Source organism: Pseudocercospora fijiensis (assembly GCF_000340215.1).
Source record: "Pseudocercospora fijiensis CIRAD86 unplaced genomic scaffold MYCFIscaffold_7, whole genome shotgun sequence".
NCBI lineage: Eukaryota > Fungi > Ascomycota > Dothideomycetes > Mycosphaerellales > Mycosphaerellaceae > Pseudocercospora > Pseudocercospora fijiensis.
Genome location: NW_006921538.1, coordinates 387,024 through 658,943, shown reverse-complemented (window position 1 = coordinate 658,943; position 271,920 = coordinate 387,024). Strand labels below are relative to the sequence as shown.

Here is a 271,920-nt window from a genome sequence, read left to right as displayed (position 1 = left end):
GTGCTGCTCGCTATAGTCTTAGCCTATAGGCCTTCCGGATAGTGCTTAATATAAGTATTTAGTTTCGGATTAGACTTAGACTTAATTTATACATTCCGGATAAGACTTTCTATAAGCGTTTTAGATTAGACTTAGTATACGCGTTCCGGTTTATATAGGACTAACTATACTAAGCGTTTAAAATAAGGCTTGTCCTACCGACTCCTACGCGTTCCGTATAGTACTACTCGCTATAGGTGTTCTATAGAGTGCTCGCTATAGGCGTTTTATAAGGTACTCGTAGTAGGCGTTATATAGGGTGTCCGCTAAAAGTAGTTCTAATGCTATTTACTATAGCCTATAGGCGTTTTAGATAGTATTTGCTATAGGCGTTCCGGATAGTGCTACTCGCTATAGATATCTCGGATAGTTACCGCTATAAGCGTTTCGAATAATACTACTCGCTATAAGCGTTTTTAGTAGCATTTACTATAGGCGTTTCAGATATAACTTGCTATAAGTATTCTAAATAGTACTTACTATAGGTATTTTAGAAAGTCCTACTTGCTATAGGCGTTCTTAGTAGTACTTACTATTAGCGTTCTATATTAGACTTACTATACGCGTTTCGGATAGTACTTACTATACGCGTTCCGGATAAGACTTAGTATAGGCGATCCGTATTAGAGTTACTATATAGCGCGTTCTAAATAAAACTTAGTATAGGCGTTATAGATAGTAGTACTAACTGTTAGCGCTCCGGATTAGACTTACTATACGCGTTCCGAATAGTACTTAGTATTATAAGCGTTCCAAATTAGAATTCCTATAGTTGTTTTCGATTAAAGTTGCTATAAGCGTTTTGAATTAGACTTACTATACGCCTTGTAGGCAGTACTTGCTATAAGTGTTCCGACTCGGAAAGAACTACTTACTATAGATATTTCGAATAGTACTCGCTATAGGTATTCCGGATAGCAATTACTATAGGCGCATTCCGGCTCGCTATAGGCGTTTTTTAGGGCACTCGTAGTAGGCGTTATATAGGGTACTTGCTATAAATAGTTCGAATACTATTTAGCTATAGGCGTTTTAGATAGTATTTGCTATAAGCGTTCCGGATAGTACTACTCGCTTTAGGCCTTCCGGGTAGTACCTAATATAAGTATTTAGTTTCGGATTAGACTTAGACTTACTATATATATTCCGGATTATATACTAATATAGGCGTAAAATGGCAGCGAACAATTAGAGACGAAGGGAAGATAGTTAAGAAGGAAGGGAGGACGAATAGAAAGTACTATATACTAGAGTAGAGGAGGTACTAAAGGCGGAAGATAGAAGAACCCCTAAGAGGGTATATAGGATAATAATCTTAGAACTCCTTAGAGGACTGAAAGCAATCTACAACTAGGCAAGCTACGTAATTACAAAGGTAGCTAATATAGTCGTAGTAAAGATTACGAAGAAACAATAGGAGATAAGCCTAATCTACCGCACCTAGGCAGTAGTAGCTAGTTAGGAGGCGCTAAAACCCCCGAGGACAGTAGTTAGAGTCTATATTACGGACCTATAGGAGCAAAAGGAAATCTAAGGACTTATAGGGAAAGAGATTGTAGAAAGAATTACAGTTAAAGAGGTAATTAGGGCTAGGAACGAAGGTAAAGGGGTAATCAAGCTATTTATAGTATAAGAGTAGGACAAAAAGAAGCTAGAAATATAAAAAGAATAGACAACTAAGATAGGGAAAATAGCAAAGGTCTCCTAACAGCAATTTATAATTATAGCCTATAGTATAATAAGAAGCTTTAAGGAAGAATAGGATATTAAGAGCCTATAGAGACAAAACTAAGCTATATACCTAGGCCTAAAGATTACAAAAGTAGCATAGATTAAAAGGAAAATCGAAGAGACTAAGAAGCAGTCTTCCCTAATTATCTAGGTCGGGAGTATAGAGCAAGCTAATATAGTACTAGACTAGGGGTTATTCTAGGACTTTAAAAGATTAGAAACAGAGATATATAGAAGCAACTATAGGATAATACAGTACTTTAAATGTTAACACTATAGACACTTAGTAGCTAAGTATATAAAGATAACTAATACCTGCTCCTATTATATAGGGGATTACTAGGTTAAAGAATACAAAGCATACAAGGGAGAAGCAAGATATATATACTATACTAAAAGACACCCCTCTTAGGCGAAGGAATGCCTAGTAAGAATATAGGCAGCTAGGAAGGCAAAGGAAGCTAGAATTAACACACTAAAAAGATATATAACAAGCTAGGGTAGCTAGGTATAGAAGCAACCTAGCTAAGTACTATAAAAGAGGTCTAGACAAGATAATAGGTTTACATTTAGGGCCTTACTAGTATAAGAGAGTTACTAGCAACTAGGGAGACTAAGATACCTTAATATTATAGGAAAGGAAGTAGGGTAGATAAAGCTTAGTTAAATGTTAGTCTAAAGTAAGGGAAGACTAAGGGAAAACTTATAGGGAAATAATATAGATAAAACCTAATAAACATTGCAATATTACTAAACATTATATAGTATAATATCAATAAGAGCAAAGACAAGGTATAGAGGAGCTTCCTTTAAGCACTAAACCTAAAAGAATATTATATTATTGCAATCTAAGAGCCCTAGCTTAACCTATATATAAAGAGACTAGCAATAGTTAAAGACCTAAGATACTACCTAATTATCTATAACTAGGGAGCCCTAAGGATATATATCTATATTAGCAAGGAGATAGATACAGAAACCTAGTAGGCTATACTATAGGAAGATAGGGACCTAATATTAGTTTAAGTAGAGACATCCTAAGGTACACTCTAAGTCCACTATATATACAACCTACTACTAGACTTAAGAAGCAGTACCTAACTAAAAACCCTAGAAAGACTACCTAGAGTTATCTAGGGGAACACCTACTAAATCCTACTTAGGGATTTCAACCTCTACTACCCCCTCTAGGGCTTAGACTTTACCCTAGCTTACTACTTCCTAGTAGGAAGACTAATTAATATATTAGAGAGGGAAGGAATAGAAATTGTTACCCTAAAGGGACTAATTACTTAGAAGGCAAGAGGAAGCAGTAGTATACTAGACCTATGCTTTATATTATATCAGATTAGGAACAGGATTACAAGATATAGGGTCAACTAGGAACTAGAAGAATTATTAGACCACTTCCTAGTATAGATTGAGCTAAATATCTAAGCTAATTAGGAAAGGGAACTAGAGGAGAAGCTTAACTAGAAAGGTGCCTAATAAGGTAGGATTAGGGAGGAACTAGAAAGGGACCTAAAACTAGAGGAACTCTTAACAAAGTACCTACTAAGGCTAAAGGATATTAATAAGGCAGTAGAAGAACTAATAGGAATCCTAAAACAGGTAGCTAGAAAGCATACCCTAGTAAAGAAACACTTACTATACTAGCAACTATACTAGACTAGTAAGTGTATAAGGAAGGTTAAAGTAGTAAGGAAGGCTAGGAGGCAGTAGATACAAACCTATACCTAGAAAGTATAGGACAACTATAATAAAGCCTACTAGGAAAAGAAGATCTAGATTAAGAAAGATAAGATATAAGAATAGAGATCTACAATAGGAATAATTACAAAGAAACTAGAGGAGATATAGAGGATAGCTAAATAGGTAAGGAGACCTAAACAGGATAAGGATATACTACTACAATTCCCGGATATTATAGACTAATAAGGACAAATGCAGACTATAATAGAAGGGAAAGTAAGAGCCCTAGGCTAACACTTCTTCTATAGACAAGTATAAGCAGACCTATTAGATATAAAGGAGAAAGAACAAGAGACTCTACTACTAGGCACACTAAGAGACACCTAGGTTAAACCCGAAACCATTAAAAGGATCCTAAAGAAGATTCCAGGTAATAAGGCACTAAGAGAAAATAAGATCTATAACAAACTTCTAAAAGTATATAGGAAGGGGTTAGCCCCGGTACTAGCCAATATCTTCTTATAAAGCCTAGTACTAGGACACTACCTAAGACTATTTAGGAAGTCTCTAATAGTAGTGCTAAGGAAGCCCTAGAAGGAAGACTATATATAGCTTAAGGCCTACAGACTAATAGCCCTACTCAATATAATAGGCAAGGTACTAGAAAAAATTGTCGCTAAAAGGCTAATAACCTTTACCGAGGAAAGGAATATCCTTCTTAAAGGCTAGATAGGAGGAAGAAAGAAGAGGTCAATACTAATAGCTATAGAACTAATTACAGAACAGATCAAGTATATCTAGCACTATAGTTAAAACTAGGTAGCAACCCTCCTCTCCCTTAATATCTTAGGAGCCTTTAACAATATCTCCTACGAAAGGCTCCTATATATACTTAAATAGAAAGCTATACTAAACTAGATAGTCCAATTTATCTAGTCCTTCCTATAGGAAAGATTAATATAGCTTATTCTAGGCAAATTCAAATTAGACCCAATACTAACTAAAAAGGGAATCCCCTAAGGATTAACACTCTCCCTAATCCTCTTCCTTATCTTCGTAGTAGACCTACTCCTACTCCTAGAATTAAAAAACACATTAGTATCAGGGTTTATAGATAACACAAACATCCTAGCCTAGTCTAAGCTAATAGAAACCAACTATAAGATCCTAGAAGAGAAGTACTAAGAGTATAAAAAATAGGTAAGGAGGTATAGAGCAAAATTCGCCCTAGAAAAGTACTAGCTTATCTACTTTAGTAAGGCTAAATCAACCTATAATATAAAGCAATTAATTACTATCTAAGGCTTTAAAACCTAGCTATTAACAGAGCTTAGGGTACTAGGGATCTAGCTAGATCCAAAACTGAATTAGGGACTATAAGTAAAGAAGGCAAAGCAGAGGGTAGATGCTAATATACAATCCATTAATAGGCTTATAGCCTCTATATAGGGGGCTATATTCGAGAAAGCCAAAGTTATATACAAAGCAATTGTTAAGCTAGCAATGCTATATAGAGTATAGATATAGACAGCCTAGGAGAAAACACTAAAGAGGATTGAGTAACTAGTTAGTAGGTCCTAAACCTAAAGCCTAAAGAAAATCCTAGGAGCATATAAAACTATACTAACAAGGGTAGTAGAAATAGAATTAGGGATCCTACTAGTCAAACAATACTTTAAGGGACTAAGACACTAATATATAGCAAAGACAATAGAATACCTAGCCTAATAGACTATCTAAAAGGTAATAGACAAGATAAAAGCCTAGTATATTAGGACTAGGAGGCGAGACAGACTATAAATAACTCCCTAGAAAGTTAAAGACCTAGAGCAATATAGAGTCTTAATAAGAGAAATGCTAGAGAAAGAGCTTTAGGGACTAAATATAAGGCTAAAGGAAGACAAGCTAAAGGGAGAGAAATAAAGCCTAGCAGAATCAATTGCTAGACACCTATAGGAGTAGGAATAGAACAAAATATAAGTTAGACTAGGAACCCTAAAGGCACTAATCAAATTTGGTTAATATAACTACTAGCTCTATAAGGACCTAAATAGGGCTAAGGCAAGCCTAGCTATCTAAATCAGATCTAAGCATATTAGACTTAGATCTTACCTATTTAGAAGAAACGTCCTAGGAATTAAAAGCAGGGCTTGCTAATATAGCTACTCATCTTAGAACCCTAAGCATATACTACTAGTCTGCCCGCAATAGTTAGAAGGTAGAAGTAATTAGAGACAAAAAGCAATAGAAAGGGAATACGACAAGCTAATCTAGAGTAAAGAAGACCTAAAGAGGATAGTAAAGTAGATTATTAAACAGGGATTTATACAACAATTCGCACTAGTAAGGGAAACTAAGGAGTAGATAAGAAGGAGGGAAGAAGAGGGGGAAAGAAGGGTAGGGCAGTAGGCAAGGTAGTTAGAGGGTAACAACTATAACACTAGTATACCCTAGAGGAAGGAAAACAAGGAAACGAGGAAGATTAACACTTATAAATAGGACAGGAGGGAGGTTTTTACTAACTAAGTTAGTTTCCTACCTAAAACAATATATAGAAACAGACCTATATAGGCCGAAAGGCACTACAATAGGCAAATGAAATATCTATCTATCTATCTATATATTCCGGATAAGACTTTCTATAAGCGTTTTAAATTAGACTTGCTATACGCGTTCCGGCCTATATCGGACTAACTATACTAAGCGTTTAAAATAAGGCTTATCCTACGCGTTCCGGATAGTACTACTCGCTATAGGTATTCTATAGAGTACTCGCTATAGGCGTTTTATAAGGTACTCGTAGTAGGCGTTATATAGGGTACTTAGCGCTCGCTATAAGCAGTTCGAATACCGATAAGCGTTTCGGATTAGACTTGCTATACGCGTTCCGGTTTATATAGAACTAACTATACTAAGCGTTTAAAATAAGGCTTGTTCTACGCGTTCGGGATAGTACTACTCGCTATAGATATCTTAGATAGTTACCGCTATAGGCGTTTCGAATATTACTACTCGCTATAGGCGTTTTTAGTAGTATTTACTATAAGCGTTTCGGATATAACTTGCTATAAGTATTCTAAATAGTACTTACTATAGGTATTTTAGAAAGTACTACTTACTATAAGCGTTCGTAATAGTACTTACTATTACCGTTCCGAATTAGACCTACTATACGCGTTCCGGATAGTACTTACTATACGCGTTCCGGATAAGACTTAGTATAAGCGTTTCGGATTAGAATTACTATATAGCGCGTTCTAAATAAAACTTAGTATAGGCGTTATAGATAGTAGTACTAACTATTAGCGCTCCGGATTAGACTTACTATACGCGTTCCGAATAGTACTTAGTATTATAAGCGTTCTAAATAAGAATCCCTATAAGTGTTTTAGATTAAAATTACTATAGGCGTTTTAGATTAGACTTAGTATCCGCCTTATAGGTAGTACTTACTATACGCCTTATAGGTAGTACTTACTATAAGCGTTCTAACTCGGAAAGAACTACTTACTATAGATATTTCGAATAGTACTCGCTATAGGTATTCCGGATAGTAATTACTATAGGCATATTCCGGAAGTAGTTACTATAGATATTTAAGACTATCTTGCTATAAGCGTTCCTAATAGTGCTCGCTATAAGCGTTTCTAAATAGTGCTTTCTAATATCTATAACGCGTTCCGGATTAATATTACTTTTTAGTATTAGCGTTTTAGATATAACTTACTATACGCGTTTTAGATTAGGCCTACTATAGGCGTCTAGATAAGACTTTAGCTACTCGTCGCCTTAGGCTTCTCGTATAGCTCTTCGAGCTATATAAGCCCTAGTCTATAATATAACAACTTAACAAAAGTTGGGGCCCCTTTAGGCTTAGTGCGGCTCAAAACGACCGAAAAGCCGACTCTAATTAGTCGGCGGCGAGGAACTTTAAAATTTCTCGATTCTCGCGCGGTCCGGAGGGCGTAGGAGTCGCGGTATCGACTATAACGCTCCGGCGCCGCGATAGTAGTGTTTCCGAGGCCGTCTCCGTCGTTTACGCCTAATCTAGCGGCGTTTTTTGCTCGAGGCGGTATCGTTCGCGCCTAATCCGGCGGTATTTGCTCGGAGCGGTAGGCTCGAAAGGCTTATCCTACGCGTTCCGGATAGTACTACTCGCTATAGGCGTTTTATAGGGTACTTATAGTAGGCGTTAGATAAGGTACTCGCTATAAATAGTTCGAATCCTATTTAACTATAGGCGTTTTAGATAGTATTTGCTATAAGCGTTTCGGATAGGACTACTCGCTATAGCTATCTCGGACAGTTACCGCTATAAGCGTTTCGAATATTACTACTCGCTATAAGCGTTTTTAGTAGTATTTACTATAAGCGTTTCGGATTAGACTTACTATAAGTATTCTAAATAGGACTTACTATAGGTATTTTAGATAGTCCTACTTGCTATAAGCGTTCCTAATAGTACTTGCTATTTGCGTTCCGGATAGACTTCCTCTACGCGTTCCGGATAAGACTTAGTATAAGCGTTTCGGATTAGAATTGCTATATAGTGCGTTCTAAATAAAACTTAGTATAGGCGTTATAGACAGTAGTACTAACTGTTAGCGCTCCGGATTAGAGTTATTAGACTTACTATACGCGTTCTAAATAGTACTTAGTATTATAAGCGTTCTGAATTAGACCTATTATAGGCGTTATAGATAATAGTTAGCTTATCCTACGCGTTCCGGATAGTACTACTCGCTATAGATATTCTATAGAGTACTCGCTATAGGCGTTATATAGGGTACTCGCTATAAATAGTTCGAATACTATTAAACTATAGGCGTTTTAGATAGTATTTGCTATAGGCATTCCGGATAGTACTACTCGCTATAGATATCTTAGACGGTTGCCGCTATAAGCGTTTTAAATATTACTACTCGCTATAATCGGGTTTAGTAGTATTCACTATAAGCGTTTCGGATATAACTTGCTATAAGTATTCTAAATAGTACTTACTATAGGTAATTTAATAGTACTACTTGCTATAAGCGTTCTTAATAGTACTTCTATTAGCGCTCCGGATTGGACTTACTATACGCAATCCGGATAGTACTACTCGCTATAAGCCTTCCGGATAGTACTTAATATAAGTATTTAGTTTCGGATTAGACTTAGATAGTTAGACTTGCTCTATACATTTCAGATAAGACTTTCTATAAGCGTTTCGGATTAGACTTGCTATACGCGTACCGGTTTATATAGAACTAACTATACTAAGCGTTTAAAATAAGGCCTGTCCTACGCGTTCCGGATAGTACTACTGCTATAGATATACCGTATTATATAGAGTGCTCGCTATAGGCGTCTTATAAGGTACTCGTAGTAGGTGCTATATAGGCTACTCGCTCTAAGTAGTTCGAATGCTGTTTGCTATAGGCGTTTTAGATAGTATTTGCTATAAGCGTTCCGGATAGTACTACTCGCTATAGGCCTTCCGGGTAGTACTTAGTATAAGTACTTAGTCTTAGATTGGACTTAGACTTACTTTATATATTCCGGACAAGACTTTCTGTAGGCGTTTCGGATTAGATTATTAGACTTGCTATACGCGTTCCGGTTTATATAGGACGAACTATACTAAGCGTTTAAAATAAGGCTTGTCCTACGCGTTCCGGATAGTACTACTCGCTATAGATATCTTAGATAGTTACCGCTATAGGCGTTTCGAGTATTACTACTCGCTATAGGCGTTTTTAGTAGTATTCACTATAAGCGTTTCGGATATAACTTGCTCTAAGTATTATAAATAGTACTTACTATAGGTATTTTAGAAAGTACTACTTACTATAAGCGTTCGTAATAGTACTTACTATTACCGTTCTAAATTAGACCTACTATACGCGTTCCGGATAGTACTTACTCTACGCGTTCCGGATAAGACTTAGTATAAGCGTTTCGGATTAGAATTACTATATAGCGCGTTCTAAATAAAACTTAGTATAGGCGTTATAGATAGTAGTACTAACAGGTAGCGCTCCGGATTAGACTTACTATACGCCTTCTTAATAGTACTTAGTATTGTAAGCGTTCTAAATTAGACCTATTATAGGCGTTATAGATGATAGTTAGCTTATCCTACGCGTTCCGGATAGTACTACTCGCTATAGATATTCTATAGAGTACTCGTAGTAGGCGTTATATAGGCCCTATAGGGTATTCGCTATAAATAGTTCGAATGCTATTTAACTATAGGCGTTTTAGATAGTATTTGCTATAAGCGTTCCGGATAGTACTACTCGCTATAGGCCTTCCGGATAGTGCTTAGTATAAGTATTTAGTTTCGGATTAGACTTAGTCTTACTTTATACATTCCGGATAAGACTTTCTATAAGCGTTTCGGATTAGACTTGCGTATAGTATACGCCTTCCGGTTTATATCGGACTAACTATACTAAGCGTTTAAAACAAGGCTTGTCCTACGCGTTCTATATAGTACTACTCGCTATAGGTATTCTATAGAGTACTCGCTATAGGCGTCTTTAGTAGTATTTTCTATAGGTGTTTCGGATATAACTTGCTATAGGTATTCTAAATAGCACTTACTATAGGTATTTTAGATAGTCCTGCTTGCTATAGGCGTTCTTAGTAGTACCTGCTATTAGCGTTCCGAATTAGACTTACTATACGCGTTCCGGATAGTATCTACTCTACGCGTTTCGGATAAGACTTAGTATAGGCGTTTCGGATTAGAATTGCTATATAGCGCGTTCTAAATAGAACTTGGTATAAGCGTTATAGATAGTAGTACTAACTATTAGCGCTCCGGATTAGACTTGCTATACGCGTTCCGAATAGTACTTACTAAGTTACTATTATAAACGTTCTAAATCAGACTTTCTATAGGCGTTATAGATAGTAGTTAGCTTGTCCTACGCGTTCCGGATAGTACTACTCGCTATAGGTATTCTATAGAGTACTCGCTATAGGCGTTTTATAGGGTACTTACGGCCCCTTTAGGCTTACTACGGCTTAAAATAAGCTAAAAGCCGACTCTACTTAGCTATAGCCGAGGAACTTTAAAATTTCTTAGTTTACGAGCGGTTCGGAGATTATAGGAGTCGTAGTATATAGTTCGTAAGCGGTTCGGAGATTGTAGGAGTCGTAGTATATATCGTAAGGCTACGATAGTATTATTTCCGATACTATATCGGTCGTTTATACCTAATCCGGCGGTATTTGCTCGAGGCGGTATACTCGAAAGGCTTAGCCTACGCGTTTCGGATAGTACTACTCGCTATAGATATTCTATAGAGTACTCGCTATAGATATTCTATAGAGTACTCGCTATAGGCGCTTTATAAGGTACTCGCAGTAGGCGTTATATAAGGTACTCGCTATAAGTAGTTCGAATACTATTTAGTAACTATAGGCGTTTTAGATAGTATCTACTATAAGCGTTCCGGAAAGTACTACTCGCTAAAGATATCTCGGATAATTATCGCTATAGGCGTTTCGAATATTACTACTCGCTATAAGCGTTTTTAGCAGTATTTGCTATAGGCGTTTCGGGCGTTTTGGATTAGACTTACTATAGGTATTCTAAATAGCATTTGCTATAGGTATTTTAGATAGTACTACTTGCTTTAAGCGTTCTTAGTAGTACTTACTATTAGCGTTCCGAATTAGACTTGCTATATACGTTCCGGATAGTACTTACTCTACGCGTTCCGGATAAGACTTAGTATAAGCGTTTCGGATTAGAATTGCTATATAGCGCGTTCTAAATAGAACTTAGTATAGGCGTTTTAGATAGTAGTGCTAACTGTTAGCGCTCTGGATTAGACTTACTATACGCGTTCCGAATAGTACTTACTATTATAAGTGCTCTAAGTTAGCCTTACTATAGGCGTTGTTAGTATCAGTTAGCTTATTCTACGCGTTCCGGATAGTACTGCTCGCTATAGATATTCTATAGAGTACTCGCTATAGGCGTTCTATAGGGTACTTAGAGTAGGCGTTATATAGGGTACTCGCTATAGATAGTTCGAATGCTGTTTAACTATAGGCGTTTTAGATAGTACTTACTATAAGCGTTTCGGATAGTGCTACTCGCTATAGTCTTAGCCTATAGGCCTTCCGGATAGTGCTTAATATAAGTATTTAGTTTCGGATTAGACTTAGACTTAATTTATACATTCCGGATAAGACTTTCTATAAGCGTTTTAGATTAGACTTAGTATACGCGTTCCGGTTTATATAGGACTAACTATACTAAGCGTTTAAAATAAGGCTTGTCCTACCGACTCCTACGCGTTCCGTATAGTACTACTCGCTATAGGTGTTCTATAGAGTGCTCGCTATAGGCGTTTTATAAGGTACTCGTAGTAGGCGTTATATAGGGTGTCCGCTAAAAGTAGTTCTAATGCTATTTACTATAGCCTATAGGCGTTTTAGATAGTATTTGCTATAGGCGTTCCGGATAGTGCTACTCGCTATAGATATCTCGGATAGTTACCGCTATAAGCGTTTCGAATAATACTACTCGCTATAAGCGTTTTTAGTAGCATTTACTATAGGCGTTTCAGATATAACTTGCTATAAGTATTCTAAATAGTACTTACTATAGGTATTTTAGAAAGTCCTACTTGCTATAGGCGTTCTTAGTAGTACTTACTATTAGCGTTCTATATTAGACTTACTATACGCGTTTCGGATAGTACTTACTATACGCGTTCCGGATAAGACTTAGTATAGGCGATCCGTATTAGAGTTACTATATAGCGCGTTCTAAATAAAACTTAGTATAGGCGTTATAGATAGTAGTACTAACTGTTAGCGCTCCGGATTAGACTTACTATACGCGTTCCGAATAGTACTTAGTATTATAAGCGTTCCAAATTAGAATTCCTATAGTTGTTTTCGATTAAAGTTGCTATAAGCGTTTTGAATTAGACTTACTATACGCCTTGTAGGCAGTACTTGCTATAAGTGTTCCGACTCGGAAAGAACTACTTACTATAGATATTTCGAATAGTACTCGCTATAGGTATTCCGGATAGCAATTACTATAGGCGCATTCCGGCTCGCTATAGGCGTTTTTTAGGGCACTCGTAGTAGGCGTTATATAGGGTACTTGCTATAAATAGTTCGAATACTATTTAGCTATAGGCGTTTTAGATAGTATTTGCTATAAGCGTTCCGGATAGTACTACTCGCTTTAGGCCTTCCGGGTAGTACCTAATATAAGTATTTAGTTTCGGATTAGACTTAGACTTACTATATATATTCCGGATAAGACTTTCTATAAGCGTTTTAAATTAGACTTGCTATACGCGTTCTAGCCTATATAGGACTAACTATACTAAGCGTTTAAAATAAGGCTTATCCTACGCGTTCCGGATAGTACTACTCGCTATAGGTATTCTATAGAGTACTCGCTATAGGCGTTTTATAAGGTACTCGTAGTAGGCGTTGTATAGGGTACTTAGCGCTCGCTATAAGCAGTTCGAATACCTATAAGCGTTTCGGATTAGACTTGCTATACGCGTTCCGGTTTATATAGAACTAACTATACTAAGCGTTTAAAATAAGGCTTGTCCTACGCGTTCCGGATAGTACTACTCGCTATAGATATCTTAGATAGTTACCGCTATAGGCGTTTCGAATATTACTACTCGCTATAGGCGTTTTTAGTAGTATTTACTATAAGCGTTTCGGATATAACTTGCTATAAGTATTCTAAATAGTACTTACTATAGGTATTTTAGAAAGTACTACTTACTATAAGCGTTCGTAATAGTACTTACTATTACCGTTCCGAATTAGACCTACTATACGCGTTCCGGATAGTACTTACTCTACGCGTTCCAGATAAGACTTAGTATAAGCGTTTCGGATTAGAATTACTATATAGCGCGTTCTAAATAAAACTTAGTATAGGCGTTATAGATAGTAGTACTAACTATTAGCGCTCCGGATTAGACTTACTATACGCGTTCCGAATAGTACTTAGTATTATAAGCGTTCTAAATAAGAATCCCTATAAGTGTTTTAGATTAAAATTACTATAGGCGTTTTAGATTAGACTTAGTATCCGCCTTATAGGTAGTACTTAGTATCCGCCTTATAGGTAGTACTTACTATAAGCGTTCTAACTCGGAAAGAACTACTTACTATAGATATTTCGAATAGTACTCGCTATAGGTATTCCGGATAGTAATTACTATAGGCATATTCCGGAAGTAGTTACTATAGATATTTAAGACTATCTTGCTATAAGCGTTCCTAATAGTGCTCGCTATAAGCGTTTCTAAATAGTGCTTTCTAATATCTATAACGCGTTCCGGATTAATATTACTTTTTAGTATTAGCGTTTTAGACATAACTTACTATACGCGTTTTAGATTAGGCCTACTATAGGCGTCTAGATAAGACTTTAGCTACTCGTCGCCTTAGGCTTCTCGTGTGGCTCTTCGAGCCACATAAGCCCTAGTTTAGCATGTGACAGAGCAAGGAAGAGGCTGAGGAGACAGAGCTGGGATCTAGCATGTTACTAGAGGCGCAGATCTCTGTCGTAGCCGCAAGATTGAGTTAATGACTCGCAAGATTCAGTTATTGAAATTAACGATCTTGTCCTGGCGTGGGCACAGCTCCGTGTCGACATGTTTTTTTTTTCTCCCAAGCACGTGGCAGCTTCGTCGTAGACGGGATGCTCGGTGTCCAAAAGATTTTGGCGGCGTCGTCGCTGGTCACTTTCAGCTGGTGATGGGGGCGGAAGCGTGTCGTTCGGATACTGTGGTCATTTGTAGTGTTGCAGTAGCCAGAGAAGGCCGGGAATCTCGGCCATGGCTATTCGGTCCGTCTCGATCATCTCGCTAGCTGTGAGCTGTAAATAACACGGTAGGGATAGCAATGAAGAAGCTCGCAGGTCATTCGTCGTTGGTGAGAAATCACGCAAAGCAGGGCAACAGTGTGGCTTCGTGCTGGCAGGGCAGGCGCGGCGGGATGAGTCGGTGACGTGGATTGAGTTCAAGCAGGGAGACAATCGTCAAGCCACTCGGCGGAGCTAGTTCCGTGCACTTCACCTGCACTTCCATCCAGGGCACGCAACTTGTCTCCACTTCTTCGTCGGCGACGCCATTCACCCGTCTATCCCGATAAAAATAAGCAGCCCGGCACGATGACCTGATACCCTGAGTCGGGGTGCACGGCAGCGACTCCATTGGCGTCCAGAACGCTCTGCTGCTGCGTGCGACACACCAACATTCTTCACCCGTGCAGCGTCAAGTGCCGAGCGGTCTAGACGCTCTCAGGCACCGCCGCACCAAGCAATGGCCCATGGGATGCCGTATCAGCCACGTTTTCCTCCACGCAATCGAGGCATCGTCGCGGGCTCCGAGGCATCGGGATTGGCCATGACAATTGCTGACAATTGCTGGTTGTTTTTGCAGTTCCTGAGGCCGCGTTCTGTTCTACATACAGCCATTGGGCGGCGGCAGCGGCAGCGGCAGCGACAGCGGCATCGGCAGCGGCTTGCTTGCGGCATTGGACGGTGCGGAGAGCGTGCGGAGAGGGGGGGGGTGCCTTGCTGACAAAGTCGCTACGGACCTTCTCCTTGCGACTTCGTGCTGAGCTGAGCTGCATTGATTCCCGAGCAGGCGAATGAAGGCGAATAGGGCGAATAATGGCCTCCCTCGCGGCTCCCCGGCCCGGCCCTCGGCTGTCGCGGGGCCTGTGGCTCAACCCCCCTCCCTGGTCCTGACTGACTAGCGCGGTGGCGTGCCCGGTGCATCTCGAATTCAAGCTCGAGCTGCAGCGAGGACAGACCGTTTCGTGCCACCCTTACTTGCATCGGTGGCAACGCCGCGCCGCTCCACCACCTCGACCTCGCCCTCGCTCTCGCCCTCGCCCTTCCACTTCGTCAAACAAGCATCTTGCCTGCCGTACCAGCTGTGCAGTAGTGCATCGCTGGCTCGCTGGACGCCATGCATAGCACAGCGACGCCTCTGCAAGTCTAGTCACTGCCTACGCATTTGCGTCCATAATGCCTACTGCTACGGCGCTACTCTCCGCCACGTCCACTTCACGTTCTAGCCCACCCAGGGAACTACACTGCCGCACGGATGAAGCTGCGTCTTCCTTCACTCAAATCTGGTCCGCAGAAAGATCGTCACACCACTGCTTGGCTAATAAACTCTCTGTGGCTTCTTCCGACGTCAATTCTTACCTTTATTACGCTTCCTGGAACCTCACCGTTGATGTGTGCTCGGTACCATGAGTGCCCACGACCCAGTTGCGACCCAGTCGCAGGATGAACACAATCACCTCATCTCCCAGAACCCCCCTCAGTCCCGTCAGCAACAAAGGCATGTCTCTCATTTCACCTTCTCCGACACTTGCTGTTGATCTGACTGTCGAAACAGTGCACCGTTTCAATCCCAATTAGAGTACCTTTCGCAGAACCAAAATCAACTCCCCCAAAATTTGGGTCAATTTGGGCAGCCGTTTGAGATGGGCTCCCTGGCCGGAGCACTTCCACCTGTCCAGTCAGGCATGACAGGGAGAACATATGGAAATGTCGACCCGACTCAAGGTCTTTCTTCGCCCACCAATCCCTATCAGACGCATCAAGTCATGGCATTTCCAGCACAGAGGAGTCCGCATTATCCAGACCCTGCTTTGCTGGCGAGGATGCAGCAGCAACAGTTTCTAGGTGGGCATTATGCTGCTGGTCCAAGTCCTGTTCAGAGGCAGCAGCCCTTTCCGCTGCAGCCTCAGATGCCATATTCACCACTCGATCCGTACGGCTATGGGCTCAGTCCCACGCAATTCTCGCCCATTGACCCTCGATTCGGACCACAGGCAGCATTCATGATGCCGGGTATGCCAGCAGATCCAGGTAAAATTTCATGTTCGCTCGCCACACTTCCTTCAATTGACTCTGCTGCAGCACAGTTCGCAAGGCACGGCTCCGCAGATGCAGCACCTATTCCCAACTTTCCCCGAGGTCCTCCGCGAAAACCGAAACAGTCTGGCCATGCACTCTGGGTCGGCAACTTGCCTCCTGCTGCTCAAGTGATGCATCTCAAAGACCACTTTTCGCGCGACGCGACGAACGACATCGAGAGCGTGTTCCTCATCGCGAAAAGCAACTGTGCCTTCGTCAACTACAAGACCGATGCGGCGTGCACAGCTGCCATGCATCGCTTCCACGACTCGCGATTTCACGGCGTTCGACTTGTCTGCAGACTAAGACGCGGCACTGCATCAAGCTCTCCTGTGCCGGCCGGCGAGGAAAGTACTGACTCGCCGCCTGGAGACTCACCTTCAGCAACGGATAGCATCACGGAAGACTCTCTTGGTCCTACGATCGCGCGCAGTCACTCTGGTCAAGGTGGTGTAGAGGGTACATCCGGGGATCCTCCAAGTTTGTCGACCGGGGCTGTACCTCCACCGCCTGGCGAGAAGGTGCTAGAAAAGTACTTCATCGTCAAGAGCCTTACAGCACAGGATCTTGAGGCAAGTGTGCGAAATGGCACGTGGGCTACACAGTCACATAATGAAGATGGGCTCAATAAGGCATATGATCAGGCTGAAAATGTGTACCTCATTTTCTCCGCGAATAAATCAGGAGAATACTTCGGCTACGCTAGGATGGCTTCCATCATTTCCGGAGAGCCTATCAGTCTGTCCGCAATGCCGGCTTTGGAGCAAGTTGGAACCGATCCCGCGGTATCTCCACAATCCATCCCAACACCAGCAACCTCGACAGCTCCCAGGGGACGAATCATCGACGATAGTGCACGTGGGACAATCTTCTGGGAGGCTGACCACTCGGAGGACGATGGCTCACCGACTAGGGACGGAGCGTCAGGGCAGAACTGGGGACGACAGTTCAAAATCGAATGGCAATCAACAAGCCGCTTACCATTCTACAGGACGAGAGGCCTTCGGAACCCATGGAACGCAAATCGAGAAGTCAAGATTGCCCGCGACGGAACAGAACTAGAGCCAAGTGTTGGAAGACGTCTCATTTCCATGTTCCATAGGCCTTCCCCTTCCCCGTCCGCCGCTCCGAACTCGGCTCCTTTCCGATAACCACAGATCTAACAACGCCACGCGCCCTTTACACAACATTTGCCACCCCCCACCCCGACACTCATCAGTACCAACTCAAATCTTTAAAGCATGGCGAGCGTTGGTCATGAACTACGAATACTTTGCATTGCATTGCATTGGGAGGAGAATCGCACGCATAATAACGGTCATTTTTGGCATGAGTGAAGCTAAGCCAAGGCTTGGCAAGGAACGATGGGGATGGAAGCGGAGGCAGATGATACCCAACATCAAAGAAAGCGGAACGCTTCAACGGCAGGTACGGTACGGGTTGTAGCAGCACGCCATTCCTTGTTCTCCTTTGGTCGCTTTCTTGTTTATTCAGGTTCATCGCATCTCAGGTTTGTAATCTTAGGTATCAGTCAAACGCTTTGATTGAGAGTCAAAAGGTCGGCGGGATTGTTGTCTGGATAGGTTTTTACTGGCTTAACCGGATAACTTTTCAAATACCAATCCACAACGTTACCAAAGACTCAATTTTGACCACACCATTCATAAGAATCAAAATTTGGCTTGCAAAATTTTTGCACCTCCCCTTTTCTTCCTAATATAGTATCGATGACTGCTTCTAGTTCTCCTCACACTGCACTGCCCACAAGAGCTTGGTTTCGCAATCTAACAGATTCACCTATTAAAATGACTCCTCACGATCAGACGGCAAGAAGTGTACCTTGTACGCACAGTATCTTCAATACAACCGCCATTACATCGACATCGCCAAGGTAATTCACAGCACATCAGATCAAACGAACAAGCATTTTCTCACCCGCCGCATCTTGCGTGTTAAGTCATTAAAATTATCCTCATCATGCGACTTCGTGTGGCTCGTCCATGATTTCCCAGCTATAATACATATTCATCCTCTCATAAACTAGTATCGGCAATCCTCCTTGACAGCAAAAACATATTTTCATCCATCATCAACCACATCCATCCATCCCTCCAACCCTTCTCTCCTCACTCCTCCATCTTATCAGTAGTCACGGCAACCTGGAACTGCTGCGCAGTGACGCTATACCCCTGTTCAATCCTCCCATAACACCCCTCCAACTCCCTCTCCACATTTTTCTTTTCTTGCAGCAATTCCCGAAGACGGAGGAGGTGTGGGTGCCGGAGATGACGACTGTACTCAAGAATTAGAAAAAGACGCCTGAAGATTTGTTGGTTGTTGGCAAACGTACACTTTCTTTTCATACGCCTTTCGAGAAATTTGCATGTTTTTTTGGATTTTTTGGAGGCGGTGGTGGTGAGACTTTTCGATTTCGAGAGAGCGGATTTGGATGCGTTTTGCGTTCTGGAGGAAAGGGAAAGTAAGCTGGCGGAAGGAAGGAAGGAAGGAAGGAAGATATTGAATGTTTGATTGTGCGAATTGGTACTTGGGCTCTCGTCTTACCTGTTGCTTGATTTCATCGAGAAATTTATTCGCTTTTTCTATGTCTATTGGAACTTCTTGTGATTGCGACTGCGACTGGGATTGAGAGGTGTTGTGAGGGCTTGGAGAAGGTTCTTCTGCTTCTTCTTCTTCTTCTTCATCATCATCGCTGGGTGGTGGGGGGACGATTTTGGTGGGTTTCTTTTGGCGGGTTGGTGCCATGGTGTCGCTTGTGTTGAACAATGCGTGGAGGAGGTGTTGTTGTTGCCGCTGACGTTGTTTGTCTGGCCAATGTTGTCGGGAAAGAGCTACTTTGTACTTAGGCCACGTGAGCGCCAAGCCCTGTCTGTCTACATCCTGGGCAAACGACGCATCACATGAAGAAGTGTATTCATTTTAGCCTTTGTCTGGTTTTGATAAAGCCTTATGTTTTCGCCTCATTTCACAGTGTTCGGGAAGCCAACAGTCTTCTCAACACAGTTTCATCCATGCTCCGACATTGTGAGGCTGAGCTGGATGCCTGAGGAGACCAGAGACCCTTGCTCGGGATTACCTCAACACAAACGGCGCTTGCGCAAGAAGTTCCTGGGTATCTCTTCCCAGTTTACTTTACCATACCCTCCACCGTGGGAATCGCGAACCTCTGCTCTGTTTAAGCAACTTTCTACCTTCCCTCCTACCCCAGACCCTTCTACACTGGACTATGCGGGTTGCTTGATTGCCCAGCAGCTCCGGCGCATTTCATATCACTGCTTATACCCTCGTTTCCAGCCTGACCTTACACCCGAACTGGATTCGGAAAAATCATTGGCCCATAGCAATTGCGCAGGATCGCATAAGATTGGGTAGCGGAGCGGTGGAGCGGAGGATCTGGGCCAAAATGACTTCGTTTGCCAACTCATTTTGGTCTTCGGACTATGCTGGAGGTAAGCTATGCCGCGTAAGTGCAGAGTATAGGCGCTAAGCAACCACAGGCCTCGGCGTACTCTTTCAGAAACTTCAGCAGGGCGTCCAAGAGAATGAGCAGTTACTCACTGTTGCGCGAATGCGCGCAGAGGCAGAGGACACGTACGGACAAAAGTTGGCAGATATCGAAGGAGCTACGAATCGAATAGATGGCGGCTTTCAAAGAGATGATGGCGCCAGCGTCAAAAAGGCCTACGAAGGCGTGCGCACTGAAATGGCTGCAGAGGCGCGGAGTCATAAGAAGATTGCTTCGAACATTCGAGAGCTAGTGGTGAACCCATTTGGCCGCTGGTGTGATCAACACGCTGCGCGCGTTCAGAATAGTCAAGACGATCTACAAGGTCGAATCAAGGCCCACGACAGGCAGGCGGAGACCGTCCGACAGTATCGGAGCGCGTACTACAACAAATGCCGACGTGTGGAGGACTTGGACGAGGAAGAGAAGCTGGCCTTTCAAGATCCCAATTCTGCAGCCGCAGCTGCTAATGGTTCGCCGAAGGTCGGACCTGGAGCGCCGCAGAATGTTCCCAGCATCAAGATTGGCGAAGAGCCGGAAGAGCCAGAGCCGATTGAAATTGGAGACCAGACCTACACGCCGGAGCAAGTGAAGAAGATTCTCACTCACGTCCTGGAGAACATCCCTCTCCGAGATACCAAGGTCCCCATCATGGGTACCTACCCAAACACGAGTACTGGCGCAGACATTACAGAATACATCCAGAAGCACCTGCATGCGAATAGTATTGCTTATGCAGAGCGCATCGGGCAAGATATGATCACGCACGGCTTTCTGCGCCTTGTAGGCAATGTTGGCAACAGCTTTTTCAACAGCAGCAAAACCAATTACCAGTGGAAAACGAAAGTGTTCCAGATTACTGGCATTCCTGAGAAGCGGGGTCCTCTCAACCGAACCTCCACCATGATGTCTGCCGGCTCTAGCGACTCGGTGCCTGGTAGTCCCGTCATTGGTGATCGTGTCAGCGAGTATCTTGGAGGCTGGAACCCGCTCAACAATGCGCATCCTAATGAGACACCAGGGGAAAAGCTACGCAGAGAAGCTCGGGAGGCTGATGAGCGTTACAAAGCTGCTGTCCGCAAGCTAGACGGCCTCCGGTGTAGCCTCGAAGAAGCCATGATTGAGCACATGAGGTTCATGGAACGTTGCGAGCTTGACCGACTCAAAGCCATCAAAAGTGTTGTGCTCGACTTCAGTGGCGCTGTCAGCAATGTGATCCCCGCACTGCAGTCATCAGTGGACAACATGATGCTGTTTCAGGAGACTGTGCAGCCACAAAGCGATCTCCGATACTTGCTCGAGAATTACCGCACCGGCCAATACATTCCCAAGGTCACGGTGTACGAGAACTACTACAACAAGGTCGATGAGCAGACTTTTGGCATTGATATTGAAGCACGAGCTCGCGCTGACCGAAAACGAGTGCCACTCATCATCACCACGATATTGACATTCCTGGACTCGCATTACCCCGATTTGGAAGGCGATGAGGCGCGTCGCAGCATCTGGACCATAGATGTGCCACTCGGCGCGCAGCACCACCTGCGAAGCCAGCTCAACACTGGGAAGCCCGTCTCCCAGGAGGTGCTTGAAAAGTACGAGGTGCCAATAGTGGCTGCAGTGCTGAAGCTGTACCTGTTAGAGCTGCCCGACAGCCTTGTCAGCTCGCACGTGTACGAGATCATCAAGACTATATACACGAGTACTGCACAATCTGCGTCGGACGCAACGAGAGTACAGGTGATCCAGTCGACTCTCGGCCAGCTCCGTCTTGCAAACATAGCCACTTTGGATGCGCTGGTAACGCACTTTACTAGATTGATTGAGCTTACGAGCGCAGACGATGCATACGTTGCACAGCTTGCAGGCATCCTGGCTCCCTGCATTATGCGACCGAAGCAGCAGACTGGCCTGACCATGAATGAGAAGTACAACGTGCGACTTCTCCGCGATCTTTTCGCACACAAAGATGCTATCTTTGGGGAGCTCAAGCGTCAGTCAAGCCTGTCACACACCAACTCGGGCTCCACAAGACAGACTCGTGCTATCAGCACCGACGAGTCGAGACGCAAAGCGCACATGGAAGAGCGCCAACGTGCTATTGCAGCTGCACAGCAGGCACAAGCCGGTGGCACCAGAAGTCGAAACCCGAGCCCGGATACCAATACCAGAGTGCCGCTTACAGCCGGACATCGCAGAGACCGCAGCCGTGGACCGGAGACCAGATTTCCGGTGAGTACCACTGCTGCTCAGCAAAACGCACGTGTCATGTCACCAACGGGCGCCTCAGCCACGTCCAGCAACCGGGATAGCTTGAACATTCCACAAAGTCCATCTGCAACCCGACTGCCGCCTACTTCGCCCCAAGACACTCCTGAGAGGACCAACGGCACCTTCCATCAACCTCCACCCGCTGAAGACTATACGCCACGAGAACGAAGTGCCACAGAAACGGCTAAGCGCATTTCTGGCCACGTCTCCGCCTCGATCAACTCACCAAGCGATTTCATGAACCCCAGCCACTTCTACAGCAGTAGCGTAGATTCCACGCCAGCCCACACAGCTTCTTCCACCGTGCTTACATCCCAACCATCGACAGCAAGCACCATCAGCATCAAGCCTCCTGCTTCAAAATACCGCGTCACCAACCCGGACGACTCGTCCCCCGCCACCACAGAAGGCACTCCTACCAAGAAAGACAGCTTGTCCCGCATTCGTGGCGTCACTGCTAGACGAGGTACGGGCGGATTGAGAAGGCAGAGTTTAGTTAACAAGCATGAGAGTATCGAAGGTGCGGATCTCGTCGACTCTCCCGAGGCGAGCAGTAAGGGTGTGCAGCTGGAAGATAAACCTATGGATTTCGACTAGGAGTGGGATGAAAGTAGGGTGGATTTCAGTCATGCTTTGCCAAAGGCTACGGCAGCGTGAATTTGGGGAGGAGGAGGGTGTTTGGGTGGGACTACCGCTTGTTTTTGTGTCTTTGGCGATCATAGCGACTATGCAGATGCAATGGAATGCATGACTGAGAAGTGGGTATGGGTATGGTTATGGATATGGATGTGTGTGTATAGATATTACGAGGTGAGGATTTGATAGAAAGGTTTTATCTCTGAAATGTCTTTTCGGGGAAGAATTGGTATCTACGCTCGCGGTCATTTGGGTCTGAGTGGTGAGGCTTTGGGGGTTGGTTGCTGCTTGTCTGGTGTAGGCGCATGAGATGCTTCCGGTGTGTGGGTCGTGATAAAGCCGGGATCATCGCTCGTGGAATGTGAGGTTTTTGCTTGTGGCCGCCATCGCGTCTCCAGAATTTGGGGAGGAGTTGGGATGTTTCGAGTGTCTTGCCTTTTCACTTCTTTCATTTCGTCTTTTTTTTTGTGGTGCACAGGGCGTCGAAGTTTGCTTGCCTTCTCGATAGGTTTATAATATAATGCCTATTGTTTTTGTCGGTTAGATGATTCTAGATCGTTATTATTTTTATTATTATTATAGTACGACTCTCTACATATATAGTCGAACTAATATTATAGTTAGGACTACCTCTTTTCTCTATATCTTGCCTTAGGCAATCGCAAGGTCGGTTATTGCTAGATCGAGAGGGTATCGTTATCGTTGTGCTAGCGCGACGTTATAGAGTCGTAAAACTACCTCCGTTTAGGCCTTTATATATTAAGGATTACGTTCCGCGGTAGTAAATTAGTTAGATTGCACGTAATAGATTTAAATAAATTAGGGCTAGCTTCTATCTTTCCGAATAACTAATTATACACTACTCTACCTAATCCTTCGCCTAAAGGCCTAAAGCTAAACCGCTAATTTTTATCGTAGATTCCGCTATTAAAATACGATCTCGCTATACTAACGACAACTAGCAAATCCAATATAAGGAGGTTGTAGCCCTACTAATTGCGAGTCTAACGATCCAAAAATCTCGTATATACGACGTGTGCGCGCTAAGTTACACTAATTCAGCCGAGCCTACTTCTATAGCTGTCCGCCTATCTAAACATACCGATTCTTAATATATCGCTATATACTAAGTTAATACCTAGAGGTCCTTAATTAGGGCTATCCGACTAACTTCTTCGCTATACGTACCTGCGCGCGACTTCTCGCTATCGAGTTCTCGTCTACGTCGGAAATAGCGGTAGTAATACCCCCCTTTATTTTTAACTAAACTAACTCGAGGCCCTTTAGAAAGTACTCGCGATCGACTTTCTTGCTATATACGAGTGCGTATAGCGTAGTAGTGCTAAGTTCTCGTTACTCTACCGATAGCATTTACTAGCGGCTTAGAAGCCTCTAGATATACTATCCCTAACATACCCGAAACACCTACGAGCTCGTAGACCTAGTATTCCTAACTAACTTTGTAGTAATAAGCAACCCCCTACGACTTCTTATTATTAAGATCTAGCTAAATAGCAAAGGCGACTTTAGCTAGCTAGCTAGCTAGCTACTCGAGTCGACTACTTCGAGCGCTAATAAACACTAGCACTAGCAGTACAAGCGATACTATAAGCGGCTCCGACTTAACTAATTAAGCTAACACTTCCGAGCTTAATCGTCGTAGCGGAGATAATTAGCATAGCTCTTCTTATCTAATAGAAGCGCTACTAACATCTAAACTAGACCGTCGTCGCAAAGAAGATATCGGCCTACCGCCTCGACTAGACGATAAAGATAAGGAAATGCCTACTCCGGAAGACCTACCGCTACTAGGAGAGACTTCCGATATACTAGGCCCTTTATCCGATCTGCTAGGTCCTATATTCGCTAGTGCATTCGCCGGTCTAGTACTCGATAAAGATCGCCGCCGCTAGCGCTAGTACTATAGCGACTACTATAACTCTAAGAATATACTAGGCGATAAGGACCGCTTAGCTGCTCGCCGCTAGCCTGCTCGCCTTTAGCCTACTCGCCTTTAGCCTACTCGCCTTTAGCCTACTAAAGAGCGCGCTACTCCTCGCTGCCTACGAACCGCTAATCGTAACATTATATATAATTAGCTAGTTAATAATAGTCTAACTAAGGATAAGGATACTAATATAGATAAAGAGCTATAGAGCGAGGGCGAACTAGAGCGTAAGCGCCGTACTAGCAATGCCTCCGATAATAACGATTAGCCTGTTTAGCATCCTAGTAAGCGCAGCCTCGATAAGATAAACGACGAGGAAGAGGGCGAACTCGAGCCTACTAGCAATCGTAGTCCGCGCCGTATACTAAAGTAGAAGTACGCCCTCGCTATAAAGCACCTTACTTAGCTTAAATTACCGATAGAGAAGATGTTGTTTATATAGTTTAGTAATAAGGGCACTAAGACCTATCGTAAGCGGGTGCAGGCTATATAAGACATACTACCTAATAAGCATCTTATTAGTGCTGTCTAGCTGCGAGCTAAGGTTAAGAACTTAATTAGCAAGAAGTTCTTTAATGCGTATAAGCTAGAAGAGAGCCTTGCTATACTACGCCGCCTCTCCGAGATGCATAATGTAATCTATAGTATTATACCGAATTAGTACCGCCTGCTCGAGGACTTTATACTACCGAATACCCGTAAGGATACTATATAGCGAGTAATGTTATTCGAGGACAAGCGTAATATAATGCAGAAGCGTATCTATACAATTACGTATATAGTAGTATATTCGATAGCGATAAAGCGAGCCTCCTAGATGCTAAAGTCGCTTAGTCTGCTCTTAGTATATATTAGCAATCTACTAGCTCCGCTTATCGACACCCTATATAGTATAGGTCTGCTTCCTTCGTATAGGACTATTTAGGCGTTAATTAAGAAGAATGCTAACACCTAGCGGCTAAGGATCCTCGAGTAGGCAAAGCTATACATTTAGTAGCTCTGCTACGATAACTTTAACCGCTAGGCAAAGCGCAAGGATTAAGACATTACAGACAATAATAAACAGGTTAATATTACTAATTCGTATATCGCCCTATATAATAATCTTCTAGAGGGCGGCTTAATATAGGACATGCTAGACCGGTCCAAGCTAGTACTAACTAAGAACATTATCTATAACATCGATAATAATAATACTATCGAGGCAGTCGAGATGTACTAGCTCTACGAAGCCTGTATATATATATTCGGTAATGCGATTAAGGCGGTATTTAAAGCAGCTAAGGATAGAGGCTATCTAGTCTAGTAGCTAGAGTATCCGGAAATCGACTGCAGCTTTAAAGGCAAGACCTAGTTGCTAGCTATGCCTCTATTATAGAACGACGAGATCTCTAATAAGGGCACTGCCTTAGTGCACGACGACATCTACTAAAGCAACCTTAGCCTAAAGCCTAATAATCCGATATTCGACAATCGATTGATTATTAACGTTAGTAATTAGCTTACGATCGAGCGCATACTGTCTATAATCTTTAGCGGTGTCGAGAACAAGGCGGTATACGATAAGAAGTAGCATGTCCTTCTAGTGCCTGCTTAGTTCCACATCTTTATAAACCTATGCTTTACGCCTTTCCGCACCTACTAGAACAAGAATAAGGCTAGTAAACGCTTAGACTTCTCTCTATTATCTAATGTTAACTTCTAGGGCATAAAGGAGGTTAATCCTAAATTACTAAAGTTCTTCCGTATACAGAGACTACTTAAGCGTTGTTTTAATGCTCGAGTTATCGCTATACTGCTCTAGATTATAGTTAACCGTAGCTATATTACCGAGGACATTGTTAGAATAGGCTAAGGTAATCAAACTCGCCCCGAGGTTGTTAAGTAGGCCATTATCGAGAAGATTACTACCGCTAAGTATATAGACATCTTAAAGGAAATGCATAAGCTGCTCTTATCGCTAGAGGCATAGGATAGTATGCCTAATCGACTAGCTACTACTACCGACGGCGCGGCACTAAATAGACTAGATACGGCCTTTACTTCGATATATAGACTACTAAAAGAGATCTCCTTGTTTATGCGTGTTCGCTATGCCGTCCGTATATAGGATATCGGTCATCTCCGTCGGTACGTAGATTATACTATTCTAATGTTCCTCGGTGCTAGATAGAGCAATTATAGCCGCCTAATAACCTACTTCCATTTCCTGTTAAATAAAGGTAGTATAGCGGAGCTATAGAAGGCAGTTCTCGCTACTAGAATAGTTAATTAATCTAGAAAGAAGGGCTATACTGTCGGTAGTAATAAGATGATTGAGCTAATTAACTACGCACTCTCGGAGGATTATAAGCGCCTTGCTAACTCGACTTATAGACTTGCTGCCGCCTTTAAGCGAGTATTAATAAATAGGGAGCTATCCCGTCTTATCCGGGATATGTTTAAGGAGAATTCTAGTGTCTATCGAACTAGCTATTATACCGAAAAGGATATTAGCGCAGGCGTGTTCAATCGAGCCGACAAGATCCGTATCGATAGCTTTACAAAGTAGCAGCATAGAAGCTTTACGCTATTAGACGATATCTAGAACATTAGCGCAGATTAGATACTAGCGGTCGTTAAGAACTTCAATGCTACTAATTAGAACTTTATACGAGGCCGTACTACTATACTGCAATCCGATGCCTTAGACGGTCCTAATACTACGGAGCGCCTCGAGGGTATTAATTATAGTCTAATCGAGGAGGCAGTGCTTAATCTAGATCGAGACGATGTGTGGGTTTAGCTAGTAGATAGCACTGCTTAGCTCTTCGAGAGCGTTAAGAGCTAGGACCTAACTAGAGCTAGAGCTAGAGCTAGAGCTAGAGTTAAGGGAATAGATATAGGCCTTTTAGCACGTATAGGTAGCCTCGGCGATAACGGCGGTAGTAACTTCTAAAGCAATAGAGTATAGCATTCGATAGATATTAATGCGCGTAGCTTAATTAAGAATGTACTTTATAGTTCCTAACTAGTAGTATACGTAAATCTCCGTCTATCCGTATCTCTATCTATCTATCTATATAAGAACCTAAGCAAGTGAAGTCTCCTATCCTGCCTTAGCAAGCCTATGTGACAATTATGTAATGTTATTACGTGTAGTACGATGCAGCCGCGCTAGCGATAAGCTTGCTTAGCGTATGCGCGTAATGCTCGATTATACGTACGGATATACTCGGTAGCCGGCACGGCAGATATACTATCCGTGCTAGGCCTAGTTAATAGTAGTCGCTCTGCCCTGTTCTAAGAAAGGCACGGTTTAGTTCTACTTTCTACTACGGCGATTAGTAGAGGGTGTTCTATACGTTGCTATATACCTATTTTCTTATAGTTCTAAACCGTCTACCCTTCGTAGCGGCCTATAGAACCCCGAAAGATAAACGTAAGCGATCCGAACGCGCCGAGCGCGGGAAACGCGTAGAATAATGCATTAGGAGCGCCTATAGTATTAGAAAACGACGCGGCGACATAATAATACGAGGCCGAATATTAGGCGCGCCGGGAAGCGACCTACCTACGGCTCGAACGATTTCTAGCTAAGTAAGAAGTGCTTAGGCTAGAAGTCTAGGCTTAAGAAGCTAAGCGAGAGAATGCGCGTCTTCGTACCCTTAGGGACGTAGGCGATGCGCTAGCTCCGAGTAGCGGTACCGCCGGCGAGGGTCCTACGATAACCCTATCTCTAAGCGACGACGACGATAAGGACGAGGAAGAATTAGCTAACGAGTCGATTTAGAGGCCTGAATCTTAGAGAGCTGAATCTGTCTCGTATCGACTACCTCTTTCCGGAAGTACGCTAAGCGTAGCCCCTATGCCTAGTATAAGCTACGCAGTCGCTAGTCTTGCGGCTATTAAGCCTCGCCTAAAGGAACCTAAGCCCTTTAAAGGCGATACGATTAAGGAGTCGAGGCGATTCCTTCGAGAACTTTCTATTACCTTTATACTATCCGGAGCTACCTATTATACGGACGAGAGCAAGGTGCTTTATAGTGTTATATACCTCGTAGGCGATACGCAGGAGCGATAGTATAATAAAAATAGCCTTAAGGACCTACAGAATTACACCTACTAGGACTTTAAAACCTTCTATCGGGACTACGTCGAGGACCCTATAAACCGTATACTAGACGTAACCCTCGAGTATAAGGCGGCCCGTTAGCGTAAGGGACAGTTAGTCTAAAGCTTTGCCCTTAAGCTCGTAGTGCTCGAAAATCAACTTAGCGACTATAGCGAGGAGTATAGGATCCGCTATCTCCTCGTTAAACTCTAGCCGGCGATTCGTAGCGCAATTATTAAATACTATGCGGTGCTAACGACGCGTTACGAACTCGTAGAGCTTACGACGCGTATCGAGACCCCTAATAAGCCGTCTAGTAAACGTAAGGATCGTAACTACGATAAAACCGGAGGTAGCAAAGGCAAGAAGCGTCGATCTAATAGTTAGGCCCGTAAGTAGCAGTTAAATCGCGACCGTAGCGTAGGCGGAAAGTATGCGAAGGGCGATAACTCGTAAGGCGGGTATAATATTAGCAAGGTCGAATGTTATAGCTATCGCTAGAAAGGCTATTATAAGAACGCGTACCCGAACCGCTATCTCTAGAAAGACGACAACCCTACGGTGCGTAAGGTAGCCGCTAACGCTAAAGAGAAGAAGAACGACTCGAAGGCTAAGGGAAAAGACAAGGCACTTCCTAAGAGCTAGGGATAGGTACGGAATCTCAACTAAGTAGCTTAGTAGTAGTAGTACCTACGGGACGCGTACGTAGAGCAATCGTTACGTAAGAAGGGGAAGTATCTATCGAATGCTTATTAGATAATGCTACTAACATTAATATAGTATCTTAAGAATTCGTTCTACGATACTAGCCTTAGCGGATTATCAATGCCGTACTACCTAGCGCCGATAGTTTCTAGGGCGACCGAGGATACTACTACGGAGCGTATTATCTACGCTTGCGGATCGCCGACTCTATAGGCTAAGAACGCATTACTACCGGAGTGTTCTATGCTTTCGAAATGCCCCTCCCTAATATTATTCTTAGTAGGCCTTAAAGGCGCGATTAAAAGGTAATCGTCGATAGCTCGACGGATGCCTAGACCTATAGGAACGAAGCCGTAGCGCGTTCGATACGCGTACGGGAACTATAGGAATTCTAGAAGGATATACGTAACGCCCTATACGTATATGCGATTAGCGTTCGCTAGCTCCGCGATATCGCTAAAGGTTCCTCCTTACTAGAAGAATTTAAAGACTTCGAAGACGTTTTTACAATAATGCCCGAAGCGCGACGTAAGCTCCCTAAAGACGTAGAGTATACAATTAACCTAATCCCCGGAACGAAGCCGCTATATAAACCTCTCTACTATTCTTTAGGAAGAGAGCTTAGCGACCTTCGTAATTACCTAAGCTTAGCCTTAGATAACGATTGGATCTAGCTTAGTATAAGCGAGGCGGGTACGCCGATCCTATTCGTACTAAAGAAGGATAGCAGTCTAAGACTCTACGTCGATTATAGGGGGCTAAACGAGATTACTATTAAAAATCGTTACCCCCTGCCTCTTATTAGCGAAACGCTTAATAGGCTTAAGGACGCCGAATAGTATACGTTCTTAGACCTCTAGGATGTATATTACTATATCTATATTAAGCGGGGCGACGAGTAGAAGACTGCGTTCCGTACGCGGTACGGGCACTTCGAGTACAAGGTAATGCCTTTTAGGCTTACTAATGCTCCTACTACGTTTTAAGAATACATTAATAGGGCGTTAGCTAGCCTAGTTAATATTTGCTATATCGTCTACCTTAACGATATCCTCGTCTATAGCAAAACGCGAGAGGACTACGTACGAGACGTACGCGCTGTCCTTACGCGGCTTAGAAAGTTTGCATTGTATATAAATAGAAAGAAATGTTCCTTCTAGAAGAAAGAAGTCGAATTCCTTAGGTTTATCGTTAGTACCGAAGGCGTATCGATAGATTAGCGTAGGGTAAACGCTATTAACGAGTAGCCTCGCCTATTAACGCTAAAGGAGGTTCAATCCTTCCTCGGATTCTACAACTTCTACCGGAGGTTTATCCCTAATTACTCCCGGATCGTTATACTACTAACCGCCCTATCGAAAGGAGCCGTAAATAGCCGAAAGCTAGGGCAGGTCCCGTAGGGCGAAAGCGAGGAGTAAGCGTTCCGCTAGCTAAAGGCTGCCTTTAGCTCGGCCTCGATATTGCGACACTATAATCCTACGAAGCCCCTACGTATCGAGACCGATGCCTCTACGTTTGCCTTAGTAGGAATTATATTATAATAGAGCGAAGATAGGAATTAGCACCCTATTACCTTCTAGTTACGAAAAATAGTCCTAGCCGAGACTAATTATAAGACCTATAACTAGGAGCTCTTAGCGGTTGTCGAGTCCTTTAAGCATTAGCGCCCGTACCTCGACGGCGCCTAGTATACGACCCGCGTAGTTATCGACTACGCTAATCTTAAGGGCTTTATAAAGATAAAGCAGCTTGTCGGAAGGTAGGTAAGATAGGCAACCTTCCTTATATCTTTTGACTTTACTATTGAATATCGAGCTAGTAAGCGAAACCTAGCCGATATACCTTTACGACGTAGCGACTACGAGAGCGAGTCGCAGGCGGTAAACAACCTTCTCCCTATATTATAGTCGAAACTAGCTCTATAGTTAAATCTGCCCGAGGATATCGAGCCGATTATAAAACGCATCTCTATTATATATATAGGGATGCGAGACGCTAGTATAGCGCTAGCGGAACGTAAGAGTTTTATTAGCAGTCCCGTAAGAGTAGCGGCTACTATCGTTAGGAATAACGGGCCCTACTACGAGATACCTAATATAATCCTTAGTTTCGTACGCACTTTATAATAGCTAGAGTAAGCGAGAGGAAGAGGCTTATACGAGACAAGCTCGCCGTCGGGTAGCTTAGCCTCGTTAAGTAGTTCTAACCTCCCGCCTAGCTATTCTCGTCGTAGTAACCTTATTTACTACAGCGATGCGCTATATATCCCTAAGGACTACGCATTGCGTACGTAGCTAATACGTATATACTACGACGACCCTTTAGCTAGACACTTTAGTATAGCTAAGACTATAGACCTAATACGCCGAAAGTACTTCTAGCCGAAGATAGCCGAGGACATTACGGCCTATATCCGTATCTATAGAATTTGTTAACAGTCGAAGGCGAAGCGCTATCGCCTATACGGCGAGCTCGCTACTCTACCTATACCGACCCGACCTTAGCAAGAGTTAACGATAGACTTTATTATCGATCTCCCGCCGAGTAAGCTCGGTGCCTACGTATATACTACGATCCTCGTAATAGTCGACCGCTATACGAAGATAAGCCTCTTTATCCTAACGACGAAGAAGTATATAGTAGTAGAACTCGCGGATATCCTTTAAAGGGAGGTAATTAGGCGTTTTAGAGTACTATTAGGCATTATTAGCGATCGTAGATCGCTATTTACTAGCTAGTTTTAGAGCGACTTCTACTTCGAAGCGCATATAAAGCGTAGGCTTAGTATAGCCTTCTATCCTTAGACCGATAGGTAAACCGAACGCGCGAACTAGACCCTCGAGCAATACCTGCGATGCTATTGCTCTAAGAATTAGGATAAGTAGGCTAAACTGTTGCCTTAGGCTAAGTTTACCTATAACAATAGCGTTTATCCTACGTTGCGTATAAGCCCCTTTAAGATGCTCTACGGCTTTAACCCTAATTTGATACCGAGCGCAAATAAGCTACTAGCTCGGGACGAGCTAACTAAGGGAAGGGCACTAGTAGCTATCGACGCTGCGGAGCGACTACGGAAAGCGCATAAAACGCTTACGGAACGCTAGTAGAAAGCAGCAGAATACTAGGCTAAGCAATACAATATACACTATACTACTAAGACATATAGTATAGGTAACCTAGTCTTGCTATCGACAAAGAACATTAGCTTAGATGTCCTAAAGAAGAAACTTAGCCCGAAGTATATAGGGCCTTTTTGTATTATCGACGCAGTCGGAGCGTAGGCGTACCGCCTAGCACTACTGTTAAGTACGAAGATCTACAATGTTTTCTATATTTCCCTCCTCGAGCCTTAGTATAGGCGCGATAGCGAGGAGTATAAGATAAGTATACCTATCGCTAAAGGTAACGAGTGGTAGGTAGAAACAATCGTAGCTAAGAAGATAAAGAAGCGGAAGGCGTACTACCTTATTAAGTAGCGAGGTTAGCCTAAAGAATATAATACTTAGGAGCTAGCTATTTATATTAAAGATTCTATAGCGTTAGACGAGTTCGAAGCTTAAGCGAAGCGCAAGCGTAGGCAGTAATTAAAACAAAAGAAAATAAAACTTAAGAAAAATAGTAGACACGTGCTCGTTTCGCTACTAAAAAAGGCCTATTAGCCTAATATACATATAGATAGCGCCGCGTAGGCGCGGCGACGGCGGGCCGCCTACCCTACTTATCGTTATCCTCCTCCTCGTCCTCCTCTTCGATACCTATAGCGGTATCGATAGCAGCGACGGCGTTAGCGCCGACGCGCTAAGCGAGGTTCTAGTACGGTTAGTATACGAAGCGCAAGTAAAACGAGGCTGCGGGAAAAAACTATACCTAACGACCGATCTCTACTAAACTAGCTAGGTTAGTGCCGATATGCTCGAGCGTACTAAGCAAGTTAACGTCCGTAAGGGACCCGCTAGCGGCCCCCTTACGGGCTAGGGCTTTGCCGCCTAGGGTTACCTTGTTCTTATTAGTATAAAAGACGTTAAGCGCAGATAGGATAACTAATATCGAGGTTAGTATACGGAGCGCAAGCGAAGCGCGTACGAAATATACGTACGACGATAGAGTCTAACTCGGCCTAGAGTGCCTCTAAGGCCTCGTCCGACTCCTCGACGGAGTCGTAGCCGTCTAGGTTATATAAGTCGCGCGCGGAGCGCGCGGCGCGAATGCGGGCTAGTAGCGAGACGAGGGAGCGTACTATAATAGGAGTATAGGGGTAATAGCTGCTACAGTAGCGATTATAGTTACGCTTAGTAGCTAGGTCTATATTGCCGCCTATATAAAGCTTAGTTAGGTCTACTAAAGCGAGTTAGTTGCAAAGCGCATACGCGTAGCAAGTAGCGAGAAAACGTACCGTTAGCCGTTATATGCTTAAAGCAACGGGTATAGCCCTTTAGGACTTTTAAGGGGCGCTAGGTAGGCGTAGTAGATGTCGAGGGCGGAGCGCCTACAGCGCGCTTGCCCGAGGTACGCGAAGGAGTAGCTATACTAGTAATGTTTTTTTTTAGATAGATGTTTAAAAAAGAAAAATCTTTAAGTAATGCTAGGGGGGCGTAGGAGGGGAGTAGGTAGGGGGTAGGCGGGTAGTATTCGGAGCGCTTAGAAAAAGAAGAAGTTTTCAAGCGGGCTTCGAATGCTTTAAATACTCGCCTCGCTTTCGGATAGCTTACGTTCTCGCGTAGCTACCGCGTTCTTAGAAATTTAGGCAACCTCTAGTTAGTACTAGAAGCAGCCGCGCTTTAAATCTACAAATAAACAAGCAACTACGAGGCAAATTATAACGTACCTAGCAACTATAGCCTAGCGATAGGTACGTATAAGACGCGCAAGTATAGCGTAGAGTATAAGAAATAGTATAATTTACTATATTGCCCTATAGCTAGGACAGCTATACTAGGGGAAGGAGATAATTGTAAGAACCTAAGCAAGTAAAGTCTCCTGTCCTGCCTTAGCAAGCCTATATAACAATTATGTAATGTTATTACGTACAGTACGATGCAGCCGCGCTAGCGATAAGCTTACTTAGCGTATGCGCGTAATGCTCGATTATACGTACGGATATACTCGGTAGCCGGTACGGTAGATATGCTATCCGTGCTAGGCCTAGTTAATAGTAGTCGCTCTGCCCTGTTCTAAGAAAGGTACGGTTTAGTTCTACTTTCTACTACGGCGATTAGTAGAGGGTGTTCTATACGTTGCTACATACCCATTTTCTTACAATCTATCTATCTATCTATCCTATATATTCTACTTGCCTAAGGTTTCCGTCGTTATCGTATTAATTACTTTTGCTAGCGCTAATTGCTAGAAACGCGCTTAATCGACGTATCTCGTGCTAACTAACTAACTAGCTAACTAGCTAACTAGCTAACTAGCTAACTAGCTAGCCGGCTAGCTCTAGGAAGGTCGTAGAAAGATAACTCTAGTAAGTTGTTTACTAAAGTTAACTAGATAGGCGTCCTTCTAGCTAGCTATGCTCGACCTAGGGCCTATTTAGTAGGATTCGGCCCTACTTAGGACGACGGAGCGGCCTTAGGTACAATTACATGCTAGCGTCTAGTAAATAATGTCGCTCTTGCCGTAAAGGAGCGCGTTAGTTAGTAAGGTAATGTATAGCCGTTATTGCTACCTATTGTCGACTATGTAGCTTAACCTTACCTACGTAGATAGACCTTCGCTTTCTAACTTCTACTTCTTCTTCTTCTTTACATTAACCACACTATATACCGGTATCCGTACTGCGCGTATAACTAGCGAGTATCCGCACTATGTGCGTAACTAGCGAGTTCCCCTTTGCGTAACTAGCGATAGTAAACACCTCTACCCCTAGCAATATACTAACTATCTATATACTATAGCGGCAGTGTTAATTATACCTCTTTATCGCGAGTAGAAGTGGCTCTCTACTGCGATTAACACTATTCCTTGCTAGTTCTACGACTTACTACTGATAGAGCCGCTTAGAAATAGTCGAGGTCTATTAGTAGGTAATTTGTTTAGTCCTTTAGTCTCCGATAGGCTTTGCCGAAAGGTAACTCTCCTAGCGAGTGGGTTTAGGAATTAATCGTAGTCTTAGTGTAGCTATTCTATAGTAGTATTACTATTAGGTGATTCCGTATTAGATAGTCTTCTTATCTATTACTATAACAGGCTTTCTATATTAGGCTCTTCTCGGGATACTATACGCATATCTAGTTAAGCTTAGTATAACGCAGCCTTTGCAAATTCGGCGATTAGGAGCGTACGATATCGGATATAGCCTCTAGGTAGCGAGCTGTTAATGCTATAGTTCCGCGGTACGAACAGGCGTCCTTAAGCAAGACGTCTTTATAAGGGCACTACTATACGACTATAGTAAGCGTATCGACTCTGCTAGACAACTATAGTGCGCACCCCCCCCCTTCCCTCCGAGCGTATTAAGACTATTATACACCTATAGTGCGTAAGCGCATTAAGACTGCTTTACACTAGCAGTACGCAAGAAAGAGTTGTTCTAGGGGCATATCTTTTAACAGTCTTTTTAACATTTAGGCGCGGTTCGACTATTATTCTCTAGGTAGCTTTAGTCGGTACCTAGTTTCTAACTCTTTAAGTTCGCTAGTGTTATACGCTTAATAATGCCTGTTCTATACACACTTCGGTGTTGTAGTTAGTAATAGAATGCGTTAATAGCTAGCGAGAGAGCAAGCTTATAGGCAATGTATACTTCTAGTATACTTCTTATAGTATGCTCCTAGTAGGCCCTTAAACCGCTAGTTATATTAGATCCCTATAAACGCTATTGTTTATTTTCTCTGCCTTGTATAGCAACTAAGGCCTCTAGTTTTAGAAAGAGGTAGGCAAAGGAGGGCAAGGACGTAAGAGGTCGCTTCGGCGATTCTCGAAGAGATGCTATTTATAGCGCTCGTTGCACGTTATCGCCCTACGCTTCTATTCTACCGTACATGTTATAGTGCCTACTAACTAGTATATAGTACGATAAGTATAGTATTAGCTTCTAGGCTTTGTCGGTCTTCTCGAAATAGGACTTCTCGAAATAAGGCCTTTAGTATACCTAAGGCTGCGGTCGTCGTTATCGTATTAGACACTTTTATTAGCGCTATTTGCTAGAAATGCGCTCAATCGACTCGGTCTAGCGTTATAGCGGCGGTATTGTTGTTTAGAAAGCATCGTAAATTCGAGGAAGGAGATTTAGATAGAGGAAGCCTCGATAGCCCGCTAAGGCTCGGATTTACTATAGTATAACATCTGATTGGCGGGATTAGGCCGGCTTTAAGATCGCGATTTCCTCTTACGCATCTATTAACTTTAGCTATATACCGATATCGACAAAGAATATAACAAAGAGCGTAACGGTACTAAAAACGCGAGAAATATATACTATACTATATACTATCTTAAAGGTCTACTATCTAGTCTACTATCTACCGCGAAGTCCTACTAAACAACTGCTAAATTAACGCTAAAACACGCGATTTCCGACCTACCGACAGTCTACGTATCTCTATACTATATCTACTACCTACTCGGCAGATACTACGATAGGATATTGTCGTCGATATTACTACTATAGCTACTTGCTATACTTAAGCTTCTCGTACGAGCGCCCTCGCTATATAGACCCTTAGTAGCTATAGGAATGCGAATGTTACGACTACTACGACGACTAATATAAGCCTATATTAACTGCTTAGTCGCCTCCTCTACTATAATATCGTCTTCTTCTTTAATAGATAGAGCGGCAGGGCTAGCGGTAGTAGAGGCAGATCGACTAGGGCCTAGCTAAGTACTACGGCGCGTACGCTTTCGAGCAGATAGTGCATCGGAAGGCCTAGTAGGATCGGAGACCGTAGGGCTATCGGACAGAGGGTTAGAAGGAGCCGCTATAGCAGGTATCTGCTACTAAGTTTGCTAAGCTAGGCCGTGCTATATACCGGACTAGCGTACGGTATTCGCGAAGGCAGATCGTCTTAAGGAGTTATTTAGGTTGCGCTAGTCTGCCTCTATCTGCTATAGAGTCCTATAGGTTACTAGACGTAGATCTACTAAGCTGCCTTTAGCTCCCTATTCTTCTGCCGCCTGTCTAGTAGTAGTAGCATCTTTAATAGCCTTCGTAGCAGCCTCCTACTTCGCTTTCTATTCCGCCTTATAGGCCTCCTAATTAGTATATACATCTTCGGCTATACTAATAATAGTAGCAAGCAGCTCGTCGAGATTAGTATCCTTATACTACTACTTATTCAATTCTAGTGCGACTTGTAATAGCCTATCTCTGTCGATATTTAAATCCTCCTAGGTCTCGTACGACCGAGTAAGAAGAAAGACCTCTAACATAGACTATATTAGCCTATCCTTTATATACATGCCGGCTAGTATGCGGAACAAGCGGTTCTTGCATAGGTATAGGGCATCTACTTTCTTTAAGCACTAGTCCTTAATATGCTTAAGCCTAAAGCTCGGTCTTATACCTTTACCTAGTAGGTTAACTAGCTTAACGCGCTTAGCTAGTAGTTTAGGTAGATTAGCTATTAGATCGGTGTTATAGAAGTTGCAGCAATCTCTTCTATCTACTTAGCCTAGTAGGTACGGAAACTAGGTTAAGTGTTCGCTATAGTGCTTATTTATTACTACTCGAAAGTAGCGGCCTAGTATCTTTAGGTAATCGTTTAGCGCACCTAAGAAGACCTTTAGAATGTTCTTCCGGCTCTCTAGCTTAGATTTATTCTATATATTACTCTCCTTAGATTTGCCCTTGCGGCCTCTAGAAGCACTATCTCTAGTATCGGTATTAGCGTTACTATATACATCGTCTTAGTCGCTCGTACTACTAACATCCTTACTAGGAAGCTCTTGTCGCAACCTGCTAGGTCCGGTAGTATATATATCTCTGCCTCTGCTATAAGCACCTCTGCCGCGAGTACCTCTACCGCGACCGCTACGACTACGACTACGACCGCTAGACTACGCCTATACCTATACCTATACCTACGCTAGTAGAAGGATAGAAAGCATGCTAGCGCCTTCTAGCATACGCTTAATATAGTCTCTGCTATAGTATAGGACGAAGAAGAACGCCCGAGGCCGGTAGAAGTATAGCTTATTAAAGAAGCCCTACGAATTTAGAAGCGCTAGTCGTCGAGCAATGCGTCTAAGTCGCTGCTAAAGGTCTCCTAGGTTGCGCGTAATGTTAAACTTCTACTAGTATATATCCGCGATATTAGGTATATCTAATCTAATGCTTGCTACGGTAGTAGCTACTATATATCGAATATTAGAGTCTAGCTTGTAATACTTATTATATCGATTGTCCTAGTCTAGCTTTAGCACCCTCGTAGTATAGAAGGAGATAGTACGGGTAATATTAATACCTAGACCTACGCCTAGGCTATACTAATACTTCTTAGTTAGATCCGGATTATCCTTAGTTAGATATAATAACTAGCTACGGGCGATATCGACGAAATTAGCGATATGTTTACAGCCGTTAATAAACACTAGAGACTTACGTATGTTCTATAGCGTAGCAGATCCCTTCTTAATATCCTTGTTCTCGCTATTAGGAGTTAGTAGATAGGAGACCGCATTATTAATTACTATATATAGCATGTCGTAGTTAGTAAGATGCTCTCTTAGGATAAACTTAATAATATATGTAATCTCTAGTCGATCGATGCTACTACGGATAATCTTAGTCTCGTATAGATTAGAGCCTTTATCGCGCATACCGGCATACTTTATCGCATACTTAGTGCACTCTTTATCTATAGTAGCCGATATTAATAGCGTACTAGTATCGATACGTAGGCGATTACGCATTTAACTAACTTACGAGTATTTGTTATAGAAACTAGAAGGCTCGCCCTAGTTATAGATTAGGTACGCCTTATCGATAATAAGTAGACTAATACGCTCGCGGACCTCTAGTTCGTTTAGTAACGAAAGGAATTGCGGAGATGCTGCCTATTCTAGACTAAGTAGAAGGTGCTAGACCTTGCCTTTTAGAATGTTCTTAAATATACCTAGGTCGATCTTCTTAGTGTCGGTAGAGATATATACTAAATAGACGAGGCTACTAGTATTGCTAGCTATGCGCTCGATAGCTGCTGCTTGTTCGGCACCTAAGCGGTTTAATAGAACAACTTAAATAGTAATTATACTAGTTAGTATTATAAAGCCCTAGAATAGTAAACTCTTTCCCTCGCCTATACGAGCAATAAACAGGACATTATTCTAGCTATAGATAAGTGCGTATATTACTATCTTCTACGCTAGAGTTAGTATATATTCTATACTAGGGTACTTAAAATCGAGGAGTTTAGTTAAGCCTTTCTCGATAATTTCCGCCTAGTACTAGACAGTCTCTTTAAACTAGCCTACTTGCTATACTAGTTCTTATATACGCGCGAGTAAGGTATCTAGATCCGTAATCTTCTTAATGCGTCGCTAGAAGTGCCGCGGCTAGTCTAATTTCAATTAAGGCAGCTTTATCGGCTTAATACCGAAGTCTAGACGCATACGCGTAATAGCGGAACGACCTAGCAATAGTGCTTAATATAGCTCTTAGCGCTCGAGTCGCTACTTCTTCTAGCGCGTAGCCTTCTTATTCTCGCGCTACTTACGGCGCTGCTTTTTAGATACTATACTAGATACTAGACGCTAGGTGCTAATACTAGATACTAGATACTAGATGCTAGATACTAGGTACTAGCTAGTATTCGAGTCGGCGATGTCGTTAGTTTAGCGCTAATCGAGTACTAAAGGAATAGAAAAGTTAGCAAGTAGCGGCGGTAGCGAGGTCGAATTTGAACCCTATTTTAAGGATATACAAACCTTCGGCAGAGCCTATATAATACTTAAACTTTGCAACTACGTACTACGTTTGTCGAGATTAGGCTACGGGTTGAAGTTCTAAGTGCTAGAGACTAAAGAGCTAGTTTGCCCTCTAGACTAAGTAGGCTATATAGGTTGAAATATAGAATAGATAGATACGCGGAGGTTGTAGAGGGTACTAGAAAGGTAGACCTCTAATGCTTTGTTATTACGGCAAGGTGTTATTTGTTTGAAAGTAAATTATATAGGGGTAGGTAAACGAGTTAGGCGAGACTAGTAATTTACGTTTCCTAATTATAATTCTTAAATTTATAAAGCAATAGTATTATTAGAATACGTAGTTATCTTGTTAGTATAATTATCTAGGAACCGTCTCTATTATGTGCTATACTACGAGTACTAGTTGTTACGGTATTCGAGCTATAATGCCTGCGCTAGTAGGTAGTTAGTCGAAGCTACACCCGCCCTAAACGGTTTAGCCTTAGGCGCTTCGCTAGAATAAGATCTCGAATGGCGCTAAACCTAATATAGTATAGTATAGAAATGGAAGTTACGAGCAGCACACACACGAATTCAACCACGAAGCGCCTGAATGGAGGTAGTCGTGAAAGCTGCATGTGAGGTTCCTTGCTCCGCCAAGAAACTCTCCGAACAACCACGTCTTTCATGACTACCATAGGACGACAATGCTGCTGATATTCGACTTTAGCTTTTCGCCTTGGGTTGACTCACATCGACATCAGTCTACTTGTTCCCCTTCTCTCCGCTTTGAGCACCCATACATTTCCTTGATCTTTACCCTCACTCACATTAGAATCGCGCAACCTCGTAAATGGACGACTACGACCTCCAGCAAGAGCTCGAGGCACTGGCGGGCAACGCGTATAAAACACGCGAGCAAGATGGAAACACGACCGCAGAACGAATCACTACAACCATGTCTCGATGGCAGGGACTCTTCGGTCTCTCTGCCGATGAAGCCGTGGATCGCATCATGGATCACCGGAACGACCTGATCCGTAGTCGAGTCTCCGACGACCACTGGAGCACTGTTCGAGAAGAGAAAGAGGCACTGGGCTACGATCGTGAAGCCTACGAGTACGAGATTGCTCTGCAGAAGAAGAAAGCTACACTGCCAGGCTCGGTACCCACAGCGAATGAGGAGTCTGACAACACAATCACGTATTTGGTCGAATTGACCGGTCTGCTTGACACTGTCGACAAGGTCAGAACTGCGGCAGAATTGGACACGATGCCTCCTCTGGTCAGCGGCACAAGCACGGAGGATAGCAGGGCTGTGTCCTTGTGCTGTGTTGATAGCAAAGGCAAAGCTGCTATATTGTATTGGGCCAGTACTGAAGGCGGAGGTTTCGAGCCTACCATTCTCGTGGACCCGAGATCACTCCGGTGACTCGGGGCACAATTGAGAAGTCATCGTAATATGCAGCTGACTCTTCCCACCATGACAACTCAATGTTTGTCAGAAGTAGCATCTTCTGTACAGTGTCACCCGGTCATCAGGTGTAGGCAGGGAGAGCTATGTGCTGTTCAAGCATCAAGCAAACGGCAGTTGTGCGCATGAGCACTGGACTGAGAGACATATAAGAGAATGCTGTATTCTCGCGTTAATGCTAATATCCACTAGGAACCAATTCGACACCGACCCAACAGTCCATCAAGACCTGCTCGGTCTAGCTTGACTGCCAGCTATCTGCACACCACTACCCATTTGAGATCACTCTATCACCAAGCCTTGGCCCTCAGAGCAATACCAGGCACCCATTACCGGCATTATTCAAAGGCTGATCTGTGAAGAGCATCTTCAGCAACCATGCTTTCGACACTCCTTTTGAACTTTTTACTCTTCCAGGCCAAGATCCATTCCCATCCGCTCGGCTCGAATGCGATCCCGGAGAATGGCCAATACTACAATGCAGCAAACATCAGTTCCCGTGCAGAGCCGGCTACTGGGGCCTCGAGCTCGCAGCTAGGCACTCAAGGCGCCAGCTCAAGCTCAGAGCGCCAAATACATATTGCCAATGGCAGGAAGATTTTGCAAGCAATGCAAAGCACCACCGGAGAACAGTCCAAGTATACTAACTGGGACGACCTGAAGAGCTGGGGCTGGGAGGAGTACCTCGAGATTGGGGACGATTGCGACCTCGATAGTTTCGAGCTGCCACCACAAATGTACAGCGATCTTGGCATTTCATCCGCGGAGTCCAACTGGAAGCACATCGAGCTGCAGCATTTGGATGATGTGACCAGAGACGGCAAGCATTACGGCGCCACCAGAGGCGTCTATGACACTTGGATCAATGCCAAGGATGGAGTCATTCTCACTGGTAACATCTGGGGCCCCAGAGCTTATAATGAGGTCAGTGCGAAGAATGGCTGGCCTGTTGCAGAAAACCTCCCGGACTTGCAGCACTGGTCTGACGTCCTTTTCTTAGTCTGGGACAAATATGCCAAGGGCCATGAGATCAAACATGTGCTCGTTGTGGACATCTACAACAAACAAACGAGAGGTTCCATTATGGCTGTTCCTGAGAGTCTGGACTCGAGCGGCATCGAAGCGTTCCCGCACGATTGGCCTGCGATTGCTTACAATACTCGCCTCGACAGCGGTTTGGTATTGCTTGATACTCCTATCGCGAAGGGTGTTGCTCGATTCTTGACGGAGCACAAGCAGCAGCTTGGTGTTCGGAGTATTGACTCCGTCCGACCATTTTCGAGTGAGAAAGAAGATCAAGCCGAGGTCAACCTTTACTTTCGGATTGCGCCAGTATCGGCAGTGAGAAGCAGAAGCGAGACTTCTTCCACCCATGGAAACCAGTCCGAGGGCACGAGTCACAATGCAGACGTGCATGACGGCAAATCTGTCCTGCAGCGGCGCTTCCCTCCTACCATGGTTCAGCCAGCCAGCGATCAAGACGCTGTAGCAGCTCAGCAACGCGGCTCACAACTGGTTGACTACATGCTTGGAGACGCCGAAGAGTACCAAGATGAAGGTGAGCAGGCCAGCTTTGCGCCTGTGGCCTTGGCTGAGTCTGGCTGGGTGAGGCAAAGCACGCCGGCCGCAGGAATGAGGCAAGACCTGCAGTCATACGCCAACATTCTCAATGGGCTCACTAGTGTTTCTGACGCTAAGACTGGCTCTTTGAGATTTGGTTCTAGTCGTAGTCGTGGCCAATTCCCAACATTTCTGGGCCTGATGAACAGACAGCGAGATCAAGATCCTGTGCATCTTGCGAATGCCGAGAGGATATCATGGGAACAGAAATTGCCGTATACTCCAGAGTGTGATATTAATGGCCAGCAAAGTCCAACTATGGGTATCTACAACTCCATATACGATGTCGAAAATCGGGTCATGATCATTGAGGAGGCGAGCAGCCCTGCTGCTCAAAAGCCAGACAGAGACGAGGATAACTTGCCTGACCTGAGGGATTGGTCAGATGTTGCATTCCTGGAGCTGCTCAGGCAATCTTATGTCCCTGGAACAGGCAGAAGAGCTGAACTGAGGCCTCCCCGGTGGATCCTACACCCTGCAGTCTCGTCGCCGCTGCGTACCTTGAGTTTGATCAGTTACTGTCTGAGACGAGCCGGAACACAGCATGTTCTGCCATGGCCAGGCACAACCTTTCCCCTTGGCACTCGATGCTTCGACATGCTTCTAGCCACTGAGATGGGCGAGCAATTATCTCTCTTCTTCATCACGCACAAGGACCGATTCAACAGGCGGGGCAGAGTTGTCTTGTCTTCCGTCACCGTATTCCTTCGGGAAGGTGATGTCGAAGGAGAATCCGGCATCGAACAGCCAACTCTTCTGTGGAACGTCATGCCTAATCGCCAACAGGCTGTCGTGATGCGCAATGCCAACCGGCAGGCCGACATTGCGAACACCCCTCTACCATACTTACTCCTCCCGATGACCAAACCCCATCAGAACCGGGAACCCAACATCATCGCAAACGTCGAATGGGTTGATCCTGCATTGACAGGATCTCAGCGAGCCACTGCACTCAGAGCCTTGGATAATCCTCAGTACGACGGCTCACGACTTTCTCGTCGTCCATCAGCTCAGTCCCCGCAGGCTCCTCAGTCCCCCCAAGCTCCGCAGGCTCCGCAACGTCCAGCGCAACCCGGTCCTCCTAACCGTCAGCCCGGACCTTCCAACCCTCAGCCTCAGTTGAGCGCTGCGCAGATCCTAGCGCAGCAGACTCAGAATGCTTATTACCGACTCAGGAACCAAGGACGTACTCGAGATCAAGCTATACAGGCTCTGATGAACAGTCTCGCGCAAAAGTATCCAAACATGAGTCAGACGCGGCTACGGGAATCTGTTCATAATAGTTTGTTGTATCCGTTGCCGAATCAGCCGGCTTCGAATCAATGAATTGGATTAGTGGTTTAGAGGAGTTGATTGGAGGAGTTTGTCCTTGTTAGCTGTATATGTACTGCCTTAGAAGCTATTTGGACTTTCTTGTTTTATAATTCTAACAATTTGGATAAACGAGAGAGGATAGTAAATTTTCACGCGTTAAGTCTTAAATAATTATAGACTTCGATAGCAATTTGTATTAAAATCTAAGAGCCTTTTCGCTAATCTTACCGTTAGCCTTATATTAAGCAAGTAAGTAAGTAGTATTATAAGTAGAAGGAATTAATGCCGACGCTATACGGTTAAGGTAGCCTCTAAAGTGTCTATAGGAGGCGTTTCTATACTCGATATAGAGATATACTCTTAACTCTCCTTAACTATTATTAAAATCGAGTAGCTAAGGCTATCTAACCTCTATATCCTATTCTCCTACTATATAATCTTATCCCCTAGTACCTATACTATAAGGAAGTAGTATATAGGGAGTATTAATACGAGTAAATAGTAGTCTTAGCATTTAACGATATCGCCTAAGGAACGAGCGATTCTCGAGGTAGGAATAGGCGCCTTATCCTATAGTACTAAGAGTTAGGTAACTCGGGGTTACTAGCGAGGCACCTCTAGGGTGCCTTATAGGTACCTAGCAAGGGTCTCGGCGGTATAGAAGGGTATTCCCTTATAGTATCCCCTCCCTCTTAATAGCCTATTCTTAGGTTATATATTTTTCCCGCGCCGCTACCTCCTCTACTACTTACGCTTTCCCGCGCCGCTACTAGGTTAGTATAGCGATACGCGGTCTAGTAGTAGAAATATTACTATAGAACGTCGATAGTAGGATAGAGGTACCTCTAAGGTGCCTCTATATAGAGCTTACATTCCGAGAAGAGTAGGGCGCTAGGGAGTAGTCCTATATAGACCTTCGCCCTACTTCTAGTAGAAACCTCTAGTATCGACGGCAAGCGCTAAACGACTAAAGAGCTATTCGCTAAGGCATAGTCGCTGCCGTATATATAGGTATCCGCTCGGCGGTTACGCTTATTAGACTTAGCCTTAGAACGTACTATTTGTTCCTATTACCTTTAAGGTAGGGTTACGGTGCCTTTACGGTACTTGCTCCTTTACTTAGGGAACTTTTATATACGGGGTTTATTTACTACTAGGAATTAGATAATCGCGTATTTTTCTTCTACTCTCTCCTTCTCCTAATTTCGCCCTCGATATCTACTAAACACTATAGTTTCCCTAGGAAATATAAAGAGTGCTTATACGCTAAAGCGTAGAAGTAGTCGAGGTCGGTACGCTTAGTTTTTACTAGGGATAACGATTAATAAGGGTATGTTTATTACGCTAACCCTTTACGTTACCTACGTTATACACGCTTTACTCGCGACCTCTTAGAGTTACCGCCGAGGTGCCTATAAGGTGCTAGAAGCGTCTATATGCGAAGTAAGTATAGGTCGCTAGGGTTAAAAGCGCGCGTTTCGTTAAACAACCTTCTTCTTCTTTTTATTAATACTAACTAGTATTAGATCGCCCGCTCGATACTACTCCGCTCCGATACACTTCTCCTAGTCCCTTAAACACTAAGGCTAACACCTCTTAAGCACTACTATTACCGCTATTGTTATAAGAGCTAACTCTCGCTAACCCTTTTATTATAGCTTTAGGTTCTAGTAGTAGTAGCGGTTACAACTTTACTCCTATTAATTAAGGTAGTAGCGGTATACCGCGTAGTGCTTCGGACAACTCGTTTACGTACGCTTAGAAGACCTTAGGTCGCGGCAGCCCCTTAGAGCACTATAACGATAGCCGCCTCTATATCGATAGCGAGGCTAATACCCCTTCTAAGGACGTCCTATTTAACTTCTATAGAGTAAGTCCGGTTCTCGAACCTCGCCTAGAGCTTCGTACTAGCTACGCTATCTGCCTCGAGTGCGTCCGTAGGAGCTAGAATATCGGTACGAATAAGATAACTATCGGTAAGCAGCTCTCTATACTAGATAGCTACGAGTTTAAGGAAGATATAAAGTGCGGCCGATATAGACTTATATAGGGCTAGGGTTGCAAGCCTATAAGTGTTACCTGCGAGGCGCCTTAGAGGCACCCGCTAATCCGCTATATAGATCCCTCCTATAATATAGCGTATAGCTAATTTTCTCGAGTACCTCCGTCGCCGTGCTAAGATAAGTATTAATAACTACGGCGCTCTTTATTAAGACACCCTTCGCCGTAAGGCGGATTAGCGCAACTACGCCGATAAGATGTAAGTAGGCTATAACCGTATCCGCCTTCGCCTAAAGAACGACAATCTCCTTAACTACGAACCCTCTAGCTAGGATTAGTCGAATTACGATAACTAGCTAAAGGCTAACTATTAGGCGGCTTAGGAGGCTTTCTCGAAGAGACGCTTAGTCGATCTAACCGCCGAAGGTTAGAATATAACTATCGATAGGGAGATAGAGCAGTAGTACTTTAAGGCGATTAGTAAGGAGCATCTTAGTACGAAGTTTTAGCGTCTAATCTTCCTTAGCCGTAAAGTCCGCTAAGGGATTTTCGAGAGGCATTAGAGGTACCTACGAGGGGCTTAGGTTAAGTAGGTAGGGTATAGAGTATTGTTTTTATAAATTTTCGAGCGAGAATATACGCGACTCGAGAATACCTTAAGTACGCTTAGCGTATAGGTAGAGATAGGAAGGTTCTACGAACGGGTATGCTTTTAATACTATTATCCTAAATAAGAAGAGGATACTTTAGATAGCTAGGAAATTAATAACGGTCGCCCGGTAATATTAATAACTTCTATAAAGTTTATCTACTAGTACTATCTTAATTTGCCCTTAGTCGGAGACTAGGCCGACGAGAAGAAGATGCTTTAGTCGTCGGTAGGGTCTTATAAGCCCTCTTAGAGGGCCTCCGAGGTACCTCTATAGTGCTTTAGGTACCGGCGGCGTTTCTAATCTTCTCCTTATACTCTACGAGTAGATTTAGAGAATAAGCTAACTACTCTTCTATTATCTAATCGTCCTATTCGGGCGAATACCCCTTCTATCTAACCTTAAACTTCTTATTCTTTCCTCTTCCTTTATAAGCGACGATCTCCTCGACCTTATATTCTTCCTCTAATCTATCCTCCTTAATATCGTCGATAGGGGGTAGCTAGTAGCCTTTACGAGCGTTATATCCTTCTAGTAGCGATATATAGAATACCGGGTATAAGCGCTTTATCGACGGAGGTAGGTTAAGCTTATAAGCCTAGCTTCCGAAGCGCTTTATAATAGCAAAAGGTCCAAGATATTTATTGTCGAGCTTACAGTAAGGACGCTTCGTACGAATGTTCTTTACCGACAATAGGACTTAATTACTAATAGCGAAGTGCTTGTCCTTCGTTAATCTATCGTAGTAGCGTTATTATAGCTCCTAAGTATACTAGAGCGAGGAGCGAGCTTCTTCGAAGTCTTTTAGTCTACCGGATAGGAACGTATACGCTTCTTCTGCGAGCTTCTTAGTCCTCGGCGGTACTAGCGAGGTACTATCGAGGTACCCTAGAGGTAGGTGCTCCCTACTCGATACGATCTTAATACTGTTAGGAAGGTTCGGTTTAATACCGAAGGCAACCTTAATTAGAGATTTGCTACTAAGTCTATTATACGGCTTGCTATTATAAGCAAACGTAGTAGTATATAGCAACCGAGCCTAATCGTCTTAGTCCTAATTATAGTAGATACGAAGATAGTTCTTAAGCTACTAGTTTATACGCTCGGTCTAACTATCGGTCTAAGGATAAAAAGCAGTACTAAGACGGCGTTTAATAGCGAGATAGTAACAGAAAGTACTCTAGTAAGTACTAGTAAAGATTGATCCCCGATTAGAAACCAACTTATTAGGAGCTCCGGTATTATAGACGACCTTATTAAAGAAAAGCTCTACTAGTGCAACCGCGTTAATGTCCTTTATAACAGGGAAGTAACGTACTATTTTAGAGAATCGATCGATAATAACTAAGACGGAATTATGTATACGACCTCTAAACCTAATAGAAGGCGGCAACCTAGTAATAAAGTCTATAAAGAGGTACCTCTAGGGCACCTTAGGGACCTCTAGCGAGCGCAGCCGACTATAAGGCTTATAGTGTTTAGTTTTCGTTCTTTAATAGACATCGCATTAGGAGACGTATTTAGATACTTCTTTAGTAATCCTAGGCTAACAGTACTTAGCGGCGATAATATATTAAGTTCGTGCGGTACTATAGTACCTAGCGATAGGATTATCGTAATTCCGTCGAAGGATCTCTTACTTAAGAGGTATAAAGCTAGGAATATACACTTTTCTATTGCAATAAAGAAGGTTATTATTATCGAATTCCTAGTATCCTTCTAGCCGAGGGCGCTAAGGTGCCTTTAAGGTACCTAGGAGGGGCTCTATTAGTATCTTATCTATACCGCTTCCGGCCGCCTACGTAGCTCTAGTTCGGATGTCTTCTATAAAAGCGTCCTTTTACTAAGCTTCTCGAATAAGGTCTATAAGGGACGCCGGTAGCTCGATAGCGTACGCCGTTTTACTATCTACTACCGTAGTAATAAGATAGCGAGGTATTAAGAGGTTACGGTTCTTAGTACTAGCCGTCGGTCCTGCCTTAGTAAGGTATAGTCCGACGACATTGTCGAAAGCGTAGTTATCTAAGTCCTCGTTCTCTTCTTAGAGGTAGAGGCTTGCTATCGTTAAATAATCTATTTAACTACCCTCGGGCGAGTCCGTAGGAGAGGACTATTCTACCGATACGGTCGCGAGGGGCCCGCGAGGTGCCTCTACGGTAGGCCGCGGGTCCCGGGTAACTTCTAACTAACGCTTAAGGCTAGGCAAGAGGTCCCTTAGCTCTCTACGTTTAGTATTGTCCTTAAATCTGTTAAAGTAGTTAGGACGGCGGGAGAGACCGTCCGATAGATTAGATATTCCCTTCTTATACTCGATCGTAAAGTTATAAGCGGCAAGGCGTTTAGCAATATAGGCTTAACGGCTATTAAGCTCCTAAGTCGTTATAAAGTACTTCAGGTTATAATAGTCCGTTATAACTCTAATCGGATACGCTACTCCTTTAAGGTAGTATCGCTAGACTTTAAAGCATTCGGAAATCGCTATTAATTCTTTATCTAGTATACTATAACGGATCTACGCGCCTATAAAACTCTTAGAGTAGTAGGTAATAGGGTACTAGTAGTACTAATAAGGTGCCTCCGAGGTACCTAGTTAGAGGAGGATACTAGTATAGGCCGTATCTAAGGCATTAGTAATAACTATAATCGGCAAAGTAGGGTCGAAGTATCGTAAGATAGGAGCTTCTTAGAAGGCCTGCTTTAGAGTACGAAACGATTCTTCGGCATCTTCTATCTATTGCTATAGCCCTCTAATAACCTTCTTCTTCCCTTTCCCTTTCTCTTCTAACTTCCCGCTAGCTAACAACTTATTTAATAGACGGGCGATACGTAAATATCCTTATATAAAACGTCGATAGAAGTTAGCGAAACCTAAGAAGACTTAAATGTCTCTATAACTGCGAGGTATAGGCTAATCTTAGATAGCCTTTACCCGCTTTTTATCTATAACGATACCCTCCGGAGTAATAACAAACCCTAAGAATTCTATATACTTAGTATAGAATTCGCACTTAGAAGGCTTAGTATACAGCTTCTATTAACGCAGTCTTTTAAGGACTATCCGGATATACTTATTATACTCTTTAGGGTTCTTAGAATAGATTAAGATATCGTCTAAGTAGACTACGTAGATACGATTAACTAGTCCTATAAGGGCTTAATTAATATATAATTAGAAAGTAGCAGGGGCATTAGCTAGGCTAAACGGTATAACGAGATACTCTATTACGATATAACACTATTGTATATACGATAGCAGGCAGCGGTTACTATCGACCGCTACGGTCGCTATTGCTACTAATAGTAGGACTATTATATAGATAGCTTGCCTCGCGGCACCTTAGAGAATGCATTAACTTTTATACCGTATAACCGTTACGATACCTTCGTACTATAACCGTATACCTAGCAACTTAGTAGCTTCGCTTAACACTTAGTTAGCTTCTATACTAACTACTAGTCCTCTACCCGAATCGACCCCGGTTGTTACGGCTACGACGAGAATCGACGCGATTAGCTACGGGTCCTACCGATCTTCCGCCGATTACTACGATTTAACTCCTACCTATTACAACGGTACCTATTCGATTTACTACCCTTCCGTACTATACCCTACCGACGCGCGAGCGCTTTATCGGCGATCCTATTAGTACCCCGAGGAGACAGTAGTAGTAGTTTCTACCTCTAGTAGCAATTGCCTACTATACCTAGGTCTAGGGGTAGCCGCTTTCCCTAGGAGGATCTGCCCCGATAAGCTACGCTCCTCTACCGTTAGTCGGTTCTCCGTTATTGTCCTCTATTTAGAGACTATCTCGCCTCTACCCTCTTACTAATAGTTTACCCGCTTGCCGTAGCTCCTTCGGACTCGCTTCTAACTCCGGTAGAAGCCTCGAAATTAGCTAAGCTAGCGGTTTAACCGCTGCCTTAGTACTACAATCTCGGATTGCTAGATATAGAGCCCTATATCCTACGCATCTATTCCTATATTTAGAACTACGTCGATTATAGCGAGAACTTCGCGACCTAGCTTAGGGCAAAGTACGGCCGAATCGACTTACTTGCCTTATACGTTCTACACTATTACCTACTCGTAGGAAATCCGCCGCCTCTATAGGCTAAAATCGAGGAACTCTACTTAAACGCCCTTAACGGTTACAACTTCCTAGGGTAGTAGATAGTAGATAAAGGAATTCTAACTAAATCGGTTAAGGAGCTTAAAGCCGCGCTCCTAACGGTACGCGATTTACGCTATTACTGTTAATCCTACCTAGATATCTATCTACTACCTATAGTAGAGTAGCGCCTACCGGCCCGACTAGCTTAAGTTCTACCGCGGCCTACGGTTTCGCCTATTACTACGGTAGAAATAACCGTACCGCCGGAATAGCGTCCTAGTTCGCCTAATAGCTCGCTTAAATCGGTTTTCTTATAGAGGCTACTTAAGCTACGATACCCGGCGGACGAGAATCCTTAGAAGCTAGGGAGGCCTCTACCTAAGACTTCCCCTAAGGAACCGTTAACCGGGCCTTCCGATCTATCGACGTCGCTATTCCGGGACATCGGTTGCGGCTAATTGCCTCTAATAAACGACGGCCTCGCCGACCTATAGGCTAACGAGCCGCGTAGTCGTTTCTAATATCGTACCTCGGTAGATACCTCGTAGATAACTAAGGAGATCGATAGAGCGAATATCGCTATATAATAAAACCGTTAGCGTCGTAATTATCTTCGCGAATTAGCTAGACGGAGAGGAGTCTATCTTAACGAAGTCGTATTAGACTTTCTAATAGAATAGGCGATTTTACCGCTATCGGCTACGCGTAAGCTAAGTCCGCCCTAGCCGAACCGGGTTAATACGATTACTAGTAGAGGGTAGACGTATATATAAATGCCCGTAGGTATAGCCGCTTACGTCGGGGCGGGTTTGCACTAGGCGATCCGCCTAGCAATCCGCCTAGTAATCCTCCTAGTAATCTACCCGGTAATCCTCCTAACGATCCTCTACTACCGCTACCTAGTAACTTCGATCTAGGGGTTTCCTCTCGTAAGCCGACGTAGGGTTAGCCTTTGCCCTTTCCGCTATTAGACTTATAGGGTCTACTACGGGAAGGTAAGAAGCAACGCCGGAGGTACCGTCGGTATAGGGATAATCCGAGTAAGAATAGATCCTTATTAGATAGTAAGGATTCGGACGACTCCGATTAATTCTCGTTAGATAACGACAGCTCTTTAGATGCTAGTTATTACAGATACGCCCGCTGTCGTAGATACTATTAGTATTATTAGGACTACGTCGCGGAATCGCTAGTTTCTAAAGCGAGTTATATCTAGGGGTACTACGCCCGCCCCTAGTAGCTACGGTTCGATCTAGCGTATCTTAGGTTCTTCGATCCTCTACTTAGCGTCGCGGATTACGGCGAGGGAGACTATACTTTAGTCGGGAACAAGATAATATACCGTTTAGTATATACTTTTATCGAAGCGGCTAAGGATTATACTTATATCGTAGGGCGAGAGACAGTTCGTTTTAACCTCTCCCTTTGCTTTCGAGGGGTAGCGCTTAGTTAGTATTATAGTTACCTTTCTAGCCGTAACCGAGCAAAGCTCTGCGGCAGATACGGTCTAAAGCGCTAGGAACGTTGTCTTAGTAAGAAATAGAAGGTTTCTCCGATAAAGGCGACAGATCTCCTCGATAAGTAACGCTATAGCCGGTAGGATATCGCTTTAGGGCGTTTAGTAACAGACTTTATTATTAAGACAGTACGACTCGCTAAGGATACTAGTATACGGAAATCGAACCGGCTCTTAGAAGCTTATCGTCGAATAGATCCGCGCCTCTAATTAAATATAGACAAGCTAAATTGTCGTATAAAGGTCGATAAGTAGGTTACGTACTACGAGAAGTAGGCATTAATCTAGGAGCATATACTTTCGTTCTCGTCTAATCGTCGCCTAGACGCTACGACTAGGAATAATAGCCGCGCTAGTAAGGCTGCCTAGTAGAACTAATACGAAGGGAACGCCTTTTATACTCTAGCGAGCTTCGCTCTAGTAAGAGCGTCCCCTAACTACTAGAGCCGCGATATCGACCGACTAAACCTACTACGCCTTACTAACGCCTATTAGCAGAATCGCCTGCCTAACGCCCCTTAGTAGATTCGCCTACTACTAGTAAGAAATAGTAAAGGACCGTCGAAGGGTAGTAACCCTACCTTCCTCCTAAAAGACCTAAAGCGAGTCGATTCGTACCTATTTAATTAATAGGATAGAAAGCGCAACGATCGAGCTCGTAAGTAGGCTAACTTTGCTAATAATAGTAAGAGAGCAGGCGATATTGTAAATAATACTAACTAAGCCGACGACGGCTATTAGGAGGATAGTTAGGAGGATAATAGAAAAACCGACGTAGATAATTATAGCTATTTTAGTAACGCCGGAGAAGATGCCGACTACTTTACCGACCTATACGACTCCGATCCGGGCTTAGGAGCTTACTTTGCGGGCGTAGGCGACTGCTCGCTATTAGCGTTAAACTCGGTGCTATAGGCTAAAGCGTTACTACTAGCGGCGATCTAACTATTTGCCTCTACAAAGTACGCTTATAAGGTCTATAGGCGGCGATTTAAGTTAGGCAACCTTCTGTACTAGCATATTCGCAAGGAGTATATAGGGGCGGCGACGCCTTCTACTATTATCGAACGCGTATTAGCAAACCTAGAAGTAATTTAGTCGAAGGCGCCTCCGTTAGCTTAGTAAGGTTACGCATTCCGGAATTAGCAATATATAACTTTCCCTCTTTAGTTGTTACTATCCGGTATATCTATATAGGTCTGCCTAGATACCGGCTATACGCTTACTATTATAGAAAAAGACTTCGTTTTAAGCTATTGCCCGGACGTAGAGGTACGTAAGTTACGCGAACTAATCGAAATTAGCGGCATTACCGGCGCGTATCGCTCCGGGGAATACGTCGTATTAGATATATTTGTCCTAGTAGCGAAGATAGACGGTATAGTCTCCCTAGTACGAATAACTCGTAAGGTTTACCTAGTTCCTAAACTAAAGGCAAAAATCCTAGTCGGTATAGATACGATTACTCTAGAGAAAATAAAGATCGATATTCCCGTACGGACGGTTACCGTAGCTAGTTAGGACAACGCTCGCTTCGAAGTAGCCGTTAAGCGCAAGAAAGGGAAGTCGATTTAGCGCCCTATAAGGCTAGCGGAGGACGTAACATTAGCGCCGCGTACGGTCGCCCTCGCGCTAGTTAAGTATAGCGGTAACCTCCCTAAGGGCCGGGATTTTATTCTTAACGCCGGTTTCTTAGTCTAGCTAACTAGTAATATATAGGGATTGTCGTTATAAGCTCCGCCGTTAGTAACGGCGTATAATTAGGTCGTAGACGCTAATTTTTCTTATATATACATTCGTAACGATACGACTACTCTAGTAACGATTCGAGCCGGATAGATACTCGGTTCGTTAAGTAATAGGACTATTGCTAGGGCCTACTATATCGACGTCGCCGACTACGGACTAGCGGGATTGAGTCCTAACGCTTTTACGGCTACGCAGGATATACTAAATATATAGCGGGAATACTAGTACGCGTTAGGCGTAACGATCTATAGTAACGATAACTAGGTAGACTAAATCGCTATAGCGGTCGAGCGGTACCTAGAGCTTTTTACGGATCGCTAAACGGTAGTCGATATTCCTAAGCACGATTACATACCTATCCCTATAGTACTAAATTACTTAGATCTGTTGCCGCCTCCCTGTATAATTAACCTAGGTAAGAGGGACTATAAGGTAGTAGATAAGATATATAACGACTTATACCGCTAAGGGAAAATGCAATACACGACCGAGCCTACCCCCTTCGGCTTCCCGGTATTCGTAGTTTAGAAGCGGGTTGCTAACGGTAAAGGCGGTATACCGCGGGCAGTAGTCGATATACGCGCCTTAAATAAGGTAACGATCCCCGATAGCTATTAGATACCGCTCTAGGCGGACCTCTTTATACAGTTAGTAGGGTGCTAGTATATTAGCACTATAGACTGTCTAACCTTCTTCTACTAATAGGGCGTAAAGCCGGAGGATCGTTATAAATTAACGATTAATACTTATTATAGCTAGGAATAGTACAAGGTCGCTATTGTAGGATATTCGAACAGTGTCTAATTCGTATAGCGGAAGCTAGATTAGATCCTTCGCGACTGTCGTAGCTTTACGCGAGCTTATATCGACGATATCGTAGTATTTTCGAAGACGTTGCCTAAGTATCTCGATTATCTAGAAGCGGTCTTCTAGAGATTAGACGCCGTAAGGATTAGTATTAGTCCGAAGAAGACTTTCTTAGGCTTCCCCTCTACGACCCTTTTAGGTTAGTACGTTAGCGGCCTCGGTCTAGCTACGAGTAAAGAGAAAATCGCAGCGATTACCTTACTTTAGTTCCTAGAGAACGTATAGAAGCTAGAGCATTATCTCGGTCCAACTAATTAGTTGCGGCAACACGTCCTATACTACGCGTAGATAGCGGCGCCCCTATAGGCGGAGAAGATACGCTTATTAAAAGGGGCGCTAGTTACTAGTAATAGTCGTCGCTAGTACGTCGCCGTTACGACGCTAGGTAAGAACGATTAGCACCGCGACGAGCTAGTAAAAGCGTTTCGCTTGTTATAATCGATATTCTACGAGCCCTCCTTCCTATACTATTTCGACTCTAACTATCGCTTATACGCTAATATAGATTCCTCTAAAGAGTTTAGCTATAGCGCGGTACTCTACTATATCGATAGGGACCTAGACCCTATTCTATCTAAGGGAAAGGCGTAGTTGTTTCCTTACTATAAGGTTTAGCCTATTTTGTTCTTAAGCCGAGGCCTAACTTAGGCGGAGATACGATATTAGCCGATAGAGCTCAAATACTCGGGAATCGTATAAATAGTAAAGAAGATAGGCTATTTAATATATACTTTAGCGAGGCCGACGACTATCTTTATAGACTACTATACTACGGTCGGTCTTACTAACTCGGTGTCGATAACTACGACTACCGATATAGGTAAGTAGAACCTAAAATTAGTAAGGGCATCGATGTTCCTTTCCTAATATCGAGTTAATATAGTTTACCGTCTAGGGCGGATATACCTAGTTCTAGACGCCCTTAGTCGACTTCTAAGAGATACAGAGTCGCCTAAGTTAACGCTAGATAAGGAGAACTTAGACCCGCTCTCTTACTATACCGACGTTATACCCTCTTCGGCCGATCTAGAGGAAGTAGCCTGCTTCTATACGATATTAGTAGAGCTAGATCCGGATTTCCGACGTCGGTTAAACCGAGCGTATAATAACGACAAATATTAGTCTAGGGTTTTGCGACTAGTTCGATAAGCGTAGACGTAGAATGCTTTAGAGTGTCTCTATTCGGAGGGAGCTAATATGCCTTCGGTAACGAAAACGCTAGTTCGGTATAAGGGTAGCAAAAATCCGGACCTATTCGTAGGTAATAAGTTTAATAGTCCGCTAGGTATTCGATTCTTCGAGAGGGACGGCCTCTTATATTTCTATAACTAATCTTTAGGGCGTAAGCGACTCTATATCCCTTAGGCCTTAATAGGCGAGATCTTCGAGTAGGCTTACGATAACCGTTACTACTAAGGCTTTTAGCGCGTCTTCGACCGTATTTAGGCTTCCTTCTTTATATATCGACTCGCTCGCTACCTTCGCCTCTATTTAGATTATTATTACTAGTATCTCCTTTTACGTACCCCCCGATACGCTCCTTACGGCGAACTTTACCCGATCTAGAATACAGAGGGCCTATACTATACTATAACGATAGATCTCGTAACCGCCTTACTAGTTACAACCGATAGATTTAATATACTATATATAATTACTTATAAGACGTCTAAGCGGGTAGCAGTCGTCCTAGGCAAAGAGGACTAGAAGGCCTACGACTAGGGCATCGCTCTAATCGATAGGCTTTACTTAATAGATATAAGTTTGCTAGTAGTGCTTATCGCTAATCGTAATCCTCGCTAGCTAAGCGACTTCTTTAAGGGCGTTTTCTTACGCCTACGTACGAAGCTAGCTACGTCTACGGCCTACTACCCTTAAACCGATAGTTAATCCGAGCGGACTAACTAAACGGTCGAGACGGCAATTCGTTACTAGTTAGCGGATTATCCTAGCGAGGATTAGACGACGTTTATCCTATAGCTATAGGCTACGCTTAATAACTCCCGCAATACGACTACCGGTTAGTCGCCGAACGAGGTTGCTACGGGCGTAAGGACGAATCTCGACTCGCTTAATATACTATACGACTATCTATATAATAGGGCGGTAGCGCGTAGTCGTATCTAGAAGGAAGTCTAGGATGCGATTACTTAGGCGAACGTAAAAATAAAAGAACGGTATAATAGCAAGTATAAGCCTCTGTTCCTTAAGCTAGGTAACTATATTATGCTTCGCCTATACTATAGTTACGAAGTGCTAGGTTAGTCGTATAAGTTTAGCTACCGTTTTAAAGGGCCTTTTATAGTTCTTAAGAAGGTCGGACGACTAGCCTACTATCTCGAGTTGCCGCTATTAATGCGTATCTATCCGGTAATATCGGTTTCGTAGTTAGAAAAAGCTCCTAAAGACCCGGATCCTTTTAAGAGAACTATTAATTACAAGCCCCCGCCCGTCGTAGCTAAGAATAGTTTAGGTTCTAGCGACGAGGGCGATTCTTACGAAATCGAGCGCTTTCTCGGGCGACGGACTGTCGTCCGAAGAGGCTAGCCCGTTCTCTAATACCTAGTAAAGTAGAAGGGCTATAGGAGCGCCTATAATATATAGTATAATATCGACGACTTAACGGGCGTAGACGATCTACGTAAAATCTACGATAACGTATACCCTTTAGAGGAGGTACCGCTATCCTATACCCTCCGTAGGGTAGTAAAGCGGACGAGAGCTCGCTAGCCTTTTTTAGAGGTTGCTAGCTCCGCCGATAAAGGCGAGGCTAGGCAATCCCTCGCGGTTCGTCGCAAATCGATATAACTCCGCGGCGCGACTCCTCCTTCGGAGTCGTAATCTACCTAGGCGTACCCTTATATCGTTATCGTAACTACGTTACTTAGGTAACCGTTATACGTAGACGCGGGCTATTCCTTATTTAGTATCGATCTTTCCGGTATCCTATAATAAGAGAGCTTTCTATTAATTACTAACGACGAACAGAAACGGACCTTAAGCGCGAGAACTGCGTCCGCTATAGGGATTGTAAAGCAGTAGCTTTTTAGCAAAAATTTCTATAGCACCGATCGCGATATAAGCGCCTAAACGTTATATTATTCGAGGCGGATTTATAACGCGCGTCTCGCCTATACCGTAAAGCCGACACATTTAACCTCCTCTAAGGAGTAATAGCTAAGGAATATCGTAGAAGCGAGGATCGAGACCCTTAGGACACTGCGATAGGGAATAGTAAGATTAACGCTCCTCGCGGGGAACCGCTACTATTAAACGGTCTAGGATCGGCCGGATAGTCCTTATTTGTTACTAGCTTAACGCCTACGCCTAAGCTAGAGAGTAAGGCAAGCAATAAAGATATAGTATTAAATACTATAGTCGAGAATTATACGGCCGCGCCTAAGCTAGAGGACCTAACGGATAAGAAGGATATAGTATTAGATACTATAGTCGAGAGTCGTACGGCCGCGCCGGAGCTAGAGAATATAACGGACAAGGAAGATACGGTATTAGACGAAACGGTCGAGAATCGTACGGCCGCGCTAGAGCTAGAGGATATAACGAGTAGAGAGGATATAGCTTTAGCTACTACGATCGAGATTCCTACGATCGCGGCTAGGCCTAAGGATATAACGAGTAGAGAGGAAGTAGCCGTAGACCCTTCGATCGAGGTTCCTACGCTCGCGGCTAAGCTTAAGAATATAACGAACGGAAAGGATATAGCGCCTAGCGCTACGGTCGAGATACGTATAGCTACGCCTAAGCTAGAGGATATAGAGAACTCGATAAAGGATTTAGTAGGTAGAGAAGACGCAATAGCGGATTAGATCGGCGAGTATCGTAGAGAGATAGATAACGCTACGCTTAACCCCTAATAAACGCGTCTAGAGGAATATAGTACTAACCTAGCGTAGACGCTAGAGGGCTTTACGATCCTCGCTATAGTAGAAGGCAATCTTCGATAGACCTTTCGTAAGGCGCTATTACTTATTTCTACTAACGGTAGTTTAAGCACCGGCGAGGTTTAGGCGGTATTAAGCTACGCTACTAAGAATAGACATATGCGGCCTTTCTTAATGTTTACCGAGGACGGATTAGATATAGAACTATACTACGTATTAACGGACTCCGGTCGATAACTATTATAGCGATACGTACCGTTGTTCTTAGGCCGTAGTCGCATTAACGACACGCTAATAGCGAGCTTAGCACCGTTGCCCCTAGCTAATAATATAGACGAATCCGATTTAGAATTACTCGAGGTAATAGCTCGCCTGTAATCGTAGCCTAAGGGGACGCCGGGTAGCGAGTTTAGTACTATATAGCGTTAGACTATTACTAGCCTATTAAAGGACGGAAACTAATACTACTACTACTACTTGTAGCAATAGTATAGGCTACCGAGGGTAACATAACCTATAGCAATATAGGCAGCTATGTTTAGCAAGATAGGATAACGAGACTATCGCTTAGGCTAATAACTAGAGCCCTGCAATATAGGCATTGTAGAAGTGTGATATAAACAATGTGCTGTACGAGGTTAGTAATCTGTCTACTCTATAGAAGGAGGCCTCTTATATAGGCTCAAAACTAGCCTATAGGTATAGGGCCGGTTACTAGCTAATATCCCTCCCTTTCTTCGTATCTAACTAGACACGCTTTACATTGCGCGCTTAAAACAAACATATATGCATCCTTAGCGTTCTTAGCTAAGGCTATTTTTAGAACTCCGTAATAACACCCCCGGGGTAGTATTAATCCTAGATACTATAATTATGCAAAAACAACTTCCTAAGCAACACTATATAGACCTACTATTGCTTTAATGCGCCGTAATCCTTACTAGCAATAACCTTATCTGCTAGTCGGCTCTCGAAATCTCCTCCGCATACGTTAAAGCTATTAGTACCGAAGTACTATCCCTTATAGAAAGCTTAATTAACGAGAAGGTTAGTAGCCTTTTCCGTCGTAGCATTCTCCTAATTATATAGATATTCCTTAAGTCCCTCGTTATTAAGCTAGAGGATCTATTTAACTTCGTTCTAAATAACGTAACTTAACTAAGGAATCCTACTAACTAGAGCGTCGGAGATATAGCCGAGGCCTTCGACTAAGATCGCCGTAGGGAAAGCGAATAGTACGAAGGAGTTAGAGGCCGGGAGGGCGGTTAGATTACGGTGCGCTTTAGTAACCTAGGAGACTATTAAGTTCTCGTAACCCTTAACCTTAGTGCTATTAATAACGCGAGAGTAGCCTAGGTTAATTAATATACGGTTGCTCTTAGTCTTTAGATTACTATATAGTAGGTATAGTATCTAAATAGAGACCTCGCACTCCTTTAGAGGGTTAAGGATCTACTCCGCCTTACGCCCCTTACTATTAGGCTAACTATCGAACATATAGTCGAGGTCGTCGTCGGTAAGGTGCTTATTAGTAAGCTTGCCGATCTTGCTTAGTAGGACTAGGCTACGAGCCTTAAGCTTCTTAACCTAGTTCGTAAAGACCTCGGGCTAATATATGCCTTCGATAATAGTAGAGTAGCTAGTCTTATCCTTAGACATAAGGCAGACCTTAATACGTAGGTAACTAGCACCCTCGCTAGCTACGAGCTTAACTATATCTTATCCGAGACGAGCAGACTCCTTAGAAGGACAGTTTTTATAAGTACCGCTAACCTTAAAGAACTTAGTAGGCTTAGGGACAGAGATAAGCTCGTATGCGTAATTAGGTCGAAGGGCGACAGCTAAGAGCTATAGGGCAGGGTACTAGCGGACGATTTAGTTACTTACACTATAAGTTTAAAGGGCATTACGGCCTTCTTACTTAGACTTAGGCATCGTACGTATATACTAAAGGTATATTTCAAACTCCTCCTATATTAGGTCGATAAGGAAAGGAAGATATACTCTACGAGGCTCTTGCAACTAACTAAAGACTTAAGGGAAGATAGCATTACTAGTCTAGCGAAAGCGGTCGAAGGAGGTACCTTAGCTAAGGATACCGGTAACGAACTTGCTCTAGCGATCCGTTAGCGTAAGGGCGCGAGTAATAGTACTAGTAGGGTTAAACGCGTAGAGTCCTAGAGATATTAGGGCGGCAATAGGGCGTCTAGGAAACTAGTTAGTATAGGCCTAATTAGCCTTAAGGGCAGCGAAGGCATCTTAATTAGCGATATTACGTCTAATCTTTAATAGGCGGCCAATAAGGACACTCGTCTTAGCACTAGCGTAAAGACTATAGACCTTAGTAGCCTTCTTAATATAGTTAGCATATATAGTAAACCGCTCTTTACCTAGCTTACTAAGGTCGTCGAGCTATTAATAGATAGATAGGGCGGTAGGAGCTTTACCTATATCGGCTTTAGGAACTATATCGATATTAGTAATAAGGTGCGCAATAGAGTCGCTCTTATAAGAACTATAGATATTCTTAGTTAACAGGATCGGCGAGAGGCCTCTATCTCTACGCTCGCTAAAGGAGCCTTCGGAGGAGATATCTTCTAGTAGTATATCTAGTATATTAACATCCGAGTTACTATAGTTAGTACTATAGTTAGTACTATAGTCGGTACTAGAAGGAGTGCTATACTTCTTAGTAGCCTTACGGAGGGCCTAGCGAGTATATAATACCTTCTTGCGCGCTGCTTCGGCCTTAGCGCGCTCGTCTTAAACTTCTTAAGGGACCTTACGGTTGCGGGTCGAGCGACGATCTTTAGCCTACATTTCTATAGCGAGCGCAAGACTAGTAGCCGTATCGGCCTCGGTTTCTAGGCGAAGAGCCTTACGTTTAAGGATATTAACGATAGGAGCCTCTTAACCTTTAATAATAAAGCCTGCACTATTAATGCGACAACTCTTCTCTTTTAGTAGATCCTTAGTTATCTATACGTTAAGATCGACCTAGATAATCGCATCGTAGTGCTTCTTCTAGTAGGCTATCGTAAAGTCGTTAAGCGCAAAGGACAAGTTAAGTAACTGCTTGCCTACCTTCTTACTAGCGGTAGATATACGATAGATTATAGTACGGGAAAGATACTCGGCGCCTTAACGACGGACCTTGTACTTATTAACGAATAAAGAGACCTGCTTAGCACGCTCTTATCTACCGTAGGCGAAGTTAATAAGGCTCTTAGGAAGACTGCTTAGTCCTCCCTAATATTCGAAGGCCTAGTCGAGGGTCTTAAAGCGCAAACGAATCTAGGTACCGGCCGTCTCGAGGCTATAGACGATAGGAAAGGCTTATTCGATATCTATATCGTTAAGAACCTCGCGCTTAAAGATACGCTTACTAATAGACTAACGCAAGTTATTTATACCGTACGTAACTAAGATAGCAGCCTTCTTAATATTCCTATTAATAACGCGTAGCAGGGTACGAGCGTTCTAGATCTTCTCTTAAGGGTCTTTAAGGGCGGTAACGATCTAGAAGCAGTGCTCGAGGCTAGTTGTAGCAGCTAAGGCGCTATCGGATAGAGCTTCGATCGGGACTAGTACGCCTAGGTTTAGGGCTAGTAGGTTGCTACTACTGCTAGCACCTAGCGGATTTAGGGCGCCGGAAGACATCTTAGTCGACCGGAGTAGAAAGGAGTTAGTAACGAGCTTGTAAAAACGTTCGTAGCTTGTTAATAATAATTAAAGGGTTTAGATAAAAGAGAGGGGGGGGTAGGCGGTAGTAAGTTAGTTAGTATTCGAGTAGAAGAAAGAGCTTAGAAGGCTCGCCTTAAATAGGGTACGAAGGTAGCGTAGTCCGTATGTTCCGGTAAAGCAAACGGATAACGATTATATATAGACCCTAAAAAGTAAAGCTATATACGAGACTCCTTTATTAGTAGGGCAGCTAAAGTTTAACAATCGATCTAGCTAATTGCTAGTAGCGACTACGCGCCTTTATTAACCTCTAGCTTTCGTAGATTCCCGCGCACTCGAAATGTAACTAGTTAGTTCGAGTACCTAGTAGTAATCTATAGTAGTAAGGCTAGCGGGACTAATAATACCTCCGGGGTAGTATTAGCTTTTCTCTAGAGATGCTCGGCAACTAGGAGCAAATCGCCTAGGCCTAGCGTAGCTTATATTAGCCTATAGTACTATCGTTATAGATATAGCATTACCTTTTATAGTAGTAGGCATATAAACGTAGCCCGTGCGTTCTTCTTTCTTCTAGACACTAAGCTTAGCGGCCTAAGGTCCCTATTCTTAGAGGCTATAGGCCTAGGTTGCTACGTCTATCTAAGAGCTAGGAAGGGAGAGGGATCCTCCCTTTCTTAGTATCCTATATAACTAATGCTAATTAGGGCAGGAACAATCTTCTCTAGCGGAGTATCTTATTATCGTTGCTACCTAAGGGCGGTTGCTAGAGACTAGGAAACTAGAGGGAAGTAGTCCTAGAAGGGCGGGAGGTTAGGTTCGGCTAGCTTCCGAATGCTACCCCCGGGGTATTATTCGGAAGTTATACCTCGTACAGTTCTTTTCTAAGGAAATACAAAAAGAGTGAAGCTATAGCAACATTAATCGAAGGCAAAAGACAAAAGAGCAAAACAATAGACAAGGTAAAAGTAAAGGAGGGCAACAACTAAGAGCATTAACATCCGTAGGAATAGGTAGTAAGGACTAAAGCTAAAGGGCAGCGCTCTATATTAACAGCGCGGAGAATAGTTAATAGAGGCAAGGAAAGCAACGTAGTAGAGGCAGGAAAGGATATGCGATTATTTAGTCTCGGGGTCGTCTAGCTACAATTCTAGGCGGTCTTTATCGCTAGACTAGTTAGGTTCCTCGGAGTTAGAGTTAGATAGCTAGAAGTCTAGTTTACTATTAGAATCGGAATCAATATCGGAAACGCTCTATATATAGTTAATCCGTATATAACCCTCCCTTTATTCTTAAGTTATTCCTAATAGCTTACTAAGACGAATCTAGGGATATGTATAGTTCTTAGGTAGAACAGGATCTATAATAGCGGTAGGATCCTCCTCCCGATAGGTATCTAAGGACGGTAGAGGGTCTATAGAGGCACTAACTTCCTCCTCGGTCGGCGAAGGGCGGGCAGGTTCGCGTAACTTAACGATCTTCTTTAGATTAGCCCGAGGGTAAGAGTGCTTCAAGGTAGCACTATCTAGCTCCTAAAGAAGGTATACGGAACCCGAGTAAAGGACCTCCTTTACTCTATAAGGACCCTTCTACTTAAAGGCTAGCTTATAGGAGTAACTATACTCTAGTTCGGACCGGTATAGAAGGACTATATCGCCAACCTTTAGAGGTTCCTAATTAACAGCATTATAGTTATTAAAATACTACTTAGCCTCTTCCCGAAGGCGACGCTATCGAGTAAGACCCTCTTAAGAAGTCGTAGTTATATCCTTAAGAGCCTTAGCCCGTAGAGCAAGAAGATCTGCCCTAGTACGAATAGACCCCTAATCGTAAACGCCGTACGTGCGATAGGACAATTTAATAGGAAGAACGGCGTCCCTCCTAATTATAAGCTCCGCTAGTATAAGTCTAGTCGTATCGACAATAGTAGTTCGGTCTGCCTAGAGAAGGGCTAGGACGCGGGTAGAAATAGGAACTAATCTATCGCTACTATTAGTTATCTTAGACAGGGCATTAATTAACGACCGATAGCCGCGCTTAATAATAGCATTCGACTAGGGATAGTATAGGGAGATGCGAACGTTCTTAGCCCCGTACGAAACAAGTAGCGCTTAAACCTCCTTAGCTATATTGTTCGTAGCGTTGTCTAAGATAACCTCGTAAGGTGTTCCCTAGCGGCAAAATAGATCCTTAAACAGGAAGGTAGCTATATTATAGGCATTAATAGCACCGCAACCCTTATAGAAATAATAGGCCTCCGGCTATCGAGAAAGACCCTCTCGAATAATATATAGGCTATTATTGCGGCTAAGATAGACCCTATCGCTATACTACCGCTCCCTAACTAACTAGGTAGTAGGGATACGAAGCTCTCCTAGACGCCGGTAGCTATTCCTAAAGTTGCATTTAGGACAGCTCCTATAGTAGCGGGAGATATTAGCCTATACGCCGTCCTACTAGTAGCGTCGACGAAGGATATCGAAGGTACCCTCCGCCGACCGGTAGCCGAGCTTATCGTAAACGGAGCGAAGGATTTCTTGTCGGGCTACTAGATCGTTAATAATACGCTAAAGCGGTGCATTAATTATAGCCTATCGCTAAAGGATGCGATCCTTAATAAGGAATCTCCGAGAATAGCGAATAATACGACGGTATTAACTCTTTAATAGACCGGGAGCTCTCTTCGTATAGGTAAGGAAGTAGGCGATATTATAGGAGTCGTCGGAGTAGACCCTATTAAGGATATTATCCCTCTCTAGTTTATCCGCCTTAGCTTTAGCCTAGTCGTTATCGTTAGCAGTAGGGCTCTCGTCGGGCTAGTTACTAGGTTAGTCGCTAGGTTAGCCGTCGGTAGCAGGCCTAGTAATCGCTAGTATAGCATTAATATAGAAGGTAGCGAAGAAAGTGCGGTTAATTACCGTATCGATATCCTCTTCTTCTATTATCTCGGCGATATCCTCTTCTATAGCGGGCCTTCTAGAAAGGCTATCCGGTCTAGTATACTTCTTACTAGGAACATAGAAGACGTCGAAATTAAACAAATAGATCTAGGCAACCTACCGAGCTATCGTAGAGTTAGGCAGGTCGGAGGCTATATAGTTAAGTTAATAGACTAGCGTCTAAGCGTCGACTTCTAGGCGAAAGAACACTCTAAAGAGCTAGGGTCGGAACTTCTTAAGAGCCTTATAGACACTAAGGCACTCTCGCTTGCTAGTATCGTACTAGGCCTCGATAGGTTTCTATAGACCGGACTCGTACCGGATAGGGTAACGTAAGGAGGGCTCCTTACGATTATACTGCATTAGTATCTCGCCGTAGCCTTCCCTACTCGAGTCGATAGCAACAATTAGTAGACCTACGCCTTCCGAGTAGTTAATAGAGGTAAGCGTAGGCGCGCTAACAAGCGCCTTAGTAACCTTGTCCTTAGCGGCTTAGTAAATAGAGGTCTATATAAACTCTATATCCTTCTTAAGCAAGGCGTATAGAGGCTTATATACTAACGCAAAGTTTTCGACCTAGATGCGGAAGTAGGAGACTACTCTAAGCTAGATCCGGACATCTTTCTAATAGGTAGGGTCTAGCTAGGAAACAATCTTTAGGACCCGTATATTGTTAGGATAGCGGCCGTTCTTATTAGTTACAAACCCGACAATATTTATTCGTTTATATAGGAGCTAAAGCTTCTCCCTATATACCGTTAGGTTAGCTCGCTCTAGGTCGTAGAGGACACTATCGAGGTTCTAAATGTGTTCGAGAAAGAACCTGCGGATACTAGGCTCTACTTCTTTATTGTCGTACCTAGTTTTAGGGCCCTTAATACCGATGTCGTCGAGGAAAGGCATCGCTATATAGGAGATATAGGCCGCGAGGACTTAGTTTATAATGCGAACGAACTAGGCTACGGAGTTAGTTGCCCCTTAGGGAAGGGTAGTTTGCCTATATAGCCTAAGAGGTGTCTCGAAACTAGTAAGGTCCCGGCTATTAGGGTAGAGAGGTATCTAGTCGTAGCCCGAGAACATATTAACTAGCGAGGCTACTATATAGTTAGCAAAGGCTTCTAAGAACCTATTAGTCTCCGGAGGAAGATTAGTATCTCTAATCGTAACTATATTGAACTTCTATATAGCGTTAATTAGCCGATACTTCTTTAGCTCCCTAGGAGCTATCTTCTTCTAAACTAGGAAGTATAGATTGCGATACGAGGCATAGGAAGGCTCTAAGGTGCTAGCCTTTATACGCTGCCGTATTATGTCCTTAACTATACCTCTTAGGCTTAGGTTTAGCTTAAACCCTAGGTGAGCCTAAGGCTTATACTCGATCGTTCGGATCCTCTATAGAGGGGCAACCTCCGGGTTAATCCTACCTAGATACGTAAAGTTATATACTAATACGGCTTCGCGGTTATATAGAAGCTCGTATAGTAAATCCAGTTTAAGATCCGAAAGCTCGATACTAGGTTTAATATTCGCTAGTCTCTCCGGCGTTAGCCTCGATCCCCTAGGAATAGCGGAGAACTTTTTAGTAATATATCTCTAGTCGTATAGACTATCCCTAGGTGTTAATATCGCTTCGCGGTTAAGGCACTTTTATCGCTAGTTAGGATTTCCGCTAGGATTAGACCTATCGGTTATGTATACGCTGCCCTTTACGGGCTTAATCTTATTAGCTACCCTCTTATATAGGGTATATATACTAACCGCTCGTAATACCCGAGCCCTCTCTCTTTAACGTTAGGCCCGGAGATTAGCGTAACAGAACAGCGCGTAAACTTTATTAGAAGTCTCCTTAAGTCGGTAGGTATATAGCTAGTAATCCTAATTTATAATTCTAGCGAAAACGTTAGATTCCTAATAACACCCCCGGGGTAGCATTAGCTCGGCGCTCTAATTAGTTAGTTCGGATTCGGGCTCGGGTAGATCCGCTTCCGGCGGCGATGCCTACGATAGCATTATTACCGAGATTCGTATACTAGGTTGTCGTTGCCGGGTTGTTATACTCGCTATCGCTTCGAGTATTCGCCTCCTTAGTATAGAGCCTAGAAACTTACCTTAACGTACGGAGCGGCGCACCTCTAGATATAACCTATTTAAGCTGTACTAACTTGTAGCGTAGATTGCCGGTCTTGTAACCGCGCTATAGCGTTTCCCGAAGAGCGCTTAGAAGTAGCAAGGATATCCTCGTAGGACTTGTAGCTAGTGTTTCCGATATAACTAGTAAACACGACTCGGTTACCCTTCTAGTTAGCGATAGTTCCTTCCTAGGAGCTATCGTCGTAGTTACGCTAGATACCCCGGGTTATGCGAGACTATAGACGACCTAGAATAATTAGCGTGTTCGGGTTAGCGGCAATCTAGAAGGTAAAGGAAAAGTATATACCGAAAGCGTCTACTATAACATTATAGTAGGTACCTACTAGCGCAACCTCCCTATTTACTCTCTATATACTAAGGGAAATATCTCTGTTTATTAGCAGTCGGAGCTGTTTGGCCTAGCGCTTACTTATAATAAGTAACTCTAAACTATTATTAAGCATTGCTAGCAACTGCTAACTATAGCTTCCGATAGTAACTTAAATGTAGATAGCGGGAACGACGGTAAAGGAACGGGTAACTGCGGAAAGGTCTATATTATTAGGGATAGAGTAAAGTTCCTTAGGTCGAGGAGGTCCTGCTCGACCGATTTATTAGCTAGTAAATCGGACAGCCTTAATAGAAACTAAAACCGAAGTAGGGTCGGTATTATTATTATCCCCTTAGCCTATCTCCTTAATCCCCTCTTCGTTAGTATTATCGATAGTCTCCTAGCTCTCGTAGGTTACTAATTCGCCTTCTGCTAACTCCTAGGCCCCTAAAAATTTAGGAAGGAACTATAGGGAAGAGACGTCGATATAGTCCTCTTGCCCCTATTTACGTCGGAGGGCTATAAGGTCTTTTATAAAGGTAGCATCGTTAGGAATCCGGCTCTAGAACAGGTTAGTAGGTAAACCGTATACTAGAAGCTCTCCTATAGATACGTTAGACTTAAGGTCTAGGAACTATAAAGCCTAGAAGAGAGTATTTGCCTTTGTGTCGTAAGAGTTAGTAGGCCCGGCACTATACTTCTTTATATACCTATTAAAGCGAAAGCTCTTTAGGTCGGCTAACTTTCGTTTATAGGCCGGCGGGTTAGCTAGGCCTAGGGTACTACTAAGGTCGGTAGTATTATCCTCTATATCGATATCTAGAGTCTCTAGGACCTCCGGAGTAGCTATACTAGCTCGGGTTGTACGGTCTTCGGCTATCTAGAGTGTCTTAGTCTTAGTAACTAATTCTCGCTGTTTCTTAGCCTTGTTAGCTGCCTGCTTCTTAAGTATCCTAGTAGGGGCTGCCGCACTAGGGCGGGTAGGGTTCTACGGGCTCTTACCCTTACTCTAGGACTAGGTTTGAGACGACTAAGTTTGAGACCTTATAGTAGCGTAGACATCTATACTGTTCTTAGTAACCGCGTAAACATTAGTAACTGCGTCCGGGTCCTAAGATACAAAGTTGACTTTAATAGGCTTAGTAGTACCGTTACTACTCCGCTCCTTAACCTGTTTTGCCCTAACCTTCTAAGTTTCTCGTTTAGTAATAGCGGCGAGGGTACTATTCCTAGTATCCCTAAACTCGATCTTGCTACTATACTTCTTCTCTAGAAGACTCCTAAGTTAAGGCAGCTTCGGGGCTCTACGATCCTACTCGAAGTCAATCTTATCGCCGGTATCGGTATAGTAGAACCGACTATTTACTTATATAACGAGCTTCCTCTTAAGAAGCTCTTTCTAGATAGGGCAGTCTAATTAAACATATTTGAAACCGCCGTATATCTAGTATTTGCTATCTAAGTTAGAATAGATCTTCCGTATAGTATAGACGTTAACTAAAGGGGCCTTAGGGTAGTTAGGATCGGAAACCTAGTAGACTAGTAGTATATCCCTTAGTATGCTAGCATTAATAACCTCCCTAACTCGCTATAGTACTTTCGTATTAAGGTTAAGCTAGGCTAGGGATTTAGCTAAGTCCGCAACGTCCTAAGAGTGCTTAGTAATAGTTAGAGTTACGGTCTTAGGACCGCTCTACGACTTAGGAAGGAACTTAGGTCCTCTGCTTCCTAAGGCGTCGCTCTTTACCTAAGCTAGGTTATTCCGGTCCTCGCCGTAAATAAACTTCTTCGTATCGGCGGAGCTATTAATATCGTCCTTAATAGCCTCTAGAACCTCTTTATACTTCCTAAAGATCTCGGGATTAGCTTCGCTAAGCTTGTAGCGACGGAAGATACGCTTAGCCGTAGACTACGGTAACCCTTTAAGAAGTAGCCTCGTTCTCTAAGAATTCTCGAGGTCCTACTAGTTAATACCGTCCGCTAACTTAACAAACTCGCGGACATACTCCTTTAGGTCGTTATCTTCGGTACGCCTCTCTATATAGAGGTTCTTAAGCTACGTACGACTGCCTTTAATACGACGGCTATCGCGATCCCGATACTCCCTTATAAAGGCCTGCTTAAAGACCTCCTAGTCGGTATTAGACTTGTCGTCCTTTTCTAGGTAGCTAACTAGGGTTCTAAGGGTTCGGTAAAGCTTAGTAATAGTAGTCCTCGTAAGGGACTAGACCTTATACTAGTCCGACTCCTCTTCGAGTCCGTACTCGGCTAAGTTGTCCTTAAAGCGTTCTACGTGCGCCGTAGCGTTCTACCCTTCGAATAAAGGGTTCCTACTGCTTCCTAGCTCTAGCGGGCGACGCCTATTCTAACGGAGAAGGTCAGTTTGCCCTTAAATTATCTTTATAACGACATTATAGAGGGCCTCGGGCGTAGAAGGCTCGATAGCCCCTAGGTCGACGGCGCTTATAACAACTAGTCGTCGCCTGATTTCTTCGTTAATAGGGTCCGGTAGGTTATTAGATTCCGAAGATTCCGCTAATTCGTAATACTCGCTTTCGCTAGAGCTTATTCGATTGTTGTAAAGTAGTTAAAATAAAGTACTATAAGAAAGTGTTTTTAGTATATATTATAGGTTTGGTTTGTCTCGATGTTGCTATACGAGAAAATAGTGTACTAGGCTGTTTTCTTCTAATATTACCCCTAAGGTAGCATTAGAATTTAGCCTCCTAGGGGTCGCCTAGACACCCCTAGGAGCTTTAATTTAGTAAATTTAGACAAAAGCCGCTTAGAGGAAGGAACTGCAATCTCTATTTATACCTAGATCCTAGAAACTAGCTACTTTACTAACTATTGTTATCTCCTTTAGCTAGGTAGGGGGGCGGGGACCTTCTTTTTCTAGTAGAAGGCTAAGCACTATCCGAACGAGGTAGCGAATCCCGAAACAATCTACCTAGTTAATAGGGGAACTGTCTAGGTATCCGATCTGTAATCTAGAAATTGCTATCGTATAGATAGTCTTAGCAAACTAAGTAAGGCCGATAGGTAATTAGTCTATCTCCTCCTTAGGCGGGCGGTAGCTTATCTCGAGCAAGCGGTACTAAATAGGTCTTCGACCCGGAGCCGAGTCCTTAGAAGCTAGCTATAGTTATAGACTAGGCCCTAAGCTGTAATAGTCCTAAGGGTTTGTAGCTTTTCGGGGTTAAAGCGATGCCCTCGTTAAGAGGTTTCTCTACTTGTCGTAACGGCCCCTTAAGATGCTTCGGTATCGTCCGTATCGTAGGCTCTTATCGTGCCCTCGCTTCGGTTATAGCTATTCGTGCCTAGAGACTACCTCCAATATACCCGAACCTGTTAGATATAAAGAGATAGCCCTACCTTCGGCTCTAATAAAGGACGGAAACTAATACTACTACTACTACTTATAGCAATAGTATAGGCTACCGAGGGTAATATAACCTATAGCAGTATAGGTAGCTATATTTAGCAAGATAGGATAACGAGACTGTCGCTTAGGCTAATAACTAGAGCCCTATAATATAGGCATTATAGAAGTGTAATATAAACAATGTGCTATACGAGGTTAGTAATCTGTCTACTCTATAGAAGGAGGCCTCTTATATAGGCTCAAAACTAGCCTATAGATATAGGGCCGGTTACTAGCTAATACTATCGATAGTGCTTTCGAATCTAGACTGTCCGCTCTCTAATGTTAGACGGTTTTCCTTTCTAAAATATTACATACCGGCGGTTATCGCGGTAGTTAATTTAGATTACGTTTTCGATAGGAAGTTGTTTATATAGGCGGTTACGGCGCTTACTACGAAGAAGAAATAGTTAACGGAGCTAGCGAAGGCGTTACTAAGCGAGGGCCGACAGACGGGCCGAGCGCTCTATAAGGCTATAGCCGACTACTTTATCGATAAGAACGACCCTCCGCCCTACTATTTAGGTAAATAGGAGTTTGTTTAGAAGGGTAAAGCGTTATAGGTCGAGATTCTAGAGGCCGAGAAGCTATAGGATATCGTACTAGGCTTCTTTGCTCTTTACCGAGACGCCGCTACCTATGCGTCTAGTAGCCCGGTTAACGGTATGGAAAGCAGCCCGATTGATCCCGTTAGCGCGTAGCCTCTTAATATGCCTTTAGCTTTAGAATCGGTACTACCGTTAACAATACCCGCAAATCGACTAGCTTTACTAGAATTACTATCTCCGCTAGCGCGTATACTTCCTAATTTACCGCTACTATAGGTACCTGCCTCCCTAACGTAGGCGCTGAGTAATAGCTCGCTATAAGCGCTCGCACTAGCTCCTCCTAAGCTCCTAGCTACTCCGATCGAGTCGGTTTTTAAAGAACCTCCGGTCCTATCCCCTAAAGAACTTAAGTTCGAGCGGTAGCGGCTTCGAGGCTAGCGCGCGCGCTAGACTTTAATTAATAAGCGTCTCCTTCGCGCTAACGAGACGCCCGAACAAGCTATAATCCGGTAGTACGTAGAGTACGAGGACTATAATAAGAAAGTCGATACGCTAATCGCCGCTAATTCTATAGAGCGTAATAAGAATAGAGACGCACGCTTTATCTAGGCCGCGAAGCTCGTACGTAACGCGTACGCTAAGGACGCTAACGGTTAGCTGCCTAATCTTTTTCGCCTACGCCTATATAAGCGAATAGTCGAATACTATTTAGTAAGGCTTTAGTATTACCTATATTATCTATACCTTATAGCTAGCGATCGGCGCTTCTAGATTCTACGCGAATTGCATTAGTATATAGGTAAGCTAGTTACCGATTTTAAAAACCTACTCTTTACGTAACTATACTTCTTCTAAATCGTAAACAACGATCTCGCCTATAAATACTCTATCTTTAGGACCGACCTCTACTCGGACGGTTACGATACGTAGTAGGAGATTTACGCGATACGCTTTAGCGAGTACGTAGCGCTTATAACGGCGGGCGAATTAAAGGAGCTCCCTAACCTAGCTAACCTCGATACGAATTTTCTACTAACTATTACTTTCTACTACGCGAAGTTGTAGTACCGACTTCTAGCAAACATTACCCGCTTACGCGAGAACTTCCTTAGCTTAAGTATCTATACCGGCGACTTACGATTCTAGCTAGTACTGTCTCTAATCCGTAATAGAGCCGTCGGTCTTATAGTACGCGCTATCTTATACTTCCTATAAACAGTCGACCTTATATAAGAGTAGTTCTACTGCTTCGTTCTAAAAGAATATCGCAATAGCATTATAGTAGGCGGTTACCCGGTCCTATATAAGCGTAGCGAGAACGGTAAGGATATCTCCTACCGCGATTACGGTAAGGAATACTAAAAGATAGGCAAGCGACCTATTAGTAAATACGTCGGAGCGACAAAGTATTATAAGATCGACCTAACTACCTATAGCGAAGTCTAATTCTTATAAATAGTAGCTACCGGACGACTCTTAATAGTGCGCCTACCTCTACTAGACTCCTAGCTTAAGGACTATACCGTTTAGCTACTACTAATCGGTATAGAGCTTAGTGCCTAGTCGGCTATATAGCTCTATAAGTAGTATAAGTCCTCCCTAAACTCTAGTAGTCTGCCCTATCTATACTATCGCAACCTAGGTCGCCTAGCTATTACCTAGGACGTCGTCGCTTATACCTAGCGGTATATTACAGTCCGTAACGCCTATACGCTTCGCGGCGAGGGCTATACATCCGCCCTCTATACTAATAAGGCGCTTACGGACACGAAGGCTACTAATACGTCGCGTACGGAATAGTACGCTTAGCTTATAGGTAGCGGTCGCTACTAGAACGGTACCTATGCCGCTAATAAGGGCAAAGGCATACCTCTACTACTCCTTAACCGTTAATACCTAGTAGACTTTAGCCTAGTCTGCTAGCTAACTTAGATCGATCCGGTATACGCCTTATTTACCTTTATCGCCTATATCTAGACGCTTAAGGACAGCGCTATCCCTAATAGATTAGAGCCTGCGCTAACGCTATAGTTCTACAATTTGCCGAAGACGGTCTCTACCGATCTAGTCTTCGATCCTTTAGGTATCTAGAAGCGTATTATATAGGGCAATACTATTTTTAAGTACGATAAGATAGTAACGAATAAGAATTACTAGTAGTATAATATCGACTATACTTAGGATCCTATAGGCGCATTCCTAGTACTGTTACCCGACTACTCGCTAGACGAGACCGACCTTACTAACGCGCGCCTTTTTAGCAAAATCTTCCTTCCTAAGCTCGCGACTCGGGCTAAGCCGCAACCTCCGGCCGTTACTCCGCTAACTAAGGCGATTTAGCTAAACTCCTCGCGCGTATTACTATCGACTAAGTTAAATACTCGCTAGAAGCTAACCGCTAGCCCGTTCTTAGCGCCTCGCCTACTATCGAAGATGCCGCTACCGTCTAACCTATTCTCTACGCCTACGAAGGCTCTAGTTACGGCTTAGCTACTACTGCCTAATAATACAGTTGCGTAGCTATAGTACAAGCTCCTATCGCTTCTAATACGCTTACTACTTTTGCCCGCCTTATAGGAAAACACTATAGGCGCCTACGAACAATACTAATACAATGCGATAGTAATTAGTATACGTACGCTTAACTTACAAGCTCTCTACTATATGCGTTAGTCCGAGTTAGTAGCAACCGAGGTATACTAGCTTTAACAGATGCTAGCTAAGGCATAGATCCGCGAAGCAACTAAGCGCTAGATAGCCTAGTAGTATCGTCTTTCCGCTATAGTCTTAAAGGAGTCGCTTACGCTATCGCTAACCTATCTTTACTACGATTTCTTACGCGTCGCGCCGTAATAGGCAATCCCTATACTATACCTAATTAACGAGGACGCTTTTAAGCTGCTCGGCGGCGTATAAGGCAATACTACTAAGGATAAGATCGCGAAGCTTAATATATAGATAGCCGACTACTTTAAGCTATACGGTACTATACGCGACGCCGACACGCTACTATTGCTAGGTACCGACTTCCCTAATATTCCTATCGATTAGTTAGACCGCGCTACTACTATAGCGGACGCAGTTAATACCTCGCTATCCGATAATAAGACTATAAAGACCGCCGCGCCTTAGCTGTAGCTAAAAGCGGTTTAGACTATACCGACTAGCTTACGCGACGCCCTTCGTAACCGTCGTAATAAGCAAGTATAAAACCGACGCAGTTATTACTAGAGAGATACGATTCTATACCTAGCATTACCGTTCTAGTATACTGTTTAGGCTTAGCCTTTATGCGACGCTATTACGCTCTTTTGCCTTAAACCTTCCTACGGTGCGGCCTACTAAGGACCTTTGTTTTAGGACACTATAGACAGTACCGACCTTTTTTATAGAGGGGGAGGCTATTACGATATAATACTATTATATATACGATAGTAGGCAGTAGTTACTATCGACCGCTACGGTCGCTATTACTACTAATAGTAGGACTATTATATAGATAGCTTGCCTCGCGGTACCTTAGAGAATGCATTAACTTTTATACCGTATAACCGTTACGATACCTTCGTACTATAACCGTATGCCTAGTATACTCGAATAGTCTATAACGAGTCTTAAAAGCCGTCTTCTATTTATCTCCTTCGCGAATACGAAGACGATAATAGGCATCTTTAAGGTCTAATTTAGAGAAGATCTTAGCCTTACTAAGCCGATCGAGAAGCTTACTAATAAGTAGCAACGGATAGCGGTCCTTAATAGTAATCTTATTAAGGCTATAATAGTCGATATGTAGACGAATACTGCTATCCTTCTTTAGGACAAAGAGGATAGGTATACTATATAGGGACTTGCTAGGCCGGATCTAGCCTTTAGCTAGAGCCTAATCGATGTATTCGCGGAGTGTCTTTAATTCGTCCTACGAGAGGTTATAAATAGGAAGTTATAGAGGAACTTTACCTACTTCTAGTTCGATAGCATAGTCGTACTAAGAATGCTAAGGAATAATGCTAGCAAGGTCGGTATTAAAGACATTAACGTAGTCTTTAAATGCTTCGGGTACTTCTTAATAAACTTCGGTAGTAGCGATAATAGTATACTAGTAGATAGAGCCGGGAAGCGAAGTTAATTTAGGGTAAGGGTCGTAAAGGGTTTTGAACCTAGAATAAGTAATAAGTGCCCTAATCTACTAACGATCTTATTAACTGCAATCGATAGTAGTAGGATCGCGGTTACCTCCTCCTTAGACGGAGAGGGTTATAAGAGCCTCTACTACCGGGGTATAGAGGTAGTCTAGAGGTACCTCCGAAGCACTAGCGACGTTAGGATTGTTACCTAGTAGTTCTTCGTTAGTAGTTTCGGGTCTAATAATATACCGGCTATCTTTAAGCTATAAGGCAGCCGATCTGTTAACGATTGCTATAAGAATACGATAGATAGGGTTATTCGTAAGGACCTCGTAGGAGTCTCCGAGGGGCTTATTAGGCGCCTTAAAGTAGTCCTTTAGGTCTCCGGTAATCGGGTTCTAGATAAAGGTTCCCTTTTAGAAAGAGATAAGAGGATTAGTATCGGCGAGCTAGTCCTATCCTAAAACTATATCGTATCCGGTAAAGGTCCTAGCCTAAAAGGTTTAAGAGATAGTACGCTCGGCACCTGTCTTATCCTTTACTATCGGAGAGAGGGAGTAAGCCTTATAGATCGTTATACGATTGTTATCGAGGAAAGTAACTTTCGGAGGGACTAGATCTAGCGGTACTAGGTCTAGGACTTTCGCTATATACTAAGAGATAAGGTTAATTTAGGTACTATAATCGATTAGTGCCTTAAGGATACGCGTAAGGCCCTTATAAGGCACTTTAACGTCGACGACAATACGTCGTTCTCTTCCTCTAGTATTAGGCCCTAGTCGTAGTAAGGAAAGGGAAGCGACTAGGGCTTCGTGTTTTTCGAACCGGTAGAGGCTTAGCTATCTCTAGCGGAGGAATTAGAGGTTAGGTTTACTAATCCGCCCTAGGCTTAGCCTCGGCTACGGTTTCTAAACTAACCCCGACCGCTACCTCTATCCCTAGGGCCCCTTAGAGGTACCTATAAGGTACTAGGAGGGGTATCGGTTCTAGAACTAGATACTTACTTAGAAGATCCGCCGGAATTGCGAGCACTCTTAGCGGCATCTTTCTTCTTTATAGACTCCGAGTCTTCGATACGGTATACTTCGTTAAAGAGATTATTAACGGTCTAAAACGAAATTAGCTTATTAATGCGGATAATCTCTACTTAGATGTCCTTTAGAAGCTTAGTATAATAGAAGTCGATGCGTATAGTTTTATACGATCTATTTTTAGGAAAACTATACTCGATTTAGCTTTCGACTTTCTTTATATAGGCGTAGAACTTTATTACTAGTTAATTAGCGTAGTATATAGCACTCTAGTAGGATATAGCATTCTCGGCTCGCTATATAGCCGGAGGCCTAATAGTGTCTTTAATAAGTTCTTTATACTCGGACTATCTAAACTTAGTATAGTTATTTATATACGATTAGATACGCCGTTTAACGGCAGTAGTAATCTCTACTAGTTTAACCTTACTAGTCGCCTATAGAGTGCGTCTAGTACCGTCTCGATCGGTACAATTTATATAGAAGAAGCGGGCCTCGTATACTTAGGCCTACTTAAGAAAAGCTTAGTTGTTTATAGTAAGAAGCTCGGGAGGATCTTTCTTAAAGAGCTTAATTAAGGGGTCTCTTAGAGGCCCTAGAGGTACCTACGAGGCGCCGGCGGGACTTGCGATCTCGTCGACGGTCTCTACCCTCTTCCTTTTAATAGCAATCTTGCTTTTAAAGGAGGCAAGGAGATCTATAAGGGTTTTACGCTTCTAAACGTAAGCGTCGAAGGCTTAGCCTTCTAATTCCTCTAGCAATAAGGTATCGAGGGTATTAATAAGCCGAGAAACTCGATTAATATTATTCTTTACTATCTACTAGGTATTAGCCTAAGGGTTTAGGTCCTAATCCTCTTCTTTAGGACTAGATTCCGTACGGCTACTTATACGGGAGCTACGAGGTCCCTTTAAGGTACTTATAGTATCGTCCGGAGTAGTATCGTTATCTTCTTCGTTATCGTCTTAAAGTTAGTCTCTAGGTCTAGTAGGGAATGCTTATTCTTCTACTAGAGGGTTAATATTAGGACCTTTTCCTTTAGATAACGATATACCGGTTCCGCCGGCGGCCCTACCGCTTCCTTTAGAAGGTATAGTACTAATAAGTAGGTAGTACTACGTTAGGAGTAGGTACGCTAGTTAGAGGTGCTTTCGGGTAGCTTAGAGGTACTTCGAAGAGGCCTAGTAGGTGCTAACGATATAGGTACTACTACTTAGAGGTCGTACTTAGTACGGCTATACTCCTAAGGAGGATTCGGAGGCGATATTCTATAAGGAAGTAGTATATAGAGAGTATTAATACGAGTAAATAGTAGTCTTAGCATTTAACGATATCGCCTAAGGAATAAGCGATTCTCGAGGTAGGAATAGGCGCCTTATCCTATAGTACTAAGAGTTAGGTAACTCGGGGTTACTAGCGAGGCACCTCTAGGGTACCTTATAGGTGCCTAGTAAGGGTCTCGGCGGTATAAAAGAATATTCCCTTATATATACCCTATCTCTACTACCTTAAAACCCCCTTAACTATATCCCTTACAACCCTTAACTACCTACTCCCCTATTCCCTCTTATCCCTAGCACTTAGTATATTAATATCCTAAATTATCTCTAAATCCCTAGCTTCCTTTTAAAATTTTTAAAGTTATAGCCCTAAAAGAAAATCTAGGTTCGCGCTAAATCCATATAACGTAGCTTTGTATTTAGTATATGTCTTCGAAAAAAACAGTATACTATAAATATAAGCTCTTCTAGTAAGTTAAGTATAGCTTCGTAGATTTCTCTATCGTCGACTATAGCTCTACCTTTAATTAGCTTTATATTCCTTAGTATTATACTCGCTTCGCTATCTACGATTTCTAGCGGCTCTTCGACGGTAAGTAAAGTAGCACTTTAATAGCGGATTTGCCCGCGTTGGATTAACTCCCATTCTGCCCTGCCGACTCGTACTCTCTGTCAGCAGTCGGCCCCAATTGGTTCGGTTTTCAATACACCCCGCGCTTTTCTCAAGACTTCTGTAAAGCGATCGTGCTTTTCGTCACTGGCACGATCTTTGGCGGCTTGGGTACCAGTCCGGAAATATCTGGTACATCTCTCTCTAGCAGGAATGGCGCGCTCTACTGCCTGCAGAATAGGCGTTGGCAACTGGAAGTACTTGGTAGACGCTGCTACAGCCTCAGCTTGACGAATGATCTTGACTGTGCCAACCATGTAGCGAGCCGCTGGTCTTGGTTGTTCGGGCGTAGTCGCCTTTGGTGAGGGAGCTCCATTGACTTTGCCGGACTCGGTTGCCGCCTTCTTCGCAAGCATACGAGCACGACCTTTCGATTTCGGCGATGTCATCACTGGAGCCGCTGGTTGTGTTTTCGCGGTCTCATATCTTGTGGCCTGTGCTGCTTTCGTTAACCAAGTGGCGAACAGATTGGTGTCTTCTTTATAGCGCCCATAGCTTGAGGCTAGGATGTCCGGAAGAACCATGTTGCAAGTCCATGGCGAATTCACGTTGTTGACCTCGGGTCGAAGCGATTCAAGATCATGACCAGGGAGAAGTCAGCGAGGGAGATGAAATATCAAGCTTAGAATAGAGTTTGCTGGACGGTTCGGCACGCGTCTGCCACGCGCTTTCACGTGCATCATGGATGTCAGAGAGCGTGAAGGTGGCCCTCTCTTTATCATACCATGCTGCATGATGTCGTGTCTCCTAGACCATGCAGACGCTTGAACGATATCGCAACTCGAGGATGCTCGCACCTGCTTGTCCATTTGTCTCCAAGCTTGCGGCGGCCTCTTTCGACGAAAGACCGGAACCGGTCCCGTACTGATGCGTTCCTTGCTCCATTATGACAAGTTGTTCCTCACAGCCTTTGCGACTGCTGCATTTCAAGAAGAAGCGCCAACATGAGAGGAAGAGGGAGGTCGAAGTCTCGAAGAAGTGGCTGTCTTGGCTCGGGCTGATTCAGTGCCGGGAGCGGATCATTGTCGACGCCGTGTTGCCGATATGCTGCATCCTGATGATAAGCAGCCTACCATGTCAGTACCTTTGTCCGTGATGCTCGCCGATATCCATTGATCTAGTGGAACTCATACTGCTTTGCATAACACATTCTTGTCCGCAAAACCGCAACAAAATAGACGAGTCAAGATCCAACGACATGGGACCAATCACCGAGCAGCAACCCAATCGAGTGCTGACTACAGCTTACGCATGCCAGCACGCCATTATTCGTAATCGCATCACGACGGATTCGCCGCCGCAAGTGTCACAAAGCACACCTCGACGACCTTGTAGCGCAAGACTAGCTTCCTCTCATTGGCAGCGCAGCTGCCAATCTAGACACCGCGGCCACCGCCCGCGAAAATCTAAGTTGTCCGCCAAGACCGAAATGATTGGCTGAGAAATTTCGCAGAAGTAATATACAATCAAAGATTGAAGGGAAATTTGACTTACCCCGGATTTCAGCGTAGAACGTCAATCGAAACAAAGATTAAAGTAAAGGGGAATTTAACTTACCCCGCATTTCTTAGCTTATTAGCTAGGGTATTAGCTTAATAGTAGTAATATTTAATTAAAGATTTAAGTACATTTCCTATTAATTGGGTATAAAGGTGTTAGCTTAATAGTAGTAATATTTAATTAAAGATTTAAGTACATTTCCTATTAATTGCGTATAAAGGTATTAGCTTGATAGTAGTAATATTTAATTAAAGATTTAAGTACATTTCCTATTAATTGCGTATAAAGGTATTAGCTGAATAGTAGTAATATTTAATTAAACATTTAAGTACATTTCCTATTAATTGCGTAGTAGTAATATTTAATTAAAGATTTAAGTACATTTCCTATTAATTGCGTATAAAGGTGTTAGCTTAATAGTAGTAATATTTAATTAAAGATTTAAGTACATTTCCTGTTAATTGCGTATAAAGGTATTAGCTTGATAGTAGTAATATTTAATTAAAGATTTAAGTACATTTCCTATTAATTACGTATAAAGGTGTTAGCTTAATAGTAGTAATATTTAATTAAAGATTTAAGTACATTTCCTATTAATTGCGTATAAAGGTATTAGCTTAATAGTAGTAGTATTTAATTAAATATTTAAGTACATTTCCTATTAATTGCGTAGTAGTAATATTTAATTAAAGATTTAAGTACATTTCCTATTAATTACGTATAAATAAAAAAAATAGCTAGTATAGGACTCGAACCTACGACCTCTTAACCCCTATCGATCTTATAACTCCTTTAAGATATATGCCTTTATATAGTAGGGACTATATTAAGTAGTATAGCCGGGAGAAATAGAATTATTAATAGTTAAGAATTAAGTTAGAGCTAATACTAGCTAATACCTACTAATACTAAATTCGAAGGTCGTCGATTTATATAAAAGTTTTACGTTCTATAGAACCGACCCGCGCGGTTCTAATAGTATAATTTTTATTGAAATCGGATTAGTATTTATCGAGATATATATAGGATACTCCGTATTCTATAGCTATCTAGTCTAGGGGCGCCCTAATATAATAGCCTATAGGGTACTAAGTATTAGCCTAATCGGGGGGGGGGGGCAATAGTAAGGCTCTAGGGCGTCTAGTAGGTATATCGACTTTTTTTTTATACTAGATATATAATTTTCGCTAAGTCTACGAGTTAGTTTCGAGGAGGAGGAGTACTTTATATATTAATCTACTATATATAGTTTTATACTTAGACGGCGTCTAGGATAGGAGGTAGTAGTACTACTATATCGGAGTTAGGTTTTAACTTTCGAGGAGGAGTACTTTATACATTAATCTACTATATATAGTTTTATACTTAGACGGCGTTTAGAATAGACTGTAACTACTAAGAGGAAATTCTATTATCGAGTTCCTATCTAAGTAACTTAACAGGTTGCTAGACTATTATACTAACTCGCGCGGCTCTAATTCTATAATTTAAGTAAACGTATATATTTCTTTGATTTTCGAATATATCTAGGTTATATAACGGACTAAGTTGTCCGGTAATAAAGGTATAGTTTCTACTAATATTAGCCTAATCTATCCTAATACTCTTATAATATATTGTATACTAGCATTATAAATATATACCTGTAACTAGTATATTTACTTTCTATATATACGTTTATATATACTCTTTACTATATATGCTATCTTATTATATATATATATATAGACTTCGAAAAAAACCCCTTTCCTAAAAAGTAAAAAAAAGGGATCGTAAAATATTTAAAAATTAATACCTTGAACTGTGCTATTATTATAGCGAGGTCCAAAGTATTAAATAGTCTGCCGCCGGAGGATTATAACGCTATATAGTAGCCGGACACCCCTGCTCCCGAAAATTTCAGGCCCTCAATAAAGTGTATAAGGACACTCGTCAAACAGCAAACCAATTCAAATGATTGGATGCCGGGTTGGAATTTAAGTTCGTATATAGAGTGTACACCGTACCTAGGAAATCCGGGGTAGCCTAGGTTAGGGAGGTACTCACCGCCGGCTTTTTTTAAGCAACGCCAAGCCGAAAATTTTCGAACGTGGATAACCTCTGCGCTGCTACTCTTGGAACGCGCCCGCGGTCCACAACACTTCCTAGTAACGATCGACCGTTCGACGTAGACGAATTTGTCAAAGAGGCGGCGAGCAAGAATGAGACGGTGCTCTATCTGGCATATGGATCGAACTTGAGCAATGAAACGTTTCGAGGGAAGAGAGGCATAAAGCCGTTGAGCCAGATCAATGTTCAGGTGCCTGAGTTGCGCTTGACATTCGATCTGCCTGGCATACCGTATGTGGAGCCATGTTTTGCGAACAGCGCAAAGCGCGATCCGGAAAAGGATGCAGAAGGCATGGGCACATGGGGCAGATGCGGGAAGGATGAGAAGTCGCCCCTGCTAGACAATAGCTCTCGACGGCGAGAAAAGTGGCATAAAGGCTTGATTGGCGTGGTTTATGAAGTCACAGCTGCCGACTACGCACATATCATTGCGACCGAGGGTGGTGGATCTTCGTACAAAGACATCCTGATAGACTGCTTCCCGCTTCCAACAGCCAGTCCATGGGATCCAGTGCCGCAGAATCCAAATACTGAGCCCTTCAAAGCGCATACACTCTTTGCTCCGGCAATTCCGCCAGGTGAAGAGCCGCCAAAGGATGGCGGCAGGTTCCAGAGACCAGATACCGAATACGCTCAGCCCAGCGCCAGATACCTCAAACTGATCACTGATGGTGCTGCGGAATGCAACTTGCCATGTGAGTACCAGGATTACCTGCAAGCGTTGCAGCCATACACCCCCACCACGACCATGCAGAGACTTGGCCAATTCGTGTTTCTGACGGTTTGGGGCCCTTTAATATTCTTCGTGCTCCTTGGTGGCGAGATTTTCACGGGCAAAGACGGCCAGTTGCCAGCCTGGCTGAAGGAACTCACTGCTGCCCTTTTCAAGGCGGTATGGGCAAGCTATGATGGTTTCTTTAAGCCGCTGTTTGGGGACGGGGAAAGAACGATTGATGATGATGAAGGAGCGAAGGTACCGACAGTTCGAAGCCGTGGTAGGACTCTGCTACGAAAGAGATGTTTAGTGGACGTTGAGCGTGCGACAGAGAAGAGCGACAGATAAATGCAAATGCAAATATAGAGCTGTGAGTACGCGCTTTCCTGTTTCGTGCCTTGCCTTGCCTTCGCTTCCTTCCCAATGTCCAAGCAGGCAATCGCGCGACTCCCACGGCCCGACCGGCGAAATTCAATTCGCCAAGTTTGCACTTCATCTCATCTCCTCTTTGCCACAGTAAGACATCATTTGCCCCCGGCATGGCTTGTTATGGCGGCGAAGATCAGAAGTCGGGCGGTCATTAACATTAGCCAAAGCCATCTCAGCAGCCCACGCGAGATCCCCGAATCACAAAACGCCTTTGCGCCAGTGGAGTCACCGCACCAGCTTGAAAGCAACACGGCAGTTTCGGCGCAGAAGCTCGACAAGGAAGACGAGCGACTTCAGAAGTCTCCTGCAGGTAGCGTAGCGACGACGCGCATTGAAGACTCCTATAAGAACGACGCGCCTGTGGCCAATGGCAGCATTGTGACAGTGGAGCAGTCTCGGCAGCCGGATGGCGATGAGCTATACAATATCACTCCCGAGCAGAAACACAAAAGCCAATCTCGCTTCACGGACGGAGGGGCAGAAAGCGCTCTCGCTGGCACCATTCCTGGAATGCAACCGCAGGCGCAGACGGACTTTGCCAACACACAGAAAGATCATCGACCAGGCATTGAGGAGGCTACTGTGAGAAAACTCAGACCCAGGCGAACGCCTTCAAATCTTCGAGCAGTGGCACAACAAGCACTGGATAGCGACACGGATGTGCAGCGCCAGGACCATTTGCCAACTATCGACCAAGCTGCAGCACGTACGAGTACGAGCAGCAATACCAGTGCCGAGAGGAAGACTTCCGGCAGGGTTCCCGGCGCTACATCTCAGACCAGCGCTGCTCCGACATCAGTTCTCAGAAAAGTTGAAGGACACCACGAGATGGCAGGGACTAGAGCAGCCGACCGGCTTCGTGCCAGACAACCAAATGCTGGCGGTGCTTCTGCAGCAGCGTCGATACCAGCAGCACAAGAAACACGACCCGCCCAGAGCACCTCGTCACGGACGGCTGGAGCTCCAGTTAAGGTCACCAAGACAAATGTTACCGGCAAATCTGGAGCGGTCAGCCAGAAGGCAGCCACACCTGCACCGCAAAAAGGCGCTGTAAGCAGCACACGTCAAGCGACACCAGCCCCTGCTCCCACTACAGCAAATTCGAAAGGCAGAGCGGATCCTGCTCCAACACCGGCTCCCAAGTCTACTGCAAAGACTCGAATGCTGGGAGACACCCCTGCTGTCTCCAACAAGAAGACCAATGCAACAGCAGAGCCAGAAGCTCGGCACGAGGGTGGGCGAGCTAATAGGCACCGAGGTGGCAAGAAGCGCGAGACTGTCGGCCCGGATACCATGCAAACTAAACTTGCCAATGGGCCCTTCCACTTCGAATCAGATGATGTCGCCGACAGCGACTATGACATACCAATATCATCTCCAAAGGGTAAGGCTCAAGCAAAAGGCAAGAAACAGGCATTGCGCGAGCCAATGCAAAAGCAGTACCAGACTTCCGTTGGGTACGACTCTATAAATGTTGCCGGAAAGTTGCCCAAGGTCTCCAGCTCTCAGCCAAAGGCAGCCAAACAGCAAGTAAAGAGCACGGGAAAGCTCGTGAGGGACGATATAGAGAGACGGAAGCCCAAGAAAAGCTCTGAACTAGAGCTTGCCCAGTACAGCGAGGCAGATGCGTCTGCCGATAATGATCCTGCTCCCATCGGAGACCTCCACTCCAAAGACTTTCACGCCTTGAGCGCAGCTGATTCGGGAGCACCAGAGCGAGAGCACCAGCACGACGTCCACGTACCCGACAGACCTGTTGAACTACAAGATGCTGCCAATGCTCTCAACGTTCCTGGATCACGACAGAACCCTCAGGTTCTCTCGGATCCTTCAGACTCTAGCTCACTACCGACTGACCCCGTGGAGAAAGTGTTGAAACCTGAATCTGCTGTCAAAGCCAAGGATTTCGCAACGCCCACTGCCTTCCGTTCGAGCCCGCCACGGCGAGAGCAAGCTATTGCTGGGGGTGTCGCCGAGTTTGAGCAACAGACGGCAAGATCACATAAAACGACAATCATTGCCTTCGACAAATCCGGCCCACGCAATCAGGGTAGAATGCCCATCGCTACTCCTGGTGCCAAGTCCGCGCGATCATCAATGCCGCCAACCAAGGCGTATCTTAGCGCACCCAAGGCGCCAGGGGACACCGACGAGCGCTCCAAGCATCGCAGCAAGCAACAGTCTTCGACAGGGATCAGTACCCGTACCCGGAAGGCTCAGCCCAGCAATACTTCGCGCGATGTGGCTGATGCTTTCCAAGATTACTTCGGCAAGCGTATCAATTCCGCCAGCCAGAGTGACGGCGTCTTGGCAAAGTATGGCTCTGAAAACGCTTCTTCGAACCACAACAAGGGCGAAGCACTTGCAGGAGAAAAAGAGTCAGACCAGAATGATGAGTTTGTCGATATCAATGATTACGATGACGCTGGTGATCTGAGGCCATCTCAGCACCAATCTCCTACGCCAGAACGGCAGAAACCAAAGACTCAGAACATTCGCAATTCAGCTTCGGTCAAAAATACTGCATCTGAGGAGATTATCGAGACCGTGAACGATACTCGTCGAAACAAGGATGAAGGACGGCACTTACGAGAGACCAAGGCTGTTCGCTCCATGAAAGATGTGGAGCCGAGGGCGCTTTCCAAGGACCGAGATACGCCAGGGAACACGCAACGCCCGAGCCAAAGACTTGATGAAGTCGACGGCGAAGCAATCGCGGAAGAGGATAAAGACCGAAAGTCGACATCAAGAGAAGAGAAGGCAAAATCGCTTCCTTCGCATAGAAGCGAAAGTCATGTGCGTAGCCGGCACACACAAGTTGGTTCGACCTCGAACAAGTCGCGACCACCAGCTCATAAATCAAAGCAAAAGGATCAAACAGCTGTTCCAGACAGTCCTGCCCTCGAAAGCTCCTCAAAGAAGATGCCCCCTCCACCGCCACGCACCAAGGGAGCTGCCACCATAACGGCCACTCGAACTGCAGCACCTCCAGTTGAGAAGACTGCTGCAAGCTCTCGGCCCAAACGTGGAATTGCTGTAGACTTACCATCGGAGCAAGCGCCGAAGCGTGTCAAGCTATCTACCGTTGTCGAACAGCCCAGTCAGGCTCGTCGGCATGAAGCCACCCCGAGAAATTCAAAAATGTCCCCAAAGAAACAAGCTGGGAATCAAAAGAATGTCCACGCTGGCGCGCAAGCCAAGCGATTGTCCAAGAGAACCCTTCGCCAAGTTTCGCAGGGATCACAAACAGTCGACATGCATGGAAGTCCAGTGCCTCCAGACATGGATGTTGCAGAGACCAAGACTGTCCTTGAGACATTCTCCCAGCAGGCTAGCATCTCTTCAGATCGCGCTCAGGATGCGCTCCCGACCCGGCAGACGCCCTACCACGATGATGTTGATTTATCCGAGGAAGATCCCTTCATCGCACCACCCTCTCATCAGCGGAAGGTGATGTCCAGCAATACGAAGCCTGTGCCTGCTGAACCGGAAGCAGAGTCGACTGCATTGTCTCGTGTCAAAGTCACCGAAGCTCAATCTAGAATGCTGTACGGAGAGATCGACGCTCCGGAAGACATCGCGAATGAGCTCAGTACTTCACAGGAGCGAGACGACGATGACAGTGAAAGCCAAGAGAGAATACCGAGTGCTGCGGGACTTCTACGGACCCTCAATGATTATTTTCATGATCATAGGAAAGGTCAGTCGAAGAGGCCTGGCGAGAAGAACAAGTCTCCAGAGAAAGTCCCCTCGAGAAATGCCGTTCGACGTGCAAAGAAGCCGGCCTCACCATCAACAGATGTACACCCGGCAGGCATCCGGAAGAAGAGAGAGGCTCAGCCGAGTGTCTCTGCAGCGAAGACCAGTCGCTCAAAGAACAAGCTCTTTGAGTACACCGCACCAGTGGCTGAAGAGGAGGATCCTGACAAGACTTTGGTCAACGAAGAAAGTTCCACTCCAGGATCTTATGTACAGAAGTCGCCACACCACGCTGCCATCGACCCCGGCTCGGAAGCCAGCTCAGAGGACCTTGTTGAGTGGACCGGACTTCTGAAACCACACCAGCGCAGTTTCTTCGACGGACTGGTCAGATGCGCCCAAGGCTTGACCAATCACTTTGTCAAGCAAGAGAACGCGACAGATCAGATGCTGGAAGAGTATCATCGCCGTAACATGTACCTCGTCCAGCAAGAGGAGCAGAGACAGGCCAAATACTACAAGGACTTACTCGTCCTGCACGAGCAGAAGAGCCAGGCGCGCAATGCTCGACTGCTCAAGATGAGTCAGGATGTGCGTGGGCTTGCGGACGACTTCAAGCATGAAATGCAAGAGTACAAAGCGAGGAACGCGGCTGATCGCGAGTATAATTACGAGCTGGAAGCATATATCGAAGGACTGTGAGGAATATTCACGGGATGGCGAGAGTGGGAGTGGGAAAATGAGAGGAGAATATGGCTCAGATCGAATCATGTACAGGAATCGCTTTCATGTATACTACTATCACGCATATTACTATAGCTTTCGGGGAATGAGTTTTTTTTTCCTATTGCATATCTCAAAGATACGTCTACTCACACTTCCCCCAAAATTCTGAGTCTCTACTTCCCTAAACGCCGATCTTCTGATACAAATATGAAGCTCCGCGGACTATTATTAGGTCTCTCCCGCATCTCCTCTTCACCAAAATTTCGGTATTGAGTCTAGATGTCGGCTTACGAGATCGATGTGGTGGGGAGGAGGGGGATTGTAGATTGGAATGTGTTTCGGAGGTCATGGTTGAGGATGAAGTCGGGTTGGTTTTGATGGTGAGCTGGTAAGAAGTGAAGCTGTGCTATGTATCTTACATGTTTTCTTCGTTCGATGTGTATTCGCACAGCATAGTACCTGTATTTGGGCTATGGTGTAGGCGAGCAGATACCCGTGTGCCGGGAGTGTCGTGAAGCAAGTCTGAGCTCATGGCAAGCTGATGTCGGCTTGTATGTTCGGGCAAGATTGAGCATAATGAATACAGGAAGTGGCGAGATGGTGCCGAATGAAGTGCACAGGGCCTGCGTCGTCAGAAAAGTTGTCTCTTTGCTCGTGGTAGATAAAATCTTGCTTGCTTCGATCCATGTAACATCTAGAATCTGTGCCAGAGCTGCTTGACACCGATATCGCATCGAAACTCATTATGTTGCCATCGATCCGCACCTTGTGCATGGGTATCTATAGCCTCTAACCAGCCAGTATTGTACAAATGCTCATCTTCTGTGTATCGTCACGGGTCTCGCTCCTCTATCTTGCCAATTTGTACAATGGCCAGAAACCGATGCCATCTCATATTTCCATGTCCTTCACGGCACTTTCTCGGCCTCTTCCAAAAGCTCTTCAACCTTGAAATTCGCATCACCTCCAGAGAACTGCTCCATCAACTTCCTCCTCCTCTCCTTGTTCTCTCTTGCAGCATCACTGTGCGCCTCAAAACCATAGAACTTCTGCAGATTCATAAGCAGGAACCTGCCCTCGTCTACAGTGATGCCCTTGTTCTCCATCACTCTGCCTTCCAAAAGCACCAGTCCATTACTGTCTACCATATCGAGATGGTGGGTAATGGTAGTATGCGGCTGCGCGTACTCTCCTCTAAGCTTGAACTCAGCCAAGTGTGTGAAGAGGACAGTGGCAGTGGTGGGTGACGGGAAGGTCCATTGCAGGAAATGTATCTCCGCACCCTGCTCCTCTCGCGGCAGAGGCAGGATGAACTGCGGGTGCCTTCTCGCGGTGTCCTGTATCCGCCTAAATGTATCTGCTGCCATTACCGCGCATAGCGACTGTGGGTCTTTCACATGTCGCAAGCGCCAAATCGTCTCGATCTCTTTCTGTGGAAGCTCTGATATCTTCTGTACATCAATGAACGAGTCTAACGTCTTCACTGGCTTGCCCGTGCTCTTCGCTGCTTTCTTTACAGCTTCCTGCTGTTCTGATTGTGGTTGCGGAGGAGGAGGCGGTTGGTAGGGTATGCTGCTCGATACATTCTGTGGCGATGGCGGTGGTTGAGCATTTATTGGTGCATTGACTCCAGGTACAAGACTTTCCTTCCGTAATGATTGTATCTTGTGTTTATGTGCGTCGCGCAGCTCGTCGATATCCTTCAGACCTTTTTCTCGTGCTTTCTGTTCCAGCTTCTCGCGATATTTGTCCTGGACCTTGTCCTCAAGTCGGGAATGGACTGCGAAGAATCGCACATCATGGACTTGAGCCCATCGTCGCTGGCACAGCTGGGTACGTAGCCGAGGCACGCTCCGCCTTACCAATAGACTCGATGCATTCATCTTTGCTATGTCAATGGACGCCAGATGATGTTGACCTTGAAGAGGTTCCTGCAGGCCGAGATATGTCCGAATTTCGGGCCTCAAGTCCACATCCCACCTCCATCCTCTCCGTCAGCCTTACTTCTTGCCGCCCAACCATGGCGTGACATTGTCGACCGGCAACAAGATCTGCTGTACTCGAAATGCTATTTTACAGCCCCGATATACAGTTCGGCATCAGTCTCAGCCATGGAAGCGGGCAGGGCATTTCCTATCCCCACGGGCACCTCGTCTTTCCAGGACAATGTCGCCAGTGGACAGGCTACAATGCACAATGGGCATGTCTTCAACGTCAGCTACTCTGGAGCAGCGCCTTCGAGCTTGCGTGAGCAAATTCTGGACAGCCTATGGTTCGACATGATGGAAGCTCGGCAAGACAGTATCAAAGGTGCAACTCCTGAGACCCTTGACTGGATTTATGAACCTCAGGAATCAATAGCTTGGCGACACGATAAACCAGAGTGGGACAGTTTGGCTACATGGCTAGATGCAGGCGACTCGATCTACTGGGTGTGTGGCAAGGCCGGATCTGGGAAATCAACTTTGATGGCGCATATTGTCGACGACGACCGCACGAAAGAGTGTCTTTCTAAATGGGCACACGGCAAACCACTTCACGTTCTCAAATTCTTCTTCTGGCGCCCCGGCACTGAGCTACAGAAGAGCATCAATGGTCTGCTGCGCACGATACTGTATCAAATATGTACGGAGGTAGATCAGGTGGTGCAAAATATCGCCAAGGCTGTGCGATGGCAACCTGGCCGCCAGGCATCATGGACCGATAAACGCTTGAATCTTGCAATCGAAGCTGCTTTGACCTCTTCCGACGATGTCTTCTGCTTCTTCCTGGATGGTCTCGACGAGTTTGTTGGCGATTTGAGTAGCCTCACAGACCTTGTCTATCGATTCGAAGCCCTCGAGAACGTAAAACTCTGCGTCTCAAGTCGACCTGAAGCAGAGCTCACCGCCAATTTCTCCTTCTGTAGGCAGTTGCGCCTGGAACAACTCAATCGTGCGGACATTGAGAAATTTGTTGAAACAAAGCTCCGTCGCTTTATCGACAAGCCTGTCTTCAGAAAATGTCCATACAGAACGTACTCTGGCTTCGTTGCGGATGTTGTATATCGCGCTGACGGCGTTTTCCTCTGGGCTGTCCTTGTCGTTCCCACGCTCGTGAGAAGTATCAGTTCAGGAGACGACTGGAACATGCTGCATACTCGTCTGGAAATGACTCCCACAGAGATCAACGACCTTTTCGCAAGTATGTTGGCTAAGCTTGATCCGCTGCACTGTGAATCATTCCACTTCTATCTAGAAGTGATGAAATTTTCCGAAAAGTATGCTTGGTTCATGCAACCCAGAGTTGCACAAATTACCGCTGCGCAGCTGGGCGACGATCTCCTCAATATGTCATATGAAGACTTCTTACAGGCCTGTGACATGGAAAGGTTGCGAATTGTTAGCCGTAGCTCGGGATTGCTGCAGATTTACGAGGATCCTCTTCACTATGAGAGAGTGGGATGCGTGGCCATACCTCAATTGACCGATCATGGCGGCACGCCATCAACACACATTGATTCGGCAAGAGATGCTGCGAAGCTCCGAGAACCTATGGACTTGAGCGTAATAAATGCTGAAGCGCACATGTGTGCCGACCGCGAACGCCTTGGGTGGATACATCGCTCTGCTCATGATTTCATATTCCCTCCGGACGGACCTGTACCACACGTCTGGAAATCTGAATTCGTCTTTGCAGATGCTTGCGATAGATATCTGCGCGGAGCTTTGAGGTTACTTGCGGTCTCGCCTTCAATATGGAGCGAATCCATACCAGGACTTCCGGAGACTATTGAACGTACCTCAAACGATAGCCTTTCTTATCTGATTAGGGTCACAGACGAAATGTTGACATTGGAATGTTCTGAGTCCGCAATAGCTCTAGAGATTGCTGACGAGATGCGGCTAGTCGTATGCAATATGCATGAAAAAGATCTCGACTGGTCTTGGCTACCGTATGCTCACGAAGAACTGGTTCCACTATTTCCCCATGTGGCGTTCTGGGAGAACTGTGTTTCGGCGAACGCATGGTCCATTCTCCACGCTTTGATGCCAACATTGCCATCTGGGCCAGTAGCAAACGCGCTTCTCTTGCCTCTATGGAACCGAATTGTCCGCGAAATGGGGCGATCTCAGGTTTCAAATTGGGCAGTCCAAAATATAATCACTCCACTCCTCGACAAGATTGAGCAAAACATTTCGCTTGTGCCAAAAGAAAGTGCCCGCGTGAGACTCTACTGTTTTGTTTCCGGGCCCTTGAAGCTCAGTAGAATCCGTCATTTATCGTGTACAGTGGCAGATTTCCTTGGATGGAGACAGCCAGGGGCGATGTTCAAATTCATTGACAGATCTGTGTCATTATTCCCCTCTTCACCAGGGTATACGCAGTTGCTGGCTCACTTGGATCGGATTGCAGGATCTCTTGGTCTATTTGCAGAACTTCGCGTGGACCCGCGCAACATGTTGGACTGGCGACCTGATCACGATCGCGTACTTTTACACTGCTCTGGTCGACTCCGGAGGAGTTTCCTGGACTCGGGACACCGGGGCACTTCAAAACAGCTACTCGAGTACTACAATGAGATTCGCATCATCTGCAGGCCTCAGGTCCTCTCTCAGGGCCTCTCGCTACCAGGAGATGACGGTAATACAGCAACAGAGACGTACGCAGAAATATCGCAGTTCATCCACTTCGCGCCCAGCTCACGCACGTGTCTTTGTCTCACTCGGGCTATTCAGCAAGGATTAGCTGGATCTGGTACTCAGGTTTCATTCCATTTGAGCGACGATGCTACGCTTCAGACGTGGACTCGAATGCTAGTGGAAGATATATGGGAAAATTCCCAAGGCCTGGATGCCACCCAGCAGCTTTTCGCGCTCGCCTGTGTGAAATGGACCATACCCAGGTGGCTTGGATACGACATGCGAATCGGGAGGTGGTGGTAGGGTGCCTATATATCTTTCCCTTACTTGTATTGTCTTGCAAGCCACGGCATATCTTTGAGCTTCGTGTGGGCGCTGGTTGTACCAGTTGTCACGACATGATTGGAAGAAGACGCAGAAGTCCTACAGCCTGAGATCTTCCTCTTTCAAAACAGCCTCCGCTATCGAGAAAATGGAAGCAGTTGTCACAGAAACAATCTGCCTCCAAAATATCCCTTTGCATTTTGCGGGTGCGCACCTTCAATCCCTACATATCTCCCACATAAGGTCACTACAAGCTGGGAGCCTATGATGGACCTATCCCAACACATCATCCATCGCTCGATGCAGCCACAAAACCTCCGGATCCATACTATCAAGCTCCAAACAAACCAACCCATCAACATTCCCATCCCCTAACAGCTTCTTCACCTTCGCACTCTGCTTTCGCCAAAATTCTTGCTCCTTCGATCCCAGGACTTTCCACTTCTCCTGAGCTCTAGTCGCCACAGTCTCATCGATCTTAAGAGGCCTGAAATCCTTCCAGATATGCGGATACGCGTAGTAATAGAAAAGGATCTTGCCAGTTGGATCAAAGAGATCTGCGAGCTGTCGGAGTCGGGCGGCCTGTTGCTTGCCGTCCAAGTGGCGGATTTCGGTATAGTCTGCGTGAGCGAATTGGCCGTACATGATTCTTTTTTCGTATTGAAAGGGTTCGGGGAGGACGTCTAGTAGGGGCTTGTCGTCCTCTGCGTTCCGCCTAGCGAATCCTGGAAGGTCTTGATGAAAAGACAGTTTTGAGGTGTCGCTCGACAAGTCCATTGTTTGCTTTGGGTCCGGTAGTAGCGCAGCACCTTGATTATGATCTTCGCTGTCCATATCATTGCCAGTAATATCATCCCCGAACTCCTCCGGCACATCCTGCCCCAAATACCACCCCACAGCCATCTCAGCATACTTCCTGCATTCCCACCAATCCTCCTCAAACCCAGCATCCTGCAACAAATTTCCAGGCGTGACGGTCTTCTTCTTAAGCGCCAACTTCATCTCCACAGATTTCTGGTTCCAGAAAAAGCGTTGTTCATGCAAATCATCTATCGTCTGCATTTCGGCCCAGAGTCGTGCGGCGTTGGAGTAGAATTTCTTCTTCGTTGTTCCAGAAGCTAGCTTCTCTTTTCGTCGAAGTTCGAGAACGGGGTCGACGTGGTGTACGAAGATGTTGCGTGCGTTGGCTGCGAATTTGGTGGCTTCTTGTTTTAGTTCGCGTTGACGTGCTGCTGGTGGGAAGGCTTTGAAGATGGCAGTGTCCTTCACGGGTCGCGGTCGATATCTACTGCTGTCTGAGTTTGCACAGTGTGTTGGTATCGTCTTTGAGCATCCTGTGACTGCAATTGCGAACTTGTCCGGCGCTTCAGTGCTGCACTCATCCTCCTGTCCGGGACTTCTGCACTCTTCGATGTGGTCATTGCGTTCATGATTGCTCGTTGGCGGCACAGGAGTATCTGTACAGTCATCGCGAGATTTGTCGCTCTGGCCGTCTGTACTGTGACCAGTCGTCCGAGAGCCTGCATTGCTATTAAGAGGCACTTCATTGAACGTACCACAGAATGAGTCTGCTTCAGACTTAGTATTGCGATGTTTTGCGTTGAATTGGAAGTCTTCATCTGCCGCCATCCTGGGTTTGTTAGACATGTAACCGTTGAGGTCTGTTGTGTTGTGGGCTACAAGTTATAGGTCAAAAGCCGCAGCCCCAGCGTACCGCTCCACTTTCACATGCCGCCAAGCATCCAAAGAAGGAAGGCACAAATCTGCGATCCTTCACACACCTGGTCCAATCTCTCAATGCAGAACAACAGTCTCCCAATATTCGGCTCCCACCAGGCAGACAACTCCTTTGGATCATTGAGCGTGCCATCAAGCACAGGAAAACAAGCCTCTTCACATGAGTAGGTAGAAAATTTTCCAAAATGCAATGTGAACTTCGAGCATGGACTACCTTATGCCATCAAAGCTTAACTTTATCCCATTTCACTCTCTACTCACTTCTCCTCCTTAATTCCTTTCTTCCCGTTCTCCTTACCCGCATCCTTCTCTTCCCTCTCCCTCTCTTCCCTCTCCCTCTCTTCCTTCTCCTTCTCTTCCCTCTCCTTCTCTTCCCTCTCCCTCTCTTCCTTCTCCTTTTCCGCATCCGCCTTCTCCTTCTCCTCCCTCTCCTTCCTCTCCTCCTCCATCCTATCGGCCTCCTTTATCATCTCCTTAATATGGTCCATCTCTGGCTTGAGTCTCTCCTCAGAAGCGGCGGAAACCTGGCGCATCTCGAAATCGTTCCTCTCAACCCTGGTCATGGGGGCAAGAAATTTTGAATATTCACTCATATTCTTAAATTTCTTCGGAGCCGGCATTTCGGATTCCGAGTCGCTGGAGCCTCTGTCTGCTTCCGTGGTGGTATCATCCTTTCCGTCGTTTTTCACTTCTTCCTCGTCCACTTCGTCCTTTCCTACTTTCTCTTCCTCCTCCTCCTCCTCCCCTTTATCCTTCCGCTCATCATCGCTCTTCTTCGCAACCTTACTCCCCCCCGATCCAGCCACAGCAGCAACAGAACCACCCCCTCCACCACCCAAACCCACAGCAGGCACCAGACCCGGAAGCCTCACAACAGGCGTCCCAAAATCCGCCATAATCCTCCCCTCAGCCCAAGTAGTAGGTCTCTGCGGATCCCCCGGCCTCGCAACCGCCGGAACACTAACCCTCCCCTTCTCCCTCGACGAAAACTCCCCAATCCTCATACCAGGACGCTCATCACTCGTCGCAAGATTCCTCCACACCCATTTCGTAAAGAGGCGGTCATCCATCCAGAATTCGAAAATTGTAGAATTTCCGCGCAAATAGCAGTTGTTTGCGAGGAAGATTCTGAGGTCGTCGTGTTGGAGGAGCCAGGTTCTGGATCTTGGGGGGTTGGGGTCGAGTTTTCGGGCGAATTCTGGGTCGGAGAGGAGGTCGGCGTTGACTTTGTTGGAGAAGTTTTGGAGGTCCGGGGGAATGGGTTTGGTGCCTTGGTATGGTTCGGTGTGGGCGTCTAGGACGACTTGGATGGTTGTTGGGGTGTTTTTTGTGGTTGCTTGTGCGGTCGGGCCTTGGTTTTGTGTTGATGGTCCAGCTTGAGTCGGTGTGGTCGAGGCCTTCTTTGATGTCGATGGTTCAGCCTGAGATGGAGCCGGAGTAGACGTCTTGTTCTGATTCGGTGTGGTCGAGACGTTCTTCGGAGTCAACGATCCAGCCTGAGCTGGAGTAGACGTCTTGTTCTGGGTCGGAGTAGTTGAGGTTTTCTTTGGAGTCGATGGTCCAGCCTGAGTCGGAGTGGCCGAGACCTTCTCTGGTGTTGATGATCCAGTCTGAGCTGGAGTAGACGAGTTACCCTGAGTCTTCGTAGTTTCGCTCTTCTTCGGAGTCGATCGTGCCCTCTTGGCCGGGGCAGAAGACTTATTCTGCTTCGCGTTCTGATCAACCATGATGGGAAACTTAGGCTTGCAGACTGTGGTGAGAGAAACTTCAGTTGCATAGGACCAGACTCTTGTATTTGACCGTGAAGGAGATGTTTGCTTGCCTGATTGGACTCCTTTGTCTTTCTCGCGAAATAATCCTAGAAGCTTCTCGTTCTACGAGGGCTAAAGGGACTACCGCGAGTATTGTCTCGACTAATCCGGCAACATCAGTATACGAAGATGATTCTGGGTCATACCTGCTGAGTGCACCGACTGCTCCGTTGTCTTTCTCGCGACATGATCCTAGAAGCTTCTCGTACTACGACGGCTAACTAGACCACCGCGAGAACTGTCCCGAAAACATCAGTGTCCGAAGATGATTCCAGATCATACCTTACCTGCCGAGTGCATCGGGACCAGAAACTCTGTGGAGCGTCCGTTGAGCAAAGATCTTCGTCAAGCCATATACTTGCTTCTCGTATCCAATCGCATCTGTCAAAAGATTGGTGGAATGAAGATCACTTGCCCGCAGAACACACACTCTACCCACCATTGGACCCATAGCTTCTGCATGCATCGCGTCCTCCACAAAACCCGTCCCTTTCTCACTCCATCCGCATCACATCTCCAACCCGTCAAAATTCCAATCCGGATTCCCCTCCGGCAACTCCTCCTCACCATCCTCATTCGCTGTGCCCAGCATCGGCGTCACTACCATTTATCGGACTCGTAACACGATCATCCTCAGCCTAGCCATCCACTTCCCCTTCCCCTCTCCCTCAAAAAAGAAAAAATCGCCTTAGACACATACCGAAGAAAGCCCGTAGGTAGTCGATAAAAGAGTCGCGCGTCTGTACATTCCGGAAGGGGGGGTTTTTGATGTAAACGTTTTTTGTGAAGAGATTCCATGGAGGCGCCGGTGAGGTGGAGGAGCCAAGATGCTCGCGCGGTGATTTGGTTTGCGAGGGTTGAAATGTCCGGGTCGATGGGTTGGGTGCGTTGGTAAGGCTGTGTGTGTGTGCGTCGATCACGACGCGCCTGCGATGGCTTGGTGGTGGTGAATGGACAAGGAGGCGGAGGGTGTGTGGGCTGGAGGCGGCTGCATTCTCATGTTCCTCAACTGTGATTTGAAGACGTTTGCCGTCGTCTCAGATGGCCTTCGTTAGCTACTTCGTCGATCTTCTAGAGTTTTTCTACAATTTCGAAGGTGTCCGGGCGGTGATGTTAGGAAAAGACAAGAAAGTCCCCAAATTTACACTCATACCATTCCATTCATCCCTATCGGTGTTGCTACTTCGTCGATCTTCTAGAGTTTTCTTGCTCTCCTCAAAGCTCCCGCACAGCGAGATCATAGTAGGAAAGGACGAAAAAGTCCCCACAATCCACACACATTCCATTCATTCATTCATCCATGCATCCCTAGGTACTCCTATCCTTATGTCTCTCTCTTTCTCACATCTACATGCTTCATCTTCTCCTCAAAGAAGGAAAACGCTTCACACCGCTCGCTCGCTCGCCAGCCGAATCAATGAATCAATCACCGCTATGCACTGTCGCAATTCCATATCCATCACCAACTCTGTCCAACCGATACCACCTCCACCCGCTTTCCAAAACACACGAGCAACCCTAACGCCCATAGTCCAAGCTAGGGATAATAACAGGACCATATTTCATCGGCTGTCCAAAAGCGCCGTCATTCTGCACCATGAAGTCCGCAGCCAAACTCAAACGGCCGGCGCCTTGGGGTTGTTGGCCTGGAGTTTGGGGATGGAAAGCACCTTGCACGACTTCTGGGTCGTAGGCTACGCATGCCAAGTAGTTTCTTCTCCCCATAAGTCTTCTGTGTTCGCGAGGTCGGCCGTCGACATCGGCCGCGAAAATCTCCATCATGTCTTCTTTGGTGTCGGATTGTACGCCGATTTGGGAGCGATGGCCGTTTGCGGGGATGTAGAGTTGCTTGTTGTTGTGAAGCATGCGAAGGATATAAGAAGGCGTGGGCGCGTTGACGATTGAAGAGGTGATGAGCTGATACATTGTCTTGTGGTCGGAAGGATGCTGAGGGTCGTGAACAAGGCCTGCACCGCAAGAGTTGACGGAGCCGGAGAGGAAAGTCATTCGCAAGGACTTGTTGTGCGAAATACCTTGCAGCGTGCGAATGATGTACGTTCGCTCGAGATCCTGAAAGTCAAATTAGCACGTCAATCCTTGATGGCGCCCGTGACCGCATTCTTACCTTCGACTCATGAGTCCACAAATCTCTCAGCTCGTCAAGCATATCGATATCGCCGAATGGACTCAGCACACCCTGCATCAGACCAGATTTGCCAACTGCCTTCTTTGCAGCATCGAAGCCGTGGTTAACGACGCCCTTCGCTCCAACAATGCCGGCAACTCCGCTCGTAACCTTGCCAAGCATGTTAAAGCTGCCAGTCGCGATCTTCTTGCCTGTGGCTACAGTGCTTGCCACCTGCTCAATGCCTTCAAGCCTGGGATATATGATTGGCACAGGCATCAGCCAAATACAATGCTGCACGCTCGGAGGTAGTGTAGCGACCTTCGGGAAGATGCCCTGATATGTCGGACCAGCCATGACTTGCTTCTCATTCCGTTCACTTCTAGTATCAGGACCGACAATGACCACACCAGGCCCGAGGTACTTCAAGAAATGCCATCCTTTGCCAGTGATCGTGAAGAGGTCAATGTCGTTGGATACGTTTCGCAAGATCTCGTGTGTCGTGTGGTGTTGGAAGAGGAGGTACATCTCAATGCCTATTCGGCCGAGATTCTTGAAAACATGGCTTTCTTGCATGTACTCTGGGTAAGATCCGTAGCCATCGAAGATGTCGTGATCGTCCAGACAGCACACTTGAGGTATCTGTGCAAAGGCCTCCTTGACGGCGGGTTGATCGAAATGCGAGGTGTAGTAATGGAAGTACGCATGCGTCACATCTTCTTCCATCTTCGCGGTCCACTGAGCAGTCTTTCGGTTCTCTTTTCCAGATATCTGCGTCCACTGTCGTAGCGCGGGAATGTCTTTCCAGAGACGATCGGCGTAAATCTGCCCGCCAAGGCCGATCTGAGTATGGAAGCCGCCGCACTCCTGATGCTTGACGAGTACGTCTTTCCACATCGGAGCTGCACCGCCAAGCTTCGATCTATCATTGGCCGATACGTTGATAGCGAAGTCGTTGCCCGAATGCGCCACGAATCGCCAACTGGTCTCACTTCTGCCGGCTACTAGGAACTCGTATCTTGTGCAACCTAGATGGGAGGTGATGGCATACGTCCATTTCGATGCGCCAGTTTCTTCCATCCTCAGGTCAATATCGTACCGGTAGAATATCCATCGTTGATGGGAATGAATGGGATGAGCTTTCAGCTGTCTTGGATTGGGGCTGAGATCCTGTGACTGATGCAGGTGTATAGTCGGAGGCTGGTTGCCGGCATCTGTGATCAACATTATACTGCCCAGCCACAGTCCGCGCTCAAGGTCCATGTTCGTATATCGCAGGTATGGTCCAAAGTATACCGCATTCGAAGGAGCAATCTTGTACATGTCCACTCCAGCACTTGGAGGCGGACCAGTGAAACCAGACGCAGTCGGACTCGCCAAGGGATTCATCGAGAACACACTATTGCGATCGTAAGTGGCCATCTGCTGCACGGGAAAGCCAGGAGAAGCAAGTGGCTGCTTGAAGACTGAGCCGACTGGACTTGCGATGCCCGCTCCCGGACTCATGGGTTCTTGCAGGTTCAGCGGAGTGGGGCCCTTCGGAAACTCCCATTGCGTCGATTGTGTAGGCAGATGAATGTAGTAGTAATGGCCAGAGTTGTTATCCAGATGTGCAATCCATCCTTCTGGCAGCGGAGGCGGACTTGCTGGTCCTGCAGGTCCTGGCTGAGGAGACACGGACTGATTTGCTCGAGCTACATTGATAGGCGCAACCCCTGCTGTAGCTCCGTTTTGCTGCGACGATGCCGGCTGTGGTGAAGCCGATGCTTGAGGAGGATCGTTGGCGAAAGCTGGATGTCCTCGCAAATTCGGATCTGTAGGCCGTCTGCCGGTGTCTGCTCCCGCAGCAGCATTTGGACTCGCAGTGTTTGCATACCTGCCCTTCTCATTGGGATACGGTGAATGTACAGTGCCAGCTGTGGGTGGCGAATAAGCCGGGGGTGGCTCCTCGTGCACATTCATGCGATTCATGTCTTCTGCCAAATGATTCGGACTCGTAGACGGCTGCGCAGGTCTGGGGTAGCTAGGTTGCCTGTCTCTTGAGGCCTGAGACGGAACTGCTTCTCCTCTTGAAGCAACCTCTTCAACGCCTTGAAAAGTGATCGGTGGACCATGCGGCGCGGAACCTGTTGGCTCTGTTGGACTCCACCTTCCGCCAGAGCTAGACTGTTGCGTCTGCTGCGGCACACCCAACGTACCTTGTCTTGGCTGTGGTTGCGCATACTGTGCTCGTCTTGCAGCAGCTGCGGCACTCTGCGCTTGCATCTCATTAAGAGTGCTCGCACCTGGAATACCACTTGCGGCATATCGCGCCTCGATACCAGTAAGACCACTAGGCGCTGCCGCTGCCGCTCCCGCGCCGTCAATCGGTGTCTCGGGTGGTGGAGGCGATCCTCGTGAGGCTCTGGTCGTGGAAGTGGAAGCAGAACTGCTAAGCCTGTTGATTCCAGCGGGATCGGGTACATGCATTCGTGCCGCCGCCGCACTTGTGGCAGGCGGGGCAGCTCCCAAGGGCGGAGGGTAGAACTGCTGCGAGTACTCGGCATCTGTCTGGGCGCTCAGCTTCCGCTGCGGTTTCACCTGGAACAAGCCCTCGTCCTCGTCGCTCTTGATGGGAGGCTCAGGTCCTCCCGGCGAGTCTGGAGGGAAGATGCTCTTCGAAGGCGCTCCTCTCCGCTCAGCCAATCTTGACGAAGATAGTGGCGACCCTCCATATCCACCTAATGTCGGTCTGTTCGGATCGTTGGCATCAAATTTGGGCCTTCCGACGATCCCACCACTGCCCTGGGACGACATGCTGTCTTTGCGCCGTTTCGGCTGGATTCCTGCGCGGCCTTCCTCTGCTGAAGCTAACTCTTGCGGCGTGGCAGTCCTGCTCGGCGGGTTGTTAGGCACAGCTCCGGGTGTTGCCTGTTGTCGTGTGCGCTCGTCGGGGTACGGCAGCGGCAGCGGGCCTGAGGGCGGCGGTGAGGTAGGCGCTCCATATGCGGCACTACTCATGGGCACGCGGTACTGCGCCCATTGCTGCTGTGGCTCGGAAGCGCCTGCGCCTGCGGCTATGCTTGATGGAGATGCTTGCTTCTTGATTTGCAGGGGCTTGGGTGTTTCAAAGTCGTTGGCGGGCGAGTCGGATTGGAGGAACAGCTCTTCGTGATTGTTGCTAGAGGTCATGGCGCATGGGGTGTCGGTGCGTCGGTCGTTGCTGCCCGGTGCGTCGGTCGGTCGTTGCTGCCAACGGGGTATCGGTGCGTCGGTCGTTGCTGCCAACAAGCTGCGGAGGAGGCGGGCGGCGGGACAGTGATGCAGCTCTGGCGATCGTGTTCCACGTGCTGTCTCGTTAGCTGGAGGATTCAGGGAAGTTGTTGCTGACGGCGTCAGTGGTGTTTCGTTTCGTTTCACGAGTCGAAGGTGGGATGGACCGCTGATAGAGGAAGGGAGATGTGGCGTGGAAGGGAGGACAGCAGTGCTCAATGATTATTAGTGGTGTCTATGTACTGGCGCTGGCGGCCCAAAAGCAGGCCGTGTGGTGTGGTCTCTGAACGACAGACGAGCCCGTAGCGTAAACGTAAGCGCGCGCCTTCACTCGACCTGACCTCAGACCTTCACACATGACGAAGCCGTGCATCGGCCTCTGCCCAGCCGTTTCGACTTCTGATTGGCCCGCGGCACAGCTCCATCAAGAGAATGAGGTCTAGGGGTGCTGTTAGTAACCACTTGTCGGTGGAAAGCAACGTTAGTAACAAAACAACGTTAATAACCAGTTAGTATCAATATTCATGCCTTAGGTGTCTATATAGACCTCACCTCTATATAGTATAGAATAGACTAAGCCTATAGCAATAGCATAGTGCCTTCGTAACTATCTCGGTGCTAATGTCCTTTATAGATCCGTCTCTTCCGACTTAGCTAAGCTCAATTTAGTATAGATTAGTACAAAGATTGCTTATATAGCTCTTCCGAGTAGTAGTTGCTTAGGCGACTGCTTAGTAGAGGGTTACCTAGCAACTATACTACTAGGGTTAGTAGAATAGTAGGTTTACTAATGTTGTCCGAATAGCCTAAAACTAGATAGTTCGAGAGGTATTGTTAAGAGAGAATTGCCTGCTGTTTTTCTACCTGTTTCGACTACCTAATCCTCCGATTTTCGCATTTCTAGCAATTCTACGAATCTTATAATTCCGACTTTTTTAAAATGCCTCGTTTAAAGGACCTAGTCAACCTTAACTTCTCCTAAGTCGATACCGCTAATATAGGCAAATTTGTAAGGTATATCTAGTACGATAGCGGGAAAGGAACGATAGTAGAGGGAAGCCTATTACGGAAGAAGGCGCACCTAGCGAAATGTTAGAAGTATTTAGACTATAAGAGGGCTTACTATTCTAACGATGAAGAGGCGCCGCCGCGCAAGCAACGCACGCTGCTATTTAGTGTCGCTAAGTCTAAGAAGGTGCGTAATTTAGCTATTGCAAGGGCGATATTGTATAGCGGAAGGCTATTTAATCTCGTAGACGCGAGATTCTATCCTAAATAGCGCGAGGCCTTCTATACCTTCGACACTAATTATAACCCTCTAAGTCGCGATAAGGTAGTAGATTGTATCGATACGGTACGAGCGGAGGTCGAGAAGGACGTTAAGGCGGTGTTTAATGCGCTTCGAGACCTTAACTTTAGCGCTAATAAGAGTAAGAGCCGCGGTAGTACTCGTTTCTGCAACCTGTTAGCTAATATAGTGTCTAGCTCGTTCTTCTATAATTTGCTAGACATAAAGGACTCTAACGCTAACGCTATTACCCTCGCGCGGCAGGTAACTAAGTAGGTAGCGCCCTTTGTTAATAGTGACCTTAAACGATAGAATAGCCTACAAACCGATACCTGCGCGACAATAAGATCACTCTAGGACCGACTCGCCGAGAATCCACTTACTAAGTATATAATTTGCGTCTTCTACGACTCGTATAGCATATAGCTATACATTAGCGACTAGGGTAACTATTAGAAGGACTCGCACCTACCGTTCTATAGCGACACGCTCCGAGAGGCTTTATACGTGCTTGCCTTGTTTAAGAGGTCGAAGAAGGCTTAGAATATCCTAAAGGCCTTTACTAAGGACAACGAGGCTATTTTAAGGGTATTTGCTATCGCCTATCTTACTCGCTAGGGGTTATACTATACTGCAATACACAGCCTGTTTATAGCAATAACAACCCTTTAAGACTGCTCGAGGGTTATAGCTTATAGGCTATTCCGAGGCTCGAATAGTCGCCTCGCAAAGGGCGCCTCTGCTGCCCTTAAGACTATTAACTCGCCTCTATTCTAGAGCCGCCTATAGAGCCTTTATACACTCCTTTAGCTAATTGACGAAGTACGGCTAGTTAGTAAGAGCGACACCTCTAAGGTTGGCGATATAGTGCCTCGCTAGCGGCAACTACGTCGCTCGATTAAGTAGGCGCGCCTGCCTTACTAGAAGGACCTATTGTCGCTCTTCGACCTCCGGTTTATTAAGCAAACACAACCCGTCTACTAGGCAGCGCACTCGTTATATATTAACAATCTATTAGTTTCTCGAGAATTTAGTAACCGCGAAGAAGAATGCCGCATTGCCTTCTTTAAGCGCTATTTTGCCTACGAAGACTACGATCCTTCTATATTCGAGCGCTATCTACGATTTAACGACGAATTTATCGAATTCCGAGACTCTACGCAACGCTTCTTCGCTATTAGTAACTACTACGAGCTTAGTCGGTACCGAGAGCGCGGCAATATTACTGCTTATTAGGACTTCCTTACTCGTAAAGCGCCTCTTATAGCGGAAGTCGCCCTCCGCCTATATAGAATACCTGCTAACTTAGTGCCTTCCGAGCGAGCCTTTAGCGCTATGAATTTCATATAGAACGACTATCGCTCGAAGCTGTCCGCTACGCGTACCGACGACTGTACCTATATCTATATAAATAGCCGCGCCTTACGTAGGCGACTAGTAGAAGAGGTAGTAAGACGGCAACGATAAGCTAAGTTACGAGAGATATAGCAGCGATAGTTAGCAACTAAGAAAGAGATTAGGAAGGCGGAATTGGACGCATTACTTACCTTCGAAGAAGCTATAATAAATAACTACTGCTTGCTACTAAGCGATCCTCGCTATCTCTATATACCTAACTTTAAACAGCTGTTTAATCTATATAGTCTATCTTACTACTAAGAAGATAACGACTTCGAAGACGAGCCTATCAATTATAAAGCGCTCTTCGAGGCGACAACGAGCAGTTAACTACTATAGTACTTACTATTCTTTAAGCTAGTTAATAGCTAGGCTTCTACTAAACACGACCCTCTAGTTAGCTATACGCTATTTAGTTAGTCGCTCTTATAAGACAATAATACTAATAACGGCTAGCAATAGCTAGAGACATATAGTAACTATACTAGTACGGAAGCGCTTAGATAACAAGCGCTCTAATAACGGCCGCATTATTAAGCTTAAGAAGTAGTCTATTCTATAGCAAGAAGTGGTCTATATAGTAGTCTCAATCTACAGCAAGAAGTAGTCTTATTCTACAGCTATATTGCCTTTAATATAGTATTACCTTCTACCTCTAGTTAGCCCTAGTCAGCCTTATATTACTAACAACTCAGTAGACAAGAGCAACGTTATTAACATAGTTAGCAACGTTAGTAACGTTGCTGACAATTAACAACCTAGCACCCCTAATGAGGTCGGATACAACCCTGCTACCCGGACCGGGCTTGGCCTGGCTTGGCTATTCTATCTCAGCATTATTCATCCCATCGTCCTGCACAAACACCTACCCTCCAACCCAGCATTTCCTTTCCCCACACAAACCCTTCAGTTTCTATCCTCTTCACACAGCCTTCCTCAACGCCATCCCCTACCATATCAACACATCCACTCCCTCTTCCGGAGACTCCAGAATCTCAATCCGCCTCTCTTTCCCCCCACTCTTTTCCCGAGAAGCCAGAGCCGGACCATCAAGCGCCAAAGCAGCAGCATACGAGCGAGCCGTCTCTTGAAACTTCGGAGTCGTGTAGTCCACCATGTCGTCGACGAGGTTGTGGATTTGAGTATCAGGCAATGCGGTTGTCTTCGGGAAGTATGGGGAGCGGAGTCCAGCGCTCTTGATCTTGCTCTTGCGTGGAGTTGGTGTGTAGAGCGAGACGGCGATGTTGTTTCGTTTTCCGGGAGAAAATTCGCCTCCTCGAGGGGTTTTGGTTGATGGAGTGGTAGAGAGAGGGACGGAGCTTGCTACCATTTCCCGATCAATAACCTCCAAAGCTTCCGCATCACCCTCATATAGCGGCATCTCATCTTCGACCTCCACAGCCTTACGCTTCCGCATCGCAAACCCACCCTTCAACCCCTTCTTACTCGCACGACCTTCGGAACGAGCCTGATTCAACTCATCCAGAATCGCACCGCGATCTTTACCACTCTCCTTCGCCAGCTGACCGACATACTTGTAAAGCTCCTTCTTGGCATGTTGCGACTTGATTCCCGAAGTAGGGTGGGCGAGCACAATGCGCTTTTGGATCTCAGCGACAGAGTAGCGCACGGCCAACTTGTAGACGCTAGCTCCGACGATGCGGGATGGGTCGCTGTCGAAGATAGCTTGATCGGTGTCCGGGATTGGACCGAGTTCTCCAGTGCTGGGGGTTGCTGTTGATGGGGTGGCAGAAGATGTGGTTGTGTCTTGCTTATTAGTGTCAGGAATCGTGAGGGGCTTGAGGCTCGTTTTCGATTTCTTTCTCGACGGCTGCTTCTCCTCCTCGTCGGCTGTCTTCGCTTGATCCTTGAGCCAAGGAATCACTCTCTTGTGCTTGGTGCGTAGAGTGGGAGAGCATTTGGGTTCACCATCCTGCACATGACCGGTGTCAAGGATCGCGTCCTGTTCGTGCGGAGACCCCATCGATACCGACGAGCGGCGCTTCTGAGAACCCACACCGTTCACCTTTCGAGCATCCTTGAGTTCCTTCCGAATCTCAGCCACAGTCATGCCTTTGGCCCCAGCAAGTCGAGGGATGTAGCGCTCGCAAATGCGTCGTTGGAGAGTCTTCTCACTGACCAGATCTGGTTCCCACACTTCGGTAGCAGCATTGATTTTCTCTGCGAGCTGCTTCATCGTATATTTGGTGGCGAGTCGTAGCAGTCTATGGTCCGTAAGGAGAGTCATCTTGCGGCCAAAGTACTCTTCTTCAGACACATAATCCCAGACGCCAGGGTCTCCTTGAATCGTTGGGGCGATGCCTTCTTCGAAAGCCTTATTCTCCGGCGCCGTCAGATGTTCTGGGAGATGTAAGAACTCTTCCTCGTCGTACTCGAGGATCTCTTCGCCATCTGCAGCGCGTGCGGGCATTTCTTTCCAGATGCTGGTCGGATACACTTCGAGTGGTCTTGGCTTGTAGGTATGCACACCATGGATATTGGTGTCTATGAGACGGCCATTGATGGGAGTCCAGCCCTGGAGGATTGCATGATCATCAATGATTGGAGCTGTTGCCACTGCGGATCGTGAGTCGGCCAGGTCTGCCATAGTTGAGGCGCCTTGTCTCCCGACGCGCTCATTCGAGAGGTCACTAGAGAGACGGCGGAGAAGACCTCGAGTGGCTCTACAGACGAAGAGACTTGCGTGGTCTTGAGGTTGTTTCGGTTTGAAGGACTCTGATTTCAGTCCTCAACTTGAGTGCTTCTCGGATGCTGCGAATAGGTGTAGAAGTCTAACAAAGGCGCAACAGAATGCTCTTCACTCGCGACAGACCAAGATGTTGTTGACAACGCGGTCATGACGCGCAACATTAACAAGCGCGTCGATTTTGAGCGTTTGTCAGGTGGTCCGTGTTGGTGAGAGAACATGCTGGAGTGACCAGACCTCGATTCCAGCTTCACACTACTCATCTTCAGCTTTCTTGGAATCGTTAACAAGCCGTAGCAACATAGACAGTTGCGGACCTGCACCTGATGGTAAGCATCCGAGATAGAAAAAGACGAGATCTTACAACGACAGCAGGAAAGTGGAGGGCTTTGGAAGAAACTGCTTGCCCGGTCGAAGTCATCATGACACTTCTATCCTCAACCATGCAACGCCTTTCATTTCCATACTCAATTCGTAGCCTAAGGGTATCCGCACAGCAGACAGGATTCTGATTCTGCTCAAGCTCGCGCTGGTCCTGTAGTCCTTTTTTTTTACTTTCTCCCTTTCGTAAATCGTTGCACTGCGAAGCGCATGTCTGATTCCCGTGCCGTGTCGCTTCGTGAAGCGCATTTTCTCGCCTCCCTCCACACTCTCAAGACCACCCTCCCTCCTCATCTCTTCCTCTCACATGAACAACTTGGCCATCTGCATCAAACCCCCAGCCTGATCCATCCAACCCCCTCCTCTCCTCTCCCCTCCATACCCCTCACTCCCATAATACCCACTCCCCCCAAACCTCCTCATACTCCCATCAAGTCCAAAAGGCAACTGAACACCCACCTGTCTCATCAACCCATGAATCGCCCCACCAGCGCTCAGCAAGGGCACAACAAGCGCAAAAAACGCCTTGACGGGATGTCTCCTCGCATAATACCACAACTCCTTAAACATCCTCTGCAACTTATGAATCAAGTAACTGATATAACCATCTCTCGGACGACGTTTATAATAACTTGAATTCGAATGTCCACCGCTACTGAAAATTCCTCGCGACGATGAGCCGCCGAAGAATGAGCCGCTGGCGGAACGCGCATAGCCTGGTCTTGAGGATGAGGAAGAAGCATTGTGTTGTCGGACATAGTATCCCGTCCCACCTCCTGTGGAATGCGCGCTGCGTGCGGGAGAGACGCCGCGGTTACGAGAGGAACTGCGATGTGTTGGACGTCCGCCGATGTTGAGGAAGCCGTTGGCGTCGCTGGTAGAATAGGATTTTCCGTCGAAGAGGCCCATGGTCGAGTGGCCCGGGGATCTTATTGGTGAGACGTGTGTTGTGCAAGGCTAGGATTCGATCGGTGGTGCGCTGACCTGCTGCGATGGGTGTTGTTCCAATGGCAGTGGACCACGTCTGCTTGTCGATCGATCGCGCCGTGTTTCCAGGGTTGTATGGATTTTCAAGTAGGAACGAAAGGCGAGAGTGTCTTCTGCGAACAGCAGCTCACTTCACTTTGACAACTGCCTCCCTCTCTGGCGGTCAAGTCAGGTCGCTTGTTTGCCAATGCAGGTGGTTGGTATTATTGAGGCTTTGGACCATTCCTTTCGTGGCCAAGCCGCAAACTGTGGTCTGCAGGGACGGGATCCGCTTGTGAAAATTGCTCGTGCGTTCTCATGTGGAGTTCCCGAAGTCTTCCATTCGGCTTCAGATCACGGGTAAGAGATTACCCAGCAGTATATCAAGAGTAGCAGTAGAAGCGTCTGGAATTGATTGACATATGCTTCAGACTCTGTATAGGCAAGTACGAGTGTACATTCCACGCCAGAGAACATTCAGCACGAGAACAGCTGTAAAGATGAAGCATCATCTCATGATTGGCACTTGGTAAGTTGCGAAGCAATCTCCAATCTTCTTCTCCTACTCTCAGTCCATATCTCAATACATTGCGTGATCTTTCAGCTAAGATCTCCCAAGGACTCCTCCAGGCGCAATTTTCACCGTCGAATTCGACGACTCCAAGCTAACCCTCGAGCTCGTGAAGCGGACCGAAATCCCCCAAGACCAACCAATATCATGGATGACATTCGACCACGCACGAAAAAACATCTACGGAGCAGGCATGAAGAAATGGGGCTCATACACCGTCTCAAGTCCCACAGACATAATCCATCACGCTTCGATCCCAATGGGTGGACATCGTATTTCTCCCCTCTTCTTCGTTCCCCTCTTATTCTAACATATTGCTCTACAGCCCGAGCAAATGATCTCGACACCAAGACCAGAGCGATATTCGTGCTGGCCGCAAAGAAAGCCCCGTACTGCGTCTATGGCAACCCGTTTTACGACCACGCAGGATTCCTCAATGTCCATTCCGTGAATTCCGAAGGTGGTCTTGACAAGAATATTCAGAACGCGCCACTCGACGAGAACTCCGCAATCCACGGAATGGTGTTCGATTCCGAGGAAGAGTATCTGTACTCGGCTGATATGTGGGCCAACAAGATATGGTGTCATAAGAAGGTAAGTTTCTTTTGATTTGCGACTCATAGCTACGAGTAGTGATCGACTGATTAATCCCACGGCATAACCAGAACCCTCAAACCGGCACCCTCTCCCTCATCGGATCCACCCCCGCACCCTCCCCAAACGACCATCCGCGCTGGGTAGAAATCTCCCCCTCAAACGCCTACCTCTACGTCCTCATGGAATCCGGAAACCGTCTCTGCATCTACATCATCGACGAAAAAACCCACCTACCAGTCTACACCCGAACCTCCTACCCCCTAATCCCGCCGGAAATGTCCAACCTCTTCCCAAAAATGTTTCGCTCCGACGTCGTCTTCAAATCTCAAAGCGGGCAATACCTCTTCGCCACCTCGCGCTCCAATTCCCCGAAATTAACAGGCTACATCTCTGCCTTCCAACTCGGGAAAGAAGGACAGGTTTTGAGGCAGATTTGTCTGAATCCTACGCCGACGAGTGGGGGACATAGTAATGCTGTGAGTCCTTGTCCGTGGACGGATGAGTGGGTGGCGCTTTGTGATGATGAGCAAGGGTGGGTGGAGATTTATCGTTGGCATGAGGAGTTTTTGGGACGGGTGGCGCATATGGATGTTAAGGAACCGGGTTTTGGGATGAATGCTATTTGGTATGATTAGATATCTGGGCGTGAGATCAGAGGGCACATCAATGCGTCGCGCGATCTTGATGGGAATGCTGAGTTGTGGTTAGCTCTTTGACAAGCGCCCTATGGTCTGCGCTTAGTCTCATTTGTTTGGGCAGTCTGCTCACCCGAATTGCGTCCTCGATCTTGCCATGTTCGCGAGCAAGTTCGATGGTTCGCCTCAGATAGGTCTGGATGGAGTGGTTTGTGTCTGGCAGGAGGATCGTGAGCTTTGTGGGCTTCTTTTGACTCGTCACTATACGGAGGAAGGAGATGGCTTCCTCCACACTGTCGTGGATTCTGATATGTCGCGACAACAGGACCGAGCCGCGTGGATATTTTCATACATCATGTAGCTTTCAGCCATGGTATCTATCTACAGCATTACTGCGATTCCTCTTTTTGAGCGCCAGACTTCCATGCCATGCAAACTTCCATGCTTCCCTTACATGCGCTCACGCCTGCGAGGAGCCGCACGAATGATGTTGTCTACTCTCAGAAGCAGTTCGGCAGCTTCACTCGCACTGCTGACAACCGCACGCTTGAGCTTGTATGACTCCACCACACCCAATGTCCTCATGTCGGCGATACCTCCTCCTGGCTTCATGAGATCCAAACCACTGGTAGACATTCCAGAGTAGACAGCTTTTCGTAATCGTGCCACCAAATCAGCAGAGTCGAGACCTGCGTTGTCGGCGAGAATGGTGGGAAGCTGTCGAAGGGCTTTGGCGAAGGAGTCGACAGCTAAAGCCTTCTTGCCGGCCACGTTTTGAGCAGCCTGGTCTACAGCCTTGGCCATGACCATTTCTGCGCAACCGCCACCAAGCGTTGTCTTTGGGGCCTTGACGGTCTGTGACAGGACTGCGAGAGCGTCATGGAGACTGCGTTCTGCCTCGTCCAGGAGCTGTTCGCTCGAGCCACGGAGAACCACAGTGCATGCGCGTCCAGCAGCCACACCAGAAAAGCGGATAAGATTGTCTTCGCCGATGATGACTTCCTCGATGAGATCGCAGTGGCCCAGCTTGACGTGTTCTGGGTGGTCGAAAGTGGACGTGATCTCGGCACCAGTGACGAGTGCTAACCGCTCCACACCGTCAAAGTCGGCATGCTCTATTGATGCAATGCCGGCGTCTGTGAAGAGTTGCTCGGGCCAGTTGTAAATCAGCTGTCGGTTGACGAAGCAATTGATACCGTGTGATTTGATCTTTTCCACTTTCGCCCTCATCTTCTCGCGCTCTGCCTTTTCCAGCTCAGCCAGCTTGCCTGTGCTCTCCACCTTGACTCTTGCACCAAAGATCTTGACTTTGTCTGTGTCCATGGATGTGTTGGCAACAAGAATCTTCGCATTTTCTACGCGCTTCGGCTGACCAGTTCCAAATTTCTTGTCGAGAATGAATCCGGGGTCGAGATAGGAATCTGATAGCTTGCCGCCTGCTTTCTTGATGATTTGGATGTGAGTGAGATCTGTTGAGCCCTTCATTCTCAGGACAGCATCCGTTGCGAGCTCCGCGAACTGGTCGCGGTCTTGGCTGAGGACTTTCGAGCTGAGAGTCGTTCGTGCGATCGCGATGAGGTCTTTTCGGAAAGCTTCTGGGTTCGAACTGTGATCCGTTGCTGTCTCCTCCAAAGCCTCCAGAGCAGCGGCGCTTGCTATTCTGTATCCCTCAATGATGGTCTGTGGGTGGATCTTTTGGTTGACAAGCTGTTCGGCCTCGCGTAAAAGCTCTGCTGCCAGCACTGCAACACTCGTTGTGCCGTCGCCCACCTCGTCATCTTGCACTTTTGAAATGTTGACCAACACTTTCGCCGCTGCATTATCAAGCGCCACGCTCTTCAATATTGTCGCGCCATCGTTCGTGACCATGATCTCGCCAGTCGAAGCACTCTGCAGGATCTAGTCAAAGTTAGAGCATTGCGTGTCGTATCATCACATTGTCCTTACTTTGTCTTGGCCTTTCGGGCCGAGTGTGCTCTTCACCAAGTCGCCGATGGCAATGGCGCCAACGAATGCGCTGTACAATCATTAGATCTACGTTGGTGTTTCTGCCCTGAAAAGAACACACCTGAGTCTGGCCTGCTCTCCTCGCTCCTGTTCGCCGCCGTCTTCGAAGATTTGTTGGGACTAAAGCACATATCAGTATTGAATCCACTACGACGGCCACTGAGCCGGAGAGTCGTCGCTTACCATTGTTGCGGGCGGTATGCAGTCGATGTGAAGCTGTATTCCACCACGCGTGTCCTAGAACGCGCACAGGCATCTGGAAAAGTTGTCGGTTGATCCCGGCCGAGCCCTAGTTCCAGAATCAGCTAGTTTAGCCGAATCCCAGAAATGCTTGGCTGTTTACATCAGCAGCAGCAAGGAAGCGATGTCCGGCCAAGGCTTTCCTCTGCTTTCCACTTCTCACGGCACTATCCTCCTTCTCTCCCACCACCTCTCCCGCCTCCGCGACTCCCATCGCCGACGCCTTCAACTATTGTGAATCTCTTGCGCTCTCTCTGGCGCGCATTTGAAGCCATATTTATCTTTCTTACTGGCGTTTTGGTCCACCATTGGCCAAGATCCCGTACCGCCAGAGAGTCAGGCCATCAGCAAAGTCTTCCCAGATTGCGCCGTCGCAGCGCATTCCAATCATAAATCACCACAATTCGTCTGCCTCTATCCCCAGCGATCCCCAGGCAATGGATCTCAACATTCAGCTGTATTGCGATCATTCCGGCCGTCGATAGGAGCTGTTCACCCAGAACGTCTCTCCCTCAGCAGCTTTCGTCGAATCTGCTCGACATGATGGATATGCTCGTCTATCAGAAATTGACCCTCTTACTTTCTTTCACGAGGCCAAATCTCCATGTTTTAGCACTTGCACCACCACCGGATCCTTCCGCGCCACCTTGATACGGACTGGCAAGGAACGACACAATTTTACCAAGAACGCACGATCGCGAATAGACTGATTCACAATGCATGGGAACATGTCGAAGCAAGACTTTGATTCCACCCAACTGGGCGCAATGGCAGATGAGCGCCTCCGTAGCGCTTTCCCGGACGAAGATATGACAGCTGGAGGTCGTCTGGAAAGGTTCCATCTCATCGAAGAATGCAAGGAACGACCAGCTCCCAAGCCGAAGCCGCAGAAGCGGGAAACGCCTGTCACTCAGAACAGCACTCCAGAGGTTACTGACGGCACGCCTACCAAGAAAGTCAAGGGCTACAAAACTGTCGAAGACTATCCAGAGGACATCCCGGATGAGGAGATTTTCGCAGGCGACGCAGATCGCATTCGGTATGGAACTCTGATTCGACTCGCCAAGAAGTACAGCGTTGGCCAGATCGCGAATCAAATCAACAGCCATCACCCAAAGGCACTTACTGCTCAGACTGTATCCGACAGGCTGCAGTCAGCTTACAAATTCATCGCTGGACGAACACAACGCACAGTAGCCGATGTAAAGGCGGAAGTAGAAGATGCAAGAAGGGACAATGGATTAGTGGCGAATGGTCGCAAGACGATGAGAGCCATATAGTATAGAGATGGTCTTGTGGCAATTACTGGCTGTTGATCCGATGCTGTACTCCAGAAGAGCGCATGAGTATGTCGCTGACGTCGCCTCAGCGTGACCTCAGATATTAATCTTTGTGTACAGTAACGCATGCTCAACGCGCAGCGGCTTCGCAATCTACGTTCAATTGGAGCTTCATCCACGAGAGCCACCGTTTCATCGTGATTTTCACGCCCCAATAGCCTCACAGGGTACATGAGCTCCTCCATTAATTCTCTGGGCAAAGCACAGATGCTAGTGGCGCTTGAGACAACGAAGCCAGAGTCGTGTAAGAAGATAGCGTGCAGCAGCAGGTAATATCCACAGACATATCTTCGAAGAAAAGGATCCTCCAACAATGCCAGGATCCTATATGCTCTCCTGTCTAGGTCCTGGATCGGCCTAGGACTTGGACTTGCCCTTGCGTTTCTTCCTGTTAGCCGCAGCCTTCTCTCTCTTAACCTGCTCCGCCGCTTCAGCCTTGATACGCACGACCAAAATCTAGTCATAGTTGTCAACGATATTGTAGTTAGCGAGTCGGCCATATGCCGCCTTAATCCATTAGAGCGACCATAGTGATGATTGTGTGTAGAGGGTTAGATAGCGACAAGGCTGCGTAGCGGTTAGGATAGTGTCTATTCGAGATCCGTCGATCGTAGAATAGAAGAATCTAGCTATTAGAAAATATCTGTTTGAGTATAGTGAGTATAGGTGAATTTGAGCATTGACGATTCATAGACAGCTTTGCGGAGCGGATGAAGCGTGCCGCGAAGTAAATACGGTTCGTGCTAGAGCATGTGAATATAGAATCTACTCATAATCGCGTGATTGTGAGGAAGGGAATGGCAGACTGCGGTTTCTACGCAGTTATCGAGAAACATGTTGAAGAGATAGAGTAGCAGCAGAGCAGTATAGAAAGAAGGGTTGCTTTGCCACGATAAAAGGCACCGTCGTTCCCAAAGAAAAAGAGTACAGCGCCCGGTCGACCTGACAGACGAGGCAAGGATGTTCAGTGCTTTGGGAGGCAATTGGGATGGATGGCTTGGGAGAAGTACAGCAATGGGGCGTGACGGGATTGGGCTCTCGAGCATTGTGATTTCCGTGACCTTGAAGCTCACAGGGGAGAAGGCGTTCTTTGCTTCAACCATATATTTTTGATCGCATCGATTGCGAAGGCACGATGACATGAGCTCCAGGAACTTGTCAACTCTGAGATCGTGCTCAGGTGAGGTACGTCTTGATGAATGCAGGCTCCTGAACCAGCTTGACAACAAGCCGAAGGTCAAAGCCATCTGACTGTATATTAATGCCGATGATGGAGATCTTGCTCGTGGTGGAGTTTTGGGTGAGCAAGAATGGCAATACTAGTTCGCATCTCTCATGATGAACGAAGCTTGGTTGCAGAATCTTCTTTGGCTGGCATGTGGACCACTTCATCGATAAGGAGCTCCACAATCCCTATAACAATGTCACTGGCACACCGACTAGTAGGACAACGGCACTTAAGCACTCCTTTGTTCGGCGTCATGCACTTCAATAACATCAGCATTGCAATCGAGACCCAGATTCTTGGTGTGGCGCGGCTCTTAGACCTGTAGTTGATTCCTTGAGAAAACGGCATGCAGTGTGAAATTGGAAAATGTGCGACAGACGCAATCTTTGAACTAACCTATACTCGCTTTAAATGCACTATCGTCGAAAAAAAGTAGCCCAACTCCTTCCCTCCTCTCACTCTCGTCCACCACCCTAAGTCTATCTCGTTGGCGCCGGTGTCGATGCATCATCTCATAAGCTCATGGCCAAAGTCGTGTTTGTGCCGAGTTCATGCCAGCACTCTCGGATTTGTATCGATCGATCGAAACGCGGAGCATCCTGAGAGGGAAAAAAGTGGGAAGAGCTTGAAATATTTGGTGCGGCGAAATAGATCACATGAAGTCGCCGCTGGTACGTGGGTTAGCAGGATGCCAGGATCTGGGTCAGGATGCCAACTTACTCGTCAAGTCCATCATCATCATAAGCCGCCGTGTCCGCTCTGTACGCAACATCTCGATTGGCGTTGAGGCTGGTCTTGGTCTTTGCAGCCTTGGTCTTTTTGCCACCCTTCTCAGCAGCCTTCTCCTCCTTGAGCTTCTCGTTCGAAACAGCAGTCAAAGCACTGGCGACCTTCTTGATCTGCTCGCTGTTCATCTCCTTGACGATCTGTTTCGCAAACTCTTTCATGAATGACTCGTATTGTGGCTTCTTGGCGTTGTTGTTCAGAAGTGGTACCAGGGTATCGCGCATCTTGTTAAAATCTTGCACAGTCTTTGGGTTGAAAAGGGAGAGGCTCGAGAGGTCGACGGCGCTGGTAGGGTCTCCTGTCGTAGCTTGTACTGTGATAGCCTTGTTGGTGCCCTTCCTGTTCGGTCCACTGCCTCCGCCGCCGAATAGATCTTCAGCATTCTTCAAGTCGGAATCCATCTCGGCGGCGCGCATGCGTGCTCTCCTGTCAGCCTCATCTTCGCTCTCGCTCTCGTCGTCCTCGAAGAGTTCTCGCTCTTTCCGTCGCTCTTCTCGCTTCTCCTCGATGCGCTGTGCTCTGCTCTTGTGGTTTGCCTTTGCTGCTGCATCTGCCTTTGCCTTTGCCTCAGCAGCCTTCTTGGCCTTCTCTCGCTCTTCCTCGCTGTCCTCGGCGGCGTCCCATGATTCTAGAACGTCCTCTTCTTCCTCGTCGTCAAATTTGCCGCGTCGAGCGACTGGTGCAACTGATGGGGAGGAGGGTGGTGTGCTATCCGACTCCTCGTCATCCCACGAGGTTTTGCTGGGCGCCATATTTGCGATTGTTTCCGAAATCGGGAGGCTTTGTTTCGAGTGATCTGTTAGGCAGATTTGCTTCTGAGTTGACTGTCGAGGCAAATATACCGGTGCGGTGTCAGACTGAGATCTTGAGAGTGTGTGTCGGAGTTGTTCGTGGAAGGCGTGTGATATTTATTTGGGCGTTGCGGGCACGGTGGGGTGTGTGAGGACTGAGGACACAGACTCACAAGTTTCGGCAGACGACACTATTTTGAGTTGAGTCGGCGGCGGCCCGTGCGCCCAGACGTCAGCGCCCAACGTATCCTTTTCGATGTCCTTCTGCTTCACTTAATAATGAGCAAGTGATTCCAAGAAGATAAGCTGCGAGTAGCGAGTAGTCGTTCTGTCGGCGCCTCTGCGTACTTGTCCTTCTTCACAGGAGCTTTCCAAGAATAGGCTCGTCTTCACCGAAAGCAGCAACGCCTCCTGAAGCCAAAGCATGTATACAAAGGGGGCAGATATAGTGCGATTTCGAGCGCTCGGCCGGTTCTGTGGAGTGCAAACAGAAGGCTTGGGCAGAGATCACGAAGTGACGTTGGGAAAAGGTTTTGCGTGCCTTCCTCTCTACGATGGCAGGCACTACAGAGTTGAAAATTGTGAAGATGAAGGACGCCGAGCACATATCCATATCCATTGCTTTGCTCAAAACTAATCGCACTATTTTTGGTTCGAGCGCATAGCACATGCTCATTCCGGCGTGCGCGAGACCCATGATGCTCTCTCGCTCCCAGATGATGCAACCCCTGCTCTATCCCACGAGTTCCATGCCGTCTATCAAGGTATCATCTGAAAGCACACTAGTACAAAGGCTGCCTCGCAGTTCTCCAGCATCTGCGCGTGAGGAAAACAGGTCTCCTCTCCATATCATCACACTCGCTTGCCACGAGTGGAGGAGACCCATTCTCAAGCCCATGCAAGAAACCAGCCGCTGTAGTAGAAACGCCATCGATGACAGCACATGCCATGCTACTTTTGGGAAGTCGAATTTGGTCCTGACGAGAAACTCCGCCCAGTCCAAATATCCCCGAAGATCGCACCTTCTAATTATTTAACGCCGTTGCAGTCGCTGAAAAGAGAACACTGATCTATCGAGCGTCGCAGCTACTTAGCACCGCCCAAAGCAGCGCCTGTGTCGTGAAGAGTCTTGTGTGGATGATGTCGTAAGTGTATCGTAGCCCGTGCCGGGACACAAGCCGGGAGATAGCTCCGTCGCCCAAAGCCTGAGGGCGGAGAGAGCCAGTGTCAAAATGAACAGGCCACGATACCAGTGCGCCGTTTTCCCACGCCGTGCAATGCAAGCAAAGCCGAGGAAAACAACGCTGTCTATCATGCTGGATTGGGTATAATGTTGTTGCAGCCGCACACTCGTCAAGATCCGCCGTGGACGTTTCGCGTCCAGGAAGGAAACAAGCAATCGAAAACAGTCGTAAAAGAAATCGCGTCGGAGGGGTGTTGTCGGAAGGTGGTGCTGTTTACCACCAGCTGTTCGGGCCAGATGGACCAGATGGGTTGCCGTAGCTACCGCCCATGCCGCCACCCATTCCATAGCCTCCACCCATGCCGCCGCCGTAGCCACCTCCGTAGCCACCGCCGCCGCCGCCGCTACCGCCCATCATGCCACCAGCGTAGGCTGGGCGCTGACCGCCACCGAAGCTACGGACGTCCTTCATGGCAGAGCCGCCACGGCCACGTCCGCCTCCAGAGCGACCGCCACGGCCACCACCGAAGCCAGAACCCTCACGTGCTATCGTCTCGAGGAAGCCTGGAACTTCTTGGTTGGCCTCCTTGAGGAGATCGATGAGGTCTCTAACCACACCACGGTTGCCACGGTTGAAGAAAGCAGTGGAAATACCAGTGTTTCCTGCACGACCAGTACGACCGATACGGTGGACGTAGTCGTCAATGTCGGTCGGGAGATCGTAGTTGACGACGTGCATGACGTTAGGAATATCCAATCCTAGCACATAGTCAGCAAGACGATAGACAGAGAGATTGAAGTGTGGAAAGGATACATACCTCTAGCAGCCACAGCAGTAGCGACGAGAATTGGGCATCGTCCAGATCGGAACATCTCGAGAGCACGCTCTCGCTCGCGCTGGGTGCGGTCACCGTGAATGGAGGTCGCTGGGAAGCCCTGGTTGATCAGGTAGTCGGAGAGCGAATCAGCCATGCGCTTGGTCTCGACAAAGATGAGCGTCAGACCGGCGCCATGGGTGTGCAGGATATCGAGGAGCACGCTGCGCTTGTCAATGTCCTCAACGTACTCAACCTTCTGAGTAATGTTCTCAGATGTCGAACCGACACGTCCAACCGAAAGGAAGATATACTCTCGAAGGAAGTCGCGTGCGAGCAGCTGAATGTCGCGTGGGAAGGTGGCCGAAAACATGAGTGTTTGACGGCCTTCAGTTGGAGGCATGTCCTCGCCCTCCACAATGCGACGGATTTGTGGCTCGAAACCCATGTCAAGCATGCGATCAGCCTCATCGAGAACCAGGTACTTGATGTTAGCAAGTGAGATACGGCCACGCTCGATAAGGTCGACGAGACGACCAGGAGTAGCGACAAGCAAGTCACAGCCGCGCTCGATCTGGCGGAGCTGGGAGCCAATGTCGGCACCACCGTAGACGACACATGGGCGGACCCAAGATCGGTAGGCGAACTTGCGGGCCTCGTCATAGATCTGTGAGACAAGCTCACGAGTTGGTGCGAGGATCAAAGAGGTCGGGTAGGCCTTGCGCTGACGAGCAAAGCCAGACTGCTGAGGAACGCTGCCAGATGGCCCGTTCTGGTACGCTTGTGAAAGAATTGGGAAAAGGAAACCACCAGTCTTTCCGGAACCGGTCTGGGCACAAGCCATCAGATCGCGACCGCTCATGACGATGGGGATCGAGTATTTCTGCACAGGTGTTGGCATCTTGTATCCTGCAAGGTCGATATTGCTGAGCAAGTGGTCGTCAAGCGGTGGGTTGGTGAAGGAGGTGACTGGCTCTGGAACACCCTGACCTGAAGCCTCGACTGGGATGTCGTCGTACTTCTCGAAGTTGATACCAGTCTGCTGCTTGGTTGGGTCGTTGGCGACACCAAACAGCTCGCGCTCAAGGCGCTGGTTGGCGGGACCTGCGACGTGCTTGCCGTCCATCCACTTTCCGTCTCCTGCACCTTGATTCTGTCGTCCTCCACTGCTGTAGCCGCCGCGGTCGCCTCGATCGTGGCCGCCGCCTGGAGCGCCGTATGCATTGCGATCGAAACCACGTGGGAGCTGTGGGCTGTTATCCCAGTTGTTCTGGCGTGGAGTGAAGGTCTGAGCGGCACCCCAGTTACCGCCGCCGCCGCGACCTGGTGGTGGGCCGTTGAAGCCACTACCAAACATGTTAGCGCACGTGCTGCTGATCTGATCGGCTTCAAAACTTACTTTGGAGGAGGGAAGTCACCGCCGTTCATGCCGTTCGGCGCGCCGCCAGCAGCTGGAGGTGGACCGCCGCCGCGTGAGCGGAGATGCGGTGGGATGTAGGCTGAACGACCCTCGCCGAAGCCGTTCTGTTGTGGTGGGCCCTGGCCGCCAGGGACGGCATGGGCAGAGTCCTTGAGGGACAAGCCGTTCATGTTCAGTTGATCAGCCATATTGGTCAACGTGTTGCTTCGGTTGTCGTCGCTCGATTTCGTTTGGTTGAAGGGAGTGAACGGCGGTCGGTGAAGCGTGTTGGGGGTTCTGGGTCGTCTATGTCGCTCGTCGCACAGGAAAGCAACCAACGAAAGACGAAATGAAAAAGAGTATGAAACTGCAAGAGTTCGGAGTGTCGGTGCAAATTTGAGACGCACACTTGGGTGATGGGGTGGAGGAGATGGGAGTAGAGAAGGTCCAGCAAAATTTCGAAGAAGGCTTGAGGCCAACGGGTAAAGCCGACGCTAGCGTCCGCCACACCGCACTTATTACATAACTCATCCCATCCCACGCGGGCAGGGCGGGATTCGTGTTCTTGACTTCTTCTTCGCTTCCACCGACTTCTCTGTGAAAGCGGTCACATGTTGCTGGACGAGACGGCTCAAGGTGCTATGATACGCTTACCACCATCGATCCTAAGTCCAACCTATGCAAGTGCAAAAGCGATATCAAGTTCCCACCGGAGAAGCCCAGCTCCGTCATCTCCCGCCACCGTCAAACTTTCAACCAACGCCTCACTTTACCCTTCTTGTGTATCTACACCGCTTGCATTTGACAAAGCACAGTACAGTACAGTACCTTCACATATCGGAGTGGAAGTGGATTCCTCCGGACCGCGAAATTCAGTCATCCGATTCGTTGCAAACCATAAAATCCAGGATTGAGGAATCGAGCGCTTTCACTCCGATGCGACAAGAGGCTGTAACGTACAGCCAGGTGCTGCCTGAGGCCTCAGGTGGCCGAGCGAAGCGATCGCTGAGTGGAAGAACATGCGTAAGTAATGGGGCATTCAGTCAGATCTTGTCAGACGCTGTGTTGCCGTGTTGCTATACTGGTACAGGATGTATGCACTGTTGAATGCAAGTGAACGTGATGTTAGGTACACAAAAAATTCTGGCTGTTCCTCCACTCAGCTCGTAAACAGACAACACCTTCGCTTCACTTCGCTCGGATTAAGCATCTAAATACAAAGGTAACTGTGCCAGTCTTGGCACTGTGTTCGACCGTCCGTTCGACCAGTCGACCGGTTACTTGGTTACTTGGCTTGGTCTTGGTCTTGGTCGCCTAGCCTCACGTCTTCGTCCGTCAAGACAACTTGATTCCTTGCTCGCCTAGCCTCACGTCTTCGTCCGTCAAGACAACTTGATTCCTTGCTCGCCTCGCCTAACATTTGAGTCTGTAGGAATTGATGGGGTTGGTACCATAGCAGCCGTTTACGTTAGCCGGTTTGTCTCCGCCGAAAAAACCGACTTGGTTGCCGCATTTATTGTCGTTGTAGATATATATAGTGCATTTCTCGCTCTGATCGAAGTGTACGTCGATCGACTTTCCGCTAGGAGAAGTAGTGTAACATCTGCTAGTGAAGCCTGGCTTCTCGGTTCCAAAGTCGTACTGGCCTACTTTGGTATTACTGTTGGGACCATTTATCAGACATTCGTCTGATGCGTATATCTTAAAATAATGGGCATATGCTGCTGGGAGAATGGCAAAGACAACTGCGAAATGCATATTTGTTGAAATTGTCGTGAGAGGCCGAGTATTACTGTCGATACTTAAAGGCGAAACTTGGACCGTCGAGTTGGGGTCGGGTAGATAGATGTATTGATCTAATGCTTAGTAGGTAGACAGAAACGTTCCTTATATTCTTAGATAGGTACCGGTCTAGAGTGTTTCTAGGGGTTTAAAGTTAGATTTGATACAGGGTATAGCTAACTCCGATAACAACTGAAATTCAGTTATACGGACCCCTAAGCTCTTCGCTTAATAGTCTATTTTAAATACTTGATTCTTTTTTTCGTCCTTCGTAGAGTCTATAAGGCTTCGACAGGCCTAGCTAAGGGCTTCGGGTAGCCTAAATTTCGAAACAAGGGGATCCCCCTATAGTGTTGGATGCGGATGTTAGATACGAGTGTTGGATGCGGGTGTTGGATGTTACCCGACATTGCTATATCTAGTGTCTCTAGGGGTTTAAAGTTAGATTTAATATAGAGTATAGCTAATAACTCCGATGACTACTGACATTCATACCGACCTCTAAGTTCTTCGCTTAACAGTCTATTTTAAATACTTGATTCTTTTTTTCCGTCCTTCGTAGAGTCCGCAAGGCTTCGACAGGCCTAGCTAAGAGCTTCGGGTAGCCCAAATTTCGAAACTAACATTATCCAGTGACAGCAGCTGAGACTGAGACTCTACGCATCCCCAGGAAAGGGCTCGACTTGTGCGGTACTCATCAACAACCTGGACAACTTAATGCAAGGCACCAGTCGATAGTGACATCTCGAAGTTGCATCCTCAATATGTAGTAGCAGGCATATGCTTGTACTAGTCAAATCGAGAGCAGGCCCTCAGGTTTCCTGTTCTTTAAATAAGGAGTCAAAGACGACAAAATGCCAACTTATACGAAGCCCCTTGGTGTTCGGGAACTCACACAACCCATCTAGCATCTCAATCCCCTGTTCAGGGATATTTTGCGAGGTATCTGATCCGCAGATGATTCAATGCGCCAGGACCCAGATGAACTCCTCCCGTTTGCTTCCCAAACCCACCACAGACTGTTTCCTGGCAGGTCGTCTTGTGCATCAAGCTCAAGTCTCCAAATTCTTCAGCGGCACCAAGTAATCTCATCCTGTCACCGCCTTCTCCAGCATCTCGTTCGCCGACTTAGAACTCCATGGAATGGGCTCCCAGTCCAGTGCTCCCTTGATCACCCGGCAGTTCAGCTTTGGCTCCTCCTCGCCGCAGTAGCCCTCGACCTCAGCCATCGTCAGCCCTCTGCTGTAGCTCCTCGCAGTGGCAGTCCCTGGACCATTCCAGCTTCTTCCAAGCGGACCTCTTTGAGGGGAGGATGCGCAACAAACATTTGACGCCAGGATGCCTCGGAATACTGGATTGCAGCGTCCTTGATGCTTGACCACGCTCCACGCATGGACAGGAGCGGAATGAGGAGGAGGGCCTACTTGAACTTCTTGGAGCCTCGAAAGACTGCGCGCCACAGTCTGCATCCGCGCTGGCCAACGAGAATGTGTCTTGGTGGCAAGTTGAGAAGAATGGCTTCGGCAAGCTCACCAACGCCGATACAGTACCGTAGCTCTCTCCGCTGACGAGTCCTGGTGCTGCGCCATACTGACCTACAGTGGGGATTTTCTTTATTTTGGAGATGATGGGAATGCCGCTCAGAAGTAGAATACCCACTCGAGCTACTCACACACAGACCAATCTCTGGAAGACATTCAGATCGACTCCACGATTGCATTCTTGCTTTTGACAACTAATCAACTGACTACCAGAAATTCCATTCCCACAAATTCGGTGTCTTATCTTGTTTTCCTTTGCCTTGCCCGTCACACGCCCTCCCTCGTTCGCGCAAAAATACCTACAGTGCCAGCCAGCAGCAATCTACCGGACCTCTCATGAAGCCCCAGGATCTTCACCGCAGGAATACACGTTTCAAAATCCACCACCGCAGAACCCGCAGTTCGGAGCACACGCTATACAAGAGCATCCAGCATAGTTGCTCGTACTAGAACATGTCCCAGCACCTGTACCACCCCCGCAGGCACAACACACGAGGTTCGACGGACAAGCTCGCTATCCCGCAAGTCAGTACGGCACGACTCGCCTCGCTGATACAAGCAGGCAAGATACACGAACCTTTTCCAGCGCAGGACCAGCAATTGCGAGAGTTGAAAGGAGGAGAACAACCAGGGGACGCATAGTTGATTCGGTCTATATTGATTCTTATGACTTGTTCTTGTTTTGGAGGAGGTATGGTTGGGCAGTGCTCGCGGTCAAAACGGGGTCATTCGACCACTTCTTATACAAGTCCTCCGTACCTCACAACAGCCATGCCATATGTAAAATATTTCGCCTTTCGATCTACCGACAGAACTCAAACCCGGGTATGTTTAATCCCGCGTGCGGCGTGGTTTACATGTACTTGGAACTAGACGCTGTCAGACTGTCTGGGTCTTGGGGTTAGTGATATTAGACACAGTGGCACAACCCCTGTGAGGACGTAACTAACATACCGTAAACATTACGCTCTATATGTATTGTGCTACTCTATGTACGATACGTATAATAACTAGCCCTACCTACTAACTAATCTATATCTCGTATAAGTATATATAGTAAGTACCGTATTTATAAACCTAGAAGATAAATATATCGTAACCTAATAACGCTACTTAGACTTCGGATTGCCTACATTCGGTAACGAGCTAGGGAATAGGTATTAGTTATCGTATAGATAGATACTACCCGAGTATTACCGATCGAACCTAAGTATAAGAATAGGTAGTTAAGACTCTAAACTACCGAGAATCGCGTATACGGATTAAGAGGGTATTAGACGTAAGGTAGGAATAGATAGATTTATAACCGTAGTTTTTCTTCCCTAGGATAATAAGGAACTAAAGCGGGATTAAGGCGTATATATACATTTATAAGAGATTACTTATCGCTAAACAGTAGAGAAAGATACCGAGCTATCTAGTTCTACTCTACGTATTCGCATAAGCAGTGACTAGCAAAGGCTTTATATAACTACCTATGGGTTAACCCCGTAAGTAATAGCCGAATGCTCCGTTCGCGCAGCAGCTCTAGCAAGCAAAAATATCCAATACCTCTCTCTCCCCGGTTTCTTCACCGCAGGACTTCACATTTTCAAAATAATCTTCCGCCACCACATGGCCCACAGTACGGAGCACACGCATCACAAGAGCATCCGGCATACATAGTGCCACTAGGACATGTCCCAGCACCTGTACCACCATTGCAGGCACAACACGCGATAGCGAAACCGCCCGGGCAACCTCGCCATGCTGCAAATCAGTACAGCCCGACCCCTCTCGCTAATAATAAGGTAAGGTCAGGGAAACGAACCTTTTCTAGCAATGGACCATCGAACATTTCCAGCGTTGGGCTAGCAATTGCGAAAGTCGAAAGGAAGAGAAGAGCCAGGAGACGCATGGTTGATTGATTCGGTATGTATGTATGTCTTGTGATTTGTTCTTCGTTCGATTTGGAGTGAATAGTAAGCTGATGAGGATGTCGGCAATGCTCATGCCTGTACGATACCTTGTTCTAATCCCTGTCTCGCTACGGAACGCAGGCAATCCGAAGGCGAGCAAGTCTGCAATGAGACAGCCAGAGCTTTCAAGTTACATCCACCCTGTTTTGAGTTCGATCGGTTGATGGAATTGCGAAAGGAATACGAGGGAGGAACGTCATTTGGCAGGTCGGTCATGGTTGTCTAAGAAGTCGTCATGTCACCCCGTTGGCTGAGACCTGTGAGTGGAAGAGTAGTCGAAACTGAGACTCTGTGATGCCGATGCCGATGCACTAGGCAATACCGAGAATCGCATAAGGTATACGGATAAAGCCTTAAACGTAGAACAGATACCTTTTTAGCGACCGTGATTTTTTCTTTCTCTGGGTTGTAAGGTATTCAAGCAATGCCAGATCTTGCTCTCGCTGTCTTGGATCTGGGTCCGGAAGTCTTCGCAAAGCAAGCCAGGAGTTGCAACACTCTGAGGCCAATACTCGCTGAAGCTCATACAGGTCTGTGAAGACCTCAGCCCGCTTTTTGCGAGGGCTTGAACCAAGCCTTCATCTTCTCGCCGGCACTCTGGGGCTGGTTTTCCTTTTCAGCTATGGCCTTTTCCATCAACTGCATCTGCTCCAGTAAGACTGGCTTGGACTTCACATAGACGTCTTCGAGAACGAATTTAATGTGTGCTTCGTATGTCGTGCTGCTGCTGTATTCCTGCTCGAGCTTCACGGGGTCTTCTTGTATTTCATTCAACACAGTGGTACAAAGATTTCGCAGACGACTGTCTTGGATCCGCATCTGCCTAACCGTTTCAGTATCGCTGACTTCGACTGTCTCGTGGTCAATCCCAGCTTTCATGAGCCCTTTTCAAAACTCGTGCTTACTCTGTCTCTCTTTGCACTTGCGCTGACTTGTGGCTAAAGCCGTCTGATAGTCCCCCAAGAGATACCTCTTCGCTTCGACTAGTGTCATGAGGTTTATTATCTTCGGTTTCCTAGTGCCTGCAAGGACTGATATTTTGTCGTTCGCTATCTTTTCGAGTATCGTCTTGCATGTTTTGTATGCTACAAGCAATGGGGCCAGGTAAGTTATGGTGGTAGACAGATCATCGTTGAACAAATCAGCGTGGTATCTATTGCCCAAGATGACTCTTGCAGAGTCAGTTATCTTGTTGGAAGTCCATGCCTGAGGTTGCTCCACGGCATGCGTACGCTTGGATATAGCAAGGGGATGACACAATTGATGTCCAGAGCCAGTATGATCATTCATCCGTCAATTTTCGCCAATATTTCTGATCATGCTGAAGACATCAAACGTCGACCGAAGATTTAGTGAAAATCCCCGCGGCTGATGGTTGCACGTGAGATTCAGCTGCTTGGCTGTCATCCCACGGCAGATTGTGGCGGCGAATCGGGATCGTCAGAGCACGCCGCCAGTCTGTCGTGTGTAACTAGAACCTCTGCAGCCGATATGATCCTCGATTGAGCATACTGTTACCCAAAGAGGCGGAGCGTGCCTTCCAGTAAATATCCCGAAGCGAAGGCTTGTGACCACTCCAAGATAACCTCAGCGGATATGATGCCTGGTACGAAGGAAATGGACAACGACAATGAGGACGTCAACCTTTACCTCTTCGCACAGGAGCTTTACGATGAAAAGCCTCGCCCAGCAGAGCCGTGGTTTATGGAGATGAACAGACTTCGCTCCGCTTATCTTCTTCACCTAAACAAGCGGTTAGCACAACAGCGAAAGAAATTCCTCGAGCATTGTAAGGCCACGGACGAAGATATGTATGAGTTGGGAAAGCTGCTGCATGAACAAGGTAAGCAAAAAGCCCATACTCTTGACTGGCACAGACTGACAGGCTCAGCTGAGGCCGTCAGAGACCTTCAGCTCATCAGATCTCTTGATTTCCTGCCTCCGAAGCAGAAAGATCAGAGACATGAAAGAAGTGTAAGCTACTTCTCCGAGACCGCGAAAAGTAGATTTGCAGACGTTTACGCCTTCGCATCTGAGAATTACCGTTGCCTGCCACCAGAGCAAGGTGTGGAATTGGACCAGGTCAGGGAATTCTTGCGCACTTTCCTCCCATCCAAGATATCCTGGACGAACGAGGAGAAAAAGGCCAGGGCTGAATTCTACCAAGACCCAAACATTAAGTACAAGCCACAGAAGCTATCTGCAAGTGCCGATCGTCTGGCGAGATTCCTCGTGGCAATGTCTGGAGCTTTGTTCATTCTCGTGCCGATGTACATTATGGTACTGCACAACAGTCAGACGACGAATCTGGTGGCGACCACGGTGGCTGTCATACTCTTCGCGGTGATGTGTTCGATCACCATGCGAGCGACCAACGATCAGACTCTGGGTGCAACAGCAGCGTACGCGGCAGTGCTTGTTGTGTTCGTCGGCTTGACATCCTGATCATGCTGGGAACAGGGTCGCTTGGCCTACCAAGCATGATCGCTCTCGCTGGATGTGTTCTGAAATTCGCTTAGGCGCTCGAGAGCACGTCGACAATGCTTCGAAGATCTGGAGCCCAATAGAAGAGAGCAGGGAAGGCTTCCGTTGCTGACACGGAATGCAGTGGAGGAGGCATGAAATTCAAAGGCTTGAAGGTTTTCATACTTGCCTTCTCATAATCTGCTTCTGCAACATCGCAGAGCCAGATGCCCAGATCAGCTGCACACAGAGCGTCAAAGTCCGTCGAAGAATCGCCGACGTAGACTGTGAAGGGGTTGGAGCCAGCTGGCGGAGTCGATACCTCCAAGTATCGCAGCTTGTCTCCACTCGTACGAATGTCGGCATCGAGAGGTCTTACGACTCGGCCTGAGCTGCCATATGGAGATGCAAGGCCTTCGATCTCATTGGCGAAGATCTTGATATCGTTCATGTAGTGGCAGAGCTGCTCATTACGGGCTTCGCCGCTTCTCCGTGCCGCTTGCCACAGCGCCTGTCGGATCGCGGTCTCGCTCCAATTCACGCTCAGAATCTCGATGGAGCTGTTCAGGAAGGTGCCATCACGAGCATTGTAAGAAGGCAAGAAGAGCTCGAACAGTTCTTGCCAGTCACGGCGAAGTTCCAGCTCGCCGTTGTCGAGGCATCTGGTGACAGCCTTCCCGACGTCGTCTGTGGTCACTCCGCGGAAAAAGGCTGCGTCTTGCACACGCCGTGCACTGCGCTGCTCAACCCACTTTCGAGCAGCAAGCCAGCCGCTGTACTCCTCTCGGTCATAATTCTTCCACGGGTACGGAGTGTTCTTGTAGGCAGCATAGTCTTTCATGTAAGCATCCACAATCTCCTGCCATGACATTTTCGGCTGCTTTGGCAGATCGCCGAGCACAGCCATCGTGTCCTTGACAGTAAGAGTCCCGTCGTAGTCCAGGACCAATCTCGTGGGCCGTCTCAGCTTGCTCTGAGCCATGGCGTACGCTTTGCAGTGCCGAGGTGAAGGAAGCACCTGAACGGCTTGGAAAGGGCGCCAGAATGCACTCCTCGATGTGAATGCACTCCTCGATGTGCTCTGCAAAGTCGAATACCTCATAGGCTTCTCCAGATCTTGGACCCTCAATGACTCGCAACACTCTAGCGGCGTCTGCTTCACATGCTGCGTCAATGTTTCTGGGACGTCGGAGCCTCGGGAGAGTGATGATGCAGACTCCTGCGATTATTCCCGAGTGATGTATGTTTATTCCCGGGGGATGCCGAGATCGCGCCTACGCATTATAGCCGATGGAAATGCTGATGAACCATGTGGAAGACCAGGAGGTGTGTGTGTGTGCAGCAGGCATTATTCAGCTCAGCATTGGTCTGGACTCGCTCTGCAGAAGAGCAGGAAACGAGTGCTGCTTGCATTGTAGCCGTCGGCAAACTTCTAGCCTCAATTTGGCGAACCAATCACAGTCGGCTCGATTGGTCGATTACCACTTCGCCTTTGCCTCTGCACTTCTGCTTCACCACGTCTCCGTCACCACAATTCTCCTCTCCACTCCCCCAACACCACACCATGGCATTGAGACTCGCAACCCGCCGCATAGCGGCCACCCAGCCCATGCTCTTCCGCCGAAGCATGGCCACAACAATCGAACACACCAAAGAACCCATCTCCGCCGCAGCAGAAGCCACCTCGGCATCGCGCCCACCAGAGCCCGCGAGCAAATCCTCGACCACTGGCGAAAGCGCCAAAGACCCCAACGCAAAAATCAAGACCTTCCACATCTACCGATGGAACCCGGACGAGCCCTCGAGCAAGCCGAGAATGCAGACGTACACTCTCGACCTGAACAAGACCGGTCCAATGATGCTCGACGCCCTGATCCGCATAAAGAACGAAGTCGACCCCACGCTCACCTTCAGGCGAAGCTGCCGAGAAGGCATTTGCGGGAGCTGCGCGATGAATATCGATGGCGTCAATACTCTGGCTTGTCTCTGCAGAATCCCAACAGAGACGAAGAAGGAATCGAGGATATATCCTTTGCCACATACTTATGTGGTCAAGGACCTCGTTCCGGATATGACGCAGTTTTATAAGCAGTACAGGTCTATTAAGCCGTACTTGCAGAGGGATACGCCGCCGCCTGATGTAAGTCACCTACCTCCCCACATATTCTCCCCTCCCTGCTAACAATGTGCTTCAATTCCAGGGCAAAGAAAACCGCCAATCCAAAGCCGAACGCCGCAAACTCGATGGTCTCTACGAATGCATTTTGTGTGCTTGCTGCAGCACCTCGTGCCCTTCGTACTGGTGGAATTCCGAAGAATACCTCGGTCCAGCTGTGTTGATGCAGTCGTACCGATGGATCGCGGATAGCCGTGATGAGAAGACGGAGCAGAGGAAGGATGCGCTGAACAACAGCATGAGTTTGTATAGGTGCCATACGATCCTTAACTGCAGTCGAACGTGTCCGAAGGGGTTGAACCCGGCGCTTGCAATTGCGGAGATTAAGAAGGCGATGGCTTTTTCGTAGATGAAGGATGACAGGACTGGAGAGGCGCTGAGGTAAAGGAGAGGTTACTACACTTGTTTGCGTGAAGCTTGTACATAAAGTACGTGTATCTGATCACGTTGTTCAAAGTTTCGGTTGCGTATCTCATGATAGGCAGACTCACATTGCGTCGTTGCTGGTCTTTCCTGTACGCTCGCCACGCACATCTATGCCAATCTCCTGGTCGCCACCCTTCTCGCATAATCCAACACCAAACCAACAAAAAAAGGTGGCCGACACAATTTCCAACCCTTGACATCTGCCTCATTCATCAAAGCTCCTCGGGTTCGCCCGTGATATCGCCCTCCATGGATACGAAGGATGCTTGGAAGCTCACGACAGCAGATGATTGCCTTGCCAGTCAAAAAGCTTTCACCAATCTCAAGAAGGCCCTCACTTGCGCTTCTCAAAGTCGCGCTTCATCAGCAGATCTCACCAGAATCTCTTGATCGCAATGTTACTGAGCAAAATGGCTTCTCCTTCATCGGGCACAGACCTGGGTTGGCAGGCGCTGCAATCTTGGTTGTCTGTCGGCGATTGAACAGTCTCTTGTCTCTTCATACAGCGAGGACACTGTGTCCACATGCGATTACGTTTAAAACCGCTCATGAGCTTCGTGGCCACGTTCAACGCGAACTCTGGCACTCTCCTGGATATCAGCTCCAGGTATACGCCTATATCAAAATTGCTTTGAGCGACTACTCCGCCCGCGTGCAACAAGTAGACGTCGACCAGTAAGGAGTGACAGCTCCTATCATGTTCGGGCAGTAAGATGTCCAGGTATACGGTTCGCGCTGTCCAGGCTAGGCGACGAAAAGTCGACAGGTCGACACGGGCAGCTTGCTGCTTTAGCTTATCGAGCGCCAATGCCTTAAGACCAATCACCTCATATTTCTCAGCCACGGCGTAGATGTATGCGTTCAGCTGCATAGCGAATTGAGGTTCTTTGATCCACGGGAGGTCGGAATTGTCTGCCTCGTTCCGAGACTCTGGAACGCCCTCGAAGTCGTCGTAGTCCAACTTGTAGAAGTACTCAATCATGCACTTGATGGCTTGCGGTAGGTCTTCCTTGAGCTCGATCTTCTGCTGACTTGCTTCCATGAATGCGCTTGTGCAGACGCGTTTGAAGTACTCAGAGTGCGCGCAGATGATGAAACTTGATCATCGTCAGCGCTCAGTGTGATGATATTGCGATGAATTGGGTTGCACACTTACCGATGGACCTTGTATTCCTTGCCATCACAAACGATGATGAAGTCGGAGAACTTGTCGTCGCCATAAGAAGCGCTGTCGATGAATGTGAGGGATGATTTCTAATGTGTGATGGACATACTTACGCGGCAGCCGCTTGGAGGTTTTCCATCGTTCGTTGGGCGTGACAGTGGTCAGGTCGAACACGAAGTGGGTTGAGACTGATTTGACGTTTGCTCAGGAAAGAACTAAGCGGTTCGGAACGTTGCCAAGAATTCTTGCCGCTTTCACATGCAAGGCAGCCGCGATGCTGTCAGTTCTCGGAAAGATTCTACTCGAAGGTCCAAGCTGAGATTGAGGTGTTCATCATCACTTACAATTCATACATTGACTTTATTCTGTAGTAGTTCAGTTTGGCAGTAGTCGATGTCCCGCGTTCCTTCCCTTCGATGCATGTGACGCGCATAGTTATCCCAACAATTCCCTCATTCACGTCCCAGATATCCCTGAGCTCTTTTCAACGTAACAGGCCAGCACCCCTGCCCGACATCAGTTCGTCGAGATCTTGCAAGCTAAGCTCTGGCTGGGGTTAGACTGGGTGGTCTGAGATGTTCCATAGCCAGATCCTCTGCAAACTCTGGAACATCCTTCAGAAGCTGTCTCAATTCGCTTTCGACGTAGACGATCTTGCGACGCGACACCCAAGCTTCGAGCACCACGGTCTTCAGAGTTCGGTCGCTTTCCGGGAGCTCCACCTGCTGGTACACGGCGAAGACGGCTCCTTTAATAAAGGAGAGGTCATCTCCGTACTCGACCTCCCCCTTGAATCTGTTCAAGGCGTATTGCTTCAGCCCTGGACAGTCATACTTTCTGCCACCGCGTAGACATACGCATGAAGCTGAACGTCCATGCTGGATCCTTTCTCCTTGATCCCGTGTGGCGTACAGATGAAAGTGGTGATGTAATAGCCCTGGTAGAAGAACTGGAACATTTTCTCGACTGCGACTGGGTCGTCCTCGTGTAGTGTAACACTCTTCTCGGCCGCTTCTTTGAATGGCCTGAGAAGTCTCAGCACCTTTTTGCGCGGTCGTCTTGAAGAAACATACGCGGTGCAGCAAGCTTCAAACCACTTGCTCTGAGTAGCGACTAGGACTCGGTGGACGTGGTATTCTGTCCCATGACAGATGACCGTGAAGTCTGAGAAACGCTTGTCACCGTAGAACCTACCGATGTTAGTCGTGGCATACCAGAAGAAGGTACGATGATACTCACTTCCTTCTTGCCTGCGCCGCCATCGCTGGCTCGAGTTCCATAACTTGTGGTGGTTCCATGGTAGCCGAATTGATTCTTGGGGAAAACATAGCTCGATGCCAGAATCGAATGACGCCAAAGCGGTCCAGAATGTTGGGTTCGAGAATGCAGGAAGAAGCTCTGGATCGTGCAGCCTCCACGTCTGCCAAGCAATGTCGTTTGCACGAGAATCAAGAAAGAGGGCAGGGGTAGCGGAGCACGACCATCAATGGGCTTTCAATGCAATTTTCATTCAGCAGTAAGAGAGCCAACTGACCGGGCGCCATCTACCTCGCTATGGTATTTTGGCTCACACCCAGCACCCATGGCTGGCAAGCATCGCATAGCATGTCTCAAATCCCGAGCCTTTCATTTGCGCCGTTGCATGCCTCTTGCACCTGATCACCCTTTCCATACATCACTTCATACAGAATCGCACGCTTAGTGACCTGCTCTCCTGCTCTCAGCGATGACCTTGGTCATCTCGTCGACCTTTCTCTTGGCACGGCCGAAGGTTCCGAGTCGCTTCTTTGCGAGCTTGCGGGCGCGCTTGTCCTTGCTGTTACGGAGGAGTTCGATGACACGGCGCTCGTATGGGGCGAGACTGGTATGAAGTGTTAGTCTGGTATTCGAATTCCTCCTTCCCACCGTGGCTCGATCTTACCCAGCAACCTCCTTGACGATGTCCCGAACGAAGGCAGTCCGCTTGCTAAGATGACCCTTCATGCGCGAGACACGCGGCTTTGGCTGGCGGGGAGTGACTTTCTGTATGGCGGTGTTACGTTAGTCCAATGTTCCATTTCTCAATTCTCGTTCCTTCGCTGTATCGCTCGGGCGATGGGTGGGACGGTGGGAACGTACATGGCCAGCATTGATACCAACGGCGATGCCGGAGCGCTGCTTGACTTCCTTCGGCATGTTGGGCGACGTCGTTGGGTGATGTTGTCGAGAACGTCGATCTCTGAAGTCGACGGTCGGGTTGTGCCTCCCAAAGCTTGGAGTGGGAGAATGCCAAGCCATCGAAATTTGTCGTTCTCAAAGCAACGCAGCGGCATTCTCGGTTGAGCAGCCGGCTTGGCGTTGACCTCAGACACTCTTCACATGGTTAGCGCCATTCAAAGCTTGCTTTGCTTCTGTCGAGACCGGTCAACGAATTTCACTCTTCCCGTTGTCCGTCTCCGTCTCCATCAACACCGCTCTCCCTACTTCAACAGTACAGACATCGTAGCGACCTCGAGTCTGGTCACGATGTGCATATGAATATGAGCCGCCATGTAGTGGACGTTGGGCGACACAGTCTAAACTTCTCCAACGCCAATCTCGCCTGTCTAACGCTGGCAATAAGAAATTCGTTCTCCGCAAGAGTCCCGAGATCTGCGATATCATTACCACAGCCTGCACTCCCATCGACAGTAAGGAATCGTGTCATACACCATGCTGCAACCTCGAATACGACAGTACGTTGGCCTCAACAGGCGGTGGTAGGAGTTGAAAAACTTGGCTTGCGCACGAACCTGCTCAGGCCATCACAAGACTTCGATCGGTTGGCTGTGCGATTGATACTGCAGAGGAGATGGAATAGCGAGCATAAACAGTCACATGAGAAGAGACTTCATGATGAGAGCGCGAGAAAGCGCGAGGCAGAAAAAGATCACGATTCGAAGGCCGCGGCGACGGGAGTAGGAGGCGCTGGCAAATACATCTACGATCATCTTCCACATCTCCCACACCTTCATCGACCAACAAAAGAAGAGCTACTTGCCGCGGCGAACGGGTTTTGGCATCGACTGCAGATTCGCTTCAAGTGGTTCTCTATCCGCAGCGTGCGACCGTTCAACCACGAAGAGATTTTTGCATTTTTAAGCTGGATATTTTGGGGCCATGTGCTCTGGTTCGTGATCGGTACAACGACCTTTGTGAGCTTAACCATCTTGGCCCTCAACTCTGTCTTCGCTCAAGACACTTTGGCAGGCTGGATCGGCAACTACCTCACGCGCAGCAGCGGCTTGAAAGTAGTATTCGAGAGCGCCATTGTTCCAAAATGGGGTGATGGTGTCATTCGCTTCAACAAGGTTTTCGTCAGCAGACGCCCTGGCAATGACAAGAGCCAGAGAGCCGTCACACAAGGATCTTCGGCGACGGCTGCAGCCGCCGCTGCTGCAAGTATACAGGCTGGGAAGGAAAGCCAAGGTATCGCCACCGTCGAGGACACCGAAGTGGAAGACGACGGTAATTACTCACAATTCGACGTCACCATCGAGAGTGTGGAAGTATCCCTATCCTTCGCCAAGTGGTTCAACGGCAAAGGCTTGCTACGTGACGTGGGAATCAGCGGGGTTCGTGGTGTAATCGATCGAACGCACGTCACACCACGAGCTGGCGATGAGAATATCGACCCAAAAAGCTATCGCCACGAGCATAGCATTGGCGACTTCGAAATTGAGCACTTCAAAATGGAAGACGTGCTCCTGACAGTTTATCAGCCAAAGGACTTCCGACCATTCACAGTCAGTGTCTTCAATTGCGAGCTTCCTCGACTTCGCAAACAATGGCTATTCTACGACTTCCTCAGCGCCAACAACATGAGTGGCAGCTTTGACGGATCGCTCTTCACAATCCACCCTAGGCAGGTACACAGCATCACTGGGGCTAGCCTTATCAATGGGAACGAGGATGAAGCTTCGCAGTGGAAGAAGCACAGCAGGATCCGCATTGACGGCCTCAAGATCGATCACCTAAATCGTGGTGTCGAAGGTCCCTTTTCGTGGATCCATGACGGCAACGTCGACATCGTGACAGATGTCATGATACCTAACGATGCTGATGGTAGCATTGCAAAGGTCATGAGTGACTTCTACGACCGTATGGAAGCTACTGTCACCAACGCGCAAAATGGTAATGGAAACCATAACAGCCAGATCATCGACAACCGCGATGACGTTCCTGAGGAGCAAAAAGCTCAGACCGAGCAAGAAAGCCCTGACAACGACCGATTCGTGGTGATGGACATCCAGATCCATCTCAATGATGTGCGCGCGAGTGTGCCCATCTTCACAAGAGACCTCTCTTACGTCAACAATGCTGCAGTCCGACCTATCGTTGCATACATCAATTCACATTCGCACAGAGGCAGCAATTTCATACCCATCACCTGTCGAATTGTAAAGCGACAGAGTGAGTTTGATGGATCCTGGACTATCTTCGATTCCGGCTTATTGGACGACCTCAGCAGAGAAACGTACGACGCTTTCGTACGAGACATCACAGATCGAAAGCAGCAGACGAGGCGCATCAAGAAGGTCGGTCTTTGGGCAGCTCAAGTCGCCGCTCAAGCACTCTTCATCGGCCTTGCTGGGCAGCTGGCTTGAGCGCCACTGCTTCAGCGGTAGAGATCGACCTACAGCTCGCCATATCCTTGGAAGCTGGATCGTTACACTTCATTTTCATTGCAGTGGGAGCTCGGCGTTCAAAGGATCTTGGGCGTGTGGAAAATAAAAGAGGAACGGGAGTTTCAGCTCCCTACATGCATCGCACAAGAACTGCGACCAAAGACATGGGTGTGTATTATTTGTATAGATTCACGAGAGACGAGACCTAATGTACAGACAACTCAATATACACGCAAGAGGATTCCTCATTCTCAATTCCAGATGCCGACTGTCTGCCGTTCACAAGTACCGAGACGCTAACAAATTTTAGTTTCGAACACAAGTGGAGGTAGACAAGAACACCATACCAGACACATTCCGACTCCGCTTCAATCTCGATCTCATAAACTTCAGCTGGATAAGCATATATCCTCAATTGACTGAACACCAGCAGCCTTATCGAAGCCGATCAGGCCAACCAATCATGGCGACTCCTCCCAACGGCACCAGCAGCACCAATGGCCATCACCACACCAGCTCCCCACAGCCTGATTCCAAAATCGCCATCATCGGAGCCGGAGTCGGAGGTCTCGTGACAGCGCTACAACTCCACGCCCAAGGCTTCAAAAACATCTCATTGTACGAAGCAGCTTCGCAAATCACCTGTTTAGGAGTCGGAATCAACGTCCAACCCTCAGCCGTGTTGATTCTACGAAATTTAGGATTACTACCAGCTCTACAGAACACTGGAATCGAGACGCAAGAATTGAATTTTTATGATAGGTTTGGGAATGAGATTTTACGGGAGAAGAGGGGGAGGTATGCGGGATATGAGGTTCCGCAGTTTTCGATTCATAGGGGGAAGTTGCAGATGTTGTTGTTTGATGCTGTGAAGGAAAGGTTGGGGGAAGAGAAAGTCATCTCAATCATTGCTTGTCTACGTTCTCGAATGAGGGTGATGGAGTTCGACTTGAATTCGTCCAGCGCAAGACTTCATCCCCTGCTCTTCACGCCTCCGTAACTGCGGATCTTGTCGTCGCAGCAGATGGGATCAATTCTACTGTGAGAAGGATCTTATATCCGAATGAAGGACCACCGCATTTTTCCGGGAGGATTCTTTGGAGAGGATGTTTGGAATCCGATCAACCCTTCCTCACAGGTGCGAGTATGATCTGGTCTGGTTACGCGAACCAGAAATTCATCGCATACCCAATCCTAAAATACCCTACACCTACCAGCAATACCGAGCAGGGAGATGCGCCTACTGGGAAGACTCTAATAAACTGGATCGCCGAACTCCGCACGCGTTCCGAAGAAGACTGTCTCAAAGATCCCACACCACCGGAAAAAACCGACTGGTTAAAGTCCGTACCCAAAGAACGTTTCTCCCACGAATTCAAAAATTGGAGTTTTAAATTCTTGGACGTTCCGGATTTGATCGAGAAGACGGAGAAAGTTTTCGAGTTTCCCATGTGTGATCGTACACCGGTCGATCGATGGACGTTTGGGCACCTGACATTATTAGGAGACGCGGCACACCCCATGTGAGTAAAGTAGCGAGTTTGTGAGCCTCGTGTTTTTCCTGCTTCGCTAACGCTCACTAGGTATCCCATCGGCTCCAACGGCGCATCCCAAGCAATTCTCGATTCCGCATCTCTTGTTCAGCACCTTTTGAATCCAGTCTTTTCGATTCGTGAAGCTTTGAAAGCTTATCAAAACGAGCGTTTACCAGCGACTGCGAAAATCGTGTATGCGAATCGTGGCAATGGGCCGGATCATGTTATGCAGGTTGTGTATGAGAGGGCGCCGGAAGGTAAGTCCGACTAAGGAGGACGCTCGCTCAGCCTTGTCTTGCTCGCTTACGCTCGAATAGGGTTTGGGCATATCAATGATGTGATAAGTAACGAGGAGCTTGAGGACATTGGGAAGAATTATAAGATGATTGCTGGGTTTGATTTGTCGAGGGTTAATGAGCTTGCGAGGAAGACGGAGGGGGAGAATGAGAGGTTGGGGTTGAGGTGTCCGAAGAATTGGGAGGTGGTGAATGGGTTGTGATCATCCTAGGAGGTTTCGTAGGCGTGGGAATCAAAGAGATGGGAGGGAAAAGAAGGAAAGTAAAATTGGTTGGAAAATAGTATGCGTTCATGTGCAGACCTTACTGATACTGATGTTCTCTTTTGGTTGATAGCGCCGCACTCCGCTCCATCGTTGCAGTCCTGCTGTATTTCATAGAGCATGTTTGCACCAGCAAAGTTTCAGAAGGCAAGGAATCTCCTCCGTTTGTCCAAGCGCTTTCATTAATGTCCACTTGCTTAGACGTTGTCCATATCGATAGTGCCAGTTAGCCTGATGGACGTGTAATCCCGCTGGCTATAGCAATTTGGACAACGAGACTGATCCCGGACGCGAGATGCTTCATAGACCTTCTGGCAATGTGTGCACTTGAAGGAGACAGCTGTGAATGAGTTTATGAAGCGACGCAGGACACTGACTCCAAAGACCGGATGGCTGCGAGAGATTGCGAGAAGCTCGTTCGCATCAAGCTTCTCCCGTGATTTTATCACAATGCAGATCCCCTGATGGACGACTGCTTCGCGTAAGGATGTGTCGCCCTCCGGCAGTGGCAGAACAGAGTATATGAGACTGACCACAAGCTCAACGTCGGTGCGCGTCATCTTCGGATTTCGCAGCTCCTCCTTAAACTTCGCGAGAGACAGGTTCCTAAGGTCCGAGATCTCGTACTGGGCTTGGTGTCAGCATTAGATAGCAGCAAGAGATGCCTGAGCATACCTTATCAGCAATGGAGTACATCCAGGCATGTAACTCAAGCTTGCACTCGATCTTTTGCGTCGCGAACTCTTCTTCCGGGTCAACTTTGACTCCCTGTGCGAGTTCCTCGGCGATTGGGATGTCGCTGCTGTAGTCGAACTTGTAGAAGAACTCAATCCTGCCGCATCCAAGTCAGCGTCCGATTTTGCAAAAAATGCTGGGCAGCCTTCACTAGGAAACGTGATTGACTCACATTCTGTCGACTGCAGCGGGCACATCGCCCTTCAACACGATCTTTCTGGTACCACTCTCCGCGAAAGCCCCAGCACAGCAGCGTTCGAACCATTTCGAGTGGACACATAGGAGGAAACGGTGAGATCGTGAGATCTGAACCAGCCAGAGGCGTCAGCGGGAAATGCATGCAATCTGCTTGAGTTGGTGCTTACTTGAAGGTCTTTCCCGTGGCGGCGCAAACGACGGTGAGGTCTGAGAATTTCTCATCGTTGAAGTAACTGCAGCCATGTCAGCAAACGCGTTTGTGATGTCGCAGAATAGGCGTACGCTTGTGCAGCGCTCTTGAAGCCATCCATGGCTGCAACTCCAATGTTGTGGTGTGATGCTTGGACGAAGCAAAGTGACGGAAGGAAAGAGCAAACCAAGTCGGGGAATGTCTGCCGCTGAGCTTGTGGGTCTTGGCGTCGGCGTGAAGCTTCAGCTTTCATGCAAGACCGTTGGGTTAAACGCTCGGGCGGGAAAGTGAGATGAAGTGGTACAGTTGCAGTTTAGTTGTAGTCAGAAAGGTCTCAAAACGTGAAGGTCACACCGAAAGCACAGTCTGTCAGACTCAGCTGGCTATGAATGCTCAGGTCCGATTTTCCAAGACAAGACCTCAGTCACGCAAAGGCCTTCTTTCGAGTGTACCCATCAAATGTGCCTGTCGCTGTCCCCAGCCAGAATAGTGAGCAAACTCGGAGAGATGGACCTGAAGCCCAGTCAGTTAGCTCTTACTGAGGCCTGCTTTGTAGTCTGCGAAACGGCTCGTATTCGTCTCCAAACTTGGGATGCTAACCTCAGTTCATTTAGCGTGACGGCTGCCACACTGAGCATTTCGATTGCTCATCAAGAATGTGCTGTCACGCTATGTGAGGCTGTGGTGGCCGCAATCGCGCAACGGCAAGATTTCACGTCGCGTTGTGGTGTTGGCAGGCTGTCACCCTGATCGAATCAACAGTACAAGTCTCACAAGAAGCAATACTGCTCAGTGCAGTGCGATGCTCTCGATAGACTCGGCAGTGACACAGATGTCAACGCGCCCCAGGAGCGAGTCCTGACGGTCTCAGCTCAACCCACTGGCCTTGACCTTGATGATGTGATCGTGACCCTGCAGGGATTTGTACTCATTCTCTTTGCGGGCGGCAATCTGCGAGGATAGTCCAGTTCTCCTTGTTGATAGAGGTCCTCTATGATGTCCTCCCACTTGTGACCCTGACGTGAACGAGATTCTGCCTTGAGAGCAGCCAGAATGGTGCTTTTAAAGCCGCTGAATCGTGCACAAAAGATTCAAGTAGCACAGAAACGCTGCTGCTCGTATATATACCCAAGCTCATTGGATCAGTATAGGGGAAATTCCATCTTGAGTCGTACCTGCACCGGGAATATCTGCCGTGGCCTGTCCACCACGCTATCCTGTCGGTGACCGCGGTTGGTCCGACTTCTAGCCCTCGCTTGGAGGCGATTATCTTTTGGTTCCTTTCCAATAACCAGGAGAGCCAACTCGCCTTGACATCTCTTAAGGAGTTTGGTCCGCTTGCTTACGTCCAACATGTCTTTCAGATCTTTCTGACGGCGAATGGCCTCAAGGGTAGCATCAGCTCATGTTTGCTCCAGAAATATGGCTTAGGCAACTGGTCCTCATTCCTCTTCGCGCATGTTGGAAGCGAGTCGCGTTCGCTTTGTATCGGCACAATTATCGAGATGGACGCCTGCACCTATGAGTCGACCTACGTGCAGGACATGACACTCCCTCCTTTTTGCAGAATTTTGGCTTGAGAACAGGAGCTGTGAGAAAGAGCAAAGTCAAAGGACCAAGGTCTCTAGATCTTGGCGCGTTGGTTCTCCGGCAGCACCGACTTCACGCCACAACACACAATTATTTCAAGCATGCTTTCACAAATCAATCGCCCGTATGCCGCCTAATTTTCATGCTCTCTATGTAGATGGAGAAGTAGTTAGGCTACAATCTTGGATTGAAGGGAAATTGAAATTGAGAACATAGAAGTCATGGCTCTAGTAGAGATTCACGTTTTCGCTCCTCGAAATCAGCTCTCGATCACATTCATCGTCTTCTTGCGACATGATTGAGGCGAGTAGGAATGACTAGCAGGATGTCGTTTCGTATCAGCCACGATAAAGTGACTTCATGCATATCATTCATTGGTGAGTAAGTAGCTCAACTACCTCTATCCGTGATTTTCCATGGTGCTCATGATCGCCGCTTTCGATGCCATATGCTTCAGCCCCATGCTTCTTCTACTCTCCCTGCTCGTCCCCAATCTTCTCCAGCTTCCCCATTGCCCTCTTCTCTCCCGTCTCGCCAAACAGCCGTATCCGATCAATTCTCGTCTTCTCCGCATCACGCTCACCATCTGCCACAAAGACAGTAACACTCGAAATATTCTGGAACTTGACGAATCTCAACTCCAGCTTTGCCGTATGCGTCTTGCTATCCCAGCTACTCTCCTCCAGCTCAATCGTTTGCGTAGCAGGCGTATCCTCCGCCTCATCGAATCCCAGAACATGACTCCGATTGGTGTAAAGATGTATCGTGCGAGGTCTCATGCTCTCTCCGCCTGGTATCGACGTGATGTGTAGGGAGTGGAGCTTGAGCGTAGACTGGAAAGGGATGTAGAGCATGAGCTGCTCATCCGTGTCGCTCTCGATGTAGTCCTTCTTGCCCTCCGAGCTCTTTCCCTTGGCATCCAGTGCGCTGGGCTTTGAGGGGTCAAAGATCGTCCTCTTATCCCCAGCCTCGCCATCAAGATTCAAAAAATCCAATCCATTAATCTCAACCTGTTCCGTCACCTCCCCATATCCTCTCGGCGCAGCAGCTCCAGTCCAGCCTCCTGCACCTCCTGAGCTACCCTCCCCAGCATCTCCTCCTGCATCCGCACTACTAGCCTCCTGTGCCAGTTGCTTAACCGCAGCATCCAGTCCCTTGGGATCAGCGCCCTTGATCCTCTTCGTCTCGCGTCCAGCTTTGAAGATTATGAAGGTAGGCATGGCAGAGATGTTGTATGTTTGGACGATTTCGCGTTGCTGGTCGGTATTGACTTTTGTGAATGTGATGGCTCCTGGGCGGGAGAGTTGTTGGCTTAAAGCCTCATAGACGGGAGCGATTGCTTTGCATGGTCCGCACCAGTCTGCGTAGAAGTCTGTGACCACGACGCGCGAGGAGGTGAGGATTTGGGAGAAGTGTTGGGCTGAGGTTACTGTGACTGTTTTCGACATGTTGGGCGGGTGTCGGGAATGGTGAAAGGAGCGTGGTGGTGTTGGTGGAGGAGGAGGTGATGTTTGTTGATGAGAAACGCGTGGAAGGTCCGTGGTGGGGTGGAGGGGCGACTTTTCGGGGGGGCCGAGCTTCAGTTTGTCACAAGCAGGCAGTGGCAGTATGCGCGTCAAGAGTGCAGCAGTGTTCATCAACTCGAGAAACTTCGATCCCTTCTCGCCCTCCACGTTTCCAATCGGGCCCGTTGACGCTCGAATCTGGCGGAGTTTGCTCGATGTCGCATGATCGTTTGTCCGGACTTCGCCTGACCAAAACTGAACGCTTCGTCGTGCTTGCGCTTTCCTACCTGTTCACCGCGCCTGTCGTTTGGCGTTCCGGAAGGAAACTCTTCTCCTACATCATCGCCACCGCTGAAGAGCTGCGAAGACAAATCAGAGCCGAAGACCGCGATCGAAGGCGGAGAGAAGCCGATTAATAAGCACCACAACAATGTCGACTGTATTCGTCGTCGATTCCTCGCTCAAGCGCACAACTGTCAAGGTCACGCCTGCCAAATACCTGCGCGAAATCCTAGAAGAAGCATGCAAAGCGAGGAAACTGGACCCAAACTCGTACACTCTCAAGACGCAGAACAACAAGATGCTCGATCTATCGCAGCAATGGCGGCTGTCGGGCCTCACTCCAGGCGCGAAACTCCAGTTGACGCAGGCGAGCCGAAGCCCTAGTGTCGTATCCGTGGCCTTGCAACTGCCTGAAAGCGATGGAAGTGCGAGAATACAGGATAAATTTCCCAGCAACACGAGTCTATGGCAGGTGCTACGGAAGTTTGAGGATGGTGTAGCTGGTGGACAGGAGCAGAGAAAGCTTAATCTAACACAGCGAGGCATTGCTTCTCAATCTGGTGGCTCCTCGGGGCGCTTGCTATACCATCAGCCGGTACTGCAAATCATGAGCAGGACCCTCGATAACTTCACGGACTTGCAAAAAAGCCTAGGGCAGCTTGGAATCAATGGCGGCAGCGTGCTGTTGAAGCTATCTTACAAGAGCAGCGGACGACCACTGGAAGAGGCGATGAGCGAGATTGGGCAATATTTCAGCTCTCTTGACTCCGTGCCAGCAGGCGGCGCTGCAGCTCAGCCGCAAGCCGGGCGCTCAGTGTCGGAGATGCTTGACGAAGCTGGAGCTGAAGGTGCACACTCAGAGTCTGTGTACGCTCAATCGAGTGTAACTGATGCTGGAGCAGAAAACGCTGCAATACCAGATGAAGGCGCTGCCGAACCCAAGCCAGCAGAGGACACGACAATGCCAGAAGCAACAACTGCACAACCTGCCGAGAACGAGGTAATAGCAAGCTCCTCAGAAACAGCTCCAGGAACAATCACCGACTCTGCAGCCCCAACGGAAGAGCCGCCCTCGAACGCAGCTACGAACGACGAGAACGCCACACCGGATCCGGTCATATCAAACGTTGTGAATGGTATCTCGGTGTACAGACCTCCATCGTCTTCAACACCTGCTGCAGCACTTCAAGAAGATGATCCGACCACATACGAGCCCACAGTAGACCACGCCCGAGCACATCAAGCATCGCTCAATCGAGCGGGCCGTAATCAGCGGCTACTGTCAGATAAGGAGCTAGAAGAGCAAGAAGCAGCGCGACAAGAAAAGCTCGCAGCAGTGAAGAACGTGCGGATACGGGTCAAGTACCCAGACGGAAGCTCAATAGAACTAACGGTTGACTCAAACGAAACCGCTTCCAATCTTTATGCCACGGTCCAAGACACCTTGGCGCAAGCCCCGGAGCCTTTCGAATTGAAATTCACTGGACACAAAGGCTTTCAGACGCTTCCAAAGAATACCGATCAGAAACTTGTCAAGGACTTTGGTTTCCGCGGCAGCGTCCTCGTGACTCTCGTGTGGGGCGCGGAGGCTAGTTCCAAGGCTAGACAAGGCCCCAGCCTGAGGAAAGAGTATGCCAGTGTCGCGAAAGACTACAAAGTACAGCTGCAGTCTCAGCAAGCTGCTGGTGAACAGAGCCATAGGGAGGCGATGAAGCAGCCTGAGAAGAAGTCGGATGGCGGAGCGAAGGTCAGTGTGGAGGAGAAGATGAAGAAGTTTCTGGGCTTTGGAAAAAAGAAGTAGAGGCATTGTCGCGAGAGGACGGATGAAGTGCTCTCAGCTCTGCGATGGTTGAGATACAGAGCTGTCGGGGTTTCATGACTGTTGCATAAATAGCGTAGAGCGAGCATTGCATTTATGGTACCTGAAACCACCACAAAATCCTTTTCTGTTCAGGCTCTGCAGCTCAGATTGTGTGCTCGACATGTGTGCGTCGGTTTACCCTACCGTTCGCTGAAAAGCCGCACGGACCCTAAATTTGAGTTCGAGCAGGGATGAACTGAAGGACTTCAGCTTCACGAATCACTATCATCCTCCTCTACTTCACCACCAGACTGCTGCAAGGTAAACTTATATGAAAGGAAGAAACCGATGCACCCTATTCGGCATCGGCCAAGATATTAGCTCGAAAAGCATCTATTCAAAAAAAAAATTTCAAAGCAGGAACCTTCCCGCCTCTCGATTGCGTGCCGCTTCGCACCATCAAATATATCTTTTCTGCAGCCGTCTCGTCATCTTGCACGACTGGATCGTACATCCATCATAACCATACTCATGCGAGCTCTCCAGGCTCGCTCCAATCATCAGAACTCCTCCCGCTATGCAAAAAGGCCCAAGTCCAAAAACCTCAACTCTGTCGCTGAACGCTGTCGATACTCGCACATGCATGTACGTATTCATTCACATCATTTCATCGTAGAAGTGCCTTGGAACATACTGGCCACTCCTCTTGATCTTCTGCCGCTCTTTTCGACGCGCTCTTTACGCGACCGCTCGGCTTGCTCCTCGAAAACGCTTTCGTCTTCTTCTGGAACAGCTTCGGGACCAGGTGTCCTGCGCTGGTGTCGATGTCGATGGCGTCGGGTGCTGATCTGACTGGCACTGTCGTCAGGTGCGAGACTGGCTGTGTCACCGAGACCATCATCGTCTTCCTCGTCGAATTCCGTCATTCCACTTGCAGGGGTGTCAAGTCGTACACCGACCGGATCTCCGAAGCCGCTGCCCCGACGCAGTTGTGCTTGAGCGGACAAGCCTGCCGATCGCTCACGTAGCATCTGCCGCACCATTTCTGCACGACCATGCAGGATCTCGAAAGCATCTTCGAGGCGTTCCATATCCATGAAGAGATTGCGCTCGAGCTCAGCGACGACAGCAATCTCGGTGTCTTCGTCGAGCTGCACGGGTGCGGGCGCTGCAACACCGACGCCCACACCAGGTGTCGGACCTCTTGATGGGAACATGGAGGGCATGTGCTCAGCGCCGCCTTCGAAAGGCGTTGTGCCTCGTGATGGGACAGGGCTGAAGCCGCTGAACGGAGTGGTGTTTCTTGAAAAGGGTGTAGCATTCGGGCCACGAGACGGACCACGAGATGCCACGGGAGAGGCGAAAGCAGATGCGGAAGGAGGCAATGCCGCCTCTGCGCCAGACCATAAGAATCCATCAAATCTTCCAGAGATTAGAATTTCCCATTCGGCCTCATTTACCTCTGCCATGGTCGCCAGCATGCCATGCAGATGCGGGTTCGTAAGCAGATACATGGCAGCTTCGCAGTCTCGAGGGGGTCTCTCCAGCCTGTAGAGCCTCTGCAGAGCTTTCTTGGCACGTCTCAATGCATTTGAAGACGTGGTGGGACGCTCGGCAGGGGTTGGCGCTCTGGCCTCAGAAATAAAGTTTTGACCGTGCATCAATGCAATGAACAGATTGCGTTGCTGCACAGTAAGTTTGGTCATCATCGCGAACATGAGTGTGTCTTCGTCAGCCTCCTCTGGGGGACTCGATGGGAAATCTGGCTGCTGTGAAAGCCAGCTTTGGACTGCTCGCTTCGTTTTCTGGTTCTGTCGTATGTAGTGGTCCTTGTACTCTTCCGGTACGTCGATGTCGAGCTTCTGCATTGGCACTTGTGTTGCCCCAGAAATACCTAGTCCACTATCGTCAGGCTGTATTGAGAACGGCGGCCATTGTGGTAGCTCCCGACGACCTGCCACAAATTCGAGAATCTCGCCCCAGCTGATGCCCGAATCTTCCTCGTCAGAAAGGGCCGGCTGAGGGGTGGTCTTGCACACTACGCAGTCACATCTTTGCGAGGATATGTCTCGTGCAAAGACTTGCGAGAGCTTGTCCAGTAATCGGCGAGCGACTGATTTGTATCCTGTTGCTACAGCCAGTGAGCCATTGCCTCGTAGTACCTGCATGTAATCGTCCAATCGCTTGTGTATATTCGAAAAGACCCTCGTGTACTCTTCCATTGGTGACGCTTGGCTGAGCGCTGGCGATTGGTAGACATTGTAGGGCTGGATCGGATTGGTAAGGCTGGACTGCACCAACCGCTTCGGCACTGGCATGGGCAGACCACCGTTCTTCAAGAGATAGTCCACCCGCGGCGCCTCTTTCGGTCCTGCCATCGGTGGTGGGGGCGGTGGAGGAGGTGGAGGCGGCATGTGCTTCGCGGTCAACGGAGTTGCGATGGACTTTGAAGTGTGCGTATTCGCTGCTCCGACATCGATCACTGGTGTCGCTCGCACATGCCGAGGGAATTCGTGCTCTTGAGTTGGAGTCTTGGGCTGAGAATCTGTCACAGAAGGCGGCGATGCTCTTTCCTTTGGCGGAGCAGTATGCGGTCTTTTCCCTGGTTTTCGGTCTGGGGCTATTGAGGTAGCATCAGAATCTGTCGTATCTTGGGTGTCTTGTGTAAGTGTCGAATGCTCGCGTGACGCCGTAGACTCGGTCCGCCGATAATTGCTCGCTGGCGTAGACTTTCTCTCTTCCTCAGGAAATGTACCCGGCATACTCGATATATCTGACTGATCGAATCGAGCCTCTTTGCGCAGACTGGTGCCCGACTTGCCCGACTTGCTGCCCTTCACGGGGCTCCTACGACGTCCGCCATCTGCACTGCGTCTCCCATTACTTGCCGGCTTGCTTCGAACATCTTCCATGCTTCCGCGCATACTTCTACTGCTGCCGCTGCCGCTGCCTGAGCGCCGAATATCTGGTTCATCAGCCGTAAGTGGAGGACTAGGTGGTGCCCGAGCGGGGTGAGATTTGGTATTTGCGGGAGTTGATCTGGGTCGCGCCTCTTTGACATCACCCACCTCTGTCGTATCTGGCGTGAATATGTCATTCTTCGTATTGCTCATGTCTTCCCTACTGCCCACCGCCTCTCGACTGTGAGCCTTGCTGAAGGTGGGATATGAGGTGGCAGGCTTGCTCGCTTCACCGCTGCTGGAGCGCCGGTCCATCTCCGGCACGCCCATCGAAGACGAGACAGTCCTGCGAATGACTATAGGTGTCCCCCTCTCAGACGTGGTCGTTGTCGTCGTCGTGACGTCCCGCTCGCGACTGCCAGACTTTCGCTTGGAGCTATGGAGCGGGAGCTTAGTCGAAGAGGAAGATTTATGCGTTGATCGGATCTTGTCGCGCGAGCTGGTTGACTCGCGGTCGTCTGCGTGCTTCCGCCGTCTCCTCCGCTCTCCGTCTTGCGAAGAGGGAGGCATATCTGGGCGGCATTGAGGGAGGTCGCCGGCGGAGGATGGGAATGGATTCGGCCAGTGGATGTTAGGCATGTCCACTCGACGCTGCACTACACTACTGGGGGCACGGCCTGCAGTAGAACGACGTCGGGCGGCGCAATTAACCGCGGCGCTACGCTGCGTCGCCCAATCACCATCCCAGCCTGTCTCTTTTTTGTCTGCTGCAGAAGCGGTGACTTGCTGTACCTGCACTCTTCGCTGTCGACAAGGAAACGCGACAGTAGCGCACACAAAAAGAACAGGCCAGCAGAGGGCGACGGTGACGTGTGCGGATCAGCGACAGCGACAGCGAGGCCGCCGCATCAGCCTCAAGGGTCTGCTTCGACGCCATCACATGCAACCAGGCCTCCGCTCAGGCATCAACTGGAAGAAAGTGAAGTCTCCTCCATCATCGAGGTCATTCCCTTGAGAGGAGAATAAGAGTAGCAAAGAGAAGGGACGGAAGTGGTAGATGACACGCAAAGGCCCAGTCGTGCGCTATGATAGCGGACCGATGGCACAACACCGTTCCATTTCTACGACTTCATTTCCAGAACACCTCCCGCGGAAAGGGGTCGACAACTTCATTCGTATGGCCATCTGATCTCCTATGGCGTGCCTTCAAGGCCAGGTGCAGTTCTGCCACATCCCTTTCGTACCACGCGTCTCCTCGCTCGCGTCTCAGACTGGAATGCCATCGATTTCGCGATAAGAGAATACCTTTCCACTTCTTCACTTCCTCCTGTCTTCTCAGAAAAATGTCGCTACGATGACCACGAATCCCAAGACCATTGGTCTTTGCATTTTCCTTTTCCTCGCATCTGCTCTCATCACACTTTCATTGAAATCTACTCACCACAACCAGCACTGGCTTCCTCCACAGCGACAAGGACCGAAGTATGGCGGGCAGACTCCGCTGAGAACGCACAAAGTCGCCTTTGCCACTTTCCTCGCCGGAAACGCCAACCCAGACAAGAAGCAAACAGATGAAGAATCTGCCGCCATCAACGACGCCGACGATGGCTACTTCCAAGGCGCAAGAGTGCTGACATACCAACTCCTCCACTCCAAATCAGCCAGCACAAACAACAGCATCCCATTCCTCGTAGTATGCACCCGAGACGTTTCAAAACGCAAAAGAGACCGACTAAAAAAAGACGGCGCCACCATCGTCCTCATCGAAAAACTCGAACAAGACTGGGTCAAAGCCGCCGACCCCCGCTGGGTCGACGTACTCGCCAAACTCCGCCTCTTCCAACTAATCGAATACACAAAAATCCTCTTCATCGACAGCGACACCCTCGTCACCGCCCCTCTCGACGGCGTCTTCTTCGACGAAGCCACCCTCACCCAAGCCACGCTCCCCAACGCAGCCCAAATAAAAGAAGACGAAGCCGACCTCCCACGAACCTACATGTTCGCCACCCACGGCGACTTCTGGGGCTACGACCACCCCTACCCCCCACCCACAGACTTATCGTACCTGAACTGCGGCTTCTTCGTCTTCACCCCTTCATTAGTCCTATTCAACTACTACATGTCCCTCCTCAAACTCCCCAACCGTTTCGACCCCGGATTCCCCGAACAGAATCTTTTGAATTACGCGCATCGACAGGACGGGAATATGCCTTGGAAACCGCTGTGGTATGGTTGGAATGTGAATTGGCCGACGGAAAATGATTGGAGAGGGGGTGCCAGGAGTTTTCATGCCAAGTATTGGGATGGCGATCCTTCGCATGATGTGGTGCTTAAGGCGATTTGGAGGGAACAGCATGCTGAGATGGAGGGGTTTCAGAGGGGGAGGGAGGTGGGGAGTTCTGGGGGGTAGTATGTATTGATTTTTTACCTACACGTACCGGACGTTTGGTGTGGTTGTGTGGGAAGATGGCGTGGCTGGCTACTATGAATAGATATCCATCGGATTTTGGGATATGGTTACACGTGCAAGCCACTATCTGGTTAAGTTATCTCATGAGCCGAGCGAGCGCTCGATTCTCGAACTCATAGAGCATCAAGTCAAGTGTTGAAACTTCGAAAGTTGGATAAAACCGGAGAAAACTTGCTTGTCCCAGCATCTTCCAATTCTCTATCCTATGAATAAAACCCTCAATCAAGTTCTTCTACACTACTTCCCATCTCATCTCATCTCCATCACAAATCTAAGTCAATCTACAATCGTAAACCCTAATCCCGCAACACCTTGATTTGGTCTTGGTCTTGTTGGTCTTACTCTTCATCATCCCAGAATAGATTTACCTGTCTTCCAAACTTCCAAGGCGAAAAAAAAAGCGAATTTCCACCCAAGAGCCTCATCACAACTTAACACCTTCTAAGGCAACAAGCGAACTTTCTAAACAGTGACTAGTCCCACTTCCAACCTTCCAAGTTCCAAAAATCTTTTCCCTAGAAACTTTCTACTTAATTGGTCACATCCATCCTGTTATGATTATAGACAACAAAGTCTTGAGCTGCTGCTGCTACTGCCGCCGGTGATGTGATGTGATGCACCCAGCGACTCATACAATCTAGATCTACATACATACCATTCCAGTTCATCTCATCTCATACGTTCCGTCCGTGATAGCCCGCCGGATGTAGAAGTCTTTCGGTCGCGAGCTGTAAGAACAACGCACGACTGACTGGCTGACTCATAGGTAACCAAACCAGAGAATCTAGAAATCCGCCTACTACACCCAGTTCCAGTTCAGTAGATAACTAGATGCAAAAAAAAAAGTCTCTTTCGCTCTCGAAACAAACCTACGAACTCACTAGATTCTACCATTCTACCTAGCCGTAACTTAGGAGTAGATCTACATACATACATACATACCACCAGTTCAGTTCAGTTCAGTTCATGCCCAACCATTCATGCCCAACCAACCAACTCAAGTCAGCAAGCAGTCCACCTCACCTCATCACCATACAAGATTCTCCGCAGCCCTAGCTGTCCCTCTCACCTCATCAAGCCTCAAAGATCTACCATACATGTGGTTGAATCGTTGGCGGTGCCGCTCATGTCGAGTCAGTAGTTAGTGTAAGTTCCAAAACTCGCGAAAAATAATCGAGAGCTTGTTTCTGACAACAACAACAACAACCTGGTTGTTTCGTTGCATGCATGCGAGGGCGTTGGGGGGGGAGTCGCCATTATAGCGTAGGAGTAGTACCGTAAGTGCATGCGGTGGCGTGGCAGATTTTGGGTAGTTCTATGGTTGTTTGGTAGGGGAGCTGAGAGTGCGAAGCACCGCTTACAAGCAACTAGCTAGCATCGATGGAGTAGAACCAATAAATAAATAAAGAAAGCTAAGAATAATACGAGGTTGTAAAAAAGAAAAAAAAAAGATGTCCCAGACATTTTCTCCATAATACTAGTAGTAGTAGTAGTAGTACAAGTTGATAATGATTGTGATTGTGATACATACATACAAGAGTCCAACAAGGAGTCAACAACGAAAAAACTCTTCCTCTCAAAAGGTACAACAGCACACCTTTCCCTTTCCCTTTCCCATCCCGACAACATCTTACTTCATCGACCAGGACGAAGAGAGCGAAAAATTTCCCCCAAAATAGGTGGTGAAGATAATATACAAACACAAAAAAAAAGCCCCAGGCCCATTCTTGCTGTCGAAAAGAGAACGCAAGGAAAGAAAAATTGGTCTCGAATGTTAATATACAACAAGAAAAAAATACAGCAGCGCATCGCATCGCATCGCATTGCAGCGTGTCCTGTCAAAAGTATCCAGTGTGGTGTGAAGAATGGTATTATGTGTTGTACAAGCGAAAGGCAAGAAGTAACAAAGCATGTCCAAGAAAGGTAAGAATGGTCAAATCGAATCTCCGTCCTGTTCCAAGCCGATGGTTGAAGCGAAAGTAGTTGTTTTGAAGCGAAGGTGTGGGTGATGATGTGTCGGTCAGGTGTCAAGGTAGTGGTGGTAAAGGTGCCTGCCTGCTTCCCCCCAAAAGCTTCGTTGCACCCAAGATGATGAAAGAAATTTTGTGTGAGCTCCAGTTATATTCCCCATGATTCCCATTTTCTAGTGCGTGGTATCCCCGGCGTAACGACATCATTCGTATCGTAATCTCCTTTGCGGCGGTGTGAGTCAGTGTTCTCGTCAAGACGTCCCACTGTGCGGCAAAGACATCAACAGGTGAGTAAGAAATGTTGTTGTTGTTGTTGTTGAGTGTCTGCATCTACTCATCCCGCTTCCTCTTCTTCGCTGGCTTGCGATCTGAGGTAGGGGAATAGTCACCATCTGAGTAGCTGACACTGCTCGAGCTCGAGCCGGCCATTTGAGCAGTGACATCGTACAGCATGGTACCAAGCTCATTGGCATCGGGGCTGACCCGGTGCTGGGGTGGGTATTGGTGTTGCTGAGGGATGTATTGAGGCTCCTGCTTGGGTCGGATGACGCTACCGGCATCACCACCATTGACAGAGTCAATCGGCTGGTGCATGTGCTGGTCGGAAGGCTGCGAGAGCACACCCATGACCATGGTCCCAGCGCCGTGGGTGCGCTGATGCTGGCTCAGGTTGTCTGATCGAGAGAACTTCTTACCACAGTCTGAGCACTCGAATGGCTTCTCGTGAGTGTGGAGTGATCGGTAGTGGCGCTTGAGATGTTCTTGTCTTCGGAAACGTCGACTGCAGAGTGTGCAGACGAAAGTCTTCGAAGGGTCATCGGTCAGTGACTGCTTGCGACCTCGGCGAGACACACCACTTCCACTCTGGGCTGGGGAGGCAGCAGCGGACTCGGTGTTCTCTTCTTCTTCGGCGCTCTGAGATGTCGAGATTGGGGCAGAGTCTTGTTCTTGGGTCGATGGTGCTGAGTGCTGGACTGGCTCCTTCTTGGAAGACTTGCGCTTCGACTTGGTCTGGGCGGCAGCCGAGTACTCGGGAGCAGAGAACTCAGATGATGGTGGGGAGTAGGCTCCTTGAGCGAGGTCATCATCGCTGTAGGACTCCTCACTGAAAAAGCCGTCATCCTCAAAGCTAGTCTGGAGATCAAGTCGTTGACGCTTAGCTCCGTTGTAGTTCACCTCTTGGCCTTGGTACGAGACCATGCCATTGAAGTCGTCCTCCACATCGAGCTCGAAGATGGGCTCGAATGTTGGCAGGCCACCATAATTGACGAGCTCGGCTGGAGCAGCGATGTGCACGGTTGGTTCCTGGCCATCGCCCTTCAAAAGCTTGTGTTCTTCATCATCTCCGGGGCACAAGGTGGGCAACAGTGGGAGCTCGGGTGCGCAGTTGCCAATACTGAGGTGGCGCGGGTCGCATACATCTTGCTCGGAAGCCACGGATCGTGGTACCGGGGACGGGGAAGGAGAGACATGAGCCGAATTTGGCCCGGACGCGATTTCGTAAGACTGTGTGCTCGCAGCGGATACGGAGTTGTTGTGCAAGAAGACTGGGGTCATAGGTGGTGATCCTGGGCGAGCCCAGTCACCTCCAGCCAAAACCTCGGAAAAGACCTCCTCCTCACAGCCCTGCTTCACAGCTGGGTATGCAAGCGTGTGCGGCTTCGCGAAGAACACGCCGCCCTGTCCGTTCACTGGAGTTGGTAGAATGCCGCACGTTGATGGAGGTGTAGATGCTGAGCTGAATGATCCTGATGCGGAGAGAGTGGGGGTCGCTGGAAAGTAGGCCTGGCACTCGGTGTTGATTGGCATCAAGACGTGCGCTTCGTGTTGCACGACGTATTGTGGTCGCTCAAACTGGCGTGGTGAAGCATGTGGAGTAAGCATTGGAGGTGGTCCATAGGCGTGGACGGGCGGGTGGTAGTATATTTGCGATCCTGCAGATTGCGGTCGGTGGTAGACGGGGTGGTGTGGGAAGTGCATCATGTGCTCTGGGGTCGAGGGGAGGAGCGGCATTGGCAAAGCGTGTGGGTGGTGTGGGTGTGGTGTGAAGTGACCATGTTGCTTGTTATCGGGGCTTGGTTCCGGGTTGTAGTAGAAGAATGGCGATTGACCCATTGGAGGGGTCGTCTGCTGTGCGTACTCCATCGGATTGTGAGTTTTTTTTTTGGCTGAGCAGCAGTTAGCACGCGATTTATGACGCGGGCCGCATCGCTACCGATGACGAGCGTGGACTGACCAGAGACTTGTTCTGATACGACGGATTTAGAAGTATCGAAACATCAAGGATGATTGTGTTTCGAAAGTCAGGTTATGCGATTAAGTTGTGGATGACGAGTTGATGGTAGCACAATGTACAGGGTCGGATGATACAAGAGAGATCGAGCTCCAGAGAGAATGCGTTGCTGTCTGGGTGGGCGGCGTTCGTGGGCTACGATGGGTCGTCGGCGGGATGGAGGTCGTCGACGGGCGCGCGCACCGGCAGGTGGTGGTGTAGCAGAAGTGTTCCTAAGGAGTGACGAGGTACGGTGGTCTCGCGGCGGTGGGCTGCACCGATCAGATTAGTACCGGGAAGGGAACAGCAGAACGAAGAACAGAGATAGATGACGATCGAGGAGGAGACAAGAAGAAGGCTCAGGTTTAAGATAAACCCTGGAGCGTGGCGGCGACGTGCTCGCAGTCGCAGAGCAGAAGCCTTCGCGTTAGTGCCAGGAACGCGAAGTCTCATGCTCATGGCTGGGCTCATGGGGGGACGCTCCCGACGGATGCTGGGATGCATGCATGGGCCAGCATGCAGCAGCGCTCAGGCCGGCGCGCGCACCCACGACACGACCACTCACGCTGCCACTCGAGCCCTGCCGTGACCGTCGCTGCAGGTACGCAGACCCCGGCCCACACGCTAGCGGATGCGGACGCGGATGCGCAAGCGGGGCGGGGCCCAAGACCGAGACCAAGACGCTGCACTCGTGGTTGGCCCGCTCCCGTGAATGCTGCCAGAAGTCGTGTCGCGCCCGCGCAGCGTCGTCGATGTCCACGCACGCAGAGATGCGCCGCCGGTATGATGCGCCGTCTCTGCTTTTGCCCTCGCTGCCTGACCGCGATACGCCTCGGTCGTGCCGCTGTCGCCGTGGGCTGAGGTACGGTGCAAGCCATGCGCGACACCGCATCGACCCTTCTCAGACGCTCAGCGTGCGGTGTCAGTGGCCCGTTTGCGGCCATGATCGTGAATCAATCGCAGTCAGCGGCATGCCTCTTGTACCGTCACATCCATCTTTCCCACTCGACGACCTGTCTCGTCTACGCTTGTGACCAGTCAGTCGCTGCATCTGTCTGCTCGCGCCTCGTTGGTAGGTCAGAGGCGAGCTGCCGTGTGCTGTTTGCCGCTCTCACCTCTCCCGCAATCCTGCTGTTTCGCTGCGCTGTGTCGACCGCTGCACCCTCCGTCCACTCGAGGCACAAAGGTCGGCATGGCCAGTCTCTTTGGCCCAGACTGTGCGCCACCGCCCACCGCCGGGCCTATCGTCGCTGCGACGCCCACGGCCACGGCGACGCTGCCCAGTGCCCAGTGCCCACACGGCATGGCCTCCCATCGATAAGCTATTCTTATTGCCGAAAGCATACTGCCACAGAACTATTTTCCGCTGGCAAGACATGTGTGTGAGCTTGGCTTCCAATCGCGACGCCCATCACCTTTTCGCCTCAGCACAATACTGTCCTGTAGCGCAGCTTGTTCCAATGTTGGCTGCGTCTCGCACGCAGAATCAATGCGAGGTGACAATAATAATGTCCCAGTCGAAGACACGGCGCGATGTTGGTGACAGTTGGTCGCCACTGCAGCAGAGCTCCCACTGGTGAAGTCGCACCACCACTCCATGGCTTCATCGACATACAGACCATGGCCTTCGTTTCTGGCTCTGCGCCCACGCTGCAAGAGCCGAGTCAAAAAAGACGCGTCAAAGTTCAGTCTCAGAGCTTTTTCGGGCGACGAGCGCTGGCCACCGAGCAGAGCTGCCACACATGAAAGTTGAATGCTGAAACACTGGCTAAAGCAGGTACGGATGGGGTTTCCATCGGCTTTGTCATTGGACACCCGCAATCAGTGTTTCACTCTGTGACGGGCTTTTAGGCAGCCCACTCTGTTCAAGTCCAAATCCCAGCGAGCTGGGGTCGTGTACCGACTGCGTGTATCAACTAGAAGGCCATCTCCTTCGAGAAGACGTGTGCAAACGAGGCCTCGGTCACGGCATGATGTACAGTAGAATAGCAAAACTACACCCTCCAGTCGCAGCGCCTCACCTCGGCAGCCCACATCAATAATGCAAACGAACTGAAATCATACCCACATCCACAGCCAACAAAATGATCTCACACATGGGACTCGCAAGTGAGTGCCAAGTGGAGATGGAGGGCACCGCACAGAGACGGAAGCGTCGCTAAAAATATACGTGTGAACTCTGGTCTGCGCCACGACGCTCGCTCGAGGGCCGCCGCCTTCGCGCAAGATCATCGGCAAGCACCGCAGGAAGCAGAAGCAGAGCGCTGTTCTTTCCCCACGCAGAACCACTGCAGGTACAATGTCGAAAGTACGTACTACTGTACCTGTGTGAGACTGAGAAAAGTGTTGTCTGCAGCTGGCCGTGCAATTTCCAGCTGCAGGTACTGAGTGGTTCGTCTGACGGGAGCAAGCTATCGGCTCTGCATGATGTTGCAGAATATAGACCTACCGTTACCTACCACACCATTATTGACTGTCAGTAGTGTGGTCTTCTGGAGCCGACCTGACCTGGTGCTGTTGCTGCTGCTTGCTGCCCGACAGCTGTCAGAACCAGCATCGCATCGCTTTCACATGCATGCAATGCAAGGCCATGGTTTCGTGGCCCTAGCGATTCGAGCGGAACTTCGTAGTCAACGCTATCACAGAACCAGACAGATCGCCTGGCACAATCGCTCTCATCAATAATCGCATCTTCGGCCACTCACTTGCCGCACGAGCACAAGGGTGGCTTCACGCCTGCTTACGGCTTGTATTCACACCTTTCTGACTTTCCTCTGGTGTGTTCTAAATAATAACTATGTACACGGACACGGCATCTGGATCTTTAGCTTCTTTCCGTCAGTCCCGTCCGAATGATAGTGCCGAGCCTCCGACGTTGGCTCTCCGGGGAATTAGTCTAAGTTTCCGCCGTCGCGCCCCGCCCCAAGACCTGTCCCATCGATTCCAAACGAAATTGTTCTTCTTATATCCCAACCCTTGTGAGATCGCCCGCTTCCATCTCCTTCTCCAGTCCCAGTGACAAGCTGTCGGTGACGGTGGCTTGGTCACTGGGACTAGAGATGGACTGCGCCGCCGCGGACGTGGGAGCGTCAAACCTACTCTTTCCGCGCTGCGCTTGTTCCCTCTCCTCTCAGACTCCACCCCTCCCTCGCCATGGGATTTCGTCCACGGTTCGATGCGGACATGGCAATCTCCATTCTTGCGAAGGGCGTTGGCGTTGGCGTTGGGAACCTTGCTGCTCGCCTTGCTGAACCCCGACTTTCGCCTTTGCAAGGGCGATCGCCAACTGGGATTTTGCCTGGACCGCTCGTTCGTCCCTTGAACAGCCGAAGTGCCGAGTTGTCAACAGCTTCGAGAAGCAGGCATAGCGAGTCGAGCTGTTGCCGACGGCCTGAGATGATCGCGATTCCCATCTCAATAATTCGCTACACCTTTACCCGGTCTGCACGGTGTGCGTAGATGTCTTTAGCGACCGAATGTTGATAATAGCCATGGTTTGTGGTCATTGCAATGCTACTACTGTACCTCGGTGGCAAATCGTGGGATCCACCTTCCTCGCACTTTGATGATGGAATGGTATTAGACCTGCGGGCACACGGGATGCTCCCGCGCGCCGTCCTCGCCGTCGTCACAGAGCTGCGGTGGATCGTCCTCGACCACGGATAATCACTCTGACGATAGGCGTCCTGTATCATTCGCCTCGCCTCACAAGTGGGAAGTGGGCATGTGCGAGGGACCATTACCCACCAGCGCACGAGCACCGCAGAGTTGGAACGTGGACGTGAAGATGTCCTCGCAAACAAGCCACGAAACAATTGCTCCTTGCTTCTGCAGCCCACGCATCCTCGGTGCAGTGCTAATGCAGCTGTGGTTGTACCTGCATCGTGCTTTGCATCGGTTTCGCGCCAATGGATGCATGAAGAATTCGCCATGGTTGAAATTTGTCGACACCGCAGACCCGCTCTGCTGCGAATTTCGGTGCTGTTCACTATTCTAATTCGGTCAGACGGCACGGCACCTGAACCTGATAGTCATTGATTTTCATTCGCCACATGGGAAGTAGACCTTCAACGCTCGTCTATTAGCAACAACAACGGCGGCGCCCTGGAAATCATTGACTTCCGGACCGCCCACAGAGGAGCCTCATCTTGGGCACAGACACGTTGGCTGTCAGCCTGACCGTTTGTGTTGATTTTGGGACTGCAGGGTCCAGAGACATCAAAAAGATCTCATCCTGCGGGAAGATGTTCACTGATGTGTCACATCATGTGAAAAGCACCGCATGCCTTCGAATTCCTTACCCGGTGCAGCCCGGTGCGGAATCCAAGGGTCCGGCAAGCCAAGACCGCGGCGTCGACGCGATGCCGCCATGGTGTAAGCAAGTCACTCGCTATTTCGGCTATCGAGTCAACAATCATGCAGACTGGAGTCTGGCCAGCCCAGCATCCGCACTTCCGTCGACTATTCGTGCTTGACACGATCTGGCCGTAACATCATATCGCTGGTACGCATGCGTGGCATGCTGCAGCGCGACAGCTCTGCATCGCATCGCAATATACGGAGTTGCATCTGGGCTGAAGTAACAAATAGACGGGCTATGCTGTCTAGCGGATGTCACCCACTCCTTGGCCTCTGCCCCTCTCAGGTTTCGACGTCTCCGTCGTCGTTGAGAAAATTGCCTTCGACATCCTGGCCGGTGGAAAGATGAAGAAATGTGATGATCCAGCCCCTCTACCACGACCAGCACTTTCCTGACCACGACCAGCACTTTCCTGACCACGACTGTCTCTCACACATGCTGCTTAATGGATGCGGCCACTCTTCGCTGCGTTTCTGGGTTCATAGGCTTCTGCTCCAGCGATGTGCCTGAACTGTCCTACCAAGGTAGGTCCCAGCCAGGATATTGACCCACTTTCAACAACCATATGGTATCGGATGGTACGAACCGTATATGATACTGGTGTGGTTCCTCGGTACCTTCCGCGCAGCACGTCATGGTCGTGGCCGTATCAAGGGTTTCTCAAGCGATGGGGAGCCTTGCCGTGAAACCGTAAAGCTGACGGTCGTCCTTGGCAGCGATAGCCACGATACACAATATTTCCAGTTGGGTAGAATCGCCAACGATCTAGCGAATGGGGTATGGGGGTATCCGTTAAAGAGCCGGCCTAGGTAGTCAGATGCTGAGGAGGTTTCGATGGCGGTTGAGCTGAGCCTTAACCAAGTTTTATTGGAGCTCCAGGATTGTCATTGATGGGGAGCATGGTCCCCGGTCTTTCATTTGCCTTCAATATTCTCATGCAACGCCGTCACGGAGGAAAGGAAGCCCTCGCGGTCCTGGTTGTAGCTTGTCTGGTCGTCGTCAGCTCTTTTTGCGAGAGCAGGTCCGGCAAGGTCGTGATATTATATCTCTGTCCTTTCTCCTATTTCTGCACGTGCCAAGAACATGAGATGAGATGGAGAAATTAGCCGCCGCTCTGGGTAGCTGGAGTGCCTGCTGTCCAGCCTTCTGGGCTAGGGTTGGCTGCGATATTACAAGCCAATCGTGCTGCTTCATAGCCGCGATGGCAAAGAACGTGGCCGGCTTCTGGGTTGTGTAGTCAGCAGCAGGTACCGAAGGTAATGGAGTTGACGCAAGGATAGTCTCGTGTCATGCAGCCAGCCTTGATGATGTGCAACGTACATCTTGTCGAAAGGCTTCGTGCATAGTTCATCATGCAATAGTGGGATTGTCATATTGACAGATTCAAGATTCGTGGAGGTCGGCCGGCTTGCAGCGTGGCGGCGTGGAGTACCGGTCTGTCGATTCACGATAGCCGTGGCGACATCAAACGTGAAAGTGTCTGAGATGATGCAATGGTGCCCGGCTTCACGACTCGATGTTCGCGTGGCAGTTGAATGTTGTTTGATCGCGGTTGTTTTCGATCACGACAACAACTCGCGACGTCTTTCACTTCGTGACTGCGTGTTGGACGTGAGGGCGGTGCCGCTGCCTTGAGACTGCCTGGACCGGCAACGGATACTTGTCCCCAAATAGGCGCATATGATAACCGGAGGTGGGTGAATGAGAAGAATATGCCTTGTCTGCTCTTTGGAGAAATTGTTGCAGCTGGAACTGATCAGAATATGTAGATGTTGTCCAGCCACATCCTTGATGCGCATCACGAGAATCGGTTGGTTTTAATATATCTCGCATACCTGCTCTGCAAGACAACGTCATCGTCGCAATAATTATTATGAGCGGTGAGTGAGTGTTCTCCGTGAGCGCTTGAAACCGAGGCACCCTAGCCACTTTTGATCGTGACTGCTCCGAAAATCTGTCACGGCGATCGCTTCCCGCACAAGACACATCACAACACCACGTAACCACGATGAGCGGCAGCAAGATATCGTTGTCGCTCGGCGCATCGCGCAAGCCTTTGCCGCCAAGTAATGGAGTGAAGAGACCACGCGCGGCGCTACAGGACGATGAGGATGACGGTGTCGAATTTGGCAAATCTGAGCAAGTCTCACACTTTGACAAGACTGCGGGCGGCGCAATCGACAGCAACAAGAAGAAGGTGGATACCGGACCGCTAGTTATCACAGCGCAAGCAAATCGCGACTGGAGAGAAAAGGCGAACCAGCGCAAACGGCAGAAGAGCGGACTTCCTGAAGGCCACGGCAACAGCGCAGAACTGGATGCGCGCATGAGGGCCGTAGAGGCGAAAGTGGAGGCCAGCAAGCCCAAGTTTGGACTCAACACCTACAAGAAGGAGCAAATTGAAGACGAGGAAAATGCAGACACCGCGATGACCGATGGAGATGAGAATGTTGAAGAGCCTGCAGAGGCGGACAAGAGTGCGCTTGAAGATAATGGAGAGGGCGCATCGAAGAAGACTGACGACGAACTGGCCATGGATGCATTACTTGGAAAGACCACCAAAGATACAACCTTGACTATCGCAGCATCCAGCGCGCCTATGAGTGAGTCGGACGCTTTTAGCCACGATTTTAGATCTGCTCCCGCTATGGCATCTCTCGATGACTACGCGCGAGTGCCAGTGGAGCAATTTGGAGCCGCCCTGCTCCGAGGTATGGGGTGGAAGGAAGGTGAAGGTATTGGTAGCCAAAAGGGAAAGAAACTGCCCAAGGACAGTGGCAAGATCCCAGAGCGAAGAGCAAACCTCTTGGGTATCGGTGCCAAAGAAGATGCCGCGATTGCGCAGGAGATGGGCGTTTGGGGGAAAGCAGCCAAGGGCAAAGATGCCAAAATCTACAACCCACTCCTCCTCCGCGATAAGAAGACCGGTGCCAAGTATACTGAGGAGGAACTTGAGAAGAAGAAGCAAGACGACGAGCGGAGGAAATATGAGATGGAATTCGACCGCAAGGAGAAAGATCGAGAACGAAAGCGTAGAGATGACGATGACTACGACTCGCGTGACCGCCGTCGGGAGAAGGACCGAGCCTGTTCTCGCGACAGGCGCAAGCGTAGAGAGCGAGAGAAGGACGACCGACGCGATCGAGATGGAGGAAGGCGCAATTACGACTCCGAGAGCGACGAGGAGTACCATCGCCGCAAAGAAAAAGAGCGACGTAAGCGACGAGAGCGTGAGGAGGAGGATTATGATCGCAGCGACCGTTCCAGACGCCATCATCGAGACCGAGAAGACGGCAGAGACCGACGTGATCGCAGAAGATAGACCTCTTATGCAGCCAGAGAATAATAGCACATGCTGACGATTGCTTAGGGATGCGCCGTCTTTCTCTGCTTTCCGCTGTCCTCGGTCATTCTTCCGACTTGATTCCCAAACCAACTCTTCAGTAGAGTATCAACCAAGCATCTACATACATCTACGACGCGGCACTTTTGGTTCGGTCAGTACACGATGTCTCCGCCTTCCCGACGCTCAAAATTCGACGGCCCTTTTGCGTACCAGTTTCACCATTTCATTCGTAAAGATTTGTGAATGAACTTTCGAACTTTCGGTATTTGGATTTTCTGTGTTCAGGATCTGGATACGAAAGAGACGGGTTTGAAGCTATTACGCTCTAACTACTCTGTTTAAGCTTATGAGTATAGTCTTTGATGTAGTTCGAGTTGGGAGGTAGGTGTTAGAATTATTCTTCGTCTGGTGCTTAAGGCAGCTTACTAGTGCGACAATTGCACCTGCAGTTACTTATAATCATCTTCATCTTCAAATCACCCATCTCACGAACTTTGTAACATTCCTCTGCGCGTCTATGCTTTCCTCCGCTGGCTTGAATCGTTTAGTATCGAGGCTCAGAATTGTGGTATAAGTTGACAAGGTGAAGTCCGCGTTTGTCTTGTGAAGATTGCGCACAGACCCGCACATGTAGGTCGGTATCGATATCGCGCGGCGTTTCCTCTCTTGTCAATGAGCCCTTTCTGAATTTCCTAAGATCTAGAGCAAAACGCACACCCTCGCTATAGTAAGTTAATATGTGATTTCCTTCCAAGCTGCAATTAATGGCTGATTCAAACCTAGAGATGTTTGTGAGAGGACTCCGAGTAGTCAATACAGATTATGCAGGAAGGGGTTGGTAAAGAGCATGGATAAGGTGTGAATAGTTTGGGTACTTAGAGATCAATAAACACTCAGCAGATCTCAGCAACCCGAAAACCACGAGTTGCCACGATGATATCCGGGCAATCGGATACATCTCAACCATCCTCAAACCACCTCACCCTTTGGAATCTTCTCATACGCAGCTTTAATCTCCGGCAAGCTCGCAACACCCTCCAACCACTTCTTAACATTAGGATAAGACTCCAAACTCAACCCAGCAAACCCATGCTGATAGACCCACGGATAAAAGTGAAGATCCACAGCACTAGGCGTATTCCCAGGCAGAATATACGGACCACCATGCTTCTCCAACTGCCCATCAAGCACGCCATAGCATCGATATGCCTGCTCTTCATACCTCTTCAACGCATCCTCATTCTTCGAGGAATGGTAATGACGGAACCAATTCACTTGTCCTGATCCATACACATCAGCATATCGCAGCACGGGGAAAGTGGATTGGATGAATACACGAACCCATCATCGGTCCCAACGTGCTCAACAAAAAATACTCCCATTTCTCAAAATCCACGATGTCCTGTTCGGAACTCCCCCTCGGACCTAGCTTTTTCTGCGTGTCGTAGACTCGACGGACGTAATTCATCACTGCTCCCGATTCCCAGCTTGTTACGCCGGTGTTTGGGTCTTCGAGGGCGGGGACACGGCCGTTTTCGTTGATTTTGAGGAAGATTGGGCCTTTGACTCCGTTTTTGGCGGCGCCGAATTGCCAGAGTTTGACTTGGTAGGGGACTTGGAGGAATTCTAGGGCGGCGGCGATTTTGTAGGGGTTTGGACCTGTGCCGTGGGCGTGGAGGGTTAGGGGTTTGGGAGACATTGTTGTTGGTGCTTTGGTCTGGATTTGGAGAGATGTAGAGGTGAGTGAGGTGTTAGTAGGCCTTTCGAGAGGTCATAGTCCCGGGTTATTTATTGCGTCAGAAGAGGGACTGCGGTGGGGAGAGCATCATGTAGAGCTCGGCAAGTGAGCTACTGCAGGTACGTCAAGAGTTGGAGGCCAGCAGCAGCCATGATTCATATATTTCTAAGCAGACTTCGGCAAATGCTACGACGGTCCATGGTGATTTTGGCGAAGAGCAGCCCGGACTGCATCATGTAAATAGATTGGGATTGTATTCGTACGATATGCGGGACGAACAGCTGGTGTGGTGTGCTGCGTGAAAGGAAGTCGAATTGGGTGAGACCAGTCCGTGCTTTCTCATTTCCGCCAGCCTCCCTCCCCCCCCTCCCTCCTCGTCCACCTCCACCTCCACCTCCATCTCCACGACCACCACCCCTTCGCCTTCTACGCTCAGCAACATCACGTCTTGGCACCCACTTTCAATTGTTGGCCTTGGCGATTGTTGAATTCTCTACCTTCCACTCTTGCCAACTCTTTCGGCGCCAACATCCTCAACCACTCGCTGTTACCGCGGACGATTTTCGATGATATGTGCAAGAAGCAGGATTTGGGCGCCTTCCAATTTCACGCAATCGCCTTGGTTCTCAGCCAGTCTGGAGATTGAGCCGAGCTTAGAGGCACGACCTCATGTTTAGCCAGCGTGCAAGGTCTCTTGCGCTGTACTCGGGCAACACTCCAGCTGTGCGCATCTCCTGCACTGGCAAGATGAGTAGACAGATGCTTGTGGCCGGGAGAACGGCTACGATTACTCCTCTTGACTACCGGTCTGCAGCGGCTGATGCAAGTGCAACACCTGGCATGTGATTTAGTAGTCCTGGCGCCGGGCTGCTCGCCTTAGTGGCACGACCGAGCGCGTTTCTTGTGCCAAGTCCTGAGTGACGAGATGACCTCAGACAAGTTCTGACGAAGCACAGAAGTTCCATGTCAGAACATTATGACAGTCCGCCGAAAGAGACCCCGATGGTATTCCACGGCTCATGCTTCCGGTCCGATTTGCGTTTAGAAGCGCTTCACAGCATGTATGAGACGAGGTCCGCCTTCCACCCGGCGACGAGCACGGCGTCGGCAAGATCATGGAGCTGTGCATCTGTCGTACTGGGAGCATGCGACTATGCCTTCCAAGCATCGTGGCTACGACTTCGCTTCTGACATTTCTCTGGCTCACAGGGACTGGGTCTTGGCTGCGTTTGACAGCTTTTGTCTCACATAACACTCGATGGTGCCTGCATCACTGGAAGCACTTAGATATACATTGGTCGATCAGGACGTTACTCATCTGCTTCACTCGTTGCACCCGGCAGTGGAAGGTAAGGCTGAGGCCTGGCGACTTCCTTCGTCATATCACAGCTCACATCCACCCCTTTGGGAGCTCTTTACATGCACAGGGTGGGAATGAACGAAGACTGTACTATCTCGTGCTGCCAGTCATCAACTGGAACTCTTGGTTTGACGACAATATTCGCGGAAGTGAGCGTTTCGATGTACAGCTGTTCTGAGCGACAGTCGTCAAGATAAGGTGCCCTGCAAGGCTGGCAGACAGCCTGCAAGTGGTTCGAAAGACATATAAATGCTCTCAACTACCGAGCCGACAGTGATCTCAGATCAATACTCGGCTGCAGAAATATGGCGCCTTGGTGGTGGGTGAAGTGGATCCGCAGGCCGTGTCGAGGCCAAATCGGGCGGTACGCATTGACGAAGAACGCCACAAGCATTGGAATGGGTGTGCGAGCAAGACGTGCTGCCGCTCTCGCGTCAAATGATGATAAATAGAGATGCTTTCCCGCCGGAATCTGAGTTCCTCGTCTCACTATTGGAAGTGCGTTGTCACAGTCCCTGTCAGTCCTGAGTCGCTACTTCACCCAATCTTCCAGCCCTATCACCGTTGCACTGGACACAGCAATACCTGAGCATGCAACATCGCACGTGCTGTTGCAGCCTTCCTCTCCCTCTCGACCAGTCATCGCCCGACATCGCTGCCAACGACTCTTCGCAAGGCAATGCCTCAGCACCGTGGTCCAAGCTGTGAATAACGCCTCCACGTGCTATTGACAGCTGCCGATCACTGCAATACCACAATATGCGGCAGCCTCACATGCCACGCAGCGGTCGAGGGATACAAGTCTGGCACCATCGTGCTCAGCATGTCCTGCCAATGCTTTCGCCAGACAAGCATTCCACAATGCTGTCGCACGTTAGACTTCAAGATGGCAATCAGCGCTTGGCCGCCAGCAACTTAGGGCACTGCGTGTGGCCCGCGAAGTTCCCTAGGCATCCTCGCATGCCCGATCAAGTGACACAAGCTTCCCGCACTGGGTTCGTATAGCAACACCGTCATCGCGGTGACATACGATATCCACGGGCACCATAAGTATGTCGTCTTCACCGCCAACGAGGCCTCGCAGTCTTCAGCATCATTCGTGCTAAGCTCATGTTCTTATGATCCGAAAATACAAAAAAGCATCAGACTTGCAAACCAGCACTGGCAAAGGTCCTTCACCACTTGCTCTTGCATTCGCACGGTCACTGCAGCCAGCTTGGTGGCCGCTACCGCCTCACTTTACCCTACCTGATCTTCTGCACCCAACTTCTTCTACTTGCACCTCCAGTAACATCTGCTCCATCGTCCCAGAATCAACTCATTCTCGATCCAGCACCTTACGAAGATGTCGGCACCCAGTGACCAACCCAGAGTCTGTTCCCACTGGCAACCTGGTCAGCGCTTTTTCTCCTGCCAAACATGCCTGGACAGAATCCATCTTGGATACACTCTGCTTAGCCACAGCGAACATGAAAGCATGCGGCGCTACTTACGGGACGAGCAAGCAAGGGCCCAACGTGAGTAAAATTTTGTCGAGAGGAGGCCGTCGGATTCCACTGACCTCGGCCAGGTGATCGTCAGATCCAGATACTGCATAGCCTGGGACAAGGGCGCGACACCCGAACAGGTCCCACTTCCGGCCTTGGATCCGTGCTCGACACTTGGGGCAGAGAGGTCCTGCCTTCTACGTACCCGTACGCAAGAGAGCTCACGGAGTTGGACAGCGTCAGTGGATTCGACGTGAGTCGTAATGGAGACCAATCCAACCAGCAGAACAGTCGCGCTCCTCGACCGCCGCCGCGCCGTCGAACGTCAAGTGCAACGCAATACGTGAACCCAGGACCTTCTGATCGAAGAATGGACAGTAGTCAGCAGATCACATATCGCATCCACAACTCCGCGCAACGACGAAGACCGCTACGTTCCATCACAGGCACCTCGGCTCACAACTCCCGCAACTCAAGATCTACCTCTAATGAAGATGTGGGTGAGAGTACCGACTTCGTCGAAGAGACCGAGAGGGTGAGTCGCAATGATCAACGCAGAGCTAGCCGCTACTAGTCTTGCTTGCGGGTCACCCTCATATATCTCTCGTCCATAGTCAGATATCTTCATCACGAAGGCTTGCCTTCATTGAACTCGAGCCACGTGGACATCTTTCAGTCTTGTTTTGATCGTCCTGGCTCCCGTACGCAAACCTCGCGCCAAGAAACAACGTGAAACATCACAGCCCTCCCGCAACGCACCAAAGACTGCGACACACGAATCCTCGTAGCCTTCCGTAGATCCATGATCCTGCCTCACCGAAGGACCACAACTCGCACTTCTCAAGAACTTTTGTACCTTGGAGGCAAAAACGGACTAAAGAAGCTAGGGTACCTATAGCTCACCAAGATCTCAAGACGCTGTGCCATTCATACAGCCTCTGCGCATGCGATCTCTAGCATCTCTCCTCCTTTTTAGCACCTCCCGCAATCCAACCTAGCACTTCGCTGCTCTCGGCTTCTAGTCATTTTTCGAAGTCTGCTGCATCGCCCCCTGTCGTACTTCAGAGGCTCGATTCCCAACTCATGCTGTCTCCTGGCTAGGGCAAGAAAGGTAGAGTGAACGATGTGGTGCGTATTGAGAAAGGACGGAACTGTGCTTCAAGAACTGAAGCCGTTGAAAAGGAGTAAGAGGTGATTTTCTCAGCCAGACAGTGAGGATCGTTCAGCATCGAGTGTAATGTGCTTCAGTGGAGCCAGTAGGTTCCATTTGCGATACCGTCTAGCATCGATCTCTGACGTGCTAGATAAGTTCTCGTGAACGTGCGTGTCCTGATTCACACCATTGCCCGAGAAACAGAAGCTCAGATCGAGATGAAAGTAGTGTCCTCGATTTCCCTTAATGACTTCTTACACATTTCGATGGAGTTGAGTCTGGCAGAGGGAATGGACTGCAATGATCGAAGCCGGGCTGGATTTAAGGACTGCCTACATAAGTGGACTGTAAGAGTCGCTCCATCTAGCTTCCTGAATGAGGCAACGTATCTATCCTCAGCTGGAAAGCAAAGCCAATTGATTCTTAGAAAGCTTGACTGTGACATGGACACGCCTTTAAGATTCGAGGAGAATTGTCTAATTGGAAGCGTTCATCCAAAGTTCCCTGGCTTTACAAGCTCTCGACTTGACTTGTTTCCCCCACACATATGAGTGTTTACATGTACTCAAGCTAAGCATGATGTATGTAGCTATATGAAGAGGATACTTCTGCCGAAGAATGAATGCAGAGAATCTCGAAAGTAGCGCTGATACATTTAGATGCCATGCCACGAGCTAGCTGTACGACATGCCTTGGAAACGGACCACGACCAGCACCAACCAGCATCATAAATTTTAGAGAGACTTCCAATGCGGTTTCATTGATTGATTGTGTTTGATCCGTTGCGTGCGTACATGTATTGACGTTCAGAAGTAGAAGACCAGCCCATCATGTTCCGCCACTTCAGCGAAACCAAGTCATCCGATGGTCGTCCTCTTCTTCTTCTAAGCTGTCAGCCTTCCTCGCTAGGGCAGAAAAGATCGCAGGCGACTAGAATAGTCCATTAGGAGGAACAGGATCCTAGAAATCCTGTCTCCGCAATAGCCTGACTTGTACATAAGGTATAGTTGACCGGCGCATTTTTTTTGGACTCGGTGACTCTTGCAATATCACATGCTGCACCTTTCTTTCCATACCTCAGCTTCTGCAGAAGACCGAAATCCGTAGTCCAAGTCCGAGAAGTCGTGGCCGGTCTGATGGGCGTCAACGCGCGAGGCTGACGAGGCCGACGATACCATGTCAGCCAACAACGATAGGGGAGTAAGTATTGTCACCGTCGCTCGCTCCAGCTGCCGGCCGGCCGTGCTGACGTCTGGTATTCCACTGTAGATGCTACGCCACCACACGAAGTGCTGATTTACGAGCCGAGCGTATCCGCCTGATCGTATACCTGTTCGCAAGACACGACGTGCAAGTGGGCGAAACGCTGTGGACGAGTAATTGGAGCCGTAGGCGTTGTATACCAGGCAAGAGCTGTTGTCGTGAAGATTGTTGGAATGGTGTGCCGAAAACAGATAAAAGTAATAGTATCCATCTTTCCTCAACCCAATTATCCAGAGAAAAAAAAGCAGACCTATAAAGTTTCACATAATTCCGAGTCATCTGATTGATACAAATATTCATTTAAGATTTTTTGTTTCATATTCGTTTCGCTGCATACTGCTCAACGCTATATATGCTAGCTAGCTTTGGGTGGTAGGGACCGTCAGAATGAATCCGTCGTCTTTTTTGAAAAAAATGTAACTCTTCCATGTCGAGAGAGGAAACATTTTTACAAAAGAAACAACATACATCGCATACGAAAAAAGCAAGACAGACGCAAACTAAAAAAAAAAGCCACAAGGTACTCAAGGGTATTCGAGTACCGCACCGAGCCGCTCGCAAAAGCAGACAACAAAACACGAATTTGGGGTGGTTTGTTTGGCGAGGAGAGATTTTGTTGTTGTTGTAGTGTTGATAAGAAAATGGAAAAGCTGCATTCGTGTCTCCAGGTCAGACAAAGATCAACCCAGAAGAGACTTGCTGTGGGCGACTTCGGGTGCTGGCGTTCCGCTGCTTTCACAATTTTCCTTTCTCTCTCTCCGCGTTAAGATTCCCATGCTGCATCCCATCTCTGGCTCAATCTTGTTTGAGTTGAGAGAAAAGATGCATCGTCATTCCACGCTCCCACACACACGCCAACGCCCGAAAAGCCGTACGCTGATGATTTGGTAAAGACTTTGATGAATGTGCTTAAGCCGCTGGCTTCTCCTCAGCAGCTGCTGGAGGCTCGGTGGCTGGCTCTGCCGCCTTCTCCTCGCCCTTGGCCTCGCCTGCAGCGGCGTCTGGCTCGCCACCGTCCGATGACGTCCAGAGGGTGAGGTTGTCGCGGAGGAGCTGCATGATGAGAGTGCTGTCGCGGTAAGACTCCTCAGACAGCGAGTCGAGCTCGGCGATGGCATCATCGAAGGCCTGCTTGGCAAGGTGGCATGCACGGTCGGGCGAGTTGAGGATCTCGTAGTAGAAGACGGAGAAGTTGAGGGCCAGACCCAGGCGGATAGGGTGGGTTGGGGTGAGCTCGGTCTGAGCAACGTCGGTGGCGTTCTAGAGCAACAGTCAGTGCCTATCACATGCACGTGGAAAGTAGCACAGAGACGACGTACCTTGTAAGCCTCGTGCGCAGCGGTCGCGGCGGTCTTGCGCTTCTCGCCAGATGCGAATTCGGCAAGGTAACGGTGGTAGTCACCCTTCCTGTGAGTCACATGGTCAGTATTTTGATCGAGAGTACTTGGGATGGTCGCGCTTCAAAGACCAACGCAGCCAATACGCACATCTTATGGTAGAAGACCTTGCTCTCGCCGGTCTCTGCCTTGGGGATGAGGCTCTCGTCAAGCACATCGAGAACATCTTGGCAGACCTTCTCGAGCTCGGTCTCGATCTTCTGGCGATAGTCGCGGATGATGCCAACGTGCTTGTCCGAGCCCTTGGCCTCCTCCTTCTGCTCGATGCTGGAGATGATTCTCCACGAGGCACGACGCGTACCAACGACGTTCTTGTAGGCGACTGAGAGAAGGTTGCGCTCATCGACCGTGAGCTCACCGCCGAGCTGTATTTCATGTCAATGTTTGGACGCATCTTGATGGATTGTGTGGAGCAGATTGTAATATTCCTGCTTTCGCGATCGTGGTGGCCGTTTTGGGCTTATCGGGAGGAGTGAATGTACCTTTGCGACTTCCTGTCGAATTTGTTAGCCATCAGACTCCTCACAACAATCGCACGCTCCCTCGCATACCTTCATGTAGAGGACCATCTCTACAACGCAGAATTAGCAGGTGTCGCACATAGCTCCATATCGCGATGACGTACCATCGTAGCGCTCAGCCTGCTCGCACAATCGTGCGAGGAAAGTCTTGCTGTGGCAGGTGTCAGTGGGCGTTCCGGAAGCGGACGCGACGTCGAAAGAGTGTTTACCTCTCGCGCTGTGACACGGAAAAGTCAGCGATCTGTTCATGTATGGAAGCCGTCGTGTTGAGGCAGTTTGCTCAACAGGCATGTGTGCTTGCGCAATCTGCCCAGCTGTCGGAGGGTGTGTCTAACATACCTCGGTGGCCATCTCGTGCTGCTGCTGGGGTTGATATCGGTCGAGGTTTGCGGAGTTGTATTGATCGATACGGCGCGCGCAAAGGGTCGGAGGAGAAGTGTGTTGCTATGAGCTTCGTTGTGTTTGTCTCAAGTTGGAGTCTGTCACCGCGCCAAGATTCGTCGGCAAGGAAGGCGCGAACAGGGGTCCAAAATTGACTTACTCAGCGGCTGCAGCTTCACTGTCGAACTGTGTTTGAGCGTTTTCCTTCCCTTCCCTAACAAACGAAAAGAATCGACCAACGAAACGCCGCAGCACCACTCTTTCGCGCCCGACTTGCATAACAGCGCATATCGCAACAGGCATACGTGGACATGTTTGTCGACGGGGACGTATGACAGCACTGCTAGCTCGTCATCTTGGAATCTTGAACACATCCCGGCACTTCCATCAGCCACCTCAGCTGCGCATACCAGCTCCAGCTCTTTGGGCGCTACCTGTCACGTCGCGGCCGCGTCGTCAATATTACATGAGGTCGAAAAAGTGAAGCAATAATGTGCCACGTTTCTACTACAACAACCAGAGTGGTCTCTTCGTTGCGGCCCATCTAATAGATACCGGCTAAGGCAGATGCTACCTTGGCACTGTCGGGCGATGGAACATTTCCAGTGGCCTGACAACCAGGTAAGGCAAATCGGCATGTGAACGTGTCTGCCAGTCACGTGCTTATCAGCCCGGCTTGCAAACGACGAGTTACAGGACTACACTGGAATTAATTGAGTTGAAGTTTGCGTACATGCTCATGGTCGTCAGGGAAGCATCGCCCAGACCCTATTACAGCGCCTTTGCTGCAGCTGCGTCCACAGTCCACAAGATAACATCAGACACCCTCTCTTATAAAGTTGACCCTCAGGTTTCCTCAGAAGAAAGGCACTGATGTCGGCGGCCGATGATGGTTGGAGCAGCAGTCGAGACGGATTCTTTTTGCGAATCTATGTGGTGACCTGCTCCCGTAAAGCACACACGATGATGAGTAGACGGACAGTGCGTTGCTCGGAAATGGAGTGCACATCTATGGCCGTTTGGCTACCGTCTGCGGACATGGTAGAAAGGTGAAGCTGAGTGTTGTCAGGCTAGATGAGGGCTCATAATTTTCACCTCTTCAATTGGTGAAGTGAACTCGTTGACAAAGAGTTGGCTATTGAGCTCATTCCGGTTCTGAGCTGGACAAGAAGCCGAGCCGCCTGCAGCAACGTTTACTAGCATCCATAAACTCCTCGTTGCAAAGCTATACCGAACATTTATTCCAGCCGGTGAAGGCTCTGAAATGTCAATCTTGTGAAAGTGACGGTGACGGCATTGCGGGTGCTCCCGTGCACTGCGAACGCCTCGTGTCTGGGCGCGCGCGGCAGCTCACTGGCAGGCCCCAGAGAAAGCTGTCTACAGCAAGCAACGACGCAGCGCATTCTCCTTGCGTACTCCATCTCCCCAGCATTCCACCTTTACTTTCCGTCCACGCCGTCACGACTCCCATTCGCTCTTTTCAACCCGTTATAGACAGATTGGACTATCTGCGCAAAGAGCGCGCGCGGCTACGACATCCAAAGGCCTCCTGAACAGCGCGGCGCCGGAAACCATAAACATCGGATGAGGTCGCTCCATCGACTTTGATACGACCATGGCGCCGCTCCCAATCAAGTTCACGGAGAATCTCCAACTCACCTCCGTGGGCATACTGGTGAGATGCAATCCCATGCAAGGGCGCTATCAATTGCGCCCAAACAATTCAGCCGCTGACTTCCTACACAGCCAGCATCTATAGGCTTCAACTCGTGCACGCTCGAATCCGATCACTATGTATGTGTGCGGCAAGCAACAGAGGGCGCTGCCCAACCCGAGGTCATCATCATCAACCTCAAGAACAACAACAGTGTCATTCGCCGGCCGATCAAGGCAGACAGTGCCATCATGCACTGGAGCAAAGAGATCATTGCGTTGAAGGCTGGCGGCAAGACACTGCAAATATTCGACTTGGCGCAAAAGAGCAAGATCAAGAGCACTACCATGACAGAAGACGTCGTCTTTTGGAAGTGGTTCAATGACACTTCGCTCGGGCTCGTGACAGACACCAGCGTCTACCACTGGAACATCTTTGACCCTTCAGCTGTGACGCCCACGAAGATGTTTGACCGCAACCAGAATCTCTCTGGCTGCCAAATCATCAACTACCGCGTCAGCGATGATGAGAAGTGGATGGTTGTAGTGGGCATTTCCCAGCAGCAGGGCCGTGTGGTTGGCGCAATGCAGCTATACTCCAAAGACCGTGGGATTAGCCAGGCTATTGAGGGCCATGCGGCAGCTTTCGGCACTCTGCACCTGGAGGATGCGCCAGCAGATACCAAATTGTTCACTTTTGCTAACAGATCCGCAACTGGTGCCAAGCTGCACATTGTCGAGGTTGACCACCAAGCACCCAACCCGGCCTTCACCAAGCGCGCCGTCGACATCTACTTCCCTGCCGAGGCGACGAACGATTTCCCGGTTGCAATGCAGGTCTCTCCGAAGTACAAAGTCATCTATCTTGTGACGAAGTATGGCTTCATCCACCTTTTCGATCTCGAGACCGGCACCACAATCTTCATGAACCGTATTTCGAGCGACACGATCTTCACGACCGCGGGCGACGGAGATGGCTTGGGCATCGTCGGTGTGAACAGGAAGGGTCAGGTGCTCTCAGTCAGCGTTGACGAGAGCACCATAATACCATACTTACTGCAAAATCCTGAGAATGCAGAGCTTGCGTACAAGCTGGCGTCAAGAGCTGGACTTCCTGGCGCAGACTCTCTCTACCAGCAGCGATTCGATCAGCTGTTGAGCATTGGAGACTACCAGCAAGCTGCAAAGACTGCCGCGAACTCTCCACAAGGCTTTTTGCGGACAGCGCAGACTATCGAGCGCTTCAAGGCTCTTCCTGCGCAGCAAGGCCAGCTCTCAGTCATCCTGCAATACTTTGGCATGCTTTTGGATAAGGGCAAGCTCAACGAGCACGAGACAATGGAGCTTGCAAGACCGGTGCTCCAGCAGAACCGCAAGCATCTGCTCGAGAAATGGATGAAAGAGGGCAAGCTCGGCTGCTCCGAACAACTGGGTGATCTTGTGCGCATGCATGATGTTGCCCTTGCGCAGCAAATCTACCAAGAAGCTGGTGCAGCCCAGAAGGTCATTGCTGCGATGGCAGAGTCTGGCAACTTTGACCAGATTTTGCCATACTCCCGCCAGGTCGGCTACAACCCAGATTTCACTGCTTTGGTGCAGCATGTGACTAGAGTTTCGCCGGACAAGGGTGCCGAGTTAGCTCAAAACATTGCTCGCGAGGACCCAAGCCTTATCGACATCGACCGAACAGTCGACATCTTCGAGTCTCAAGGAATGGTACAACAGGCTACTGCCTTCTTGCTTGATGTCTTGGCTGCCAACAAGCCGGAGCAAGGAGCTTTGCAGACTCGTCTTCTCTCCATGAACCTTGTCAACGCACCTCAAGTCGCTGATGCCATCCTTGGCAACGAAATGTTTTCATACTACGACAAGGACAGGATCGCCGACTTGTGCGAGAAGGCAGGCCTGCTCTCTCGAGCTCTAGAGTCGTATGATGATCCAGTCGCAATCAAGCGCTGCATCGTGCAGACCGACAAGCTGAGCGAAGAGTTCTTGATCAACTACTTCGGCCGACTTACAGTCGACCTTGCACTAGAGTGCATGGATGAGATGCTGAAGGTTAACATTCGACAGAACCTCCAGGCTGTCATCAACATCGCCAAGAAGTATTCGGATCTCTTCGGACCAAACCGCATCATTGACCTGCTCGAGAAATACCGCACAGCCGAAGGTCTCTACTTCTACCTTGGTGGTATCGTCAACCTCAGCGAAGACAATGAAGTCACCTTCAAGTACATCGAGGCTGCCACGACTATGGGTCAATTGCAGGAGGTTGAGCGCGTCTGCCGAGAGAGCAACCACTACGACCCGGAGAAGGTCAAGAACTTCCTCAAGGAGGCGAATCTGACCGAGCAACTCCCACTCATCATCGTTTGCGACCGATTCAACTTCGTCCACGACTTGGTCCTTTATCTCTACAAGAACCAACAGTTCAAGTCTATCGAGGTGTACGTCCAACGCGTGAACCCTGCGAGAACACCAGGAGTCATTGGAGGCCTTCTCGATGTCGACTGTGACGAGAACATCATCAAGGGCTTGCTCAACTCTGTCTCACCGCAGAGCATTCCGATTGATGAGCTTGTTGCCGAGGTTGAGTCACGCAATCGCCTGAAGCTCTTGCTGCCGTTCCTTGAGCAGACTTTGGCCCAAGGATCTCAGCAGCAAGCTGTCTTCAATGCGCTGGCCAAGATCTACATCGATAGTAAGTTCAATTCCACTAACATGACTAATTGCTGTAATCCGGACACTGACATTTGACTCCTTCCAGGTAATAATAATCCAGAGGCATTCCTCAAGCAGAACGACCAGTACGACACCCTCATTGTCGGAAAGTACTGTGAGAAGCGCGATCCGAATCTTGCCTTCATTGCCTACCAGAAGGGCCAAAACGATCTCGAGCTTATCAGCATCACGAACGAGAACGCCATGTTCAGAGCGCAAGCGCGATACTTGCTTCAAAGAAGCGATCCGGAAATATGGAGTTACGTGCTGTCCGACAACAACATTCATCGTCGCTCTCTTGTGGATCAGGTCATCTCGACTGCTGTGCCTGAAAGCACCGACCCAGAAACGGTCAGCATTGCAGTCAAGGCCTTCATCGACGCAGACATGCCAGTTGAGCTCATTGAGCTTCTCGAGAAGATCATCCTCGAGCCATCTACGTTCTCCGACAACGAGAACCTGCAGAACCTACTCATGCTTACTGCTGCCAAGTCAGACCGTGGTCGTGTTGCGAACTACATCCAGCAGCTTGACAACTACACCCCTGATGACATTGCACAACAATGCATCGAAGTCGGGATGTACGAAGAGGCCTTCCTCATCTACAAGAAGGCCGGCAAGCATCTCGATGCATCCAACGTCCTTGTTGACCACGTTGTCAGCATCGACCGCGCTCAAGAGTACGCCGAGCAGGTTGAGCTGCCAGAGGTCTGGAGCAAGGTCGCCAAGGCTCAGCTCGATGGTCTGCGTATCACTGACTCGGTGGAATCCTACATTCGTGCTCAGGATCCGTCAAACTACAACGAAGTCATCGAGATCGCAACACATGCGGGCAAGGACGAAGATCTGATCAAGTACCTTCGCATGGCGCGAAAGACGCTCCGCGAGCCACCGATCGACACTGCTCTTGCCTTCTGCTACGCACGCACCAACCAGCTGCCAGAGCTTGAAGAGTTTTTGCGCGGCACTAATGTCGCAAATATTGAGGAGTCTGGTGACAAGGCATACGCAGAGGGTTACCACGAGGCTGCCAAGATCTTCTTCTCTTCGATATCAAACTGGGCCAAGCTCGCAACCACTCTTGTGCATCTTGGGGACTACCAAGCTGCTGTGGAATGCGCACGCAAGGCCAACAGCGTCAAGGTATGGAAACAGGTCAACGAGGCTTGTGTTGCGAAGAAGGAATTCCGTCTCGCCCAGATCTGTGGCCTCAACCTCATTGTCCACGCCGAGGAGCTCACAGACCTTGTGAAGCAATACGAGCGCAATGGCTACTTTGACGAGCTTATTTCGCTTCTCGAGGCTGGTCTTGGTCTCGAGCGTGCCCACATGGGTATGTTCACGGAACTTGGCATTGCGTTGAGCAAGTACCACCCAGACCGTGTTATGGAGCACCTGCGCATTTTCTGGGGCCGTATCAACATTCCTAAGATGATCCGCGCTTGTGAGGAAGCTCATCTCTGGCCTGAGCTTGTCTTCCTCTACACTCACTACGACGAGCATGACAACGCCGCGTTGGCCATGATGGAGCGCGCTGCCGATGCTTGGGAACACCACAGCTTCAAGGAGATCATTGTCAAGGTGGCCAACTTGGAGATCTACTACCGCGCATTGAACTTCTATCTGCAAGAACAGCCATCTTTGATCACAGATTTGCTGCAGGCCCTCACTCCTCGCATCGACGTCAATCGGGTCGTGAAGATGTTCGAGAAGTCGGACAACATTCCTTTGATCAAGCCGTTCTTGCTCAACGTGCAGTCGCAGAACAAGCGCGCTGTCAATGACGCGATCAACGACCTGCTCATCGAGGAGGAAGACTACAAGCAGCTCCGTGACAGCGTCGAAAACTTTGACAACTACGAGGCTGTCGCTCTTGCTCAGCGGTTAGAGAAGCATGACCTCGTCTTCTTCCGACAAATCGCAGCGAGCATCTATCGCAAGAACAAGAGATGGGATAAGTCGATCGCCCTCTCCAAGCAAGACAAGCTTTACAAGGATGCCATCGAGACTTCTGCAATTTCTGGCAAGACCGAGGTCGTCGAGGAGCTACTGCGATATGTAAGTTCTGGTCCACTCTATACTGGCGTGACGTCTACTGACCACTTCTCTAGTTCGTCGACATTGGCAGCAAGGAATGCTACGTCGGCATGCTTTACGCCTGCTACGAGCTCATTCCACTTCACACTGTCATGGAGATTTCATGGCGCCACGGCTTGAACGACTTCACGATGCCATTCATGATCAACTACATGTCACAACAAGCTGCCACTATTTCGGAGCTCAAGCGTGACAACGACGAGCGAAAAGCCAGGGAGGCCGCAAATGCGCCAAAGGAGGAGGGCGGTCCAATTCTTGGACAAAGCAGACTCATGCTTACCCAAGGACCGATCCAGGCACAGCCAACGGGCTACATGAACCCACAGCCTACGGGCTATGGGCATCCCAACGGCATTCCAGTACAAGGCGGCTTCCGATAAGAAGCTAGCGACATTTTTGAGGCGTGAGCAGAAAGAAATGAGTGTAGGAAGGCTGGTACAGCTTTTGTGACAGATTCCCCAGTATCGCCTTCGCATGATGGGTCGAGCGGGAGTTTTTTGTGAAAGAAGAGACTGTGAAGCGAGCAAAAAGTGACGTGGCTGCACTGTACTAATGGTGTTGTACATTAGAGCATTAGGTCGCTTCTTGGTCTGGAAGTGGTTTTTTACTTATATCTTTCTTCTTCGCGGTACCAGTTGACTAGGCACGCATTCTTTACGTCGAGTGAGAAGTCCGCACTGCAATGAGGAGTAAGCAACTTTTGTTCTGTGATAGCGACCACTTCGCAGCGTGTTAATGTTGACTACACGTTGCTATTGGTGGGTATGCCTGGCAGATCTTATGTGCGGTGGCCTTTGCCTTCCGCCCCCACAATCGCCGTTGATTCTTTGGAAGGAAAGGAAAAGGAAATTTAAGGATGATTTTTTTTTTGCGTGGGATTCTGGGCCGAGGGCTCGCATTTGAGTTGGGCTTTTGCGGTGGAGAAGGAAGCACGGACGTTAGTTTTAGTGGTATGCGGTTTAGAGATGGGAGTACGAAGTTATAGGTGTCGGAGAGGATGAAAAGGCTGTTGAGTAGTGAAGAGGACGGATATTTTGGTGGTGGTTCCAAGTTGCTCCGGAAATGGCCGAGGAACTCGGCGTAGTTTGAAGTAGTTGCAGACTTCATATTGTGGACGGAAGGGGCGAGGAAGATCTTTCCTTACGAGGCTGAGGATGGAAGCCGCTCTCTACGCTCGAATGTTTGGCATGATGATGTGACCTGGTTTCCGACTTGGGTTGGGGTAGGAGCGCAGACGTAGAAGAGGATTAGTATCTGAAATTTCTTGTCCTCAGAAGTCTATTTGCTGACAGTTGCGTTGCTGTTGTTTGGTGCAGTGTTTACGCGTTCTCGTTTGGGCAAGACGGAAACTTGGACGTTATGACAGAAACAAGGGTTTCGTCTTTTCTTCTCGGGTCTATCTGAGAAACCATCCTACACGCTTCAATTTTCTCATCAATTCAAAGACAAGCTGCATTGCGGCGTGCACGTGCAAGCTGGGCCAGTCTCGAGCCAACAAGGCTGGGCACCCTGTGCCAAGACCCAGCCTGATTAGGTGTCTGTAAACTTGAACACGCCATCATCCTTTCTTGTACATCCTCGATCGTTTCTCACGCCTCCCATTCAAAAAGATCGAAAAGGCTTCCTGCAGCAGAATTGAACTTGGCCGCAGCTTCCAACAGCAATTCCCCTCCCAATACATTCTTGTTATTCTCCACAATCTCTTCCGCGACATCTGCCAGCCAGAAGGCGATCTTGTTAAATGCTGTACGCCCACGCCCACGCCACATGTGACTTGGAATATTGTTAACGATGTCATCGATAAGACCAGGTAGGTGGTCAATGTTAGATGTCAAGCTCCCGGGTGCCGAGAGTTTGTTGTCAGATGTTAGGTTGCTTGCGTGTAAATCGCTTGTAAATGGTAAATTGTGTTGTATGCTGCCAGGCGCGCGTAATGCTGTAGAAACGGCTTTCGTTCTTATATCGCGTTGAGATGTTAGGTTGTATAGAGGCGTCATGCCTCGTAACTATGCACATGTTAGCAGGTGAGTTCAGATGCGGTCGCGCATTGGGATTGCTTACTGTTAAATGTCCTTCCTCGATGGTTTGTTGCAGCTCCAACGCTGTGGCCGCTGTTGGCAGATCTCGTGCTTCCAGATGTCGCGCCGTCATGTCGAGGAAAGCTATGACTTTGCCTCTAGACGACGCGGAGCCGTCCAGCAAATACTCGGGAATCAAGTCCAGGAAGCCTAGCCACGCAGCCGGCGGATTGTAGGGCGACGGCGGCCGATTCATATCGGATCGGTACCTTTTCTTCTTTGTAGATGGTGGTGATTGTTGCAGTGCTGATAGTGAGCGATGAACACGATGAATGTGACCGAAATTTGGAAATCCTCGAGCCGTGTTGTTTTCCTGAGCGTTGCCAAGACCAGCTGCAGCCACCTTGAGCAGGCAAGAACGATTTTGCTGGAAGAATGGAAAGTGGAAAGAGCAGCCGCGCGCGCGTACAGGCGACTTCTTTCGAATGAATCTCATTTGCGCTCCGCCTCAAAGGGAGTTGAGGGCGGTAAAAGGGGTATCTATATAAGTACACGCACAGACCTCGTCAGGACGGAAGGTCGAATGTAAGGTGTGCAGGACCTAGGCCGTCACGTCGCAACGCTCAAAAACTCGTTTCGCTGCTCCCAACTCCACGCTGGAGTCAAGATATAGTACAAAGACGCCTCGCCAATGCTCGAAGATGCATACAGCAAACACAAAACATTATGTAGGAGCAGCTGCCTTACACAAGCTGTCCGCTTTCTCTTTCTCCTCCTCGAGAGAAGCCTCTTCAGCCTCTTTCTTGGCTTGGTCTTCGCTGAGTCGCTTTAGTGCTTCGGCCGTGAGCGGTACACCGCCAGGCTTGATATCTACCGGTTCGAGCAGATTGTCGTCTTCTCCAGGAAGAGCACTGAGCGGTGATATGGGCTCCGATATCATTTCCGTACCCTGATCGACGGCTGTGTTCAGCTCTGGACCGAAAGGCTCGTCCTCGTATTCCTCTTCCTCTTCTTCGTCCTCTTCGGTCACGCCAGGCATAAGCTCATTACTAGGTCTGCCTGGAACGCTGGCGGACCGACTGCCACCAGGAGCGCGAGGGTGGGCATTTGGGGAACCACTCATTGGCCCCTTGAAGATGGAGCGTTTCCTCCTCGCAAAGACGGGGAGACCGGGCGATGATGGCGGAGGGATGGCGCCGAAAGCGCTTCTGCCTTCGACGCCAAGGCCTGGCAGCGAGCCAATGTCGGATGGTGGCGGGCGCCTCTGGAACCTCATGCCAGACGGGAAGGTGGTATTTGTAGGTGTCGATGGTAAGACCTTGACTGAGCTATGCGGTGACCGGGCTAGCCGAGATCCGGATGTGGACGACAATCCTGAAGGCGACGCGACAGAATTACTAGATGTGCTCGAGGCCTTCGAGTGTGTATGCTGGTGACCACCTTTGTATGTGCTACGAATGGACGAAACCGAGGAAGAGGTCGACTTTCGTCCTCTGAGACCGACAGAGGATCGACGATATGAAGAGTGAGGTGTCAAAGTGCCTGGACTCAGACTGGTTCTCTTGGCGCGGACACTGGCACCACTTCCAGTTGACGAAGTAGTGTTGATCCGTGGTCTCGCTGGAAAGGTTTTGCTTGCGTGGAGTTCCGGGCGTTGACCAACGCTTTTCCGCCTTGCTATCGTGGATGGCCCGGTGGAGACTCTGTGAAGGTCCCTCAGGTCGCCTCTCTCTTGCCCGACTCTGCCATTCGGTAAATTGTTGGGATCGAGGCCCTTGCCCTTCTTGTCTGCATTAGCCGGCGACTTGGCTCTTTTGAGCGCTTCGCCAGTGAATAAATGCTTAACCCATGCCAGTTGTTGACGTAGAGGAGGGGCAAATTTATTCCTCTTGCGCTGCGCCGGCGGCACGTAAGCAGGACTGAGCAGATCTGGGTTAGTAGTAACAACTCGCAGCATGCTCTGACTGCCTCTCGAAGATGCTCTGTTAGAACGGACAGCATTCTTAAGGTTCCCGTAATCTTTAGGAGGCAGTGGAGGTCTGCTTCGCGATCTGCTGTGTGCTGAGGCCGGCCTGGGAGAATTCGACTGCTCGCCATCAGGCGCGGGCGACTTGGTCTCCGTCACCTTGGGCAGGTCTGGAGCTAACAGCGCATTGCCGTTTGCGCGCTCACGAACTCTACCCCTCGAACGCGGTGAATCATGGATGGCGTTCTCCTCTCCTTCGTGAATCTCACCAAGATTGGCCAGCAACCTGCCACTAGCAGCGCTCAACCTCCGAATCGACTTGGCTTCAGCTTCTCGTTCCTTACGTTTACGCTCTCTCCGCTTCTCCTTTCGTTGCTCTTTCTCAAGTAGGAGTGCCCACCAGCCAGCCAACGAATCGCACCGCTGAGACAAGACGTGTTCAATAATCATGTCGATGTCCACACCAGCACTGCGAAGTCGCTGCAGGACATCCTTCTCAAGCTGGGTCGTGAAGGGCGGTGGTTGTTGCAACTTGAGTATCTCTTGCTGTTGCGGAGCATTGTCAGAGAGCCATGGATCGCGGAGTATATCTGCCAGCGAAGGTCTGAGGAGCGGTCGTCTCGATAGCAGCTTCTTGATAAGGTCCTTTGCAGGCTCGGGAAAGTGATCCGGGTATACAGGATCTTCTTTCAAGATCCTTGCCTTGGTCACAGAATCATCATCATCGTCGAAAGGGAGCTCGCCGGCCAGCAGCGCGAACAGAATGATGCCGAGGCTCCAGACATCTACCCTCTCGCCCGAATACTTCTCGCCCCTGAGCATTTCCGGCGCACTGTAACACACAGTGCCGCACCAAGTCTGTAGATAGCTTGTCGATCCCGAATACTCGCGCGTGAAACCAAAGTCAACCAGCTTGACATTCTCATGCTTGTCCAGCAATATGTTCTCCAGCTTCAGATCTCGATGCACACAGCCTTTCGCATGCACATAATTCACTGCGCCGAGCAGTTGCGTGAAGATCTTCTGCACCTTGGCTGTCTCCATGCGGCCATGGTTGAGCAGGTAATTGTACAGCTCATCGCCAGGGCAATACTCCAACACCAGCCATACCAAGTTCTCGGTCACGATGACCTCGTAAAGTCTCGCAATATGTGGATGTAGGAACTGGCGATGGTGGTGGATCTCGCGCGCGAGATTGGCATCGTCTTTCTTCGCACTCTTGAGGACAACCTTGCTTCCATTGGTGAGCTTGTGCGTGGCCAAGTAGACCTTGCCGAAGCTGCCCTTTCCGATCAAGCGGCCAAGCTGGTAGTTGCCGACAATTTGGAGGTCAGGTGAGGAGAACTCGTTAAGGAGCGACTGGTAGGAATTGGCGAGCTGTTGACGTGGTATCAGGTGTCAGCGAATTGTCACTGCATATGAGGTATGGACACAACAGCAGGCGTATGCGTATGCGTATGCGTATGCGCAGGGCGTATGCGGACATGCGGGCAAGAGGGATGGAGAACATGCCTTGGTTCTGCGTTCCTGCGCTTCGTGCTCGGCCTGTGTCCTGGTCGGTGGCATTGGTGCCGCTTGTGCTTCGACTGCGGTCGTCGCCGTGCCCCCGCCGCCACTGCGATGCTCCTCCGCGGTGCTGTTAACCCTCTGCCTGTGCCAGAATGGAATTGTGGGATAGGCTAGAAGGGGGAGACTCGCGCGACGCTGTGGCTTCTGGTCGCAATCACATGAGCTGGCGAGAGCGAGCATGCGATATTCGGTGACGGTCGCATCGAAGCGTTTGTAAGGACGAAACAGATTGGACGCAGTGTTTCTGTGCTGTGTTCTGTGTCTGGCGTAATGTCATCCCATGCCCATCTACCACTGATTTGTGCCCAACTCGGTGATTGGGTCGGATCTGACTCCGCGACTAAAACTATTCCTGGGAACTCCTTCCCGGCCCTGCCAAGCTTGCCTTGACCTCGACACACATCCTTTGACGTGCATCCTCAGGCGATTATACAGCACTCGACACTTTCAGCCTCGAATAAGCAAGAGTCATATGTGAAGATGGCGTCGAGTCGCAGGCTGTAGCCAAGATGCGCCCACCACCCGATGCCCACCGCCCACCGCCTACCACCCGGGTGCCTGCTGTAGCCTTTCCCTTCCTCTCGCTCGGTGCTGCTCCTCCTCAACCACAGCTTTGGAGCTTGCTGGAGAAGGTAATCATGTTGGGTGTGACTGCACCCTGGATATGCTACTTCGTACCGATGACGCCTATACTGCAATGAGCACCTTCTTTTCATAGCACATATATCTGCTTGTACGCGCGACTGAGGGGGGTAAGACACGATCGCTCACACGACAACAGACATGGCAATGATGGCATCTCGCGACAAGCGAGACAGCGAGCTGCCCACGGCTCGGCGCTCAGGCCATCGTGAATCTTGCTCATCGCATCCATCGCGACGAAGGACTGCGCGACAGCCAGGAAATCTCCGCCGCCCAATAAATGCTGACAACAGGCCTGAGCCCTCGTACGCAAGGCCTACCATCTCCCACCAGGCGAAACGAATCACTCTCTGCGCCGCATCCAATCACGGCGGCGCACTTGAAAGCAACTTATCACGCAAAGGAACTACTCTTGCTGCGTCTACCAGGAAACACCAGCCCCAGCGTAACTTCAAGGCCGCCTGGCAGTCAACGATCTCTTCAAGGCGCAAGGCTCTCTGGCCTGGATCATTTCGCTTCCTCGACTTGCCAGCAGACATTCGCAACATAGTCTATGGCTACATAGAGCTCGATCAAGGCTCAAATGCAATCAAGATGATCTCAGATCCAGGACTCAAGCCATGGAAATCGCCCGCACCTGTTCTTGTGATCGACTTAAGTTCGCGAAACTGGCAGTATCGCATGCCTGCAATACTTCGACTCGAAAATGCCCAGCTCAGATCGGAATTTGGAAGCTTCTACTTCACAAAGCGCTTGATCCGAATCTGGGTAGACATGAGAAGAGAAGCGCAGCAGATGCGGAGGTTTCTCAATTTCATTGGCCGAGCAAATAGCCGCCTGCTTGACGAGAATGAAGATAATGTACACGTAGCTTTCCAGAGGGCCTCTGAGCTCGTCCAGCGCCGGGATTGGGGTCTGAAGGAATGCAGAGAACCTGGAGTCTGGAGCACACGAGGGCATCTCGAAGCCATCGGGTATACGTGGAGCGAAAGCTCGGGATATGTCTTCGATCGTCCGTCGTAATGGTCATTGGATTCATAGACAGTGATTGGGCCGCGGTCTTGGCAAGGAGCCGGATATATAAAGCCATTCGACATGCCACCTCCCACGTCTCGATACTGTCCTTACTGTCCTCGCCTTCCATCTGGCTTCTGGTGGCCTAGAGGTGCAAGCTCCGAAGTAGACAAGCGTTCAAGGCGGAGTGGGCCGGCCTCCGTGGCAATTTTGAGCGGATGGAGGGTACGTGATCCAATGGTCGGGCGTTACATTTGCGAACCATTGGCCTCGTTGCAGGTCAACGCTGTGGCCTGGAGTCCATTCACGAGGCGCGATCACGTACCTGTCCATGTTCCACGCGAGCTTGCCCACGCTTCTTCGTTGAGAGATAATTGCCTTGGTCTGCTCGAGCTTGCTGAGGCCGCACCACGTGACCCATCATTTTTCGCATCACCGCGGTAGCCTCAGTGGTCATCATCGCGACCCTCGACTTGGGCTAGACGACAATCACGAAATCATTGCGACTACTCTTGGCCAACGTCCTCAGTACAGTCCTCAGTGACTACAAGAATTTGGCTTTTTCTTGGCACATGAGGACATTTTGGTCCATGTTTCCGCATCGTCCTCAGAAACTAAAAAACGCGAATACAGCTGTGCAGCGTCAGTATATATAATACGGTATCTTCTCTTCTGATCCTCTCTTCCAACACTTCACTATCCGCGCCAACTCAGCACCAGCTGCATCAAGCTACAGCCGCATTTTGCAGGGAGACCGAGACCAACTACGCTCACATCACATCAGCCCACCTCCACAGCTCCCACTTCAGCAGAGTATACCAGCACACCACTCCAGACAAGAACGATCATGGCCCAACCATCTCACTCGGTCGGCTTCTCGCACCTTCCACCAGAGCTTCGCTGCCGTATTTTCGATTTCCTTGGAGCACGTCACACAATCACAGTCGATCAAAAGACTTCTACTGAAGCTTCGAAGATCAACATCGGCCTGCCATCTGTCTCGAAAGAGTTCGTCGCCACTGGCAGAGCCTCCATTCTGAAATCCGCAACTTGGCAATTCTCCGACATCAGTGCCGCTCACACACAGCAGCTCCAGGCAGCTGCCGAAGACTCTGCTCTTCGCCGCTTGGTACATCTGCGTATCGATGCGCGTGAGATCGACCCACTGCGCCTCCTAGCGAAGCTTTCAGAGTCGCCGCACTTCAAGCCATGGACCATCACCGTTGTCGGATGCACTCCTCGGAACTTCAACACGGCACCAAATCGCTCACAGACGAGGGTTGACTCGCTCCTTCTCGGGGTTCCCGACTGGAATTTGCCAGCTCAGCTACAAAGCACAACATGTCGAGGCTTGGAGAGAAACGGCATCGCCTCCTCTCCTTTAGTACGTGCTCTCCAACGCCTCAAGAGCCTCCGCGACGTTCGGATTGAAATCCAGCCTTGTGACACTTGTACAATAGGTGAGATAGGCTATGACTGCGACTACCGCCTCTTGGCTCGTACTATCGAGCAAATCATTTTATGTGGACGTGTCGGACTTGAGGAAGAGAATGGCCAGTCACGCGATTTAATGCGCCATCTAGGAGAAATTGAAGAAGAGGGTCTCGTTCTCATCCAAAGTTTGGCGGAAAGAGATGATTTCGAGGCGATTGGCGCAGATGTAGGCAGGGATATGGAAGATGAGTTGACAGATGATGAATTGCCGGATGAGGAGGGATATAGCAGTACCCAGTGAATGGAGGGAACGTAGCATGAATACGAGCATAATGGCATTTAGTTCTACGAGATATTCCGTGTACGTGCTATTCCAGGGTCATCCACGTCACAGTAAATCACCGAGCGCCTCGAGATATTTGATTTGACCCATGTGAGCTAGTGCAAGCCTCACTCAACCGCTTCGCCTCGACTACGACGAGGAAACATTGGCAGGTGCGATGCCAAGGCTCAGCCTTGTGAGGATGTGCCTGAATCACTCGCCTCGGCTAATTTTTTCACTGCCAAGTCGGAAGCCAGATTATGATGCCAAACATTCTGAAGCATCACTCCTTCCGTCCACTGCATAAGATCTTGCATCTTGGATCGCAACTACTTCAAGCCACGTCGAGGTTCTCGCCCAGTTCTCAGGGAATAAATACAACAACAATGTAATTTTCATTGCTTCCAACGACATTACTCGTCCTCTCCGACACCTTAACTCCGTTCCCGATCCCTCAAAAACCATAATACCCACTAAAAAACCTCCATACTCTGGTCTGGACCGTAAAATCGAGGTCCTTCTCCACTGCGGCGATCTAAATCAAGTCGGCGGCCCTGAATCCTATGAGTTTCCTCTCAAGAATCGCCGCAGATCTCAGGCTCGTCTTGGCCGGGAATCGTGATTTAGATCTCGGTCAAACCGCCGTGGTTGCTGGAGATCCCTTTGCGAAAGAAATGACACACGCGGAATCAGGCTGGGTCTTGGCATGAGCTCTAGCCTCGCTGATCCGAGAGAAGCCATGCTCATAACGTGACAAAGAAGAGCATTCTGCATTACAAAGGCAGATGCACTCATAACATATTTGCTCAATCTAAGCACCGCCCTCCTCGAATGACGGGTAGGACAGCCTGAGAAGAACAGACAGGCTCTTTTCTTGGCGCGCCCCCAAAAGTGCCAGTAGGTCCCGGCCCGCTGTCCAGCAAACGAGGTCGCATATCCGAGGCTCTGTCACACACTCCGCCCCTCGCCTAGCTCGGGGATTTAAGCCAAACGTAAAATCGCGCTTTCTATAGTAATCTATACGTAAATCTCGATAGAAACGTTCGATAGGGGTGCTATTATCGGGATATAGACTAATAAGTGGCTTGTAAATAGATAGGTAAATATATAGAGGTAGAATTGTCGACTAAACAACGTAGATATTAGGTAGTAGCCGTCTTAGCGTATACTTAGCGTCAATTATATAATCTACGACTTTATAAGTAGGCCTATATCTCGAGTATATAAAGACTACTTCCTACGCTAGAGTAAATAGCTAGCTATAATAGCTACTATCCTATATGTCTTTAATCTTTACTAGATAGGCTATACTACTAGTTGCTATTACCTTACCTTTATACCTAGCCGACTTCTTTAGTGCTTTATAGAAATATCTCTTCTTCTAAGTAGCCTCTAGTTAGTAGCGAGGGTATAGTAGATAAGGCTAGAGTTATAGAAACAGGTTCTTAGCTAGCACCGCTTCTATCTATTTAAGCTAATTTAAACGTATATCCGGCTTTTAAGAGATTAAGCCGTTTAATCGTTGCTTCGAGGCGAGGTCGCGCTATATTAGAAGGTCGCTTTCTTCGTCCGAGTTATACGTACGTAAGGGAAGCGATATTAGCTGTATAGGTGTCTACGTCGTAGTAACGGTGCCATCGTCGCTAACCTCGTTATATCGCCTATATCTCTTAATAATATCTATATATAGATCGCCGATTTTGCGGGTACTATCTTTATAGGTAATAGTATTATCGCGATTAAGAAGTTAAAGGTTAAAGACGCGTAATAGCGGCGGCTTATCGATAGCGACTAACTATAATACTACTTCTATAAACTTAACTTTACTATTGTTATTAAAGACAATATAGAAGGCCTTACTACACTTTAATCGATAGGCACGTGCCTTAGCGATAGTAGTCTCGGCGTCTCGTAGTCCCCTCTACTAAGTGTCGAGTACTATTTCCTTATCCTATTATATAAGCTAAGAGCGGAGTTTATTAGCCTTAATAGTACCTACTCGAATAAGGCGATTAGGCTATTCCTTTTGCCTCTTCTATACCTTCTCGATAGTATCTATAGTATTAAACTTACGCTTGTATTCTTTACCTTTATAAAGAGCGGCTTTAATAGATAGGTCGTAGATAGCCTAAGCCTCCTTTATAGGGGATAACGAGAATAGGTTAAATAAGGGCGATAGTAAAGCGAGGTCCGTTAGAGCCGGCTTTAGATAAGAACGTCGGAAGTTACGGCGAGATTATATAGCCTTATGCGATACTTTAATCGTACGAGGGCTTATCGAAGCAACGAGTAGCTATTGCGGCAATTCGGGGGTCGGTATATAACTATATTAGTTTAGTAGAGGCGACGATAATATACCCTAAGCAATTAAGTTTCTAAGGTCCTCTTTAACGTAGCGATTATTAGCGTAAGACTAGCTATTTAGGTCGATAATAGCGGGATTAGTAGAACGGCCTTACTTAATAGTAATAAGGTATTCCTCTATCGCCTCCTCTACTATTACTAAGGCTTCTATTTGCTAGGCTTCTTCCTATTCTAGCGACTCCTAAATTAATTCCTAGTTCCAATCTCTAGTAGTAGTACTATACTATTCTCGAATATGTCGATAAGGGACCTCCCTATCTACCGGGAATATGCCTATCTTACGGAATGCCGACCTTATATTATAGGAAGTAAATATCCTCGCCCGAATAGTAGAAAGAGCCTCTATAAACTTAGGTATTCTAAAGTTACTAATACTGTAGTATATAGCCTCGAGTACTACTTATCTATGCCTCGTCTTATATACTTAGAATAGTATAACGTCTAATAGCTATATAAAGTGTAAAGTGTATAGTTGTAGGCTCTATAATTAAATCCTATATCTCTTCGCGAAGGCAGCGAATTCCTTAAAGTAGTAAGAGCTATAATTGTTATATAATAACAGCCTCTATTCGCTCGGATTGTTAGGCCTCGTCTTGCGCTTAAACTAGCAGATATAGTATATTGCAGTGTCGTCGGTTATATATCTAGACTCGTTAATAGTAATTAAGAAGTTGTCCTTGCCTAATAACGAGGATATAGTTAGTAAGTAACGTTATTATTACCTTAGGCAGTAGACTCGGACTCGGAAGTAGTAATAGTAGTAGTAGTAGACTTACCTTCCTTCGGTACCTATCGTTCTTATACTATTACACCTTTAACAATTAACTAATAATCTATTACATTGCTATACGCGTTAGCTATCTCGATAATAGTAACGTAAGTACGATTAGTATCGCATTTAGTCTATATACGGCGCTTCGTGTCCTACGTTACTACGTATTCGCAGCCTCTAATTCTAATCCGAAAACTAGTTTCGTCGAAATTCTATATATTCTAAGGCTTTACCTTTAACCGCCGCAATATAGCTTCAAATCGATTAAACTACGACCCTATAACGGCTAGATCGTAGGCCTCTTTACGCTGTTTCTTAATCGGTTTAGATTTAACCTTACTAAGGCTATATCGAGCTAGGAAGCGGTCCGCCTAGTCTATACCGAATAGTGCTATTACGAGGGCACTATTACTAGCCGCTAGCGAGTTAGCCGCTAGCGAGTCCTTTAGTATATCTATAGCAACTACTATAATAAGCGATACCGGAAGAAATATGCCTATAGCGTCTCTTTCTCGATAATAGTCCGCTAGCGCTAATTCCTAGCTCTTGCTAAGTTTAGTGTTAGTTAGCTCGCGACCTAGGTATAAACTACGACCTCGCAATCGCTAGTAAATACGCGAATATAGGCCTTCGGCGCCCTTACTCTTATATAGTTCTTTTAGACTAAAGCGCCTATCTTGTAACCTCTATTCTTAAGCCTTCGATATAACCCTTTCTACTACCTTCTCGAGCCTCTTAGTCTCGGTAAGCCGTTTAGTACGTATACGCTTCTTCCTTCTACTCTTCTAAGCTACTATATCGACGGTAATAGTAATAGTAGCGAATACTATATTATAAAGAGATAGAATACGCGCTAGAATAGAGGTAGACGCGCCTACTAAGGGATTATATAATAATCGGCGGCAGTAAGGTCTATAGCTACTATATACTCGAAGAACCTCGCTAATATAATATTTAGACTCGCGGTTTAATACTATATATACCTAGATATCTATATAGGACTAGAACCTACTACTATATCGATATTTACGTATAGCCTACTAAGAAAAGCCGATTTTACGTATAGACCAAATCCCCGCGATTAGCGGGGTAAAGTGACTAAAGAAACCCCGGATAAGCACTGCACCACACGACAGCAGCGCGACTGTCAGCAAATTGACTTCTGAGGACAGAATATTTTAACGTGAGCACTTCTTCAATACTTAAATTCGCTGCGTCCTGATCTCTTCCTCTCACCATCAGTCAAGCTTGATCGGACTTACGAGACATACAACATCTTGCGTCAGAACAACAGTCACAGAGAAAAGCTCAGCAGCAGTCATGGCCACTCCAACATCTTTTCTAGTGCTCTCAGACACCCACAACTTCGAACGCGATGCCTCGCAGCCCTACCCCCTCTGCCAAAAAATCCCGAAAGTCGACGTCGTCCTCCACTGTGGCGATCTTACACAAGTCGGTGGCGTCGGTCCATACAAGAGAGCTCTCAAAATGCTCGGCGATCTTGATGCGGAGCTCAAACTGGTCATTGCAGGCAATCATGATCTGAGCCTGGACAGCGAGTACTGGAAAACACAGCCAGAAGAAGACCAAGAAGACGAAAAGGACGACCACAAGGAGGCCGTAGACATTATGCAGGGATCTCTTGCCAAAGCCGCGAATGTCACTTACCTTACGGAGGGGTTGTATACCTTTTCGCTCAAGAATGGCGCTACCTTCAAAATCTTTGTCTCGCCCTACCAGCCGGAGTGTGGAGAGTGGGCGTTTGGTTACAAGCGAGGCGAAAAGCGCTGGAATATTCCGACAGAAGCTGATATTGTCATGACGCATGGTCCTCCGCAAGGTAGTCTTGACTTTACCGGAAGTGAGCATGCTGGCTGCGAAGATCTGCACAAAGCTATTGAGAGCACTCAACCCTTGATGCATTGCTTCGGGCACATCCACGAAGGTTACGGCGCTATGATGAAGGACTGGGCGAATGATGGCGAGATCTCTGCACAAGATGCAAAGTCGATCGAGTTCTCAAAGGCAGGCACGGATGAGAAGGTAGTCACAGCTTCGCATGCTCGAGGCCAAAACACTCTCATGGTGAACGCTGCGATCATGGACGAAGGAAACAAGCCAGTCAACGCGCCATGGTTCGTGAGGCTTCCGCTTTGAATGGGACGAAGACATTGGACGAGCGTGAGAACTGGATTTCGATAGAGTCTTCTTGATGTATGGAGCGCACCGTGCTCTAGGATGCGCTGCATAGATTATATGAAATGTAGTCGCTTTGGTTGCATAGATGTTGAATTGTGAATATTGAGTTTGAATATATATTTATATTTAGTTAAATATGATCTTGAATATAGGTAGACTGAATAGTGGGTATATTCATATTTAGGCAGGCTATACGTCGGCGCATATAGATCCTATATAGATTTTCAATTTTGTAGTGTTCTAAGCTCTTTCTTTATATAATAATAGGTGCGAAGCGCGTAGAAGTAATCGAGGTAGATAAGTAATAATACTAGTTATTCTAGTAGTAGTAGTACTAACTCGTAATTAGCTATTAGACTCGGAGTCTAAACCTAAGCTAATATCGTCGCTAATATTACCGCTACTAATACTACCGCTACTAATACTACCGCTACTAACAGCTTAAGAGCCTATTGTTAAGACCGAGCCTACTATTAAGCGTAAACCGTTACTAGTTAAAGAAGATAAAGAGCCTATTATAAAGAGGCTTTAGAATCCGAGGAAGACGTTAAAGGTAATAGAGTAGCTTAAGAAATAGCGAGCCGAGATAAACGCTTAGTATAAGGTAATAGAGCGGTTGCTAGAATAACGCTAGGAGATTAGGAAGGGATATAAGGCCGTAGAATATAGGATAATTGCGAAGAATGCTAAGCTCGATATTTATCTAAAGAAGGTAGAGGCGTTCGACGAGTATATTCGAAAGAAGGGCAACTATATACTAGTATATCCGAGGGACTATCGTTGCGAGGTGTGTCTCGACCGTATTCGTATAGTAGAAGAGAAGGCGAGGCACTTTAGATTCGCGGACCCGTATACTTATAACCTATATATACTATATAGCGGTAAGGAATATAAGCTAAAGGAAGAGCTCGCTACGTATATTAGGGCTAAAGAGGCTATACGTAATTAGTATGTAACTAGGCCGAGTAAAGCTAGGGTCTTAGTACCTTAGGTAGGGCTTAGCGCTTAGCGTTAGGCTAACTAGCCTACCTTCCTCCTTCTTCTCCTAGATCTCTATCGAATACTACTTATACCTACTACTACCCTATCTACCTACTAATATACCCTTCTTATATAGTATTCGATCTATCCTTTAAGGGCAGTAGCTAGATAGTCCTTATTTCAAGCTTTTAGCGGTATAGCTACGAAAACTATCGATTTAACTATATTACGCCCGAAGAACAGGACCTATACGTACTATTCTATTAAAAACAACCGTACCAATTATTAAGTAAGGCCTTCTATACGGCCTATTATACTAAGTTAATCGTACTAGGCCGATACCTACTAATTCCGCTATATCCGTACTATAAGGGGCTATAATATACTATCGTTGCTACCCCTTATTATAATAGCCGGCTTATTACGAAACAACAACCGCGGCGCCTCTAGTAGCACTAGCAATAATAACTCTAGTAGCATAGCGCCTACTAAAGAACCTATAGTTCTAGGTAACGACCTAGAACTGCCTATTAACGATATTCTTAACAACATTATTAACCGACGATATAACTAACTAGCCTTTAGCCTACAACTAGTAGGAAGACTTTAAGAAGCTACTTAAAATAGGCTTATTGCCCTACGTTAAGAGCAGTAGCTAAAGGATAACCTTCTCGAGCTCCGCTGCCTTTAGAAGGCCTCGATAACTGCTAAGCCGGTAGTAGGACCTTCCTTACTAACTGTTTAAAAGAAGGATGCTAAGCTTAAGGACTATACCGTGTTTAACGGCTCTAGTCGCAAGCAGTATAATAATTATATACGTAATTGTAAGCTTAACTAGCGAAATGCACTAAGGGCTCTTCTAAACGACTATTTACTAGTTGTCTACGCTATATAGTATATTAATAGAGACCTAAAGCGCACCTAGGATAACTATTTTAACTCCCTCGATAACTAGACCGCTATTTAGTAGCAAACCTACAAAACTATTATACTAGACACCCTTAGAAACCTAATACTAAGGCAATAATACGCTTAGGACTAATACCTTCGAGCTAAGCAAAAGACTAATCAATCGGCTCGCTTATTTAAGGCCTATTTAAAGACTCTTAAGGACGACCTTCCGGCTAAGACTAATTCTATATAGATCTCCGAGATACGCCTAAAACTTAGATAGGAGCTTATCCTCGAATTAGACCGTCGCTATATATTCGAATAAGCTAATCTAATACGCATTTAATTTATAGTCGAAGTAGAAACAGCCGAACGGGCTGTTTAGCTCTAATAACGACTAGAATCGAGGATCCGACTAACTAGTACTAACTGTAGCAACCGTAGTGCCCGCGGAGGAAACTAAGGTTCCTATTAGAATAACAATACTAATAATAGGAATAGTAGCAATAACCGTAGAAGAGGCCGTAGCCGACGGCTATATAGAGGAGGCCGTAATAGGGGCCGTAGAAGGGGCTCGTATCCCTATAGTACTAACCGCTCGGCTAATAATAGTAGTAGCAACAGCTACGGTAATCTCCTAACCGGATTGAAGTGCTTTAACTGTAATAGCACTAGCTATTTACTAGGCTAATGCGACAAACCTAAGGACTAGGCCCGGATTAATCGCGCCTCCGCTAAATATAGGAGGCATCTTTTAATAGCTAACGCTACCCCTATAGGCTAGCCTTCGAAAAAAGAATAAGCGCCGCACTAACTATTAGCCTTGTACGGCGTAAGACTATCGACATTATGCTAGCTATTATACGCACCTATCTTATAGGAGATACGCATAGTACTAACTATAGCGCTAAAGTTATACTAGATCTAGGAAATTTAGTTAGTGCCCTTATTAACTATCGCCTAGCTAAGCAACTAGACCTCCGGCAACTACCTAGGACTAACATGCTAGTCCTTGCTTAGTTTAATAACGCTCGGCACTTAACCTATAGAGCCTACTATGTTTATATAGTACTAAAAGACGACCTCGGCAATAAGCGCCTTCTAGACTTTACTACCTACGTAGTAGATATAGACAATCTTCTAGCCGACATTGTCCTCGGAAACCCTATTCTTAAGTACTACGCTATAACTATAGACTTAGGCAGCTAATAGTAGCGATTTAGAATCGCTAGGAAAGAGGACATTAAGTATATTAATATTAGCGAGTGCCCTAACGATATTAGGGTCCTATTTATTAGCAACCTAACCCTAGCTAATCTAACTGCCGACCTGCTCGGTAGTAATAACGATAAACTAGTGCCCCCTAATAGTATAGACCCTAAACAGCTCTAGCGTATACTAGAGCCTATTCGAGAGACCTATATTAATGTATTTAAACACTACCTAGCATCGACATTGCCTATATTTAAAGAGACGGATTATAAGATTAATATTATAGAGGGCAAAGAGGTTCCTTTTAGACCCCTCTATAACCTTAGTAAGCGCGAGCTTGCTATGTTGCGTAAGTATTTAGATAAGAACCTAGCTAATAGTCGAATTTAGTATAGCAACAGCCCTACTAGTACACCTATCCTATTTGTACTAAAGAAGGATAGTAGCCTACGCCTATATATCGATTATCGTAGACTTAACGCTATTACTATTAAAGACCGCTATCTACTTCCGCTTATTAATAAGACCCTCGATCGCCTTTCTAGCGCCTATTTCTATACTATATTAGATATTAAGGATGCGTACTATCGTATTTGTATTCGTAAGGGCGATAAATAGAAAATAGCCTTCCGTACTCGCTATAGCTATTTCGAGTATTTAGTTATGCTATTTAGCTTAGCTAATGCCCCTATAACATTCTAGTCCTATATTAATAGGGCCCTATTAGGCCTATTAGACTACCTCTATATAGTTTACCTAGATAACATCCTAGTTTATACCTATTTACCTAATATTGCAAAGCACTAGGCTATAGTACGCAAAGTCCTTAACTGCCTGCGAGCCTATAGCCTATATTGCAAGCCTTCTAAATGCACCTTTGCTACTAAGGAGGTAGCCTTCCTTAGCTTCCTCGTATTAACCGAGGGTATTAAGGCTAATCCCGATCGGATTAAAACTATTACTAAATAGCCTGTTCCTACGTTAATTAAGGAGCTGCAGTCGTTCCTCGGCTTCGCTAATTTCTATCGTCGCTTTATTAAGAGCTATTTACGGCATGTAATGCCCCTAACTAAACTTACTAAAACTAAGGCTAATCTATCTAGAGAGTTTAAATAGACTAACAAAGCACAAGCCGCTTTTAACGGATTAAAGCAGCGCTTTACTAAAGTCCCCTTATTGTACTATTTCGTACTAAGCAAATAGATCCGAATTGAAACTAACGCTTTATAGTTCGCTATATTAGCTATTATGTTATAATAGGCTAATAATACCTACTAGCACCCGATTGCCTTCTTTTTACGGAAGATAATAGATATAGAGCGTCGATATAAGACCTACGAGTAAGAGCTCTTAGCAATCGTAGAAGCCTTTAAGTATTAGCGCTACTATCTCGATAGTGCTTAGCACCCTGTTTAGGTCTATATAAACTATAACAACCTCCGTAGAATTACGAAGGTTACTAGGGTTATAGGTCGATAGGCTAGATAGGCTATCTACCTCGCCGGGTTCGATTTTAATATATTATACCGGCTAGGCGTAAGTAACCCTGCCGATAGCCTATCGAGGCGACCTAATTAGGATAGCGAGACTTAGTATATTAATTTATTGTTTCTAACCCTATAGTATAAGATTGCTATAGCCCGTATTATTAATAAGTAAGCGTAGGATAAGCGGACTTCCGGACCCTACGGCGGTAACAAATACTATAGCGGAGTTGTCGTTCTTCTAGTATGCGTTAGAAAGGACGTAGATCGCTTAAGCTATAATAACTCGATTAAAGACATTGCTATCTATAGTAATAGCCTATATAGCGATAGTACTATAGAAGAGGTTCTAGTAGTTCTAGCTACTAGTGCTACTAGATGTATATAGTACGTACCTCGTTTAATAGCGAGGGTGCTATTAAATAACCTTGCAAATAGGGATAGTTAATCGTTTATAGATAAGCTGTTGCGTACTTAGCAGAGGGACGCCTTTGCTATCGAACGTATTAATAGGCTTATAAGTAGGCGAAAGACTCGATTTAGTAAGAGTAATAATTAGTCGATCGACGACAAAGGTTACTTAAAGTTTAAGGATAGATACTATATCCCCGCTAAACAATCGATTAGATAGGAGCTTTTAAAGCGATACTATAATAGTAAGCTTGCTAGTTACTATAGTATAGAGAGGTCGCACGAGTTACTATCGCGTATATACTACTAGCTAAATAGTAAGCGGTATATAAAAGAATACGTATAGACCTACGTAGTATGCTAGCGTATTAAAGCACTAAAGCACCTGCTATTCGGCGAGTTATCTTCACTTCCTATTCCTAGGAAGCTATTCGTAGAGCTTATAATAGATTTTATTATAGGCCTTCCTCCTACTAAGCGTAGGGGTAGTAGGGATGTATATAATACTATCCTTGTTATAGTAGACCGATTTACTAAAGGCGCTTAATATATCCCGGCGCGGAAAGATTAGACTACTATTAATATAGTAGAGGCGCTATAGAATAATATCTTCTATATCTATTAGGGAACCCCTAAGAGGATAGTATCCGATCGTAGATCGATACTAACATCGCACTATTAGAGCGAAATATGCCTATAGCTAAGACTAAAGCATCGGCTATTAATAGCCTTCTATCTATAGACTAACGGTCAAATAGAGAGGCAGAATGCTACCTTGTAGTAGTACCTACGTAGCTATATTAACGAGAACCCTAAAGACTAGGTTAACCTCCTATAGCCTACGGAATTCGTATATAACAACAGTATATACTTATTAACAAAGGTCTCGCTATATATAGCTATAATAGGCCAAAACGCTGCCTTACTATAAGACCTGTCACCTACTACCGCTCGAGGCCGAGCGTAAGGAAAGGGAAGCGCGTTAAGTACTAGAGACACTAGCGGCAATAGAACGTATCTAGAAGATGCGAGAAATCTATACTAAGATAGCTAAGAAGCTAACAAAGGCTTAAGAGTACTAAAAGACCTACTACGATAAGCGCTATATACTAGTAACCTTTAAGCAAGGCGATATAGTTATACTAAGTACTAAGAACCTCCGCATCCGCAAACACCTATTACCTAATAGCAAAACAAGGCCTAAGCTCGCACTAAGATATATTAGCCTATTCCGCATTCGAGAAGTTAAAGGCTCCTCTGTATAGGCCTATTAGTTATAGCTTCTACCTTATTACACTATCTATAACACCTTCTATATATCCCTCCTTAAACTATACTATTAACGCGAAGGCGATAAAGCGCCTACTAAGTTAGAAGAAGTCTTAGCTAATAGTAAAGAGCTATAGTCTATAGAACGTATTCTAAAGCACCGGACTAGGCAAGGCAAGAAGGAATACCTATTAAGATAGTAGGGCTACCTACCTAAATAGGACTTATAGGAAGCTAAAGACTCCTTTAAGGATATAGCTAAGTTATTAGATAAGTACTAGACTAGCGTAAAGAACAAGAAGAAGGCTAAGGGCCTATAATGTTATTAGAAAGACCTAGGATTAATGCTACCCCTAGGGTGCTATTAGCTAACTAATTAGAGGCTAGCAATTGTTAGTAATAAAGGATAACGAGACTACGCTACTATAGTAAGCGCGCCCCGAGTATTAACAAGCGCGCTATAACCGTTAACTAATCGCCTGCTCTTTTAAAGGAATCTACCTCTTTACTAGCGCACCCTATAAGACCCTTCTCCTAGTATTTAGGCCCCCTTTTCTGTTCTATCGTCCTATCGAGACCCTAAGGCCTATGCAGTCGGCGGAGGCGCACGTATAGCAAATAGTACCGACGGTATATTAGAAGAACAGCGCACGGCTATATTAGTAACAGTGTTACTAAGTGTGTTATTATTAGACGAAGAAGGAAATCGGAAGCAAGATAAAGTTAGCGCTAAGACGACTAGCGCCGCTATTACTAACCTTACTTGCTATTGCTACTATACCTACTAAGACAACCTTACCTATACTACGGCCTAAGGATAGAAGCGCACTATACTAGTTAAGTTAAAAGAATAGCTATATTAAAGGTTTAATTAAAACTTTAAGGCTAAGTTAAAACATTAAGGCTCAAAGGATAGAGTAGTTTAATAGACTAATAAACTAAGGGCAAAACTATAGAGCTAAGTTAGCTAGGGTCGATCTTGCGAACAATAGGTTACTCCTTAATCTTTCCGACCCTTTAAGCGAGGCGAACCTTAACTACTACACTTATAATAGCCTTTACCTATAGAAACCAGATAGACTGTGTTTTTAAAGAGATAAGATTAATTGACAATTAAAGGCTACTAAACCTAACCAATTAGGGCTAGTAAAACTACGATAGTAAATAATAGCCCTTGTAATAATAAGAACAATCCCTCGGAAACGGACAAACCCTCGGAAGCGGACAATTCTAGGTCTTTTAAGAGTAGATGTAAAGAACTCGAAACGATATTACTTAGAACGGAGGTAGTACTATAATACCTCGTACGTCTACCTATTATAGTAGGGAAGACGCGCTCGTATTATAATTAGTCGATAGTCCTTAATTCTCGTAGTTATATATTACTTTATTATATATAAGGATAGCGTAGTTAGAGTTGTATATTGTGCTAGTATTAGAAGTAAGGTTTGATATAGTTATATAATTAGGTAGTTAAGTGTTTAATTTAGCGCGGGCTAAGTAGCTTATTAGACTTGCTAAGTTAGTAGCAATAGAGGTCGTAATAGAACATAGACTAGCTACGAGGGCGCGGCCTTTAGAAGGGAAGCGTATGTTAGGGCTAAAGAGGCTATATGTAATTAGCATATAACTAGGCCGAGTAAAGCTAGGGTCTTAGTGCCTTAGGCAGGGCTTAGCGCTTAGCGTTAGGCTAACTAGCCTACCTTCTACCTTCTTCTCCTAGATCTCTATCGAATACTACTTGTACCTACTACTACCCTATCTACCTGCTAATACACCCTTCTTATAACGTAGCGCGCTCGTAACGCTTTAGCGGTAATAGCGATAGTAAAGGAGTATATTAGTAGTAGTAATAGTAGTATTATAAATAAAGAAGATAGAATATAGAAGGTGTTAGTTGCTTCTATATATGCTATTACTACTTATCTAGGGTCCTAAAGCGTTATATAAGGCTTAACGTAGCCTAATAATCGTGTCCGGAGAGCATAACCGAGAACAGTCCGCTAGCGGGCCTTTCCGGCCGCATAGCTTTAGTAAACTCAAAATTCTCAAATCTATACTAATAATTATACCTCGACGACAAACACCGCTATAGTTAACCTCCGCACTATATATAAATTAATATACAAAGCATAAGAAAATTTGCTAAATAGCTAGGCTTCGTAACGGGAAAACGACCTACCTCGAAAACGTAAGCGTAGCGATAGCGCTAGCTATAAAAGCGATAGCGACCTCGAAGCAGTCCTAAATCCGATACTAGTCGAAACACCCTCTACTAATACGTAGTCGACTAAGTCTATACAATATTCGACACCTTCTTTACTACGAGTACTAAAGCCATTATCGGCACCTAGAAGCAAGAAGACAAGATAGAAAGCGGCGGATCCTAAAATACTAGTATATATAAGAGAACCTTATCCGTAGGAGGTAGAGCATATAGATAACTATAGACATAAGGTATAGTACTATATATTCGAGGATTGCTATAAAACAGCCTTCGAGCTAGACTTAGGTTTATAGTATAGCACGATAAGCAATGCGGACTATTATTTAATAAGAAGGTATAGCTTATATACTAGTAAATATAAAGGCAAAGAGCCGAGATAGAAGCAAGCTAATATTCGCGATAGTATAGCAATTCAAGCACTTACTAAGGCATCTTCTTAAGAGGAATACGCACTCTCAATCCTATATAACGTAGCTAAAACATAGCAATATCGTAACGCTCTCGCTACCTTCGCCTCCGAGTAGAGTATAGCATTTAATAAGCTAGTTTCCGCTAGTTTCTATAACATTATATTAGCCGTTAATCTATAGGCTTTACGAGTCTTCCTATAGTCGTATACTTCGCTCCGCTTACGAGTCTTCCGCCTCTTCTACTATATACGCTATTAAGTAGTAAAATACCTCTCTATAGCTATTAGCTATATTTACCTTTGCATAGACACCTAGAAGTCGCAATATAGCTATAAGTACTATTAAGCTATTAACTGCTAATTCGTCGATAAGGATAGTAAGCTAGAATAAGTGCTTCTCGACCTTCCTATCGTTATTATACGCTATACTAGAGCCGAGCTTGTATAGCTTCTTATTAAAACCTTTAAGCAATTCAACATTATTAACAATATTAGCTAGATTATAAGCGACAACGTTACGTCTAATAATACGTTAATGCGTAAGATTAAGCGCTTTCTACGCTCCGAAGGCATTACTTAGTAGTACGAGAAGACACGCCGGCTTCGCTATATTAGACATATTATTAACCTCGCTATATAAGCCTTTATGTTCTCGGAGTCTTAAGAGTCGGCGGAGATAGCCTTCGAAAAGGCAAAGAATAACGAGCGTACCTTTATTAAGCAATAGATAGCTGCTTACAATGCCGCTACTGCTACTAACGATAATATCTCCGTCTCTATATAGCTTAACATCGATATAGCCTCGTTTGCTAAGCAAGAGACTATATAGAAGCTATATAACCTATTACTCCGCCTCCGAGACGATGTTATATAGGCTATATTCAAGTTCTTAGCTAGAGCCGCTACTATAGTAGCGGTGCTAAAGACACTTAGTAAGACTCGGTAGAATAGCTAGCTCTTGCTTATAGAAGAGGCTATTAAAGCTAAGCTAACACTAGACCTTCTATTCGTACGAGAGCCTTTACTATAAGACGTAGAACTAACTACAACCGACTAGATAGTAATTAAGCACGCTCGCAACTTCCTATATCTATTTAAGGAGGTTATAATACGCCTATAGAGCTATAACTATATACTAGATAGCTTCTAAGAAGCTATAGAATACCTCGTTAACTATTACGAGAAGTCTCTCGAGCTATATAAGCATAGACCTGCTATTACGAAGTCTATTATTGTCTCTTAGCACCTGTTTAATAAGTACTACTAACTTATCGACGAATCCGGTACGTACGTAGCGGCTCTATTACTATACCCTTTAAAGCGACTTGCCTAGCTTTAGAAGCGCTAGACTAGAGTAAAGAATACTAACTAGTTAGAGCTAGTAATAGTAAGAGCGAGGGCATTATAGTAAGAATATAAGGACAGGTACGAGCCCTTAGTAAAACTAACTACTACTATAGCGGTTATAGACCTTACTAGCTTCGAGTCGTAGCAATTAGCCGCGGAGGTTATCGATACGGTTAAGGACGAGTTTAATAGCTTCGTCTATGCCGCTCCGTATCTATTGCCTATTATCTAAGACAGTAGTAGCAACGATATCCGAATGGGTCTATTACAATAGTAGCTATAATTAGCTTAGCGATAGGCGTAGCCTTTATTATCGCGGCTTGCTATCGACGTTCTATCCGCCTTCGCTATATCCGCCGAGAGCGAGCGTATATTTAGTATAGCAAGGCGTACTATTCTATAGGACCGAAGCTAACTAGATAGTAAGACAGTACGTATAATAGAGCCTTCTAAACAATAGTAGAAGGCTAGCATTACATTACTAGTAATAGACAATAGTACTATTAAAGAAGATAAGGCAGAAGACTTATTAGATACGTAGTACTATATAGTAGGCGCCTTATAGTAATATATCGATAGTATTATTATTATAGTATCTATAACAACAGTATCTATAATAACAGTATCTATAATAATAGTATTAATTAGTCTTAATAGACAGCGATAACGACGTAGAAGTAGCTATTAATCTATCTATCTACCTCCGCGGAAGACTAAATATCGACTATTTACCTAAATACGCTAAAAGCTATATTTATATTTACTAAATATAGCCTCTAAATACTAACTATTCAGTATTTAACATCTATGTTTAGTTAATAGTAGAAGCGACTAGAGCTAGTATAGATAGTTAGGGCGAGCAGACGCAATTTACTTAGTAATAATAAGTCTGCTTTTATAATATTAACCTTGTCGCTTGCCTATGTATAGAACTCTCTCGCTATTATACGTAGTCCGCCGTATTGTTAAAGCTTTAGTCTGTTTCTAGTAACAATAGCTATAATAATCTTGTTTGCTACTTAACGTTCTTATTGTCCGTCGTAGGCACCCGTATATATAATATTAGACTTTAATCTAGATTATTGCTATTATGCTCCTTATCGGATAGGTTTTGCCTGTCTCTACTTAGACCCTGCTAAGACCGCCGGAGGCAAAATCCTGCTTATAGGGTCTAAAGCTAGAATGTTAGAGCCTACCTACTTTTCGGTTATCTTAATATAAACATTATACGTAGCATATATTATAAAAATCTAGTTAGTGCGATCGATAGGGAATAAAAAGGGAAGCCCTTTAATATAAAAATCTTATAAATACGACGTTGTAGCGTTAAGCTATATCGATCGCAAATTAGTTGCCTTAGGAAGCCCGTCCTATCGAGAGCCCGGTCGACTAACTCGATATATCGCATTATATAACCTACGTATAATATTACTCTTATCTTAAAGAGCGTGCAATTTTGAGTATGTTTAGTATAGAGCGTAGTACTATATAGTGTCGTAGGATTAAGGTATTCTATATACGAAAACGCTCCTTAAGCCGGCCTAAAAACACCCGATATCGTTTTAGCTAACATACCTCTAAGACATATACTATTCGATAGATTATGTAATTCTAAGCAGAAAACATATAGCAATAACTATTATGCGACGTTATAGTATTAAGATATTATCGATACGCCGAAGCTACTTTTAGTCGGCCTTAGCTAGCTTTTAGTAAGGGAACATCTAGTATTTAATCGCGTATTCTACGATATAGCAATACTATATCAACCTATTATAGGGTAGATTAGCATTATAAAGCATTCTATATCGATTAGTGTTAGTCTTAGATATATATAGTACTGCTATATTGTACTATATCGACAATAGTAAATATCTTCTATAATACCTTAAACTATCGCGTAAAACGTATATTCTATATATATATATATATAGCGCGTAGATGCAAAGGTAGTTCGATTAATGTTGCAGAATCGTATACGCGTAGTTATCGCTATTATTGTCGCCTTGCTACTTAATTAAGTTCCTTTACTTAAACAAAAAAGTAGGTCCGGCACTAACCGTCTACGGTAAAGCCGCGCCCTCGCGCCTTCGCGACGCGTCTACTTAGTTCTTCCTCTTCTTCCTCTTCTATCTAGTCTATCTCTTCTATATATATAGTACGCTATACTATACCGGACTAGTACTCTAACTTATTAAAGAAAGACCGCTAGAAGGCGAAGGCGGTATAGAAGAAAGTAGAGAAGGCTACTACCGCCGCTGCCGCTACTACTACGGCATTATATTAGGAGCTAGGCTATTACGATGCGGACGTACTACCGAGACGCACTCGAGTCGCTATTAACCGATACTAACTAGTATTCGAGGTTGCTCGCTATCTAGAACTGCTAGCGTCTAACGCTAGCCTCGCGACGTAGTAATAGTACTTCGAAGACCGCGTTAATATAGTCCCGGAGTATCTCCTCGAGGAGGTCTAGCGCCTTATATAGGATATCGTAATATATAACGAGGCGTAGTTTCTCTAAGAGCGTATAATCTAGGCCGGTCTTCGCAAGGTCCTAAAGTTGCTATATCTAACTCGCGATACTAAGCTAAGCCCGTTCTAGGTAGATGTCCTATAGTCGCTAGTCTTTAGCTAATAGGATGTCTTTATAGTCGCTACGACTACTTCTAGAAAGACACTAATCTATTAGGCTTTTGCCCTTCTAACTAGTATAATCGTATAGCAAAGCCTATCTTTAACCCGTATTAGCGACGAACAATCTAAGGACCTCGAAGAAGCTACCCGTTAGTTGTTAGCTATAGAACAAGGCCTATTTAATATCTGTCTTATTATAGTAGAGAGCAAGAGAAAGAATCCGTATATAATCGACGAGTTAAAGGTAGGAAAGTATTAATACATCCTATATAGCCTAGAGTAGGCTATTATACTAGAGTTCTAAGAGGTACTCTAGGTCCTTACTCCTCGGATCGGTTTATAGGCACTCGACGAGGCTTATCTCTATTATCGCTAGTTAAGCTTCTAGCTAGTATATAGTAAGATAGCATTACTCCGGGATATCCTTAATATTAACACTGTCGCGGTAGCTGCCTTAGCAACGATACCGCGTAATATAATCGACTATCTAATCGAAAGCCGTACTATACGGAAGCTCGGAGACAAGGCCCTCTAGAGTATTATCTAGCGTACTAGCATCGATCGCCTAGATACGACGTACCTCTTTTAGACGATACCGAAGGGCAAGCTAAGCTTATTCGATTATTAGTATTTTGTCCTCCGCTTTGCTATTAATAAAAATAGGCTAGGTACTCCTAAGCTAATCTAGAAGTCTTTAATCTTTATTAATAGCCGAGCTAGTATTAATAGGGGCTATTTGCTTATACGAACATAGTTAATCTAGCTTACTACTAATATTACTAACCTAGACCTTGCGGATAGGAAGTATACTTAGATAGGTATACTAATAGTTACCGGAGGAAAGCGGACTATCGACGTTCGTAAGGTCTGTTCCTTCTATACTATATATATCGCTACGGTCGATAAGAACCTACGATATAAGGAGTTTAAGAAGGAGGATTCCGAGATCCGGATTATATAGGGCACACTAGCTACTACGATAGGTACTAATATTCCTAATATTAAGATCGTTAGCTAGCAAGGCCTACTAATTACTAAAGATCTCCTCGACCTATATTAGAAGCTTAGTCGTGCTAGTCGACTTCGAGGCCTCTTATCGACAGTAGTGCTACTCCTTCCTTATTAGTTTAACGACGGTTAAGGACGTATATCTAAGAAGTCGAACTATCGGTCGATAATCCTACGTAACCTATTATCTATAACGGCGACTACGACTATCGCACTATACTGTTCTATATATACTCTAGCGCGACTAAGTTAGCTTCGTACGAATACAATCTCTAATCTAGAGCTAGAGATTGTCCTAGGAGATAACTTCGACGATATCGACGAGTCGGCTTTCGATAGAGTAGATATACTTAACGCTAGTATAGACCGCCCTCCGCCTTATACTCGCCCTTATAATAATATAGAGAACAAGTTCTATAACACAGTCGACGATATAATCGTAGATAACGTTAACTAGAACAACTAGACGAAGACTAAGATAGATTCGCGCGAGAAGGCGCTAGAACTGTTTATACGGTTAGTAAATGCACGCTATTATCCTATAAAGAGCTAGCGCTAATGTATAAGAGCGGTTAGAAACGAATACCTTAGAGAAGATAAGCATACATACGACATTCCGGATAATCGTAAGGTCTAAGGCACCGACCTATACTATAGTATATATAACCTAGGGCTACTTAAGAAGAAGTTAGAGTAGGAGGAGCCTCCGCTAGTACCTCCTACGATAAAACGACTACAACAAGGTCTACTATAGGCCTTCGTATTACTATTAATCGCCGAGTAGGTATCTAATCAAGCTAATTGCATCTTTAGGGACGGCTACTAGAGCCGCGTATTCGATATACCGGCTAATGTAATAGTACCTAATTAGAAGCTATAGAACCTTTGTAAGGTCTTTAAGCTAGCTACTAAGGAGGAATGTAGTAAGATCGATAAGAAGGTAGTAAAGCATAGGTCTCCTACATTTATAGCCTAGTACGAGGAGGATAGTACTAACGAAGCCGACATTCCTCTAGAAGAATTAATTATAGTATTAAACTAGATAGTAGACGAGGTATATACCTAGCGCTAACAGTACAAGGCTAGGGCTACGAAGGCTCGTAAGGATCGTTAGACAAAGAAGGCTAGTAGTACGACTATAACTACGAGCCGTATAGATATTAAATAGGCGCCTAATACTACGAGCGCGCGCTACGCCCGGGCTAAGAAGCACTAGAATACTTCTTTAGTAGCAGCTCTTACGCTTCGAAAGGATATAGCCTAGAAGAGTAGTAAACTATCTCGAAATGCCGTATCTATAATACGTAGGGATAGATTAGATATACTAGGTATGCCGACTAAATCCGATATACTATTAGCTAATACACTATTAGCTAAAGGCGTTACTAGACCGCCTTCGTACGCTACTATCGCAGCTGCCGCTCTACGACTACGTCTAGGTCCTAGTAAGAAGCGTACAGCTAGCACGCTTACGCAAACTCGAATACTAAGTTATCGTGCCGCTCCTCGTCGTAGAATAGATAATAGTATACTAACTCTAATAGGCTGCCGTCGACCCGGCGATCCCGAAGACCCTAATACCTTTAGTCTAGACCGTATAACTGCTATATAGGCACGCGCTACGTAGGATATAGTAGTTATGTCTTCTCCTCGTTTATTAGGCCGTAGCCGTATACTATCTTAGCGGCAGATAGATCTTTAAGCGACGGAGGCACATTTCGAGTAGTATACTATACTAGAAGAGTAGGAGTAGTACTACGACTCGGATTTTAGTAATAGTAATACTATATTCGACACTCCGAGCCGTCGCAGGAATCGGTAGAGGAAATAGCGCTAGAAATAGCATTAATAAGGTCCTTCCTTACTACTTCTACTATATTATTATAAGCTCGCTAAGTATATACTTAGTGCTAGCTCCTCGCTATCCTTCTATTATATCCTTATAGGCTCGCTATACTAGCTCCTTACTACCCTTCTATTATGTCCTTATAAGCTCGCTAAGCAGGTTTGCCCTCGTAGTCGAGTATATTGCCTTAGCTATTAACGTGCTTTCCGATAAGGGTTTATAAATAGTCGTAGGTATCGTAGTTAAGCTACTTCTACGAGTGCTAGCGAGCGCTATTAAGCTGCTTCTACGAGTGCTAGCGAGCGCTGTTAAGCTACTTCTACGAGTGCTAGCGTGTAATGCCTAGTTAAGCTAGCGTATAATACCTAGTTAAGCTGCTTCTATAAGAGCTAGCGTATAATGCCTAGTTAAGCTGCTTCTACGAGAGCTAGCGTATAATACCTAGTTAAGCTACTAGAATTAGCGCTAGAATTGGCGCTAGAATTAGCGCTAGAACTAGCATTTAATAAGGTCCTTCCTTACTACCCTTCTATTATGTCCTTATAAGCTCGCTATGCAGGCTCTTTACTACCCTTCTATTATGTCCTTATAGGCTCGCTAGGTCCTTGTAGGCTCGCCGGGTCCTTATAAGCTCGCTAGGTCCTTATAAGCTCGCTAGGCGGGCTCTTCTATTATGTCCTTATAAGCTCGCTATATATATTTGCCCTCGTAGGTAAGTACATTGCCTTAGCTATTAACGCGCCTCGTAGTCTATCTTATATAATAGTTAATAGTTAATAGTCGATAGTATTAATAAATCGTATATAGGAGCTAGTCGAGAAGCGTAAATTCGAGGAAGCGACAAGGATACCGAGTCCCGCTAAGACCCCGGATTTAGTATAGCAGAGCGCTTAATTAGTAGGATTAAACGTTATAGCTGCTTCCTTCCGTATATTTACAATACCGACTTTACGACTTTTATAATAGTATTACTAATATAGCGAGATACGTCGATTAAGCGCATTTCTAGCAAATAGCGCTAACAAAAGTGTCTAATACGATAACGACGGCCGCCTTAGGCACTAAGAACCGCCTCCGAAACTCGAGAAGTTACTAATACTACTAATACTACTAACACTAGCGACACTAGCGAAACTAGCGACACTAGCGACACTAGCGACACTAGCGAAACTAGCGAAACTAATACTATACTTATTGTACCGCAGCTATTAGCACTATAATATATATAGTAAGGATAGATACGCGAGGCGATAATATATATCGAGCGCTCGTAAAAGCACTCTTCGAGAAGCTACGATAGCCCTCTTACGTTAACGCCCTCTCTTATAACAAATCCCGCAGTTACGATCTATTAGAAGAACTAGCTACTATATAAGACAATACAGATAAGTGCAATTGCGTCTAGGGATCTATTTAACTAGCGGCACTAAGCGGCTATAGAAGCATACACTCCGAAGCATACTAGAATTATATATAGCCTATATGCTACGCGTAATGCGTAGCAATTAGCGCATTCTATTACTAACTATAGTACGTATAACCGAAGACAAGGTATATAGGACGGGACTTATTAAGCGAAATACGATAGCGATTACTAAAGCGACATATATTAGTACCTAGACAACAATAGTATATAACCGCGCCCCTAGTATTAAAGACACTATAGAAAAGGTTGTCGTTAAAGGCGCACTACAGTCGGATAGTAGTCTTAATGCGCTCGGTTCGGTTCGCTATATACTATAGTCGAATAATAGTCTTAATACGCTCGGTTCGGTTCGCTACGCACTGTAGTCGGATAATAGTCTTAATGCGCTAAGCGGCGTGCTTAAACTATAGTCGTATAGTAGTAAAGACTAAGACTAAGCGCCTTCGGGCTTAAGTACTCGAACGATATAATAGAGGCCCTTACGCAACGACTAAGGTCCTTCTAACTAATAGTCCTAACGAAGGCGCTACGCCGACTTAACTAGATACGCGTATATTATCCTATAAAGAATCCGAACGTAGGAAGCCTATAGCAATACTACGAACCTATTAACCTACTTAGTAGAAGAGTCGCTATCGAGCCGCTACTTAAGGTATACCTTACTAAAGAGTTTTTACCGAGTTAGACCGTTAGCCGTATTATAGGTATACCTTACTAAAGAGTTTTTACCTCCGCTAATCTACCCGAGACCTATAGTTTGTTACACTAAGACAAGACTGCGATCTAATAACTAGAAACTAATACTTATTCGGTTAAGTACGCGGTTAGCGCCTATTAAGCTATAGTATACCTACTCGCTAGGAGAGTCGCCTCGCAACGTCTTACTTAGCAAAGCCTATCGGAGACTAAACCTCGAAGAGGAAGGACTAAACAAACTACCTACCGAGGAACCTTAACTATTAGATAAGCGGCTCTATCGGTAGCAAGCCGTAGAACTAGCAAGGAATAGTATTAATCGCTATAGAGCTACCTATATACGACAAAGAGATATCGACACTGTTACTATTAAGAGCCGATAGCTAGTATATTGCTAAGGGTGTTAGTATATTAGTATGTGTATATATAGAAGAAGAAGAAGAAGTTAAACTAGAAAGCGGAGGTCTATATTAGCGTATCGTAGGTAAGGTTTGCCTCTACTAATAGCAATACGCTATTATAACAATAGTAAGGCAATAATAACGGCTATACATTACCGTACCTTTAAGGCAATAGTCGCCGACTACTAGTTTAGTGCCTAAGGCTACGCTAGCGATTAAGGCTACGCTAGCGACTAAGGCTACGCTAGCGACTAAGGCTACGCTAGCGACTAAGGCTACGCTAGCGACTAAGGCTACGCTAGCGACTAAGGCTACGCTAGCGACTAGAAGCTATACTAGTCCTTACTATCGCAGAGGTATAATAAGCATTGTTCGAGCAATAATAGGAGATATAGCGAGCTAATAATAACATAATAGAAGAGTAGTAAGGAGCTAGACCTTATTAAATACTATCTCTAGCGAATCTAAAAGCTAGTCTCGTTAATCTTCGATCGCTTCTAGCGCTATTACTATTCTAAGAGCCTTATTATTATCTTAGCCTAGATCCTACTACTTAGTAGTAGTAGTAGTAGCGGTCTCTTAGATAGTACTAGGTATAAGTGTTAGGTCGTTAGCTACTACGAATGCGATCCGGACCTCTTCGGTAAATCCGTATCTTACGGTCTATACGACGATATGCCTCTTCCTCGCCTATCGATAGATCCTAGATATATAAGAAGTCCTATATAGCTAAAGCCCTCGATATAGTACTACTCCTAGTCGTCGCTCTCGCTAGATCCCTAGATAGATCTATCTCTTCTACTAGCACGTCGAGATAAGCTAGTCTACGACTATCGATATAGTCGATAATTAGTTAATAGAACTACGAGACCTCTATATTAATATTAGCACTAGGAATACCGCGATTAGCGCTACTATTAATCCGCTCCTAGGCATTAGCTCTATCTATACTATCGACCCTATTAATCGTATCGTTATTCTTTCTAGTACGGGTAACGCCGAGGGTTAATAAGTAGTTAGACTTATTTAGCGTATCGACGACCTCTATAATATACGTAGCGCCGAGAGCGTATACGTCGTCGGATAGACTAAGCTTAGATTAGCCTATCTTAGCTACTACTAGCTTATAGTTAGCAAGACCTTTATCGACTAGCTTAGCTACTTAGAGGCATATAAGAAAACCTAAGTCGTAGCCTTCTTATCGGTATAGTACGATATAGTCTCTATACTTATCGACTCTATTATCTCCTAGATAGTCGTAGCAGCCGTCCGGTTCTATAAAACAAGCTCTATAGTCGTAGCTAAATTATAGGTAGCGTTGCCGTACGCTTTAATATCTATCTAGAATTCCTTATTAAGCAGTTCCTATATCTTATCTATAGCGATACTACGACCGTTACTCCTAGGATTAACTATAGAGGAGGCTATAATTACGTCCTAAAGTAGAGTCTTTGCTATATTGCTAAACAACTAGCGTAAGTAGACTATCTCGCGGCTATAGTTCTACTATCGAGCACTAAGGAACTACGGGATAAGATAATCTACTATACGGCGAAGATAACTAGTGTCTATCTTACGGATCGATTTATAGATAGTTAAATAGCTATCGATCTATTAGACTATACGGTATATAGTTGTAAATGCGGGATCCTTATAAGGAGTACTATTAGCAAGTTAGCTATTCTATATAGTGCGAGTAAATATAGCCTCGTAGATAGATTTAACGATCTCGATATACTTAAATAGGTCTATATACTCGATAATAGTATCGATAATATCCTTACGGCTGCTAATATCTTCTATAGTAGAGAGAGCTATAATTATAACTAGATCGGTCGGCTTGCTACCTATATCAATCTTGTAGCGCTTTCTTAACTCTTAAATAAAACGGGCGACGACCCGAGCCTAGAAAGACCGTACGACGACCTAGCGGACTAAATAGTACTACGGCTTGTCTTTGTTTATACGAGGAACACTAAGATTTATAGCATCGGCCTATAAGGAGTAGGCAAGGGGCTCGCTATTGCTATTCTTATCGAAATGAGATCGCAAAGTCGTATAGTAGCAGTCCATTTCGATATAGAAGAAAGCCGGGATAGGAACAATAAACTCCTTACGGTCGTAGGCGCGCGTGCTCTCTACGCTTTCGCATTTAATAGTCTTATTACGAGCAACTGTTATCTAGTTACTAATAATAAGGATTAGCTAGTCCTAGTACTTCTCGTTATCGGAATTTAGCTTAAGGAAGCTCTCGAATATGTCGTTATAGACCTCGTATGTCTCCTAGATCGAGGCTTCGTCGTATATAGAGACTAGTAAGGAGACAATCTAAGTCTTCTTCTTCGACTTAATCCTAATTGCAACCTAAGGAAAACGCTCCTTCGGACTGCTACCTTTAACTAACTCTAGCAAGCGTCGCTGCTACTGTTTACGCTAGGCTTGCTATTTACGCTAGGCTTACTATTTACGCTAGGCTTGCTATTTACGCTAGGCTTGCTATTCGTCGGTTTACTAATTATCGGTCTACTACTAGCGTTTAGACTTTCTCTTGCCCGTAGACTTGCTCTTCTACTTAAAATTAAAGCTATTAAATAGACCTTAGATACTCGGGAAGACAGAACTAAGGGCCTAATCGATATAATATAGAGACATTAGCTTCTTATATCTGTCGTTAGATATGCTCCGGAAGATAGACTTAGCGTTTAGCTTATATCGGTAATCTAATATGTCCTTAGTTAGGCTACCTTCTAGTATCTCTAGATAGATTGCTAGATGCGAGGTAGTAAAGTTCTACTATATAGTATTGCTTCTAAGCATCTAGAATCCTCTACGGTTCGCTTAGCGGCAGAAGTTGTCGTAAACAAGGACCTATTAACGAGAAGACTTTGCGATCTTAATAGCGTACCGTCGATATATCTACGCCGTCTTCCGGGTAAGTCGCTAGAGTATACGGAATAACGGGCAGATACCTATAGCGCTAAGAACGTTAACTATACGCGCCTTAACACTACTAGTATAAAGGTAGAGACCGATCTTCTTACTAAACTAGCCGGCCTTCCTTAAGGCAATCGATCGGACTACGAGCTATATAATAAACATAATGCGCTTCTTTATACGCTAGTGTTTGTCGCTAACGATATCCTCCTAAGCACTATTACCGTTATCGGCAATAGTAGTAGTATCGGCGGCGGCTACGAGCTTCTCCTAGATCCTACTAGCGGTATATCGCTAATTAGGTAATACACTCTATAGAACGCGATACTAGACTAGAGCAATCCTCTTAATATTATAGTCTATCCGCTTAAGGAGATCGGTATTCGAAGTATTCTCGTCTTCTATTTCCTTAGTAATTGCCTCGAGATTATATTCGCTAAAGAACTCCCTTCTAACGAGTCGCTTTAGCTCTATACGCATCTCCGTCGTACTTATAAGGCCTTTACTTAGTAGAAAGGCCTTCTTTATAAGCTTGCGTACCTTCTAACGATAGTCTCTTATACCTAAAATACCGACGTATATAGCTACAAACTTAGCTATTATTAGATATTGCTCGTCTATAGCACTTCGGACGTATTCGTACTTCTATTCGTCGGATATACGAGTCTTACGCTTCTTACGCTTCTTGCTAGATTAACTAGGTCGCGTAGATGTTAATCTTAGGTTCGGGGTTAACTCTATATTACGAGGACCTCTCGCGGTACCTAGAGCCTTACTACTACGTCTACTATAGCCGGCACGAGGAGTCGCATCGTTACCGTCGTTACTAGATTTATCTTACGACTCTTCTTAGTCCTAGTCTCGGTCGAGTTTAGGGTCGTATCTAAGTATATTGCTAGCGCGCTCTTCTATATCGAGTTTATCCTCGCTTAATCTATCGTCTTACTCCTTAATCTCCGAGTTTACGTTATCCTCGTCTTTAATATTAGACTATTTAGGTTCTTCTATAGCCGGCGGTAGCGGCTTACATATACGGAGAGAACGCGGCTAGCGGCGATTCGCTTCTTTAATAGCCTTTTAACGAACTCGTTAGTTATAGTATTAACGGGCAAGGCGCGCTCTACGATTAGCGATTTCCTATATATATTTATTCGGGAGGGCGTCGCGTAGGTCGCTATATACCTAAGAGCTCGCGATACCTTTATCTATAGTTAGTATTATTAATAGATAGCGTTAAAGTCGATATAGAGGGAAGAGAAGAGAAAGGGAAGAGAAGAGAAAAAGAAGAGAAGAGGATATCGCATAAGCGGACAAATAGAAGAGTAAACGAAGATACGCGTATATAGCTCTCGAGTCCTATATCCGATTCGTACTAGCGTAGACAAACGGAAGATAACTAGATAATACTAGAACCCTCTACTAGGCGTACGCTAAAGTCGTAGAGGTATATAAGGAAGTTTAGCGTCGTTAGAAGGTTAGAAATCGACTAAGCGATACTCGAGATGCTAGCGATACTAGAATACCTATAAAGATCGATAGTATCTAGTACGTATAGGTTACGCGCAGCCCTAGAAAGTTACTAAATGCTATCCGAAGATATACTAAAGGATTTAGCGTCGTTAGAATAGTAGAAATTAGAAGACTATAGTCGCCTAGTCGATAAATCGAAGATTTAAGTTACTACTAACTAGGACCTCGTATATTGCGCCGACGTATTACGCGATATTAACAGCTATAGCGATTAATAGAATAGACCTTTACGATGCTACCTATATAGTTTAGTATAGATAGATAGTATAGTTATTAATCTATTTAGCCTACTATCGCAAAGTAGTTATATAGGTATAGAACCTACAGGTTTTTAGTCTGTATACTCTATAGTTTTATATATCTTAAAAATTAGTTTATATTACTATATACGTCGTAGAAACATCTCGAACCCCCCTCCGCTAATATATTAGCTATCTCGGACGTGTATCGCGGTATTCTATATATAAGAAGCTAGTTGATACTAAGATAACCGATTATTTATAGGGGCCTAACATTATGTCGTTAGACGCTCCGCTAGAGCATTGGCTTTGCCAAGAGTTACGTGTGGAGCGGCTGATTGGAGACAGGGTTTTGCATAGCTCACAAGCATATAGCATTATCCGAAAAGCCTTTTCAAGAAGACAAAATCTGTCAGAACCACCCTCGAATATGGATCCAGGTGACCCAAACACTCCCTCCAAGAAGAAGGGCAAGTGTGCCTCTCTCCTGCAACAATTTCCCGACCTCGATATCGGCGGCTCCAGTTCTGGCTCTCCATCATCGTCAAAGACTAGCAAGTACTCTCTCCGCGGTGGTCTCAAAGGAACGTTCAGCAAAGGCTGGCCGCCATCTCTACGTCTTGGATCGAGCGCTCCCGACTTCTCCGGCCAGACTTTCACGATCGGCATGAGCTCTGACTATCGCTACTACGATGATAAGTGGCGTACCGACAAGAGTCTAAAGGACAAGCCTTACGATGTCACTGTGCGCTTCGGTACTGTCAGAAAGTTCATGGAAGATTTGCAGCAAGTTGTCCACAAAGGCAAAGATGCTGCGAAGCGCCATGTTGGAGCTTACTGTTGAAGAGATGGCCAGGGCTGTATTTGCTTCGAATCAGCGAGTCGGTAGTGGTCAAGGATTGTCCTCCGGCCCAAGGCCAGCCCGTGGCTTGAGCTTGGACGAGACCTTCAAGATGTGTATGAAGATATTCAATGGGGAGGCGTTCGAGTATTCTGAGAGGTAAGTGGGCTCTCTGAACGTTGCAAGACTCCATATTCGAAGTGCCGGTAGCTGACCAGAAACTAGAAGCGCCGACTATCAAGAGAAACTGAACCAGTGGGTCACGAGTGACCAGAACACCAACAAGAATCCAAACTACAAGGAAGTCGTTCGTACTCGCCGCGAGGTTGTTCAGCACGCTGCTGCTTTGCAGCATCTCATTCAGCAATTTGTTAAGGAGAACGAGCCTCTCTCCGAACAGCTTATCAGAGACACCCACAAGATCATGATGGAAGGCTTGAGTGGCGAAGATGCCGGTGTCGTGGGTACGAAGTCCTTGGCAGGCACGTATCGTGCCGCCAACCAGCAAGCATACATCGGCGGTGGCCATCAATTTCCAAAGCCCAGTGAGATCCCAACCCAGATGCAGAGCATGGTAAACCAGCTGAAAGCTGACTTGGCTCAAGCCGAGCAGAAGGATCAACTTGACCCTTTCGCGCTGGCAGCCAAGTATTGCGATCGCTTCGTTAACATCCATCCCTTCAAGGATGGTAATGGTCGCATGTGTCGATTGATCCTGAATGCGATTCTGTTGAAGTATGCAGGCATCATCATGAGCTTGGGCGAAAAAGGCGAAGGTCGGAACGAGTACATCAGCATCGCTGTGGAGTCTCGTCAGTCAGGCGGTCATCATGGTCAGCTTGCCAGTATGGTGTTGCACAATGCGGAGGAGACGATGAAGCGCTGGAAGAAGACGCTTGAGTACAAGATGTCCAGGAAGCAGCAGTAGTTGGGTCACGAAGATAGAAGTCCAACAAGATGACCCAGCAGCCCTGAATTTCGAATGCTCCAGCTCGTAAAACACTCATCGCTTCGTCTTCTTCATCTCCGACAGATCACCATCGCCATTCCTCCTCCACTCCCCACAAACAACCTCCCCCCTCTCCCCATCCCACCAAACCTCACACTCCGTCCTCTCCCCCTCCCTCCTCTCCATCCACCTCGCCGCCACCTCCCCCGTCCTCCTCCTCATAACCTCCTCCCCCACCTTCGCCTTCCCCTTCCACCCCATCCCATGATCCGCACCTTCCACAACACAAAGCCAACTCCTAGCCTTCATCTCCGCTCTCATCTCCCCCAACCTCAAAAACTCACACATCTCATCCTCCCTCCCAAGAACAAAAAGCACATCAACCCCCTCCTTCAACTCCAGTAAAATTTTCTCTCGCCGCTCATACTCCCTCTTTCCCCCAGCGGCTAGAAGTGGATAACTCACCAACACCAACATTTTCACATCATCGTGTCCTCGTTCTAAAGCTGTAAGAACTGCCGCGCGAGCACCCATACTCCTCCCCCCTAGAGCAGGACATGGAGTACTTTTGGCACGTTTCTGATGGTCGATTACCGCGTTGAAAAAATTTACGCGTTGGGTTAGGTTTGGGCTTCCTTGGAAGCAGAGGATTGGGGCTTGGGTGGCGAATCCTGAGGCGAAGTCTGAGGTTGCTGGAGCGGAGATTCCGCCGCCGGCTCCGTGGGTGAAGATTAGGGGGGTATGGGAGGTATGGGGTTTGTGGAGAGAGTAGAGGATTTGTTTGGATTTGTAGGGGATTGAGGAGGTGGGTGGGAGAGGTTTTGAGGTGGAGGTGGGAGGGTGTGCGGAATCTAGGGGTTCTTTGTGTTTGTTCTTTTCAGGTGATGGTTCGGCCTCGGGTTCGGTGTCGTTTTTCTTGCGTTTGGGCATATCTGTGTTGCATACATATGTATGCTGTGAAGTCCTTTCAAGGTGTGAGGTGAGGTCCGAGAAGCATCCTAGGTACAGTAACAGATGACATCATGCCTGCCCTACCACCTGCTGCCGTGAGCGCAACTTGAAGTAGATGGATGTCCACTTCGCATTCGGGTGAAAAGAGTCAGTCGCCGTGCGCTTCAGTGAACGGATGAGCCTTGTATTGAAGAAAGCCAACCAAACCCCTGCTTCAATCTATTCATTCGCCCTGCTGTGTCTATGCCCAACCCGGGCGTAAGGTCTTCCCTTAGCTCCCGCCAGCACTACACCTATCACGCAATTGACCGCCGCTGATCATGTTGTCGTTCAGCGATGATCATCCCTTCACCAGCCCGGTCGGTAAAGGTTGGCGCTAAACCAAGGGTTGCCGTCGAGCAGAGTTCTGTTAGCCTAGTAAAATAGGTAGGTGTGCGAATAGCTACCGATTGTTGATTGGTGCCTTCTGCCGAGCGACCTCGCTAGTAGTAACGATTATAGTTAAGCGGCTGCCTCTTCGAGAGCCTATTAGACCGCTAATAAGGGCGACTTCTAAGGGTAGCTTAAATATCATTTCTTCTATAGAATAGCTAGCAACTAGCGATAGCTAGCAATAGCTACAACACCTATATATATAGCTATATTTAGGCCGCTAGTAGCCGCTAGTAGTCGTTGCTAACTAAGTAAAGGAATATAGAGATACTACGACCGTAGAGCCTAAATCCTCGCTACTACCGAAGCTAGAGGCTTAGTTACTACTGCTAGTACGAGCTAAGATAACGAGGTCTCTCGATAGTACTATATCGCTACTAAAGAAGAAGATAAAGAGGTCTAAATCTACGCTAGACCTAGTCTCGAGTCCTCCGAGCCTCGTAGAAGTTAAGAGGCCGGAAGAGGTTAATTTCCGCGAGTTTATATAGCTATAGCTTCGAGTGCTATATCTCGAGACTTATATAGACGCAATCTACGCCTTCTTAAAGAACTTTAGCTATAATAGATATAGAGATATACTAAAGATAAGGACACTATATAAGAAGTAGAAGTTAGCGGAGTAGTAGGTCTATAGGGCCTCGTCGTCGCTCTAGATAGGCTATAAGATTAACGTAGTTATGCTAGCCGTACTCGTAGTCCTTATATAAACTCTAACTCGGTCTACAGTCCTTGCAATAGCGCTTAGTATAGTAGAAGGTCTACGACTTAATCTTAAGCGCAGTATTAGTAAAGTTACATAGGTCGTAGCGCTATTGTCTTATTAGTCTTCCGTCTATTAGATAAGAGTAGTCTTTGCTAAGGCGGAAGCCGTCTATTTACGCTCGAATAACGTCGCCTCGTTTCTATTAAAACCGACGAGAAGGGCGTACGTAGTACTAGTTATATACGAAGCCTACTATAAACCTACCTTGTATTCGTAGATTTAGACTATTATTAGCTTTATTCTCGGCTTATTCTGCCTCTATCTGTTTACTGCCTTCTATAACTAGACTCTAGCCGAGTCGGAGGCGGAAGGAGCGCTAAGTAGTAAGGTATTTGTCCTTTATAGACGTAAAGTCGCGGTATAGTATATAGGCATTAATTATAGCCGAGTCTAGTAGGAAATAGAACAGTAGATACTATAGCTTTAAGGAACGATACTAGGTAGCGCAATAACTTCTTAATTAGTCGTAGATATCGACTCTGCCTGTCTTATCGTTATATAGTGCCGCCTATACTAGAATATAGCATTATTAGTTAGGGGCAACCTAATAAGGGCGGACGTGTTTAGTAATAAAGTCGTTAGTAGCCTTCGGCTAGCGTCTCGCCCTCTAGACTCGCTAGTGCGGCTAGTAGCTAGTTATAAGGACTTAGACGAGGTTGCGGTCTTACTATAGTATAGTAGCGACGTCGTAATAGTATCTTACTATTAAGGTGTCGAAGGGGAAACGTATAGACTTCCTATTAAGTGTTATCGTCTCTTAAAGGACCTTCGGAGGTAGATGCTAGTCCCGCTTTAGTCCTACTGCCTAATCCCTACAAAACTAAATCCTATAGAATACAGCGCCCTGCTATAGCTAAGATTTAGAGCTAGTATATACCGTACCTATCGCCGCGATTCTATAGTGTCGCAGGACTCGAAACAGCAGTATATTGTTAAATAGATTATCTATATAATAGTAGAAGAAGTAAGTCGAATATAGGAGCTAAAGCAATAACCGAAGAACGGCTTAGCTAAGCGAGCTTAGTAAGCTAATAAGATTAACGGCTATTAGACCCTAAGATTAGTATAGCATATAAGAGGCTTCTTAATATAGTAGTTACTTACTTTCTTCGATTTTATTATTATTAACTACTATATTAATATAACTATTCTTCTTTGTTCGGCGCCGCTTACTAGCTAGACTATTATTACTATTTTTGCTAGTATCGATACTACTATTTCTACCTCTATTACGAGCCCGAGTCTCCGCCGCCTTCCTCGCCTTCGAAGCCGCCTTCTGCTCCGCCTCGGTTAGTCGAATTAGTACCTTAATTAGATCCTTCTACTCTTCTATACTACTAACAACCTTAAACCCCTATTGCTTCTTCGGCGACGAGAATAAGAAGTTATACAGATATCTACGCTTACATAGAGCGAGGATATAGTAGCCGATTAGTGTCGGCTTGCCCTTTATTATTATAATATAGTAAGAACGCCTATAAAACCGTACTATTACCTTATCTATACTAATACTAGTCGCAGGCACTATATACTGCTTAAAGGCCTTCCTTAGTATATTAGCGAGGTTAACAACCTATTTCTAAGGTAGAAACCCGCTATTCTTCTTAATAGGTTTACTAAACTATATAGCGGCTTTAATTTATCGAAATCGGTAGTTACTTATATATTTAGCGATATTATAAGCAGGCTAGTACCTATCGGAGCGCTAGTAATCGTCCTTATTGTCTATTTGCACGGCTAATATATATATTATTAGACCGATAAAAATCCTTAGCTCTTTAGTAGTAACCGGCTTCTATTTCCGTCTAGAAACCTATACCTCCTTACGACTATTTACGACCTTCTTAAACTCCGGTTTCTATCTAGTATACTAATTAGTATATAGCACTATTATCCGATAGATTAGAGCCGGCTATATAAGGTTGAACTACTTTAGTAGCAACCGCTAGCCTCTATTATTACAAGTCGATAGTATCTAAGAGTCGCGATCTATACGTAAATTGTTATACTCTATATCCTCGAATATCTCCTTAATTAGCAACCGCACCTGCCTCGCGTATTCCGTACCTTCTAGTAGACTATAAAAGCTAGGTCTCTAAGACTCGGGTTAGATAATATCTAGCTTAGATATTAATATATTATAGATACGAGTCTATTTACCGAGTTAATTAGCTACAATTAGAGCCTCGATAACCTCGTCTACTGCTTCTTCTTCGGCTTCTATAGATAGCTAGAAGGACGACTTTACTATTGCCTCGCGGACCTAACGAGAAGATAAGAATTTAGCGTCTATTATAATATTATCTTTGCCTTCTAGAAATAGGTAGTCTAGATCTACGTCGCCTTTAAATAGGTTCTTAGCATCGTATATTATATTACTATAGTCGTATGCCTTGTCGTTAAGAAGGTCCGCAATGTCTATAGCGATTAATAATACCTTAACGGCTAGAAAAACGGTCTATACCGATAAACATAGGTATTCTAAGCGATAACAATATAGAAACCGAGATCGGACGACCCTGGATTCTAATAGCCAAGGGCGTAGGCGGAAGATCGGGCTCTACACCAAATTTAGGTAGGTAGCGCGATCAGACTTCCCAGCTTCCGCCGCTAACCCTCTAGCTGCGTCCGCCTACGAGTTTTTCAAGGGATATGTGTCGCAGCCTGCTGTAGCTCAGTTCCTCACCAATACGGTGATCTTGCCGCACCTCATCATGACCTCAGCAGATGGTGTTATGCGTGACACGAGCATTTTGTTGAAATATTCCCTTTCTCGTTCACCTTGACCGCCTAAGTGAGTAGGGCCGTACACGCCTCTGGAACACCTAGTCGCGCAGCCAGCAGCGCTTCTCGAGCTGCAAGTAACGTGACGCCTCACAGCAGCAGATAGCAGGAGTCAAAGCCGGTAGCGGGAGGTCTACGCCGTTCAGGACGCTTTCGCATTCCGTTAGTCACCTCACACCTATTTCATCCCCAGGGACTCTATTCGAATGGTATCAAATTCTGTGGCGGGGAAACCACTGCGTCCTGCAGCAACCCACGTGATTTCGGCGCAATAAAAGGTGGACCGGATCATGCATGCTCTCCGTCAGCCCATGCTCATAGCATTGGTCCGCGCTAACTCTTCCCGCTGATCAACATTATCAGATCCCGAGAGCATCTTGATTCCACTAGTTGTTCTTCTCCAGGTCCTTCTTATTCTTCCTCTTCTTCATGAGCTCGGTATTGCTCGGCACCACGTGGCTGAGATCGAAGACTGGCAAGTTGAAGGGAAAGTCCACGGTGGTGAGCATGAGGGCTAGCAGCAGATACCACCCGATGATCATGACCACAAAGCCGCACGAAGCGCCAGCCTGAATTCGATTAGCGAGAGATCTATGCTCTTGAGAACTGTTCGGCACTCGCCAGCTGCAAATTATGCCCGACGACCATCTTCCCGGCTTCTGTGACGCACCAATAGCTGGCAGACACCAGGATGAACGTCAAAGCCAGGAAGAAGAAAGCCAGTGTGAAGAGCAGGTTCACTCTCAACGCACAGATTGTGCAGTAGATGGTGAAAATTCCCATCATTAGGTTCCAGAAAGCAAGACCCGACAAGAATGCTGGTGCCTCGAGTCCTCCAGATGGGTCGCTCGGGTCTGGTGCGTACGCAAGATATGCGGCGAAGCCTGGTGTGATTGTCGCGCCATACGACAAGAAGTACCCTCCGTAAACTCCGAAAAAGACAGCTGGGAACGTATTTCCTAAGATGAACTCCAGAATCATCGCTATGATGGCCAGGAGACCACCGGAGAAATAGTATGTTCCGACTGTCGCCGCCCCACCGCCAGTGTACCCTCTCCACCCAAGCAGTGAGAAGATGATCGGGCAGTACGCAATGAGAAAGCCGCCGAGACCAATCGGTGTCGGATTTCTGCCCTTTCATCAGAACCATGTTTTCTGCTGACGTCCTGCACACTCTTACCCTAGTGTTCTTCTGAGGTCTCCTGAGACTTTGTTCTGGGGCGCAAGATACATCCGCTCGAACATCTCAGGCGTGATGGTAATGCTGCCCTGCGTTTGGACCTGCTCGAGCGTTGGCATCATGGTTGCGGCGTGGTCGTGGCCATTGGTTGTATATTCGATGTCCTCTGACTTCTCGTTCGAGACCGACATTTCGACTTGAAAAGTGGGAAGGATGATTGTGAATGTGTGTTTCTTCAAGACAACACTTCACGCAGAACACAGCTGGCAGAGGTCTTCGCGAAGAGGCACGCGCAGGTTTTATTACGGGCATACACTGATCGGCATCGTCATATCGGACCTTTCTCTTTCTGCGCGGCTCAGCTCAGGCCGAGGAGGAGTATTGTCGATCTCATCAACAGCGTTGTCCATAGCACAAGCTCTACTACCAGAAGAGGTAGGTAGCTGTCAATTGGCCGAACTTTACTGATTCCCCAGAAACGCCATACCTAAAGCGAATGAAGCCGGATCGACACTGCGGAGGAAGCGTCCATTCGCCTCAACCTCACATCACCGCATAAAGATTTTGTGAAGAGGCACGGCCACGCACTCCTACACTGGACTGATGCACCAACCGCGGCAAGTTCCTGACGCACATGTCCATGTCGCACTCATGTTTCCAGGATTCTACAGTACAAGCAATAAGCGAGCAATGGCAACTACGCCACCAATTAATGCACTCTTGTAGCAGATCGATTTCTTGTCAACCGGATCTATTCTGCACCACCTGGACAGTGAATCACTGGTGCTACTCCAAGACATTTAGATACAGCGTCAGGGATCTCGCCAACTGCCTGACATGAAGAGCCATGATCAGGATGAGACCTTAGGAATGGCAGTTGGCGAATTTTCACCACCAGCAACTGCGTAGACCTCCGCGATGGGAAAGTTGATGAATCCGCTGAGCTATGCTCCCGCCGGACTTCTGTCTTCAAATACCGCAATCTCGAAGCAGGACCGGGACAATAAATACCGTGACGACACTAATTGAACCGGGAGGCTTTAATTGCTATTGTAACAATTGAATTGCGAACCTTTGGAAAACAATAGGCTTCCAACTTTTGGTTGCAACAGAACTGAGCACGTTTGCAGATGCTTCGAGATCATGCTATTCACTCAAAGGCCTTGCATATGATTGTTCTGCATGTATCACATGCGGACGTGCTGCCTAAAACTCTGGAGCCCTTCACTTTTATTCACATGCTAATCATTGAAGTCCAGATCTAACCTATATTAGAACCTCGACATCTATATATCAAACTTCGACTCGACATCGACATCAGGATCGAACCAAAGATTACAACAGGCGCAACAAATATCTCGAACACCATCTAGCTGCCGATCCAACACCCCTTAACACACCACATCGCACTCGCAACCGGACTATGTCTCTTCATTACACTTACAGAGACAAAGCCGACATGACCTTTCAAGTCACGATTCAGTTCATGCTCATCACAGCCAGATCAAGTAGAAGGTGTGGAGGGCAAGCACATTATCTCCTCGAACGCCTGTTCTCAGCGCCATATGTCGGTCCTTGTTCTATTCCAGGATGCCAAGCACAGCACACATATCGGCCACGATTTTCTCGTGACGCTGGCGACCCGAAAGCCTGGACCGTGACACCTCGTCCGGGACCATGGAAGCCTGATGTCGGCTTCGCGATGCTCGGTATCGATGGGAGCAAGTACAGAGTCTACTTCCCAGAGCTGCAATCTCCCAAATTTTCGACTGAGCGACCGGCATGGTGGATGAAGGCGAAGCGAGATGGCAGAGAAACGATCCCTGATCACCGAGACTATTATACGCCGGAATGGGTCATCGCATTCGTCCTGAAGCGTATCAGAAGTATCAACGCCAGGCCCGGGCTTTATGGATTGTTCGCTGTGTTCATGAATGACCAGTGCAACTACTTCGTCACCATTGAATCACAGCCTGGCGACAATAGACTCCCGCTTCGTGCATACCAAAACATCGTCAAGACTATGCTTCTCCAGGAGCGCAACCTCGACTCCATACGCACACATTCTACCATTCGCGTCGGAACCCTGGATGTACTGCAAATCATCAACGCCATCGACAAAATCCGCACATACCGCGACCTCCGCGATCTCTCCGCCACGCATCTTCCCAGCCTCGCAGCAGAAATCCTCCCCTCATCATCAACCCGCTTCCACGCCATCAAATTCACCTTCCCAGGCACCCTCGACGACGACGAAATCAACACGCACATCCACCTAACCATCTCCCTCATAAATTGGTGCCACAACACCTCATCTCAAGATCTCAACCTCTTCCTCCGAAGCAAATGGCCAGATATGACGTACACCTTCCTCGACTTCCTCATCGACATCCAAGTCCATCGGCGAGTTCACCGGTACTTCGCCAACCGCTTTGGATACACACAACGTGGTGAGAGCTGGGCTTTAAGAATCTATCAACGTACCATGAGTCAAGTTTCCCAATACAGTCCGCTTTGGAGTGTAGTTGATCATTGGGGTAAGATGAAGGCGATGGGAGCGGATTGGAGTACAACGTCGATTGTGATTCTGGAGAAGATGGTTGGTGGGGAGTATGGATGGTTTGCGGCTGATGTCCCGGCTGAGGAGGTCGAGGGTGGGTGGGTTACTTGGAATGGGGGGTTTGCGAGGTTTGCTGGGGGGATTCCTGTTGGGGAGTGGGAGGGCGGGGTGCCGATGTTTGGGGCTATGGTTACGAGGGTTGGATGGCAGGAGAGTGGTGAGGGTTGGGAAATTTTTGGGGAGGAGAATGGGGACGTGGTGGAGGGTTGTGAGGATGGGGAGAAGCGAGTTGATTCTGTGGTGGGATTGAAGGCTTTGGATGTTGGGCAGGAGGAGTGTGGGGAGGAGGACTTGGGCGAGGATTAGTACCTGAGTACTCGTGTGTGATGGTTCTGTGATTTGAATAGAAGAAAGTTGTTTTCTCGAGCCGTACTGTGGCCATTTCCTGCCATGAATGCATTCTTATCGTAACTACTGCCACATCACTCGTCAGAGCATGCATATGTCGGAGACATAGCTGTTGATTGTTGATTAATCACAATCACCTGACCGTTATCACAATCACAATCTCAGGTGAGTGATTAATCGTCAATCACAATCGCTATAATCATATAATCACTATAGTAGTAAGCGTTATGGTTAAGAAGGGTGCTATTTTAAAGACTATAGTCGTTGTTAGCAGTTATCAATACATTATCTTCGTGCTCTGCGCCTTCCAGTGAATACAGCCCTTCTAATAGTATGTAAGCAAGGCCTATAGACTGCCAACTCTTTAAACACTCACTCATCCGGATAGTGTTACTACTAAGTGATAACCGCTCCTATAATATCGTACGCCGGCTCTTGCTAAAGGTCCGCTCGGACTCTACGGATATAGCGAATGCGGATAATAGGTCGATAGCAAGCCGTGCGAGTGCTAGATTAGCCGATTGTTGCTATATCTACTACTCAATTGGTGTTATAGAAACAGGCCTATTGTTATAGTCTTTGCCGACGATTAGAAGGCTAATCGGTAGTCTATAGATAAAGGCTTCGAAGGCATCCTCGTCGCTAGCAACAAGGTCGGCTTGTAACTGTATTTGCTACCGTTCTAGGTTAGTAAGACCTTCGAGGTTGCGCTTAGAAGTTGAGTGAGGAGTGCTGTGTCTATAGCGTTGTTTATAGTCTTACTATAGACCTCTAGCTTCTAACAAGGCGGCGTCTATATTAATTGCTAAGCACTTATTCAACTACGCGAGCCTTCGAGTTAGATATAGAAGGACTGCCGCGGCATAGACGCAGGTCTGTTGGTTAAGTCGATAGTATTTATCGAATAGCTGTCTTGCTAGCTAAATTGAACGGACAAGAGGTTGACGCCGAGTGTTGTCTTCCGCTAACCGAGTAAGGTAGCTTCTTATATACTCTATAGCTTCTTAGTACTAATCTAGTGTTACTGCGTAGCCTTATAGCTTAAGAGTGACCTCTTTGAATAGCATAAGGAAGTTATAAGTATACTGTAGAACAGACCATTCTTCGGTAGTAAGCTAAGCGTCCCTTAAGTGCGGCATTCTATCGAAGAAGCTGTTCAATATTGGCCTCGTTTGCAGTGCCTCCTCAATTATAAGGAGCCATCCATTCTAGCGTGTTTCACCTAGAATCTTAGGTGTTGTAGCAGGCAGTGAAGGCTATGCCTTATACACCTCCTTAAATACGTTGAAGTTGTCGTTCTAGCGTAGAAGCTTAGCGAGTGAGAATAGCCGTTGTAATAGACCTTGCTTAGCAAAGGAGTCTACGTCTATATCTAGCTACTTCGAGATAGACACTGTGTCGCTATCCGAGTCTATTATAGACAGTTTAAACTCCTCGCTCTCGGCAGACTCTTTATTCTTAGCGAATATAAATGCCTACGTTATCCGGTTAATAATGTAGCCAATACAGCGTAGATAGCGCTTCCGGAAGTAGCTATAGCCTTCTACTTGAATGAAGGTCTCTACGGCTGTATAGAGGGTCTTGTTGTTAGAGCCATTATTAGCCGTTATCTAGCCGATCTTATCTATTATATTGAAGACCTTGAAGCTATTAATAAGCAGTAGCGCGAGGAAGTCGCCTATATAAGAACCGACTAGAAGCGGTAGAAAATCCAGTAGTACTTAAACCAACTTGCCCTTATTATTAATATACTAGCAATTGATAGCCTAGAAGTGCTTCCTGCTATACTAAGCCTTCTATGTATCAGTACTGACGTAGATATAGCTTAAGGCGCCTAATAAGGCTTGTTTAACGCGCTCTCGCTAATACTCGAAGTTGTAAAGAATATAGCTAAAGAGGGTCGTATATAAGCGTAGAAGTACGTATTCAGCTTGTAGGTTGACTGCTAGTATTAGGTCATTAAACTCCTTCGTTACAATAGCACTATGTAAGACACTAAGTGCTGTAACAAAGCGAGCAAGAGCGTATCTGAAGGTCTTCTTATCCGCTGCGTTCTTTAGTATATTAACGGTCTTCTATGCCTCAATATCTGCGTTCTTCCTAATAGTAGCTAAGAAGTCGATTACGCTCTGTTTCTTGCTATTATTCTTCTCTTTTATACGACTAACGATAATTTGATGCTTATAGAATAGGTGCTCGGCGGCGTTGCTAGATTGAGACTAAAAGCGCTCTATATCGTTGTTACTATAGTGTCTATAGTAGAATACTCGGTGCCGGCTGTTCTTAACCCTCTTAGGCTCGCTATTCTTTAGAGGTCTTAAATGAGACTACAACTCCGGATTACGCCTATTGCTAGCTCTCTTTCGCTTCTTAGATAGTGTAGGTATCGGTGTCGGTTGCGTAGGTGTTGCTAAGGACGAGGAGGACTGTATAGGAAGGAATAATAGGTTAGGTGTTGGCTAAGGAGGTTGTATAGGTTGATTTGGTAGCAGTAGTATAGGATTTGGCACCTCTCCGGCTTCGCTGTCTTCGAGGTCGCTTAGATCGCTCGAATCTTAGGTGAATAGTATCCGTTACCTATCCTGCGTTTCCCGTTGTATTTCTTAGCCCTTACGGAAGTTTTCTAAGAGCCGTTGTAAAGGCTTGGGGTTTTTGCGTGTCTCTACTATAGTATAGAAATAGTAGAAGTTATAAAAGGATAGAGGTTTGGAAAATTTGAGTTTGATAGGGCTTACTAAGGTTTAAGGCGCGAGCCGAGGCCGCTCGGTTAGTCGACTCCGGAGGTTCCTATTAGGCTTTAAAGACCCTAAATAATGTAATTGATAGGAATAGGTAGGCGCGTAAGCAACTAGAATACTAACAACTCCTACTATTCTATATTCTAATCCTTTACAATACTACTAACACACTCCTTTACGGCAGCCTCGATATACAAGGCGTTACGAGCACGCTGTATAGCGAGCTCGACCTTTAATTTACACTCCTCGCCTATATATAGCAGATAAGGGTCGTAGGCGTAGGGGTTAAGAAACCTGAAGTGCTTCGCCCTCTCTTCTATCCTTAGTATACGCTCGCTACACACCTTATAGCGACAGTCCCCTAGATATACGGCTATATAGTTGCCCTTCTTGCGGATGTAATCCTCGAAAGCCTCCTACTTCTTAGCAAAGACGTCGAGCTCGGCATTCTTCGCAATTAGTCGGTGTTCTATACCTTCGTATTCCTTTAGTATACGGCGAGACTCTTATAACAACCTTTCTATAACAGCCTGCTGAGCCTCTATTTCCTTATGCTATTAATTGAGCCAATCCTAACCTTTTGCCGTCTTCTTAGGGTTCTTACGAAGCCTCTTAGTAACCGGTTCTTCTTCTTCTTCTTCTTCTTCCTTAGAAGCGCTAGATATACTGTTGGCGATAGACTTCTCATTGCTAGGCTTCTTGTCGACAGGCTGAGTCTGAGTCTATAGCGGCGGCAGCGGTAGTAGCGATAGTGAGGTGTCGATAAGAACCTCTACCTCCGATTCTAACTCGCTGTCCGACAGCTATACGATTAGCTATAGCAATAGACAGTATTCGCTATTAACCTACCTCGATTACTTCTACGCGCTTCTAACCCATTCTTAATACGATTTTGTATAAGGAAGAGGTAGAAATACGACGAAATTGAGGGATACTTGTGCGCCGCGGTATCGCCTTCGATTGCCTAAGAAACACCGACTGATTGTAATTATAATCATATAATTATATATATAATAATCACATCTACAATCACAGTAATTGTGAGTAATTAGGTAATTATAACAATCAACAATCAACAGCTATGGTCGGAGAGCTTTACGGGTTTGCTAATGTCCGTGCTTCCCATCTCCAAGGCGCCTTTAGACCATGCTTCTTTGCTCCCCAGGGGTATCGAAGAAATGCTCTTCAGATTTTATACCACTGCCATACGGCTTGCATCTTGCACTACTATACAGTAACCGACTCCTTCCTCAGCTCTAGCACTTCAATATAAAAAACCTGGGATCCATCCTCGTTGGCGTTTGCATAGCTCTCTAGACGCTCGTCTCGTGGAGGAGGCATCGGCAGCTTCGGTGCAGAGGGGAAGAAGACGAGAATGCTCGGTTCGGCGATAGGATGTGGTAGACCGATTTGGCGCTCACTTGTGGAAGGGGTGTATCTCTAAAAGCAGAATCGCAACTGAGCGGAACTGATATGCAAGATCGAATGTCCGTGTTCGGCGTATTGTTGTGTCGTTGGCGTCGTGCACAGACGTTGTTCATCTTTCGCAGTGTTATCGCCCATACGTAAAAGCTCTTACTGCAACGGGCCGATATCGACATAGAGAATGTTGATGTTTATGGACGTGGCCCGTTGCAGATAGCAGAGAGCAGGAACATGCATGAAGCCGAATTTGCAGATTTCGTGCATGGCATGCGCACCGGGACTCCAAGCATGTAGTCATGCATTAGGTATCCTTCATCTTTGACACTTGGAGCAGTGAGATCGACTGGGTTCAATCAATTCATTCAGAGCTCTTTCACCATAATCACAGCACCACCTTTCCTCCCAACCTCTCCGCTCTCACTAACATCTTTACACCTCTCGAATCCCAGCCTCTCATAAAACCCCAACGCCCTATGATTGCTCGCCACAACACCCATATGCACTCCAACACACCCTTCCTCCTTCAAAGTCCCCAACAACTTCTCAATTATCTTCCCACCCCACCCCTGTCCTTGAAACTCAGGCAAAATATCAATATGCAAATGTCCCGGAAACGCCTCCCACAACCCCGGAATCGAAGAATTCATCCCTTCATCAATATCCTTCCAAAGAGAATTCAGGAGCTCAGATTCTCGACCTTCGACTTCTGAGGGAGAGGAGAAGATGATTGGATCATGTTCGTCTTTGGAGGATGTCAGGGAGGCCAGGTATTCTTTTCTCCAATTTCGGGCAAAGGATCGGGTGTTCGATGTTGCGATACAGTAGCCTACTGCTTTTCCGGATCCGCTGTCTAGCACGAAACTTTTTGGGGGGGAGAGTGTGAGGTAGGGGCGGCACCAGAGGTAGGAGCCGAGAGTTAAGAGGTTGGGGGTGTTGAGAGATGAGTCGGCGGTTTCTTGGAAGATTTGAATGCAGGAGGGAAGGTCTGTGGGGTGGTAGAGGCGGATATGGGCCATGGGGTGTGGTTGATGATCAGGTCGAATTAGTTGTGGATGTGTTGGAAGATTCAATGGTGTAGGATCGAGGCTGTTTAAAATCTTTCCGGTTTTCTTAATCTTGAGTAGATATTCAAGATACAGAGGATCCTGACTATAGGTGGATTTACAAATCACTGGAAGATTCACTCAGATTGTGTGAATGAAGTCGCAGATAAGATCATATAGTGTCGAAGACAAGAAAGAAAGATAGGATAGTTAGCGGGTAAGTAAGTGAATGTTGGTAGGCGGGGGTGGTCAATCAAGAATTGATTTATGTTTGCTTAAGCCATTTAATAGAGCCCCACCCTCGCGATGCACTACACGTCTTCCTAGCTTCACGCGTTCTACTTCTTACAACATTATTCCCATCGCCTGGTTGTGCCTATAAAATGTCCGTCACCGACCTCCAGACGCAAGGCCGGCGAGCATACAAGGATGGCCACTACTCGAAAGCACTCCAATACTTCGATCGGGCACTTGGCAGACAACAGACTGTACAGCTCTACGACTATCGCGCCTCGACGCACGAGAAACTGCTCAACTTCCAGTCCGCGCTCCAAGATGCAAAGAAAGCGATACAGACGGGAGGTGAAGATCCGACTGGATACTTGCGCGCTGGCAGAGTGCTCGTAAAGATGCAGAAACCGAAAGTGGCCTTGGAGATCTACGCGCATGGCTTGAAGAAGGTGCGACACGTTGGACAAGGCTACGAACAGTTGAAGAAGATGCACGATGAGCTGCAGGGTCAGCTTGCACCAAAAAACAGTGTCGATCCGCTTACAGTCTTGCCGCGAGAACTGGCGACGGCAGTCCTCGAGTACCTCAACTTCAGGCAGCGGATCGCGATATGTCGCGTTAGCAAAGGATGGCAGAGTTTTATTCGGTCAGAGCCGACACTGTGGCAACATCTTGACTTTAGCAAGGCGCGTGCGAGAGTTCCGGCACGCTTCATCAGCACTGCGATCAACACAGGCAAGAGCAAAGTGACAGCCGCAACGCTCAACAGGCACTTCGACTTCGATAAAGTTCTAACAGCACTGGCGAAGAATTGCCCACTGGAAAGACTGACCTTGATGGAGACCGGGCTCCAGAGTCACAATCTTGTCGAAGATCTAGCAAGAGCTTCGAAGCTGAAAGAGCTGCGCATCCTGAAGGGTACGGATATATCAGATGGTACTTTAAGGGCCGCAGTAACACAGTGCAAGAACACATTAGAAGTCTTGCAGTGCCACTACACGAAGGTATTTGACTTCTCCCGCTGGACCCCGATCCACTTGCCCATGATGCGATCTCTCGACATTACGACCGGCATGTTGTTGCACCGACCAAGCTTGAGCTTCAAGGAATTTATCAGCCAAATGCCACTTCTAGAACATCTCAAGCTCTGGAGTGCAGATCCCGAACCTCAGGCCCACGGATCGATTTCTCTTTTCTTCGATCTGCGAGAAAGTGCCAACCTTCAGCATGTCGAGATCCATATCGGATGGTCCGCGGCTAGACAGCTGCTCCTTCCACCATCGGTGCGTGTGCTGCGCATCTCCACTGATCACAATCATCGAAGTGGGTTCTGGCCCGACAGCTTGATTGCTCCAGACTCTGCGAACCAGCTGCGTCTATCAGATCTTCCTCGACTCGAAGAGTTCCATCTGGGTGTCCCATCGACAGGTCTTCCATACATATTTGGCCAGCTTTCGGCTCAACCTGATACGCCCGAGATGAATGTTGCACAATCAAAGCTACGAGTTCTGTCGCTAAGAAACCCGGAGATCGATCCGGCGGCAGGATACTCATTATTTACCGAACGCACCAAGGATCTCGAGTCCTTGGCTATGACCGACTGCATCCCTCTGGATGATGCGAGAATCTACTATATCGTGAAGGATTTCAAGCAGCTTCGTTCGCTCAATGTCAGTGGTACCAAGATTACAGGCGCTGGCGTGAAAGACATAGTATGTCTTGGTCACGTTAAGGAGCTCATCTTGAATGATTGTCATTATCTCGGCAGAGATGCTGTTGACTGGGCGAGGTCGCAGGGTGTGAAGGTTGAGTACCGGATGTCGAACGAGATCAATGGTGGGAAGAAGTTGAGGTTTTGATCAGTCTTGAGAAGCTTTTTTTGGAAGCGAAGCATTATGATACCCATTTGGCTGATTTTGTAGACAGTCTTAACATGAACAGCAGCGAAAATTGCTGTGGTGACGATTATCATACTGTCACACATGCTATCTCCGCCTAAGGCCGAATGCCGAGGTCCGGGATACGATGACATATCAGCTCTTCCAACTTCACTACTACAAATGCTTTCATGAGCCCATAGACGTCTGGGTAATTTTCAGAGGTAAAAAAGTCAAGAGGAAGTAATAATTCGCAACTATGGGCAAATCAATCACGTTGTACGTGGACATCGTGTCGCCATTCGCTTACATTGCGTATTGGTTGACCAGGGTACGTTCCCCCCTGTGGTGTGTCCCGTAAACATTGCAACATTGCGCCAGAAGTACCTGTTACATCTTGTACCCTTTCATTTACGAGACGAACATCACTCTACGAGACGAAATGGTCGCAAAAATGGCTAATAGAGCAACATCCAGAACTCCCGCGCCTTCTCCTCCATCCAAATCAAATATGTCCCCATCCTCCTTGGCGGCATAATGCAATCCACAGGCAACACCCCACCCATCAACATCAAAAACAAAGACAAATGGATTGGTAAAGAACGAGTTCGTTGGGCCAAAACCTTCGGGGTCCCCATGTCAGACTCCATGCCCGAGCCTTTCCCTCAACCCACCGTCAACGCCCAGCGAGCTCTCTGCTACCTTTACAACAAAAGCCAGGACGACGTGATCAAAGGCATCGACGCGCTATACGAAGCTTTCTGGGTCAAGAGCAAGAAGTTCAATGATATGGGTACGATTGAGGAGGCTTTGGGTACCAAGTTTGGGAAGAGTGAGGTTCAGGAGATTTTGAAGGGTATGAAGGGTGATGAGGCGAAGAAAGCACTCAGAGAGAACACTGATGAGGCTTTGAAAGAGGGGTGTTTTGGTTTGCCTTGGTTTGTGGCGGAGAATGAGAAGGGGCAGAAGGAAGGGTTTTGGGGGGTGGACCATATTGGTCAGGTAATGGAGTTTTTGGGTGTTGAGCTTGAGAGTGAGGGTGGGAGGTATAGGAGTATGTTGTAAGTTAACATCGACAGAATCATGAGGTTTGTTCTTGTTGGCCTTTCACGGTCACGGATCTACCACTAGCAAGGCGTGTTGTGCGAGATTGTTCGGCTTCTAAGACTATCGTTAATATCTTACCGACCGAGCTTATAGTAAGAATAGCCTTTACTACTCTATAGAGACAAGTAAAGTCGCTTAGTTAAGACTATATAATCTTTATAAGAATAGCTTTAAAAGTACTATTAAGATCTATTATACTATATACTAAGAATACTAGTAATATCTATAATTCTAGATACTAGAGCGAAAGGCGGATTAGTTAGTCCTAAAGTATACTAATCTAGGAGGCCGTCTACCTCTATTTAGGCGCCCTACTTTATAGGCCTATATACCTTCTATCTTCTATCTTCTATTTCTATCTATTCTATTTTTATATTATCTTCTATACTAGGATATATCTAGTTAGCGGTCCCTACTAAGCCTATAGCGAAGCGCCTAAAGTAAAACTAGGCGGCTTCTATATAATTACCTACGGGGTTTTAAAATATAGTAATATATAGAATAAATACTATACTAAATATAGCTAAACCTAGAAAAAGGGTCCTACGCTTTAATAAAAAGAAGAATTAATCTTATATAAGGCTATCGCTAATTTAGATACTATAGGCTCTATCTTCTATATACTAAGGCTAGTTATATATAGAATCTAGCTAAATCTAAAAACTTCCGCTACTCGAAGGTATAGTAAGGCTAATAATAGTATCCGAGATACTCGATAATAGACGAGATTCGAGTACCTAGACTACAGAACGATCTCTAAGTATATAGGAGAATATTAATACTCTATACTATCGCTATCCTACTCTCGAGAGCAAACGCTAAGGCTTTTATCGCAATTTAGGATTTAACTTTAGGGCCTAGATCGCGATAATAATACCTTATTATATACTATCCTAGACTAAGAGACTAGTAGTAAGAGTAGTAGAGATCCTTATCTAAGGCGCTAAGAAGGGCCCTAGTGCCTTTATACTATTATATTATCGCGGAGATAGTATACTATAGCCTTAGAGGGCAAATAGCTATATAATATATTCTATAGGCTATTTTAGCCTAGTTTATCTTTAGGCTCGTAGGCGAAGAATTAGGTAGAGTACTCGTAATTAGTTGTCGGTATTCGGAAGCTAGCCCTAATTACTAATCTATTACGTATACTCGGTCGCAATATAATCCCTATTTACCTTTACGCAACTTAATTCTTTATAACTACGAATAGGACTATACTATCTAAGTAATATTAAAAGGTGCGAGAACGAGCTTCGGTAGCACTTTACTATATATTACCCCTTCGGTATAGTTATTAACGATAATCGAATTCCCTTTATAGAGAAGAATTACAAAATCGACTAATATACGAAAGGTGTTTTTAGAGAGCCGAGACCTAACGGGCCTATTCGGTATTAGTACTACTATAGCTATAGATCCTAGTAAATAGTAGACGAGTTTCCTAAATACGAATACGAAGATCAAGAGTCTCGCAGAGTCGAGATACAGGTTAGAACAATAGCTTCGCAGGCCTAGGTTGAGGTGAATCACGATATCTTCTACAAGACCCCGGCCTATTTGCAGACTACGTTGACTATGCAGCGGATGATCGATGCCGTCAACGGTCTTGCGATCACGACAGACATAATGCTCAAGGAGCTGGAGGGAAGTGTAGAGAAAGCGTGTGCTGAGTTCGAGCAGCAAGAGCGACAAGCACTATCATCTGGGCGTACTTTCAGGGACTGATTTGCGGTGAATTACAGACAGTATATCGGTGTAGGCGACGATATGTTCGACGTTTGGTATTCCCGACAGGATGTCATCGATGGTGACTGGTTCACCTTTGCATTCAAAGAGGGGGACAAGAAGGAAGATGCGATCGGGCTGCGGGAATTCATTGAGAAATCGACACTGCTGCACAAGGACAGAGATCCGCCACTTTTTCGAACTCATGTGGCTGAAGAGGTGCTTTACTCCATGGGATGGAAACCTTGCGGCATCGATATGGTAGGCCGGTATGGTCTGCGCCTGACCTTGACCACTCGCGTGGTTCCACGTAATGCCAGGACTATTACAATCCTGTCGATCTCTGCAAGTCATGAGTATTATTGCTTGACCTCTAATTCCACAACCAGCAAATTTACGCGAAGTACGCACTTCAGGTGAATTTCGACGCGTGCCCTGCGTTGCCAAGCGTTGCCAACAGCGAAGCTCTTCCACAGAGATCATGAGCAACTCAGCTGAAACTGCAAGCAACAAGCACGACAAGTGTACACCTGGATCGAATCATTAGCAAGACTCCACCCAAACGGCCCAAGTGATCACTTACACAAATAGCGTCCAATTCAAAGAAACACCCTCAGCCCCCGAACTTCCATCACCACTTCCAGACCCCGAACTATTCATACCTCCGCTTCCAGAACTCGTCTCATTCCCTCCCCCAGTAGAATTCGAAGAAGAAGAAGAAGAAGAAGTAGAAGAAGTCCCATTAGCCTTCTCCGACGCAAGATTCGTCAAATTCGTCTGCAAACACCCCACCGCCTCTCCAGTCCTCGAATCATTGAAATAATACCTAAACCAAGCCACCAAATCCGGTGTCGTATACGCACTCTCGGGAATCCTGCTGAGCACACGATCCGGGGCATTCTGATTCGAATTCAAAGCAATCTGGCCGGGAGAAGCCGGACAGAAACTCGCTTCTCCAGAAGAACAAGGATCTTCTATGAGATTGTAGTATGTTGTGGAGTTTACGGCGATGATATAGGAAATTGTGATGCTGCCGGAGTAGGTGTTTGTGGCTTGGAGGTCGTATGCTAAGGTGTTGTTGTCGGGGGTTAGGGATGCGGCGAAATAGGTTGCTGTTAGGGAGCTGTTGGCGAGGCAAGTGCCGAAGGAGTTTTCGATGGAGTAGAGGGCGCGTTGGGCGGTGGCGGTGGCGAGGAAGAGGGCTAAGGTCTGAATGTGAGGTGCCATTTTTGCTGTTCTGGCTTTCAGGATGTGAGAGATGGGCGAGGAGGTTCTGGTCAGTTGGCTGTGAAAGTAGAGGAAAATATTTTTTGTATGGTTCGTGAATAGGAGATGTCAGAAGGCACCAAGGCGCTGGAAGGATTCCGTGTTTTGACGCCGCGGGCGACGTTTCAGCTGGAAGCGGAAAACGCTCTTCAAGGGAACCTTTCTTAAGCATCTGATCGTGGTGCATACTGGATGTCTCTAATGAGTGTCATACTTAATTATCAAAACACCATCATCACTACTGTTCGTTTAGGGGTCTGAGAGAGGAAGTATGCACGTTCACAAGCCCAGCCTCGAGGCGGCGGCACAACCTTGGACAATTTTCGACGTGCACGGTTCAGCTGAAAATACATGTGGAGGCTTTGGGTAGATTACTTCATTGCCAAATGGAAAATCTCTCTTTGACAAGGTCGAAGGGGTGGTGGCGTCGATCCTGGAGCTGCTGCTATTGAAGGTGCTGAAGAAGATGTCTTGAGGCTTCTAGCTAGATGTACTTATACATTAATCTTCAGCACCCTCGAGAATGGTAATGGCAATGACATATAGTGGCCATGCTAGAGATGTCGTGCCCTCATTGGCACCAAAATCTCGTGTCGCCTACGGAACAGTCGTCCATACCATAGAGGGGGGCGTTTTGTCGATCAACGCAGCTGCGATCGAAGTTGTGCGCCGCAAGTATGGTATTTCAAGGCTGGGTGGTGTTGCTACCTGCCTGGCCAAGTAAAGCTCCATGATCCCATGAGTCAAAAGGCCTCGGACCAATATTGCGATACTGCGAGCTGCGGCAAGTCGACAAGGCTCGTAGCTTAGCGCTCGTGTTGACGCTATGAACATAGCATGTGGTATGGCTCAGATTGAGCAGCTTAGTCACTAGCCGTTGTATCCAGCATCAGCGCAGATTTGGTTATAAATCCTCTAGGCGTTGCAGGCTTCTCCAGCGACGATGTTCCGAAGGCTAAACTAAACGTTCTAGAGAGTCTGTTTCCAAACTTGAGCAGACGAGAAATATCGCCCACAGAGTGACGCCTCCAATTTGATTGCATGAACGGTCATGGGGCTGGAGGAAATAGCATGTCCTTTGACTCAAGACTCAACGGCGCCTTGCAAGCAACCATGCCAGGAGCCATCTTATCGATCCAAGCAGCGTCTTCGTTTCGGCCCGCCATACCGAGAAGCAAGCTTGTACGCTTGAGTGTTTGTTCAAGGCGATTGCGGTGCACTCTGACGTGTTGCATGGCTACGTTTATGCTGCCAGAAGTTCCGCCACTGCAGCAGTGTTGGAAGAAGTCGTAGGCTCGATCGGGGTTGGGGTTCCGAGGATGGTCCAAAAGTAGCGATGCCCGAACGAAGTCGTACCCTATGGGGGGCAGCTTCGAGGTTTTCTTCGATCGCCAGTTGAGACGGAAGGCAAGATATTTATCATATAACCGTGGGTCAGTTCGCCAGTAGTCGTTTGCAGAGAGCTGAGTGTCGAGCGTTGCACAGGAAGGCTTTGTCGACATGTAGACGAAGGGATGTATAGGTTCATCTTGCGTCTGTTTAAAGATAGCCATCGGATCAGGATATCCTCCAGGCCTTCAGCAACTGCATGGTAGGCCATGCCGACGCTGGCGTCGTGATCGTACATACAGCAACAGGGGCCGCCAAAGGTCTGCCTGGCGCCAGATGCGGTCCAGAACTGCACGAGCCAAGTACATTGCAGCTTTCCGAATCTCGAGGTGCAAGAGACGAGCGGACGGGCTTTCCGTAGCCTCGCCCGCCACGCTGTGCTGGCCATCGGGAGTGCAGGCGATGTGACTTTGGAAAGTCGATGCAGTAGTTCTAGAATATCCGCCAAACATTGAAACATGACTCGCGCGCCAAGTCCAAGCTCCGCCGACACTACCGAGCCCTGCATGCGACCGCACCGCGACCGCGACCGCGACAGCATGCAGGAAACAAATCCCATCATGGCTAAGCGACCGGCAGAGACACCACTGGAGAACAGTACGACAGACTCGCCTGCATCGAAGAGAGCGTGCGTGCAGCATGTCGCCGACGAGGACCTGCCACCACCTCCACCTCCACCTCCGCCTGCGCCCGCATTGAGCAACGGCCGCGCCAATGGGGATAATGGCGACCACAATGCTGAGGATGTGAGCGAGGAGGAAGGCGATGATGACGGCGCGGACGATGCGCCCTCAAGACAAAATGCGCCCGCGCTTGGCTACTCTGATTTGTATCTGGACACAATTTCGAGGACCCGCCTAGACTTCGACTTCGAAAAGCTATGCTCCATAACCCTGTCAAACATCAACGTGTACGCGTGTCTGGTATGCGGCAAATACTTCACAGGGCGTGGCGCAAAGACGCCAGCATATTTTCATGCATTGGAGGACGGTCATCATGTCTATGTCAACATGCAGACGAAGAAAGTCTACGTGCTGCCGGAAGGGTACGAGGTGAAGAACAAGAGCTTGGACGACATCAAATTCGTCGTCGATCCAACATTCACACCAGAAGAGGTCAAGACGCTCGACAAAGAGCCAAAACCACAATGGGATTTGTTGGGAAGAAAATACATCCCAGGCTTCGTCGGCCTGAACAACATCAAAGCAAACGACTACCTCAATGTAGTCGTCCAAGCATTATCGCACGTGGTCCCGCTACGCAACTTCCTCATGCTCGAAGACCTTTCCTTGAAATCTGAACTCATAAAACGCTTCAGCATCATGGTTCGCAAAATCTGGAATCCCAAAGCCTTCAAATCACACGTCTCACCCCACGAACTCATCCAAGAAGTCTCCCTCCGCTCCGGCAAAAAATTCCTCCTCACACAACAAGCAGATCCAATCGACTTCCTAAGCTGGTTCCTCAACAACCTCCACCTGGCTTTGGGAGGAAGCAAAACCAAACCCAAAAGCTCCCTGATCCAAAAAATCTTCCAAGGCTCCCTACGCGTCGAATCCCAAGAAATCACCGCCCGAGCCGACGCAGGTGACCGTCTACGTTTCGAAGACACAGCAATAAAATCCCAACAATCTCCTTTCATGATCCTCACCCTCGACCTCCCACCCGCCCCGCTCTTCCAAGACGATGTGGAAAAGAACATCATCCCTCAAGTCTCCCTCACCACCGTCCTACAAAAGTACAACGGCATCACAGCACAAGAACGCATGAATACCCGAATGCGATACCGACTCCTTCATCCTCTCCCACCATTCCTCATCATGCATGTAAAACGTTTCCAACCGAATAAATTCCTCGGCTCACAACGGAACCCAACGATCGTGACTTTCAACCCGAGAACACTAGACGTATCGCCTTACGTGGAACCCGACCCCAAAATCCATCCGATCGGCGAACCTATCGTCTACGAATTAGTCGCGAACATCACGTACGAAGGCGTCAAAGTTCGAGACGATTCGGTAGAAGGTGAAGCGGAGAGGAAAGTCTGGAAAGTGCAAGTCAAGGAAGGGAGTGATAGTAATCAATGGTGGGAAATGCAGGATTTGTTCGTGGAGAAGGTGAACGCGGATCTTCTTGCGACGAAAGAGAGTTATATCATGATTTGGAAGAGGCAGAATAAGAGTAAGGCGAAGTCATGAGATCGAGGCTTCTGCGATGCGAATTTCAAACCCCGTTGGCTAGTGGGGCAATGCGACTCGGACGCTTTTTCAATCATCTGGGACATGAAGCCAGATCACCATACCCTCACAAGTCTCCACTGCATGGTACCGTCTGGCGAGAAGCTTTGTTTCCCGGTCCCATCGCTCTGATTTCCACATCGTAGCTCTACATTCTGCACTCTGAATCCCTCTGCCATTTTCCAATCAAGAGATGTTGCATGGGGAACTTGGGGACCATGGTGATCATGGCCAAGAGTGTAGAACACGATAGACCGGAGCTATGCATGATCTGCCGAGCGTGTGTGGTGGGCAGGGCAAGATTTTCGAATTCCGTGAGCTTGCAGCACTTCTTGACTGTGGTCGTGCTTGCTGGACAATGACCTTCACCAGTAGTTCGCTTCGAGAGCCGACAGAGGATGAAGTGTGATGTTCTGCGTAGTCAACAAGGCAGGCTGGAGGAGCGAATGATGATAGCGTGCCGGTAAGACCGTCAATCGAAGTTATGCAGAGTAATCGTTGCGAGGTTGAGATTGACACCACATTGAACGAACTCTGCGTAAGAAATCGCGACATCAATACCCATGGTCGTTGCAATATAGATCTTTCGATTCGCCCAAAATATCGAAGTTAAGCCACTCCGCTTGTCGACGCAGACGTGAGAAGCCGGCTTCCCTTCCCTGACCATCAAAGTTCTGTCGAGTGAGAATTATTGCAAGATCCATATCATTCCGGACAGCTCTCCATGTCGTGAGAGTGTCAAGTCAACATGGAAGCGAATTGAATTTCCCGATCGCCACAACTCTGCAACATCACGCCGAATCACATGCTGAAAAAATATCTAGTCGACTACAATAACGACCAGCTTATCCCGACCTCATCATCGCGCAACCATGACCTCCCCTCGTCCAAAAATCCTCAAAAGGCGCCAAGCATACCCTGCTCTCTCATCATCGCCGTGCAATCCCTCACCTTCTACTAACTACTGTAAGCGATCTTGTGCCGAGTGGTCATCGGCCTGCGATGAGGAGGTTGAATTCAAGCGCAGGGGTGGGAGTCGCGATGCCTTTGTCGTGGAAAAAAAGAGTTTCTTTGATGGTGGTGGATGTTGTAATGGGGAGTGAGATGAGTGAAGGGGAAGGAAGGTGGGGGGGGGGGGCTCGGTTTTGTGGGATAGGAGGTATAATAATATGGGGGATTTTTAGAAGTGCATTAAACGGATGCGCCGAGGATTTATTTGCCGGTAATAGGTACTTATAGATGTTGGGGGAATCAGGCTACCTAGAGAAGCACGGTGATGAATTTGGTATGGAGAATGGAGGGGTTTGGAATTCTGAAGCATGGGTTTTTTGGAGACACGCAACGACAGAACTCTGGATCTCGGGTGGCAAAGTGCACGTACATTTCGAATAGACGGATTACAGACTGCGGGCTTTTGGTAATCCTAGATGGGCGAGCCGCGAAACGTACGCTGGATGGGGAAATCGGTCTTGAGAAAGAGGCAAAGTCACGGCAGCAGTATCGGGGTTCCGCTCGCGGCCTGGCGAGAAGACATCTCCGACAGCGAGGATCTCAGCGAGCGAGACAACACCACCAACGATGGGAGACGATTGCTGAGGAATCAGCAGAGAGAGAGAGAGAGAAGACAGTAATATTCAGAACAGAAGCCGCTTTTGGATTCAAGCTCATCTATATTCCGCTGCATGTACCATGTATACAAAAAAGAAATTGTGAGTTGGTTTTTTGCAGTCAGGCAAAGTTTTCATGCCGACTCGCTCGATTCCCTATTCCGACCGAGCGTTGTATATACAAAATGTTTTCTCATGAATCAATAAAATACATCCCATCATCAATGATGGGGCGAAAAAAAAGAAACACCCTCAAGCAAGGGTTCGATCAGCAAGCGAGCAAGCAGGACTGATCATGAATTGTCGAAAGACGACAGCGACACGCTTACTCCTCGTCAAGAGCATTGATAGCCTCGTTAAGGGCGTTCTCAATGCTGTAGAGGGAAGCAGCAGCAATGGTGCAGTCACCATCAGTCTCGTGGCAAGCCTCCTCAGATCGCTTGACGACCTCAGAATCAATGACGCCACGCTCAGCAAGGTCGACGAAAGCATGGACCTCCTCGTCATCATCCTCGTCGAGTTCCTCCTGTCGGCGGCTCAAAGGCTGGGAAGAGAGAAGCTCAGACTCACGCTTGATGGCGTGGAAAGCTCGGTGGGCCTTGACGAGAGCGGCGCACTCACCGCCCGCAGAGAAACATTCGCGCTTGAAGTGGCTTGGGTCGTATTCGTTGATGGAGCGGACGATGTTCTCGATGTTGGAGGAGTCGACGTCACGCTTGCAGGCGGCGCCGGGGACACCGCAGAAGGTCCAGGCTCCGATTCTCTTCTTCTTGGCCTCGGCCTCGGCCTCACGCTTGCAGGCGGCGCCGGGGACACCGCAGAAGGTCCAGGCTCCGATGCGCTTCTTCTTGGCTTCGGCCTCAGCGTCACGCTTGCAGGCGGCGCCTGGGACACCGCAGAAGGTCCAGGCTCCGATGCGCTTCTTCTTCTTGGCGTCGGCGTCACGGGCCTCAAGGTCAGCGACGGCGCGCTCAGCGACATCACCGGTCTCGAGGAGACCACGGCGGGCCTTGTGGCAGGCAGCGCCTGGGACACCGCAGAAGGTCCAGGCTCCGATGCGCTTCTTGGCCTCTGGGTCGGCGAAAGCGTCGGCGATGGCATCGGCGGATCGCTTCAGACGGTGGCAGGCAGCACCTGGGACACCGCAGAAGGTCCATGCTCCGATGCGCTTCTTGGCATCAGCATCGGCGTCACGCTTGCAGGCGGCACCTGGGACACCGCAGAAAGTCCAGGCTCCGATTCTCTTCTTTGGCTCAGCGTTTGCCATTGGCTCGGCAACGGCGATGGCTTGGACCAGAGGTCCAGCGGCCAAGAGGAGGGCAGCGATTTCGAACTTCATGTTGTTGAAGTTTGTTTTGTTGTTGTTTTTGGTAGGGTGTAGGGTAGTAGTATGGTCTGGGAAGACGGGAGTCTTATGACCTTGTCGTGTATTCGTAATCGAATTGGGTAAAGAATGACTTTGGGGGTGAGTAGGAAAAGGTTCTGCAAACGGTATGGTTGGGAAGACATATATAGACGGAGGTGGAGAGCTTGGTGGTGGCAATGGACGTCTCGATGTGTTCCTCAATAGCGAGGTTCAATAAAGGAAAGCTTCACCTCCACGGCTGGCCTTGATCTGCGCCAGATGATAGACCAGTAAAGGGCCGGCCGTCAATAAGGAAGTCTTTTGATGAGAATAAGGAGAGCGACAATGAGACGTCTCGGCCCAGGCTGACATGGTGGAGGTGGCATAGTGGTATCGGTGGGTGAAGACAGAATTGAAGCGCATGGCTCGAGCAAGTGAATCTCATTCTAGAAGGCTGACGAGGCTGACTTCTCGCCAGCGCAGATGTTCGCGAGTCCTTGATGTAAAGGCTGCTTCCCGTCTCTTGCCATTACCAGCAGCTTGGTCGGAGTGCTTATCGAAGCCTGGCTCCATCCATTGTGTGGAGTCACAAGAGTCTTAGATGAATATCCACATCGCTTTGGTTGGATGTGCGCCGCGTGGCAAGGCTGAAGGAAAGCTCCCCGAAAGTGGGTGTCAATAGGATGCTGGATGGTGAGTGCTATTCAAACCCGAATGTGGTTAGCGTCGAGTGTGAGTGAAAGTCGGCACGAACACAGGTCGCGTGGCAGCCACTCCGGATCAGCTACACCTAAGTTATGTCGCCAGCCTAGTCACACTGTCGAGGGTGAGATGTTGCTGCTCAGCGTCAGCTCCATGCTGACGGATTTCCAGTTGCTGGAAGATGGGGGGGGGGGGGGGGGGTACGGCACGTACTTGCCACGCATATCGGCCTCGCGTAGCCTGCATGTGAGGCAGTCTGGCCCATCGACACCGCCCCCGATGATGCTCTGGATGATGTGCTGTGGTGGAGGTGAGTGAAGTTTTCAAGCTTTTTTCTTGTTTCTTGGCGCTGCAACTGGTCCCTGCTGCGCGGAATCGGGAACGGCTGCGAGCTCGGCCAAAAGCACAGCAACGAGCTTTCGTTTCGCATTGCGCTGCACAGTCCGAGCCTGAGCCTATACCACCCCATCCGCCGCCGACATGTTCTCCAGACGCGCCGTCCAGGTATGCATCCTGCATCCTTCACTTCCGACGTGTGTGAGCCGTCGCGCTGACAATTCCCTCCCGCCAGGCCCTCCGCAGCAATGCCTTCTCCGCCGCACCATGCCCGTCGATCGCCGCACGATGTACGTGAAGCACAATGCCAATGCCAATGCCAATCCCGACACGAGGAATGTGCCTCTGATGACTGGCAACAGCATACGCAACCGTATCTTCGGACATCTTCAAGCCAACCAAGTTCGGCGGCAAATACACCGTCACCTTGATTCCCGGTATGCGCCAGCACAAGCCAAAAGCGAGCATCTGACAACGCGGAGCACATGCTGAAAGAAACTGCCAGGTGATGGTATTGGTGCTGAGGTCTCCGAGTCGGTCAAGGCGATCTTCAAGGCCGACAATGTGCCCGTCGAGTGGGAGCAGGTCGATGTTTCCGGTATGGAGACTGGCGGCAAGCACTCCGAAGAGCTCTTCCGCGAATCTCTCGCATCTCTCAAGCGCAACAAGCTTGGTCTCAAGGGCATCCTGCACACACCTGTGAGCCGATCCGGTCATCAATCCTTCAACGTCGCTCTCCGACAAGAGCTCGACATTTACGCCTCCATCGTCCTCATCAAGAACATCCCCGGCTACGAGACACGACACAAGAACGTCGACCTTTGCATTATCCGTGAGAACACTGAGGGCGAATACTCTGGTCTCGAGCACCAGTCGGTCAATGGTGTCGTTGAGTCGCTCAAGATCATTACCCGCGCCAAGTCCGAGCGCATCGCCAAGTTCGCTTTCTCCTTTGCCCTTGCCAACAACCGCCGCAAGGTGACCTGCATCCACAAGGCCAACATCATGAAGCTCGCAGACGGTCTCTTCCGCAACACAGTGCGCAAGGTCGGCGAGGAATACCCAACCATCGAGACCAATGACATGATTGTCGACAACGCATCCATGCAGTGCGTCTCCAAGCCACAGCAATTCGATGTCATGGTCATGCCCAACCTTTACGGATCCATCATCTCCAACATTGGCGCAGGTCTAGTCGGTGGTCCAGGGATTGTACCAGGATGCAACATGGGACGTGAAGTCGCCGTGTTTGAGCCAGGCTGCCGTCACGTCGGTCTCGATATCCAGGGCAAGGACCAGGCCAACCCAACTGCACTTATTCTTTCTGGATCTATGATGTTGAGACATCTTGGCCTCGACGACCACGCGAACAGAATTAGCAAGGCTGTATACGATGTCATTGCAGCCGGCAAGGTTCGGACACCAGATATGGGAGGCAGCGCCACTACACACCAGTTTACTCGCGCCATCTTGGACTCTATGGAGACACAATAGAGATACATCAGCAGCATGAGACATCGAACAGCACTGGAGCGGCGTAGATAGCGTACTGTCTTTGTTTGATATCCGTGTCTTGATACCAGAAAATCGAAATCGAAATGTACATTGGAAAGTCAGCCGACCTCCTCTCCCACCGCACGCACTTCCACTTTACATATAACCGTTTCCCAAAACCCTGCAGCACAGGCTCTACAAGTGACAGTCCTACTATATATATTAAGAGAAATCAGACTAACCACTTCACCTCCCTAATTCTTTACGTCTTTAATTCCAGCGAAGCGGAAGGCACCTGGAACAACTCGAGGAGCTTGCGACGAGAGTTGTAGAAGGTGTCTGGAGCGAGTGCGAAATAATAGTCAGAATTCTGCCTTAGGTTTACTAGGCGAGGGTTCAATTGTCAAAAGGGCGCTCTCTAACAAATTGCGAAGCGGGCTCTAATTAGTAGAAAAGAAAGATAGATTACGTATTAAGCCGCTGATTGGCAGAAATCAAAAAACTACTATTACGTGCTTACTATTCTGCCTACGACACTGCGATACTACGACGAGACAATGTACGATAGTAACACAATGCTAGAGCGACAGTATATATAGCGGCGACAGTATACATCGCAGCGATAGACTATACAGTAGCGACGGACTATATAGCGGCGACAAAGCAGCACCTTAGGGCTATGAGACATCGCAATTTCGCACTCTTCGCTGGACCTTATAAGCAAGTTTACTAGCTCTAAGAATATCCTTGTATCCGTCGTATATAGACAGCTAGTAAAGCAAGATACTTCCGCCGAGTTACTCCTATACTTATAAGCACGTCGAGATTTAAGGACCTCCGAATAAGCACTATCTATCGTATATTAATTCTTTTAGCAAAATACGATAGTAAATTCTAAGCCTACCTACCTACCGCTCTTCTACTCCTATCTATCTATCTATCTATCTATCCCTTCTCTCGAACACTTATAAGGACTATAAAACGTCGTCGAGAAAGGATACCGCGAGTAGTATAGCGAAGTGTTAGCGGAGTTAAGACGTACGTATATGTTAGGCCTATAGGTAGGTCTTTACTTTAATCGCTTCGCTCCGATACTTGCGAGTATTGTAAGACCCCGAGAAAGGATACCGCGAGTAGTATAGCGAATTGTTAGCGGAGTTAAGACGTACGTATATATTAGGCCTATATATCGCTCCGCTCCGATATATACGAGTACTATAAGACCCCGAGAAAGGATACCGCGAGCAGTGTAGCGAAGTGTTAGCGGAGTCAATACGCATATGTTAGGCCTATAATTCTTCACTCCATCGCTCCGCTCCGATACTTGCGAGTACTGTAAGACCCCGAGAAAGGACACCGCGAGCAGTGTAGCGAAGTGTTAGCGGAGTCGATACGCACATGTTAGGCCTATAGGTCTTCACTCTATCGCTCCGCTCCGATACACACGAGTCCTATAAGACCCCGAGAAAGGAACTCGTAAGCATCCATGACTTCTCAATGCAGAGCTACCAGAGCCATTTCATTTCATGCGTAAAACGACCATCTCCCTAAAGCTACTTCTCGATCTTGCAGATGAGGTCCTGGGAGTCTACGGAGTCGCTCTCCTTCACGCTCAGGTCCTTGACCTTGCCGGAGTGCGGCGCACTGATGACCATTTCCATCTTCATGGCGCTGAGAATGGCGATGGGATCGCCCTTCTTGATCTCGTGGCCCTCCTGGACACGGATCTCCACCACCATACCAGCCATTGGCGAGCCGACCTGGCTGCTGTCGTTGGTGTCAGCCTTGACACGGCTGGTGTTCTCCACGGAGGCGTGCTGGTCGAGGATGGTGGCGGAACGCATCTCTCCGTTGAGCTCGAAGAAGACCTCTCGCTGGCCGGTCTGGTCACTAAGCGGACCGACAGCAAGAAGCTTGACAATGAGCGTCTTTCCCTTCTCCAGCTCGATGTGGAACTCCTCGCCAATGGCTGGCTTGTTGAGGAAGTATTTGGTGGGCAGGACCGAGAGGTCGCCGAACTTGGAGGTCCACTTCTTGTAGTCGTCGAAGACCTTGGAGTACATGATGTAGCTGGCAACGTCGGTCTCTGAGCAGCCACCGTAGTTCTCCTTCAGCTTGGTGCGGACCTTGTCGAAGTCAATCGGGTCGAAGTAAAGGCCAGGACGCTTGTCCATCTTTCTCCTGCCGCGCAGAGCCTTGGTGCGGAGTGGCTCTGGGAAGCCGCCGTATGGTTGACCCATCAGACCTTCGAAGAATTCCAGCACCGAGGACGGGAAGTCAAGCTGGTCGGCCTTCTCTTCAACGCCCTTTGGATCGAGGTTGTTGGCTACCATGAACTGAGCAAGATCGCCGACGACCTTGGATGTCGGGGTGACCTTGACAATGTCGCCGAGGAGGTCGTTGGCCTGCTCGTATGCCTTCTTTGTCTGGGCCCACTGAGACCCGAGACCCTGCTGGGAAGCCTGGAAGATGAGGTTGGTGAGCTGGCCACCTGGAATTTCGTGCTCGTAGACTTCTGGATCAGGGCCGGTGAGCCACGCCTCAAATGGAGAGTAGAGCATGCGAATCTGGGCCCAATAGGAGTCGATAGCACGAAGGTGCTGAGAGTTGAGACCGGACTCGCAATCGCTGCCCTCGAGCGAAGCAACGAGCGCGCCAATGCTTGGCTGGGAAGTGGTACCAGACATGGAGTCAGTCGCAGCATCGACAGCGTCAGCACCAGCCTGAGCGCACGCAACCATGGAGGCAACACCAGTTCCGGCGGAGTCGTGAGTGTGGACGTGGATGGGAAGGTCTGGGTACTTCTTGCGGATGGTGCCAATGAGAATAGTGGCCGCCTTTGGCTTGAGGACACCAGCCATATCCTTGATACCTGTGGAAGCTGTCAGTCGATGTATGTGTACGATGCAGCTGTCAAACTCTTACCAAGAATGTGAGCGCCCATGTTGACGATGCGATCAACGCACTTCATATAGTACTCCAGGTTGTACTTCTTCTCTGGGTTCATCATGTCACCAGAGTAGCAAACGGTGCCCTCGGCAACACCACCAGCCTTCAGGACGGCCTTAACACCGACCTCAAGCTGCTCCATGTCGTTCAATGCGTCGAAGACTCGGAAGATGTCCATACCATTCTTCTTTGCCTGCTCGCAGAAGTGGAAGATGGCGTTGTCGGGGAGCGATGAGTACGCGACACCATTGGCACCACGCAGCAGCATCTGGAAAGGAATGTTGGGTACGAGCTTTCGCATCTTTTTCAGGCGGTCCCACGGGTCCTCATAGAGGAAGCGCATGGCCACATCGAAGGTAGCGCCACCCCAGCACTCCAAAGCCCAAGCATTGCTCAGAGCGTAGCTGGTCTCCTTGGCAATGTTGGTCAAATCTATTGTCCGCATTCTGGTAGCCAGCAACGACTGATGAGCGTCACGCCAAGTTGTATCCATGATCAAGCAGCCCTTGTTCGCTCTTACTGCCTTGGCGAAGGCATCTGGGCCCTTCTCTGTGATGATGTTTCTCCATCCCTTCTCGCACGGCTGGGTGGTGTCGATGAGCTTGCCGCTCTCGTCCTTGAGCTCGGGAATGATGGCATCGCCCTTGAATTTGGACTCGCCGATCTGGCCAATGACTTGTGGGCCGTTGACGATGAGCTCGCCGAGGTAGCTGAGGAGTTTCTGGGCGCGGTTCTGACTGCCGATCAAGTTGAAGAGTTCTGGGGTGTCGTCGATGAAGGTGGTCCAGCAGTTGCCGTCGACGAAGGTTGGATGCGTGAGAAGTGAGGTCAAGAAAGGAATGTTGGTCTTGACGCCACGAACGCGGAACTCCACCAGTGCACGAATGACCTTTCTACGGGCAATTTCGTAGGTGCTACCTCGACACGTGCACTTGACCAACATGGAGTCGTAGTATCTGGGGAAGCAAAGTTAGCGCGTGCTCTTTGAAGCGTAATGGATGTGTCCGAAGAGGAACGCAAGCCCATCGTTCATGTGTGAAGAGCTTGCAAGCGTAGCTCCTCGCACTCTGAGATTTGTGAACGCTGAGAATGGGCCTGTGTTTCTAACAGCTTGCCTGGCTCAGCGATGAGCAGTGGAAGGGACACTTACGGAGTGATCACGGCGCCACTGAAACCTGCAAGCAGTCAGTAAATCGAGTCAACTCATTGAGGATGAAGAGTACATGCCGTTTCCGCCGTCCAAGCTACGATGGATGTCAGTATTCATTCAGACGACTTGTAGACTTGTGGACTTACCGAACACCATTGCCTAACAAGCAGTAACTCTCAGTTAGCGAATGTCTCACACATAGGATTAACTATGCCTTCATACCTCCAGCCGAGCGGTCTGTCCAGAGTGTTAGTGTGAATAGCTTGTTGTATGACGTGCAGTGTTTACTCACAAACTTCAATCTTGCCGGTATCTGGGCTGAAGCCCTGTGCTGGGTCTTCCGTGGTGATGCGGCACTGGATAGCAAAACCTCTCGTAGAAATGCGGTCTTGAGTGAGGCCGAGTTGCGACAGGTTGGCACCGGCAGCGATCTGAATTTGAGCGGCCACAATGTCGATTCCTGTGATTTCTTCGGTGATGGTGTGCTCGACTTGGATACGTGGGTTGATCTCAATGAAGTAATGTCTGTTCTCCTGGTCGACGAGGAACTCGGCGGTGCCAGCATTCCTGTAGCCGGCGCTCTTAGCAAGCCTGACTGCATCGTTGAGGATAGCATCGCGTGTTTCGATGGGCAAGTCCTTGGCGGGTGCGATTTCGACGACCTTTTGGTGGCGACGCTGTACAGAGCAGTCCCGCTCGTACAGGTGGACGACATTGCCGTAGTTGTCTCCGAGGAGTTGTACTTCGATATGCTTTGGACGGTAGAGGAAACGCTCAATGAAGACTGTGCCATTTCCGAAAGCCGACTTCGCCTCGGATGTCGCGCGCTCAAACGAGTCCTTCAGATCTTCTTGCTTCCACACAACACGCATACCTCGGCCACCTCCACCAAAGGCAGCTTTGATAATGATCGGGAAGCCGTATTCGTCGGTAAAGGACTTCGCGTCCTCGAACTTGGCTACGGGGCCTGGGGTGCCGGGTACAGTCGGGACGTCCGCCTTGTGCGCGAGTGTGCGGGCAGAAACCTTGTCACCGAGGTCATTGATTGTTTGCGGCTTGGGACCGATCCAAATGATGCCCGCAGCTTCAACTGCCTTTGCGAATTCATAATTCTCGGACAAGAAGCCATATCCCGGGTGGATCATGTTCACGCCTACGGAGCGAGACGGAGTCAGCCATTGCAATCACGAGGGAAAAGCTGCAGAAATGTAGCACGGCCCGGCAACTTGACCGTGATGCTTGTTTTGAAGCCACGAGAAGCTCTGTGGCGAGGCATTGGGAGTGGGTGATAAGCTGTGTACGTACCATGCTCCTTCGCGATCTTGATGATAGCGTCGCCAGCCAAGTAGGCGCCGACAGGTGTGAATTCACCTCTCTTGCCAATGACATATGCCTCGTCGGCTTTCTGTCTGTGCATTGAGAGACGGTCCTCATGACTGTACACCGCTACAGTTTGGAGGGACAGCTCGTGTGCGGTTCTGAAGATACGGATGGGGATTTCGCCTCTGTTGGCGACGAGGATCTTGCTCTCCTGCATGATAGAGCTATTAGCACGCAGGCGTGTGTGGACGGTGTTCGCATTTTGGTGGGTGTCGGCGTCGGTGTGCGGTGTGCCAAAATCATGGTCTTCTTGCTTGTTGGAGTCAGACATGCTGAGCAGCTGTCTGTTGCAATTGCTACTCCAGCAACTGCGGGCTCGCGGTTGTAGTCGTCTCGGTGGCTATTGTGATGGAGGAGGAGGCGGAGGAGGGGGGCAGGAAGGATAAGGTCGTGCGCGTCGGTGAACTGGAGGGGAGGATGGTGAAAGGATTGACAGCCTTCTTCACTTTGAAGAAAGAAGCTCCCACTTCAGCGACGCCGACGCAGGAAGCTATGACCTCAATGGTCCTGCCACGCTAAGCTGGCTGGCCCGAGGATGAGACACAGGGATGCTAGGCTTTCGTGCACGCTCGGTCGAGATCGAATAGAAACCCGCCAATTGCTCAGAGCCGAGCTGAGTTCCGGTTCGACCTCGTGCTCGTACGACGAGCCTCGACGACAGCGAGGTCTTCTGATCCTCGTCGTTGTGCTCGAAGTCGAAGGCGGCGGTGTCTTTGTCACTCACGCAGCAGACGCGGAGACTTCCCTTGGCTTGCCGCTGCTGGCCCTGGCAACACACTTTGCTGTTGCAACCACACAGCTTCTTGGCTGAAGTGGGCGTGGGCTCACCGACCGTTCACACGCCATCTAACAAGCCCATACGTGCTGGCGTGTCCTATACCGATGCTGGCTCGCGGAGAATCTCCCGCCTACCGTACGCAGGAACCTAAAGCCGCGCCGCGCCGCCTCGTCCATAGCAGGGACTCGTCACTCTCCATACGCTAAGAGTCTAAGACATGGCCATCCAAGACAATCAGGCGTAAACCAAGCACGCACTAAGCACTCGCCGGCTGGCAGCATCTGTTCATCGAAGTTTAACCGCTTGACGACACCAACTATTGCCTTGCCCGCAGCGAGCAAGAGCACGAGTCGATACTCTGGTCCTCCACGATTTGAGGAAAGTGGTTCGGGTGGAGCCATCGAAACTTTAGCCTCCGCGATATATCCGGACGACGTCGCATGTTGACTGCTTCTTCTTGCTAAGATAGCCTTATCATTCAAGCCCTGGCTGACAAATGAGTTCCCCGTGCAAGACGTCAGCTTCAGCGCCAGCGGCCTCATTTTGTATGGTGTTCGCATTATTCAAGAATATTAGAAACACCAATGGGCGTGCACGATGCAATGTGCGACTGCTATCAGCAAGGAATTAGGTCTGGGCAAAGGCTTGAGCTGACTGGATTAGAATAGGCAAAGAAAAATTCATGGAACTCCGAGACAAGGCTAAAACCTTGAACCATAAGCCGCGGGATACGGATGCAGGATCCCGCATGCCAGATCCAAGTATATCGGTGTAGTGCGGCGACCATAGAGGAGAAGAGACACGTCCGGGATATATTACAACATCTGGCATCTCCTTGACGAAGTCCTGGGTTATGATAAGTCCGACGAACCGCTGTAGAAGATCTGGGTGCACTGGTCGGTCGAATACGCTTTGCACAAGTTGGCATAGACGTATGAAGAATCCGCAACAATCCTAGTTTTGCCGACGAACGCTCTGAGCGGACGGTCTACAGGGGACATGTTGTTGGCGAAGCAATTCCAGTGCCATGTGCTTGCTGTAGCCATGGAAAATGGGTTTCCAACGTCTCTATTGTCGTTTCTTGGCGGGGCGAACTTTCACAGCGGGACCAGGAGAAGTCGTGCTATGCCGAGGAGGAGAACATGTCGTGTATGGAAGACTCAGGCTGCCGAATTACCTGACATTCCAAGCCGAAGGACCACTCGGAGCATCTGCGCATCGGAGCAACCTCCTACTTCGTATTAGTGATTTGGGCCATGTCCTCAGGTCTGCTGACAATGAACACGATCGGTACAGCAACTGGCCAATTCCGAGGGTAGAGTTTTGAGCAATCCGATACCTGAATTCTCAATTCCCAAGGCATATTGGACTTGCAATTGAACAATATCAAAAGTTTACCGGTATTCTCCAAGGGCCCTTGATTCCGCGAAGACAGGGAGGACCAGCAGCTTGAGTTTCAATGCTGAGCACGACCGTTCTTGTGATATCCTGTTCTGGCCACGGCAGGTTTTGGCCTTGTTATTATCGTGCAAAGGTTTCTGTTCATAAATCATGCCGTACTCCATAGTGCAATGGCCACGGTCAGTCGTCGAGATGTCTGCAATCAGCAGCAAACAAATGTATGCCTTCAGAAGGTACGAGCTGATTCATCTGAGCAATGAGGAGGCTCGAAATCCATCTTCGAAAAAGAAGGCAGGCTGCTTGTGGATGGCAGTACCTACGGCAGGCAATGGAGTGCTGCAGCGCATGAGGAAGCTGTGGTGTTCAACCTAAGGCGTCAAGAAGCGGACTTCACGCGGCGTTTCCAATGCCCTTGCCATCACGCCTGCGCAGGATTCCAAACCTCTTCCTTCTTACACGGCCTCACCCTACCCAGCCTCTGCGGCATCTTCGCTTGCGGTCCTCATCAATCAAACATCTACCTACCAGGGCAAGAAAACCCACTCGAAGCTCTCAGTACCCACATACAAACAGCATCTCCTAAACTTACATACACGACAGACCTGTAGAGACCACGAAAGACGCCATTTCGCCTCTATATCTCATTCACCAATCCACCTTCTCTTTCCCGCCACAACCACAACCTCTCGATCTTCGAAGCCAACACTACGCCCAAAAGTTCGAACCCACCCGACCGCCGCCACCTACGAAGCAGTAATGCCGCAGGCTTATCACAGAAACTGGGAAGAGGGTTCCATCCATCCATCCACACCAGAAGACTCAGGCGCGCAGAACTGGGAAGGGTAGTTCCCTCCCATTGCATTCCAACAATCCCTCCCTTCTTTCTACAACCACGCCCTCTCGCTCTTCGACTTCGAACTACGCACAAAATTTCGAACCCACCCACCCCACCACCGCCGCCTTACATCTCTGCCTAGAGGCACGTATAATCTCGAGCTAGACGAAGGAATAGTTACGTTACACGGCAAACAAGTTCTACTAGGGCAAAGGTCGGCGGAGGAGTAAGTAAGCAAGAGAGTCGAGGATAGCTTTGAGAACCCATGGCAATAACGACAAGACTTCCAGAATACATGTACCTTGTCGTCATGGGACTGTGCTGTTGACCGTCACTTGCCTCTCCGCTGTGGGAGATGGAAGTTTTTTTTTTTTCATCACTAGAACTAAGAGAAACGAACATTCGGGCGTAGGGGAAATTCGATAAGATTTTCAATTCCACCCAATAATAGCAACAACAACAACAACAACAACAACAAAAAAAACCATACGGATTTTCTTAATTTTTTTTTTACCCCTTCCTAGCATGCGCTTATTGCCACATACCACACAGTAGGACTAGTCTTGAAAAAAAAAAATTCCGTCGCCCTTGTATATATTGCTATATCTTAAATTGTAAAGAAATATGCAGTGAGTATATGAAGTTTAGCTAGATAATGGAAGATGGAAAGAAAAGGAAAAAGTAATAGCCTATCCCAGCCACCCGTGGTCTGGATTCAAAGAAAGCCGCAAGAGCTAGACTTTTGCTAGAGTTTGGCCCTAGAAACATGTTGGCAACTGCATGCAAAGAAAAAAAAAACAAAATCGTCTTCAAAACTCCTCTTACTTCTTCAAATACCCCTCCCCAATCCCCCTCTTGACAGCCGGTCTCTCAGCAACACGATCAATCCACTTGAGAAGATGAGGAAAATTGTCCATCTCTTCTTGCGTAAACCCAGACTTCTCCCAATTCTTCACCCAAGGCCAGGTTTTGATATCTGCAACGCTATACTTTCCCTTACCATTTCCCGCCAGATATTCTTTCGGCTCGCCGGTGTACTTTCCACTCAGCTGGATTTCCAGCACGCCGAAGACGCGGAGAGTTTCGTTGCGGAAACGGGTGATGGCGTATGGGAGTTTTTCTGGGGCGGCGCGGGTGAAGTGGTTTACTTGGCCTGGGAGAGAGGGGTTAGGGGAGATAGGATTAATTTTTTTTTGAGGTGGTGAGGAACTATACTCACCTTGGTATGGTGCTCCGCTTCCATGCCAGAAGAATGTCCATTGTAAAGCTTGGTTGCGCTCGAGGTCGTTTGTGAAGCCGAATTTGTCTTGTTTGTCGGCGAACTTTAAGAGGTAGAATAGCTCGGCCGAGGTCTCGTGGACTGTGAAGGGTGGTGATTGAGTGTTGTCAATGAGGACGGGGATTCTTCCGTTAGGATCAAGTCGCAGAAACCAGTCCTTTTTCTGCTCGTTGGTTCTGTAAAATAATGAGCGACTAATCAAAGGTCGGGCCGGTATATTTGCTTACGAGATGTCAATGATAGTGGTGGTCCATTCAGTGCCATAGGTGTCCTTCAACTCTTCTAGGAAAATCTGAACGGCTTGGCCATTTGGCGTGTTCTGCGTGATGAGGTGTAAGCCTTTGGCATTCTTGACGTCGGCTGGGGTTTCGTCTGTGTACAAATTGTGAGACATGTTGAGTGACTGATTGGGGTGATTTCTCGAGGGTGAAGTTATGTCAAATGCAAGCAAGCTAGACTCTGAAAGCTCAACTCTTTTATAGGAGAATGTGCTTTTGTCAGCAGCATGGCATGTTTAGTGATGATGTGCTGCATCGCGTCACGCTTTCCCCGCCATGTAAAGCATGCTATGAAGCTTCAGTGGTATTGCGCCAGAGCACATCGATCTTGAACGTAATCGCAGGCAGGGAAAACAGTGATGTTATTGTTGCTTTGAGGCTGCCTGCGTGTGAGGCCGTGAACAGGCTGTAAGATTAATGTCCGTCAGCCGCAGGGATTCATGAAGCAACAATGAGCTGATGTCCTTCTTGGGACAGATCATTGCCCTTGGGGTGCATGCTGCGGAAGTTTGCTCTCGGATCCCGAGTATGATATGCTTTCTCACGCGGACTTTTGAGGAGCGGATGTGCTGAAGCTCTGGCGCGCTCTCTGGACCGGAAGCAGTGCTGAGTGAATCATTCGAACGATCGATGAGTCGCGGTGGCGGAGCGTGTATGCGAGCACGACAACATGCGGAAGGCAAAGCGTTCGCTTGTAGAGAAGGAGAAGCGCTGGCTAAACTGCGGCGAGAGGATCAGAAAGCTGGCGTCGTCGTGCAAGGCCTGTGGAAAGCTTCCGGATCGGACGTGGCTGCGGATGCGTGACATTATTATTATTGACCTCCGCCCGCCATCGTTGCTTTGCTCTGCTTCGACGTTGATGGCGCCGCGGAGGAACACTTGGAGGCGGACGAACAACGCCAGCACGAAAGCCTCCACCTCCACGTGATATCCGGCCGGTGACCTGACGACGTCGACCGCGACGCGAGAAAGCTTGGTGCACTTGGCATTGGAATAGCCAAGAAGTGGACGAACAGGTGCGTGCAAAATGGCCTTTCCTGGGGATGGGACGGGTTGGGTGCTTCACGCATTATATTCAGCATTGATGCACGCTCCCATGCACGCCTGGCCTGGCCGGGCTCGCCGCCATGGTCGCTGCGCCGTGCCAGCGCGGCGAGTTGTGCAGCTTCGTCACTCGTCATGCCATGCCAGCGTTCGGCGTTAGCACTGCCCCAATCTTCAAGCCAGATCTGGCTGGGACCAGAGCAGCTGTCCACCATCACCACCACATCTCCAGCGTGGCCCGCCCACGCCAGCAGTCGTGGAGAGTGGAGACGCGCCGACAGGAGGCTGACGATACAATGCCATCTAGTGCACGCACCCGCACCCGCACCCCATCGACCCTGAACCTACCCACCGAACGACTACAGCCTCCCGACCGCATCGCAACCACCCCTTGGCACTCCCGCCCCGCCAGCAGGAGGTAGTATAGGAAGCGCAGCCTCGCGCGCTGCCTGCTTATGTCGCTGAGCCACTCTGCGACCGCGACCTCCACTGGGTGCCAGCGAGGCTGGAGGAGGCATGCTATCCGCCGCACCTGAACGATCACCCTCGAACACGCCCACCTTGACGCCCTCTGGCCGCCGATTCTTCACGCGCCTGACCTCGCCGTTTGCGCATAAGACGCGCAAGCTCACCGACTTCTACATCGAGGTTGACGACCCGCACCGACAGTACTCGCCCGGCGATCTGGTGACCGGCTGCGTCAACCTCAAAGTCGTGCAACCGACCCGCGTGACGCACGTGGTCGTCTGCCTGCACGGCTTCGTGCAGGTCTACAAGAATCCCGGATCGCCACCTGCGGATGGCTATCGCGCAAACGGCGCACACATTGGCACGGGCAGAGGCGCAAAGACGGGCGAGTATTTTGGCAATGGCTTCTGCACGCTGTTTGAGGACGAAGTGGTGCTATGCGGAGACGGCAGGCTTGGCGAGGGTACCTACAAATTCCAGTTCAATCTCGAGTTCCCAGACCGAGATCTTCCAAGCAGTATATCTGTACGCCATGACCCGCAGGTGTCTCTGCAGGATGCAGATGCTGACGTGCGTGTAGTTTGAGCGCGGAACGATTTCCTACATGATTACAGCGACACTAACGAGACCCACGACCATTTCTCCCACCATACAATGCGACCACAAAGTATACATGGTCGAACGGATAGACATTTCTCAATTAATACCACCCAAAGCGCGTACCATTACTCTGGAGCCTATTTCACGCCGGACGAGGGCAAAGACGCAGGCGCGTCGAGTGGTCGACAATGTAGAACGGAAGAGCCGCAAAGATTCCTCTGGAGCGCAGAACACCAGCGACCTGGAACGGCGTGATAGTCAGACTTCTTCGTCCCCAAGTCGCGCTAGTCTGGGCGCTGCAGCCGACGAGATCTCACAAAGTCCAGCGCCCAGCGAGATCAGCTTTGACAGCCGCTTGAGCAGTGTGGGTCGTCCATCGCATCACGATTCTAACACAACATCACCGCGACAGAGTGACGCCGAGCGCACAAATGGCAGCAGAATATCTCTTCCCACCAAGACCATCACCGCCACGGTAGAAACTCTTTCGGGAGGATGCTTGCGAGGCGACAGTGTTGGCGTGCGGGTTCTAGTCAACCATACCAAGCACGTTAAAAGCTTGCATGGAGTCATCATAACGCTGTACCGCCAAGCTCGAGTTGACATGCATCCTTCCATTCCACTTGGTCCAACCGAGAAAGGCAAGAAAGCCAAGTACGAAGACTACTATCCCAAGTCCGTCACCGGTCTTGGCGGCTTATCCCTGTCTGGAGCTGGATCGAGTCACATGTTTCGGAAAGATCTCTCACAAACTGTGGTGCCTTTGATTGTAGATCCCGTATTGCTTACAGCGGAAGTTACGGGTCGAGTGCATGTGCCAGAAGAATGCTTTCCCACCATCTCCACGGTACCAGGGGCGATGATCAGCTTTCGATATTACATCGAAGTGGTCCTGGACATCCAAGGCAAACTTTCGTCTCAAGATCGAAATTTCAGCAATCTAGGCGGACTGGCCAGCACTATCAACCACGGTGCCACGGCCACTGACAATCCAGGAGCTGGCGGCTTTGGTCCTCATCAGTCTCCCGTGATTGACACTGCAGCTGTACGGCGTGACAAAGGAGTGGTTGCCTGCACATTCGAGGTCATCGTTGGTACGAAAGATAGTGCCCGCAAGAAGGGCAAGCTGAGAGCCGATCCAAGTCCTGAACCCGCAAACGGTGGTCAACAACAGCCACCTGCCGATGCGCAGGGCGGTGCTACACCTCAACAAGCTGAGGATAGGCATCGTGGTGACGAAGCGTACTATGGACACGATGGTTCCACGCCCCAGTACTACGGCCAGCACGATCACAACGAGTACCGGGGCTACGATGGATATGCAGGCTACAATGGCTATGCAGACCAGTATGGATACTGGCCTCCTGAGACTTATGAAGTAGAGCCGCCTGTCCCTATGCCGCCGATGGAAGATGAGACACAGCTCTCGGAGAAAGAGCGACTGCGAAGGGCAGAAGCGCGATTGCTCCCAAGTCAGCCTCCAGGAGCCGAGCAAGACGGAAGCTCCAGTCAGCCATTTGCGCCGTATGTGCCGGAGGATGACGCGAATGGATTTGCGGATGCTTCTGCACCTCCAGATGTGCTTCTAACGCCACCTGCTTTCACTGCCGGCCCATCACGTTACACTGGTGTGATGCCTGTTGACTGTGCCAGACATATACCTCTACCGCGGACGCCCGAGTACGAGCCTCGTCAATCGGATACAATGCCAGCCTTTCCCGAGCAATCGACTTTGACGCTGACACCTGCACGGGCCCAGGCTCAGGCCGCAGCTGGCGCTACAGACGACAAACGCGAGCTCGAGAGACGGCAGCTGCAAGCCTCAGCCTCAGCACCACCAGGTCAAGAAGCCGGTAGCTCTAGTCAGGCGTCGTCAAACAGTCAGCGTCTCTCTTCTGCGCCCAACTTCACCGAAGAAGATCTCTACGGCGATGCACATGTCCCGGAAATGCTTGACAACAATGCACTGCCGAGATATGAACGATAACACGGCTTTTGGCGTTTTGGGAGCAACATGACTTGATTGACAAGGGAGAGGCTTTTTTCGGATTATGCCAGTGGCATCTATGATATTGGGAGGCTGGCGTTTTTTTAGATCTTGGAGCATGAATGAAGGCTTCGAAGCTGTTGCCTTTTTTTTGGCTGTGTGATACCACTATGCCCATCTTTCGTGGAATGGAAGGAATCGTGAGATGTGGTGATATTTTGATAGGATTTTGAAAATGAAGATGATGAGATCAGCAATATGAAGTTTCTCCGTGTTGCATGCGAGGTCGTATCAGCCATGTGTCTCTGTGATGCTGAGGCTGAGTATGAGTCTTATTGTGTGTCCCTTCGGACGAACGAACGTGTGAAGTCGGAGTCGGAGTCGGGGTATGTGAGGCTGAAGAACGAACGGAAAGAATCGGAGTATGGGTAGTGTAGGCTTAGGTCACAGCACAGTTTTACATTCGTTTGTCGGATCCTTCTGGTCGCTAATCAGCCCTATCGTACGAGGAGGAAAGCGAGACGAGAAAAAGATATAAAGTGGAAATAACTTGCGGTCTTTCTAATTCTCCGGTCGCGACCGAACGAGCGTCTTGGCCAATCATTACTTGTCTTGGAATGCGAACGGTCGGTGGCTTTTTTGTACGGTCAACTTTGGCCGTATGCAGGAAGGAAGTCAAGCACTGATGAGGGAAAACGCTGCGGTACTGTATGTATGATCCTTCTAGGAATAGGGTGGTGTGAGAGGTTAGGATTGTAAAGTAATAGGGTTGATGAATCATGATGGGTAGGGATGGAACAAGAAGCAGACGCAGAGGAAGAAGTGCAACTGCCAGAGACGTCGCATTCGCATTCGCACTCGCACAAGCGTCGCGTCTTCCATTCTTTTGTCTCTGACGCATTTCCTGTCATCGCCTTGTTGCCTGCCGCAGACGAAAAGGGACGTACGGCCTCAAATCGCCGTGTGCTCCGCCGTGTCCACCCGAACATAACAACTTCGAAGTCTGTTTTTGTTTGTGGGCTCACTTCTTTTAATGCCCACGGCCGCCACACATTTCCGCATCTCATACCCCGTTCTTCCCCTTCCACACCGCTGGCAACAAGAAACTCCACATTACACAGAGACCGAATGCGTTTATTCAACAGAAAGCCGACAGAATCGGCAACAACACCTTCCGCTGCGCCATCCCCATCCACCAGCCTACCTTCTCTGCACAAGGATGATGGCTCGGAACACCGAAATCCAGAGCTCGAGAAGACAGAACCCACCGAAACAGTAGCACCAACAGACTCGCGACAGAACTCCACTCCGAACGCAAACGCCGAAACCGCCATGGAGAAGGGCATTGAAGGCAGCGAGGCAGACGTCGATGCCAACGCCCAAGAAGACCAAACAGAATTCCCTCGTGGCTTGAAACTCGCCGCCATCACCACCGCCTTATGTCTCTCCGTCTTCTGCATGGCCCTAGACAACACCATCATCGCAACAGCAATCCCCAAAATCACAGATCAATTCCAAGCCATCGGCGACGTCGGCTGGTACGGCTCCAGCTACCTCCTCACCACCTGCGCTTTCCAACTCTTCTTCGGAAAACTTTACACCTTCTTCAGCCTCAAATGGGTGTACATGATCGCGTTGCTGATCTTCGAAATCGGAAGCGCTGTCTGCGGCGCCGCGCCGAATTCCGTGGCTTTGATTATCGGCAGAGCGGTCGCGGGTCTTGGGTCGGCGGGAATTTTCGCCGGAGCGATTCTTATAGTTGCGAATACTGTGCCGCTGATCAAGAGGCCGATTTATATGGGTCTCATTGGAGGCATGTATGGCATTTCTAGTGTTGCGGGGCCTTTGATGGGGGGCGCTTTTACTGATCATGTTTCCTGGCGGTGGTGGTATGTATTCTGTCATACCCTTCGCCCCCCAACTTACATCTGAATTGCGAACAACACGTCCACTGACCTTCACGCAGCTTCTACATCAATCTGCCCTTTGGAGCTGTAACCCTCCTGTTCATTGGTCTCTTCTACCATCCTACAAAGCGAGCCAAGGCTTTGGCTGGTAGCAGCTTCAAAGAGAAGCTCGACCAATTCGACTTGTACGGAACTATGGTGTTTCTGCCCATGATTGTATCCCTGCTTCTGGCGCTGCAGTGGGGTGGCAGCAAGTATCCATGGAGCAACGGCCGCATCATTGGATTATTTGTGACATTCGGTGTTTTGCTCATCATCTTCGTTAGCATCCAGTTCTGGAAGCAGGACAACGGCACTGTTCCACCTCGAGTCATCAAGTACCGCACAGTCTGGTCGGCGGCTTGGTTCGGTGCGTCTCTCGGAGCCGCGTTCTTCGTTCTCGTCTACTACCTACCCATTTGGTTCCAGGCCATCAAGGGCGCCTCTGCCACGAAATCAGGCATCATGAACATCCCAATGATTCTCGGTCTGGTCATTGTCTCGCTACTGGCCGGAGGCATCATCACCGTCGTCGGATACTACACGCCTTTCGTCATCGCATCAAGTATAATCATGTCCATCGGCGCCGGCCTGCTTTCCACCCTCCAACCAGATTCCGGCCATCCAAAATGGATCGGCTACCAAGCCATGTTCGGAATCGGAGTCGGCCTCGGTATGCAACAAACCATGATAGCGATCCAAGCCGTCCTACCCTCTCCCGTAAGTCAAGCAAATCCTTCCGCATATAAACCCCCCCACTAACCCCCATCCTCCCTGCCCAGGACATCCCAATCGGCACCGCCATCGTCATGTTCTCCCAAACCCTCGGCGGCGCCCTCTTCATCTCCGTCGCGCAAAACGTCTTCCAAAACGGCCTCCTCAAACACGTCCGCACCGCCGTCCCCGGCATCGATCCCGCCCGCGTCCTCGGCACCGGCGCCACGGAACTCGTCACCGTCTTTCAAGGCGACGAACTCCAAGGCGTGCGTCAGGCTTACAACGATGCGGTCGTTGAGACGTTTTATGTTGCGGTCGCTATGGCGAGCTTGACGATTTTCGGGTCGGCGTTTTTTCGGTGGACTTCTGTTAAGGGGAGGAAGATTGATATGGCGGCTGCGTAGAGGAGAGGGGGGGGGGGGGGGGGGTAAAGAAGATGAGATACCCTTTTTTTTTGCATTTTGCATGAGCGAGGCGTTTTTTTTTCGGGTGAGATGAGGGAAAGAACATCTTCACTCTACTTACCAGATGGACAGTGACTTGGAATTGATAGATAGCTAGAATACATACTACCAACTAGATAGAAGAATAAATGAAAAAAAAACCCCCCAAATTTTTTATATGTCTAATTAATAATAGAACGAGGACTAGAAGAACTAGAACTAGAACTAGAACTGAATGGTAAAAGGCGTTTTAATTAGGATTGGATTGGGATTTTTTGAGGTTAGGAGGGAGGGGTTTTTTTTTTATTATTATTATTATTAAAGAAGGAGGCCCGGGAGGTTTTGTTTTAGGATAAGGAGGAAGGTGAAGGTAACGTTGTGGATAGGTAGGTAGGTAGGTAGTGATAAGAGATTTTAAGGTAAGGTAGAAGAAGGAGTGGTTCTGGGCAGTGATGGGAGGTTGGGGATAGGAGGTAGAGTAGGATCTGGAGCTAGAGCTGGGTTCTGTGGAGAAGCAGTGATGGGGCTTCAAGGTTGGGTAGAAGAAGTAGTAGGCAGTAGAGGGAGGTTAGGGATGTTAGGGGTGAAGATGTGAGGTAGAGGTAGAGGAGGATCTGGAGCTAGAGCTGGGTTCTGTGGACAGGCAGTCAGTAATGGGGCTTCAAGGTAGGGTAGAAGAAGTAGAGGGCAGTGAGAGGAGGTTAGGAATCTCAGGATCAAAAACACTCGCCTTCGGGATCGCAGAAGTATTCTTCTCCCCCTCCGTCCGCGTCCGCCTCCCCATAATCGTAATCCCCCCCTGCCTCGCAAACCTCTCCTCACTCCTACACCAAACCTCAAACCCACTCTTCCCATAACTCTCAATCAACTTCCCCTCAACATCCCTCCAAGATCCAACCCTCTCCTTCCCCTTCTCCCTCAACATCTTCAACCTCACATCCAAAAACCCCGCCGGAGACAACGTCACCGCGCCCTCATACTTCATGTTCCCGGGTAGATTCGGGAGTAATGAAGAAATATACCCTTTCAAACACTTCTGCGCAAACCCCTTCCCTCGGAATGCGGCTGAGACTTGGAATTCCGCGATGAAATGTAATTTCTCTTGACCCAAGTCGTCGGCGTGAGCGGAGAATTCTTCTCGAACACCCCCCGTCTCCTGATGATAGATATTCTGCATCATCATATGTATCTCTTCGACGTTGGGGTGTAAGGACGGGTCATGATGGACCATGGGTCTTTGGTTGAGTCTGTGGCCGGGGATTCGGGGGGAGAGGAGGTCTTTTTTCCAAGTTGAGGTGGGCGAGCGGTCGATTGTGTAGGCGAGGATGTAGCCTGCTTTGGTTTTTGAGGAGCGGTGGAGGAGAGAGATGTGGAAGGTGACGTGGAATTCGAGGAGGCTGGGGTAGGTGGGGGATTTTTTGACTGTGATTGAGGTTAGCAGTTCGGCGGCTTTGCCGTGGTGGGTTGTGTGGGTTTGTTTGTGGAGGTAGTTTTGGAGGAGGGTTGGGGTGTGGAGGGTGCGGTGATGGCGGGCTATTGTGTCCTTTTTCTTGGACTTCTTGCGGGGTGATGGGAGGGTGGGTGGGTCTTCGGTGGACTTACGCTTCTTCGTTTGGGTGTCGGTGAGAGAGCGTTCCTTGATGGTCGTGAAGAGACGATTGTCTCGCCGAATGACTGCTACCCTGGGTCTGCTTGGTTGGGTAGAAGCTCCGGGCTTCTGGGAGGGTTCCTCGCCCTCATAAAACCAGTTGGCGTTTCTCCACATCTTGTGTGAGAGGTGGAAGAGCCGGTCGTGGCTCGGGGCAGCAGTGAGATGTGAGTTGACTTGTTCGCTGAATGTGACCTAAGAGCCTGCTTAGGTTATCGTTGATCAAGTAACGAAGTTGAAAGATGTGAATCTCCATGCTGTCCCGGACTCTCAATTTATGCACCACGATGCGCACGCAGACAATGCATTTGTTGATAAGAACAAAGAAGCATCAGGCCCAGCAGACAATGCAATGCTCCTGGCCAATGCTACATTGTATCGCGAAGCATCGCAAATGCATTGTATCGTAGCGATTTTCGACGTGACATCTCCTTTCATGACGTGTTTGCACGCTGAACGTGGGTTTGGAGTTGTCTTAGTGCGACGGCGTTCAAGTGGTCATCTGAAATGCCAGGATTCGCAGCCCGTATCTGGTTCTTGATCACCACTATGTACGGCACAAAGGTAGTGGCCAGCGATGGATGCTGATTTGGCGATGCCGGCACACACTCGGGCATATGCGTGTATTGTGCTGGGTAGCCGGTTTGTGAACGATTATTCCGTTCCATGTCGTTGGAGAAACGGTGGTAGAAGACCAGTGATGGTGTGCTTCCGAACGCAGTCATGTGGAATGCGGACAATGAGGTTGTGTCAAGTCCAAAGAGCGGGGAGGTAGAAGACGATATGGAAGTAACGTCCAACGTGGTGGGAAGCTGCCTGGGCCCTTCCCGTCATTCGGCCCGCGTGACCGAAGCTGTTGAACAAAGATGTCGGGACGGCATCTCGTTTCCGAGTCCACACCGTAGACCAAAGTGGAGATGACATTTCCGTACCTGCTTTCGTCTTCTGCCGCGACTTCCACCTCATCGTGCAATCACCGAACGAGGTGGCTGCCAACTGCGTCTATGCGAACGGCAACGGCAACGGCATCGTGCATGAGTGGCAAGAACGGCAGGACAATTCATGCAATCGGCAATCACGAGAGTGGTCAGCATGATGCAAGTCCGCCGGGATGTGGATCTCCTGATCGTATTAGCAAGTGGTGTAAATTAACGTGAAGCACCTCTATGATTCTGTGCCGTCGTATCATTCATTGAATATGTCGCCTAATACCTATAGTTGAAGCTTATAGATTCTTTCGCAGTCGACTTCGTAAGGGTAATCGGTGTTAGCTCCGGCTCTACTACAAAGGGATGTATAACAAGGTAACTTCTTCTTCTGCCGTGTATTTAGGGCGTTTTATAAAGCTTCTAGTTGTTAATGCTACTATTACGTCTTAGAGAAAGCAATGCCCCTCGTCTCTTCCCCGAGCCCTAGCTACCTACCCGAGCCTTAGTATAACCCGGTACTAGCACTATTGTAGAATCGCCTCTATATCAATTTACGCCTAATATAGGCTGTTTCCATTCCTAGTTAGTGTTGTTAATAGGCGCGTAGCGCGTTATACCTAGGAAGTCGCGCCTCGAAGGCTCGAATTCTATCGTAGACCTAAAATTCGCATTTCTTCCCTCTTTTATAGTAGATTGCTTAGTAACTATCGAAAATAGCTAAATCTCTATTATACGACGAGTTTCTCGATAATCTTATCGCTAGCGGCAGTAACGACGGTAATAGCGCGGCGGCGGCGGTAGTAGTAGTAGTAGAGGGTACGGAGGGCGCGGAAATAGTAGTAGAAGGCGCGCTCTCGGCGGTAGTAGGTATCGAGTCGTAGGAAGAGGTCTAATTTGTCTCGGAGACACGTATTCGAGGTCGCAGTCGCTTACTAGACCTACCTCGCGAGCGTATCGCTTTATCTAATAATAGGTTAGTATCGCTACGACCTTAGAAGTACCTATTCTTAAGGAAGGCGCGCCGCTATAGACCTATACTATAAGAGTCGGAATTCAGGTCTTACTAGGCGCTAGTAGACTATATTAATAACTTCGGAAAGTCGACTAGATACGAGTTTAAGCAGTATAAGCCGTAGAAGAATAAGAATAGCTCTAAATACTGCTACCTCTAGGTATATAGTTGCTTCGGACAGCTAGATAAGCGCACCTAGACTAATAACGATAATAAGATAAAGAAGAAGTCTCGCTCTAAGAAGATAGGTTGTTAGTTCTACTTCTACGCCGTTACTATCGATCTAAGCTAACCTAATAGTTAATAGGAGATCCGCTATTCTTCTAAAGATAGCTATTACTATTATAACTATAAGAAGGACGACGTTGTTACCCTCGCTATATATAGGACTCGATTAAGGACTGTCTAATTTCTCGAAGAACTAGAGCGGCTCTAGTAGGCTCGGCTTCTAACCTCGAAGATTATAGCCTATTTCCGGGACCGTAGAGTTATTCTTAAACTGTAGGACTTATATAACATTGCTTAGAGCCGCAATATTAAAGCGAGACGACGTTATAACTAGGCAGAGCGGATAGTCTAGTTGCTAGATAGGAATAGCATATTCTACGAGATAATTAACAATCCCGAGAATAGTACAATTCGAGCTATTATAGCACTCTACCTAAAGTCGCTCGAGGCCTTTAAGAAGACACTATATACCTTAATTATTAATACTATATACTCGACTAATATCTATAACCTCGAGCTAATAGACATAGTAGCCGCTAGCCCTATAAATAATACGATTAAGCTAGGTATTAGTCTTGTCCGTCCGAAGCCTAATAAAGCGGACTTTATATAGTTACTATAGGCTATACGGAAAGGCCTTAAACAAGCCGGCTATACAATGCCTATTATTATAGGTACTAACCGTAAAGAAGCACTTATAACCGCTATCGATATAGTATATCCGGACTCGGTAAATATCGTCTGTAACTAGCATCTATAATAAGACGTGCTTACGCGCGTATATAAGGAACGAGGCGGCTTTGTATAGATTAAGGTTAACGGCTTATAGACGGACAGCCCCTATATAAGCAAGTTTCTATAGCTATTCTGCTATACTATCTATTGCTAGACTAAGGACGAGTTTAACGATAGCGTTAAGAAGCTCGACAACGTCTATCCCTAGTTTAAACGATACCTATATAAGGAATAGTAGCGGTTTAAGACGAGGATCGTAGACTGCTAGACTAACGAGGTCGCTCACTTTAGCTATAAGACAACCTCTCGAGTAGAAGCTATATATAGAAGGATCAAACAATAGCTTAACTATAGCAGCCGCTACGATATCTTTACCCTCTTCGAGAGCCTAATTAACTAGTAGGCAGAAGGCTATAACCGGCGGCGTGTTCAGCTTGCTAAGAACCTAAAGAAGTGTAATAAGGCACTAACTAGCCCTTTTTAGGCGAGCGTGTCTCGCACTATTAGTAACTATTGTCTACTTTAAGTAAAGGCTCTTTATATAAGAGCCGTAGCACTTCTAAGATAGCAGACTAACGACAATAGCAACGAGGTTAATTATTTAGCGTTCTCGTATAGCTATCCGCAATGCCGCTATAACGACTATCTTAGTAGAACCTATAGATACCCTTACCTTTACGATATTATAAAGCTTCTTAAGACAGGTAGAAGCCGTACTATGCTATTGCCGAGCTACTTCTACGCTTACTAGTTTATCGACTTCCGTAGGACCTTCTATCTACGAGAGCTAGAGATTATATATAGCAACCGGAAGCTATTAACTAGCGGCGCTACTCTATATATAACAAAGCGCGTATTAACGGCTCGAGAATTAGACGATATAAACACTATTACTGTTACTAAGAAGCAGAAGACAATAGTAATAGCGATAATAGCGGACTTTATACTAGAACTAGGCGTATCGCTTACTTAGCTTCGTACGACCGTTGCTAAGCACTATAAGTACGTAAAGAGCTAATGCCGCACTTAATAGTGTCCTTACTAGAAGGCTAATCGTGCCTATAGCGCTGCTTATTACCCTTCTAGCTTCGAGTGCTTTAATCTACGAGTCGAGTCTTTACTTCTAGTCGCTCCGCAGCCTCCTTCTAAGTTAGATTTACTCCGGCGAGAGATTAAAGACCTACGTATACGTAAGAGGCTTCGATTACAGGCAGAAGAACAGTAGGCACGGCAACAACTTAAATATAACTAATAGTAGGCAGCGTTAATTAAACAATAGCGACAGCAGGCTACTTAGTAACAATACTACTAAAGATAGCAGTAGTAGCAGTACTTACTTATATAGCTATTAGTGCGGCTAGCAGTAGTACTATTGTATTAGAATGTGCTATAGCAACAACACTATTAGTTCACTTAGTAGCGCTATCTATAGCAATAACAATAGTCTAGTTAGTAGCTAAGAGACTAGTATAAGCTAGCATATATAGCCTCGCGTAGTTATAAGGCGGCAGGTCGTAACCCGCTTAGACCTAAGTAGATAGAGCGCTCGCACTTGCCTAATATAACTAATAATACCTTTAATTTTGCTATACTACTAATTTACTAACAATCTTTAGCTTTATAGCTAGCAGTAGTGTAGTTGCCCGGTCGGAGGTAGTTGCGGGGACTAGATTATCGATTCTATACGCGATTTTGTATAGAACAGCCGATCTCATAATCCCGGGTTATACTAGGGCTCGGGTAGGTAGCTAGGGCTCGGGGAAGAGACGAGGAGCAATGCCAGTCCTAGAAAGGCCGCTATTATCGGTACACCTAGATCTTCCGCAACCTAAAGCAGGCCTTAGACGCAGTCTAGACAGAAGCTAATGCTGAGCTACAATAATGCTAGCTACCTAAAGGACAGACATCGTGATATATAGCGGATATAGCTCGTTAATCGTTCGGTCGCAACGAAGACTTAATCCTATCTCTACTTAGACTAGTAATAAAGGGTGTTCGTGTATATAATATAGAATCACGTGTTCCGTAGCAGACTTTTCTAAACCCGCAAGTAAACTTTCTAACCCCTACACTAATTAAATAAACTCCCGCATAGACTATATAATACCCTTTATTACTAGTCTAATCCGTTTCTATCGGGTTTTAGTACGCGTATATAGATAATCGTAGTAGTAGGTAGATGCTATTAGCTATAATACTATTATATATCGGAAATCGCAAAATCCGCTATAGTAAAGCCCTACGTAGTTACGAAAACTATCTACCCCGAAAATCTAAAGAACTTAGATCTACTACTCGCCGGGGAAAATCTATATATACGCGAAAATCGAATATCGCTTGCTATATTAAAGCTAGACGCGTCTACCCTACTACGACCGCAGATCGATAAACTAACTCCGTAACGATCGAAATAATATCCGCGGCGGATAAATATAATACCGCGAAGAAGCTCCCGTAACTCTTATCTACCCCTAATACTATCCCGTCTAGCGCTCGTAGTCCTCCCGCCTAATATTATCGGCTAGGTATCGCAGCTCCGAGTTAGCAAGAGATGCGTTTAGAATACCGTAATACTCGAGCCGGTTTTAACGCCGCGAGTAGGGCAGGCTCTACGCGTTACGGGTTAGAGAAGGGCCGCGACTAGAGGGCAATTTGCAAGAGCTAAAT

General features: G+C 47.5%; 68 protein-coding genes across 68 annotated transcripts; 33 read left to right on the top strand and 35 right to left on the bottom strand.

Annotated features, from left to right (window-relative positions):
- Positions 1-13,898: 13,898 nt before the first annotated feature.
- Positions 13,899-15,437, bottom strand: MYCFIDRAFT_176949 (uncharacterized protein; the record flags this gene model as incomplete). The annotated part of the gene is made up of 10 exons (XM_007930858.1): positions 13,899-13,915; positions 13,953-14,015; positions 14,073-14,295; positions 14,346-14,367; positions 14,401-14,512; positions 14,538-14,595; positions 14,626-14,691; positions 14,720-14,745; positions 14,772-15,250; positions 15,274-15,437. 10 exons carry the CDS (start codon positions 15,435-15,437, stop codon positions 13,899-13,901), a joined length of 1,230 nt encoding a protein of 409 aa, XP_007929049.1.
- Positions 15,438-15,575: 138 nt separating this feature from the next.
- MYCFIDRAFT_166375 (uncharacterized protein) lies at positions 15,576-18,047 on the top strand. Its single transcript, XM_007930857.1, has 3 exons — positions 15,576-15,812; positions 15,870-16,345; positions 16,397-18,047. Exons 1-3 carry the CDS (start codon positions 15,721-15,723, stop codon positions 17,542-17,544), a joined length of 1,716 nt encoding a protein of 571 aa, XP_007929048.1. The 5' UTR covers positions 15,576-15,720; the 3' UTR covers positions 17,545-18,047.
- Positions 17,262-18,047, top strand: MYCFIDRAFT_211915 (uncharacterized protein). The gene has a single exon (XM_007930856.1). It carries the CDS (start codon positions 17,651-17,653, stop codon positions 17,837-17,839), a length of 189 nt encoding a protein of 62 aa, XP_007929047.1. The 5' UTR covers positions 17,262-17,650; the 3' UTR covers positions 17,840-18,047.
- MYCFIDRAFT_176947 (uncharacterized protein) lies at positions 18,005-19,329 on the bottom strand (the record flags this gene model as incomplete). Its single annotated transcript, XM_007930855.1, has 9 exons — positions 18,005-18,074; positions 18,145-18,163; positions 18,204-18,323; positions 18,378-18,386; positions 18,435-18,502; positions 18,524-18,712; positions 18,744-19,218; positions 19,263-19,284; positions 19,312-19,329. The coding sequence occupies 9 exons, from the start codon at positions 19,327-19,329 to the stop codon at positions 18,005-18,007; spliced, it is 990 nt and encodes a 329-aa protein (XP_007929046.1).
- A 485-nt stretch (positions 19,330-19,814) lies between these two features.
- On the top strand, positions 19,815-22,784 carry MYCFIDRAFT_37953 (uncharacterized protein; the record flags this gene model as incomplete). The annotated part of the gene is made up of 3 exons (XM_007930629.1): positions 19,815-19,860; positions 19,909-22,152; positions 22,480-22,784. The coding sequence occupies 3 exons, from the start codon at positions 19,815-19,817 to the stop codon at positions 22,782-22,784; spliced, it is 2,595 nt and encodes an 864-aa protein (XP_007928820.1).
- Positions 22,785-23,068: 284 nt separating this feature from the next.
- Positions 23,069-31,852, bottom strand: MYCFIDRAFT_176945 (uncharacterized protein; the record flags this gene model as incomplete). The annotated part of the gene is made up of 2 exons (XM_007930854.1): positions 23,069-23,280; positions 31,846-31,852. 2 exons carry the CDS (start codon positions 31,850-31,852, stop codon positions 23,069-23,071), a joined length of 219 nt encoding a protein of 72 aa, XP_007929045.1.
- Positions 31,853-41,375: 9,523 nt separating this feature from the next.
- Positions 41,376-44,837, top strand: MYCFIDRAFT_80976 (uncharacterized protein; the record flags this gene model as incomplete). Its single annotated transcript, XM_007930853.1, has 2 exons — positions 41,376-41,663; positions 42,309-44,837. 2 exons carry the CDS (start codon positions 41,376-41,378, stop codon positions 44,835-44,837), a joined length of 2,817 nt encoding a protein of 938 aa, XP_007929044.1.
- Positions 44,838-79,745: 34,908 nt separating this feature from the next.
- MYCFIDRAFT_176941 (uncharacterized protein) lies at positions 79,746-80,304 on the bottom strand (the record flags this gene model as incomplete). Its single annotated transcript, XM_007930852.1, has 2 exons — positions 79,746-79,777; positions 79,821-80,304. The coding sequence occupies 2 exons, from the start codon at positions 80,302-80,304 to the stop codon at positions 79,746-79,748; spliced, it is 516 nt and encodes a 171-aa protein (XP_007929043.1).
- Positions 80,305-80,359: 55 nt separating this feature from the next.
- On the bottom strand, positions 80,360-80,589 carry MYCFIDRAFT_176940 (uncharacterized protein; the record flags this gene model as incomplete). The annotated part of the gene is made up of 3 exons (XM_007930851.1): positions 80,360-80,508; positions 80,534-80,543; positions 80,578-80,589. The coding sequence occupies 3 exons, from the start codon at positions 80,587-80,589 to the stop codon at positions 80,360-80,362; spliced, it is 171 nt and encodes a 56-aa protein (XP_007929042.1).
- A 58-nt stretch (positions 80,590-80,647) lies between these two features.
- On the top strand, positions 80,648-81,239 carry MYCFIDRAFT_176939 (uncharacterized protein; the record flags this gene model as incomplete). Its single annotated transcript, XM_007930850.1, has 7 exons — positions 80,648-80,673; positions 80,712-80,758; positions 80,787-80,813; positions 80,846-80,872; positions 80,902-81,083; positions 81,127-81,190; positions 81,223-81,239. The coding sequence occupies 7 exons, from the start codon at positions 80,648-80,650 to the stop codon at positions 81,237-81,239; spliced, it is 390 nt and encodes a 129-aa protein (XP_007929041.1).
- Positions 81,240-83,477: 2,238 nt separating this feature from the next.
- Positions 83,478-84,452, top strand: MYCFIDRAFT_141603 (uncharacterized protein; the record flags this gene model as incomplete). The annotated part of the gene is made up of 1 exon (XM_007930849.1): positions 83,478-84,452. A coding segment is annotated over one exon (975 nt), but the record flags the coding sequence as incomplete, so codon positions are not given.
- Positions 84,453-89,703: 5,251 nt separating this feature from the next.
- MYCFIDRAFT_155792 (uncharacterized protein) lies at positions 89,704-90,841 on the bottom strand (the record flags this gene model as incomplete). Its single annotated transcript, XM_007930848.1, has 1 exon — positions 89,704-90,841. One exon carries the CDS (start codon positions 90,839-90,841, stop codon positions 89,867-89,869), a length of 975 nt encoding a protein of 324 aa, XP_007929039.1. The 3' UTR covers positions 89,704-89,866.
- Positions 90,842-91,147: 306 nt separating this feature from the next.
- Positions 91,148-92,074, top strand: MYCFIDRAFT_37472 (uncharacterized protein; the record flags this gene model as incomplete). The annotated part of the gene is made up of 1 exon (XM_007930624.1): positions 91,148-92,074. A coding segment is annotated over one exon (927 nt), but the record flags the coding sequence as incomplete, so codon positions are not given.
- MYCFIDRAFT_204390 (uncharacterized protein) lies at positions 92,029-92,723 on the top strand (the record flags this gene model as incomplete). Its single annotated transcript, XM_007930847.1, has 1 exon — positions 92,029-92,723. A coding segment is annotated over exon 1 (636 nt), but the record flags the coding sequence as incomplete, so codon positions are not given.
- Positions 92,724-94,003: 1,280 nt separating this feature from the next.
- Positions 94,004-98,059, bottom strand: MYCFIDRAFT_176935 (uncharacterized protein; the record flags this gene model as incomplete). Its single annotated transcript, XM_007930846.1, has 12 exons — positions 94,004-94,041; positions 94,070-94,127; positions 94,153-94,177; positions 94,215-95,580; positions 95,627-95,685; positions 95,714-95,851; positions 95,903-97,515; positions 97,568-97,630; positions 97,683-97,739; positions 97,766-97,862; positions 97,892-97,945; positions 97,974-98,059. 12 exons carry the CDS (start codon positions 98,057-98,059, stop codon positions 94,004-94,006), a joined length of 3,654 nt encoding a protein of 1,217 aa, XP_007929037.1.
- Positions 98,060-98,588: 529 nt separating this feature from the next.
- On the bottom strand, positions 98,589-102,990 carry MYCFIDRAFT_204389 (uncharacterized protein). Its single transcript, XM_007930845.1, has 3 exons — positions 101,454-102,990; positions 99,578-101,402; positions 98,589-99,522 (listed from the first exon to the last, which is right to left on the bottom strand). The coding sequence occupies exons 1-3, from the start codon at positions 102,746-102,748 to the stop codon at positions 98,971-98,973; spliced, it is 3,672 nt and encodes a 1,223-aa protein (XP_007929036.1). The 5' UTR covers positions 102,749-102,990; the 3' UTR covers positions 98,589-98,970.
- A 3,474-nt stretch (positions 102,991-106,464) lies between these two features.
- On the bottom strand, positions 106,465-108,665 carry MYCFIDRAFT_216038 (uncharacterized protein; the record flags this gene model as incomplete). Its single annotated transcript, XM_007930844.1, has 1 exon — positions 106,465-108,665. Exon 1 carries the CDS (start codon positions 108,121-108,123, stop codon positions 106,465-106,467), a length of 1,659 nt encoding a protein of 552 aa, XP_007929035.1. The 5' UTR covers positions 108,124-108,665.
- Positions 108,666-110,069: 1,404 nt separating this feature from the next.
- On the top strand, positions 110,070-111,372 carry MYCFIDRAFT_80983 (uncharacterized protein; the record flags this gene model as incomplete). The annotated part of the gene is made up of 4 exons (XM_007930843.1): positions 110,070-110,098; positions 110,189-110,412; positions 110,466-110,734; positions 110,806-111,372. 4 exons carry the CDS (start codon positions 110,070-110,072, stop codon positions 111,370-111,372), a joined length of 1,089 nt encoding a protein of 362 aa, XP_007929034.1.
- On the bottom strand, positions 111,329-113,565 carry MYCFIDRAFT_198302 (uncharacterized protein; the record flags this gene model as incomplete). Its single annotated transcript, XM_007930842.1, has 6 exons — positions 111,329-111,355; positions 111,506-111,633; positions 111,837-113,262; positions 113,320-113,389; positions 113,441-113,499; positions 113,563-113,565. 6 exons carry the CDS (start codon positions 113,563-113,565, stop codon positions 111,329-111,331), a joined length of 1,713 nt encoding a protein of 570 aa, XP_007929033.1.
- Positions 113,566-113,852: 287 nt separating this feature from the next.
- On the top strand, positions 113,853-115,068 carry MYCFIDRAFT_87859 (uncharacterized protein). The gene has a single exon (XM_007930841.1). It carries the CDS (start codon positions 114,336-114,338, stop codon positions 114,897-114,899), a length of 564 nt encoding a protein of 187 aa, XP_007929032.1. The 5' UTR covers positions 113,853-114,335; the 3' UTR covers positions 114,900-115,068.
- Positions 115,069-116,542: 1,474 nt separating this feature from the next.
- Positions 116,543-117,918, bottom strand: MYCFIDRAFT_58599 (uncharacterized protein). The gene is made up of 2 exons (XM_007930678.1): positions 116,908-117,918; positions 116,543-116,855 (listed from the first exon to the last, which is right to left on the bottom strand). Exons 1-2 carry the CDS (start codon positions 117,723-117,725, stop codon positions 116,840-116,842), a joined length of 834 nt encoding a protein of 277 aa, XP_007928869.1. The 5' UTR covers positions 117,726-117,918; the 3' UTR covers positions 116,543-116,839.
- Positions 117,919-119,221: 1,303 nt separating this feature from the next.
- Positions 119,222-121,119, bottom strand: MYCFIDRAFT_141983 (uncharacterized protein; the record flags this gene model as incomplete). Its single annotated transcript, XM_007930840.1, has 2 exons — positions 119,222-119,706; positions 119,766-121,119. 2 exons carry the CDS (start codon positions 121,117-121,119, stop codon positions 119,222-119,224), a joined length of 1,839 nt encoding a protein of 612 aa, XP_007929031.1.
- A 2,449-nt stretch (positions 121,120-123,568) lies between these two features.
- Positions 123,569-125,124, bottom strand: MYCFIDRAFT_176926 (uncharacterized protein; the record flags this gene model as incomplete). Its single annotated transcript, XM_007930839.1, has 13 exons — positions 123,569-123,597; positions 123,627-123,656; positions 123,686-123,754; positions 123,806-123,889; positions 123,921-124,049; positions 124,079-124,294; positions 124,323-124,582; positions 124,616-124,649; positions 124,688-124,723; positions 124,758-124,783; positions 124,816-124,898; positions 124,938-125,033; positions 125,062-125,124. The coding sequence occupies 13 exons, from the start codon at positions 125,122-125,124 to the stop codon at positions 123,569-123,571; spliced, it is 1,155 nt and encodes a 384-aa protein (XP_007929030.1).
- Positions 125,125-125,150: 26 nt separating this feature from the next.
- MYCFIDRAFT_176925 (uncharacterized protein) lies at positions 125,151-126,737 on the top strand (the record flags this gene model as incomplete). Its single annotated transcript, XM_007930838.1, has 8 exons — positions 125,151-125,332; positions 125,358-125,417; positions 126,007-126,328; positions 126,351-126,412; positions 126,447-126,504; positions 126,540-126,592; positions 126,621-126,637; positions 126,670-126,737. 8 exons carry the CDS (start codon positions 125,151-125,153, stop codon positions 126,735-126,737), a joined length of 822 nt encoding a protein of 273 aa, XP_007929029.1.
- An 83-nt stretch (positions 126,738-126,820) lies between these two features.
- On the bottom strand, positions 126,821-127,735 carry MYCFIDRAFT_216034 (uncharacterized protein; the record flags this gene model as incomplete). Its single annotated transcript, XM_007930837.1, has 2 exons — positions 126,821-127,293; positions 127,348-127,735. The coding sequence occupies 2 exons, from the start codon at positions 127,730-127,732 to the stop codon at positions 126,986-126,988; spliced, it is 693 nt and encodes a 230-aa protein (XP_007929028.1). The 3' UTR covers positions 126,821-126,985.
- A 516-nt stretch (positions 127,736-128,251) lies between these two features.
- MYCFIDRAFT_141986 (uncharacterized protein) lies at positions 128,252-128,887 on the top strand (the record flags this gene model as incomplete). The annotated part of the gene is made up of 1 exon (XM_007930836.1): positions 128,252-128,887. The coding sequence occupies one exon, from the start codon at positions 128,252-128,254 to the stop codon at positions 128,885-128,887; it is 636 nt and encodes a 211-aa protein (XP_007929027.1).
- A 70-nt stretch (positions 128,888-128,957) lies between these two features.
- On the bottom strand, positions 128,958-129,887 carry MYCFIDRAFT_37877 (uncharacterized protein; the record flags this gene model as incomplete). Its single annotated transcript, XM_007930627.1, has 1 exon — positions 128,958-129,887. The coding sequence occupies one exon, from the start codon at positions 129,885-129,887 to the stop codon at positions 128,958-128,960; it is 930 nt and encodes a 309-aa protein (XP_007928818.1).
- Positions 129,888-130,433: 546 nt separating this feature from the next.
- MYCFIDRAFT_51773 (uncharacterized protein) lies at positions 130,434-131,534 on the top strand. Its single transcript, XM_007930654.1, has 2 exons — positions 130,434-131,045; positions 131,107-131,534. Exons 1-2 carry the CDS (start codon positions 130,470-130,472, stop codon positions 131,428-131,430), a joined length of 900 nt encoding a protein of 299 aa, XP_007928845.1. The 5' UTR covers positions 130,434-130,469; the 3' UTR covers positions 131,431-131,534.
- Positions 131,535-131,944: 410 nt separating this feature from the next.
- On the bottom strand, positions 131,945-133,970 carry MYCFIDRAFT_80991 (uncharacterized protein; the record flags this gene model as incomplete). The annotated part of the gene is made up of 7 exons (XM_007930835.1): positions 131,945-132,604; positions 132,664-132,735; positions 132,786-132,860; positions 133,017-133,037; positions 133,276-133,467; positions 133,746-133,862; positions 133,912-133,970. Coding segments are annotated over 7 exons (1,196 nt in total), but the record flags the coding sequence as incomplete, so codon positions are not given.
- Positions 133,971-134,160: 190 nt separating this feature from the next.
- MYCFIDRAFT_70836 (uncharacterized protein) lies at positions 134,161-134,882 on the bottom strand. Its single transcript, XM_007930694.1, has 3 exons — positions 134,791-134,882; positions 134,594-134,694; positions 134,161-134,533 (listed from the first exon to the last, which is right to left on the bottom strand). The coding sequence occupies exons 1-3, from the start codon at positions 134,845-134,847 to the stop codon at positions 134,371-134,373; spliced, it is 321 nt and encodes a 106-aa protein (XP_007928885.1). The 5' UTR covers positions 134,848-134,882; the 3' UTR covers positions 134,161-134,370.
- Positions 134,883-135,078: 196 nt separating this feature from the next.
- Positions 135,079-137,565, top strand: MYCFIDRAFT_211907 (uncharacterized protein). Its single transcript, XM_007930834.1, has one exon. The coding sequence runs from the start codon at positions 135,186-135,188 to the stop codon at positions 137,295-137,297; it is 2,112 nt and encodes a 703-aa protein (XP_007929025.1). The 5' UTR covers positions 135,079-135,185; the 3' UTR covers positions 137,298-137,565.
- Positions 137,566-137,781: 216 nt separating this feature from the next.
- MYCFIDRAFT_37438 (uncharacterized protein) lies at positions 137,782-139,352 on the top strand (the record flags this gene model as incomplete). The annotated part of the gene is made up of 4 exons (XM_007930621.1): positions 137,782-138,140; positions 138,209-138,841; positions 138,902-139,110; positions 139,171-139,352. 4 exons carry the CDS (start codon positions 137,782-137,784, stop codon positions 139,350-139,352), a joined length of 1,383 nt encoding a protein of 460 aa, XP_007928812.1.
- A 257-nt stretch (positions 139,353-139,609) lies between these two features.
- Positions 139,610-140,656, bottom strand: MYCFIDRAFT_80997 (uncharacterized protein; the record flags this gene model as incomplete). Its single annotated transcript, XM_007930833.1, has 4 exons — positions 139,610-140,038; positions 140,088-140,244; positions 140,513-140,578; positions 140,628-140,656. 4 exons carry the CDS (start codon positions 140,654-140,656, stop codon positions 139,610-139,612), a joined length of 681 nt encoding a protein of 226 aa, XP_007929024.1.
- Positions 140,657-142,464: 1,808 nt separating this feature from the next.
- Positions 142,465-143,611, bottom strand: MYCFIDRAFT_211906 (uncharacterized protein). The gene has a single exon (XM_007930832.1). It carries the CDS (start codon positions 143,571-143,573, stop codon positions 142,596-142,598), a length of 978 nt encoding a protein of 325 aa, XP_007929023.1. The 5' UTR covers positions 143,574-143,611; the 3' UTR covers positions 142,465-142,595.
- A 449-nt stretch (positions 143,612-144,060) lies between these two features.
- Positions 144,061-145,713, top strand: MYCFIDRAFT_189668 (uncharacterized protein; the record flags this gene model as incomplete). Its single annotated transcript, XM_007930831.1, has 3 exons — positions 144,061-144,694; positions 144,815-145,541; positions 145,614-145,713. The coding sequence occupies 3 exons, from the start codon at positions 144,061-144,063 to the stop codon at positions 145,711-145,713; spliced, it is 1,461 nt and encodes a 486-aa protein (XP_007929022.1).
- A 285-nt stretch (positions 145,714-145,998) lies between these two features.
- Positions 145,999-149,180, bottom strand: MYCFIDRAFT_204380 (uncharacterized protein; the record flags this gene model as incomplete). The annotated part of the gene is made up of 3 exons (XM_007930830.1): positions 148,664-149,180; positions 146,449-148,576; positions 145,999-146,011 (listed from the first exon to the last, which is right to left on the bottom strand). The coding sequence occupies exons 1-3, from the start codon at positions 148,941-148,943 to the stop codon at positions 145,999-146,001; spliced, it is 2,421 nt and encodes an 806-aa protein (XP_007929021.1). The 5' UTR covers positions 148,944-149,180.
- A 398-nt stretch (positions 149,181-149,578) lies between these two features.
- MYCFIDRAFT_176915 (uncharacterized protein) lies at positions 149,579-149,896 on the bottom strand (the record flags this gene model as incomplete). The annotated part of the gene is made up of 3 exons (XM_007930829.1): positions 149,579-149,734; positions 149,758-149,848; positions 149,886-149,896. The coding sequence occupies 3 exons, from the start codon at positions 149,894-149,896 to the stop codon at positions 149,579-149,581; spliced, it is 258 nt and encodes an 85-aa protein (XP_007929020.1).
- Positions 149,897-150,090: 194 nt separating this feature from the next.
- Positions 150,091-150,918, top strand: MYCFIDRAFT_14492 (glycosyltransferase family 8 protein; the record flags this gene model as incomplete). The annotated part of the gene is made up of 1 exon (XM_007930545.1): positions 150,091-150,918. A coding segment is annotated over one exon (828 nt), but the record flags the coding sequence as incomplete, so codon positions are not given.
- Positions 150,919-151,318: 400 nt separating this feature from the next.
- Positions 151,319-151,980, bottom strand: MYCFIDRAFT_176913 (uncharacterized protein; the record flags this gene model as incomplete). The annotated part of the gene is made up of 8 exons (XM_007930828.1): positions 151,319-151,357; positions 151,398-151,423; positions 151,455-151,506; positions 151,538-151,594; positions 151,629-151,729; positions 151,767-151,845; positions 151,892-151,935; positions 151,968-151,980. The coding sequence occupies 8 exons, from the start codon at positions 151,978-151,980 to the stop codon at positions 151,319-151,321; spliced, it is 411 nt and encodes a 136-aa protein (XP_007929019.1).
- An 86-nt stretch (positions 151,981-152,066) lies between these two features.
- Positions 152,067-152,475, top strand: MYCFIDRAFT_176912 (uncharacterized protein; the record flags this gene model as incomplete). The annotated part of the gene is made up of 4 exons (XM_007930827.1): positions 152,067-152,219; positions 152,267-152,349; positions 152,389-152,429; positions 152,462-152,475. The coding sequence occupies 4 exons, from the start codon at positions 152,067-152,069 to the stop codon at positions 152,473-152,475; spliced, it is 291 nt and encodes a 96-aa protein (XP_007929018.1).
- A 64-nt stretch (positions 152,476-152,539) lies between these two features.
- MYCFIDRAFT_166344 (uncharacterized protein) lies at positions 152,540-154,216 on the bottom strand (the record flags this gene model as incomplete). Its single annotated transcript, XM_007930826.1, has 1 exon — positions 152,540-154,216. A coding segment is annotated over exon 1 (360 nt), but the record flags the coding sequence as incomplete, so codon positions are not given.
- MYCFIDRAFT_87867 (uncharacterized protein) lies at positions 152,540-155,223 on the bottom strand. The gene has a single exon (XM_007930825.1). The coding sequence runs from the start codon at positions 155,199-155,201 to the stop codon at positions 153,387-153,389; it is 1,815 nt and encodes a 604-aa protein (XP_007929016.1). The 5' UTR covers positions 155,202-155,223; the 3' UTR covers positions 152,540-153,386.
- Positions 155,224-161,677: 6,454 nt separating this feature from the next.
- MYCFIDRAFT_211905 (uncharacterized protein) lies at positions 161,678-163,052 on the top strand. Its single transcript, XM_007930824.1, has one exon. The coding sequence runs from the start codon at positions 161,697-161,699 to the stop codon at positions 163,008-163,010; it is 1,314 nt and encodes a 437-aa protein (XP_007929015.1). The 5' UTR covers positions 161,678-161,696; the 3' UTR covers positions 163,011-163,052.
- Positions 163,053-164,003: 951 nt separating this feature from the next.
- Positions 164,004-164,733, bottom strand: MYCFIDRAFT_37449 (uncharacterized protein; the record flags this gene model as incomplete). Its single annotated transcript, XM_007930622.1, has 2 exons — positions 164,004-164,308; positions 164,370-164,733. 2 exons carry the CDS (start codon positions 164,731-164,733, stop codon positions 164,004-164,006), a joined length of 669 nt encoding a protein of 222 aa, XP_007928813.1.
- A 237-nt stretch (positions 164,734-164,970) lies between these two features.
- MYCFIDRAFT_176907 (uncharacterized protein) lies at positions 164,971-168,720 on the top strand (the record flags this gene model as incomplete). The annotated part of the gene is made up of 23 exons (XM_007930823.1): positions 164,971-165,008; positions 165,054-165,070; positions 165,096-165,405; positions 165,450-165,598; positions 165,627-165,651; positions 165,684-165,689; positions 165,724-165,800; positions 165,841-166,281; positions 166,312-166,319; positions 166,351-166,549; positions 166,585-166,695; positions 166,723-166,836; positions 166,867-166,998; positions 167,030-167,059; positions 167,083-167,104; positions 167,138-167,244; positions 167,273-167,702; positions 167,731-168,154; positions 168,184-168,232; positions 168,277-168,403; positions 168,442-168,471; positions 168,518-168,539; positions 168,577-168,720. 23 exons carry the CDS (start codon positions 164,971-164,973, stop codon positions 168,718-168,720), a joined length of 3,012 nt encoding a protein of 1,003 aa, XP_007929014.1.
- A 22-nt stretch (positions 168,721-168,742) lies between these two features.
- MYCFIDRAFT_208411 (uncharacterized protein) lies at positions 168,743-171,156 on the top strand (the record flags this gene model as incomplete). The annotated part of the gene is made up of 16 exons (XM_007930822.1): positions 168,743-168,803; positions 168,828-168,839; positions 168,868-168,879; positions 168,929-169,210; positions 169,260-169,357; positions 169,401-169,542; positions 169,586-169,642; positions 169,682-169,710; positions 169,780-169,896; positions 169,928-170,037; positions 170,063-170,140; positions 170,184-170,211; positions 170,240-170,358; positions 170,412-170,623; positions 170,664-170,864; positions 170,905-171,156. The coding sequence occupies 16 exons, from the start codon at positions 168,743-168,745 to the stop codon at positions 170,913-170,915; spliced, it is 1,569 nt and encodes a 522-aa protein (XP_007929013.1). The 3' UTR covers positions 170,916-171,156.
- Positions 170,338-172,418, bottom strand: MYCFIDRAFT_87869 (uncharacterized protein). Its single transcript, XM_007930821.1, has 8 exons — positions 172,293-172,418; positions 172,163-172,170; positions 172,058-172,104; positions 171,984-172,003; positions 171,915-171,926; positions 171,523-171,797; positions 171,355-171,442; positions 170,338-171,295 (listed from the first exon to the last, which is right to left on the bottom strand). The coding sequence occupies exons 1-8, from the start codon at positions 172,302-172,304 to the stop codon at positions 170,945-170,947; spliced, it is 813 nt and encodes a 270-aa protein (XP_007929012.1). The 5' UTR covers positions 172,305-172,418; the 3' UTR covers positions 170,338-170,944.
- A 1,531-nt stretch (positions 172,419-173,949) lies between these two features.
- Positions 173,950-179,417, top strand: MYCFIDRAFT_51786 (uncharacterized protein; the record flags this gene model as incomplete). Its single annotated transcript, XM_007930655.1, has 4 exons — positions 173,950-174,009; positions 174,081-176,688; positions 176,755-178,766; positions 178,820-179,417. The coding sequence occupies 4 exons, from the start codon at positions 173,950-173,952 to the stop codon at positions 179,183-179,185; spliced, it is 5,046 nt and encodes a 1,681-aa protein (XP_007928846.1). The 3' UTR covers positions 179,186-179,417.
- A 749-nt stretch (positions 179,418-180,166) lies between these two features.
- Positions 180,167-185,960, bottom strand: MYCFIDRAFT_87872 (uncharacterized protein; the record flags this gene model as incomplete). The annotated part of the gene is made up of 5 exons (XM_007930820.1): positions 180,167-180,811; positions 180,867-181,216; positions 181,571-184,166; positions 184,892-184,981; positions 185,742-185,960. The coding sequence occupies 5 exons, from the start codon at positions 185,958-185,960 to the stop codon at positions 180,395-180,397; spliced, it is 3,672 nt and encodes a 1,223-aa protein (XP_007929011.1). The 3' UTR covers positions 180,167-180,394.
- Positions 185,961-186,861: 901 nt separating this feature from the next.
- Positions 186,862-187,800, top strand: MYCFIDRAFT_216023 (uncharacterized protein; the record flags this gene model as incomplete). The annotated part of the gene is made up of 1 exon (XM_007930819.1): positions 186,862-187,800. One exon carries the CDS (start codon positions 186,862-186,864, stop codon positions 187,747-187,749), a length of 888 nt encoding a protein of 295 aa, XP_007929010.1. The 3' UTR covers positions 187,750-187,800.
- A 4,426-nt stretch (positions 187,801-192,226) lies between these two features.
- On the top strand, positions 192,227-193,063 carry MYCFIDRAFT_64415 (uncharacterized protein; the record flags this gene model as incomplete). Its single annotated transcript, XM_007930689.1, has 1 exon — positions 192,227-193,063. The coding sequence occupies one exon, from the start codon at positions 192,227-192,229 to the stop codon at positions 193,061-193,063; it is 837 nt and encodes a 278-aa protein (XP_007928880.1).
- Positions 193,064-216,483: 23,420 nt separating this feature from the next.
- Positions 216,484-217,822, top strand: MYCFIDRAFT_198278 (uncharacterized protein; the record flags this gene model as incomplete). Its single annotated transcript, XM_007930818.1, has 3 exons — positions 216,484-216,798; positions 216,932-217,053; positions 217,120-217,822. The coding sequence occupies 3 exons, from the start codon at positions 216,484-216,486 to the stop codon at positions 217,820-217,822; spliced, it is 1,140 nt and encodes a 379-aa protein (XP_007929009.1).
- On the bottom strand, positions 217,779-218,962 carry MYCFIDRAFT_211899 (uncharacterized protein). Its single transcript, XM_007930817.1, is given in 2 exon segments — positions 217,779-218,834; positions 218,846-218,962. The coding sequence occupies 1 exon segment, from the start codon at positions 218,771-218,773 to the stop codon at positions 217,898-217,900; it is 876 nt and encodes a 291-aa protein (XP_007929008.1). The 5' UTR covers positions 218,774-218,834; positions 218,846-218,962; the 3' UTR covers positions 217,779-217,897.
- Positions 218,963-223,159: 4,197 nt separating this feature from the next.
- MYCFIDRAFT_37701 (uncharacterized protein) lies at positions 223,160-224,144 on the bottom strand (the record flags this gene model as incomplete). Its single annotated transcript, XM_007930626.1, has 3 exons — positions 223,160-223,369; positions 223,416-223,902; positions 223,954-224,144. The coding sequence occupies 3 exons, from the start codon at positions 224,142-224,144 to the stop codon at positions 223,160-223,162; spliced, it is 888 nt and encodes a 295-aa protein (XP_007928817.1).
- Positions 224,145-224,643: 499 nt separating this feature from the next.
- On the top strand, positions 224,644-227,098 carry MYCFIDRAFT_176897 (uncharacterized protein; the record flags this gene model as incomplete). Its single annotated transcript, XM_007930816.1, has 11 exons — positions 224,644-224,675; positions 224,727-224,736; positions 224,764-224,829; positions 224,863-224,965; positions 225,042-225,055; positions 225,084-225,206; positions 225,275-226,850; positions 226,880-226,907; positions 226,941-227,001; positions 227,031-227,039; positions 227,087-227,098. 11 exons carry the CDS (start codon positions 224,644-224,646, stop codon positions 227,096-227,098), a joined length of 2,034 nt encoding a protein of 677 aa, XP_007929007.1.
- Positions 227,099-231,446: 4,348 nt separating this feature from the next.
- MYCFIDRAFT_64416 (uncharacterized protein) lies at positions 231,447-232,100 on the bottom strand (the record flags this gene model as incomplete). The annotated part of the gene is made up of 2 exons (XM_007930690.1): positions 231,447-231,701; positions 231,789-232,100. The coding sequence occupies 2 exons, from the start codon at positions 232,098-232,100 to the stop codon at positions 231,447-231,449; spliced, it is 567 nt and encodes a 188-aa protein (XP_007928881.1).
- A 410-nt stretch (positions 232,101-232,510) lies between these two features.
- On the top strand, positions 232,511-234,217 carry MYCFIDRAFT_81018 (uncharacterized protein; the record flags this gene model as incomplete). Its single annotated transcript, XM_007930815.1, has 1 exon — positions 232,511-234,217. One exon carries the CDS (start codon positions 232,511-232,513, stop codon positions 234,215-234,217), a length of 1,707 nt encoding a protein of 568 aa, XP_007929006.1.
- Positions 234,218-234,472: 255 nt separating this feature from the next.
- On the top strand, positions 234,473-235,366 carry MYCFIDRAFT_87873 (uncharacterized protein). Its single transcript, XM_007930814.1, has 2 exons — positions 234,473-234,566; positions 234,713-235,366. The coding sequence occupies exons 1-2, from the start codon at positions 234,495-234,497 to the stop codon at positions 235,298-235,300; spliced, it is 660 nt and encodes a 219-aa protein (XP_007929005.1). The 5' UTR covers positions 234,473-234,494; the 3' UTR covers positions 235,301-235,366.
- Positions 235,367-237,895: 2,529 nt separating this feature from the next.
- On the bottom strand, positions 237,896-238,210 carry MYCFIDRAFT_18514 (uncharacterized protein; the record flags this gene model as incomplete). Its single annotated transcript, XM_007930554.1, has 1 exon — positions 237,896-238,210. A coding segment is annotated over one exon (315 nt), but the record flags the coding sequence as incomplete, so codon positions are not given.
- Positions 238,211-240,285: 2,075 nt separating this feature from the next.
- On the top strand, positions 240,286-241,923 carry MYCFIDRAFT_37991 (uncharacterized protein; the record flags this gene model as incomplete). Its single annotated transcript, XM_007930630.1, has 1 exon — positions 240,286-241,923. One exon carries the CDS (start codon positions 240,286-240,288, stop codon positions 241,921-241,923), a length of 1,638 nt encoding a protein of 545 aa, XP_007928821.1.
- Positions 241,924-242,834: 911 nt separating this feature from the next.
- Positions 242,835-243,862, top strand: MYCFIDRAFT_176892 (uncharacterized protein; the record flags this gene model as incomplete). The annotated part of the gene is made up of 4 exons (XM_007930813.1): positions 242,835-242,899; positions 242,949-243,148; positions 243,218-243,325; positions 243,366-243,862. The coding sequence occupies 4 exons, from the start codon at positions 242,835-242,837 to the stop codon at positions 243,860-243,862; spliced, it is 870 nt and encodes a 289-aa protein (XP_007929004.1).
- A 32-nt stretch (positions 243,863-243,894) lies between these two features.
- Positions 243,895-244,908, bottom strand: MYCFIDRAFT_81022 (uncharacterized protein; the record flags this gene model as incomplete). Its single annotated transcript, XM_007930812.1, has 1 exon — positions 243,895-244,908. One exon carries the CDS (start codon positions 244,906-244,908, stop codon positions 243,895-243,897), a length of 1,014 nt encoding a protein of 337 aa, XP_007929003.1.
- A 1,169-nt stretch (positions 244,909-246,077) lies between these two features.
- MYCFIDRAFT_211897 (uncharacterized protein) lies at positions 246,078-247,567 on the top strand. The gene is made up of 4 exons (XM_007930811.1): positions 246,078-246,120; positions 246,188-246,242; positions 246,315-246,389; positions 246,458-247,567. Exons 1-4 carry the CDS (start codon positions 246,097-246,099, stop codon positions 247,444-247,446), a joined length of 1,143 nt encoding a protein of 380 aa, XP_007929002.1. The 5' UTR covers positions 246,078-246,096; the 3' UTR covers positions 247,447-247,567.
- Positions 247,568-248,809: 1,242 nt separating this feature from the next.
- MYCFIDRAFT_87876 (uncharacterized protein) lies at positions 248,810-253,353 on the bottom strand. Its single transcript, XM_007930810.1, has 8 exons — positions 252,851-253,353; positions 251,838-252,698; positions 251,768-251,782; positions 251,692-251,704; positions 251,623-251,639; positions 251,546-251,570; positions 250,372-251,351; positions 248,810-250,318 (listed from the first exon to the last, which is right to left on the bottom strand). Exons 1-8 carry the CDS (start codon positions 253,194-253,196, stop codon positions 249,000-249,002), a joined length of 3,576 nt encoding a protein of 1,191 aa, XP_007929001.1. The 5' UTR covers positions 253,197-253,353; the 3' UTR covers positions 248,810-248,999.
- A 3,407-nt stretch (positions 253,354-256,760) lies between these two features.
- MYCFIDRAFT_37457 (uncharacterized protein) lies at positions 256,761-257,612 on the bottom strand (the record flags this gene model as incomplete). The annotated part of the gene is made up of 3 exons (XM_007930623.1): positions 256,761-257,092; positions 257,159-257,394; positions 257,446-257,612. 3 exons carry the CDS (start codon positions 257,610-257,612, stop codon positions 256,761-256,763), a joined length of 735 nt encoding a protein of 244 aa, XP_007928814.1.
- An 804-nt stretch (positions 257,613-258,416) lies between these two features.
- Positions 258,417-261,850, top strand: MYCFIDRAFT_166325 (uncharacterized protein). The gene is made up of 5 exons (XM_007930809.1): positions 258,417-258,512; positions 258,848-259,533; positions 259,589-259,786; positions 259,838-260,804; positions 260,850-261,850. The coding sequence occupies exons 2-5, from the start codon at positions 259,057-259,059 to the stop codon at positions 261,593-261,595; spliced, it is 2,388 nt and encodes a 795-aa protein (XP_007929000.1). The 5' UTR covers positions 258,417-258,512; positions 258,848-259,056; the 3' UTR covers positions 261,596-261,850.
- An 834-nt stretch (positions 261,851-262,684) lies between these two features.
- On the top strand, positions 262,685-264,813 carry MYCFIDRAFT_155743 (uncharacterized protein). Its single transcript, XM_007930808.1, has 3 exons — positions 262,685-263,484; positions 263,562-264,261; positions 264,324-264,813. Exons 1-3 carry the CDS (start codon positions 262,724-262,726, stop codon positions 264,660-264,662), a joined length of 1,800 nt encoding a protein of 599 aa, XP_007928999.1. The 5' UTR covers positions 262,685-262,723; the 3' UTR covers positions 264,663-264,813.
- Positions 264,814-264,877: 64 nt separating this feature from the next.
- On the bottom strand, positions 264,878-267,026 carry MYCFIDRAFT_204366 (uncharacterized protein). The gene is made up of 2 exons (XM_007930807.1): positions 266,304-267,026; positions 264,878-266,123 (listed from the first exon to the last, which is right to left on the bottom strand). Exons 1-2 carry the CDS (start codon positions 266,464-266,466, stop codon positions 265,363-265,365), a joined length of 924 nt encoding a protein of 307 aa, XP_007928998.1. The 5' UTR covers positions 266,467-267,026; the 3' UTR covers positions 264,878-265,362.
- Between the last annotated feature and the right edge of the window lie 4,894 nt (positions 267,027-271,920).

Bases quoted from the DNA above. Each gene is read 5' to 3' on its own strand.
- MYCFIDRAFT_166375 (XM_007930857.1), top strand. From the start codon at position 15,721: ATGAGTGCCCACGACCCAGTTGCGACCCAGTCGCAGGATGAACACAAT. The intron at 15,813-15,869 runs GCATGTCTCTCA...CTGTCGAAACAG, and splicing joins CAGTCCCGTCAGCAACAAAG to TGCACCGTTTCAATCCCAAT. The intron at 16,346-16,396 runs GTAAAATTTCAT...ACTCTGCTGCAG, and splicing joins GGGTATGCCAGCAGATCCAG to CACAGTTCGCAAGGCACGGC.
- MYCFIDRAFT_211915 (XM_007930856.1), top strand. From the start codon at position 17,651: ATGAACTACGAATACTTTGCATTGCATTGCATTGGGAGGAGAATCGCA.
- MYCFIDRAFT_204389 (XM_007930845.1), bottom strand. From the start codon at position 102,748: ATGACCTCTAGCAACAATCACGAAGAGCTGTTCCTCCAATCCGACTCG. The intron at 101,403-101,453 runs GTATGCAAACAC...AGACACCGGCAG, and splicing joins TATCCCAATGAGAAGGGCAG to ACGGCCTACAGATCCGAATT. The intron at 99,523-99,577 runs GTAAGAATGCGG...TTTGACTTTCAG, and splicing joins TGTGGACTCATGAGTCGAAG to GATCTCGAGCGAACGTACAT.
- MYCFIDRAFT_87859 (XM_007930841.1), top strand. From the start codon at position 114,336: ATGCATGGGAACATGTCGAAGCAAGACTTTGATTCCACCCAACTGGGC.
- MYCFIDRAFT_58599 (XM_007930678.1), bottom strand. From the start codon at position 117,725: ATGGCGCCCAGCAAAACCTCGTGGGATGACGAGGAGTCGGATAGCACA.
- MYCFIDRAFT_51773 (XM_007930654.1), top strand. From the start codon at position 130,470: ATGGCATTGAGACTCGCAACCCGCCGCATAGCGGCCACCCAGCCCATG. The intron at 131,046-131,106 runs GTAAGTCACCTA...CTTCAATTCCAG, and splicing joins GGGATACGCCGCCGCCTGAT to GGCAAAGAAAACCGCCAATC.
- MYCFIDRAFT_70836 (XM_007930694.1), bottom strand. From the start codon at position 134,847: ATGCCGAAGGAAGTCAAGCAGCGCTCCGGCATCGCCGTTGGTATCAAT. The intron at 134,695-134,790 runs GTACGTTCCCAC...ACCGCCATACAG, and splicing joins TTGGTATCAATGCTGGCCAT to AAAGTCACTCCCCGCCAGCC. The intron at 134,534-134,593 runs GTAAGATCGAGC...ACTTCATACCAG, and splicing joins ATCGTCAAGGAGGTTGCTGG to TCTCGCCCCATACGAGCGCC.
- MYCFIDRAFT_211907 (XM_007930834.1), top strand. From the start codon at position 135,186: ATGAATATGAGCCGCCATGTAGTGGACGTTGGGCGACACAGTCTAAAC.
- MYCFIDRAFT_211906 (XM_007930832.1), bottom strand. From the start codon at position 143,573: ATGTCGAAAACAGTCACAGTAACCTCAGCCCAACACTTCTCCCAAATC.
- MYCFIDRAFT_87867 (XM_007930825.1), bottom strand. From the start codon at position 155,201: ATGGAGTACGCACAGCAGACGACCCCTCCAATGGGTCAATCGCCATTC.
- MYCFIDRAFT_211905 (XM_007930824.1), top strand. From the start codon at position 161,697: ATGAGCGGCAGCAAGATATCGTTGTCGCTCGGCGCATCGCGCAAGCCT.
- MYCFIDRAFT_87869 (XM_007930821.1), bottom strand. The intron at 172,004-172,057 runs GTACGTCATCGC...TCTGCGTTGTAG, and splicing joins GCAGGCTGAGCGCTACGATG to AGATGGTCCTCTACATGAAG. The intron at 171,443-171,522 runs GTGCGTATTGGC...TGTGACTCACAG, and splicing joins AAGGTCTTCTACCATAAGAT to GAAGGGTGACTACCACCGTT.
- MYCFIDRAFT_211899 (XM_007930817.1), bottom strand. From the start codon at position 218,773: ATGCCCAAACGCAAGAAAAACGACACCGAACCCGAGGCCGAACCATCA.
- MYCFIDRAFT_87873 (XM_007930814.1), top strand. From the start codon at position 234,495: ATGGGCAAATCAATCACGTTGTACGTGGACATCGTGTCGCCATTCGCT. The intron at 234,567-234,712 runs GTACGTTCCCCC...AGCAACATCCAG, and splicing joins TTGCGTATTGGTTGACCAGG to AACTCCCGCGCCTTCTCCTC.
- MYCFIDRAFT_211897 (XM_007930811.1), top strand. From the start codon at position 246,097: ATGTTCTCCAGACGCGCCGTCCAG. The intron at 246,243-246,314 runs GTACGTGAAGCA...GACTGGCAACAG, and splicing joins CCCGTCGATCGCCGCACGAT to CATACGCAACCGTATCTTCG. The intron at 246,390-246,457 runs GTATGCGCCAGC...AGAAACTGCCAG, and splicing joins CACCGTCACCTTGATTCCCG to GTGATGGTATTGGTGCTGAG.
- MYCFIDRAFT_87876 (XM_007930810.1), bottom strand. From the start codon at position 253,196: ATGTCTGACTCCAACAAGCAAGAAGACCATGATTTTGGCACACCGCAC. The intron at 251,352-251,545 runs GTAAGTGTCCCT...TTGCTTCCCCAG, and splicing joins AGTGGCGCCGTGATCACTCC to ATACTACGACTCCATGTTGG. The intron at 250,319-250,371 runs GTAAGAGTTTGA...CAGCTTCCACAG, and splicing joins CATGGGCGCTCACATTCTTG to GTATCAAGGATATGGCTGGT.
- MYCFIDRAFT_166325 (XM_007930809.1), top strand. From the start codon at position 259,057: ATGCTATCCGCCGCACCTGAACGATCACCCTCGAACACGCCCACCTTG. The intron at 259,534-259,588 runs GTACGCCATGAC...ACGTGCGTGTAG, and splicing joins ATCTTCCAAGCAGTATATCT to TTTGAGCGCGGAACGATTTC. The intron at 259,787-259,837 runs GTGGTCGACAAT...TCTGGAGCGCAG, and splicing joins CAAAGACGCAGGCGCGTCGA to AACACCAGCGACCTGGAACG.
- MYCFIDRAFT_155743 (XM_007930808.1), top strand. From the start codon at position 262,724: ATGCGTTTATTCAACAGAAAGCCGACAGAATCGGCAACAACACCTTCC. The intron at 263,485-263,561 runs GTATGTATTCTG...ACCTTCACGCAG, and splicing joins CATGTTTCCTGGCGGTGGTG to CTTCTACATCAATCTGCCCT. The intron at 264,262-264,323 runs GTAAGTCAAGCA...CTCCCTGCCCAG, and splicing joins AAGCCGTCCTACCCTCTCCC to GACATCCCAATCGGCACCGC.
- MYCFIDRAFT_204366 (XM_007930807.1), bottom strand. From the start codon at position 266,466: ATGTGGAGAAACGCCAACTGGTTTTATGAGGGCGAGGAACCCTCCCAG. The intron at 266,124-266,303 runs GTAAGTCCACCG...CCTCAATCACAG, and splicing joins CGACACCCAAACGAAGAAGC to TCAAAAAATCCCCCACCTAC.